This window comes from Dicentrarchus labrax, unplaced genomic scaffold (assembly GCF_905237075.1).
Source record: "Dicentrarchus labrax unplaced genomic scaffold, dlabrax2021, whole genome shotgun sequence".
Taxonomy (NCBI): Eukaryota; Metazoa; Chordata; class Actinopteri; family Moronidae; genus Dicentrarchus; species Dicentrarchus labrax.
In genome coordinates this window covers 10,583,362-10,871,719 of record NW_026136720.1, presented here as the reverse complement: position 1 = coordinate 10,871,719, position 288,358 = coordinate 10,583,362, and the positions used below count along the sequence as shown (strand labels likewise).

The following is a 288,358-nucleotide window of genomic DNA, read 5'->3' as shown; positions in this document are numbered from 1 at the left end:
ATCCAGTATCGTTGTGCTTGTGTTACTCAGAGTTTGCACTCATGTTTGCATATGTGTGTGTTCTTATCCCAGGAAGAGGAACTGGAGCGTTTGGAACGGGAGTTTGCCATTCAGTCCCAGATTACAGAGGCAGCCAGGCGTCTTGCCAGCGATCCTCACGTGAGCAGTAAGAAGCTGAAGAAACAGAGGAAGACTTCTTATCTGAACGCACTGAAGAAGCTCCAGGAAATTGAGAACTCTATCAATGAGTACCGGGTCCGCTCTGGCAAGAAGCCTACGCAGAGGGCGTCGCTTATCATAGAGGGTACTAATATCCTCTTCTTATCTCTTTATTTCTATTTGCTGTGGTTGTCACCAGACACAGCAGTATTCCTCGCAAGTACTGTTTAGAGTCCACACATAGCAAAATTGACATGTTCCAATGTTTTTTTATACATAAAAGATTTGTAAGATTTGTTATAATTGCATGATCCTGAATCTATTGTCTCTGTTTCTCCATCCTGTAGAGGCCAATATTGGTTCTGAAGACAGTTCATTGTCCGACGCACTGGTCTTGGATGATGGTGAGTCTCTGTCCTTCACATTAGTCATGGCTCATCATGATTTTATTAAATGTCCTATCTTAATGCCTCTAACTTAATCTAATTATTACTCTATTTCAGATGATCCTCAAGTTACAGGTACCCCCACCTTCTCTCCTGTAGCATCGCCTCACAAGGGCCTCCCTCCTCGACCACCATCTCACAGTCGGCCCCCTCCACCGCAGTCCCTGGATGGCTTGCGACACCTGCACTACACACGCTCTGACTACGATAAATCACCCATCAAACCCAAGATGTGGAGTGAATCGTCACTGGATGAGCCCTACGAAAAAGTCAAGAAACGCTCCTCTCACTCCAGGTATGAGGCAGTATTCCTAACTAGCCCTTTAGAATAGAGCTACTGTATGTTGACGTGTATGTGTGAGGCTGGTCAGAATTATTTTGATTAAGTGTTAAAGGTTCAGTATGTAACATTTAGGTGGATCTAATGACTACCTACCGACGCTACCTTAGAATGAGCAGTTTTTATATACAGCAAGAGCAGGTCCTTTTCCATAGAGGCCGCCATGTTCAACCACTCTGTTTCTACAGTAGAACAGACAAACCAAACAATGGCTGTAGATAGGGCCTGTCAAGTTTTGGGTGGGTTTCAAGACCTTGATAGTTTCTCTGATGCACTAGATGCCACTAAATCCTACACACTGATCCTTTAAACAATTTTTGCAACAATTTGCATGTGCATTTAAGGTAGTGTTTAGTCATCTCAAATGTAACTAATCTAATCAAAATTGTGACCTTGGATTAATGCCTCAAGCCTCGTGGGCTGACCAAATGTTCAGTAGAGCGCATCATACATACACATAGGTTACCCATGTGAAAGGAGTATATATGTACTGAAACTGATTATACATTTTGCTTATTTTCCTTGCCTCTTTGTCAAGTCACAGGCGTTTCCCTAGCTCTGGCAGTGCAGAGGCAGGGGGTAGTAACTCTCTGCAGAGCAGCCCCATCAGGAGCCTCCCTCACTGGAATTCTCAGTCCAGCATGCCGTCGACCCCGGACCTGAGGACCAGGACCCCACATTACGTACATTCCACTAGGTCCGTCTTTACACCTTCAATTGTCAACTGGTTCTTCAAATGACAGATTATATGTTACTATAAAAATTCCATATTTAACTTTTTTTTTTTTCTTACAGGTCAGTGGACATCAGTCCCACACGTCTGCACAGTCTCGCTCAGCACTTTAGGAACCGCAGCTCAAGCCTTGAGTCCCAGGGCAAACTGTTGGCATCCGACCCCGATGCACACCCGCACACACTGGGCACACTGGGCAGCCCTGACTTCTTCCTGGGCCCAGGACGCAGCTCCAATGGCTCTGACCCACTGGACGACTGCTCATCCTGCACCAGCCAAAGCAGCTCAGAGCATTACTATCCCGCTGGTGGACCCCCTGGAAGCAACCCCAACTACTCTACTCTGGGAGAGGACTCGCCCTCCAAAGCCAGGCAGAGGCAGAGGCAAAGGCACAGGTAATGCTGGGAGAGACGCAGTATGTGCTATATGTGAAGAAGTGAACTGTCCTGTAATGAGACTGATGTATGTGTTGTCCTCTCTCTTTCCAGGTCTGCAGGTCACCTGGGTTCCTCTAACTCCGGCTCCATGCCAAACCTGGCAGCTAAGAACGGCTCAGGTGGAGGCTCTGGTGGAGGTGGGGTGGGAGGAGGACATCATGGAGTGTACCTCCACAGCCAGAGCCAGCCCTCCTCCCAGTACCGTATTAAGGAATACCCGCTATACGTAGAGGGCAGCCCCAACCCCGTGGTGGTGCGCAGCCTGGAGAGCGATCAGGAGGGCCACTACAGCGTGAAGGCCCAGTTCAAGACCTCCAGCTCCTACACGGCCGGGGGACTGTACAAGGAGGCCTGGGGTGGAGAGGAAGGAGGAGAGGGGAGCGGCCGACTCACGCCATCACGCTCTCAAATTGTACGGACTCCGTCATTGGGGAGAGAGGGTGGTGGAGGTGGAGGAGGGGGGAGGGCGGCAGTGTCTGAAGAGCTGCGGTGCTGGTACCAGAGGTCCTCAGGGAGCCTGAAAGAAAGGAGTCACTCACATTCGGGATCTACTTCCTCCGAGACAGGGTCACAGCAAGGTACCCTGGGACATGGTCGAGGGAGTAGAGTAGGAACACTCGCCAAGGGCTCACCAGGTGAGTCTTCTTTGTTTGTTCACATTAAACCCTGTCTCTACAGGCTTCTTACATTAATACATTCAAACTTAAACTTTTTGAGCGCAAATATAGAATAAAGTAATGCCCCATGTAAACTAACAACTGACAACCTTCAGTGTATATAACAAACACCCTCCCTACTGTGCCAATGAAGCATGTGGGGCATATTGATGTGTGTTTTCAGATGTTCTAACAAGAAGTGAGAACCAGTGGCATGGTCAGGCGGTATTTTACATGATCATTCATTCAAATAAAGTATACTTTTCATAATGGTTAACATGAAAGAAAATAACAAGTGCACAGCCAGCCAGCCGCTTTGGACCCTCCCTTCTTTTGTTTTCGGTCTGCCACCCCAAGATCTTCAGTTGCCCCATTTGCCCACCCCTATGAGACATTTCTAAGGGGGCCACTGCTGAGAACACTAGTTGAGTTGAATTTTTTGTGATGTGACTTTTGTGTCACATGACCCCTGAGGCAAATGTTCTTTGTGACACTGAGGCTACACACCCCTAACCCCATATGTGAAGCATAGTTGAAACTCCTTTACCCTTCACCTCACTAATAGCGTCTCTTATGTGTGTTTTCCCTGTCTCCACACGTCTCTGTATGTGTGTATCTGGTTGCTCATACTGCATGTGTTGTATCTCATTTAGCACGACTAACTGTCAGTTTTACCCATAGCTGCATCCCCTCACAGCCAGAGGAGTATGACGCCCTCCAGCGAACACGCAGCCACACCCACACCCCCCTGTAGCCCACAGCACATCCTCAACTGGCAGAGCGGGTAAGAGACACACCAACACACGTGGCAGCAGATCAGGGTGACAAGATGTTTGAAGCCAGATATGAATTTACATTAATATGGGACAAGTCTTGGCTACTCAGCTTCTTTCTCTCAATCTTTATCCAAAGCTCACTCTTAACACAGGCTTTGACTGTCTGTTGTATCGGTTTCAGCTGATATTGTTTTTCACTGTTGAACTAATCCTAAAGAATGATTTTTATGTGGTTTTGGGTTCTATTTTTTAACCTTTTTTCATACTCATAATCAAATGATGTCACTCTTCTTGACTTCATCCTGTTCTGCTGTTTGTGTTTCCCTCACTGCATCGTTGTTCCTTATTTATTCACTCTTTTTTTCTCTGTTCTGCCTGTCATCTCTCGCCCCCTCTTATCACCTTTTCTTCCTGGAAAAAAAACTCTCACTACCTAATATTTGTCATCTCTTTTTCTCATTTCTCTTTCTGTCTGTACTAACCCTCCTTTCCTTGTGTGTGTGTCCTCTCTCCTGGTTTAGAGGCACAGCAGACAGCTCTCCTACTGAGGACGTCTGTCAGTCTCCCCCTCAGCCCAGCTCTGATGCATAGAGGTACTGTCTGTGGTCTCGGCCTCCCAATGGTCTATACCTGCAGTGTACTGTTGGGAAAACACAGCAGCAGCATAACAGAGAGAAAAACAACCTTAAAGCAAATATATAACCTATAACAGCAGTGCCAAATTCACTCACAATCAGGCTTTTATTCATAGAAATCTGCCCATACACAATTATGAAATGATTATGCAACATACTGAGTGGTCACTTACATAATCAACTGTGGGGGACTGACAATGGGGAATGGGGACAATTTTCTTGTTCTTTGATGGTGGAGGAATCTGTGTCATGTACTCTTTCCCTGGCTGTATCTGTATGTGATCTCTGCATGTGCTCTGCTCTGTGGTCTGATACTGACACTGTGGCTAATTCCTTACAGGATTTACTAATAGAAAATACTTAACCATCTGCTGCATGTGTTGTAACAGAGAACATTGTTTAACAAACAACAATCTCAGGAGCAGACGAACACAGAGACAGACAAATATGATGAAGATGATAGTATTTGGAATATTTATTGGCATTTATTTATTTATTGGAATAAAACACTTTTCTCAGAAGTCAGTCTTATCCTGGCCATGTGTCTTCTTCTGCAGGTCTTTCAGTGACAGCTGTTTTCTCAGCAGCCCCCTGTGTTCAGAGTTGGCAGATGTGCAGTGGTACGGACACGATAAGGCCAAACCTGGAACCCTGGTCTGAGACCTTCCTATAGGGCCCAGAAAAGTCCCATTGCCCTCTCCTACTGCCTCTCCACTGTCCCTCACTACTACCCATCGACAACCAACAACCTCATCCTTAAGCCCCTACAAAAACCCTGCCCTGAACGGACTGGCGGACTGAACATGAGCCTCCCTCCTCCCTAAATCCTGGCCTCCATCCATCTCACCACTTCTTTATTACACCCCTCTACCACAGCTCAGCTGGACAGTTACTCGCTCGCTGGGCTCTGATAAGACTCGATTACACAGGACAGACTGAGAAATGCCACCTCAGCTGTCGAACTTTTTGCCGTACAGCACCACAGAGCCCGTTCTTTACTCACCCTCAGCACACAAGCGAAGGGGGCAAGGGGGGGGGGAAGGAGCGATGGGAAGAGAGAGCACAGAAAAATATCAAACATACAACTCAAATTCAACAGAACCAACATCGGCCATTTCAGGATATGTATCATTTCTCATCTTTGGTCCCCCGACCTTACTAACTCCAGTGCACTGCCACCCAATCAGAGGATACCTGCTGGATTTGAGCCACCAGTTTAAACCCCATTTCCAGGCCCAGATGAACTGTGTTGGATTTCATTATTCCCATTAATGTTGTTTGTCGTTTTGTTTATGTCTCCCTGCATATTTATAAAAAAAAAAAAGAGAAGATGACACAGACTTTTAAAAACAAGAATCTGGATTAAGAAACATTTAGGTGACAAATTCAACTCCTCTCAGTTTAACCCACAACCAAAGACAACAACTGGATTTACTGGTCATACCAGGGTCCCTGGGCTGGTGCCCCCCGCAGAAAAGTAACTGCAACTGTATGAGAGTGAATTCACAGTGACAATATCAGGATGGTTCATGGGACTCTATCTGGGATATTGATGAGGACTATAGCAATAACAAACATTGTACAAGTATATGAACTGGTTTGAATCTACAGAGTGAATCGAAGCAGGCGTTTGGCCATGTTCTTTGCCTTGTGATGCCTGGAGTAAAGGATTATTAGTGCATCATAGGGAGAATTTGGAGTTGTGGTTATTGGGTTTGGCATTAATCTATGCTTATTTCAGTGACTTCATCATTCATGTTTATTTAATGTCTTTGGTCTTTATAAGATTTCTCTGTCCACAACGGTTTGTTTGGCCACATGGTGCATTGTGATCAATACTAAGAATTCTGAATCCACCTCTTCACATTTTTCATTTTCACCCCTGATAGTGAAACATGATTGGCTGTTGGCGTTACATGTGTTTGATATTAAGGCTGTTCAGTGATAAATCTCTACAGTGAATTGTCTTTTTTTAATCACTACTGTCTCTTTTTCTCCTTTGGTCTTGGCTCTATACCGGTTCTCACCATGCTGACTGTCTTGTCAGTCTTTTGTAGCACTGTGTTTTCACATCTTTCGGTCCATCTCTTCAGCATGACAGGAGCGTCTGACTGAACCCAGACAGTCTGAACTCAATTCCGGCTAGAGCACACACACACACACACACACACACACACTAACACGACACCTCATATTATGGGCACGCATGAGTGCAAGTTTATCAGTGCCAAACATGTTGGTGCTTTTACATTTTTTTTTTACTGTAATTCAGCACTGAACCAGCCACACCTTCAATCTGCAAACCCCCTTTCAAATCCTAACAATAAACCCCCACGGTCTATAGCCCTTGTATATAACAGCAGCAAGGCAGAGTAACCAGAAGACACTTAAAAGACTTCTGTGTTCTCTATGATTTGGTATCAGGTGTTGTAGGAATTATTCAAACATACTTTATAAAAGCACAACAGTGTCTATGAGGGCTTTAGTGTGTTCTCATTTTCCACTCTCAATATTTGAATATAAGTTGTATCAAAGTGCATAAAAGGAAACCAGACAAAAACCACAGATGAGGTGTTACATGATAGTGCTCTTTTTATTTGCATACGGACAATTTCAGGTTGACTAATTAATACCCCTCTGTCGGGGCAAAAGAGAAGCCATAGCGACAACTGAAACAAACAATACCTTTCAAATGGAGATAGTTATTTTGTCACACATCCCAATCAGCAGGCAGATCTTCAGAACAGGGTTAGAAAAGCACACCTGGTTTTGTACGAAGGACGTAGAACTCTGCATGTTTTAGCTGTCTCCCTCATCTTCCCCTAACCAGAGTTAACAGATGTTCATTTTATTAAGATTATGACAGATTCTACATCTCAGTTATAGAGAGAAGTGGACATGTTTTTTTCAGTCTTACAGCACCATTATGTTTGGATAAAAGGTGTAACATGCTTTATGGCATGGGAGGAATGGAACGTATCTCACCCTGTCCCTCATAGTGTTGTGTTTCCTTTATGCACTGACATCAGTTGTGGTAATCTGAAGGTTTAGCCCTCTCCCTGCATGGTTGGTTCTCCAAGAGTTGTCCACCCATGCCCTGTCAAATTTGATTAGCCTTTACCCAGGATTGGAACCAGCACTCCCTGGTTACAGTCTCATATGAATGAATTACTCTGTGTATTCAAGTCAACCTATTAGAGTACAAGTTTGACCCTGCTTTGCTCACTCAAAGCCTTTGCCCACTGTTTGTGCTCTAAAGACACAACCCCATGCATGCTCTGCAGATCCACTGACAAAAAAAAAAAAAAGGACCCCAAAGACATTGAGCATCCGACCTCTATACGCTAACATTAGCAGGTCTTGCTCCAGAGTGGTTTCTCGCACCCAGAAAGTCCCATTTTAACCTTGTGGTAATCTCTGACCTCTGAGCCCGATGTGAAGAAGTGTGATGTCCCCTCCCTCTGTAGCTCCAAACATACCTTATTTTCTGTGCTCCATTAAAAAAAATGTATGAGGTTTTTTGTAATACTCCAAGAGAAACAAACTAACTCTTTTATCAGTCTTTATCTGTATGTACGGAGGGGCGCTGTAAGGTTTTGGTGGGGTTTTTAACATTCACATTCATTGTTTTAACAATTTTCCATTTTATATGAACCAGTATTGTTTGTTTTTTTTAGTTCTGACATTGTAACAACCCTTTCAGGTGCTACAAAATGACCAGTTACTGCTTTGTCACGTAGGATCTAGATATCTCTTCATTGTTATCAATAGATTCAATACCAGATGTGCAAAATGAAGCTTATTTTAACAGACAGTTTAATAGTAGAACACTTCCCCTACCAGACAATAGAGCATGTAACTTGATTTTATCAGTTCAGTTCAACTGTAACAATAAATTTAAGGTGTTGTAGAAAAAATGTGGAATTGATAAAAAAAAAAAAAAACTGAATTCCACAGTTAATTTATTCTTTTTTCTATTAAAAATTTGTATAGTAACTTTACATTTTTCAAAACTGTGTTGTTGGAAATTGATGATGAATTTTCAAGATGAGAAGCCGTGGTGGTTCTTCAGAGTAAGAAAAATAAATTATTGATGAATGTTCTCAAGATTACGCGTTTGTCTTTTTTTTTTTTTTTTTTTTTCTCTTCCTTAAGTTATTTGGTCATTCACTTGCTCCCAGGTGGCTCAGATCAAATCCCTCCAGGTAATTCCGCTGAAAGGTCAGAGTACCAGTCAGACTTATCAAAGGGAATCCCCACATGTAGTCACCACTTCCACTCCTCCGGACACACTCACTCTCCTGTCATCACATCCAGGCCTCAGTCACTTCCCGTTTAACACTCTGGCCTATGAGAGAAGGAGAGAAAGGATTTCCTGTGGATTCAAAAGGAAGATACACTCCAAAGATAAAAGATATTACTCATCACCCATGCAGAGCACAAGATGAAACAGCTGCACAGATGCATCTAGGCATAGAGTTTTTTTTTCCCCCCACATATTTTACCGCTTTTTCTGATTTGCGTGCCACTATGTCACATGGTTGGCTGCTAACTCAGATCACGCAACGATCTATCTTCATGTAAATGCAACATGGAAAGTACTGGCAAGAGATGCAGACATCTGAGCAAACAAATTGTTTGTGCAACTTAAACATGTGCCCTCACATCCTGTAACACTAGCTACACAGACTACAAACGCACACAAACAGTAGTTGTAATACTTAACCACATAGAAACATTGTTTCTACCAGAGGAATCAGTTGTCAGTTTCTGTGAGGACACCCAACCTCGTCATCCTGCTTTCTTTTATCCTCCTTCTGTGTCCATTTACTAATGAATCCCATGTTACTCTTTGTACTCGGTGCGTTCCCATAGCAGCTCTCTCAACCAGGCAACAGCTGGAAACTGTTAGCCAGACATGCCGTGAGAAACTAGCTCCTCTGTGATTTTTTTCACTCACACAAGTCTGTTTATGTGTGTGTGTGTGTGTGTGTGTGTGTGCGCTTGCTATAGGAGTGTATGACCTTGCTTTATATTCTTAATGAAATCCTCCATCATTTAAATACTCAAACACACCACATCCTTCACCGTGTCTTGACTCTGTGTACTCTTGGACATCTATCTTTGTGAGGACCAGTTTGAGTTTTGGACCATAAAAGTGAAGACATTTTTGCAACATTATGACATTTTATTATGTCTTTTCAGTGACAGCTTTAGGGCGTACACATGGTTTTAGGGTTAAGGTTAGTGTTATATTGAGGTTGAGGTTATAATTAACGTTAAGGTATTTGTTGTGAAATTTGGATATGTTGGAGATTTGAAGAGATCGATGCAAACATACTAAAACAGATCATTTATTTCATTTTATTTACACTCAGTGATCATAGATAGATTAAAACAGTGAATTCACAATCCACACATCATACTGTTCCACAACAAGAGGCCTCCTTCCTGACAATGTTTATATTCTGTAGAGAAGATGACCACACATCCAGCTCCAATGATTTTTTTTACCGACATTTCAACCACACTTACATATATATACATGCCACACATGATGTACAATACACTGTATATCCTCATCGCAATGCTTAACCAGAATTATCTCTATATGTTAACACGTGATAGCACCTTAGTGTGCGGTCACCTTCTCTTCAGTGTGTTTTATGTCTCATCCTGATTCTTATTTTTAAGTGCATTCTCTGTTCTTACACTGAACAGAATAAGTTGATTTGTCGATGAGCCTGTACAACATGTCAAATCAGTGGCAATGCTGCCCTCTAGTGTTCACCACAGAGCAGTGAGATTGCTCAACTCAAAAACACCATTACTTGTTTAACAAGCTGCTTTTCATTTTAAGGTTTTGACTTTGCTGTTGGAAAGTTTTTGGGGATCCCAAAGGAGAAGCGATACTGAGCCATCAGTCAGGTGACATATAATTTCACAATAACGAAAACAATTTCCACAATCAGGACTGCATAAGCTATTCATACCAACCATACAGACCCTGATCAACAACAGTAACTTGAGTTTACAAAACAGGAGTGTCTTAAAAAGTCTTTCAGTTTCACAGACTGAATTCCCCTTGTTCCAGTAGAGGCCCGTCCGGATCCTGCCCAAAAAACAGCAAAAAACATTCAGACACCATTAAATTTCACAATCTATGATCATCCAAACTGACTGGGCTTTTTACATTTGGTATCTCAGATTTGTTTTGCTGGCAAAGTTCACAAAAAACCATGTCATCATCTTTAATCAGCTAAATCAAACGATACAGTTAAACAGTATTCCTGACTATTCAAAAAAGTATTCTGAACTGGAAATGACCAAAGCGCCGAAGTTAATGATAAATCAGTCATTAATCATGACCTGTCCTATTAGATTTACCTGTGAGAGGCGGTGGTAGGCCTGAATATGGGGCTGACTGTAGCGACGTAGGCCTCTCCACGACAGGAAAAGAATGTAGACTGATGCCAGAAAACACTGCACAGTAAATGCTATGGAGCTCCCCTTTGCAACATATGAACCAACACGCTAGTGAGAAAAGTCAGTGGAGAGAGAGAGAGAGAGAGAGAGAGAGAGAGAGAAAGAGTGAGGAGAACACTTCCATCAGGAATCAGAGGGCGTTTATTTCTACACTTTCAGTATATAAAGCTAGAATTTGAAACAAGCTTTTCATAATAGTTAGAAAAGTGTTGCCCAGCTTGTATTGGTGGATCTCTCGAAAGGCAAAAAGAAACATCTTAACACAATCTTTTAATGATATAAATTAATGTAAATAGTATCTATAGAATTGCACAATCACCTGTTGGTCTGTCTTGAGTGCGACAGGCTGGGTAGACCTGAGGTTATTGGCCAGGAGAGCAGAGAAACCAAACAGTAGAGTAAAGACGTTCAGAACCATCAGTGAGATAATCTGTTAAGTGAAAAATTAGGTGAGGCAGCAGAAAACAAGCAAAAAGGTCAGATTAGAAATGATTACTCAAAGTATTTACCTTTAATTTACTGGCTTTCCTCTGCACCTCCACTGCCAGACACCCAGCAGCTGCATACTGTAACAACACAAACAGTTATGACCCAGTATTTGACCCTCTCCATCTTCCTTAGTAGATTTGCAGAGTGTATATCAGTCGAAGCAGATGTGGACTCACAAATAGGCTTGACCACACTGGTGTTGTCATGGAGACAGAGCAGTTGTAGCTCACACATGCATGAATGACTGTGGTTAGTATGCAAGGTAAGGCACTGAGGATCTGCACCACCTAAGGGGAAACATGTGAAATGAATCTGGCAAACAGTTTAAGAGCTTAAAAAACTACATTAACCAAATGTTTGGACAAGCACAAGAAAGTACTATCTCACCCCAGCGACTAACAGTCTGGTGTTCACTACAGTCCCAAACCAACGCTGAATCCTGACATTGACTAGCTCCCCCTGATTGGTAACCTGGGTCAGTGGGCGGGTTGTGGGTGTCTCTTTAAAAAACACCTGGTACAGCCCCTCCTGAAACATGTTCTGCGTCATCTGTTTTGGGTGAAAACAGTAACTTGTAGGAAAACAGAACGGATGTTGAAATAGCCCTACCCATACATTGTGTACACACACACACACACACACACACACACACATATTCGATTCAGATGTCACACCTGATTTGACTTTGACTTACCTTGCCCAAATGTTGTTAAAGCTTTAACTTATTTATCCACAGGCCCTCATATTAACAAATGTCATTTAACTGAAATAGGAAACCTTTAAAGCTTTCTCACTGCTGCTGTTATCCCTCGGTGTAGCACGCTAGATCCAGAGGGTCAAAGTTCACTTGAGTTGGATGATAATGAATGGTTAAAGTCCACTGTTGAGGGAGTGATTCAGGAAGATCATTGGTCATGACTGAAGATCTTATCAGCTTGCTTACTTACTTCTTTGCAGGTTTCGTTTTAGAGGCAGACTGAGATTATACCTATATACTCCATTAGCAAAATAACACTCATCCTGCACCCTAACCCTCAAATTCAGATAGTACAAGAACCACAATACTTACAAACTCGACCAAGTTTAGAAATAAAAAAAGCAACATTTAAACACACTGAAAAGGTTTTTAACAATCAAATAAAATGCAACTAAAAAACATAATCTCAGAAGATATATCAGAGACCACAAAATAAAAACACAAAGACATAATGAGGACAAACATAATAGGATAAAGATATCATATAAAAGCATGTAAAGAGAGAGAGAGAGAGAGAGAGATAGGAGACTATCAGAACCATTCATATACTATATATAATTCAGTGTCTAATCGGCTTATGTAGCAATAGAAAGAGATACTAGAATTTTAAATATGAGCGAGACCTATGATCAAGCTTTTGAAATATGCTGCTCATAAGAGGAGTTGTCTTGCCAGTTGTACTAAGAGTGTAACATTGAGTGTTTAATGGGACTGCAGCAGTCTTGGAACAATTTTTCACATTTTAATATCACTGCATCACTCAAAATGCGTTCATTCATTTCTTCATACATGCTGAGGTGGAATTTAATGTTAGTGCCACATGAGCATCATCACAGGCCTGCCAATTGAGCTGCATTCTATAAATGCAGTACCCAACTCCGTCCCTTCAACTATTGTCCACTTTTTTCATGTAAAAAAATAAGTAAGTCATAAATTACAATTCCAATAACATTAGTGACTGAAGCTGTTCAAAAGGAAAATTATGTTTACTTTTATTTATTTATATATCATATTTTGGCATATAAGAAGTGTAACAAAAATATTACATCATGTAGACAATCATATGTGGAAAGTTAAGAATGACACACGAAGAGAGCACAAGCATCTCCCATCTCAGACCACAAACCAGTCTAAGAAAAGCCACAGATGGCAGCAGAAAGAGGACACCCAGCACTGAGGACACTGGGCAGATGGACACACATTTGGAGGACCTATAAATAGAGGCATGTCAGACCCATTCTGTTTTTCCAGGCATTGTTTCTGTGTCATCATCGTCCTCTATACTTCCTGCGTACAGGTCAGCCAACTTGCTGAAACAGTGATCCTGAAAGTCCTGGTCCTCATCTGAGTCTGAGGAGTTGATGGAACTGAGAGAAAGCGCATCTGAGCCGACGCCCTCATAGTCAAACATCAGAAGACAGTCATAAGGAGGAGCTAGGGGGTCACTGTCTGCAGCGTGCAGGTTCTACAAGGGAAACCAAGGAAACATAATTGTAGACTCACAAAGCAGAGATACTATTGTGAAATTACTATACAGGTAGGTCTGATGTATAAAATTCAACATCACTCACGTCCTCAAGGAATTTCCCAATTTCTTCATTGGCTTGGAGTTGTCGGCGATAGCTTGGGCGGCTCTTGGCAGTAGGAAACACATCAGTGCAGAAGACTTCAGGACGGTTATCAAGCCCTCTGTGGAGCTGGCTCAGGTCATACTCCTAAAGAGTAGTGATGAGAATATAAAGTGAAGCCCTTACTACATCCATTCCTGTCACTTTTAGACAGATAGATAGAATATTAATATAATCCAATACAATGCAATCTGACAACGCATATGTCTTGTAATAACAACTGCATTAAAACCTCCTGCTCCTACCCTGTCCTCTTCGCCTCCTCCCTCCTCATTGTAGTAGAAGATGTTCTCCCTGTGTACGTCTTCAAGAAAAGGGACACCCTTCTCCGACGCCTTCCTCCTTCTCAGAAACAACATCAGCAGCAAGAGCAGTACTGAAGTCAACAGAAAAACCAAAACAAATAAAGACAGATCAGGCGAACCAAAGCAAATTTAGGTCAGTCGGGATAATAAGAAAGACCTGATACATACACAGAAAAACAAAAATTGCTCCCAGAACTGAGGTTGTGAGAGAAGGAATGAGCAGACGAGGTGCAGAACGTGGGATAAAACAGCTTGAGACAGTCCCTTGACACTGACACACTTCTACTTCTAATGTGCTGTCTTGGTAGAGCATTTCAACATCATAGATACGCATCAGCACATAATAGTCCCCAGGTGATAACTCCCATTTTGGAGCCAGGGCTGCCACGTTGCCTGCAGGGGGGGAAAAGATGCAGAATTAATACTTTTGGAGTCTTTGGTGTGAGTTTTGAGTAAATATTTGTTTATTTATGTGTGCAGTGATGAGTATGTATGCTGTTAATAAGCTGTCTTACTTGTGGAATTGGTGCTAATAGTCCAGTTGATCCTGTGCTCTCCTTGAAGCTCCACAGTAAATGGTCCAGCATGACCTGGTCCATCAAGGTCCACTATACCAAGCTGGGCAGGAAAGGGGTCTCTATTGCAGAGGCTGGCTTTCCTCTGCTTGATCACAGGGAGATGGTCATTCACATCAAGTAAACTCACAACCAGAGTACCTGTCCCAGTAGCTGGGAGAGTATCTATGAGGATAAAGAGAGAAGGACACTGCAGGGTTATTGGTTTCGTAGGGATAAAAATTGGCAAATTGGGATGAAGGCTGTGACGGTGTGTACATTTACCATTGTCATAAGCCAAAACTAGGATTGTATATTTGCTGTCTTTGACATAATGTGACTCTCTGTCCATGCTGCTTTTAACTTTGACTGATCCTGTGTCTTTATCAATACTCAGCCAATTGACAGTGTCATTGTGTAGTCCATATCTGAAAGCAAAAGAAAAAACCTGATTATAGTTCAAACAGAATAGTGTACATGCATATATACACTACATACTGTACATACTGCGGCCGCATGCAAATACCTAATGCTCTGTTTCCTGTCTGTGTCTGGGTCCTTAGCTCTGAGGTTGGCCACAGAACTCCCTACCGCTGCATCTTCTGAGATGCTTACATGGGTCCTTGCTGGAATGAAAGCAGGAGGTTCGTTCTTGTCCACAACTGCTACGGTGACTGTGGCTGTCGAGGTTGACACCGGTCCAGTAAACGGCACCTCATTTGTCGCCACCACCATCAGAGTAAAGACAGGAATGCTCTCAAAGTCCAGCCCCTTGGAAATGATGTAGAGAGCAAACATAATGTCCTCTGCTTATTGAATAAGACACCAAAGACTTGCAATAAAAATGGACAGATGTTTCCCAACCTTGGCTGTTTTGAGGATTCCTTCCATTTTATTAGAGCCGGTGGTGATGTTGAAGTCTCCCCGCTCGTCGCCTTTGATGATTGAGTATCTGGTGTTGGCACTCGGAGATCCTAACTCATCCTTGTCAGTGACCTTTAGTCTTACTACCTCCACCCCAACCTCATTCTCAGGGACTGATGTGGATATCTGGGGGGGAAAAGCAATAAACTTTGCTAAAGGCAGTTACAGATTGAACTTATTTCATCATGATTGTAAAGTATTTGGACATTTTTAACTCACAAATGTGAGGGTGAAGAGTGGAGCGTTATCGTTGCTGTCAATAACGCTAATGATAGCCGTGCAGGTGTCTGCGAGGCCCTCCCCCTCCATATCAGCGACCTGAATGGTCAGCATGTACTCTGGCTGAGTCTAACACAGGGAGGTGAGTTACAATGGAAAATATGAAAAAGAAAGTCTTGGAAAGAGAAGAGCCATGTTCTCACTGTATTATTGCATTACCTCTCTGTCCAGTCCATCTGCCCTCAAACTGATGATTCCACTCACTGGGTTTATGGTAAACATGTCCTCTTTGGGCATTTGAGGCATCTGAGCCATTATCCTATACCTTATTATAGCATTGTTCGTCCGTGGGTCATCTTTATCCACTGCTGTTACCTTCATGATGGAGTCACCTGTTGAAGAAATCCGTATCGCAGAGAATATAAGGACTGGAAACACACATTTCAGGGAGTAAAATAAAGTTTTCTGAATCCCTCTCTCACCAATCTCAGCGCTTTCACTCACTCCACCATAGAAAGGGTCCTCAATGAATTTTGGAGCATTGTCATTCTGGTCAATGACGTTGATAATGAGCTCCATGGGCTCCTCAGCCTGAATGCCCTCATTCAGTGCATGGGCCAACAGCTGTAACACACACCACACACTGTATTTTCTAACAGTAATTGTGTATAAGGATGAAGACACAGCTATGAGTATAAAACATGAGATGAGGCTTCCTTTTCGCAGCTCACAGTGTATTTCGCTGTTTTCTCCCTGTCCAGTGGCTCGGTCACATACAGCACCCCAGATCGCCGATCAACAGTAAAAAGACCCTCAGGGGGCCGATCAGCACCTGGTCCAGTGATCTTGTAGGTTATCGCCACCTTTTCGTCGTTGTTTGACTTGATCTAAAGCACGATAACACAGATATTTTAGTAAAGGAAACTTTAGCCACAGCAAACACATTTAGTGAAAGTGTATTCAAAACTATTTAATTTGCTTAATACTAGTGCTGTTACCTTCACCATGAATTGGGGATATGGACCGTTGTCATTCTCTGGAAAGTTAATTGGTGGAATAACCCACTCTCTCTTCATCCGTTTCAAACCGCCAGACACGTGTGGAAACTCAAAGGTGGGGAGCTGCTCGGGGCGTGTGTCAGAGTTGTTCTGTTTGAATCAGAACTCACCAGGTCAAGTCAGATATATAACTGCAATCTAACTGTTACAATAAGTTTAAGATTACAAAATGACCACTCAATTTACCTGTACATTTTTGCTTCTTGGGATTTCATTATTTGAGTAGTTTATCCTGTTGTTCAAGCAGCGTGGCTGAATTTCTGCTGCAGCCAGAAAGACTAAACACTGAGGAACAAACATTCATTGTCCGATTAAACAGTCACACACTGCAACTTTTAACAATGCTTATATCCATGTAATGGAAGTGCAATACTGGGGTGCGATAGGGTGTACATGTTTCATCCTCAAATATGAAATAATAAAGAACTTATTTATATTAAACTTTATAAAAACAATAATTCAAAATAAACACTAGTGAAAGACAAATGCAAATGAATAAAAGTTATACTCATAAAATTATATACAGGTGGGCTAAGCAATGAAGACAGTTTGCAGTTTTCTGACTGAATTGGGGCAGTCACCATAAAAACTGGTGACTGAAGAAAAAAAACTTAGCTCATTACTCCAACTTTTAACACTCACCTGGACTTGGCACAGCAAGAAGAACACCCTTAAAGTCCTGCTGTTCCCCATCATCTCCTTCAGTATAAAAACCCTACAGATCTTTCTTCCACCGTCACTGGACTCACAACTGGATCTGCTGCTTTGTTCCAATGGCAGCCTGCCAAGTTTGTGGCATTTACAATCCCTTGTTATAGAGTTTTTTACCTCCAGAGTCCTCGTTCTGTTGATTAATGTATCATCTTCCAGTACTATCAGTATTCGTTCTTTTAACTGCCTCTGGCAACAGTGACCATGTGTTTACTGTGCTTAACTTTTCTCCCAACAAGGCTAACTGAGCAGTTGCTTGATTTTTATCAGCGAAAAGTCGGTGAAAAGTTAGAGGTGACCTCGGGCACAGTCAGACATGCAGGTGTCTGTTTACACTGAAGCTTCCAGTCTTACATGTTGTCCAGGGTAGTGGTGCACCTTTCTCTAAGTGTTAGCAGTGTTTACATAACACTTCAGGATCAGATTGGCTCCCATGACACTCAGCAACTAAAATGTTCTTCCCACACAGCTTTAGATACTCTCTTGGTGGCCTCTGTGCTTCATTTCATTTCATTCACTTTTTAATTCAAATGTCTATGTGATAAAAAAAAAGAGAAAACAAGAAAAATGTTCTCAATTGTTTAATATGAAGCATCTGCACAATTCTTCCAGTGAGTGGAGTGTCAACTTTAATACATCTAACAATCACAGTGAAGACTTACACAAAGTTATACTTGTGTAAAAGTATACTTTACAGCTTATACATACAGACAAGCAAAAAAAAAATTATTATAAATGGAGACATGGAACAAGATGAAATGCAACTCAAGTTATGTCTATAAAATGTCCATCATGAGTACACTGAATTTGACCTGATACATGCTACAATTGTGAATATGTAACCTGTGTTAAGTCTACAGTCAGTGTTCTTTTAAACATACCTGACACTGAAATATTGAAAACTGTCCTTCAACACAGTTATAAATCGATTTATGTAACAGGTTGTGGGTTTCTCCCAAGGTATCCAGAAAATGTTGGCTGTGATCTGACAGGGCTGAATGTTTTTTTTTCATCTCTGTCCAGCTCTGTAAAAACCTTCTGTTAGCTGTGGCGAGGTCTGGCCAGGTTGGAGTTCAGATACACCACAGTTGCTGTGATATCGTCTCTGTACATTCGAGCCAGGTCCTCTGGCAAAGCAAGCATAGAGGCCAGTCTCTCCTGGCAAAGTTCACCATACTCCCCAGTGCCGAGAGCATGTCTGATCAGGTGTGTGGCAGCGTTGGTGTCTAAAGCAGGGGAGGCACGGACCTGGCGTTTCAGCAAGAGTTCATGCATCTGACCCAATTTCAGCTGCCTCTCAGATGGAGAAACTGGAGCCTGGGGGGGGAAAAAAAACAGGTAGAAACAATTTTTACAGGATAAAAACACAAGAAAATTCAAAATTTGTCACTTTCACTTCACACACAAACCTGTAGGTGAATCCCACTCAGGTGCTCTCCAATGAGCCGTACAGCCTCCTCGCTCCCTAGTTCATCCCACAGTCCGTCAGTGCCGAGAATCAGGAAGCGGTCCTGAGGTCTCAGCTTGTGGTAGGTTATCTCAGGTGCCACATCCAGATAAGGCGGAGTTAGGTAGTTAGGTGGAGTGTACTGGTACAGGTTGAGAGAGTCCAGGTCCACTCTGGATTCCAGGCTGGCTAAAACGCTCTGCTGTAACTCACGGCTCCACTTGAATCTTATGTCGCCAAATGCACGCAGGGGCATCAGAACCTAACAGCACAACAGAAGCTTAGGACCAGTGACTTATTTTCTAAACTCAGCAGTCAACTCACTGCAAAGTGCCTGTTAGTGTTATGCTATTAACAACTCTCACCCCAAGCAGTCTGTCATCTGTGACCACTGTGTCTCTCTCTGAGGATGGGTGCTGTGCCTTGATCCGCTCTACCTCAACCTGGTTCTGTGAGTTGTGGTCCTGGGAAAGGGGCAAAGCACTCCATGAACCGTCCTCCTCCTGCACGCCCAATACCACTCGGCAGTCTCCGGCATTCCCCACGTGGATCCCTTCTGTGCCAACGTGAGCCACACAGGCAGTGCAACCGGCAAACGCAACCTGGACAGATAAAGATACCTGCATTTGTATCAACACTTTCTTTTTTTTTTACCTTGAATACACTGAAGCATCAAAGAAAGGCATATTTTATTACCTGGATGGCTGTGCTTCTCATCAGGTCATTGGAAAGAGGGACTTGAGCCTCCAAGGAGATGTCAGCGTCGAGCCGTTTGAAAGCACGATCCAGAGCGTCTGGAGGACTAAAAGAAAAGATGGTGGAAGGATGTAAAAGGGAAACCGATCACATGCACGTATATACAGTTGTATATGTTGTATCTATGTACATATATAGACATATATGCTTTCATAACACACTCTTCCATACCTCATGCCTTCATCATGTTCGTCGCTGTCCAGTAACTCTTGCCAGAAGACTCTGAGGTGCTCAATGTAGAGTGAGGCAGATTCACGATAGTTGAAGTCTGCATGGTGTTTGTGCCACTGCAAGATGGGAGGAACAGGTCTGCCATGCTCCATGCATCTCTCAAGCTCCTCCAGGCTCTGCCTTGGCATCATTGCAACTGCAATGTAGTACAGCAGCCGCTCACTGACAGCCTGCGCACACGCCCAGCCCCCGTGGCCGTCAAACACTCCAAAGAGCATGCCCTTTGACTGGAGAACAGATGGAGAAAAATTCTATTAGATTTTACAAGAAGAGGGAGAAAAGTAGGGAGACGGGTGTACAGAAAGAGGGGAGAAGAGGCATACCTGTAAGCAGGTGGCTGCACTGCGACGGTCCTCATTAGGTGTGTTGGAAGCCAGCTGGTTGCTCTCAAACTTTCTCACAGCACTCAGACCCCTGCCATCAAACTCTGGCACACTCACAATCTGAGACACACAGATGTTGATACAGGGTTACTCATAACTGCAAAGGTATTCTATATGCAATAATGATATGTCAGATGAGCAACATGTTTCCAGAACAGAGACATTACCTGCTCATTAGATCGCAGAATACTGTTGATTTGGACCTGGCTGAGCTGGAAGTCTAGATCCTGTCGGGTGGAAAGGTGCCGCTCACTTTGAGACCTGTTTCCTGACTCCTCACCACTGGAGCTCAACTTGTCTGATCTGGAGGTACCCCATGATGAGATGTGACGATGGTGGGATAGTCGAGGGTGAGGAGAGGGAATTGCTACAAGGTTGCCAAACTGTATGAACAAGAAAAATTTTAGAAGATTAGAACATCCTACCCCATAAATAAATTTAAAACAAATGCAAGCAATCAGGATACAAACCTGCAATGGGGCAGTAGAGTGAAATGTAAATGTGTAGCTTGAAACTCTTTGAAGGATGCTGGCCCACACACGTCCCGACATCTCTAATGCAACGCTAATGGTAGGAGGTTGCAGCACTTAATCACCCTGTGATATATCAAGGGGGGAAAGGGAATTAATAACGTTACGGTGATATCAACACACACTATGACAACGAAGGAGCTCATATAAACAGACGGCAAGCTAGATGTCGTTAGCCACCTTCAAATTAACGCCTTAATCAACATGCTATAAGCCAATAACAAGCAGCATACCGTTACCTCTCCGTATGACATTTCAGTGGCGTTAATAGGTGCAAGCTGGCTACATAACATTGACTTGACAACTTATAAAACGTAGTTAGCTTGCTAGCTGGCTAGCTCCGCTCACGTTTAACATACAGGATTAGCGACACTAATCTAAGCACGAGCTGAAAGCGTCTCCACAGCGATCGATGTGGTACATATTAAATACGAAACAAATAAACACTTAATTAAATACGTACAAACTTAGCAAAGTTACGAATGAATCGATGTCGAGTTGTCATCAACTCCACACATGACGGCGTTGTGCCATGACGTCTGACGTTGCCAGGAGACGCAGCGTTGTAGTTCTTGCGAAGAAGGAAAAGTGTGAGGAAGATTGTGAACGATTTTAATAGACGATCTTTGTGTTAGACACTTATAACGTTACTGTCAATGGTCCAACACAAAGATCGTCTATTTACTGCCAACGGTTAGACAGTTCACCATGAGCTCGACCTTCAGTGGCCCAATATTTTTTTTAGATTGTACGTTATGAGGCCATATTTTGTTTTCAAATTAGTTTTATTATTTCTCAATATAAGATTTTGATATACGAAGTTTGTTTATTGAAGAATATTATTCAATAGCAGTTCGGGAATAAGCCTCCCTTCCGTCCTACGACTAAAACTATAGAGTTTAAGCTAACAGTTACATGACACATCATTTTTTTCCCCTACTGTTTTGTCACCTTAATGTACCCTAACGTTTGTTCAGTGAGAGATGGGATTATCTAAATTAGGCACTCTTGAGGCAAAAGTGTGGTAATTAGAAGAAAAATTATACTTTAAAAGAGCGGCTGACTGCCGAAGTTTGTTTGCTAACTAACGTTAACGTTCACTTTTAGCTGGGTTTGCTACGCTAGCAAGCTAACGTTAGTTCTGAAAATAAGATTTCTATAATATTAGATTAATATAATATAATATTATATATATTATATGTTAGCACAAAATAACGCCAAGTGGGTCAGAGGTGGGGAGGAATTAATGGTATTCTTGTCATTTTAAATTAATTTCAGAGTCATTTAAAGAGTGAAATGGATAAAAGACTGGTTTGCAGCAACGACCGTAATAGTAAGTGACATTGTTTTATTTTGTTTATGTAACATTGAATGTAGAAATGTTGTGTTATGTCTGGTTAAATGGCTAAATTTAGTCCTTCTGCTTTCAGCCATAAAGACAGATCTCAGTTTTCTGCTCGAGTGTCTGAAGTTTCAGATGAAATGTCCTGATTTGCAAAAACAAGCTCTTCTCACCATCCTCTCAATCTGTGAAAAAAGAGGTAATAGTAACCCCTCAATGCTCTATGTCTTTACCCCATAACCATCTCCTACAGCTCTATCAGTCTAACCATTTAAGTCACCTTGACATAAAACCTTTCCACTGTCTGATTCACTTTAACTTTGTGTTATTTCAGAGGACACTGTGGACATGCTGAGAGAAATGGGAGGTGTGGCATTTGTGTATAACCTCTCCAAATCCAGTATCGTTCATTCAGGCGTTAAGGAGACTGCACTCTTTACACTTGGCACGCTGGCAGAAGCCAATGGTAGGCATGTGTGGTGTGTGATTGTTGCTGAATCCCAGTTCAGGGGTGCATCTTGGTAAAGGATGCAGTCCAGAAAGTTGTGTCCTTTGCAGCAGTTGGAGCCTCTAATGTGGACGTCTTCCAAAAACTGTGGATCCAATTTAGGTGGTCCTTGTCAACTTGTAAAGTTTCTAACTTCCCGCCAGTAACAGCTGAAAAAGTGGAAAACATATGTGATAAACCTGGGCGGTAGAAAAAAATTATAGTTAACTGGCAAACACTACTACGTTAATGTTAATCTCTACCATTTTTCTGTAGATTGAGGCAAACTGAAAGCTGCAAAGGACACAAATGTGGGCATTTGAGCCTGTGGTCCTGAATTGAGATGCAGCATAATGTGTATTTTATATTACCACTACCAGTGTGCAACAAGCCTGTGTACATATGTGAATAATATCACTCTACTGGTGTAATGTGGTATTTTTGCCCTGCAGGTCATTCTAACGTTAATGTTAAGTTTTACATATTCATAAAACATTACTTATCTCTCCCTCTGGTAGTGTATTGCAAGAACTCTCTCAGCAGAAAGGAGACATTTGCAGAGGTTGCTGGTTGGTTGATGAAAGAAGACATCCCACTGACACATAAGAGAGTGTCTGTCTATTTGCTGTCCGTGTTGGTTGCCAACAACAGTAAGATCAAGGCTCTTCAACTGACATAATGAGTTAATGTTACAGGATCAGTTTTTCCATTTTTGAGCTATTCTGCCACTTGACTACAAGCTCAAAGCCATTTCATATATGCAAAACCTTTGTAGCCCTGGTGTCTGTGTGCCATTGCAGAATCAGGACAGACTTTAGCCCAAACCACTGGCTGCCTGGATATTCTCCTGCACCTCTTCAGGTACTTTACAATTCTAAACACTCTGTAATCTCATGTAGACAGTCAGTCACCCTAAGGTTAAATAAGTATGCCAGGAATTTGATTTAAAAACCCCACTCACGTGAGCACATACATATACAGTAAGTGTAATAGTATTTATTTTTGCAGGACCGCTTTCCCCCTCTCAACAGAGCCTACTTTGAGAGCAGCTAATGCTACTCAAACCTACCAACTTTGGGCATCTGTGTCTAGTGCTCTCTGTGGATGTGTCAACAACCCACAGAATGGTAATGTCACCTGTGTATTTGATCTTGTACTAAGCAGTTAATATCAAAAACCTTCATGCTCTTGCCATCTAGGCGACTAGTAAGAGCAAAAAATGTTTCCGCTTAATTGTGTGTTTCTTGTGTCTTCCAGAGGAGGGTCAGCGTGTTTGTGTGGCAGCCTTTCCCGTAATAAAAATCTGGCTTCAGCAGATTGCTTTGCCACACACTGAGATTTTTCAGCCCATATGTTCCTTCATAGCAATGACAGTTGCCAACAACTGTAAGTGAAAGAGACAGAATGGATGTGCTGTAAAAACATCAACATAACATCTTATTAAATGTTGATCATACATTTGTTTTTGCAGCCTGTGTCCAGGAGAGTTTTTCTGCCTCAGGTTGTCTGGACACCCTCAGTCTTGCACTGGTTCGTCTGGCTTCTGCAGCAGATACAAGCTTGTTGTCTTGCCAGCTTTCTGTCACTATATCCAAGACCTTGTCAGCTTGCATCACAGATAACTGTGCGTATCACTCTCACACACATACACACACCTCTAACAGTTCACTTGAACAACAATCAACACACAAGTGTTTCCTTCTCCATTCACGTTGTATTCTTCGTAGCTTTTCTGGCTTCAGGTCTGGCTCAGTATGGCGTGGTTTTCCACCTCTTCTTCCTGCTGGCTAGCCCACACCTGGAACCTGAGGACAGGCTCTCTGTTTTACTCACCCTGGGCCACTGTACTGAGGCCTCTGGTAAGACTGCACAGTAGCATGCTGTTTGGGTCTAATATTTTCTGGTAGTGTTGGACTGAATCCAAAGTGGTCCCCACTGCTTCAGCAGTCTTCCTTTCTTTGATAGTACAACAGTGTGTTACTTCCTGTCTGTAGAGGAGCATCAGTCCCAGTTGGTGCAGTGTGGAGGCCTGCCTTTTATCATAACCCTTCTCACTGAGGATATAAATGAGGAGGTTAGGAAGGCTGCTACATTCATATTGCAGTCCTGCAAACCGGCCCGTAAGTTAAAGCAGTCTTGTTTATATCGTATGTAACTATTATTACAGTAATTGTAGTTTTAACATCTAAGATGGACTCTTTTAAGAATCATAAGCATAATGATAATAATACACCAATGCCAAAAACAGTTCATTTTCTACCTACATTTACTAATGGATAAGTATAAATTTAACTTTTGACACATTAAATAATTTAAATGAGCTTTCTCACTCTTGCATACAGTATTAAATAAAAATGACAGATACTGTGAAGACCCGAAAGTTCACTCCTTCTATAACCCATAATGTTGTTAATGTGTTGGTTTTAGCAGTTTTAGCATTCCCATCACTTAACTCCTGCGTACTTAAATTAGTTGATTAGATTCGTTCCCTTTCTCCGAGAATGAAAGTGAGCTCAAATGAACAAAGAGAATGAAGTGATTGAATAATACGTGAGCTGGATGTAGAATATGGAGCTCTCATAACGATTTGTTTGTCTTTGTCTGTGAAGTCATGTCCTTGGGAGTGCCTGGTCTGATATCGAGACAGGGGGAAGATGAAAACGTGGAGCCCCTTAAAAACATGGAAGGCTTCAAGAGCTCAGCAAGAGAGTTGCTGCGGAGGATTGACCTGCTAGAGAAGAGACAGGCAGATGTACATTCACACACATATAATCAGCAGTGTAATCAGCATGGTGCATAGTGACTCACGATATATGCTTATACTCATCTTTAGGAGGCTATGGCTGAGCAGGAGGACACAGACCCATCAGCTTCAACTGAAGGGCTAGGCCAACTAGCTCTACCTCCCACCTTACCTCTGCCTCTGCAGCAGAAGGAGAGCATTAAAACCATCCCCACAACATATAAACAAACCAGCACTCTTCAGCAAGTAGAAGCAGGGGGTGATGACAACGTTCAACTTAAAACTGTCAGAAACATGATTGTGAATGAGAATGACGGCGAACTGAAGAACAAGAGCTTCAGTGTAAGTATCTGGGAAGAGAAGGCTAAAACGAGTGGAGGGGATGTGTGGTGCTCAGTGTGCAAGCGTACTGGAGCCCTGATGTCTTCCCATCTGCAGGCACTAGAGAGAGGCAGAGAGCCTCATACAGCAGACAAGTGAGTAAAGTTCCTCAGTGTTGATTACTTAATTAAAAAAACAAAGGAAATCACGGCTTTCATAATTGCCTTTTCTTCTGTTTTTTTGTTTAGTCAGTTGTTTAAGCACCCAGCACCAGTGAGGCGATGTGTACCAAAAGAAATCAAATATACTGATGAAGAAGGTAAGAGTCACACTAAATTATTATTTACCTTTATTTTTTTCAGTGTATTTTCTAACATGTTTTTTCAAGTAATGTTGTTTTTATTTTAAGAGCTGCAGGATCGTGAGATGAGTAAGGTGGGGAAAATCCCTGTGGAGGAACACTCACACTCTAATATCCGGTGTGCAGGTAGGAGAACATGATGCTGCCCCTCAGTGAAATGCTTCTTCTACTGTTTTTTAACCAACAGAAATGTGACCTTTTTTAAACGTTTTCTGACCTTAACATGATGATTAAACCAGATTTTCTTAGCTGTAGAGTTCTTGTAAATGTAGGCTGTGGTGGGTTGTTTGGGTCCAGAGAATCTGGGTTAATTCTTTTACCCTTCAAACTTTTTTTCCAAAGTCAGCTGAGTAATACATTTTTAGAGTAATAACAAAGTAGGTCCAGACATATAAAGTTTTGTGCCAGTGCAATGTGTTATTTTAAGCACATTTTGTTTTTCTCTTTGTCCTCTACAAGTCCAGGTGTACTTAGGAAGCCTGGGACTATAAAATAAGGGCACTCAAATAATCTTTATTGTATTTATATGTATTTATTTATACTTTAAGGAATCTTTCAGTTAGATTAATCATCCGTTAATTCCTTGCATCCCTGTTCTTTCTCTCCTTTAGCTTGTGTGTTACCTTTTGAGGAGGTGACCAGTCGCACTTTTGCGTCTCTCCAAAGCTCCTGCCACCACAGCTGTGACATGCACAAGGTTCTGCAGGAGGCCACAGAGCGGTTCAGGACTCGCCACTGCAACCTCCTGTTGAGGAGAGTGGAGCAGACAGAACCTGACCCAGAGAAAGATTCAGCAGCAGCGCCACAGAGAAGCTGGAAAAACTGGAGTGGTAAGAGGCTTCAACATTTGAGAAGCACAATAAATCTATTGAAAAGTAGTTCCAGTCCCTCAATGTGATTGGTCAAAGAGTACATTCCAGCCACACCAATAGTTCCTGTAAAGCACGGTTCATTTTCCACAACTGTGGAGTGTTTCCTAAAGTTGGTCAAAGTGTTGTAGGGCTTTGAAAAATCTGCTTTTGGTTTACTGCAGATGTTTTTTCTGTCATTATAACAGAATTTTAGGTCAATAAATTTATCATTCAAAACAATCATCAAATCGCCAAATAAGAACAGCTAACCAACCAAGTCAAATCAATACAAAAGAAAAGGGACTACAATGAGACAAACTCACCACTGTGTTGAATGAGGTGTTACCTGACTTGTCACTACAAGTCTCTACAGCTTCTATGTGTCCCATTTACGTATGAGTTGTTTTTCACAGTTGTTTTTTTTTCATGTTTGGACATTCACTTTGCAATGCTGAGGTTTGAAAGGTGTTATATGTCAGACAGCCAGTTCACAAAGTGGTACAAATTAAGCATTTTGTATCAAATCGACAGACATTTTCTCTCACAGTTAAAAATCAATAAATCGCCCCTATAGTATTTACTGGTACACGCTCACAATTACAAGCAAATATGAGTGGGTGCATAATCTACTGACTTTTGTTTCGGCAGTTTTCTTTACATTTTATGAGCTCTCAAGTTTTAACATTTTGTTCCCTTGCTCACTATATCGTGGTAAGCCTAGCTTTGGCAGACCTGCAACTGCAACATGTGCTAAATATTAGTGCATTTGGCAGGAAAATACATAATGCAGATATTAAAACATAGGTGTGGGCTACATTTCATACTTTGCCCCTGATATATGTCATACAGTAGGTGCACTGAATTATGGTTATTTTGTTTAACTCATTCTTTCATTGCTTGACAGCATTGCTGTGAAAGGTTATATTAATAACTATGTGTATTAACTCAGTCAAGACAAATGAGAGATCCTGTCTGGAGTTGATTAAAGATGAGAGAACCTTTCAGATAGTAAACATGCCTCATGGCGAGTTTCTGTTTTTATGATCCAATCTATTTCCTTGCCTATTACTTCATAACTGTTACCTTAATATCCACAGTACAACTACTCATAACTACTGCTATAAAATGTCTGATTTACACTCTCCTGAAAAAGATGTCAGCCTGACTCCAATACATAAAGGAGCAGAGAAAGGAAAGAGCTCCCTGCTAGAAGACCACTGGAAGAAGCGCTTTGGTAAGAATTATTCAGCAAGTGTATTTTTATATAGCTCTTCAACACACCGATGTCTTAAAAATCTCTAGGGAATGAGGCTATCTGAATTAATAATACATTATAAAACAAAATTAAAAGCTATAGGCTGTTGCCTGATATTATTAGATGTACAGTAGGCAACTGAGCTGACATACATGCACAATATTCTAGTGTGTAATTTGGGTTTCTTCTTCAACCTCTTATCATAGACATCACTTTGACTCCACTGCACAAAGGAGCTAAAAAGGACATCACTTTTAACAAGACAGGTATATATATATATGACATTATCTCAGCAACATAACATTTATTGTCGTCCTTTGTATTTGCTGAATTCAACTGCATTGATCTCGTCAGGCCGCCTTCCAGGTCCAAGCTTGACTCCCCTGAAAAGGTCTCATCTTCCTCAAGGTAAATATGTGATATCAGATATGGGTATTTACAGTAGATTACTTTTAAGTGTGTGTGAATGTTATGATTGAGAGCCTGTGGTGGGAGCTGTCCTCTGCAGTGTGCTCTTGGCAGCAGACGATCCAAAGAGCAGAAGGAATGTTGAACTGCAGCCAGTGTTCTCACAGTACAGGCCAGAGCTGTTTCAGAGCAACACAGCTGTATTAAGCTGTTTCACACTCTGTATAACACCGTGTGTGTGTGTGTGTGTGTGTGTGTGTGTGTGTGTGTGTGTGTGTGTGTGTGTGTGTGTGTGTGTGTGTGTGTGTGTGTGTGTGTGTGAGCAACAGAGAGAAAGACAGATTGAAAGGGTGTGTTCTGATGCTTTTGTGTTATGCCAGTGACATGGTAGTGAGAGGAGAGGCCTTAGAGTCTGTCCCACATTGTGATTTGGCTTGTTCTATAATCTGTACTGGCACTACATTCACTATACTGTATATTATAAGTATATATTTATATATTTTGGGGTTATATTTGCAATCCATCCCCCTCTTTTCCTCCTGCTTTCCAATTTTTCTCAGTCAGACTTGAGTGTGAGATAAGTTGCTGTAGTGTTGCAACATGGAAGCAGAAGCACTGTTGTGGATTACAGTCTTTCTGTGCTGTCAGGATGAGATTTACTGTATGTTTTTACCTCTTAGCCAAATGAATTTTCCAGTGCTCACTTTGTGTCGGTCCACACTTTGAATAGTTTTTTTTTCTTTCACTACACAGTCCACATTTTCATTCTATCTCTGTCTTAATTTTCTCCCCCTTTTTTTCTATCTAGCCTACTCCTTTCTTCATCAGCCATGCTTCTCATCCTTGATGTTTGCACGGCAGCTTTTTTGCTCTAATGAGGATTGTAAATTGTATTTCTGTATCTAAGATACACACACACACACACACACACACACACACACACACACACACACACACACACACACACACACACACACACACTCACTCACACACGGAAACAGTTTCATGTTTCAAATACAGAGAGAAGAGAAGGGAATAATAGTATATGTTGTGCTCTTAATAATGAGCCGAAGACTAGCACAGATCAGTGTTCCACTGTAAGAGTTGGACATTTTCTGTTTCTATTTATATTTATATGGCCTGCCAGGTTTTCCAACAGCTTTTTTAATGCCATTATTTTATATTTTAGAACATTGAAGTAGCAAACAATATCTGAGGAATAAAAGAAGGAAATGTACAAAGAAAAGTAGGGATGGGTTTTGAGTATCAGTTCCCATTTAGAAGTTTCAGTCTGACCAATTCCTGAGAGTTATTTAGCTCTGACACGACTTCCTCATATCATGCCTGCATTGTTAATCCACCACACAAAGGCGAAACTATTTGAATTTATGCCCATATTTTATCAAACCAGAAAACAATTGTAGACAATACATCCCCTTCGTTTACAGGGATGGTTAACTTTGGATACATACTGTAGGTTATTGCTGCACTGTCTCCTAAAGCTAGTACAAGTGTAATACCGAAGGTAAAACTGTACTATTAAAACAGCGTTCAAGGACTATTGTGGTTGTTTTTTATTTATTTATTCGTTAATTACAGGTTTTAGCCGATTAACTACAAAATGAATGTAGTTTACTGTAAGTAATTACGACTGATTTCGTCTGCTTTTGTTGGCAGGCAAATGTTTCCCTTAATTTCAGTGCAATATGAAAATCAGCTAAAATAATCAACCCCTGTTAAGATGCACAGTGAACAATAGGCTGCATTTATTTACTCATCCAGAATTGTGCATTATAACAGGATGTTAGTCTGCAGCAGAGTCTTAAACCAAATATCTGAGCATCCTTGAACACACCAGCAGAATAACTTTCAAAACAGTCCTTGCAACTGTAGTGCAGTGATAATGTAACTTGACACAAATGAGATAACACAACATCAAAGAAGTTGATTTTCACAGCATACTCAAATAAGTTGCAACCAGTCTGGATTATGGGAAAAGATGGGAAACTGTGAGATGCTTTGGAGAATGGCTGGCAGTAATTCACGCAATGTGTTGTTAATTGGGTGAAACATCAGTACGGTCTATGAAAATGAGTCATTATTAACGGGCATACGTAGCACATGATTTTTAATAGGAATAACTAACTGAAAGAAATATGTTTTGCAAGCACATTTTTTTCTATTTAATCTATTTTAGATGTAATAAGCAGATCATTTAGTAGTCAGGCTGCGTGTCAGTGGAGAAGGCATTAACAGTTCAAAAGCAGTCAGATGAACTAAGAGGCCCAGGTATTGTACTAAATGCTGTCAAATGCACATCCATACAAATGTGATGTGTCCCATAATCCACACTCTCCTGTCCATCTGACAGACTGTTACTCTTTACTCACACGTTTGTCTCTTCTGCCGTTCTTATTATTATTCTTAGAGAAGATAGAGCAAAGACTTCAGCTGTGAGGAGATGCGCTACCTACCGGAGTGAAGAAATACAGTTTCTCCTGGAACTTTATCTTCTCCTTATAACTCTCCCAGCCTGGATGCACTAATGTTGGCCTGGCCAAGAAATACGCACAGCTAATGGCAACAAGAGAAAATCTCCTTTAAGAAGTTTGATATTTTTCATCCTAACAGCCAAACTGCATTCAGATTAACAGCAGTTTGACTACTGTTTCTTTTCCTTCAAACCTTCCCTCTCTTCAGTTCAAAACACAAAGAGGCATTTACTTCGTACATTTATAATATATTCTACTGTGTGTGTGTTTACTTCAGATATTCATAATATATTGTACTGTATTTATATGGATTTGTAGCACTTTGGTGGATATTGTTCATTGTTTCTTGTTATTAAAACAGATGTTTGAGATTCTTACATTTTTTGTCAGCGTCTTCTCTGTCAAAGACATTTTCAGATTTGATTATTGCAAACAGGATTTCATAAATCTTTTTAAATTAGAATGTAGCTGTCACTATTTACTGTATGTTTGTAGTGCAAAGTGTCACTTGAGACTAATCAGGTTAAGGGTGAATTGTGCCAGTAAATTAGATGTATAACCTTTGAGGTACATTTTAAAGTTGTTTTGGTCTAGCACCACGTATTTATGAATCACCACCACCGTGTTGTCACATGTACGTCTGCCAAATTTGATTGCGACAGCACACTGTGTCTATCACTTGTGGCGGTATAAAGGCCTATCCCTAAACACTACGGCAGGAATTTCTACCAATTCTGTAGAATTCATAACTGTTTTTTAGGCCAAGTCAGATTTGCTGTGTACTTGTTTGGATAATATTGTAATGTTCAAAGAATAATAATTGTTTTGTTTTTCCACATAATCAACATGTAAAAAGTAATTTTTCAGCATTTATGGTCCAGAACAACAGAAATTACTAAGTTTGGAACATTTGGGTTTTTATTTCTGATTCACTGCACTTATGCTTATACAACAAATATTATATGTGTGTTACTTCCTTGACACGCGGTGCCATGGAAACAAATAGAAAGTTATGTTTTCTTCGTTTTTGTGCTGTGGCCATCAAAGTCCAAAGCGAGACAGGAAATCAACAAAGAGAGGGGGGGGACTCAAGGCCAGCACTTTTGTTTATTGAGCTGAAAGCCTCTGGTATGACAGGAATCACAAATAGTCCAAATCATGCTGTTTATCTATTCTCAGTGTGCATCAAGAAGCAGCTCAGTCTGCTAACTGTATCCTTTACTAAAGGCTAGCCTAACTGAGATCACTGTCTGAAGTGTGCCTCTCCCACTCCAAAGGGATTCATCAGTGTGGTGCCAAAACCATGGGATATTTGCCATGCCCTGAGGCTGTTAAAGTTAGGTGTGACTGGACAAGACAAAATGTTTGGGAGTGGGACTTATGGATTATGAATTACGGAACTGGAGGAGAAGATGGAAGTGGCGCACCACAATGATTTTCTGATCAAGATGAACTATTGTGTTTTTAAAAGTTAAATGGAGCAGCAGATACATTTAGATGATGTTGCAGAATAGTTCTCTCTTCATTAGGTAGTAATCCTGTCAAACTGGCAAAGTTAATTCTCTAAGTTGAATTTTCAGGCAGGCAGGAGTGGCCTCTCATACCAATGCACTGACTGCTTTGAGAAGATGTTGGGATAGCAATGCAGTGAGGGCAGGGGGAGTGTGGAGGGAGAGGCATGTGAGGAGCAGATTTCTCATGGACTGAAATGCAGTCACACTGAAGACTTTTGACCCAAGCCCCCCGAAAACCTCCGTCCTCTGGAAAGAATGTGGCTTCATCTCTCCCCCCTTCTTCTCCTCCCTCCGCTCTCGTCCTCTCTCCCACGAGACTGTGAGAAGGCACTGTCTCTTACATGGTCTGTGCTGTGTTGCCTGGAATTTGATTTCCATGTGTACACTGTGTCCCATCATGTACCAATGTGTTGTTATGGGGCGAGCCTATAGCTAATGGAGTTTCATAGCCTCGCGGCTAATGAATGCTCGATGCTGATGGAGTATCACGCCAACTCACCTTTATCTTCATCTGCTAGCTTTTCCTCATTTCCATTCTGAAAATCCCCAACATATGCTGTATCTATCCAATATTTCTGCTAGTTAAAAAAAAACACATGACCATAACACATGTGGAATAATATTTTTATTTTCACAAGCAAGCCACTACTTGGGTTAAAACAAATCACATTATTGTATTGAAAACACAATAAAATGATGATCACACCTGTTAGAGGAATACTGCAAGGTCCAAACATGTTAGGACATAAATGTTTTCAGACTCTTGTATCCTGCCATATAGCGGTATGCACATACTATCTCCATCTTTGGTTGCATTGCTGTTGTCCCTTGCCTGTCATTTCCCATCCACCTAAAAAGATTTGTACTTTTCTCTTTGTACTTGATCAACATGAAAAAAAAATAATAAAAAAATCACACGTCCCTTGTATAGGGTTGTTATATAGCAATGCCACCTTCAAGTCCCTACAAGAAATATGTTTAAATTCTTGTTTGAATCTTGTTGAATTTGCATAGAGAAAGATCTCTGTTGTCCAACAATACACACAAGTACACTCATATCCCCTGTGGTGTTTCAGCCCCTTTACCCCTCACCCACACACCTGCAGGTAGTATAAATGTATCAAAAACATATATGTATGACTTTTTTTTGTGTGAGACAAAACATCTGTTTTTTCCAGAGTTCATTTGGCACATGGGTTCATTTAGAAAGAAAAATAACTGTTTGCCTTTATTACACCTCTGAAGGTATAAAAAATACATTGCATCTGCGATTCTTTCAGATTTCATGTAAAGGGTTAAGAAGGTTTCACAGAAATATATCCATTCACTTATTTCATAAATCCTCCTCCTTGGATTCACATCAGGTCAGTGGAAATGCTCATGTCTGTGATGGGAGTGCCATCGGGGATCTTGACATCATTGGGAATGAGGTCAGCGACAAGGTCATTTCCTTTCAGCTCTAAGTTCTGTAGAAGTTCGCTGACACTTTCCTCGTTGACGTTGCTCACTAGCTGCTCCAAACTCCCTGCAGCCTCCACCTCCATCTGCTTTTCCAGAGATTCTGATGTTTCCTCAGACTTCTCCGGCTCAAGTGTGGAAATCACAGAAACCTCAGCACTGTCTTGGCACTCCTCAGTCACCAGGATGTCTGAGGGCTCGTCTGCACTGTCTGGGGCAGGGATTGGAGCTGGGGAGGGAGGAGTGTTAATAGGTTGGGAAGTTGCATCAGGGACAATCAAAGGGAGTGAGGAAATCACTGGCTCAGGGAGAGACTCTTGGGTAAGCATGTCTGTCTGCTGCTCCAGAGCTTCAGCTGGGGCTGGTATTGACTCTGAGATGGGCTCAGGGACTGCCTCAACTTCTACCTCTGGAATTGAGGTGGGCTCGGGTTCGGGAACAGGTTCTGGAGCTGGCTCTGGTGTAACCTGAGCTTCAGCAATGGGTTCTGGTTCTGCAACGGGTTCTGGTTCTGCAACGGGTTCTGGTTCTACAACAGGTTCTGGCTCTGCAACAGGTTCTGGAACAGGTTCTGCAACAGGTTCTGGTTCTGGTTCTGCAACTGGTTCTGGTTCAGGAGGTGATGGTTCACTGACTGAAACCAGAGGCTCAGGTTGGACTGGAGCTGGGGTTTCCTTGGTCACAGGCTCTGGTTCAGCATCATTTAGTGGGGCTGGGGCAGCAGGAGCCTCTATCTCTTTACACTCTGATACACATTCTTCAGGGGGTAAACAGGCCACTGGCGTCACTGACTCCCCCACCACCACATCTAGGTTCTCTGTCTCCACGGTCTGCGTTATCCCAGCGTCTTCTGCTTGTTGTGTAGCCGCTGGCCCCTCTGCAGTCTTCTGTTCGGTGGTAGCAGCTTCAGCACTGTCGGCTGGGGCGTCTCGCCTTCTGTTGAACCTGTTTCCCATGATGAACCTGTACAGAAGATTAAACAACAACAAAAGGATTTTGAATGATTAAATGTCAAATTCTATGCTTTATGTGGTTTCAAAAGGTATTCAGCAGTTTTTTTCCAGCTCAATATTGCACACAGTAAGATTCCTGTTGCAGGCACTGTATGTTGAGTTGGAATTGATTTTCTTCGAAATTAATAAATATGCAATTGTTCAAGGTTGCAAAAACAAATAAAAGTAAAGAGAGTAACTTTTTTAAAGTTGCCAGGACCCACTTAGCTGGTTGAGCAAAGATTTTCCAGTTTGTGTATTATGGTACATCGTGTTCTCTTGTCTCCTCCCCGGGCTGCATGTACAGCATGTGCTATTTAGTGTCAGGATTTGAGCGTGTCTATATGGTGAATGTTTTTTTGGAGAGCCCACGGACAATGTAAAGCGTTTGATTGATTCTTTCTATCTCGCCTGTTTTGCACTTCATTGCCACCTCTAAGCTCTTAACTCCCAGTACAAATACATTCTGAGCAACTTTAGACGCGCACTGAAAACGTTTGCAACTTCACCTCACTCAGCAGCTCTGCAAAGGAAAATTATGATTTCCCCTTGCTTGCATTTTCTTATTTTTATTTGTAAAAAAATAAATAAAACAAAAAACAAGACAACCACACCTTTTTCCAGCTGTGCCCTCTGTGAGAACCGTGGATTCGCATATGCTGTTTAAAACCAATCAACCATCTAACATAATGACATGACAGATATCCCCATTATAATTATCATCAACAATAGAGAGATATTAATTGCTGCTCAAAGCAAAACGAACAAAGAAACTGTTGCAGACGACCCCGCCTCCCTCTCGTGCTGTACAAACCTAAAACCATCCAAAATGTACAAAAGTAAAAAGAAAAAAAAAAATCAACAGCTCCGGTTATAACGTGCAGTTAAAAATAGACAACCGAAACCAACCTTTTGAACCCTTTTTTTTCGGTGCAGTGAAAGTAGATGAAGTCGCAGATGATCTCGCACTCTTAACTTGGAGGAGTCCGCACTTCAAACTGTCTTTCGGAGCGCGCACCAGCCGAGTAGAGTCCCATATGTGCGCCGTGCGCGTCCTCGTCCCTGCGCGCTCCTTGCACTAACCCCAAAGAGCTACACTTCCTGAGGCACAATGATTTGGTCGCTTTGAATCTCGCAAACGTAAGTAGACAACGCCAAAAATGTAACTAATATAATGAAATAATAACACATAATATGCAGCCAATATCAGTATTATCAACTCTGCTACACGTATTCCAAAATAATCACTATTACCGAGCTTTTTTTTTTAAATGATATTTTATTGAATGCCAGTAATTTAAAGTTTTGACCGCAGTCTAATTATAATTAATGCCGTTGAATTGAAGTGTAATGTGATAATGATGGGCACGTACTGCGTTAAACATGCGTGTCTGAAGATCACTCAGACAAGTTCACGCAGATCTGTTTAATTTACATGCATTTTTGTCCATTAAATGGGCTTTTTCTGTACACACACAGAATTATTGTGGAGCGTTTGTATTGATTTCTGTCAACATGAATATTAAATCTACAGGTCAGAGGTCATAAGGCTTGAGAAGGCTTCACTTATGGCTGCTCTCTCTGTGAGGAGATCCTTGGGGTCAAGGCATTCTTTGTGGATTTCTGTGTTTCTCCTGCTCATCTTCATTCAGATGTTAACCTCCCAGGTGCTCTTTGCTGGTGTATTCATCCTCTCCAACGAAACCCTCATCAGCCCCTCTCACTTCTGTCTAATATTTCAACACGGTGAACTGACTTGTAGGGGGTACAGTAGCTTTGTTATTGAAGCGAATGAGGTAAAAATTAACATCCTCATAACAACGGTTACCCTGGGATTATACGTTCCACTGGTGCTTGTGGCCTTTGCCCTGCTGGCCATGCTGTTAGCAGCTTATGCCGAAGATAGAGCAGCACTCTGGTTGAGCATGGCCTGCCAGGCGGCATCAAGCCTGCTCATCCTGACTGGCCTTATTGCCTTTTTGATACTCAATTGGACGTATGTGAGCTGGAAGCACATGACCTTCTGGTTCTATGACTGCGTGGGTGTGCAAGTTCAGCTGGTTTTCACGACGGCACTGACCTGTGTGTCAGGGAGGAGGCTGACGTCTGACTGGAAATAGATGGGTCCAAATAAAAAAGTCACCCTCGCCTCATTAACAGGAACTTGACTTGTAATGCTTGATAAAGGAATAATCACCTTTTGACAATTAAAATATATATATATATTTTTTTACATGTTCTTTGTTATGTTTTCACTAAACACAGGCCAAACCTTTTTTGGGACATATGTTGATGAAAACTAAGTGTTATTACATGTTATTTTTTACAGATGTTACAGATGTTTTCCCTTCTTTTGATAATCAACTGGAACAAGCTGTACTTGCTTTTGAATGCTGTAATTCTAGATAGTGTGTAAATGAACTCAAATAAAGACTGTTTTCCTACTTTCTTTGATATGTACAGCTGGCGGACGTGATAGTGAAAATGAAACAAACAAAAAAAAAAAGGTAGTTGACTAACTGAGTTACTGCTGACAGTTCATGTTTTGAAACTGCTTGTTCAAGAAAGAAAAAAACCCAACTATGTATAAATAACTATATAGCTATTTCCTCATTTTTTTAAGAGGGAGAAACTAAAAAACTACAATATCTAATGAACATAAATTCACACTCAAATGTAAGAGTATGCTCCATGATCTTCTAGTTCATTACCAACGTAAGGCTTTAAATCTGTGGCGTCATGAAGAGAAAACCTTGAGTTGCTGTAAGGAAATTATCTTTTTGTTTGTTTCCACACAGGTACACAGCTGTAGTACAGCGCTCAGTAGTAGAAACTCAAGTGTTTTCCCGTTCTTTCTAACCTCTAACCATTCTCAGGTGACAGCTTCTACCAGTTTCACATTCACATTATCAAAGGATCAGCTCTCAACATCAAAAGTGTTCTGACTTTCTGCAAAATATTTATGCGGAAGAAGGTATACACTGGCATTTACACCTCATTTCGATGCAAAAACTTTGGTCAACTATTGTTCAGTATCAGTTTTTCCACTCATCTACTGTCAGTGAAGCTGTGCCACATTTTACATAGCAGAAAAATCCATTAAAGCATCACTTCTCTAAAAGTTACTTTTATTACATGGTGCTTGTGACTATGTACAGCTCCTCCATAGCTGGTATTCCACTCTTAAGAGAATAGTTTCCATTAAGTGCAAACTTGTTACACAGCTCTTAGTGCACACATTATTACAGTTTTCATCATCAGGTGAAGAAAATTTCTCGCACAAGCCGCAAGGCATCATCCTCTTCCACTGCATCTTTTGGCATCTGTGAGTGCTCCTCTCTATCCTCAGAATCCAGTCCAACATTCACGACACCGCCACGATCCCGAACTGGCCCTGACCTCTGACCCTCGGATCCCTGATGCTGTGGGCTCTTGGCGTACGGGACCGTTTCCACCTCTGTAATGTCCATGTCTGTTTCTGAAACATAGGTCGACTCCAGGGCATCACCACAGTCTGAGGACTCCTCCTCTAAAGCATCTGTCACCAGCTTAGCTATTGTCTTTGAGGAAGAAGGGTTCTCCTTCATCTTAACAGTGGAATCTGCTGCCTTGTCTTCAACCTGTGTGGGGGATCGCTCACATTTTACAAAACAGTTCAGCGAACATCCTGCATTTTACACCCACTACAAAAAATGGTGAGATATGCCTTAAAAGTGGTTTAGTTTCTTTGTTTTACTTTTTTACATGCAAGTGAGCAAGGGGCATCAAACTGGGGCTACGTGCAAGCTTACAATAAGTGGACAAAATATGTTTTGGATAGTAAAAATCCTCTGCTAGAATCAAAAAATGATTTTAGTTTCACATATATATTGCTTTAAATTTACATTTTTACTATAATGTCAACATTCTGAACAATATTGTCATGTTTACTCTTCTTATATTTTATTCATTAACAATAATTAAGTATTTTAGAGCATTTTTTGTTAGTGTGGAAACAATTTAATACGTTACGACAGAGAGAGAAAGTGCGCCACCTGTCGGTCAGTCGGGAGAACCGCGTCCTTGCAGGCAGCGTTGGTGAGATATGACACAGCAGCTTCTACCAGCTCTCTCTCGTTCATACAGTAGAAAGCAGCCCTGAAAACAAACCAGTGCCTATGTGTTACTCAAACCGACTTAAGGACATTCATCTGAAGCATAAAACCGAGACTCTGTCCGTTTCTTTACGTTAACTACCTCGCAGTTTTCTGTTTTCTCCTGCTCTTCAGCGGCTCCTTCTCTTTCACTTTCTTCTCTTTCTTCGCCATCCACGACGGCAGCGACCGGGGCCTTTCCGACATGTTGGCTCTGTTCTGCAACACCTTACATCATGTGTACATCTGTTCGAGGGTTACTCAAGTGTTATCCACCATTAAGAGACGGGGGGGAAATAAACAGAAGGTCTTCTTGGAGGGGTTTGCATGCAAGTCACGTGACACCACGGGCTGCCTGACTCTCTAGCGCCACTTAGTGGATTCACAGTTTAATGCGCCACGAAGTGTGTTAAGAATAAAAGAATCAGTTTTCAATGACAGCAATCCTATTTTTATATTTAATGAGTGTATTGTGCCGTACTAATCTCAACCAGTCCATTGTGTGGCATTACAAATCTATTTTTTTTTCTTAATGAACCCTCAAAAACATATTTTGCATCGTTTTACCTACCATTATATGTGTAAATGTAACATATTTAACTTGTTTTTTTATGTATGTGAATCTGGAAACTAGTAACCAAAGCTCTCAAATAAATGTAGTGATGTAAAAAACTGTAATATTTCCCTCTCAAATGTAAAGGAGTATTGGAATTTGTATAAAATGTGAATATTCATGAACACGTGGCCCAAAACTGTCATATAATTAGTTATACTAAATATACTAGTCAGCACCTCTGGCATTTAGTTACAACCCAACTGTCTTTAGGTTGGGTTGATTTTGAGACTTGGTGGGCTCATAGAAATGTTATTTAAGATATTTAATTGTAATGAGTTTGGATGGATCTTTAACAGTGGCACATGCTCAAATTGTTGTTATTCACATTACTGCTAAAGCTCCTTGTGTCATTATTGCATGTACTCTAGTTAATATTGGAAGGACTCATTTTTAATTAAAGAAAAAAGTTTGTTTATTTCCATCTTCTACAAATGTACCAGCACACTTACATAAACACACACACACACACACACACACACACACACACACACACACACACACACCTGTACAGTTTATCAGTGCAATTAATCTGGGTTGCAGTAGTGTGCTGTGTAATTAAAACTCTGATCATCCAAATTCACATCTCTCTTCCTGGCATTTCTGTTGTCACTCATCTCCTCGTTTGCTTTTACTTACGGTTGTTTGCAGTATTCTGCTTTGATAATATTGTCATTATATTTCATGGCAATAACACAGTTTCCTTAAAATTTTACATTAATATCTGTTTCATTATCAACGCCAACTTCTTGTATTTTTTACTCCCATTTTTCAAGATGTGTTCAGATGATCATTGTTGTTTGATGGCTTTTTTTTTTTATTGTTGAAATGCATTCTGGGTATGTGTGAACATCCTGAAGCACCAATGGCTTCTAGCTCTGTGTCCCTTATTGTGGCCAACAGTAGATAATCCACGCTAGTCTAGTCGCATGACACATTTTACCCCCTCTTTTCTCCCCTCTCTGTCCTTTTATCGCCCTCTTTCAATCTCTGATGTTCAAAACAACCTTGTATCAGACTCTCACTTTCTGTCACTTTGTACCCAAAGCTGCCTTCTCTCACTCAGGCCTTTTAATTATGTCTCTAAAGCCCCTTCCCACAAGTGCTTAGGCCTTGATTGCAAAGACCAGCTTTGTATATTTGACTAAATTAAAAAGTGGGGAAAAAGCAAAGCGCATGTTAACAGCCAGATGCACGCACAATGTCACTTTCCCTAAAGCTCTCAAGTTCAGCACATTTTAGGAACAACAAGTAATCAGAGGGCCAGACTGGTATTAAATGAAAAGAAATCCTCGAAATCTCCACACAATATTATTACTATTATTTACAACAGATAAAACACAGACAAATATCTGTATTGCTGACCTACATTTTTTTATTCCTATAGCGTATCTTTACTTTTTTTTTATGTAACACAACTGGAAAACAAAATAATTTCATTTATTGGTTTAAGTAACTGGTTTCCAGTGAAACACACACACTCTGAGGGTCCCAGGCAATTCTCCTGTGAAGCTGCATCCTATCCATTTCTGTTTAATCACAACAGTTTGTTTTTTAATTTTTATAACTCGTTATATGACCATTCATTACCGTCATTGTTAAAATAATGAAATTATTTATATATTAAGAAATATATTTAAACATTAAAGAATCTTTGAAGAACCAAAAGTGGCACTGAAACCTCCAGGCTTGCTGCCACATCCACAGATCAGGCAGTGCTAAGAAGATTTCTGTTTGCTGATGGAGTAAAGCTTGTCGCTGCTTTGCTTGCTGCTGTATTTGTGGGTCAAACGTGGTCAAAGTGTCTGCTAAACTTACCCACATGAGAGCATCTGCACTGGGGTTTTGTTTGACACTGGTTTGATGTTGATGTTGAGATTTTAATTCATCTTAATATGCCATATTTAAAAAAAAATCTGAATTCCAAAACATACCGATCCATAAATACATTATGTATATTTCCAACATGCATATTGCGAATACAGCATGTACCGCTGAAAACAGAGATTTATTTGGATCATTTGATCAGGAAAGTTAAACGAGTCATTTTCACCTAATCTAATCTATATCTCCTCTCGTTTTCCAGTTTCCTCTTTTACATGTTCTTCTTACTCTGAGGGCCCTAATAGGAAGGACCGGACAACTCTTCCGGTTGTCTTCCTAGGCTTAACCCTGCTTTGAGTAAGGGTCATTACCAGTGGCCATCTGTCTCAGAAACGCTTGCTGTGATTGGCCATATGGCGTAAGAGAGAACAAGATTTAGGAACGAGTAGAATGTTTAAAATTAATTAAGATGGTCATAAAGGGAGATGATGTTATCTGGTGGGAGAGACATAATGTCGTCTCATTGTGTTACCCAGGATCATAGTGCGCGATTATGACTGCACGTCTATGTTCCCAGATGCAGACTTTGTTATAAGTAAAACCTTTCTTTCTTTCCTGTGTTGCAACACAAACAGCTTCAAATGCCTGAGATTAGGCACACACAATCTGCCACCTAAGGAAAAGAGGAAGCAAATTTTACCTTTAAGGAGGCTTTTAACTCCCACTTGGCTTTGATCGCTTCCAAACACATGGGACCCAATTATTCCCAGTATGAAATCATATTCAGAGACAAAATTCAGCACAATATTTCAGCACTCATTCAGTGTGTTTATATACATACACTGTTAGGGGTCTGTGATATGTCTATATTTTTATTTTTTTTACATTTTGGCAACATTTTTACAGATACCTAAATGAAAAAGCACATCACCTCCTGTGCAAATTTTTTTTTTCTTCAGTAAAGATATGTGTGTGGAAATCATCCACATTTCTAGCCAAAAAGTCCCATACAGTTTTAACAACAATATTTACTTCCTATTAAATAATATATTGATGTTTTGTACAAACACTGTGATATATAGTCCAGATAGTACGGTAGATGGAATTGTAGTTTTTGTGCTATTTTTATCAGTTTACATATGCTGCTTTCATCCATAGAACAGATTATTTTATGGGAGAGGGACAGAGAACAGGGCAGAGTTAAGCTCTTCCTCCAGAGGAGAGTGAGGATGAGCTAGTGAGCAGTGATGAGGAGAATGACGTTGATGTGAACCTGGATGTGAGCAGTGACAGCTCAGAATCAGGCACACAGATGTAGAACCAAAGGAAACAGGTTGAGGTATTGGACAGTTCATCTAAGTTGATGATTACTAAATGAAATCTAAGACACTGACTGAGAATCCTTAAATAAAAACTAGGAAATACATTTATTTTTGATCAAGGTAATGATGGTCCCTGTGTCTTATTACAGGTGTATTACGATGTTATTATTAGCATAGATTCCAAATAACAATTGAACTAATATTAATTTAACTATTTATACATTAGGATTTGTTTAGTTTTGTTTTCATTAAAAATATGTGGCAACAATTTACCAACTATCCACTTGAAAATTTCTAAAAGCTTATTTTTCTTATAAGTAATAAAAAACACTTTTAACATAAAAAACATTTATCATGTTTAAATAAGGGTTAAGGAAAACAAATTCCCAGATGACATATATTGAATACCAAAAACAATCTGTTCCCCTGAAAATATGCATTTGCACTAGGATGCATAAAGTTTGGGTGTGATCTCAAATGAACTAAAGACTAGAAGAAGGAAAGGGAGAAAATTAATTTGCATCTAGTTGCATGATGCTAAATGATTTCAAATGGCAGATTAGTGGGAGACAAAGGTTTTCTGTGGGTCTGTTTGTCTAATGAGGTTTCCTTTCTGGAGTTTAACAGCAGCTCTTCCTGCTGCATGATACCACATATGTCTAAATATATCCATGAATAGGATGTTTGTGCTTACTCTCTTGGGTCAGTCTGGTTTAAGCTGACTATTATGTAAGGAATCATCTATGGGGATGATTAAATCCATGTCAAAATGATACCTTAAAGAAAAAGAAAGAAAGAAAGTAAGTTATGCTGTTGGTGGACTGTAAGTAAAGGCTTTCATTGCTTCACTAGATAACCTAACGTTTGTCTCCTCGGCCAAGTGTAGGAATTAACATAGTGGACTGTGCATCAGGGTGATTAGTTGTGACATAATCTACAGTTGTACCATCAAATGCCCGTGGCCCGAGCCGAGGCAATAAAATCAGTCGCGCTTAAAAAAACACAAATCAATGTGATGATAAATGAGAAGTCAGTGGTGTGCGGTAATCCGTTCCACCTTATTAAAGTCAGAACTTGTACGTAGGCTACTGTGCTTCCTCATCAACAGTAATAGGCCAAATCCACAGGGATTTTCTGCCAATCACTGGCTCGTGGTAGTATCTTAATGACTTTTCCTTGGAAGCTGATAAAAGTGCTTTTCCTCCAAATTTGTCAATCTGTTGTGTTTTGCTGCACCGAGCTGATGAAAGCAACACTGGTGCGGATTCAAAACAAGTCCAGATCGCTTTGAAAACAGTTAAAGAAGCCCTAAAAGACCATATTGCCACATGAAACGTCCTGCTGTGTAATCCCTGACACTTAAAGATGACTCCTTCCTTGAAAGCTCTGACAAACAACATTATTTTTTTAGTTTCAGGACATGCACATGCAGTCGTGCAGATAGTCGCTTACATGTGTGCATTCTTTAACAATAAGAATAAAAGAAAGAATGGAGGGAATGAAAGTTGATTTCACCCAGCAGTGTCACCTGGCTCACTCAACCTTAGACTGTGCCAAATTAAAGATGTTCATTTCATCCTTAAGCACACGCTAATAAGAGCAATCACTTGCATGGTTAAAACTCCAATCAAAATGCTAATTAAAATCCCGGCCCTGCAAAAGAACAGTTGAGGATCCATTATCCTCCTTTAGTTCTACTTTTCTGTCTCTGCCTTCCTTTTGGTGGCAATGCGTCCAATTTGTTGAAAAAAAAAAAAGGTTGTGACATTGCAAAAAGATGTCTGATTATCTTCACATTACAGCTGATTTCTTTCCTTACAAGTAATACATGAGTCTAATCTGCAGTTGTTGGAGGAATGGTAGTGCTTTTTGAGGATTAAGTGTGATGTGGGAGATTGTGGGGATTGGCACTAAGACACTGTTCCACTGTGCAGTTATCATTGTTATAAGCTTTAAGAACTGGCAAAGTTACATGTATGCATGCGAACGTTCCATGCGCCAAAAAAGCAGAAGCGCCAATATTTGATTCCTTTTGAATAAAACGTGGTTGTTTTATTACTGCTCCTCTGAGAGATAAAAAAGTTTTCAAGTGGTTATTTTGATTGAAATGAGATGTTTTGTCAAAAAAAATTTCCTACAAAGCTTGGTTTCAGTAAGTTCAAAACTTGTTTTCATTCAGTGCCTATACATTTGAGCAAATCAGTTCCTTTGGGAACATTGCGTTCAAATCATAGAATACTGTTTTTCATTGGTTTGTTGAATGGTTCTTACAGAGAGAGTGCTTTGAAGGCTGTTTTTATAGAGCATCTAGTTTAAAAAAAAAAAACAGGGGTTGAGGTAATGTGCAAAGTGCAAACAAATTTAAGACTTCAAGGACAGCTCATATTACAAAAGCTTTCCCAATGTTATAGTAATACAGGGATTCAAAGAATACACAGTATTTCTGTCGGCTTTAGGCTACTATAACACATAGCCTTCCCTTCAGTAGCAGCAGTAGCACAGGTAGACAGTCTGGGTGAGATATTGTCTTTTGTTCCACTTTGATCCCTTATCTCTGTCAACCCCCCCTAACACCTCTGCTTTCTAGGTCCCTGATTGCCTCTGAAGAAGCAGGCAAGACACCAGATAGGTTGCCATGGCAACAGATGCAGATTTTAACCTCTTTGATGTGCAGTAAACAAAGGTGTATGTGTGTCTGTTTGTCACTTTGCATGCGTGTTGACTGGACGAGTGACAGACGGACGGGCCGAGAGTAACAAACAGCGATAGTAGATGATTGTGGCATCTGGTCATCTGTAACAGCTGGTATTTGTAGAGGCTTGTCGACGACCTGTCACTGGCACTTTCTCGCTTCAGGTCATATGTCACACAGCAGCAGTCCCTCTAAATCAAACACAGCACTGAAAATAAATGATTCATGTGTCTCTGAGACAACACTTTCTAATCATTAACAAGGCAGTAGTGTTGTTTTTAAGATGATGCAACTTCATGATTGCGCATATATTTTGTTGGTGAGTGTGTTCATCTCCTGCCGAATTAATTTACTGTGAGGTTGTTACTGCAGAATAAAAATTGGTCCCACCTTACTGAATAGTGAGGTCCTTGGAGACTAAGAAAATATGGCCCCTGGGCTTTCTGACAAGATGTGTTGCTTTGTGCTTTGATGGTTGTTTGTGTTGTTGTTCGTCTGTCTTATATTAGTTTTAAAAGTTTTATGTGAGACACAGGAATTCAAAGATGCAGGAAAGGAAAATAAGCTCATTATCATCAGAAATGATGATCTTATGAGAGGAAGGAAGGTACTAATCTCACCACATCTACTGCTTGTGTGAGTAGCAAGTCAACAGTGGAGGAAAGTAAGTACATTTACTTAATTACTGTAGGTAATTCTACTTTATATTGTACTTGTACTATATTGTACTTGTACTATATTGTTCCATTTTCTGCTACTTTATACTTTCACTGCATTTCAGAGGGAAAATGTGTACTTTTTATTCAAATACATTTATTTGATGACAGTAGTTACTTTGCAAGATTTTATATATGATCAGCTGAGATTAAACTGCACAATTGTATATTAAGTACTTAAAATTAACCCCCGCCACAACATTAAAATTCTTCTTAAATGTTAGATAGATAGTAATATTAATCCAATAATAAAGTAGGTCATAACGAAAACTATATATTTTATCCATATTTTACTCAATTTGTCTGTGCTTTGACTTACTACTACATAACGTTTGAAAGGAGTTTTGCTCACTCGGTCTGGTACGACCAGTAGTTTATGGTGGCAAATGTTAGCTAATGTTAGCAGACTTTAGATAGATATTGCTGTGTGGAATTAAAGCTCAGTTCAGTGCCAGTACCACAACAACAATACTAAAAAGGCTGGTATCAGTTTTTACCATGAATAATGACAATTCAATCAATGTAAAGTCAAGGGAAATCAAAATGCCCACTGTTTTGTAGGTCGTACTTAGGCCCATGCTTCTTATACGTCAATTTGTTTGAAAGAAACTACAAGAACTGTTTTGTAGCATGGATGCATAAGATCACCCAAGAGTGAAATGCAAGGATGGAAGGACACCTGAATATACCATACCTCATTTGCACCAAGGCATCTGACAAAATGAGCGTCTTTGCCTTCCAGGAGCACCCCTTACATTACCCATCTCTGTGAGAAAAGCTGCAGATTTAAAGCAATTAAAATCAGCTGAAGAGGCACAAATCTGCCTGTGGTGACAGGTTCTGTTGTTAAAAGGCAACACATCAAAGGGAAATTTCCATTCCATAACTCTTGGCTTCCATTTTCATCTTTCTGCAGCTCAAGCCAGCTTTTTTAAGGCTTTAGGCATCGTGTGTCCTCCGAGACAAATGAGAAAAGACAACAGGGAATGTGCCCTGCTCTCTGCTCAGCATAGAAATGTACAGGAATGCAATGAGTTGACTGATTCATGCCTGGTGAGCTTTTTGGCACAGGCGTCCCTGTGTGTGTGTGTGTGTGTGTGTGCGTGTGTGTGTGAATGTGACTTCTGGACACTTGCCCTGTATCAGCTAATTAAAATTTTAAAAAATGGGAATTCCTAATGTAATTCAGCAATATTCCAAACAGGCTATGAGAAGATTATCATATCACTTATTACTCCTGTATGAAGACGCACATGCGCACTCAGCTGTCCCCCCTTCTCGCGCCAACTGAGCCCAATCTTAAAACCGCGAGCAGCCGCAGACAGATGATCCGTTTATTGGAGGGGACGGATCAGTCTCACTGAGGCAGACTGCAGGAACAGCGTCCTTGCGCTGAAAGATCTCTGCTCATCTCACAGTTGTTGGTTTTTTTTTAATGATGAATCAGAAGTTCCTCTCCTCCTTTTTTTTTTTTTTTTGCCCCAGTAGCTCCTCTCTCATCCTGACCAATGGGATTAGGATGAAAAGGTGAAAGTTGGATTTTTGTTAATCAGTGATTCCAGCACGCGCTAATCCGGACCATTGACTGATTTAAACGGGTAGGAGGGGATGTGAGGGAGACACAGTCGGTCAAGTTTGAAATCAAGACCAAGAAATAACGGACTTCAGCTGGTGAGGATGCGTGTAGGTGAGTGGGATGATCCGTGTTTGCATAATTTAGGGCGCTAGTTCATTTTTTCTTTCTGTGTCTGAGGGAGAGTGAGGATTGGATGAGAGGAGGGAGTTTCTAATCTTTGATCATCTTTCTTTTTTTTTATATATATATGTGATGTGGTTTTCTTGGCAGAGTCCTGGCACATTTATGCATGTTGTTCACAAACTTCTGTTTTCAGGTGCAATTTGGACAAAATAATTAATGCCACCACAATGAGGCTGTATGGGAAATGCATGCAGACAGTTATATCTGTTTCCCAGAGACATGAAAAGACAGGAAAACTCCAAACTAATCTTTTTGTCTTGGACATTTGGTGTAAGGATTCATGGTGCTGAAGTGACAGCTCCCCACTCTGTATGCACCCACTGCTTTACTGCTTTAAAAGTACAAAGACAAAATATTTAAGAAATTAATAAAAATCTCAAATTTTCAAAAGGGGGGAATCTGTTTTGCATCAGCTTGTGGCGGCTCAGTGCCTGGACAGGAGGATTTGGGGCTGCTGCTGCTGCCTCAGTTTCTCCTCCTCTCTCTCTCTCTCTCTCTCACACACACACACACACACACACACACACACACACACACACACACATACACACACAATATGGTCTCTGTGGAAGTGCTTCAGTGGAGTAGATTCATTCAATGAAAGAAATAATTCTTAAATAAAGTCTGATGTCAGTCAGCTGGAGACGTTGCAGAGATTGACAGTGTATCTAAATGTCACTACACTTAATTTAACTTGCCATCAGTTGATTGAAAGCGAGCTGACATTCTTTGTTATGGTACCCTGCTGTAGATGCATATTTGAGGTTTTCGTAAGGTTGGTTTCTGGATTTAGTTTTTACCATTTTAAATACATTTCAACATAACAACTGATGCAACTCTCTGTACCAGATGCCAGAGCGTAGATATCAGTCATTCATGGAAAAATGTCTTAAATGTTAAACTGTACAACTGTCCACAGCATATATGATAGCTGCTGTTTTGTGTGTGGCAGTTTGTGAGTGGACATTCACAGCAACATGCCAACATGCCACTTTAGTGAAAACTCAAAACAAAAAATTTAGTGGCATGGTCTCCTTGGGCTAGATGTTCTATTTAGGTCATATTTTATGTAATAGACACAAATGTGGCACAAGGAGACTTTTTTAAAAAAAAATTGAACATGATACATCCTTACATAGCAACGTGGTAGTCATCAGTTCCTATTCTTGTTCATAAATTAACTTCAGAAAAAATGGATAAAGAGGATGCAAAAATAGGAGAAGAGTTAAGCAAGCAGATGGTGGAAGCAGTGTGTCCTTATTCTTTCCCTGCTTTTGAACTCTCCAACATCGGCCTGTTATATACATTCAGGGATTCAGCTGAGTGCTCGGATACAACAAGCACAGACACACAAATCCTGCTAAGCTCTCTCCCTCTCTCTTTCCTTTCATCCTTGATTGTACCCTTCCTCAAATACTGTCGGCTTTTTTTTTACAGTCTGGATATTTCTCCTATTCATTGAGGAGGGATTTGCTCTGGCACAAAAGACTAAAGGTAAGATTGATAGCACTCCTTTTCATCGGGGCACTAAATTAAATCAAGACATATTCTAATTTATTTAAAGATCAGTGAAGTTGATCGGACATTTAGTCATAAAATTGCCTCTCAGGTGTCTGTCGTTAAATGTCAGAATGTTTTTTTTTATCATATTCATACAGATGGAGGTGCAGGATCAAAAGGGGTCAAACCCTCTCAACGGCCGCAGCATCACTGTGGAAACTGGGTACGAAACACAGATGGTGGAAGCTTCAGCTCCCCAAACTACCCCCATACGTACCCTCCCAACAAGGAGTGCCTGTACGTACTGGAAGGTAACCAACAGCATGCACCTGAGCCTCACAGCTGTGAAACCAATTTTTGTAAATGTTGCACATTTTTGCATTAAATTAGGTCAGAATCTTCCACGAGCTCTGGTGGAAATTAAAGGGAATCCAAGAAACAAAATAATACTCACATACATATTTGTGATGATCAAGAATGCAGTCTGTTGTTGTTGTTGCCAATAACATCAACATTGCTCATCATAAATTGGTCACACACTGTGTTTGGATTACATTTAAGGCTTCTGAACAGTATTCTCAGTTTCAGTGTTTACTTTTACCCTCTATGGTCGTTAAAGTAAAAACAAGCTGGCAGGCAATAACTTTTTCTCAGTGCATTCCTCATTATCTACCACACCAAACAATGCATAACACTTTGTTGTCATGTTGCGCATCAGTTTTCCTTTAATTGCTTCTGGAGCCCCCAGAACAGCCAAACTCACAGTTATTCCATGTTAAAACATCAACAACGCTGAGGATATTTTGAAAGGAGCAAATATTTTTTCACTGCATTGTCCATTGTCTGGTAGCATTATCTCCCTGAATCAGCTCTGTGGCAGTAGATGTTACACAGCGCTCTGCTTCCCTCAGCCCTGCCCCGCCAGAGGATAGAGCTGCTGTTTGATGAGACCTTCTACATCGAGGCCTCATTTGAGTGTCGTTTCGACCACATCGAGGTGCGGGACGGCCCCTTCAGCTTCTCGCCGCTCATCAATCGCTTCTGTGGCTCGGCCAGTCCCAGACTCGTCCTCTCCAGCGGACGCTTCATGTGGATCCGCTTCTTCAGTGATGAAGAGCTGGAGGGGATTGGCTTCCAGGTCCAGTACAGCTTTACTGCAGGTGATTAAAACACAGTGGGATGGTTTATTGATCCCTGTATAACAATGTTCTTAACGCACCATCCTGGTACTCACTGAATGTTTATCCAGTCTGCTCAAATAATGTTTTGATCAAATATCTTTACTTTTACTGATAATACCTCTGATAGTGTGACATGTCACTATCTGTCTCTGTGATTTCCCCCAAAGATCCTGAATTTCATTTGCATGTGGGAGGACTCTTAAATCCCATCCCAGGTAGTGCAACCACACAGTTCAGCCTACTCAAATAACTTAAGTTGTAATTCTTTGTTAATTATGTTTAATCTTTTTCTTTCCTTTTGTCTGCCTGTTTATTACCCTTTCTTGCTGTCTGTGGGTCAGATTGTCAGTTCGAGCTGACTGGGCCTGACGGTCTGATCCGTTCCAGTCAGGTAGAGGAGGAGTATAAAGTAAAGCCAGACCAGGCAGTGGACTGCATCTGGACTATACGGGCACCAACAAACAACAGGGTATGTGACATGTTAAAGTTAAAAATTTTTGCCAGTTATCTAATGTAAAACAGCAGAATAGGTTCATTAGTAATAACCGGATGCTAATATAAGGGAAGAATGCTGAGGAAAAGTAAAAGTATGGTGGTAAAAGTTGAGAAATATTTAAATTATTTTTAGGAGAGGGATGTGATTCATTGGTGGCAAAATGACAAACAGCACAGTGGTTGAAATGATGACTCTCCAGCCTGCAGTGCATTTAAGCCTCTGCATCTGTTGTGGCATGTTTGCTCCATATCCTTTACATAATCATAAAGACAAAGCGTGTGGATTTAAAGTTAAAAAAACCCAGATAAATGCACTACATTTGTTATCAAACATTCGCTGACAGCACATCCACAGCTTGATGTAAGTGCACATGAAGTATAAAGCAAAACATATGCACTTATAATCCAACATAAGTACACATCCCCTAAAGCTGGCTTGAAATGGTTTATTTATATTTGATCTTTTAATGCAGTGATGTCTTCAGACAAGACATGTACACTGAACAAATGAACAAAATGCACAGTATATCTCTCATCATTGCTTATTGCAGATTTACCTGCGATTCTTGGAATACCAGATGGAAAACTCAAATGAATGTAAGAAGAACTTTGTGGCTGTTTATGATGGCAGTAATGCCATTGAGGACCTAAAGGTAATACACTTTATAATATGTGTAATATTCAGTATGCTACCCCAGCCAAAAAAAATTAAACCCCTCTGATCTTGTACTTTATTTATTGCACATTTTAGTGCATTATAGTCTCATTTCCAAGTGTTAAAGTGCTTTGCTCATGGTGGAAATTTCTGTAAATAATACCCTAATGAGCATGGTCTAGACCTGCTCTATTTGAAAAGTGTCCTGAGATAACTTCTGTTATGATTTGGCACTATTCAAATAAAATTTAATTGAATTGAATTTTTTGAATTTCTCTGTCCTACACACATCATTACATCATTACACACACATTATCTTGTCTTTCCATGCCATACATGCTTATAATATTTGAATCATAAATATGCAGCACCTGTTCTACAGACCTTGGCATCAATGAGACTGCACATCCAACACTGTATGAGAGAATGGTGCGTGGTTTCTTGCAGGCCAAGTTTTGTAGTACAGTAGCTAATGACATCATGCTGGACACTGGTGTGGGAGTAGTGAGGATGTGGGCTGACGAGACAAGCCGTCTCAGCCGTTTCCGGATGCTGTTCACTTCTTTTGCTGACCGTGAGTTTCTCCTTCAGATTATTCTTAACCTCTGTCATTTTACATTTTTAGCAATGTCCCTTTTGTTTAGTTTCTGCAGCTGTGACAGGGCAAGTATAGTACATGGATTGGATGTATGATTGCAAACAGATTTGTGGCAGCACCCTCCAGTGGTTTCTATGTAGCACTGCAGACTTTTGAAAGAGTCTTGGTAGCAGTTGTAGAAAATGCATTCAGTTAAATAATGTATGGAAATAGTACAAAAATGCTTGGTTTCCATGTATCCTTTTGGAAAGATCCATAAGTCAGTGAGCACTAATAAATATGATCCCTTTTACACAACTTAAAAAAAAAACATATTAATTTCCTTTTACTGTTATTGGCTTTAGTTGTTTTGTCAACGTGTTTGCATCACATATTGATACACCTGTGTTTGTGTTTCAGCACCCTGTGCAGGCACTGCATTCTTTTGCCACAGTAACATGTGCATCAACACTACTCTGGTGTGCAACGGCATACAAAACTGTGTCTTTCCCTGGGATGAAAGCAACTGCAAAGGTACTCCAGTTGTGCCAAAGCACTTTGTAATTCTTTCTTTGAAAATCAGCAGTGCTGTATTATAGCTAGGTTGTGTCGTGTTATGTATTATGATACATTTTGTGTCCGGCTCTGTTAATATATTAATTATTAACTGTACACACCCCCTCTACTTTTTTTCAAATATTCCTCAAGTCGTCTTTGTAATTTTTTACCCTGATACCACAGTGCATATTAGTAAAATGTTGGACAGTACAGAATATTCCTTCTAAATATCCTCTTGCCAGAAAAAGAATGATCTCATCATCTTTAATGTCTTTCGAGCCAAAAAACCTTCAAGGCCTCTTGGCTGTTTAGTGGATTCTGAGCACCTCAATTGATTTGAATGGCTGTTAATCACAGCTTTGGCTTTTAGTGAAGGCTTCAAATTGTTCCTGGCAACCAAAGATACAGACTGTCCTGAAGGGGGTGGCAACAAATACATGACTAATGCCCTCTCAGAACCTCTAAATACCCCTCATATTTTAACTCTCATTGTCACTCTCTTCATATCCATCATCCAGAAAAAAAGAGCAAAGGTGTTTTTCACCAGATCACAAAGACTCATGGCACAGTAATCTGTGTGTCTACGGGAGTGGTGCTACTGCTCCTTATCGTCTCCATCCTGGTGCAAGTCAAACAGCCACGAAAAAAGGTAATTAAGACCAGTCATAATGAAATTAGTTTGTATCATGCCACAAAATATTGGTATTAAAATAGTGAATTCATCAAGTCTGTTCAATCATACTTTGAAGGTATTAGTACGTAAGAACAACCTGTTCCATCGGGGCGACTTCCAGGAGGTGTTTGACCCCCCACATTATGAACTCTTTACTCTCAGAGATAAGGTAAGTTTAATTACTTTGATTACGTTTACTTAGCTGCACATGGTGATCTTTTAAAATCGCAAATGTAACATTATCCATATTAGGAGATTTCTGGGGACCTTGGGGAATTATCAGAGGAACTCCAGTCCCTGCAGGCGCTCAGAAGATCCTCATCAGGCTCACGCTGCATTCACGAACACCACTGTGGCTCCCAGGCTTCTGTCAACTCCATCAAAGCCAGTCTAGGTGCACATGGCATGGGCCGGGGATCTATGGAGCTTCCCCCTTTCAGAGGGGACTGCCAGAACACCTTACCTCCCCTCAGGGACTTTAATAGTAGTCTGCGGAAGAAGAGCTGGCCTAGTATGAAACCAGGCCGAATGCAGGGCCATCATGGTGTGGAAGATAGGGCTCTGGGGCGGCAGGATAGAGTGATGGAAGAGGATGAAGAGGAGGATGAGGATGGAAGGTATGATGTGTATGTACGCAGAGCAGGAAGCCGAAGAGGGAACTTTGAAATGGCCCAGCAAAGATCCTTGTCCATGGACTTCTGAAAAGAAAAGACAAGGTTGGCACGGTAAATACTGCAGCAACAACTTTTCAATCAGTGCCACAGTTTGGGGGCAGAACTCACAATTTAACACCACAGAGCAGATATGTCTCACTTAACTTCTTCATAATGAAAATAATTATAAAGAATTTATCCTTGACTTCTCGTTTTTCGCTTGCAACCTTCTCATTGAGGTTAGAAAAATGTAGGATCTGTTACAGAGCAGTGCTCCAGGAGCTTCAGCACTGCCAACTCGGCTCAGACACTGCGACAGCTGACAGGTAGCTGTTATTGTGTTTGTGATCAGTGTAAAAATGAAGAAAGATGATAATGCTGTCTATTGCTATTGTTATCAGTGTATTTTGTAAAATATATTTGACTGTAAAGCAAATAGATTTTGTTGAAATATGTTTTCAGTCAGTGTTTAGGTTCTGAAAGATTTTAAGAAGAAGTGATGACATTTTAAGCAAACATTGAAAAAAAAATTACCTCTCAGTTTTTCATCTGTCATTACCTGTAATAAAGAATAAATATTTACATCTCTGCATCAGTGGTTTAGGAAAAGTCTCATCAAGTCCACTTTTAACAGATATAAAATTAGCATTAGCAGTTAAACAGTGCTCCTTCCTATGAGGGAGGTGTGTGTTGATCAGTGACCTTCAAAAAGGTGAGTTACAGGTAGGAGAAATGGAATTTCCAATATAAAGTTAACTGGTGTTGTATAATCCCGTTGTATAATCACCAAAAGCACCTTTCTATTTGCCAATGGCACGCCTATCATTATCTAACGCTAGAAAACTTTCATTTTCCCTTTCTCCTGTAGGCACTGAATATAACTGATGGGTTAGTGGGTTTTAACTCTAATGCAGAGAATCCAACGAAGATAGGAAGGCTGTTGATTAGCAAGACCAATATAAAAAAATGATTTAATTAACACCTTTCACATCATAAAGTTTGACTGAAGGCTATAAAAGACTGCCTTTAACATGTTGTGTCTGAATGATAATGTCAGTGAGGATTGAAAATGTGCTTATGTGAAAATGATTCATATACTATAATCTGAAAACCCTGAAGTGTTTTTCTAAATTCCCTCAAATGTATGTGTTACTTTCACTTTCCTCATGCATGCACGGCGTTGTGGTCACTGTGCCAAACTACATAGATAACCTTGGAGCTACAGGACAAAACACATTTAGAAATCCAGAAAGTTATCTCTGAGCCACAGCCTCGCAGTTTAGCCAGCAAATCTGTGGGGTTCATTCATCATATTCAGGAAATTCACTGGGCAGATAATTAATGGAGCAACTATGCGTACACACAGGCAAACACATGAACATGCACCCTTGTGGCTTCAGTATGGCTGCTGTTTATGCCAGTGAGCTCTGCCATGTACTTGGTGTTTGACCTTTAATAGTCTGATATTTTAAAGAGTAATTACTACCATAACAAAAGATTTCCTCTGGTTGGCCTCTTTGTACACACATAAAAGTATGACCACACAGCTGACAAATAGTGTAAATGGGTCACTCATAATAACTATTAGGAACAAGGAACAAGATTTCTCTATTACCGGGAACTGCATATTTTCTGAGTATGGATGATTTTTCAGTAACACTCTGGTACACAGTCATTTTTATTACATGATATCTATGAATAGGCAGGATATCTGGAGCACATCCAACAATGGATTGCCCCAAGGAAACTGAAATCAGGTCAAGGTGTGGTCCGTATGGTTTTTTTGTCTTACAGTAATATGACTCAAAAAAAAAAAAAAGAAAAACAAAGCTCGGCAGAACGGATTAAAAATATCTTTACACAAGCAAAACAAATCAGACATATCTCAAATCTGTTTGTTTTATTTCTGTCTGATTTCAGGGTTCAACTGTTAGATTGTTACAAGCCCTTTGTTCTGTATAACCCTCATGTTTTATTGTATGCATCAATCCCACCCATAGGTGACTGTGTGGCCTTCAGAAAAGGAACTGAACATCAAGTTTACTTTACAGTACAACAGATAAATGAGTCAGGTGATCACCTACATGAGCAGCAACAGAGGTTTGCCTGCAGTCTGTCAACCATTAATAGAGTTTAACTCAGAGACAGACACACATGCTTTAACGTGGAGTTTAGGATACTATAACATGAGTGTACTGTTCTTTGTGCCTCTGCGAACAATAATATAGTAGATATGGCCCATGTGTGACCTCAGCTATGTAACCACACTTTATTTTTCACGAGATATGTTAACAGTTGTGGTCGTACACAGACATGACAAAGCAGAAATTGTGTTCCTTCTCTTGTCTGCAGCAACTCCTCACTGTTCCAGCACATATGTGCTCCTGAGACTGAACTCTTATGTCATCATAAGGTGACACGTGCTTCTGCAAAGTGTAGAACCCTGACAGGTTTTCCATCATTCTTGTCTCGCATCACAGCACAGAGTACTGAGAGACTGCTGAAAAATAAGTCAATAATAAATCCATTGGTTCAAAAGCAGCGGACAATTAAACGATATTAACACATAAATATGTGATAAAACATAATAAAGTAGAAATCACACACCACAATTCTCTATGACATCTTAAAATCTTAATAAAACAGTACATTAATTGCACATATATAAATACAATACTAATATTTATCCACAAGTTTTTTTGTCTCCATTTATATTAAACAATATGCTACTATACTGTAGGCTACTATGACTGTTGTGTTCATGAGAAAAACAGCAGCTGCAATGAAAAACACTGCATCAGTCGTTGCCTGTTGAAAGTGTCTTTGTGTGTCCTTTATCGTTTTGTTCTGTTTTTCATCCTCAGGCCACAAATGAGAACATTTTCATGTTTCAGTCTAAATTGTCATGAAGCCATGAAGTGTGCAAGCATGCAGTCAGTCTTTCTCAGGCCAATTGTGTTGTCACAGCACAACAATATCTCTCAGTGCCTTTAGAGTCAACATGTGCTGCTCAGTGATTCATCAAAGAAGGCCACGCGGTCGTGTGCCACCAGGGGTGTATTCTCCCCAAGAACGGCCTCCGTGAAGTTGGGCCGTCTCCAGGCGTAAACCATACTGTTCAGGAAGCCTTGCAAGGACACACCGGCAACCTGAAATTAAAAAAAAAACAATACTATAACCTGCAACTCAGACGTAAGAGGAAATTTTAACTTTCTAATTTAAAATCAGGTCTTGCGCTTCTGAAACTTACCTGTATCATATAAAGACCAAATAGGCTGCGTTGTTCAACTTTTGTCCAGATCATCAAGGTAGACAGCAGAATGAGGACAAGAGCTACAGCAGGAGGAAACATAAGACATCAATCTGATGTGGACTATGGAATATATTACATTAGCTTTAAATGTGCACATGTGGCTATATGTACCTGGTGCCCAGCAGAATAAGATGACCATCACCATATTTCTTGCCGTAGAAAACACTCTTTTGAATCTTCTTCTTGAACGTCCATCTCCCTCCACTGGAAAAAGCCCCTCCTGTTCATGTCTTTCATACCATTTACCAACCTTATAGTAAATGACCTGAAATAAGAAAGAAATATTATAGCCAGCTTACACACGTAAATATATTATTCAAGCCTTTAGATAGAAATAACTATATTTACATAATGTTTAAAGAAAATATGACACAGTTACATGTTTGGAAAGATATCCAAATTCCTCTTAACATAATGTGATTGCTTAGGACTTACAGAGCTAGAAAACATTGCTGGTATCACAACGAGGAAAAGGAAAACTCGGATGAAAGTGTCGTGTATTATCTCCTGGGAAGAAAAAAAAACATCTTAGCACAAACACTCAACATTAGTTGAAGCTGCCTTGCATTTTTCTTTTTATGATAAACTACAACAAAATGCTGGTATAATAAATACAACATGCAACAATAACAATCGAATTCAGTAAAATTAAATAATAATACAACTAATTGAAAAACTGGGAAATAAAATACTGCAAATTAAAAAAGAATGCATAGAAGAAAAGCCTTAAAAGCAAGTTTATGAAAGTGTTTCATGAAACAGTTTTATACTCACAGCATCAGAGCAGGAGTCCCTCCAGACATGCAAGAACAAAATGCAACTGAGAAAAAAAGAGATTATCAAAAAGGTCAAAAACACAGGGGAACAGACCTATTTCACTTCTGTAACAGTTTGGAAAACAGTGGCTTTGAAGGAAGTTAATCATGCATGTTGTGTGCTCACCTGGTGCAGTATTTGGTATCATTATGGACAAGCACGTTCTCTGATTTGCCAGTGGTTGGAATCAGCATTGTAGTTTTTATGAAAGGAGTGAGCACATATGCTAAGTATATTGCAATGGGGATCAACCTGTAATATTAGACAAACAGAGAAACAAAATTAAATTGTGTTCACCAGGAATAAGGTATTTAACCATACAGTATTTAAAAAGAAGCTACAAACTCACCAGACAATGAAATATACAGGTATAGTGACTATTGTCCTTCTACACTGACTCTGCAAACCAGACAGACAGGGAGGATGAAGTTACTGAATTAGTCCTGACCAGTTTTTACAATTTATTATCTACAGATGCAATGGACGCCTCACCTGTCCACTCCCATCCTCTGTGGGGCTTGCTCTCCACCCTTGGATTGCGCTCTTTGACTGCCATGCGTAAACCACCACCAGCAAAAATGAAATAAAATAAAATGTCTGAAACAAAACGAACAAAGACACAAAGATGCATCAGTGAGGGAGGAGTGTAACAATATATTTTAGCACAATATATAAAAGTGATGCAGAATGTGGCAATATGCATCATGAAGCTGGAAGAACAATCACTTGAAAGCCTAAATTAAATGTCTTTAAGACATCCTGTTCTTTGTATTTCCAGTCAAAGAAAAATTATTTGGAAAGAAAGATTTGTGATTTTTTTTTAGATTTGAATAAGTATTTATGTACAGTCATAGTTTGCTTTGATTTCAGCTTTATTATAAATATTGTGTGTACCATCCTGTAACTTTATCATCACAGCCCTAGTAGTCAGAATTATTATGCAATGTTGGGCTCAAACTCATTCTCTCCTCTGGCATGAGATGTGCACAGACCTGGACAGGAGGACTCTACAGCGAGTACTTGAACCCGTCCAGAAGATCATTGGTACTCAGCTACCCAGTATCAGGGATATTAGTGAGGTGAGGTGCCTGTGCTGAGCCCAGAGGACACTAAAAGACAGCACCCACCCCAGCCACAGCCTGTTCACCCTGCTGCCATCTGGGATGAGGTACAGAAGCTTCCGCTGCCGTACCACCAGACTTAAAGACAGCTTCATCCCTCAGGCTGTTAAATTCATCCTTCATCATGCAAATTAGTATTATTTTTATTTGTATGACTTATTAATCAATTTGTTTTACGAGTTGCACAAAGGGAACTATATCTAACTTTCATTATACAACCCTCTGTTATAAATGACAATATAATAACCTTGAATGCTACTGTAGACAATACACTGTTCACAGGAGGGAAGCAGTGAAGTCGTAGATCTTTTTCCATAAATATGAGCAACTACTTTAGCTGAACTTTAAAAATGCAGACCAGCATATTAATTATTCTCTAATATTATATTCCTTTAGCAGTTTGCTATGGGCAAATACCATCTTATACATCTTTTATATTTTGTGTCTTCATTAACAAACTGCTTATCGGAGCCCAATAGATTCTACATCCATATAAAAAGATACAAGAGTGTTAAAAGCGGATATTATTCATTTTAGCCTTGGGGTCACTTCATTTTCATATCCATCAATTCAGAAATGTACTGTAATGTAACTGTCACGGTTATTTTTGGCTTTGATTAAATATTGGACTTTTGAAAGGCTAAATATTCTCCGTATCTGTATTTTGAAAGATATCCACATTGTGAACTGAATGATACTGAATAACGCTGGACTACATTACATTCTTTTCTATGTTTGTTTTATGTTAAGTCAATATCTACTCTACCCTTAACTCTTATTGCTGTAAAATATAATGTTCATTCAGAAAACTTTAAGTTGAGACAAAAACAACTTAACACTAAAACTTTTTATTTATGACAGGGAAAGCTTGAGAGATGGTAGGAAAGAGGGCCACAGGTTGGAACCGAACCCGGACCACTGCAGTAAGGACTTCAGCCTTTGTATATGGGGCGCACGCTCTACCAGGTGAGTTACCTGGGCACTGTTTACAATTACAAATATTAGAGCATGAAACGTGCAGTTTTACCTCTCAGTCTGGGGAAACAATGTGGAGACATGTACATAACTTAAGATATGACACAGTGAAACTGCTTACCACTTTGCTTTATAGATGCAATATAAGGAAAAGAACATGGAGTTTGTTTTACTGCTCACATTTACAGTCTTAAGTGACTCTGGGAAAATCCTGCAATGCTGTGATTTAAGACTGAGACAGTGATCTCATCTTCAATGTTGAAAACTACAAAGACTTTAGTTGGTAAGTACCCAAATCAAAGTAGATGTATTTACCCAGTACCTCAGTGTACCTGTCTTGCTCAGATATGATCTCTTCCCCGCACCAGGAAACACTCTTCTTTCATTTGCAAGGCTAAAGGGTCTAAGAGAGTGAAAGTAACTTGTTTCTCACCAGTGACAGCGGCAGGCTGTATTGGCAGATGGTTATACTGTTTTCCATGCTAACTTTGTTCATGGCACTGGTGAACATCAGGATCAGAGCCGCCAGGAGGTCTGCCAGGGCGAGCTGCACCAGGAGGTGCACCTACAAAACAAATACACATAAAGGTTGTTTCTTCGCTGTAAACCTGCGATATGCATACAAACAATACACATTTCCTGCTGCCTTTTGTGTCACTAAAATATACTGTACCAAAACACTTGGATGTGGCAGTGACAAGGTGCAGAGCCACACAGACATTAACAAGCTAACATGCTATCAAAAACAGACACACACACACACACACACACACACACAGGAATGTACAAACACAAATACAACCTGACTCACCTGTTCTTTTAGATGCCTCCATCTCACTATAGAAACCACTAGGACAGAAAAACTCCCGATCACACTGCGGGTAATCAGAAATATGTGAAGCATTAAATAACCATAGATGCTGGTGAAATGATATCAGCACTCCATTCATTTTGGTGTATACAGTTTAAAATGAATAAGGAGTTGTAAACTGGCACTACATTAACACTAAAACTGCGCCAAGATACTTTTATTGCACAGACCAGAGTGTCTGAGGATGAGATGGACTTTTGTGTCTGAAAGACAACATGTGACACCTGCATAAAAAGCTGTAAAATGGCACGCACGTTAAATCGTAACCCTCCACATGGCTCCATAAAAACTAACTGAAGGCACATTAATTGTTTTCCCTCGCATTTTCTCCACCATTTTGTCCTCTTATTGTTTTTCTTTCTTTGTTACAAGCAGAAGACAGAAAGTGAGAGACTCATAAATAAAGACACAGCAAACAGAGTGAGTTCACTGAGGGAGATTTTAGGTTTACAGCAGCAACAAATATCCTGTGAGCAACAACTCAGTGCTCAACATTACATTTTTAGTGAGTAACAGAGGTGGCAATAATTATGAGAACAAAAACTTCATGTTCATGTTCATGTGCATGTCAAGAACACTGGATGAATCCATAAAGAAAACCTAAGCCCGCCTCTCGTCACACATTACCTTTGGCAAAACTCTCAACAATCTGGAAACTGAAATTTAAAGATTATTTCTCTGCTGATATAAAAAGACTGACTGTACAACCCAACTAAAAACACTTTTATACGCCACAATCTGGTTGTTATATAACCTCCTGGTGTAAATAAATAGCATTCAGTGCTGGTCAGGTAAATCAAGCATGAAAAGTATGAGGAAGCATATTACCTGAGAGTGAGCAACACTAAGTACTCAGTAGAGAGAATATCAATCTAAAAAACAGAATTCAAACATGTTATCAGAAATGTAATGTCTTTCCTAGCCGTTGTCATGCAAATAAGCTGTTCATTTTAATGTATTTATGCACAGAAAAGTAATCAAGTGTAATGCTTACCTGCTCTCCACTTAGTATACCACTGGGGTCCATGGTAAATATTCAACTATCAGTCTATTCAAAACTCACACTGGTTGGGCTCAACTCAACAACCTGTCTCCGTAACAGGCCTCAGCGAAAATGTGTTTTCTTAACAAAGTACACCTCTATAAAAGTCTGCACCTTGTCACGTGCTGCTGTTTTGACTCCACCTGCTTTGAATGTGTGCTTGCCAGGTTAGTGTCACTGCAGGGCTTTCAGATGGGAATACCCAGCTGAACTGGGAATATTCTGTTTTACTTCCAGTGTGTCAAGAAATGAAATACACTCAAGGGAGACCAGTGTAGCCGAATTCCCTCTGGACTATTTGGATTTTTACCCTCTGTTGGTTATTAGAGCCCAATTTCCAACCAAAATAACAGCTGTATCCCTTATTTTCCCTGCCATGCCAAATGTTGAGCATATGCTCTTATGATAATTTCTCTGTAATGTGTTTTTTATTCATTGTTTTTATTTATTCATAACTAACAGCTACACACACACACACACACACACACACACACACACACACACACACACACACACACACACACACACACAATTGACCTGTTACGTCAAGGTTCACAGCACACTTATATTATGATAGAAGTGTTACAGAGACACCTATTGGTAGGAATCGGACCTCCATTTTATGACGCGTGCTGAAAACAACTTAATAAATAAAAATAAAAAAAATAGAAAACGTGTGTTAAAGTCACTCTTGTGATTATATCCCCAAAAAAACCCCAAAAAATCTTTTAATCTGTACAAAAAAAAAAACACAACAAAGCGTGTTTTAAAGTCGCTGTCAACAGACGATGACGTGTGTTGATAAAGTTACTTCAAACTGATGACGTCGTTGATTCCACGTTGGCCCGGACGTGGCACTCGGCTCTCGGTCCTGTGTGGAAATCGCCCCGGATCAGTGCGAAACTACCACACGTCGCTTTCTGCTGTGGCTGATATCAGTTGCTTTCTCCCCCCCTCCCCTCAACCCGCAGATTCAAACACCCTCGGCTAAACATGGGGCTCACCATCTCGTCGATCTTCAGCCAGTTGTTCGGCAAAAAGCAGATGAGGATTTTGATGGGTGAGTGGAAAGCTGTAGCTTTAGCGCTTTAGCTCTTTGGCTAACGTAGCTAACGTTAGATGGACTCACAGCTAGTTCTTCTTGATGGGCTCTTACGGTTCTCCAACATTTTTTTTTTTTAAGTATAAACTTCAAAACAGAAGCGACGAATTAATACACAGCTTAGAGACATTTAATTAACTTTAGTTTAAAAAAAAACCAAACAACTTGTTTTCACTCCGAGCGCGTTAGCTTGTGGGTTTCGGGTGTGTTTTCTTTAAAGGAAATTTGGCATTTAAAGTACGCTAGCGGCAAGTTTATCCTGAAAATAGATTATAAATTAAAGTTAAAAATTGTTTTTTTTAATTATAATAGCTTTATTATTTGTTTGACTGCTTTTTCCGAGTGTTTCTTTTATCGAATATGTTACTGACAAGATAACAGTAACTTAGTTGGGAGAAAATGGCCGTTTATTCATCTTCTATTTAAAAACAAAAACAAAAAAAAGCTTCTTATCTTGTATTAGTTAGTTAACCAAACTTATTAACTTGATTTCTACTTCTGTTGGCTTGTTATTGGGTAACTAACTCCTTATGACGTGTGATGCGTTAATATTTCCTTCCGGTTTCCGGATAATTAAGAAACAATAAGTAGGGAGTGAAGGGTTCTCGATTATGTCAATGTATCGATAATAAGACCAGCTGTAATGTTTGTTTTCCCCCCTCAGTACTCTGCAGATGGTTAGCTCTGTGCAGTCACATGTGTTATTGCATGTCCTCTACTGTCTGCTGATTAGATCTATAGGAAAACGACTATTATGCAATTTACAGCAGGCTGTTATCCAAAGCTCTGTCCTCTGATATTCTTTCATATGTTGATTTTTTTTATTTTATTTTATTATTTTTTAATTCCTTTTAGTTGGACTGGATGCTGCTGGAAAAACAACTATCCTGTACAAATTGAAGCTCGGTGAAATCGTAACCACCATCCCAACCATTGGTAAGAACTTACTTTTAAAATCAGTTATGGACATTTTGACCATTTTAATGTGTGTACCTCAACATATTTTCCTCGTTGAACTCGTGTGTACAGGGTTATTTTAAAATCTGTCCCTTCTCTTTCTTCTGTACAGGTTTCAATGTGGAGACAGTGGAATATAAAAATATCAGTTTCACTGTATGGGATGTGGGTGGCCAGGACAAGATTAGACCCCTCTGGAGACATTACTTCCAAAACACACAGGTATGATTGTGACTGCCCCAGTGCTGTGGGACTACTTCAGGTTTCATATTGCAAAGCTAAACCCATGTTTAACACAATAGCTTTAGCTGTAGTAGTACGCAGCTCTGACATACTTCTACTCAGATCTCCAAGTGAAGCTGTTTCAGTACAATACTTTGATGAACCAGAACAATAGGTTAAGGAATTAACTACTTGGATGCTGTTGTTTGTTTTTTCGACTAGGGCCTCATCTTTGTAGTGGACAGTAATGACAGAGAAAGAGTGGCAGAGTCTTCCGAAGAGCTCTCAAAGATGGTAGGTATTTAAAGTGTAACTACACCAATTAATTCTGTTGGCTCCCTCCCTCAGCAAATAAAAAAAAAGAATGCATCAGAGACCTGCAAAGGTCAGTGACTTTAGGGGTGTGGCCTTGACACCGACCGGAGTGAGTGACAGACTGGCCACAGCAGTGAAGCTGGAACAGTGAGCTGGTAGTCAGAGCTTTCTCTGTGTCTGCGCTGGAAAAAGAGTCCGCTGGAGCTTTAACAGTCACTGGAAGCACTATCAGGGCTCTTTGTAAACGTTTCTGTGTGGTGGCTAAGCTAATAGCCAGGACAGATAAACCAAAAGCAGATTCTAGATATGGCTGTTTTCTGTGCGGCCACCATATTTTCTACTTGGAGAAGGGGGTGGGTGAAGAGGGAGTTTCAATCTGCAACTACACCACTAGATGCCACCAAATGCTAGTGGATTACAATCCTCCACTCTACCGGGGATCAGTATGGATTCAAACTAAAACCTGTATCTGTTTGTTCATCCCTTAGGTAAATAATGTTGTCAATATATCCAAAAAGAACAGGTTCTCTTTATGTGTGCATTGCGTGATTAACCCATGAGTTTAATCCTTATATTCTCTGTCAGGGTTTCTGATATAGCCTGTGGTTAACTTCTTGATGAGTCAGCAATGAGGGCAAAGAAATAACGTGTAAACTTATGAAATGCCACTTAACCAGGGTTCTATTTTTGTGACACTGCATTACATTTTGTATTTATTTTTTATTTTTTATACACTGGATGGTCAGTTCACTTTGTCATTGTTTTATTTTTCATGTTACAGGCCTTTTTAACCCTTAGGTGTTGTGGGTCAGTGAGCAATGAGCATCAGAGTAAAGTTTTGTTTGTAAAATGTGAGCAAACTGTTTTGTTTAACCATGACTCTTGCTGCACTGCTTCTTAAACTGTCAGAGGTTTTAAAATATGTAAAGGTGTCTGTTTATTTCATTCATATCAGGGACATGGACCAGATAATGTTTCTCTAAAACTGACTTGTAAAATGTAATTTAGACTTCTTAAGAAATTCCCCTTAAGGACTCACAACAAACCAGTCGTATAATCTCACTGTAAATTCATGTACTGGAACAGTTAGATCTGTTTTTAGTGTTTTGCCATGAAATCTCAGAACTGATGTTCTAATCTGTTTTCTGCCCTTCTAGTTGATGGAGGATGAGTTGAAAGACGCAGTTTTGCTGGTGTTTGCTAATAAACAGGACCTTCCCAATGCCTTATCAGTCAGTGAACTCACAGACAAACTCGGCCTACACGCCCTCCGCAACAAAACTGTAAGTAATCTGAGTCGAAACATGCTCCTTACACCTGCAGTAAAAGTCAAACCTGTAACTGTGCGCAGAGCTGCGTTCATATCTAACTCTTGCCATATAATCTCTGACCCCACAGTGGCACATTCAGTCAACCTGCGCCACCCAGGGCACTGGGCTCTACGAAGGACTTGACTGGCTATCCAAAGAGTTGTCCAAGAACTAATGAAGGAACAGCTGGACAGATGCGAGAGAGACTGAACACCACAGGACAGGAGAAGGCACAGACATTCGATCCATCAACATTTGGTCTTCCACCACCAATGTTCACAAAAAAGGACAAGGCTGGTGGACTATATAATCATCTTTGGGAAATTTTTAATATCTCATATTTTTTCTTTTATTATCAATACTCTTAGTATATTATCTCTTGACATAGTCTCTATTTTCCTCCTTTTGTTTCCAAACTCTTACATGGCAACAGGTTGTATTTACACATTCAGTTGCGTGATGAGCAAATGGCCAGTTGGGGAATTTTCATGGAAACAAGCAATAGAGTGACAGGAGTTGTTTTTCCACTTCACACATTGGCTCCTGTCTAGTCAGTGTTTGCTGTAATGAACCACTTCTATATTTGTTGGACTTACTTATAACCATTGTTGAGCATAGGTTGGAGAATATGAAGGACAACTTGTTGGGAGCCATAAGTTGTCCATCTCCACAGCCCTTTGTGGATATGTGACTCCCTTGCAGACCCTTTGCTCTTCATTGCTTTGTCCTCAATCTCATACCAACTCATTTCTGTAAAGGCCTGTCGCCCATAGAATGAGACGGATGAGGATTGCGGTGATTTCACAGATAGTTTTTGTTGGTAGTGTGAAACTACGTTGCCTCCCAGTAAATGGATCTAAAAAGGAACATTGTGCCTTACGGTCCCTCTTTACACAAATCTGAGTAATCCTTTCTGTATCTCATAATTACGCCATGCTCCCTCCTAAAATGCTTTATTGACTCTTGCCTTATGAAAGACAAAATAATGCAATAAGACACTTCCTCTTGTGCTGCAATGTATGTGTGTGGTACAGCAGAACCACACCAGTGTGAGTGTTCATTGCTTCTTTGCAACTTGACTTCACTATAAACCAGGATCTGTCTTGTTTAACATTTGAGAAATTGTCCTCACTCCTCTATCTTCTTTTTTCTAACCACCATGAAAACATTATTTAATAAAAATTCCAGTTCTTCTATCCACTCAAACAGAAAATCATTTTTTTTACCGTAAAAGGAGGAAGTAAGCATTTTTCCAGTGTTGACACATGGCCAGTGTCAGTGCAACACAGTTAAGTAGCATGTTTTTGCTGTGGTTTTCTGTCCTTTTTTTTTTTTGCAGCGGCTTAATGCTGAGTTTGTTGTACTGTCTGGAAGCAAATACTGTATTATATTCTTAATTATTCTACCCCTCTTGGAACTCAAACATACCTGCCCATCAATTTATTTGTGTATACATTCCAAGCTATGCTTGCAGTCGCTGAAGCTGCCACTCTTAAAACTATTCGCTAAAAATATTTTGCAAAAAAAGCTCTGAATAAAGCCAATGTTAAAAGAAATCTATGTGTTTTGGACTCATTGTTGAGGACAAGCAGTTGTCATCTTACATGAACCCATTCAAAATACATTATTAAGACATTTTGACTGCTGTATTCACAGAAGGTCACATCAGATCATGCTTTCTTTTTCAAATTTTGTTTCATAATAACACACTAGAAAAACTGGCATCATCTATCAGGAAATGTGTCCGATAAGAGGAAGTATAAGAGGTATTTTACTGCAAACTCTGTTCAAGCCTGTGATTGAAGACAGATCTTGTCGCTGGCCTGTCTTTGGATAAATATTACTTTCAAACCACTACGCTTCGTGAAACATCTTATATCTTTGCATTGTCATATATATATATATATATATATTATATTTGTATAAGCTAGCGAGTGGTCTAAGATAGTCTGCACAACAAAATATACAGCCTCGGCATGTTTAAAATAGCTCCACGCAGACAAGCTTATTTTAAAATAAGAACTGCCATGTGGCTGTCTTACAAATCTTTCAAAGTGGAGAGTTGTTGTACATCTAAAACGCCCATAAATGGTACATTTGAGGGAGGCATTGAGCCTACATGACCTGCACTGCAGTTCCATGATGCCTAGGAGAGAAATGCAGAGATAACATGCTGATCAATATGGTTCTGTGTTTGACATGTTAAGGTTGGCAAATGGTTGTTTACTGAATGAGTCTGTAGCAGTGTGCATGAAGTGAAGGTGACAGTGGACAGTAACACTGTTTAAAACACGATGTTTAATTATATTTATTAAATGTTTTGCCATGTAGGCATCTGTTGAAATTTAGAGGAACACTTAAACATTTCTAATATTTTTCTAATCTTTCCTTTTGCAATAATATAATTTTGTTGTTCCAAACATTTCAGTAAGACTACATAAAACATACTTGTATGGTAATTCTGTTTCTGCTACAAATAATAAAAATGTCTTTTCACACTTAGGATGGACAATATTATTCAGGGCATATCTGAGCATGCTCACCATGGATCCCCACCATGCACCTGTACTAAAATGTGTAACAGGATACTTAAGTAAATAAAGCAATTGTTGTGTTTAATTTCTGTCCACATTATAGGCAATGATAAGGTTTAGAGAGTTAAATCCTTCATATGGTAATATTTTTAAGGGGAGAAGAGTGCTGGTTTCATCCCCATCATCATCATCACGCTGTTACCATTGCTGCACTACAGGGGGCGATATGTCCAGAACCACTCCAGCAGACACTGGGTGATCTGCACCAGCACAAAACAATAATCCTGTCATATGTGTCAATTTTCTATCATACTTGAAGCCATTTGAATAAAACTACTTTCATAGATTTTATGAAGTCCAGTTTTCACATAATAGTTGTACAGTAATAGTTTTTCAACAACTACTTGTTTTAAAGTTATTATTCCACTCATCCATATGTTAAATCCTGTTTAGATAGTTGGTAAGTGGTGAAGGAAGAGAAGGTGCTGGTGTGTTTGGATATGAGACCAGGACACATGAACAACATATTGTTCTTTTAGAGTAAACGCAAACCCTATGGGTGCTTATTAATAGTAGTGAGATCAACAATTAATATTTTCTCTACATCAGAATTTCAGTAAAATCGTATATGAAGGTTTGGCTGGTGCCAGGTAATATTACCTTCATGCATTGTTTATAGGTGAAGGAATAAGCATTATATAATTGGCTTGCTGTAATGTGTGAATGTCTGTTCTAATGTATTTATGACAGCTAATCAGGCTTAGTGAAGCTGGGTCAGCACACAATTGTGTATGTGTGTGTGTGTGTGTGTGTGTGTGTGAGTGTGTATCTGTAAGCAGCAGGGTGGGCCAGCAAGGAGGAGCACATGTGTGTTCTGCTGCTTTTTCTTCAATTCCCTGCGCTCTTAAACTCTGGAAATACATTAAATGGGATTTACAGTGTCACGGTCCAATATAATAAGCAAGGTAAGTTTTAAATTGGATTGATTGCATTGATATCATATTGGAATATTATATAGAATATCCTATTTATATATTTTTTGTAAAGTGAATTTAGGATAAATACATCTCAAGCAGAAGCTAACTCAACTTTAGTATTAGTAGAGATTCATGCACAATATGCAAGATTGCAATGAAACGTAATAGCACAAACTACAAAGTGTCAATTTAACGAGCTGTATCTTTGTTAAAAGCTCACATACACTGGCAAGAAGGTGACATGGGGTTGCCAGCTGGGGGTATAGTCCTTCATGTCTAGTGTGTGATAGCTCAGGCTGATCTTGGGGGTTTCCCCTGGTGCAGGATGATGCCGACCCCGACCTCACACCTACCAGTACCACGGCCCTCCTACACCCAGGCCAGGGAGAACCTGGTGAAGGCAATCCCACCCAAACTCCTCTGTCTGCTGGCCTGTGGAGGAATAGACTGTCGCTATGAGGGACCAGAGTGCTGGAAATTAAATCAGCAGGTCATTCGCGGCATTTTCTCCTCCTGGTGAGACTATGTGACTGCAGTTTCATAGATGCTGCCGTGTTTCATGCTGTTTCAAAGCGATAGTTTACTGATTATGAACTTCTTCCTATTGCAGGGTGACTGATGACATTATTGCCATGGCACGCCCATCAAATCGTCTAATTGAGAAGTACAACATCATAGAACAATTTCGAAGGTTATAACTGTTCATTATCACTCTTGTAATGTTTGTGTTCTTTCTCCCGTGTGACTGTGTAGTATGTGGATATGAATTATACACGAGCAGTTGTAGTAGTAGGAATTATGAGCCTTCTTACAAGGTGTGACAGCATTAGGGCCTCCTATTGCACAACCCCCTGTGCACATATAGGTAATTAATGGAAAACAAATCTAGATGAGGAGTGGTTTTAAAAAAAGAACTCTGTTGCTCTTTTATTGGGTAAAATGAGGACAAGATGTCTGAAATAATTGCTTTTTAATGACACTAATCAATTCTTCCAATTGTGGATATATTGTTCTTTATTATAAGTAGAATATGTCTTGCACTTGTGTCATTAGTGTCAATTTATAACTTTTTCCCAGGTTGAACGTCAGATCAATCATCAACATGCAGCTTCCAGGAGAGCATGCTCACTGTGGACCGCCCTTAGACCCTGAAAGTGGTTTCACATACTCTCCACAGATCTTCATGGAAAATGACAGTGAGATATTTATTATTTATAGTTTACACAACATGGGAGATATTTTTGGACATTACCTGATGAGACAATTTCACTCTTAAGACTCTTTAAATCTATACCTCTCACAAAGTGGGAGATGGGAATTCACAGAAGCAGTTAAGGTTTGAACAAATATTATGAGAGATGGTTTGTGCCACCAGGGCAGAAACTTGTAGCAGTCCCACATTCATTTGTATTTGCTGCTATTTAATATTCCTTTTTCAAATTAATTTTGGCTCAATGTCAACATTGCTCCGGGTTGAGTAGAGGATCATTCAGATCACCTGCTGCACAGGGTGTGGGGACTGACTACTCAACAATGATTCTTGAAGGCAAAAGAGAGGTCCCTATTTGGCGCGGAACTCTTTGCTGTCTCTCTTGTCATTAGAAGTGAAAGGTAACTGTAAATGAACACAAAGTGAACATAGAGTTTCCTTGCCTCACAATTACCTGCCGCCTGCAGACTTACTTATTTATGTTTATTGGTTTCATTAAATCCCCTTACCCATTTGAGGCATTTTTTTCATTGTTAAAGTAAAGTCTGTGTGGTTGGAAACTGATTCTCAAGTTCCTTTTCCTTGAGTCGTGGCTTGGGGAATCACTATCGCCACACACTACTATGAGTTACATTATATACTGTGTACTACATTATAAAGTAGCCTACAGATATAGTTAATCCATATGAATGTCCATACTGTTCCTAATGTGGGTGTATATTTGTATATTTGCAGTTTACTTTTACAACTTTGGGATGCCAGACTTTGGTGTGTCCTCTCTCGTTGGTATAATTGATGGAGTGAAGGTTTTGGCCTTTGCAGTGAGGGAAGGAAGAGTTGCTGTGCACTGCCATGCAGGCCTGGGCAGAACAGGTAGGACTAAACATACACACTGCATCTGCTGTTCATGTACACACTTGATCGCACTTGTTCATGTTAGCTTGTGCACATGTAGTGTTCTCATATTTATTAGATGTGTTTGTCTCTGCTCAACAGGTGTCCTGATAGCCTGTTACTTGGTCTACACCCTGCGCATCAGCCCGAGTGAGGCTGTCCACTATGTGCGGATTAAACGGCCTCGCTCTATCCAAACCCGGACACAGATCAGCCAGGTGTTTGACTTTGCTCGCCTGCTTTGTACACAGCTGGTCCAATACCCAGACCTCAGCCTGCGGCATGGAGCCCCTTTCACCTTGCAGCACTACCTAAACCGACAGGCACTACTGCTGCATGGCCAGGAGGCACGCACCCTCCGACACACACCCAAGGTCAAGACTTTATCATTATATTTCATTAATCCTGTGTCATAAAATGTAGAACCCTTGACCACCTCCACCTGTCTGACCTTGTCTTGACCATATCATTAGGTGGTGTACCTCCTATGTGTGCATCTCTCCTGCTTAGCCCTGGATCTCCCTGCTCCTCCAGAGGTCCAGGCTGAGCTGGAGAAGAGGTCAGCACTGAAGACCTTGGGTAGGACTGTAAGGGAGACCCTGGTGGCCAAACAGTACCTTCCCCTATTGAGGGAGGGTCGTAAAGGCTCGTGGGAGGGCTCTGGGTCAGTATCCTCTTGGGACGAGCCACTGGGATTCTTGGAGAGGAAGAGAGAGGTGCTGCTGGACAAACGCAGCTACAGCGACTCTGACCTCAGCAAGATCGCAGTAAAGGTTCAGTTTCACATTAGTCTTCCAAAATTACATAACGTTTTTGAAAGTCTTCTGTAAAATCAAACTGGTCCTAGAGGCTTTTCTCACTTTGTTGCTTTCTGTCTTGAAGGATTTGGAGTTCAGTCCATACGGCACCCCAGCACTTGGCAATGAGAGACACTGGTGTATGCAGGATCTAATACGACCTGATCTGAGACCAGTTAGTCCGATCCATGCACCATCACCAGGCCACCATATCACAGAAAAGGAATCTCACATACTCAACTTCCCAATATCTAGCATGAGAACGATCAATAACTGTGCTAAGAGGTCTAAGTGCACAGCTAAAAAGGCACTTCCCAAATACAGCTCCAACAATGAGGTAACTGATTTTCACTGTGAAGAAAGCTGATGATAATGAAAGCTTTGATGTGAATGCTTTAAAATATTATGATCTGTTGTATGAAGTTGTGCAGAAATCCACAGAATCCAGGTCCAACCACAGTTGCCCGTGCTGTTGCGAAGGCAATGGCAGACCAAAGTCCTCCAGGAGAAACCATTTTGCAAAGATCGACTCTGCTGCAGGTGAAAAACACTGGTGCAAACCTGGTTTTACATCAGAACATATTGATTTTGAACCCTAAAGGTACTCAGTTGATACTGTCACTCACCTTTTCAACAGGAGGAACTGAACAGTAGCGACTGTGGCTGGGCTCTGCTGGTCACAGAGTCAGATCCTCATGTTCTCAGTTGTCTGTTGTGGACCTGGCTGGACAAGTTAAGGGTCAGTGAAATTAAACAAGAGTGTCAGTATTACCAACATGTCACATGGCTGTAAAGTAAAAAAAAGACCCCATAAGCTAATACATTTCAGTTTACACTTTTTATACTATGGCAAACTTCTTTTTCTCAGTCCTTTCTCTGTTTCCTTCAACCATCCAGGAGCCTGTTTTGAGTGCAGAGGATGTGAACAAGTTGATTAGTGGAGTAAACAGGAAGCCTCTCAGTGTGCTCAAGAAGGTAAGAAAAAAAAACTACTTACTTACTTGTAGTGGTGTATTACAGTATCAATACTTTGACTTAAGTAAAAAATCTAACTACTTCTTCCACCACTAATAAGTCATTTTTTATGCTTAGTATCTTTCTTAAGAAACATTTGTACTCTAAACCTCTTATGTTATTTTCTATATTACACCATCACAGCCACAGAGACACACCATCTATTGTCTACTGAGCTGTGTGAGCACGGTGACCAGCCTGTGTCCACACAGAGAAGAGGCAGTGCTGCAACGACTGATGCGGACACTTACAAGGGTAAAACAAATGTGGAATTACAGTATAAAATCCTTACATGATATACAGATGTATAGTTTAATTTAATTTAATTTTTTAACCAACAGCGCCCCCAAGAGGAAATGGGAAGCCTTGCAGCTTTGATGAAGGTCCTGAAGGCGAGTTTGAGAGAAACCTTCCACAACTACAGATACCTCACAAGGTCCTGCAGCACCAATGCTACACTTTGAAGAGTCCATATCCAGTTTTTATTTTAAAAGTTGGAGGTATTTGATCTTGGGCATCTGCTTGTGAGCAGCTTTAAGAGGTGCAAAAGGTTCTTTTTCACAGAAGACATTTTGACATATCACAGCAGGAAAAGTAAATAATACAATAAGTGATAGCTGAATTCCATTTAGCTGCTTCAGTTTCCGGGTCCTGGTGTCGTGCATGTTGGCTCACTGTCACACTGCCATGACTTACTGGGACACTTGAATTAAACAGAGCCATTGTTGATGTTATTAGTAACACCTTTGTTCTTCTGTCTAAAATATCTGCTGTGAAAAAGGTTGATTAGGATGGGTCGTCTTTTTGGAGCCCTGGGTAAGATTTGGCCTCTGGAGTCCCCCTCCAGATCTTACCACCCAAATATAGCTTCCCCTTTCCAAAATATCACAAGTACACAATGGGTGTGGATTCAACTGTCAATATGTTTTAGTAAATCAAATAAATTGCCAACCTTGTAATAAGACCTATGATTTCCCCCCTCCTGTCTCAGCATATGGCTGAGTCTCTCTAGTTCGCGCTGTACACTCAAATGTTGCGTTCATGTTGTTTTTACCCCTTTCACACATTACCATCACTCACAGAGGGCAATAAAGCCCCTAAATAAGAAGTAAATAATGACACTAATACTATGTTTACTGTAGGTTAATTGTTGTTTCATATGTTCAATTGTATGTAAGCTACTGTATTTTAGTTTAAGTAGATTAGATCCAAACAGTGCGTCCAGTGTGATACTGTGGCCTGTTTCAACCTTTCATACCTAATAAATAATTTACATCATCTGCATTCTGTGGTTTTATGTATTCACATTTTTTAAATTCCTGCACTGTTCACACACACACACACACACACACACACACACACACACACACACACACACACATATATTAAGCATGTCAAAAGAGTCATCTCCATGGCAACGTTGTCATAGTGAAGCTGAAAAGCAATAAACAATCTGTGTTTGGATTCAGTGCACATGCTGAGTTCCGGGGGATACAACCTAATAAAGAGGGAAACTCACAGCAGGATCAGGATTTGAATGAGGTAAAATCATTTAAACTTTTTATTTTAAGACAGTTACTGAACTTAACTGAAAGCAGTAACTGATGGCATTTTTCTGCACTTGGAACAGGCTACTTTGGGTGCATCATACGGTTTCACTTTACCCACAAATGACCAATCTCCAGGCCTTTATTCTAGCATAGTGGCTTGCTCAAAATTTTGTATCATTCAACAATAGATTGCCAGTGATAGTGAGTACTAATGTTACCTTTCACTGCTGTGTAACCTGAGTTATGTTAAGAAGATTGATTTCTAAGTTACAGAAATTGCTACCACTAACGTTAGAAATAACCACTGAAACAGAAAGCTGTATATCACTAAATGTAATACACACTTTAGATGTTTTTATGCTTTTGTCTTAATGTTTTGTTGGTTTTTATACCCCGAACATTTCATTCAGCTATATATTTTCATGCCAACTTAAGTTACTTAATAAACTTAAAAACCAAAAGAAATTGGTCAGAATCCATCTCTCTCTCTCTCTCTTCAGGGCAATGTCAAGTGCTGAAGCTTGGGTTGGGAGCTGGAGGCCTCACAAGCCAAGAGGGCCCATAGCTGCCCTCTACGGTAGCCCAGGGCCCAAGTATGCACTACCTGGACTCACTGGTAAAGCTAAAATGGCTGTTAACTTGCTTTTTTTCTCCCACCAACACCATTATTATCATAATTGACCTTGTCTTTCCTTGTTTCTTCCATAAAGGTATTTCAAAACATGACCCTACTAAATACAAAGCACCAATGTTCAGCTTTGGGATACGTCACGATCAGGCCAATTCTAACTGCTCACCTGGACCGAGATACCTCATCCCCTCCAACATCACCAGAGGGGGCCGAGATGGCACTCCTGCGTTTTCACTCCACAGCCGTCCAAAGGAGCCAGCACTGTTCCAAGCCCCTGGACCAGGTCAGCAAAACCTCTTACACATAAAATAGATTTTGTCAAAGCACATGGAAATGAAATACTGCCCGTCTACCCGCTGAAAGCTGACGATATGCCATTTTTGTCACGATGCTGACTGTCACTTGAGTTTATCTGTCAGCAGTGTCTTTATGTAACTGTCTTTGATGTTTCAGGCAAATATTCCCCAGAGAAGTCAGGAAATCTGATCTTTCACGCTGCTCCTGCTTATTCTCTAGCTGGGAGGAGCAAAGAAATCAGCAACAGCCAAACACCAGGTAACATATTCCATTTGGTGTCAATTTAAACAGTGGATTACAATGTTATTTATGGCACAGATAATATAAACTTCACCTGTTGCTCATACTGGCAGGTCCAGCCTCCTATTCTCTGCCGCCGGTGCTGGGGCCCAAAACTGTGGCCACAGCTGCAGCTCCCACCTACTCGCTCTGTGGCCGCAGCAAAAATGGAAGCTTCCATGAAGACCTGAAGAAGGTACATACAATACACAGTCATAAAAACAATCTTAAAAAAGTGAAAATGAAAAATATGAAAAAACTGTGATTGACTCTTGCTCTTTATACTTTTACCTCCCCTCTAGACTCCTGGCCCTGCTGCCTACAAAGTTGTGGACCCATGTACTTACAGCCAAAAACCTCCCCAGTATAGTATGACAGGCCGCAACTTCACACCAGGTGAAACCACAAAGAAACCAGGACCCGGTGCTCATTATCCTGAACAGGTAAGAATCAATTTAAAGAATCAATCCATGAATCCAGGACATGTTTTTATCATTATACAGCACAAGGTTGTATAACAAAATTAACAAGTTTGTAGTTTTTTTCATGCTACACACATATAAATAAATAATTAGATTAAAACCAATATATACAGTTATTTATACACATCAACCAGGAAATAATTCTTCAGTGCATCTTTTGAATCTATGGGGAATGTAAAAAGCAGCAACAAGATATTCAAGGAGTCAAGGAAATGTATTTATCAATATCTAACGCAAGGTTGTATAAAGAAATTAAAATGTGCAGTTCCTTCTTACTACACACATAGAAAGAGAGAAATAAATTCATAAGAAGAAAGAAGAAAAAAATACATGAACACTTATTCATCCAGGAAATAATTCTGCAGTGCATCTTTTGAATTTGTGTCTGGGGGAATTTAAACAGCAGCAACAAGATACTGATGATAATATGGTTTCAACAGTCTCCATCCACTTTGACTGTGTTTGAGCTACAAGCTGTTGATGGAGCACGTGTCTGTAAAGATGTGGAATCTTTGATTTCCCATTGTCTGGCCAGCCTGAGCAGGGGTGTCTCCAGAGGGGGGGCCCCGGAGATCTGATTGGCCATCCATAGTTCCACCCCAATATCCTTACCTCTTCCACTCTGCATTGCCTTTCAGTGGCTGTAGCAGCTCCGTTTTAAAGCTAGAGTGAAGATATTGGTATCATATGAAACAAGCTAACCCAATGTATCAATTGCAACCAGCATGTGAGGAAGGGGGACTAAATAATACTAATAATAAGTTAGGTTAAATTTTGGCAATGGAAAAACCGGCATGGCCATTTTCAGAGGGTTCCCTTGATATATGAATATAAATAGGATGTTTGGGTACCCACAAGTCTCCCCTTTACAGACATACCCACTTTATGCTAATCCCATAGAGTTTGGGGCAAAAAAACATGCAGTTTTTGCATGTGGTATAAATGTGTTATTTTCACCTAGTGTATTTGAATATTTCTGCAGACTGGGGTCCATAAACAGTGTTAGAATTGCATAAATTGGGAATGACTGAAAAGCTGAAACACATCATGACCACCGTGCATAACTCCAAGCTGGACCAGCATGCCTCTCTTATCCTGGCTCTCTTCCTCTCATCCTGGGGCGATCACTGTACCGCTGGTGGGCTGATCCCATCCAACCAATCTGGCTGGGTGATTGTCTCAGCGCCTGCTGCTGTGTAATCCAAACCCCACCCTTCCTTTTCCGATTACTGTGGTGTATATAGTATAGTAAGTATTTCTGTCGTAATACGTGTTTCAGCAATAAAGCCGAAGACAGAGAAGTTTGAAAGGAGCTAAGTCTACCAGCCACAGAATCTGAATGCTCCTGGTCCAGTCGATTTGAACAATTTTGGCTTAGCCCTTAAAAATGATTAAAAACCCAACCAGACGTGGTGTTTTAAGCAATAAAACCTATACAAATAGTTATAATTAATTATTAAATTAAACTAAAAATACATTCAATTTTAATAATCAATAATTCATATTTTGAATAGTATAATTAGCAAAAGAGGTGTCTTATTTGTTTATCACAAAGGCCCCAAATATTTGACCTTTTGTTCATTCTCACTGACATATTTCTCCTCCTAGGTGACCTTCACAAGACCAAAAGCTCCGAGCTTCTCCTTTGGACTGCGTCACTCAGAATTCATCTCACCCCTCATTGTAGATGCGCCTGAATAATGTGATTGATCACACAGCAGTATCGAATAAAGTACAAAAAGCAAACTCCTCAAGATTACTGAGAATCATACTTTATTGCCACAGTAACAGGCCTTGTTGTATTGGTACTTGTCACTTTGTCTGCATGACTAATAGCAGAATTTGAAGTAAATTGTATAGAATTAAAAAGAAATGTCACCAGAAATTTTAGTAAGACTAGTTTTATTTTTGAAGGTTGTTGGTTTAGAAAACTGTTAATTATTTTGATTGGTTAGTTAAAAAATTTAAGTAGGTAACTAATTAATATCAATTGTAATTGTTATAGCAGCAAAAGCACAAGTGATGACATGTAAGATGGATCAAATGAAGCCAATATTAATGATATTGGTTAAGAGAGGCCTGTTGATCTGGCAAATAAAACACCATTGATGGAGCCATGGATTTGTATGTGTTTCTAAGGATGTGAGGCTGAATGAAGTATGACAGCACCCACCTGACACTCAAAACGATTTGCCAGTTATTGAGCGCGCACTCCAGTGCAAACTGCTCAAAGCAGGTCATAAAGGTCAATAATTCTTGGTTGAAGTAATATATGTACAACAAATCTGACTTTGTTACTAGCCTAGCAGACAGGCTGAAAATTTGTCCCCATTGTTGGCATTATTTATCAATGACCAAGATGATGGATGGCTATTAATTTTGATGACACAATAATAATAGTTAAATACAGCTTAAACAGACAACACAATTATAATGTCCACAACAAAAGAAGGTTTCAAAAAGCAATAGACCATATGTGTGAAAAATGGCAATTCAAGCTTAATAGTGATAAAACTAACATAAATACACCAGCTTTTGGTCTTGCACTTTTTATTCGTAAAAACACATTAAATAAATAAATAACCACACTCGTACACCATTTTTGACAGGCACGTGTAAGGACAGCAGGAACCATGACGACCAAGTGGTCCTTCGGGCGTCCCCGTTGCGTAGAAACGAAAACGGTTTGGGGGGGGGGAGCGCCATCATGCATCTACATCAACAAACATTTAATAATATGTGGATACCTCGGTGAGTTTAGGAAAAATCTGTTCACTTTCCCGTGTGATAGACAACAATAGCGACATTTGGATGTTTGATTAACCGATGCTATCGACGCTGATTCGGTTGGTGTGGCGCTAGCGGACGGTTAGCAGCCATTGCCTCCTTCGGTTGCTCCGGCTCCTCTCTGAAAGTAACGTTGACGCCACAGCGCTCACAAGAGACTTTAAAAACACAAATGTCGCCAGTGTTCGTCTCTGTACTTCACAGTGTCAGTTAGCAGCAGCTCTGTAAGTGAGGAGCTGAACGATGGCAAGCAATAGCTAACACTCATACTCGTTGTCAGCAGTAGCCGTCAGATGCTAACGTAGCTCCCATAGGAGCTTAGATCATTGTTCAGGTGCTTTTAAATTCAGCTCGGCACGCGTTGGCTTATACAATAATCCCAGTCAAAGCGGAAAAAAAGAGAGGAAGATGGCTGGCGACGCTGGCAGCATCCCTGAACTGGACCAAAAGAAGTACGATGCAGACGAGCAAGTGAAGATCATCTGTCTGGGAGACAGCGCGGTCGGTAAATCGAAGTGAGTGTTAGCTGTAATAAACTGTTTTGTGATTTATAGTATGTTTTAACTTTTCTCAGTGGACTATCTGTTGTCTTTGCGTTTACATCGACTGTTTTTCTCTCTTTCGTAGGCTGATGGAGAGGTTTCTCATGGACGAATAGTATCCTTTAACAGAGTTAGAAATTTAAAATAAAACATCTGTATCAGGGATTGTTGTATGTCGTGTTATGTAATCCTACTACAGCCACTATGGGCACACGAACATCCTGCAGATCGTTTGTCCTGAGAGGTTAAGATACTTAACTCTTTCTGCAGTCGTCCCCAGCAGTTGTCAACCTATGCTTTGACTCTCTACAAACACACAGCCACTGTAGGAAACAAAACAGTAGCGGTCGGTATGTATTGTGCACTTGTTTTTGTTCTGCTCTCAGCGACCGCAGAAAATAATTATTACTGTAAAGCATAAATCAGCAGGCATGCTTTTTTGATTTTGATTTTCACAGATTTCTGGGACACTGCAGGTCAGGAGAGATTTCAGAGCATGCATCCCTCTTATTACCACAAAGCACATGCATGCATCATGGTAAGACGCACTCTGGGTTTCTGCCTTTACGTAATCATTTAGCCTGCCCTTTCCTGAGAATATTAACTCAGAAAAGTAAGGAATAAATGATTTCAGATTGATTACTTATAATCTGCACTATTAGATAATAGCCTAAAACTAAATATTTGTTTTCACTTCTATCACTTTGTCCGGCTTTGTTCATTGTGCAGATGAAATGATGAAATATCACAATGCATTCTGGTTAAGATGCATCTCTCAAGTGTACATTTTGTAGTCATGTTTTGGAATTTGAAGATAAAGATTGTGATCCTCTCACAGAGAAGTCGACAAGGACTTATTAGATGACTGCTGCGTTGCACCAGTTGAACTGGGGAGGGGCCACACACTCAGCAGAGAAGGCCAAACTCTATTGTAAGCTTCTCTTCTTTCACTTAGGTTTTTGATGTTCAGAGGAAGATTACATATAAGAATTTGGCCAACTGGTATAAGGAGCTGAGGGAGTACAGACCGGAGGTGCCCTGTTGTGTGGTTGCCAACAAAATCGATGGTGAGTCCGGCTCTGACATTGCACATAACAGTGAATATTCAGTTCTTATGATTGTATTACATGTGAAAGTTACAGCAGGTTAAGTAGGTTATCCTTTTGATTAATTGTTTCATGTTGAACATGTAAAGATGTTTTTTTTTTTTTTTTCCTGTGTGCAGCTGATTTGAAGGTGACGCAGAGAAGCTTTAACTTTGGGAAGAAGCAAGGACTCCCATTTTACTTTGTATCAGCGGCTGATGGAACTAATGTAGTAAAGGTTTGATGTTTTATTTACTCTCCTGCAGTGTTAATGCCAGTGATCCTTAAGTTCATTCCTTCATGTTGTGCAGAGGCAGAGCGGGTCGTCCCCTAATCGGAAGGTTGTTGGTTCGATCCCCGGCTCCTGGTGCCACATGTCTAAGTATCCTTGAGCAAGATACTGAACCCCGAATTGCTCCCGATGCCGTGAATGTGTATGAATGCATTAGTTTCTGTTGGATGGGCTTTACCATCACTGAGTGAATGTGCGTGAAAGGGCGAATGTGCCATGTAGTGTAAAAGCGCTTTGAGTGGTCGGAAGACTAGAAAGGCACTATGCAAGTACAGGTTCATTTGCCATCCATTTACCATTCATGCATTTCAAACTCATTACTAGTTTTACAGTTAACCGTATGTAATTTTACAAGACAGCCGTTCTCAAAATGAGACGCTAAAGTATCAAATTAATTCAGCCTGTAATTTATTATAATCTCATAAACGGTTCAGACTACTTGAACCGACCCTGTGTGTTGATAGTTCTGACTGCAACTGTCACAACAGATGTTCAGAGAGATGATCAAGAGAGCAGTGGACTACAAGCAAAATCCCGGCGACTTCATGGATGAAGTGATGCAAGAATTAGAGGTACACCTCTCTGAATACCAAACCAAAGTTAGATCAGTGTTGTGTTCCTCTTTGAAGCAGGTGTAATTTTAAATAAGTCTAATTAAAGGAGGTTTGCTGCAAAGAATATAAGTGTGTTTTATCATGCAATACTACATTGCTCTAAGAAACTCCATCACTGGTTTACAATCTGCCATTGTTGTTTTGTTTTCCAAACCTGCTTAATATGAATTATATGTCCAACACCATCAACTTTTCTTGTTCATGCGGAAAATGTATGATTTAATCTTCTTTTCTTTTTTGCTAAATTGTTGAGTTTTGGACTGAAAACATGTTTGTATTGATTTGATATTGATATTTGTCGCACTTATCTCGTAGAACTTTGACCTGGAGAAGAAAGAAGATAATTCAGAAGCAGATGAGGACGGACTGAAAGCAGAGAGTCCCGACTTGGTCTGATAGATGTTTACAGATTCCCCAAACCCTCTTCTCGTCTCATGGATAATTTATCCTCCTCTGGGGTTGATGCTGTGAATAGATTATGTTATTAGTCAAAATGCCAGAGATCTGTGATTCTCTGTGACAGACACCATCAGCAGACGCATTGTTTGTCCTTACAAACCATTTGGTGGTCTGCTTTGTAACTCTACCACTGAAGGTTGGCAGACATTGTTTTAGTCAGGTTTTAAGTCACTGCCCTCCATCTGTCCAGTGGCATGTTGGCAGGGAAATAAACCTGGTGGGATAATTAGGAATTGTGTTGTTTACCAGGTTAATTTGTTTTAGCGTTATCATTCATACATTGTCGAATAATATCTACTATATTAATAGTAGAAAATACAATGATACTCAATGTTTGCTTATTTTGTGTCATGTAATAAGAATGTGAAGCATTGAAAACAAACTCACACAGAACAAGGAGAACGTGTGATTATGAACCATATTTGCTGCTGTTCTCAGTGTTTGTGTGTGGTGTTGTGTGCAGTGCCAATGGGGAGCTGCATCTGTTGGCTGCTTTTGTTGCATTAATTTTATGACGTAAAAGTCTGTTTTTCAGTGCCCTTTAAATGAAAATTTAATGGACCATGTAACCAAAAATTGTTATGTGTCTCTTTCTGACTTTCTCAAGAGGACTGAGTAGTCAACCTCAGCATATAAGATGCAGCCACCAGCCATGTACGAGTAGACATTAGCTGTATTGAACTCTTGTGAAATGCTCAGTCAGCTGTGTCCTTCATGATGGACTTGAGGTGGTTGTGTGTACATTCATTCATATTAACAGAACTGTTGAATGAAGAACTTTGAACCAGTTTTATTTTCTGGAGACCTATTTTTGTTCTTTTTATTCTTTCTTTATTACTGTTCTCTGATAAAAGTGATCATTAAGCAAAAACTTTAAGACTAAAAGTCACCAGAATGCACACACTACGCTGTAAGAATCAAGTTTATGTTTTTTGCAATTGGCTCAAACGCTTTGACTTAGAGTCAAAATTATTTAATTCTACTTTCCAGTCAATTAATCTGCATATTTGGTCCAAAGCTCGTCTGTTCTAAAAATGTCAAACTTTTTCTACGTTTTTTCGAAAACTGTTTTCTGTTTTCGAGAACTCGTCAAGGCCGTTGGGCCAATCGTCCTCAAACTGAGTCAGAATCATTTATGGACTTGACTGATCCAAAATTCTTATAATAATGATAATAATCAGTCTGTTTGTAAATGATACATTTTTAAACTTGTGTCTTTAAGTTACAATTTATATAAACATTGGTAACCAAATGTTTTTGGCTTCATTGATTTGGACAAATTTTGGTTTGCCTGTTACAGGGTCATGATTCATTTGATGCATGAAATTTGGTAATTGCTGATTATGATATGATAATGAGTGGGACTTATGACAACAAATCTAAATTTCTCGACATTTCACATTCCAAACATAAAGAAATCTGAATATACCACTCATATGTCACACAAAGCTGAAATGTTTTTAGCACATCTGAAAACTGATAAGCACATGTATCACGTCCAGACATACAAAAAAAACAAAAATGTATCCTTAAACTAACAGGAAGTCGGCCATTGTGAATTTAGTGATTTTCCTTTGTGCCATTTTTCAACAAACTCCTCCAACAGAATTTATTGTGTTGACTTGAAATTGGGTCAGTGCAGTCTATAGATCTTTGCGATGAAAAGTCAAAAAAGCTTGAATTTTTGTTGAACCATGGCATTGAATTCCTATGTTTTACCGTAGGAAGTAGTTCCAACTTGACTGTCCCTGGTTCAAACCTTCCCCAAACTTCACATTTGAAGTCCCAGCCTGAACATATTTACATGCCAATATTCAGTCATAGTGCCACCTACTGGCAACAGGAAGTGACACGTTTTAAACGTTGACGTGCTCATCCCAGAAGGTTGACCAGATCCACCTGGTCTTCAGAGCTTCAAGATCTTGATGATGCTATATTGTGAAGAATGTGAGTTTTCGTTGTCTGTGGCGTTGCATTGATAGGTAAATGTCATCACCATGAAACAGGAAGTTGGTGCAATTTGGGTGTACATTATCCAATCTGCACCAAACTTCATGTTTGATAAGAGTCCCGATCTGAACACATCTACATGCCAATATTCATTTACAGTTATAGCACCACCTACTGGTAACGGGTAGTAAGCCTTATATGGCAATCATCATTTGATTTATGTGGACTCTGGTCTACACATGATTTGCTGGCACATAAAGCAACCGCAGCACATCCCGACTCACGCAGAATGTGAGGGCCCATTCAGTGCTGTTTTGTGTTGCATTAACTCACAATAAATCCCACAGGAACATAAATTTACCACTTAGACACTGAATTAGCAGGAACAAGACTTTGATGCAGTTCATGTTTTAATTATAAATTTATTACATAATATAACAAACATATATCTCTGTGGTGGAGATATCCTAGGCAACATCTCAGATCTTGCCTCAATCTTCCCTGTCACCCTTACTCTGTTTGCATTATGAATACTAGGTAGCTTCTGGTTAACTTTTTATTTCTACTTGGGCTTTCATGTATTAAAATGAAGGGGGGATTTGTAATGTCTCTAATACTATAAAACGTCCAGAAGTCGCTGGGAGATAAGTTGTAGATGATTTACCTGCTCACTGGATGTTGAGAAGGGGAAGTTCACCTGTGAGACAAGGCTGAGGCGTTGCAGTGATACATCCACCATTCTAAACTTCACAGTGCAAACAAGGAGAAAACCAACAATGAAAGAAAAAACCCTTTGATGATAAGATCACTGGTCCCAGTGGGTGACCAGAACCCAGTGGGCTTTTAAAAAGGTTACACTGCTCCCTCTACTCTATGTAGATTGTGCTTTATTGATTAGAAAATAAGACAAAGATAAACCTTCACTGAACTTATTTGACCTAATGATGTGTAAGTGTGTTACACGTTGCTCTGTAGCATCATTTTGCATCTGTTTGTGGTAAACTTACACAACCATCTGGACCAGATATTCACTACAGCATTGTTTCTTCTAACCAGGCCAGCCTGTGTGAGACTATACATGTTCACCTCTCAAGTGAGAACAGTAGGCCAAGCTGGATAATAACCTTCATCACAGTAAAATCAAGCAATTGTGATACTTTGTCTCAAACTTTAAATAGAAATGTTAATGCAAAGCTCACAGGTAGATATACACAGGCTATATAAATATATATATGTGTGTGCGTGTGCGTGTGTGGTGTACACATACACATACACACACATATGTATGTATCAATAGCCTGCATCTTTACAAAATAATAATGACTGCATTTCCATCTGTAGGAAATACAGAAGGGTCTAACAAACATCTGTAGTTCTCAAGATTTCCAGGAGATGGCACCATATTATTGAGTCTAACAGCTCAAGAATGCTGTAACTAAGATAGTCCTAAAGCAAAGACAAATATACAGTTAAAAGTTAAGTTATTTTTTGGCACATTTTTCCTTTGTGTTGTTGTTCCTCACTGGATCACCTCATATAGCATATCCAAAACTCAAAAACTGAAGGTCTGAAAAAGGAAAAAGGAGTGCTGCCAGACAGAGTGGAGCGTAAGAAGCGCAAATAGCATCTGGGAATGGGTTTACAAAACAGTGACACTGCATAAGCTGCACCTACACAGTTACAAGGTGAGATACAGCTGTCTTGCTTTATAAAACGTGACAATGGTCCTTGTGGTAATCTCTCTCGTCTGTCTCTCCCTCTTGGGCAGAACAGTCCACTTTCTGAAGACGCCACTTTGTACCAAACAAGAATGCAGAACAATGATCTGGAATAGAAGATGAATGTATGTGTGCATTTTTCTGTTTGTGTGTATATGTATTTTGTGTGTGCGCGTGTGTGTGAGACACAGCCACTGCCGGGAATCTCTGATGGTAATACAGTAAGGCTATAGTGGACTAACTCCAAAGATGTAAACCCTAACAATCAACCATACACTCGCTCACTGTCACGTGTATTCTCTTGGTCTCTCTCTCTCTCTCTCTCAAACAAATACACACAAACAATGCAAACAAACATTTGCACACATACACACACAGTCACACACACACGGTGAAAAGGAACGACCACACAGACAGATTCAGGGAATCCAGATGCACACATGCGCTTGGACGTTGGGTGGCTTTTATGTTAGCACCTTGTCACCTTGTTTTGTGCAAATCATCCCCTAGTTCATAGTTCAGAGTTCAAAAGTTCAAGAGTTCATAGAAAGAATAAAATCTGCTCACCTTTTTCACAGGTGGTTAACTATGCATATATGCCAAACATTCATATATAGATCTATATACTTTTTGTTTTTCCAAAAATTTATATGAAATCTATCATATATACATTGCTTGTGATTTTAAAAAAAAGCAAATATTCGTAGTTTGTTCATTTTTTACAAGTGTAAGTACGATTAGAATGGACAGGATATTTGTTGTTTTTTTCTGTCTTTTTTTCTGTCACTCTAAAATTCAAATGAGTGAACGATTTCAATGTTCCACACGCTACAAAATCTACCCACAGTGTCCGAGGGTAACAAATCAGCAACAAAAAACAAAACAAAAACAGAATAGAAAACAATAAACACAAAAAAGTCCAAATGAGTCTGAGAACATACTGTAACACTGGAGTCAGAAATAAAATAATCAGTGAGGTCACAGTGAGGCAGTGAGTGCTATTCCTACAACCCAGACACAATGTTATATTCACCACCCGCTTTTACAAACTGTTAGCAAAAAAGAAAATAGAGGAAAAAAAAGAAGAAGCACACCACTTCTCGCCAAGTGAAAGTGCCTTGGCGTACTGACGGGATTCTGCTGATGTACGGAGGTTTTTAGTGGTAATAGAGATTACCTGGACTTCTGTTAGAGAAAAGCTATGGATAAAATGCTTTTTGTTGCGTGAATAAAACTCACTGTTTCTCACTGCCAGCAGAAGCTACTCATGAGTACAATTGTAGATTTTGTATTGTTAAAGAAAAATTCAGTTGTTTTGTTTTACAACCTGGGTCTTATTCTAAGAGTTCTGGCTGCCTCCGTTTATGATAATACTTTACTCACTAAGTAAACAGTAAAGATACAGGGAAGCAGCGATGTTGCAAGACACGGCCAAGTTGTAAAATACTGAATTTTCTTTAAGACCTTACAGAGGCTTTCCCATCCCCACAACCTGATGAACTACGCACACATTACCCACAGTGGCATTTCAGAAGGGCAGATACTTTATGTCTAGCTCATTTAAGCCCTTGTATGACAAGTCTTTGTTGATTATACTCCAGGTAAATCAGGGGGTCACAGGGATGGAAATTTTACTAGCCCTCTAGCATTTTTCAGACTGTGGTGGTGTTAAATTATCCTCAATGGTAAGAATTTAAATAAATAGTATTGAAACAAGAGCCAACTACCTCTCCATGCTAGTGTGTGCCCCAAACTTCCATCCCTGAGTGATTAACAGGCAAAAGATGAGGTGAAAGAGCACCTTTTACCAATTAGCTGTCTCCTTAAGTGGTCTTTACTGTAGGTTGTGGATAAAGTCAGAACCACTTCAGTGAGATCTGTAGCTGAAGCAGTAGGGATGGGTGTCAACTGGGGTCTCAGCCTCACATTATGGGATGCCCTTTAGTATGAAGGAAGACCGTAAGAAAATAAAAACAAACAACAAACTCTCTGTCCAACACAATGCAACTTGTCATGCTACGGTTCAAGAAAGGGTGACCATAAGGAAAGTTGTATAGCTATGACAAAAATTTAATTTCCATATCTATATACTTTTTTTTATTTCAAATATATATATGTATATATGTATATAATTGGTAGAAATGAGTAAACTATTGGTGGAATAAATTTAAAGATTTCTCTCTGCCTTCTATACTAAAAACCAAAAACAGGCGCAGATTAATTTATTATATTTCCTCTTTGCAACATTGTCTTTTCTTCTGAAAGCTATATTTAGATACATATATATCATTATATAATACCTATATATATAATATTCCCTTTGGAAAACCAAAAAATTGATTATGAAAAAAGCCACGAGTGTTGGTTAAACATTCTCCAAATATAATAGATAGCACAGTCTGGGTACCAAGGCAGAGGGGGTTTCTCCTGTGGTTTACTTTGTGGAGCTCCACCTCTGGGATCTGAAGTCTTCGGTTTAAAAACAACAGCAGGTTTAGAGAAGACACACCTTTTCAGAGCTGTGTCAGTACTATGTCCATAGTCCTGTGTTCATCATTGTTGATCTCTGTATAAATATTTTGAAAGGCAACTGAGCTTTCTGTTTGAAAAGGAAAATTCTTCCTCCTCCTCCTCCTTTACTCAAACTGCAAAAGGCTTTCAGAGGCCTAATAGATGGAGGGATAGAGGTAGAGAGGAGAGGAGGGAATAGTGAGAAAGTGTGGGTGTTACTAAGGGAACAACTGAAGCTTTCACAAATCAAATGTTTTAATTGGAGCTCATGCGATTCTCCTCGGCAAAGAAAGACCAGAGCCCATTTTGAGGTCTGCTCCAATTGGCTGCAGGCAAGGAGGTGGGCAGACACTAAGGGCCAAGTAGAGGGGGACAAATGTATTGAATCCTCCTCTTCAGTGCAGTGCCAAGTGCAGGGTATTAATGCAGAACGGGAACGTAACGTGACGCAGGTAAACATTTATGATGCGGAACAGCTGGAGTAAAAGAGGAGCAGTTCTTATGTTTTCTCTTCCATCAACTCTAATATCTTGCCCATCTTTCTATCCAAGTGTTGCTGTGTCTAAGGGCAGGGGTCAGCTCTCTAGCAGCAGTTTTAGTGCTCGTTCAATGTTCATGCGGTGTCCAACTCGTGTCACTCCAAGCTCTGCAAAGTCATCCTTGGTTAGAGCTGGGAGGTGAGACCCTTCGATCTCATGTTCCTGAAACCCTGCTCTGTGCTCCCCCAAGTTGATGCTCTCCAGCCAGTCTCCAACGTCATACTTATTCCAGAGGTGGAGGGGCTTCTGGTGGAAGGGCCGGAGGGCTAAAAGTGGTGACCCCAGCCCAGGAGAATGCGAAGGTGACGGGGACGGGGAGCGAGAGCGGGAACGGGCGCTGGAGCTCCTCATCACAAAGCGGACCTCTTTAGGCTCCTGGGGTAGGCTGAGGCTAGAAGATTTGAGGATGGTTTGGGGCGGTGTAGTCGGTGAGGTCGGTAGGCCGAAGCTTGAGAATCGTCCGAGAGGGTCGCCCCGATCAGGTGAGCCTGAACCTGGGCTTGGGGTGCGTCGGCTGACGGGGTAACGACTGCCAGGGCGGATGGTGTATGTGGTGCCATAACTTCTCTGAGAAATGGTGTGGAGCTCGCCTAGGCTGCTGAAAAGTCTGGTGGAGACAGAGAGAGAGTTTCAGGAATGTTAACAGAAAGTTAAAGTGAACAGGGTGAAAATACAGAAGAAGAAAGGGAGACAAAGCTTTGGGTTATACAGTATTTATAAAGCTGCATTAAGTTCTTGTAAAGTTAGTTTGCCTAGAGGTTAATGAATGTTAGACAGACCAAGCTAGTCTCACGTCACATAATCATCAAAACAGGAAGCTGCACTCACTGGATGCGGGTTTCTGTGATTATTTACGGGTTTGTATACAACTTGTGTTACTCATCATGAGACATCATGTGGGAATTGTATCAATATGTCAACTACATCAACTATACAAGGCAATACATGGCAGTATTTATACTGATAGCACTATTTTTACTGATACTCATCTGACTCTCAGTCCACCGGTTCATTACTTAAAGTCTTTTTCCTCTAATGAATTTAATCAAAAGTTACTTCCTATTAAGGCTTGCTGTACACTTCCCTGAAGGGAGTACTGTGACCCACAAACAGCAAAAGGTTAATTATGACATTAGAATTACAGTGTCAAACAGATTCAGTGTTTTACATTGAAACTGCAGATAGCACTAACCTGAAAGCACTGAATTACAAATACAGTACAAACATGCACACACACACATACACACACACACACACACACACACACACACCCCCACACACACACATTTACCTACATTTAGACACAGTAGGCAGATCTACAGAGTGAGTGGATTTCATATTTGGTTTTCAGCTTTTCTTTGCACATTAATTGTAAATCTGAGTTTATTTCAATGACAAATAATTATAGCGTATAAAAAAATACAAAATAAAGTGCTGTTAAAGGCCATGTGGGGATACACAAAGTAGCACATTTTTAATCAAATGAGTACTTATTTACCTCTGAAGTGCAGCTAACACTTAATTTAACGCAGTAAGTCTATTATTAAGGGAATCTCAGTGGCCAACCAACCCAATCTTACCATCTGCAGAATGAAACATGAATTGTACTAACACAAACTGCCAATAATTCTTAAGATGTTGGAATCTGATACTGCAACAACAGTAACTCCAGTTTATTCCACAGGTACAATAAATGCTGGTCTATCTACCTTTTTACATCTGACCTTCTTTTTAAAAAACAAATAAAATGTTATTAGTATACTGCTGATCTAATGGAGGAAACAATGGTCAGAAAGGAGAGGAGGGATGGATTAAAGATTAAGGCTAACATAAGATTTTTGTGTAGCTTTGTGCAAGCAGGGAGAAGCAGAAAGAGGCCTAAATGTGGTAAGAATTGGTGCAATGATGTCTGTTATATTCATGCATGTAAACAAGTGTCTTTGGTGTGGCACATGTTTTCCCTCTACTGGATGTGTTTGGAAACTTCTGATATGGGTGAGATCAGGACTGTAGAGTGTAATGGAAACAAAAGGTAGCTAGGTAGCACACAGGCTGAAAAAATGATCAGACTATAAGGAGCCGACGGATATGAGATGAGCTCCATGCGCACTTACACAGTCGTCCTGCCCTCCTGGGCGCACAGTCAGTTCTAGACCAATCAGATCAGAGCAGCAGGGCGGAGCATGCAAGGTGAGCAGAGAGAGAGCAATGGGAGAGAATGTTAGCATCACTCCATGAGACGCAGCCTGCCAACCAGACTTAAAGTCTGCTTCAGCTGACTCTGCTGTCTTTGACATGCTTTATATATGTGTGCGGGTGTGTATATGTGGCTGTATGAGTATGGCTGTGAGTGCATGGACATGTATGTGTGTGTGTGTGTGTGTGTGTGTGTGTGTGTGTGTGTGTGTGTGTGTGTGTGTGTGTGTGTTTGTGTGTGTGTATGAGTGTGTGATGGTGTTGTTGATGTATGCAAGTATGACAAAGACAGCAGAGTAGGCTTCAGCACTCGAAGGTCTGACCAGTGGGCTACATGAGAGAGAAATGAGCACACTATTCACATATCAAACACTGCACAAACAAAGAAAAACAAACAAATAAATGAACAAATAAAAGGTGGGCACATGTCCCTTGACTTGTGGTTGCTTTGGAACTTCTGAAATAAGTGGTTTAAAATAACTATAATTCTAGGTATTGTGCTTGTATATTAAAGGGTTAGTTGATATTGTGGAGGTATGAGGTACTTATCTTTAGTCAGTGTCTTACCCACTGTAGACAGCTCTCAGTACGCCCCCAGTTTGGAGAAGCAGACACGACGACCAGCACAGAAGCTAAGCAGTGTACTGCTGTAGACGGGGGCTGCAGAAAAAAGTATTTTAGCCACATAAAAAAAGGCCACCTTAAAAAAATCTATATCAGTTTCAATGTACAATATATTTAAAATATTTTCACCGCTTAACTTTGCCATCAGATATCCCTTTCCGACAAAGTGAAGCTGTTATATCGCACTCTTCAAAGCCACCATACTCCTTTTAAATAGTAATTTTACCTCACAGAACACAGGAGTTGCTGCTCTGCTGCATACTCAGTCTGCAGAAACTAATGTTAGTTTGGATCCAAATTAACCCTTTAAAACACAGAAATCAAACAATAAAACAAACTAACCAATTGAGGCAGTGCTATAACAGCAACTCCCATGTTCTGTGAGGTAAAATGTCTGTTTTTGTGAATGGCTTTGAGCATAGAGGGATATAATTGCTTCAGTTTCTCATTGTAAAAGGCTGTCTGACAGCGAGGTAAAGCAGAGAAAATATTCTGAAAATAGCATAGACTAACTGATATTGATTTCTTTAGGTGGATCTTCTGTTAGGTGGCTAAAATACGTTTCGTTGCCTCAGCCACAACAGTACATTGCTTAGCTTTGGTGCTGGTACTTCTGTCTCCTTCTTCAAACTGGGGATGTGCCAATCTCTGTTTTCTGTAGGTAATGCAATGAATTTACTTCAATAACATCCAAACTGACCCTTTAATTTTCATTTGCATGTGTATAAAAGAGATGAGTATATGTATGTTTTCTAATCAAAAAATACAAATAGCTGAATTTTCTGTTCTTTTTTTTTTAGCATGGTTTAAGAAACCTACAGTGTCCAATAAGCAAGACAGTCAGGGACCATGGCCATCCTCAACACAATCACTGAAAAACAAAACAAAGTTATGCAAATTACATAAACAGAGAAGAACAGAAAACCAAAGAGCACAACTGAAATAAATGAGGACCACAGGTTTCTAAACCACCCAAAGCTATGATACACAGCATGTGAGACAAAGTGGATACAAGAGAGACAAAATATGGCAGCATATGTGTTTTTTGAAGGAGTTTAAATGGGGCACACAATGGCAAGTGGGTAAGTGATGGGGTAACATTACATTAAGGGTGCTGGGATGTCTGTGCTACATGTGAAATGCGCCAGTAGGTGAGGAGAAACAAATGCAGAGGCAAGGAAAGAGAGAGAGCAAGAGAGAGAGAGAGAGAGAGAGAGAGAGAGAGAGAGAAAATAATGGTGTGCATGATCATCTTTGTCACAGCCGAGAGCAATCACTGTCAGGATGGATATGGTGGGGATGACCTTGATTGCGTAGCCTCAGGAAAGGATGAGCCCAATCAGAAGTGAGTGTTACACGATATGTTGTATTTAATATCATGGTCACCTTGTCCACCCAGGGATCATGATGTTGTTGAGGATACAGAATAATGATTGATGGCTGAATTTGGCTCAATGTCACATAGTGACTTCATATTTCGCTTGTGGTCACCCAGGCAAGGTATTGTCTTAAGCAATCGGAATGAATGAGCTTTTCGAACTATTTTGGTAGCAGACTACTATTAGGAATAATACAACAATACTGGTAAAAGGATGGGACTGCAAAACATGCTTATGAGGCTTTCACAATGCAGAAAAGTTTATGCTTACACAATTCCAGCATCCAAGATGTCCAGAAGCAACAACAAGTAGCGGCAGACTTCTGTTGACACCAAACTACACTGTCACTCTCATGCAGAGGACAACAGTTATGGTTACAAAATGTTGCCAAGCGCCAACATTGGTCAGCATGGAAGGCCAATAACTAGTAGCCCTACACTGATGAGTTCTAGAAATACTTTCCATTGTTTTTCTGAGATAGCCATGTCACCAATTTAGTTGACAGCTGGATGGAGACTGCACTATGGTTTCAGTTGTGTGGAGTTGAGTCTATATAAATCATCTTCTCAGTCTTAGATTGTCTCTTCATATCTTTCAGCTCCTCTTAATCAGCAGTACAATGAAAATGAAAGATCATTTTTCCACCCTCCTTATTCACATAAACCGAAATGAGGATGAGAGAAGAAGAAAGGAGAGGAGCAAGGCTATAAAAATTAACTGCTTATGAAGAATGCCTTTAACCTTCTGGGCTCTGTGAAAGTGTTATTCTATATCTCTACTGATAAATTACTGTATATGAACAAGTCTCCAGAAGAGTAGTTTAAAATGTATATCAATTAGTGTCAATTTCATGGATTAAGACAACCAAAAAAAAGACAGCATTTGTTCTTCAGACATCAGATAGTAACTTACGACCTACCACGTCATAAAAACACAACCAGGCTAAGGCAGGTTCTTGTTCAGCTGAAGAAAAATTCTAAGCCAAATCCTGAATAGATAAAAAGGGAAGACAAGACGCCACCATTTATTTGACAGTTACTCCATGTGGCACCTCAGAACTATTAACAAGGTCAAGACCTTGTCTGGTAGTCTTGTCATTAACATGGCTATTAATGCCAAGATCATGAGGGGGATGGTTTCACATGACACACCATTATAGTTCAGTCATGTTCAAATACTTCTGAAAATACATCCTTAAATCTTTGAGGTTATCACTGATATTCACTGGAGGGTGGGAGGCAGTGATAAGAAACTACAGTTTCTGGTCTTATCAAATTTATATCAGTGATGGCTGCAAAGAGTTGTTGATATAAGGATGTATTATGTGTTATTTGAACAAGGACTTTGGGAAAAGCTCAAGGAAAAGCTGGAAGGATAACTACTGTCAGGGTCATAGGTTTGAACCGAACAGTGAGAGTGTATGTGAGATGAGGAGAGGCTTCAACAAGTGCACGCCTCCAAGCCCTGTTACCTTGTTTGCACCAACAGATAATCTACTAGACACACTCACACACACACACACACACACACACACACACACACACACACACACACACACACACACCTACACACACAGAGAAACAGCGTAACTAACTTATTGACTACTGCTGTCAACTGTATGTACTTAACAACACATATGACTTAACAGGAGACCAAGAACTACAGCTGTAACTATGGAAACAAAGAGTAGTTTAGATCCAAGACCCGAGCCATCAATTGTAGTACTACTGTATATCTCTTTTTTTTTTCCCTGAAAACACAGTACTATAGGCAAATATTTTCTATTTTCTTCTTTTTAATTTTAGTTTTATTCTGAAAGATTCTGTTAGTCAAGAAATCAGGTGATGCAAACAAGGTAACAAATCATATTTAAAAGGAAATACATGAAATAAAACGTATAAAAGGGTTGTTTTGTTTAAATGGGATTAGTTGATAGGGTTGTTAGGCAAAAATATATATTAAAAAAAGCTCAAGTTTACCCTAGGGGCTATAACCTTAAGGTTTACTCTCTTCGGTGTCCACACATCTGCAGAAATATAAAGGTCTTCATTGTAGATTCAAGTATGGTGGGGGAAAAAAAGAAACCCACAGATAATAGACAGAAAACAGCACTGTGCTTCAGATGCTTCAGATAACCCTGGTGTCGCTGTGTGAGAAGCAAGCCTGTCTTTGTCTCTTTTCTATACTGCTGTTGTAACATACTGTATGAGCAATAGAAAGTAACAGCACATATTAACAATGTTGTCACACTAACATTCTCAAGGAAGCTAACTCTGATCTCATTATCACTTACCATCACAGTGGACAGGCTTAAATATGAATTCATCAGCATATTTTAAAATGTGATAAAAACCACATCATGCACGCACATAAAACTTGAAGCTGTTGTCTTTGACTCAGTCTCTAGAGGCATCCCTTTTTTCAAAGAAATGCTATCAGATTTCAAACTCTAATATATCAAATATTTTTTCTTTTAAAGAATAAGTGCAAGCCTCTGTGTTTGTAATCTCTCTTCCAGTTGTCTTGCAAGAGCAAAGAGGCATGACACACTATAGACATAAAATAATCTTTTGAATAAAGAGTCATATAAAATGATTATAAACAAGAGACAATAATTAAACTCAGTATGCAATTTTAATCAATTTAAGAGCCTTCTCTCTGAGACTGGGCACTGGAATTGCTTGAGTGTGCTAACTCTGATGTCTCATATGATTAAAAGACATGAATGAGACTTGAAATCATTGCTTTTGTAATGTAACATTTTGTTCCATCAGTCAGTGTTAAATACAGTTTTGGAGTACATTTTACTAGCTTTACTCTTACCTGGCACCTGCCACAGGTGACTTCCTCCCAGGGTCAAGTGATGCTCCCAGTGGTTCCTCCCCCAATGACCTAGTGTCTTTATTTAGCTGCTGTAGTCGGGAACTGAGCTCCCCCATGACAGATGGTTTTGCTCCCTCATCTGCACCCAGCCCCAGTCCCAGCCCACCCAGATTGCCCAAACTCCCAATACCTAGCCCCACCCCCGGCCCACGAGGCTCCACTGGGTCCCCCCACAGCTTGGACCTCCGCTGGAAGAGGTAGCGTGGCTTGGTGGGGGCTAGTCCAGTCACTGAGGCTGAACCACCTGAGGGCAGCCCAACACCTCCAGCTGCAGCAGCAGCCAGGGCAGCAGCCTGTTGCTGTGATAGCAGCTCGCTGTCAGAACTCTGCTTCAACAGAGGGTCCCTGAAGGTGACAGGGCCTTTACTGCCTCCTATCTGGGACTTGAGTCTGGGCTTAGGAGGCACTGGCGGCTTGTCGAGCACAAAAGTCTGCCCGTCGGCATAGGAGGTGTGCGTGGTGTGTGTGTCGGCAGGCTCGCCGCTTTCTGAGGACAATGTGGACATGCTGGAAACTGTGGAGACGGTGCTGGTGGTCTCGAGATGGTGGTCTCGCTCTCTCTCGCTGGAGCTGCGCGTGTCAGCCTCCTCCACGCCTGAGTCAGCCGCAGAGCCAGACTCGCCCACTGGTGGGGGCTCAAGAGGATCAGAGGGCTTCCCTGAGACAGCTGCTGCACTGGGTGGAGGTGGGGGCTGGGGAGGCTGAGCCTGCGTGGGGGTCACAGTTGGGGTTGTTGGGGTTGAGAGAGTGTGGGGTGTTGGTGTTGTAGGGGTGCTGGGAGAGGAGGCAGGTTTAGTTGGGGACACTGGCGTCCCCTGTGTCTGTGCAAGAAGCCCATTAGCAAACTCATCTGGTGGTGGAACAACTCCAATCTTGCGTAGCTCCTCCCTTGTTTCCTCATCACTGGAGGACAACATTGCAGGGGGCAGGGTCACTGTGTATGGATCCACATCCTCCTCTGAGCTTCCCTGAGCCAGACTCTTCTCTTGGGCTGGACTGGCAGGACGCTGAGTTTGAGGCTGGGCCTGGGGCTGGGAGACTGTGGGACTAGGGGATTTAGCCCGTGGACTAGGAGATTTGCTGGGCTCCGTGGTTGTTGGGGCAGGTGCCTGTTCTAGTTCTGAACCCAGCCCAACAGCCTGGCCGTTACTTGTAGCATGGACCATGATTAGCCCTGCTGTCTTCTGCTGTGACGTATCCATAATACTGATCAACATACTTTTTTTATCTTCTAGTCTCTTTTCCTCCTTCCTCTCCTCTACTCTGGCCTCCATCTCCTGCCGGAATGATACAGGCGATGGTGATGTGGCCCACTGTTGTTTGGTGGGCTGATTAACTAAAATTGATGCCAGGGAGGATCCAACTACATGCCCCACTGCCTTGGCGCTTTTAGGCGAGAAAGGAGGAGATGTGGATGCCCCTTCCCCATGTGGAGACTCTTTGGTCTGAGGGTCAATGAAAATTACGCCCTGGCCTATCCGCTCTTGTTTAGTCCTAGGCTCTGGGCTGCTAGTTGGGGACTGGCTCTGGGAGGTCAGTGCCCTCTCCCTTGCGGCCAGCGCAAGAGCCAGTGGAGAGTTGGGGTCCAGGGGCTTTCCTGTGAGCGGATGGATAAAGGTGGTCCCACTAGGTGAGGGGCTCAGTGCCAAGGCAGGGGGAGGCAGCTGTCCCAGTTCTCGGGTGAGCATCCGTTCATCGATGGAGTGAGACTGAGTTAGAGAGGGGGCGTCAGAGCTCGTGGTAGACGCCCCCTCCATGGTCCCAACAGACAGGAAGACAGTGGATTTCCTCCGTTCTTCTAGGCGACGCTCACGATCTTTCACTGCTCCAGCAATTGCAGCAGCAAAGGGGCCCTTACCCTGAAGCATCATCTCTCCCTGGACACGCATACGCTCTCGCTCAGCCATCAGCTGCTGCTGGTAGTAGTCTGCACGGCTGGTGTGTGTGTGCCCATGGGTGTGTGGGTGTCGTCCTGAGGGTGAGCTCTCTCGGGAGTGGGCAGCAGCTAAGGCTAAACTAGCTTTTTCTTGTGCATCTTCCACCTGCAGTAAGACAGAAAAAAAATCAACCAAACATGTCAAAGTCTGTCGAAGAGGGTCTTTTGCGCTAAAGTAAAAAAAAAAAAGAAAAGAAATCAGAGTACCATCCCTAACATGCAACCTACCTGTAGCTGTTTGACCAGGGGACTTTTCTTCCTCTGGGGTTTGGTGGGTGTGTATAGTCCAATGCTAAATTGACCCACATTAGCATAAGGGTTATCAATAACCCGACCCTTCCTTTTGATTCGCTCAGGTGGAGTAGCAGCAGAAGGACGGGGAATTTCTGTAGGCTCTACAGGTAGATGAGAGGAGTCCTGGAGGATGATCATGGAGCGAGCTTTCTTCTGTCTCTCGATGTGTGTGGCCTGTCGCTGCGCTGCCTCGTAAGGCAGATCCAAGGAGGAGGGCTTGAAGCTGGAGCGTCCCCCAGGCTCATGGCCCTGACTCTGGGTCCTAGATGGGGGAGGAGGGGGGCAGAAGGCTGGGGGAGGACCAGTGTCTAGGTAGTAGGGAGGAGGAGGAGGTGCCATTTGTGGAGGTGGAGGGATTGGATGAGGCTGTGAGTGGTCTCTGAGGCTGTCTGTCATAGAGGAACTGCGGGGAAATCTGTGCTCTCCTGCTAGGGCAGACAGCCGGTCCTCTTCAGTGGCACCTGATGAGGGAGGGGACAGCATAGATCCTCTGGTGACGGGGAGTAAGCTCATTAAAAAGGACCATTTTATACTAGCCTAGCAGGTCCTCCGCTGCTTCTGAAAAGTACACTGTAATGCATCCATCTGTAAATCTGTTAACTCACACAGTTAATAATGAATCAGGTGTCTCAAACCCAGCCATACAATATTTTAATAAAACATGTAACTAACTATTTTTGACTTATTTAACAATTAATTCAACATTCGTTTGATGAGCGAACTGGAAAACAGGAAAAATGTTAAATAATACAGACAGTATTAATAATGTATGTGTATATCTACTTTTGAAATAGATTCTGTACTTGAACATCTGCTCTGCATATCTGTTTCTGTGAATATCCAATAAGCACATTTGCACATTCTGAACTTGTAATACAATGTAAGTACTGTATGTTTTTGTAACCATGTACCTGTTAACATTTGTCAAATCTGTCAGGAACTTCACATTAATTTGATGAGGATGCAGCTTCATCCTCACTATTTTCTATTTGCTGTAGGCTACTGCTGTCTAGATGCTATTTTTTGTGGGTGTAGTAATGCAATTTATAAAAAAAGAATGAAGCTTCCTTATTTTATATTCTCTACATGTCAATATATTACCTATAAGCATGCTGTACATAAGATACACTATCATTCACCTGATTTGAATATGTACAGGATGGGTGATTGTTTTACCAAAAGACTTGGTCCTGGACATCCCCTTTGGTAGTGGTATGTGACCTCTCTCAATGCCTGGGTGAAGACCTCCATGTAGAGTCATCCCTTGTCTCTCAAACAGTGACTGCAGCACATCAAACAGAAAGAAGTTTTAATGCCTTCAAAGCTCCAGTAAAAACTCCTAAAAATGATGATGCAGTGTAGTGTAGTGCATGCGTATTTGCGTACATGTGTGTAGTGTTGCGTAGTGCTGTGTAGCCCAGGTGAGTATGATATTTGTCAGACTGAGTGTGAATGTATACCATCATGGTAGCATATGTTGTCTGCCAGTGTGCTGTGTGTAGGTGCACTCACACTGATCTCTGCTGGTGTTATTCTCCTGCTGGTGGGCCGTTGTTTGACAGTGGCTGCTCTGTAATCTGCCTCCGGGGGCTGAGAACGCAGTATAGACTCCTGGGATGCCAACATCTCATCTAGCCTCTCTGTTGAGAAGGAAATGAGCCAGAACTAAATACTGAGACATAAGACCAGGGAAACGTTGTGTCATCATTTATGACAGAGCTAACACAATAGAGAATACAAGCTGTGGTTAAAAAGGCATCTCCAACATGTAGCTATCCTGTACAATGTGAGGTCATGCTCTATGGTAGTGTATAAAATCACTGCACTATCTCAATACAAGTTCACTGTGTTTCCTTGATGACCGCTAGGGAGTGAGCACTAAGAGTCGAAAGAGACAGAGAGAGACAAAAAAAGAGAAAAGGCAGAGAGAGTCCACAAATTCTTCTTCTCTCCTGATCTAAATCAACACTGCTTAAATTTACACAGCAGTGATAAATCATCTTAATGGCATTCAGAGAGGTGTCAATTTCTTGCCTCAGACTCACCTCCTCTTCTCCTCCGAGCAGAAGCTTGGTGGAAAAAAGATTGCGTCAGCAGAGGAGGGAAAATGACAAGAACAAGCCAACAGAAGTGACTATTCTAAAAGTTAGGAGACACACCAAGTTTTAATGACAAAGGGAAAGCAGAAATGTGACAGAAAGAGAAGAAGAGAGTATGGAGTTTGCATGTCAGCTCTCTGGCACTCACCCAGTTCTTCCAGCTCAGCGGTCATGGACTTGGAGCGCAGTGTCAGGGTGGTGCTGGGAGCTCTCTTTGGTGGCGGGGGAGCTGTGGAGAAAAGGCATGGTGTTGAGGATGAAGTTGAGGGGGAGGAAAATCCTTTGGCTTTGCGGCTCAGTGCTCTCCTGGCGTCCCCCAGACGGCCAGTCCATCCCGTCTTCACTGCTTTGATCTGGTCAAATTCAGTCGAACCAGACGCCTCATGCTTAGTCAGGACCTTGTTCAGGCTACGGTTCGAGCTCAACTTCTTCATGTTTTGTTCTTTGTTGGTCCAATGGCTAGTAAATTTGTCAGACTTTCTTTCAGTTTTTTAGTCTTTGTGCTGCAAGAATTCCTCTCTGTTGAGGAGCCCAGAGGCAGTAAATGTGCAGCTCAGTCCTCTTGGTAACATCCCTACCTCTCTGAATCTTCTCATTACACACAGAACAACCGATTTTTTCTACCACAATAGGCAGAATGAGTAAAGTGAGTGTGGCAAGGAGAGGGAGAAAGTCGTCCATCTTACTTTTAATATGCTGTCTGTCTGGAATTTAGCAGGTGTGCATCAGACAGAATTGCACAGACACACCGCCTTACACACACATGCATATCCTGCCACATGCGGGACCACATGCAAATACACAGACAAAACTCCACGAGGGAGGACATAATGACATGTGGGCTGACAGACGAAGAGATGACAGTAAATTCAACAGCTAATGAAAATTATGCGCTGCAGACTTTATACCCCAAAGCCCATGGGAGCCTCCCAATCCTACTATACACACAAGACAACTGGGCTGTTATCGTCCCACTCAGAGCAGGGAAACACATCTACCAAATGTATGTTCCAAATGCCAACTACAGAGTTACAAAAAAAGGGCTTTAAATCAGGTTACACTTAACATTGTAATTAACCACATTAAAAAAAAATTGTGATCATGTAAGTTAAGTCCGCAGTAACAACGTAATGCCATGCAGTCAGAGAGATCATAAAACCACAGCAGTCCCTACATGCTAAAACAAAGTTTCCGAACAGTACCCGCACAACGCAACTAGATCAGCTCACTCTATCTGAAATCGACCAGCTAACATTGCATTAACTCACTGCACCACTGTAGAGAGAAAGAGCTCTAAATCCCACAGATGTCCTAGTGCCTTACTAAAGCCTAACCATCCTGCTGTCGTCAGCGGCTGCAGATCTAGTGTACATACGCCATCCTGGGTACAGTCCATATCAAACATCTTCATTTCCTCACCAGTCTGCACATTCTGGTACAGTAGCGGGGAGCAGAGGAGATGGAGGAGGATGGAGAAAGAGAGAGGAACAGAGACAGAGTCAGAGGGAGAGAGAGATGCTTTTGCTGTAATGTAATGCTTAATTCAAACATGCAGTGTAGTCACCATGGCAACGGTGGCAGTAGTGAGGCCTCGCATGGTGCAGAGAATGTGTGTGTTTGCTTGGAAGTCTCTCTGTGTGTGAGTGTGTGTGTGTGTGTGTGTGTGTGTGTGTGTGTGTGAGCGTGTGTCTGTGCATTTGTGCAAAGGTGCGGCACAACATGCAGAGTAAGTCCCACCGGAGGAGCAGTGCGGCAGAAGAAGGAGTTCCTCACAGCTCGGGATGGGGAAAAAAAGATGTTTAGGAAAGGTTTGAAACAGAAGTGAGCAATCACGTTCTCCCTCATCTCGGAAACACAAAACACACTCCATCTTGTCTACAGCTGTGTGCACTGTGTATCTCAGTGTCTGTGATTCGCACTAAACGAATCTCACCAACTACTGCCATTTCTACCGCACTCCATCGACCACCTACCAAATATCTGACGTCTCAGCAGCTTAGACACACGCAGAGATAAGTGTAAAATGTATTATGCAAATGGAATTGTTCGACATTTTGGGAATTGCGCTTATTTGCTTTCTTGCTGAGAGTTAGATGAGAAGATAAATACCACAGTCGTATATCTGTCAGTTAGATATGTGGCTACAGCCAGCCGCCAGTTAGCTAAGTGTAGCATAAAGACTGGCAGTAACAGTTAGCCAGGCTATTTCAAAAGGGAACAAAATCCACCTAGCAGCACCTCTAAAACTCATCAACTAACACATTTTTATTTGTTTAATAAATACCAAAACCAAAGGTGTAAAAAATGATTATTCTCCCTTAAACAGAGGCTTATATGGCGGACTGTTTCTTGGTCGAAACCAGTAATCGAGAGTGGACCTGGAGTCTTTGCTGGTTGCCTGGCAACTGCTCAGATCCAAGAAAGAAAGAATTGTAAACCCTGTACGTAAAATTGCAAATTGTCATTTATAACCACCTGATATTGTATGGACTACTAAACAAACAAGATATAACTTAAGCTTTAGAGGTGTCAGATTTGAGTTTTGACAGAGCCAGGCTAACTTGTTTGCAATATTTATGCTTAACTAAGCTAACTAGCTGCTGAATGTAGCTTAATATTAAATGGACGAAAATGAGAGGTATTGATCTTCTCATTTAATTAGCTCAAAAGCAATGTAAGTGTATTTTGTCAAACTTTTGCTTTAATTAAATGAAATCAAAGTCAATCAGCTGAGGAAGACTATAACATCCACCACTGAACCCAGGATGAACACCCAAAGGCATAAAAAGGTAGCACACACAGATTTGCAGGAAAAAGTTGATGAATCTCAACTGCATCAATTTATTTCGGCCATGTCAGAAAAATGTGCTAACGTTTCGGCTTCATGGCTTTTAATCAGAGCATGGAGGAAAATGGTAGTCAAGCCTTTTATATACAGGAATTAGCAGGGTGGCTTAAAGGGTCACATGATAATTCACTTCCTATTTCTGATCAGTAAACAATGACTAAAAACAAGGGAACAGTTAATCTCATACAATTTCACAAATCTAACCCAGGTTACTAAACGCATTCTATGTTTCCATATTTGTAAACTTGTTTAAAAGGAAATATTTAAAACTGAAGTCATCATTCAGTCCAGCAGGTGTCACTGTGTTGCATGCTGAAATCCCCTCTGGCACTGGTACTTAAGACTTTGGTTTAGCACTACAAACAAAATACTGGGCAGGCGCATCCTCCCTAAGATCTAACTACTGAAGAACATGTGGTCCAAAGCTTCATAAAAAGGTACTGGGCTGTTCAGCTGAGATGTCTTTTTGCATTAGCCAAGGAGACAGGCAAAGGGAAAGATACAGATGGATTAGATATAGCCTAAAGATAAAAAGATAAAAAGATGAAAAGATGAAAAGATGAAAAGATGAAAAGACAACAGGGGTGAGGGGGATAGACAGACAGACAGACAGAAAGAAAGAGAGAGACGAGAAACAAAGAGGGACAGGGATTAAGAGAGACCATAAGGCCCTGAGTAGCCGGATTTAGTTGATACAGAACTGTCTCAATGAAACTGGGTCAAACCCATTTATCACTGTCTCTGTATCTCAATAATCACAAAGGAGGTGCACCAAACACATTACTCTACCACACACACGCATGCGCTTACACACACACACACACACACACACACACACACACACACACACACATACACGCACACACACACTATTGCAGTGTACACGGTCCTGAGGTCATATTACCAGGACTGTGTGGGAGCTGAGTAAGCTGAGTAACGGCGAGCTTTGGTTGACATGGAAACCACATGAATCTACAGCAGAAACATGGTAGAAATCACCTTGATAATGGAAAATGCGCAAAAGTCCTCTGTACATAAAGCCAACCATACATATCTCATTGGCAAATAACTGAGACATCCTATGAGAAATGACATGTGACATGCTAAAATCCTTGAGCACACAATAAACTTAAGCCACCTGTATGCAATTAATGGAACAGGTTTATTTACATTATTGTTCATATTAATGAATAGGTTTCATAGTAGCTGAGCCAGTCCATAAGGGCTTTGTGTTAAATTACATTATAAATATTAGAGTTGTTACATGTAAAATGTAATATGTCACATATTAGATTTTTCATATTTAAAAGATAGGGAACAGAAGAGTTTATCCAATTTATCTGGTCTTTACCTTTCTTGCGAACGACCTCCTCAGACTCAGGTTTGCGTGCGACAGACACCACCTTCATCAGCAGCCTGTTGCCCCCTTGCCGGATCAAGGACACCACTTGCTTATGTCCCACCTTCACCACATTCACCCCATTTACCTTAAGAGAAAACACACATAAAGACAGAATGAGACACGTCGACATAACTGTAACCTTGTTTGGTTTTGGTTTTTACAATGCTGCTGACATTAAAGCACCAAAGTAACTACAATCTGGTCCATCAGGATGGGATACTTCACATGATCAAACCTCAATCATTTTCTGCTAACTATCCTTTATTGAGCAGTATCTCGATTATTAAAAAAACATAAAAGCTTCAACTGCAAGTATTCAGATTTCTAATAACTCTTGCAGGCAAAGGAAGAACTATGCATATCCACAAATGTGCCATATGGCTGTGTAGACTCATGCAGTTGTTAGCCTTCTCTGTTCACCAGTGTGCTCAGTAATGAGATGGATACACATGAAGAAGAAACAAAGGAAGTGCTGTCCTTAATCACCTCAATGAGGAAGTCTCCTGTCCTCAGACCAGCCCTCCAGGCCACTCCCTCCACATCCACAGACTCCAGATATTGAAGGGCAGGGAATGCTGGGGTGGGGGTGAACTCTTCAATGGGCGTCTCAGCTGAGGGGAAACACACAGAGAAAACCCACCCAGAACAGTTGAGTGAAATCTATAGCTTCTTTTGATTAATTTTTTGCTTTTCTATTAGATGAGATCAACAATGAACACAACAAGATCACAAACAGAGAGTGTATTACATGCTGCAAAGAATATTTGGAAAATATTGGCTGGTGGTTTTATTCTGCTCTATTTTTATTTCCTTGGAGGCAATGTTACATTTTTCAAAACTTCCCTTTTAGCTTTACTAAAATTATACCATTAATACATTAACACAGTTTCATTTGATTTGTTGAGTATATTAGGTAGGAATACTAGTAGCGTTTAGTGAATGCACTGCAGTTGCCTGCTGCACCTAAACAATATTATTGATGCATATAGTCGCATACAATCACATGCTCACACTTGTGCAACTTCATGCATATCTCAGCAAAACAGAAACGCACACACACACACATACAGTACACAAGCACAATTTAAGAGAGTGTGCTACAACAAACTTAATTTAATCTTGGAACAAATCCAACTAAACCACTGACACATGAGACTTCTCAGAGGACCACTAAGTGTACTGCAGTGTGTGTGTGTGTGTGTGTGTGTGTGTGTGTGTGTGTGTGTGGGTGGGAGTGTTTAAGGGTACTGGTGAGTAAAAGACAGAGTGAGTAAAAAAGAGCAGGGTGGGCCAAGATCCATGGTAGTGAGTGATGGAGCAGTAAAGCACATTCAGACTCTCTCGGCAAGGTGCCTGAGAGGGGTTGCCATGGTAACCAGCCCGAGCAGGGAGAGCTGGCACGTGCATGAGTAAAATGAATTTGTGGCGATGGAGATGAGTAGAGTGGAGATTTCGGTTAAAAAATGCGGAAGGTATGAAAGCGATGGCGTGAAAACATTTAGAGAGGATAATGGACAGGAAGGATATGAAGGAGGTGGAGGAGAGCTGAGAGGAACAAAAACAAGGACAGACAGAGCAAAGATAAGAGAAAGAGAGGGAGGAGAGAGAGGAGTGTGTCTCTACTAAAGCTGAACGCCATGTGTGGGGAACAGATGGGACAGCTAGCCGACAGCTCAGCCAAGGATGACGCCACCAAAGGGGCTACACAAACAAACATGCGCGCGCACACACACACACACACACACAACACACACTCACACAGGAGCCTGAGTGCATCTGAGTATACAAGCTGAGTGTTGACCAAAGCTGGTTGTGTTGTTGACTCACACAGTAACAATACCGACTGAGCCGTACTCCGTGACTCAGATCAACAAACTGCTTCTCGCATCAAAACTCTTACACGTTGAAAACAAGTGTGTAGTGAATGTGAATGTGTGTGGCAAAGGTGTGTGTGTGTTTGTATCTCACCTTTGGCTCCCCGCAGGACAAAGCCAAACCCCTCATTTTCTTTCTTCTGTAAAACAGCATTTTTCTCCTCTATGATATAGTCACTGTGAAGGAGAGAGCAAAGGGAGAGTAGGTATGAATCCAACACCATCCTGTCACACACAAAGAGAGAGAGGGGCGAGAGGGAGGGCAGAAGAGTAAAGAGGGTCGGTCGAGGGGGGATTGGAAAGTGGGAGGAGATGGAGGTGCACACACATACACAAACACACACACAACAAAAAAAAACAACACACACACACACACCTGCACTGTACTTCCTTTCCTGTTAACCAATCAAGTTAAAAGCGAAGCAAGCAACCACAGCTAAGGATTCCCAGGGGTTATACCAGTATTTGGAGAGAGACAGAGAGAGAGAGAGACACACACACACACACACACACACACACACACACACACACACACACACACACACACACACACAGACAGATCGAGCGAGAGTGCGAGAGAGAGTCCTTGTGATTGAAGTATCTTTGGGATAAAACTTAAGAGTGAATCAATCTTCTGGCTGATCCTGCAGATGAGACTGCAACTGAGGAGGGTGTTGAGGGCTTCTGCTAAAGAAACTGACTGAGACGACTCGGATGTAATATTATCTCCTGACTAATGACACAGAGAAAAGGAGGCAAAAGTAAGTGAGCAGTTAATCACTCTCTGATTTTTGAGGTGTGGTGGAGGCTGTTAGATGGTTAACCTGTGCTGCTCTGCACACACTTCAATGTATTTTTTTTCAAGCCACACATCTATATCAAAAGCCTGTGAGCCAAAAGCAAAGCAGAGTTAGTAAGGCAGTATTAAGCAGCAAAGCGAATATGAGTATGGATGGCTGGATGTCTGTGCAAGCAAATATTCACACCACCTGTTCTTATCAAAATGACCTTCAGGTAAGAGGTAAGTATGAGTTAAAATGGTTTTAGTCTAAATTTATAATGGTGATAGATGGGTATAAAAGGAGGTGGGTAAACTAAAAGGCACATTTCTAATGCAGAGCAGTAAAAGTTATTTTAAATGTAAAATATTAAAACTATAAGACTATAACCTTCATTCCTATATCATAGCTTAAACTTGATGTACACAAAAGACAAAGAAATTGCGGCGTCTTTTCACACCACACTTTTACAGAGGGGACTGCTGCCAGTTTACAGCCTGAACACTGCGAAAAAAGCCATGAGTTTTGTAGTATTTGATGATTTTCTGCATTATTAGTTATCCTTCATCATGGCTGAGGCAGATGTAAAGGCAAGTGCTCAGGTTGCAACTCAGTAGGCGGCTGCAGTCTCCATTAGCTTAGTTACACTTCACTCTCTCAGACTTACCAAGGGAACACAGAGCCCCTGCTGCTGGAGCCAGGAGACCCGTAACAAACCTTTCTGCAGGAGGGAGGTCAAAGGTTTGGTTTCATAAAAAGCTATCTATCCACTTTTGCACCAATTATTATGCACAAAAACTGTGTTGGTTAAGCATCACTAAGATGCTGTCTCAGTCCAAACCCTTTTATCCACTACGCTTTCATCTCTGCTCTATGCCCCAAAATCCTGCATAAATGCAATATGTTCACTGTCCTTGTTCAGAAACTCTATCCGCCTACATTACTCAATAAAAAAAAATTCTGCTGTAAGACTCAATTTAAAATGGTAAATATTTCCTTGAAATAAACCTGTCCTTTGACATTTATGATTCTAATATCCCTCACACTATAATTCTAAGAAATTGTACAACGTAACTTAATAGGTTTCTGTCCTGCTTGGGCTTTTTGCTTGCATATGCAACTGGTGTTTTATTCAAACGTTTATATGTTGCATCGGCTCCTTAAAACCTCAGTCTCACAGCTGTAACCTGGTGGGATTTCATGCAGTGTTCATTACTGTTGCACCTGTAACGTATGTGACATCATTTAATATTTTTCCAGGTCTCGACTAAATTATATTTAATTAAAAAATACTCACTGCCATTCCAAAACAAAAATATATTCATATGACATATTACCTTGTGTGTGTAGACTATCACAGGGTAGTGGGACTGTGGTAATAGAGCTGTGGTAACAGCAGTGACATTTAATCCAACTAAAACCAAGAATGCAAGAACCTGACATTTTATGAAAAGCAAGAAAGTGGGTGGAAACAATAGTCATTCAGACTTGCACTGTGTCTCAAACTGACACAATGTGGAATTAAAGCGGGAATTTGCACTAAACAAAATCGCATATAGCTTGCTACTCTACTCTCAGCCAACAAATCTAACTTAGAAGACAGGGAGCATTCTCTACACAATTAATGTGCGCTTGAGACAGGGAAGGGAAAAAGAAAAGACATACTAAGAGTCAGAAAATAAAACATTTAAACAGCTTATACAGGAACATCCTGGCAGCAAATCAAGAAAACATGAAGCATAGAACCATGCATGTGCCTGCACGCATGCATGTAGAGTATATATCATGCATGTGTATGTACAGTGCACAGACACCCACACATACAGACAAAAAACAAACTGTTAAACAGAGTTATGCAACACAAATTCATTTTAAAGTTAGAACTGAGTGCACTGGCAGTCCTATGCCTTTAGATGGCAGCAGCTCCATAGCACTGCAACACCTTCTCTCATGGACTTTATTTCCCCTATTCAGGTAAGGAAGGAGTCTGTGATATGACTGTTATAGTTCATGCAGTACAGTATACAGTAATACACCTTGCAGTAGCATGCTAGCTAAGAGAAAGAGGCCGTACCTGTATGAGGTGAAGTTGTCGTAAGATCCCACAGTGTAGTGTCTGAACAGTCTCTTTGTGCGGTCTTCCCGAGTTTCTGTAAAACACATCAAATGCATCTAATCAGAGAATCCAGTACATTGAAGGTCTGCATTAATATGCCCCCATTATATTGCAAGCTGACACTAAAGGCTACAAACATCTTGAAAGGCAAAAATGAAAATACATAAATGTTTTCACATTAGGTTGACATACTGTATTTAAATTGAATCATCTGGTGTTTTTTTTGTATGTATTGTACACGTGATTATGGTATTAAGTAGAGTTGAATTTAGATTTAAAAGAGAAGATATATAAACTGTGAAAAAACAAACCACTCCTCGTTTTTGATCTACATAAAACAAGGCCTTACGCACACTGAATATTGAATAGTAATACCATCAAATTTTGGCAAAATTATTGTTATGATTTCATATCAGAGGCACTCTTGCAATTACACATACATCATCCAAGGCTTAAATTGCTAGTGCTGTGTCTTGGAAGCAAGGTCAGCCACATTTGCCAGTGTGTGCAGCATTCTGTCACAGAATTGAGTAAATGAGCTGAATCCAGAAGCTTCCTAGGAATGCACTGTTCAAAAATCATTTAGGAAGGACACGGTTTATTTTTTGGTTTAGATTTATTTCTGCGAGTCACGTTTTTCCAAATCCACAATAATCCAAAAATTTAAAGGCTGTTTCCACTCCAGCTCCTATGTTCGTATAAAAATTTAATTCAGTTAGCACAGAGAGGAATTAAGCTACCACAGAGAGGTAATCATCATTACCATTCGTCATTTATCATAGCCCACTGTACCAGAGTATAAATGTGACATGGCAATTTTTTGTTTATGAAATAGTTAAACAATTGCATAATTCTGTGTTTTTTTTAAAGCCAGAAAATGCACTAGAATGGGAACCATGTTAAGCTCAATTGATATAGTGTGTGTGTGTTTGTATCTACAGTATGCCTGTGGTGGTTTACTGTCAGCATGTAGGTGGATTTATCCTATGGGAATGCTGATAGAGATCGATGCACTCTCCCCATCCCAATAATACACACTGCACCTCCACTAAACAGCAATCTGCTGACTTCACACCACAAGACCCTTTCAGGCCACACAGAAACTCCTAATTGGGCAAAGCTGTGAGAGTGAGGGGCGTCCTGGTGGTGATGTGAGACACATGGCATGAAGCCACGAGCCTAGCTTGTAATCTTGGTCCCCTGCTTCTTTCCTGTCACTTTTTACTGTCTGTTATCTAATAAAGGCAATACATCAAATCGTTTGAGATATCCTGTATGTGTGTGTATGTGAAAGAAAGAGACATGTAAAGAGGAAAAAAGGAAAAGAGATCAAAGTAAGTGAGCATATTTGAAGTGGCTGGCATCCTCAGATCCACTTTAGCCTGTCCATCTGACTGTGTGTGTGTGAGTGACAGTCTGTCAGCTGTGAACAACTTGAAGCTCTGATAACTGCATCCATTGACACTTGGTGACACACTAGAAGGGCAAAAAAGAAAAAATAACAATAAAAAAAAGAATGTAGCAGTCCCCTCCAAATTCGCGATTTTTATGCTTAACTCTGAACCTCCGTCCTCTGCTCTTCCCCTCTCATCTCATCTTGTATTCTTCATCTGCCTTTCTTTTCTAATCTTGTTTGTCTGTGCGGTGGTCTTCATTCTCCAAGAGCACTGCTCTGTGAATCTCAATCTCTCTGGTTCTTACACATTCATTTGTTTCAGCATGGTTGCAAATGTGTAGCTTTTCTCTTCCCTCACTACACATGCCCCACTCACAGGAAGGAGGCTGTTTTAATGAAAGAACGAACAAAACCAAGCTCTACCTATTTGATAACAAGGCCCATCTTCTCCCAGAGCAAGAACCTCAGTCATTTGGTCAGTGAGTCACCTCCTGGTCACTGGTTGCGATCATGCGTGTTTGACTTGTGGCTTAGTTGAAAGGAAAATTCTCCTGCAGTTGGTGATTCAATTGTCTGCTCTGGAAACATTTTTTTTGTTAGATTATGTATTTTCATGTAATTTCAATGAATTATCTGCCACAAACAGACAGGCATGTCAACCACAAATGGCTATTTGGAAATGATTGTCAACATTAAGTTTTGGGCTCAGTCCATCAGGAGAAGGAAGCATGTGACTCTTTATGAGGTCCTAATTTTGCTGCAGCGTTCAATAATTCAAGGAGAAATTAAGCTTGAAAAAATACAAAGATTTCTCACTAGTTTTTCCAATAGCAGAAACTACATTCAAGGGACACATGTCTTATATTTTCTATTTTGAAACATCTCTTGCTGTCTTGCTTTTACTATGTAATCAATTACTGCTCTCTCCACCTACACAAATAGCCCGACTGAAGGCAACAAGTTCATGTCTGTTCTCTGAGGGTGGACGAAAGTAATTCTGGGAAATATATCAGAGGAAATTTCAAACTCTACTAAACTTTATATTGCTGGAATTAAAACCTTTAGGGGTTTATCTGAATTGTCTTTTAGGAAACCTATAGTACTCATCCCTGTGGAGACACATGCCCCCTTCATGTGGATGAGGGTGTAGTTGAGAACACGTACGCAGGGGGCATCTTCCACCCGGCACACACTTCTCTAGACTAGGTTGAAAGGTGTCTTGGCAAACCGCTGAGGTATAGGATGTTATGGTAACATTGTAAGCAGCAGATAAATGTTGTCACCGCCCACTCCTTCCAATCAGACCGTCTTTGTTTAGCTGTCTATGATACCAAAAGGAAGCCAAGTGAATTGTTTGTTCTGACATCTCATAACCTGGATGACTAAGACGACTGTATACAGACACGAAATATGGAAAAGCACAAACTAAAATAGAAGTTGAAAAGGCAGGTTGAGGGAAAGTAGTCACATGAAAATAAAGTGTAACATTTCCTTACAAAAACATAAAAGGACATTTAATTGCAGATTGATCAAGTGTGTGAGCATCGAAGAATGATATGCGTAATTAAGAATGAATGAGTGTTGTTGTGAGGTTATCGGTTTTCAGAGGAGGCAATGGGGGAAAAAAAGGTGAGGTGAGGCTGGTTGGAACTGTGTCTGCATTAGAAGGTTACTCTACACCCACTCTTGTGCGGAAAGATGTGGCATTTCTTTAGCACTGGTTGTTAAAGAGAAGTAGTTATGAAAAAAATGGTGATATATGGGGGAGAAAGTTGTAGAAGAGTCAGCACTTGTCTTCTCCTGCACATTTACAGTCTGTCTTTTACAGCACATGCTCATTGTGGATGTGCAAAGTGACAATATTTAGTGTGTCTGAGTGGTATATGCATTTGTGTATGTACACTACGTGTGTGTGTGTGTGTGTGTGTGTGTGTGTGTGTGTGTGCTGTGTCCATATAGTGTGATACCAGATCCAGTGTAAGAGTGTGAAATGCAGCTCATTCATCACAGCTGTCATCTGTTTTGTAGAGCCAAGGAGCATCTAAAGGTAGGGCCCTGATAGTACAGATAACCTAAACTCCACTTCCATCTATCACACACACACACACACACACACACACACACACACACACACACACACACACACACACACACACACAAAAGACAGGGAACGAGAGACATGACAAAGGGCATCCAATGAGCATACAGGCTGTTGCTTAAGTTAATGCACATTGGGAGGGTTTATTATTTTGTTTTGTTTTGATGGGAATATCGGAGAAGCGTCTCTCAATCTGCACCACAGAGTTACAACATCTGGGAGTCAGAGGGGCAGCTAAGTGCACTGAGATTCCAGAGAAAAACAAAAGATTATGAAAACGCTGGATGTTGCTCATGAAATGTTTGTTATACAGTCACGTTGAAATAAAACATGTCAAACAATTACTACCTAATCAAAAGTGGCAGTTGGTTGGCTTTTACACATGCTGTCGCTCTTTGGAGATATTGTTTATAGCCACATGAAACATTCAGTTCCTGTTCTCTTTCAAACCAATACCACACAATGTTGAAAGAGCTACAGTTTTTAGCAGAACAGAAACACAAATAAAGAAACAGTAAAAAAAGAAAAAGCTTTTGCAAAATATATCTAAAAGTAAAGAAATAGCAAAGTATAATGGAATAGTATTGAAAGTAAAAACAAGCAAAAAGAAAGTGAGGAAGGAGACGAAGTTCCCTCGGACAACAATATGAAGGATGACTGCCTCTGAGTGCACATTAAGAGTGGTTTAATACGAGTGATCTGGAGAGAATGGCATTTTAAATAGACCGTAGATGCTGCATCTGGTGTGGTCTGTATAGCACATGAAATGTAGAATTGAATGTAAAAGCTTTATTTTGAGTCGCTTGCTGATGGACAGATACTATGGGTAAGACAGACACAAGATAGAAGTCTCTATCACAGACTGTTATGACACAGCAGCTCTCATGTCTACACCCAGGCTCATTAAAGCTTTTATGTTCTCTGTTAAAAAACACCTGGCGCTTACTTGGTCTTACCAAGGAGAAATTATCTGTTGCATAGGAGGTGATAAATTTCACATTTCTGATGACAGTAAACACAGTTTTTGTATATCTATATGAAAAAGGCTGTTCACACCTGCAGGTCGGTTTACACTTACTTGACAAACAAACCCAAGAATTCCAAACATGAAGTCTTTTGGTGTGAGAGGTAACCTATGCATTGGACAGACGTATCCTGCATCATTAGAGTTACTATAGACTATGGAATGGGAAAAACATTCTTGTAACTGATGCTACTCTTCACTCCTCTTAAAGGCTGTACTTACAGTATCTTTTCTGGTAGTTACGAAGACACCACCAAAGAGGCTCATAAAGAAATACCTGTCAACCCATTATTTTAAATAGTGCTTGACTCAGTAAAAATAATGCACAGACAGAATCAGAAAAATGGAAACAACATGTTCTGTAGAGCAGTGGTTCTCAAACTTTTTTCCTTTTGAAATATTTCTTCAGTCATGTACCCCCTGGCCAGGGCAACATATCTTTGGGAATATATTTATAAATGCCTATATAATCTTTATATAATAACTAAATTCATGGCAAACCAATTTTTTGGGCTGCAGTCATTGGGCTACACTGAGAATCTGTTGCTCTCAGTGGCAGGGAGGCAAGTGCAGTGATCAAACTCTTTCCCAGAGGTCAGAAGTTTTACTGCAACTGACAGTTTATGGCTGTTAACGATTGCATTAAAAATCCAAATACTGAATATGAAATGTGGTTTATCGAACCTACACTTCATTTAACTTATTGTATAATTATTAGTTATTATGGATGACTTTTAAAATTAACATCTTTCTAACATTAACACATCCCCATTTGAGAAAGAGCAATATGCTTTTATAATAGCTTCTACATTTTTATATCATATAACACTGTGACTTCTCTGCTATGCGTTTGAGGCTGGGAAGCAACTATAAATAAAACAACATTCATTCTTCAGTGTTAGTAGCCAGCCTAATACAAAAAAAAAGCTGTGACAGAAATTGTGCCCCTGGCTAGGCAGCTTCTTTGTGATCAGGTGGCTTAGTTAAGCTTTAATTTAAGCACTTGACATAAAAAGAACTGTGCGTGAAACAAAAAAAAAGGTGTCACTGTAACTGTTACCATGGTTAGCAAAATACAAAATCCTCACGGACCTTTATAGTCACTATTTTATAATCAGTTGTCCAATCATCCCAAAAATCATCAATCATGTACAGTACAGCAACGTTATTTTCCTTGGAAGTAATGAGGTTTAAGTTTCTGATGGTAGTGCTGCAGCTTTAAGTTTTTCCCTTTCTATCATGCACTGTATTTACCAACATCACTGAATTCTCACTCACTTCCAGAGATAAATGCTCTACATCTGTCTGATCTACAGACTTAATGTGGTGTTGATTGAAAGGTTTTGTTATGAGCGATAACTCATCCATAAAAATGTGAGAATACTGTAAGCAGTTTGTCTGTTCTTGCCGGTGATAGCTGTGAACACAGAGTGTTAAAGTTAAGATAAAAGCATATTTAGCACATTAAGCTATATGTCATGCTGTCACATCTCTGCTCTTTCTGCCTGCCACTTCACTGAGAGGTAAATTTTCCTGTCTTAGCCCACAGTGCTTCTCCATTCTGGACAGATTGTAACACCTTCCCTGTCCTTGTCTGAAGGACGCAAGAGGCACGTCACATACACACAGCTGCACGGAAACGCAAACCAGTACAGACACACACACCATCTCTGAACCTTGCTGAATGAGAATTAACCTATGCTGCTTTACCACTGATAAGAGCTGCAGACAAACATACGCACACACTCACACAAACACTTATCAAGTGAGCCTCATTGACTTTTTAATTCTTTTCTTCCACATCCCAACTCACCCCTCCTTTCCCTTTTCTCCCTCTCTCTCTCTCTCTCTCTCTGGCTCCTCATTCATGTTGTGTATGTTAACCTTCTAAACCAGGTGGATAGAAGACTAAGCAGGGGGCATAGTAAACTCCGAGGGCTTCCTACACCTTGAATACTAAAACACTGTTTAAATTAATCAGAACAATGCGGGACTCTCTGATGTATCAACTTCCCAAGAGCCGCACAGCCTGTGAAGAGATGCCTGTGGCATAGGAAAAATAAAGACAGAATCATCCCCTTTTTCTTCTTCTTTTGTGCTGTCACACAATGTGCCTGACGTTCCACTGATCCAACAGGGAGTTGCTGTACCGTGCTATGTGGATAGGCTACCCCACTTCCACATAGCACAGAGGACAGAGCAATGGGCCTCATGCGTTAGTGTTTTCTTATTTTTCTCTTATATTTGTTCTCGCACAAAGCAATAAGAAGAAACTAATAAAATGACAGTAAATGAATGCATTTATTCCAGTAAATTAAACAACCAAAGTATCAACTGAAAATGTGAAGTGTGTCGGTCAGAAACATCAGTGGTGTTAAAGTGTGGGTATGGGGGTCACTGGTCTAGAAAAGCGCAAAGTGGCACCAGTGTAATTAATGCTGTATGTGCAAAGAGAGAACTCTCTGAAAAAAAGGTTTGTTCTAAAAAATGCCAACTAAAACTATTACAGCCACTGGACAAGGCCAGGAAAATAAGAAAACAGCGCAATTGAGCCACCACTGGAGAAGTTTCTCTGTCAGGGGTGCAAGTGCAGCCAGGTTGAGGTGTGACTTAACCTGACTGCAAGGTGTGATTCAAGGCGTGATTCTGTGCATCAGATTTTATTTACATTTTGACTGAATGGAATAGTTTTATATTGAACATTGGGAGATGATGCCTTGATGTGCACATGAGTATAGTCAATTTATCTGGGTCTGCTGATAAGTGTTATATGGAGACAGCTGAATGTACTGTGATGTTAACTGGAGGATCTAGATAACTTTGGGGACCACACGAGTAACAGTGGATTGGGATATGTCAGACCTCTCTCTGGAAGGTTCCCTGTGGTGTTAAAAATTTGAGGCTCCAGAACGACACACGGGTTCTGAAGAATCCGCATCAGTGTAAACATTTAAATCTATTAACTGAATAAATATTTTTTTACATTTTCTTCTGTGTTTTCATAAAGTAAATTGTTCTTTCATCATCATTATTAATACTTCACAGCACAAAACAGTTTGGTTTTTGTGTGTACTGGCTTACGTGTGGTCTAGGGCACTCTTAATTTCTAATCTAACCTCAGAACAAACAAGGAGTATGAAAGTGATAAACACCAGAAAAGTTATTAAATTATTCTCACACACAATTCAAGATCAAATATGATCATTTTAACCACGATAAAAATGCTTCTGAAACAAATCACCTACCCTGGCTTTAATCTTTTTCTGTTCTGTTCATATTGGGATTTCAAACACACATATTCTGTAGCTGTGGGAAAATATTCAACATTAAAAGGTGACAAAACTTAAATTGTATGAGCGCATACTTTTGATATGGGTGTGATGGTCTAGTAAATCTCTTCATCAAGCCATTTGTCTGCATACATGGACATGAAAAGGAGAATGTAGGGTATCTTAATTAACTGTGAAGTGGAGGGTGTCAGAACAGAAAGATGAAGAAAAAACAGAGTGGAAAGATTGGATAGGCCAGATTGAATAGAAGACTTAAATAGGGTAAACCAGAAGGGAAGGAGGGGAGTAGATGACAACAAACTGACAGGAAAATATTTCTAAGAGTTAATAAGTCTATTTTCTGCAAAATAGTCCTAATTTGTGTCTTCCAAAACAACCCACATGACAGTTCCAGTTCAGATTGATAGTTTTCTGATCTGCTCTCTCTAGGGTTCTGGTTTGGTTAAGTTATAATACTTAAGATTATATAATAAATCAAACCCCCATTTTTTATATCATAGAGTAATTTTCTTCTGCAAAAGCTATTTAATGTATGTACATTTAGTTATTACTTCACTATATAGTCATTGTCATTGTGTCATTAGTGAGGGAGTCCGTCATCCCAGCACTGGGTTAAAGTTGCCTTCACACGCATGAGGAACTGACAGGAAACAATGCATGCCTGTAATTCAGCATCCAATTTTAGTACCATTATACTGTACTCCTTCAAAAACTCCTTCCCCCCCACACCTTTCCAAGTGAAAGTTATTTTCAGTGTACTGTATCCTTAGGATCCATTCATTAAAAAGACATTGAAATCATTCATTCAAGTCTTACTCCGTTATGTACAGCATGTATATTTTTGCGACACATATTTGAGAGGGAGGAAGAGGAAGAGAGGCGGTCTTGAGTGACTCAGCATCTTTGTATCACTCAAGGCTCACATTTACTGAGTAGTACGGTCAGTGAATGAATCAATGCACCGTTCTCTCACAGATTTGATCAGACACACGTTCTTCACCCACACGTTTTCTTTCATATTGCAGGTTTCACCACTCATTGTAAACTACAAGCAGCAACACAAAGACGCTCCAGCGAGTGTATCCCTGTAGGTTTCCTATTTTCAAAACAGTAACATTGTATGTGTGTGTTTGTGTGTGTGTGCGCAGATGGCAAAGCTGCTATAATAATGTCCTTCCCTATTATGCGAAGCACGTGTGTTTTTTGCAACACTTAATTATCAAAGAAATTAATTGGTATTACTTTCTACTTCGAGACTTCAAGACATGAGAAGGAGGGCTTGAGCAACTGTGTATCACTCAGGACTCATAACACGTGCACTGTGTGTAGTACGTTCAGTAAGTGAGTGTGGATCTGAGTGAGTGTATCCCTGCAAGTTTGCTTTCAACTGAACTGACTGAGAATGGATCGTTCCAGGAAGTGATTAAGTCCAGTTCCTTCGCTTGAAAGATTTGTTCTTTCGAGTGTGGCCACTTTTCTTGTCACTTTTGCTTTTGACAAGGTTGGAAAACAAGTACAAACTAGTAATGAGAACGTTACATCCTAATGCTGCTGCTTCACATTTAAAGTGTTCATCTGGTGAAACCCAGGGCATATTGTATTGTGAAGCAGCCACAGGAGACAGCGTATTTGTCACTGCAGTTAGTGCTGTTTTGATCATTCATAAAAAACATCTATCTACAAAACAAGACGATAATTTTTGACATTTTCTTAAAGTTTAAAAAATTGCAGGGAGTAATGGAACAAGAAGGAGCAGCAACAGATGAAGAGCTACAGGCAACAGGCTGTGACCTGCGGTTGTATGGAAAGCTACTCGTGCAGTGTGAAGCATGAAATCAGACTACTTTATTAAAACAATGTGAGTTAGTTTGGTTGTGCTGTAAACGGACGCACAATTTGCTCTTCTTTTGTATTTCTGACGAAGTAGAGGCTCAAGGAGTGTTTGCTGGCCTCAGAATAATGGGACTTGTCGTATTAAACCGTATGTGGTGTTACCACGTGAACCATGGGTGCAATTAATCAATCAGGAATGAAATCTTAAGGATTACAACTTTAAGGGAAAAATCATGGGCATGGATGAAGGAAAGATGGCTGTCATCATTTCAACTATGACGTAACGTGAACTGCAGTTTCTGGTGTCACAGTTACACACTTTGTCTTGACCTTGTCCTTATGAGGTTTTTTTTTGTGTCACACTATTTCCACCTTTGCTACTGAAGAAAGAAAAAGTAATTATTGACACAGGTCAAGAGGTTACATGTCGTAAATATAAGTTGTTTGATGTGTTTGAACAAAAGACTATGCTGTCATTTTTCTGGCAAGGACAGTCAGCCTATTTAAGTCTTCTCTGGTGAGCCTTACATACGCCAAGACTTGCTGTCTAACACTGTCGAAGCCAAGAGAAAGAGAGAGGGAGTGAGGGAGAGCAGAGATTGTTTCTGGATATAAACTCAACAAGACGCTTTGATCAGAGTACAGACATTGCAAGACAGGCTTTTAATGAAATAGAATAGGAGGTGAGATCTTGAATGCCACCACTAAAAGAAGAAGTCATCAAAGCAATAAAGTGTACGAGCTGGACAACGTTTTGCCAGGGCTCTAAAAGTTAAAATGTTCTGCCCTTTTATTTCATTAAGACCAATAGAAGGTCACCTGAGTAATGGGATTTGTTTGATAATCAGGACATATCTCTATTAAAAAGGGACACACCAGTCAGAACACTCAATTACAAACGGTGATCAGAGACCAAACTGCAATGGGATGATGCCAGCCGCGACATGTCAACATGCTTATGTACACAGAAGCAGTAGTACACTTTATGACAGTACTCATGGGTCGGACCACACCCAGCTTCGAACCTGACCTTCATTTGATCTCAGCTACACACCTGTTCTTTGTGACTGCACTTTGCACGGTTTTGACGCTACAGTAGGAGTCTCCAGTAACACATTTGCCATGATGACACACACACATACACACAGAATCAGAAGATGAAAACAACCTAGCAACACGGTGTCAGTTTGTAAAAAATGTCATGAATAAAACAAAAAAGCTTTCCATTTGTGGACCAGGGTGGTGCTAGGATGAAGAGGAGGCGAAGGATAGCAAGAACAAAGGAAAAAGTATACAAATAATCTTCAAGACCTTCAATTTTCATCTAAGTGGACATTGAGAAGACCTTTAATGAGTTATTTGTTGAAAAAGTATTTATTTCACAAGCAGTCACATTCTCTCTCTCTCTCTCTCGCTCTCTCTGTTTTTTTCACTGAATCAAGCTCCCAATCATAGTCACTTAAATCTGTAGTCGTGTACACCCTCCTCTCCTAAAAATGGAAACGTTTGTATATTTGCAGACACTACACTACTTTTCTGTCTTTACTACATATCCCCTTTTGCTGAGTCATATTGTTAGCATCTCACATTTACAGAGGGGGTTATTTTTTTTTAAGATAGAAGAAGAAGAAGAAGAAGAAGAAGAAGAAGAAGAAGAAGACTTTTACATTACATGACTATGACTGAGCATCTGTTTGCCTTCTGTAGTTGTTGCTGTGCTGACGTCAGAACAGTGTAAGTTGTGAGTTGTGGGCAGGGCGTGACTTACCCCAGTACAGGTCATGAAATGTGGAGTTTGGATGTTCTGCCTTCACGACCGTTACCACCCCATCAATCCTGCTACACAGCACAGGCAAATCTGACACCATGACTGGACAACAGTCCATTTTCTCAAATATATCTTCCTCTCTAAGACTTTGACAAGGAGGTTACCCCTCCAGCCTGCCACTGGTCCATCTCCCAGCTTGAATTACTGAGAAGAGCTGGGTATGGGGTCCCTTTCATCCTCACCTAGAGACAACAAAAAGCGTTCCTGAAACTTCCATGTTGTCCAGACAAATATTCAAAAGTCTTCAAACCATTTTCCCATTGAAGGACTCCCAGTTTTCTTCTTCGTTTTGAGAGTGAAATAAGACTTGTGTCACTGTCTCTGGCCTTAATGTCCCATTCTGTTTCAGCCTCCAGCAAAGAACTCCAGCATATATTTTACATCTCTGCTTCTCTGCTGCCTCCTCTATCTCAGAATTGGTTGGTTTGTTGTAGTGCCTTCCGAGAGCTCGTTGTTACCGTGTAAGTGTCGGAGGCAGAGACCAACGGCTATAAATACCTTCGTTCTGTCAAAGTGGAAGCCTTGAATAATTCAGTCAAATTCAGACAACAAGAAGCAACTACTCCACAAGCTCTTCAAACACTATGACAGCTCATCACAACATGCCTTTGAGTCAAGGTCAAGACAAACAGAGATGCACTCAGACAAACACAGACAAAAACACACATATTTTAGGAAAGAGAAGGGAAGCAGGAGAGTAGGAGTGTTCAGTACAGGAACAAATGTATCTTCAAGACTGAATCCAGAATCTGAACTAAATGTACTATGTAATCAGCAATGTCACTGATCAAATCAGTGGCTTTATGGATTGCAACTTCCCTCACTAGTGACTGAAAGCATCATTGTTAACTCAGCAGTAAGATACATCTTATTTTAAAGTTTACTAAACTACAATTAACACCCTGCAGTCTTATGCCTTCACCAACTAATCCTGTTGCACTTTACATCCTGTCCAGAGTCATATAATATATGTGGTGATTACTTTGATGGACTTGAATAAGACTGCATAAAGTGTGAAGGGTAAATGGAAGTTATCGCGATATTGATGATACATATATATTATTCCAGTCAATATATATACATGTAGATGATTACTATGTAAATAGCTATACAAAATGTAGTGTTTGGTTTTCTCCTAACATTTTTACTCACTTACAGAATCAAAGTTAGCTAGGTAAGCTGTGTCACAATAACCTTTGACCTTGGAGACAAAAGTGTCACCAATTCAGTGTCTGACCAACTGTAAAATATGGACACAGTCTTTCGTTCCTGAGTTATTGTGTTGAATAACTGCCAAAAAAGGTTTTTCCAGAAAATGTTGTGATATTTACTGCATCAGTTCTTGAGTTATGACCAAAAGTGTTTTTGTCATGGTCATTTTGAGATCACATTAACCTTTAAGTCAATTCATTGTGAAATATGATCGTCAATTCTTAAGGTGTTCCTGAGCCTCTAGCCACGTCATTCGTTGGCACAGAGGCATAAAAACGTTGACACCGTCCCTCCTCTCTCTGCATAACCTCTCCACAGTCCACTAAATAAAGGCCAAAAAAGATAAAGGCAAAAGCAACAGCAAGAATCACATTGCAGATTGGTAGCCATTGGGCTATTCAACTTTAAGCAATGCTTAAAGTGGCATAAAAAAACACCCACACACTCCACCCATAAAAGTATATGATCAATACAACACTGAATTGAGAATTTTGTTCCACTCAGGTTCATGAGATATACATGGGTTTAAGTTACTTCTACCAGTGCATGCTGTGTCCAAAGCTTCTTTCTCTCCAATGCTTATACAGGCACAATATTGAGCTGAATGTAAGAAAACAGTTTCAACAAGCAACAGGTATAATTAACTTAGAATCCATTATGTATGTTATGTATAATCCGTTATGAATGGTGATGTGATCACTTACTGTAGATGTGTATTGATGTGCCTTAGAAAATGACACTTAGCTTAAAAACAAAATAACTAAGTAGTAACTATGAATCTTTTAACTGAACTGAGTAAAAATATCCAAATCAAAATTTGTAATTCCCTCCTTCCAACTGTACAGGAGAGTGGGCAACTGATGCTGAGAAAGAGATGGAGAGAGGGAGAGTGAAACATGAAGGAGGGAAACAGGGGCACCTTGGTGTTAAGGTAGGTGTGTGATTAGTCATTCCCAGTCAGAGCGATGCTTTACAGCTCTGCAAGGTAAGTTGCTCTGTGTGTGCGTGAGTGTGTTTGTGTGTGTATGTGGCCACATTTCTTAGATATGTGACACATCATAACAGTGAAACACAGTGGTTGTCAAGTCATGGCAGTGAAAGAGCTTATGTAAACAAAATGATTCAACCAACTGTGTCTACGGATCACTTGTAGGAACGACAACTACCAGGTGAATATGGTGTGTAAGAGCAGCCATTACACTGTGAAATAGTCTTGACTTTTAGAGAGAAATGCAGAGCCTACCCATGTGTGTATGTGCTTGTTTATTTGTGTGTGTGTGTGTGTGTGTGTGTGTGTGTGTGTGTGTGTGTGTGTGCAGGTGACCTGCTGTCATCCAATGCAGCCCCTGTCAAATGTGATATGTCTCCGCTCCACTGTGAGACCTGCTTCAGCTTTGATTCATTGTTCAAATAGCATTGCCATCTATTATGATTTGATATGGATCTCTCCTCCAGAGGGGGAGAGATGGCTCAACACACTCGACTGACTTCTGATGAAAAGTACAGATAGTGGCCATCACTCTGCTGCAAACAAACAAACACAACACCCACATACACACACACCTGCACACACACTTTGTGTTACCGTAGGTCACTTCATGTGGACTTTTTTACAGGGGTAAATGACAGGACTCCTCTTGAACTTTCAGTCTATAACACTGACTCAGCTAAACGTTAATACCAAAGACATGTCATCTAACCTGTGGTTTATTCTCTCTCTCTCTCTCTCTCTCTCTCTCTCTCTCTCTCTCTCTCTCTCTCTCTCCCTCTCTCTCATAAGATGGATTAGTTGGCTATGCTAATCTATCTGCTGACTCCAAACAGTATGTAGACAAGTGTGTGTGCATAAGCATAGGCATGCACCTGTGAAAAAGTGTTTCTATTTGCATGCACATGCACATACACTACTCCATGGTGTCAGTATTTGCACACTCACTCTGCATTTTACAAGTCGCCGCTAGAGAGTTACCGACTGAACTCACCAACGACATGAGCTTGTACAGACAATTTTATCGCACCATGAGAGAACTTAAATGAGAGTAATTTGTCATTAAAAGGTAAATGCTTTTCTGTTACTTATTTTTATGGGCTTGCTCAGTTTAACCTTTGAGAACACTAAAACTACAGACTGAATAAACCTGAACAATAAGACATTAAATGTTAAACTGCTGCTATAATAAATCACAGCAAAAGATGGACAAGGTTGGACTGGTATTTTTTGGATTTCATCTTAGATTAGACTGTACTGAATTTGAGTAGGCTTCCTTTCATGGTCCAGTGGGTAGTTGAACTGAATGTAATATTCATAGGTATGTTTTGATTAATGCACAATCACCTGTAAATAAAAAAGAAAATGTTTTTGTTACCTTAGAATGAGGCATTTTTATCTACAGAGGGAGCAGGTCCTCTTCTACAGAATCTGCCTTGTTGAACCGCCATGTTTCTACAGTAACAAACCAAACACTGGCTCTAGATAGGACCTTTTCACATTTTGGCGTATTCAGTTGATTGCAATATGCAACTTAACTGAGTCTTTAAATAACATAGGCTATAATTCTAATAATTATATTAAACCTGCAAGATGGATGTTTCCCTCTAAAGTATGCAATTTAAAGCATTAAATTTTGTCTCACTTAACAGGTGTCATTGACCAATTTTCGGTATGAATGAAGTATAAAATAAAGGGAGAAACAATAATTTGAAGCTGGTGTTACGAACATGTCTTCGGTGTGACTGGCCTCGTTAACACAGAAAAACAATCATATTCAGTATGTTAGTGAGACACTTCGTGTGAACGCTGAACACTGCAGCTGTTCATGAATTGCTGATGACATGACAAACTGAAAAAAAAAACAGACGTTAGAAAGGACAGTTACAAAGATGAGACAGGAGCGAAAGAAAGGGGAATGGAACAGAGATAAATGATTGAAGAAGCCAGGGTCCTATCAAGCAGTTAAATGCTGTGTTAGCAGACTGACATATAACTTAAATTTACCCTGTAATGATCAAAACAAATCGCTCACACATGAGGACATGGTATGTATGTATGTATTCATACACTGCATTTGATCTCATACATCTGCATGTGGCATTTAATATTTTTAACATTTAAAAAATAATCTAATTCTACCTGAAAATAAAATAATCACACAATTAAAATACAGCCCTCAGTATCCGTCGTTTAAAGGTGACACTGTTAGGCTCAAATCCATCAGTGTAGTGGCGATACCTTTTCACCTTGCACCTTAGACATTAGTGGGGAAGAACCAAGCTATAAAAAGGACACACAGACTTCCTGTATGATCCCTCACCAATTCATTGCACCATCTCTCTATCCCTTCTTACCTCTCTCTCCCACCCTACCCTCCAACTTGCTCTGCCCATGTCAGTCTCAGCTGCTGCAGCAAAGCTGATGTTTAAGCATTCTAGGGGAGTGCAGACACACTCCAAAACTTCTTAATGGGCAGGCTAAAAATAGCTCAGGCTGGATCTGACTGAGCTGATTCATGCGGCTGTGAGTCATTCAACTGTGCCGCGGTGTGAGGAGAGCAAGGGAATAGAGTGAATGAGCACAAAGAGAAAAGAAAGAAAAGTTTGCACGCTTGTAAAGCTATCAAACCATTAAGAAAATCAAGCATTACTTATCTCATAACAGAGAAGAATGCGTATTATTATGCTGTGAGTATATGTAGGTAGAGATCCTTAAGGACATCCGAGCCTGCAGGGCAAAATATGAAATATTAAGGCTGATACAATGAAAATTGGATAAAAAATTGTAAAAATGTATAGCGGTTTCATTTACCATTTGGTCTGTTTATTTGTCTGTAGCAAGCCAATATCCTATGGCAGGGATAGCAAGATGGAAAGGATGGGGGGGTGGGGTCTTTCAGCTGGAGGGCTGTAAGATTCCAACAGATTGTAGCCAACAGATTAACAGTACTATTGCTGGAAATTACTGGCCCCCGGCAATTTGGTAGCATCATTAGAAAGGGAAGAGCAGTTCATACTCACATCATTATCCCCTCCATTACCACGGGTAAACATCTACTATTAACCTCCACATACAGGCTAGCAGCATGGGTGCTACGTGTGTGTTAAAGGAGTCGGGAAGATTTTAAAATGATGCTGGACTCTCAGTAGTCTGGAGAGTTGTTTTTTTTTTACCTTAAACATTACAATGATTTATAATAACATGCGGATACCACACACCTCCCCAACAAAAACTCATACTAGCCATTTGCCCAGAGCCAGCAGCATTTCAACACTGCATCACTCATTGTACTCTTAATGAATTCAATCAATAGTCTTTGCTTTTCACCCTCATTTTCTCCATCAGTCGCTCATGCAATCATCTTTCCTATTTTTTTTTGTTAACTTTTACACTTCCCCTTTGTCTTTCCTCATTCACTCTGTCCCCGTGAGCACCGGTTGGAGCTGAACTGTTGGCTGCAGTCAGCCCTGGCCATGCTGAGAGAGAGAGAGAGGAGCAGTGGGGTGACAGATAACAGCCAAGAGAGTCAGTGATGGTTTAAACTGTGCCTCTTTCACATGGTCACCTGCTTTCTCTCTCTCTCTCTCTCTCTCTCTCTCTCTCTCTTGCTTGCTAGCTGCCTTTACCCATTCCCTCTCCCAAACTGAAACTGCTTTTTTCATCATCCCATTTTTTTGTCTATCCCAGTCTCCATCATTGCTCTTTAAAACCTGGCAGAGAGGAGAGCAAAGACATGGAGGCAGAGATAGATAAAGAGGGATAGCACTTTCAGAGTCATGACTCATGGGTGATGTACAGTGGCAGAGAGAGCGAGAAAGAGAGCGAGAGCGAGAGAGAGAGAGAGAGAGAGAAGAGAGAGAGAGAGAGAGCGCAGTAGGGTTACTTAATTGTAGACAGTGCTGTTATTCCTGCTTCACTAGGCTGAGACATATTGCCCTAACTGTCAGTGACGCCTCAATGGTTGCCTTCAGATAAACAACTCTGTGTGTTTTAGTGTGTCTCAGTGTGTGTGATACTGTGTCATCCTGTGTTATTCTGCTGTTCTATCCCTGTTGATGAATCCAGGGATGAGGGTGAGATTAGCTTTGAAATGCCTCAGTAGATTCAGAAATTAGCATGTTATTAAATAATATATTAAATATATTGTACTGTATAATATAGTTTAATTTTGATCATTAGACATAATTCTAATTAAATCTACTTTATCTATATGTCTATCCAAGCGTGAGAACTTGAACATTTTAAAATATTTTATTTGTCAACATTTTAAGCAGGTATATATGTTTATTTTGCCGTTCTAGGATACTGTAGAAATATGGCGGACCACGTGGAAGGCAACCGACGGCGTCTGTAGATAAAAATAGCTTAATCTAAGTTAACGAAAACACAATGATTCCTATATTCAGGTGATTATACACTAACATACCTATACATTTTTTATTCCATTTCTGCCAATAGATAAATAAATGTTTAAAAAGATAAATGTTACACACTGGACCTTTAAATGAAATTTTTTTTATTTGATTGGATTGTTAAGACTGTGAAGACAAAAATAGGTCTTTGATAATAAAAAATATGAAGAAGTTTTCTTTTCATTGACAAGATGAGACAGGACAAAAATGTTAGTGGTGGGCAATCAGACTGTCAAAAAATGCATCATATTTTCCCCCAATAAGTAAGAGACCCAACCTGCAAACCACCTTTATTTATTATGGAAGCACAATTGTCAGGACTGGCACTTTTTATGGGGATGATCCTGCTGCTAAAGACTTGAACTGTCTTTCTTTTTCTCTCTCTCTCTTTCTCTTTCTCACACAAGAAAATGTGCAAGTCTAGCCTCGCATCCTGTCTTTTCCAGCCTAGTGTCTGGCTGCAATGTGCAGAAAAGAATAGAGTCCACAGTTCCTGGATTTAACCTATTTTGTCACGCTGCAAGCAGAGACCAGCTGAGCTAACCACTGGTTGCGCTTGTTGCTGACATTCACAGCAACACTCTGTGTGTGTTTGATAGAGAGAGAGAGAGTGACAGCAACAGGGGAAGAGAAGGTGGAAGGTGGACTATTGTACGCAATATTTCTGTAAGTTATTAATAACTTATCAGAGCGCTTTGACCCAAATGCACCCGACCCACGGGTTGTGGGTTGCCCGCACATCAGTAAGTGTTAAGAAAGTTAAATGTTGCTTTACCAAACATGTGATACTGTCACCTTTAGTCCAGTTTCCAGTACCTAGAATACCATTGACAAAAAAAAAACGGACTAACTTTTTGTAAACTAAAACTGAAACTAAACATTTTGAGTTGTCATCTAAGACAACATGTGTGTTAGTAAATCAGAAGTTCGAAGAAAAAAAATTATAAATTAGACCTCAACCACATTCTAAACAAAGGTTTTCCAATTCATCCAACACACAACTCCCTCTCTCTTATAACTGAAAAACAACCGCCAGATTTTGACTTATATTTGCCATATAACAAGAGATAGCGATTAACTCAGGTACCCACTTTGTCTTTAAAAGGTGCTCAGTGTTTCTGATGATGAACTATCAGCCCGTTCATTAACAGAAACAATAAACACATGCTGATGAATAAAAATTAACAGCAAGCATCCCAGTTTAATATCAGAGACGGAAACAACCATACACAGTGTCAGAGAGGAAGGACAAGGGAGGCAGAAGGCACTTTTGATGCAATAGAAATAGGTATCTGAGGGTTCTGAGTTTTTCAGGATTTATGAGTGAGTGGGGCTCAATATCAGGCTCATCTCCCTCCCTCCCTCACTCTGCTCGTTCTTTTTCTCTCTACCTCTCTGAAAGACACGCTCTGCCATCTCCACTTTGCTGTCCTTTAGAGTATGCTCCACCATCCGTCTCCCTCGCTATCTGGCCCTTTCTTTCCCACCTTCCCCTATCTTTTTCTCACAATGCATTTAAATGGGGTATTTAGAGATTCTGGCCTTTTTCATCTCTTTACACCTACTCTGAGGTAACCTCAATCCCCCAACAACCCTTTGAAAAGGGAGAATGCCCCAATTGCTCCAGAAATAGGTCCCAGGAGATGCATGATAAACACGTAAGGAATAGAGAGATATTTATGGCAAACTTGTCCTTTTCCAATAAAAGTACTTGCTGACGTTTTCACACAATGTCCAGATGTTTTCTGTAATGCTGCAGATGTTGTTGCCCCTGAGACCACAGAACATGAAATGTGCCATCTGCTAATCAAATTAAAGTCTAAACAGGGATGTCGACCCATTTTGACTCCCAGTTGAAGGGTTCCATTCAAATCTGTCACAGTAGGCAGGATGGATGGCAGATTCATCATGGTCAGCATATTATGCTATATATATAGTATTTAAAGTGTGTAAAAGTTCTGACCTTTAAACAGCTGACCATTCACAGTTAATTCATTGTTAATACCCTTTCATTAGTGACTGGGCCTGTTTAGTTCTTTTTTTATCCTTGATTGTGTATTTTCTGTGCATACTGCTCCTCTGGTAAAGAGGTTACACCAAAAAGTAATTTACAAAATCTCACAAAATACATTGAACATCACAGATTACTGATACCATGACTAAAAGTGTGGGTGGATTTAAGATTGCCGTTTTGTTTCAAACATCAATTTTGAAAAACATAATACATAAACATGCAATACTCTTTTCCAGTGCAATTTACTGAACTGAGCCTGTCACTTGTAATTATGTGTGTGCTTTCCACACACTGTTTTATGCCACAAGTGTTTAATCACACTCAATTTGAGCATTTTAATTAATGTTAAAACACTGTAATAAGAAATTAGAAAAACATTTAAATTAAAAGTCAAACACTTTTAAACTAGTAGAGTGCACTGAGTAGAGTGCAGATCTCCGCCAGGCAACAGATGGTGTTTTCTTATATACAATAGAAGTTTTTAAGGAAAGTTTTTGTATAGAATTGTTGTGTTTACTATAACTTAGACTCTTCTATGCATGTTTCTACAGTAGCCCAGAATGGACAAACCAAACACTGGGTCTAGATAGTAATCTATTAATAAATAATTTAATTCATTTAAACATCATTATTCATTTAGAACATGTTGTTAACAAAATAATCGATATAGAAATCTACATTCTTGGAGAAAAGCTGAAACTTGGAAGTACCTTAAACCTGCATTTGTTTTACTGGCCCGCGGGAGGTGAATCTACTAAAAGAAGTATGATTGTATTTAACCTAATGACAAAATGACCCGACTTGATTTATTACCTCAGTAAACAGTTTCCTAATGAGTTTATGGTCTCAATTGCTGATTTCAAGTCTTCTTCAATACAGCAAGATGTTCATTTAGTCAATTAAGGTCCCATTTAGAGTAGAATAGACAATAAGCAGGGTATGCTTTAGGGGGTGGCTACCTTGTGAGTGACAACTCATTCTTAGTGAGTCCATCTAGCGCAACGCACAGGTTCACAAAAGTCAGATTAAATTGTAAAACTAGGCAGGGCTGATTAAATCAAATGCATTGCTTATTCTTGCCTAAAATGTTTTCAGAAACATACACATTTTAGTTTACTGTTTCGCTATGATATTATACAAGTTTGTGTCCAGGAAGGTGAAGATAATTAGGAAAATATATGTATGGAATATTTGAATTATGAAATGGTAGTTTGCTGCATTTCTGAAAAATGTCCCTTAATCTTACAATTGATGCTGGCTCTATCTACATGTTTTTAACATACGCTTAACTAGTTGACCTTTTCAATGTACCTGCGTTTTATTAAACATTAGCTCCTAAAAGTTTGTCTATTAGTGGAAAACTCAAGACAATACAGAGTCAGCATGGGTGGCAAATATCAGCTAATGAACAAGGAAAGGCCAATTATTTCTAAGAGAAATTACCAAAAACCTTAAGAGCCTTAAGAGATGGATTACCTTGCTTAGCCTGTTTACACCATAGTTTTTTGTTTTAGTGTACTCTTTCCTTATTTATGTTGTCTAGTTTTAGGGTATTTACAATTAATTAATTTAATTATTACAACAATTAATTAATTACATCACTTGAGGCATAAACATCAATGTTTTGACTACCAGATTGTTTATAATACATTAGCAGATGTTCTGACACCATAGCAAGAGCTGCAGGACTTGCTTTTGTTTTCAGCACCATGGACAGAGCAATGGTTAAATGTGCAATGTGTGTGTGTGTGTGTGTGTGTGTGTGTGTGTGTGTGTGTGTGTGTGTGCGTGCGTGCGTGCGTGTGTGTGTGTGTGCGTGTGTGTGTGTGTGTGCGCGAGTGAGCGAGCGAGCGAGTGAGTGAGTGTGTGTGTGTGTGTGTGTGTATGTGTGTGTGTCTCTTACCTAGTCGTGGGTCATACTGCCTCATCTGAACTTCTTCCACATAGTCTGCTGGGAACCAGCCTGTCCTCCCTTTGACCGTGCCTTCCCAGAAACCTCCTTCCCCTATACTCAGCACTGACAGAGAGAGAGGGAGAGAGAGAGAGAGAGAGAGAGAGAGAGAGAGAGAGAGAGAGAGAGAGAGAGAGGAGGGAAATTAGCGGTCAGGGTCTGAATCAGTTAAATACTGTCATAAAACAAGCCCAGTTGTCATCATTGTGAGGTTGTGGAGCCTGAAGAGCCTTGGAAAAGAGACAAAAAAGGATGGCCATATAGCTGAGTGGGGTATTTAGGTTTTTATGGTCTGGGTTCATAAGAGGGAGAGGGAAGGAGGGACAAGAGAGAGGGAGAGAGGGAACGATTTCACAAATGCATACACATAAAGCACACTGGTACTAGACAGGAGGAACTGTAATGTAAAATGATTGGTCTGTAACGAACTTGGACGGCACAAGTTTTATTCTCTTTCATGCCATTAAAGATTTTTGGATTTTAGAGAGAGAGACAGAAAGAGATTTAAAAGTAAAGGGACACAGTGTAGGTAAAATATAGGTGGAGATCAAGAAAGAAAGGGAAAGGAAGAGGAAGGAGAGATGGTGAAAGAGAGCAAGAGGGCGGGAAGGACAAAGAGAGATTCCTTCTAAGTTCCGCTGTGGTAATTAGAGATGAATGTATAGTTGATATTGATCTTCCCTGCAGGACTGAGCTAGCACGCTCATTTCTACAACACTCATTCATTATCCTAGCAAGCTAACACACACACACACACACACACACACACAAACACACACACACACACACGCACACACACTCCTCAGAGATCACCAGCTGGAACTGAAGCTTTGCCTGAGCGAGCCCTTCTTCTAAACTGGTTGCTAGGATACGGCAGTATGATGTTGCAGCCAGCAGACAGCCTGCTAAATGATGTAGTCTACTTCCTCCAAACTATATTCTACTCTGGCATGCGGACATGTCAGGGTGATGTTACCTGGGGCACTATGAGAAGCAGCTTACTGGACTTCATCTCAAGTGACATGATAGTAAAAGTTCAAATATCAGCCATTCACAGGATTCCTTGCTGTATCTAGTGACAAATACGATGTTTTCCCAGGGACTTGCTGCTGCACTGTGCAAACATTCTATTTCCCCTATCCATATCCTATTCAGAGACACAGATGTACAAGGACTGTGCAGATCATCTCAGTGAGGCAGTTCTGAACATTTTTAACTTGAGCCTTAGTCTATAGAAAGTTCAGGTCCTGTGGAAAACTTCCTGTGTGGTTCTAATACCAAAAACCTCTCACCTAATGAAGACCATGGAGAGGATCATACTCAACCATCTTTGACCACTGGGCTCCTTTGCAATTTGCTTACCTACAGGGCATTGGGATGGTTGATGCAGTAATCTACCTACTGCACAGATCCCTCTCACACCTGGAGAACATTGGGAGCACTGCGAGGGTCATGTTCCTAGTCTTTTCCAGTGCTATTCCAATGCCAACACAATACAGCCATCACAACTCAGGGGAAAGCTAGTAGGAGCCGGAGTAGATTGCTACTAGGCTGCATGGACCATCAACTCCCTCTCCTATAAACCATGGTACGTGAAGTTTCATGACTGTGTGTCGGTGGTTTGTCGCACAGGGGCTCCACAGGGTACGATGATTGCTCCTTTTCTTTTCATCCTATACACTTCCGACTTCAGACACAACATAAGCAACTGTCACCTCTAGAAGTTCTCCAATGACACAGCCATTGCTGGACGTGTACCTGAAGGGAACAAAAAGGAATACCAGGAAATGACTTTGTCAACTGGTGTGAGTGAAACCACCTTCACATAAAGAGAAAGAGAGATATGGTGATTGACTTCTGCAGGAGGATGCCCCAGATTACACCAGTGAACATCCAGTGATTGTATACTGAGCATACAAATTCCTGGGTGTTCACCTCAACAATAAACTGGACTGCTCGAACACAGATGTCCTGTAGAGGAAGGGCCAAAGCTGTTTCAAATTCCCCGGTGTGGGATCTATAAAGTCTTTCTTATCTTATCTTATCTTATCTTATCTTACAGGCCAGAGAAAGAAGAGTGTGTCTCAGTACACTGTGTGATCAGCCATGTTCAAATCAACCCTGTTTCTACTACTCGTTTTCATGAATAGGAATTCATAAAAAGGTTCCTCTCAGTTGTACACCAAGTAAATAAGCTATCCCTACATGTTGTACCCCAAACAGCTACTGAACCAAAACATTTACTGCCATTGGCTAAAAATAAAAAGTAAAGTAGGTAAGTACATGCTCATTATTTTCTAAATCTTGATATTCACTGGAGATGCAAAACCAACTAACCCCTCCAAAGCTCACCTCTGCCGGGCTAAACATACACTAGCTTAGAAAAGTGGGGTATAAGGTGGGAGAATGGCTGTTTATTGACTTCCCGCTGTAAAAAACATGACACTCAGCACACAGAGGATACATGGACTGATCCCCCTCTCTGATCTCAGCTTAACACAACTTTACCCTGCCTGTCTCCTGAGAGCAGGATCCCTCCATCTCTTTTTTCCATGTTTAAACCCTTTATTCTCTCTCTGTCTTCCTCTCTCTGCCATACTCCCCTTTGCTGTGTTTCTGAATGATTTCCCGGTCATCGTCTTCATCCCCCTCTTTGTCACTGTCAGTGTGTCCGTCTATACTGTAATGGTGTCCCTGCAGTAGACAAGTGCCGGCTGTGCCCCATTGACAGGAATGAAAGAAAAGGTGAGGCCTCTGATTGATCTTCTTGGGTGCCCTCGCTCACTTCCCTCACTCCCTTATCCCCCCACTACTAATCCATTTCTGATCCTTGACACCAACACCTGGCAATATGGACAGAATCGACCACTTTGTAAGAATTCAAGTAAAATACTATTCTACTAGTACACTTTCATACTGTAGGCTGTTCTTCGACATATACACATTTAATATACATACAAACATCCTCTTCAATTAACTTTAATCACCTCCCAGGCACCCTAAATGCTATAATCAGCCAATTAATTGCCTGTCACTGAAGTCAGGAAAAGGTCAGTGTTCACACGCATGCACACACAGTATCAGAGGTCTTTTAATATATAATATTCTTAATAATCCTCACAATACCCTCAGCATTTGAAAGCTGAGAGTCTGCATAAAGACAGGGAAAAAATAAACTATGTAAAGAAAATCTTTCTGCTGCTATGACACTTGTAATAAATATTTAATCAAAACAGCCAAGGTTATTATTTTTTAAATTACAGGGTTAAGTGATACCATGTATTTACAGTAAATCTGTTTCCAAATACCACAGTCCTCACAGTTAATGGCTTTATTTTGTATCTGGCACAAACAGATACAATAGCCACATGGATGCGTAGTATATGTCCACACATAAAAAAAAGCATACATGTACAGTATGTACATGTCCTCACGTGGACTTTGAGAGATCCCTGTTGTGTGCGTAACCTCTACCTTAAACTGCCACTCCGTTTTGGTGCTTGCCAACACTGTGTTGGCATGACAACTGTCCCTGTGAAGCAGATGTGGGCTCACAGGAGCCAAGTGGCAGGAAGGAACTCAAGCATATCTCTGCAGGAGGATTTACAATATGTGTGCTGTATTGATGTTTTCATCCAACTAGACCGCTTTGGGACCACTGCCATCAGGGATGTACTGGGACCAAAATTCAGCAGACGACTAAGAGATGGGGAGGCACTTTATGAGAGCAGAACATTTTTTCATAGTAATTTTAACATCAATACCATGTTTGCGGTATAAAGACAATCTCATTATGCTGAAGACTTGTCTTACTGACCTCAGTTTATATAAGTATGTCACCACTGCACTGAATCAAAACAAGACCATACCAGGCAACCCTACGTGAGATAGAAAACTAAGTATACTGCCAACTACTGCTAACTTCTGTGCAACAGTGTGTACAGTCACAGTTAATAGAGTGCTAAAATAGTTGCAAATGTTAAGATTGCAGAGAGTAGGTCCAATAAACCACAGAGACGTCTGACAAACTTTTCTGATGGTGTTAAAGTCCCCACTGTCAGGTACTACAATGTTCTGTGGTTCAAGACAAAAATTTGGGTAGCACTCCTCAGTCTCTTAATACCAAATCACACAAGCTGTCATGGCAGTTGAGACCATTGTGGACACTGGAAGTCATTTAATGGCCTTACACAATTTTGATGAGTGTGTTCTACAACCAAAGAAATAAGCAAGAAGTAGAATTTTGATGCACAAGGGCAGGCAAGGGCAGTAAAAATTAGGTTTGCAAGTACCCGATTCTCATACTGAATGGTCATGTTCTCTTTATCTTCATTTTAGAGTTTGGGGAAATAGGAGAGCAGCTCAGGAGCTGGATACCTGGGTCAAAATAAAGACTGCAATTGTTTCTTTGATGGACATACTACTGTAATACTAATTATAATGAACGAAAACCTTCATGCATACGCTAGAGACTTTTGTCTTTTCTCTATAGAGGTCTGTTGGGGCTCAAGTAAACAGCAGTTCACTACATAAGGCAATCAACACCTCAGTTGGACATCAGCTTTTCCCTCCACTGCATAATAACAGGTCAGACCTATCTTGACTGTGTCACTGCAAGCAGTGAGCTGCTATGTTGATTCATAATCACCTCCACAGGTAAAATAGTGGGTGCAAAGACACAGCATATGTTGACATGCATTCATGTACACACAGTAACACATGAACACACACACACCATCATGTACGTGGTTAGACACTGTACTGTGTTCTGTACAACTCTTCACAGCAGTAGCATGTTGCGCTTCCTCTAGAGCAGCATAAATTTGTCTGGGAATGATTCTGCAAGATGTTGGATGTGTTGAGCAGGAATAATTTGCATTGTGGAGATGACTGCATATGGCAGTTGCTGCAATTTCAATAGCTGCATAGTCATGTTGAAACCTGCCCTGTCATCCCAAAGCTGCTCAATATGGTTGAGGTCCAGAAAACTGTGCAAGCCACTGAAGCTATAAAAAAGTCACAGTCATGTTCCTCAGAATCTTTGATGATGATATGTGCCTTGTTACATGGAGTCACTGTCATGGTGCATCATCATGCTGATGGTGGTGTGGACAAACGGCAGCCATGAGGGACTGACATGGTCATAAATGGTGTTAAGATATGCTGTGTTGTTCAGCCATTCTTCAGTGGGTATCAGGAACTCTAATGTGCTATGGTGCAAAAACAAATCCTTCCCTACACCATCACACTGTCACAACCAGCCTGTGATATCTACACCTAACAGGATGGCTCCATGGATTCACACTGCTTGTGCGAAATTCTGATTCTTTTACCAGCATAATGGTAAATTTTACTCCTCTCAATTAACCAGTTATGATGTTCCAGTTCTTTCTTACATACATCACAATTTTAAAGGCAGAATTAGTATAATTTTCCAAATATAACATACATTCCCAATTTATAGATTGATACAAAATTAACCTCTCTCAATCATCACTTATGAGCCACTAGAAGTGTGTAGCTACAGAGACCCTGCCAGCTGCCTGTATTTTCTTATTTTGCAGTGTTCAGGGCGAATTTGAATGTTGTGTTTACAAGCCACAAATGACAATCCTGCTCATCTGCCTTTAAATAATTTGTCTGAATCCAATATTTTATTTCATCTTTTCACAGACTGAACAAAGCACAGACTAGCAAATACATGCTTAGGTGTACTGTCCAGTAAAACCTTGTATGTTCTGTGACGCCGTCCGACATACTGTACTTAAAGGCCTCATAGAAATTCACCGAGAGTTCCAACAGTAGATAGTAAAACTTCTCAATGGCCCATTAATGGAGAATTCTGAGTTTATATAGAAATAACACACAAACGAAGCATGGAATGTGACCAGAAAGGAGAGTAGAATAATAGAGAGCCCCAGAGAATGAAACAAAGGGAAAGAATGTGACAGAGAGGGGCTTGCATTCAGCAATGACACAGAGAGATGAGAGCCAGCTAAAGACAGACACAAGCTGACAAAAGGAAAGAACTATGTTTCAACAGACGCATAGTTATTCATGACTGTCCAAGAAGTCTGCTGTCTGGTGGAAAGTCTGGTACAGTATTGTTCTCTCTCTTTCTCTCTGTGTGTGTGTGTGTGTGTGTGTGTGTGTGTGTGTGTGTGTGTGTGTGTGTGTGTGTGTGTGTGTGTGGCGTGTTACTTCTGAGTTTTGCCCTTGGTTTAGTCAGTCACGGCTCCTGGTTTAAAAATAGCATCAGTGAGGATGCAGAGCTATTTATACTCTTCACACACCCTGCCTGCAAGCTTCAATGCATCCCTGCTCAAGTGTGTGTGTCTGTCTGTTTTTCTGTATGTGTGTGTATGTGACGACCGATTGAGCTCATTTTAATTCTTGCTTTGCTTCGCTCTATTGCTTTGAGCTGAGTCATTTATTTTCTTTCTCCTTCTCTCGTCATCTTTGTTTCCCTGTATACCAAGCAACCAAACACAGACAGACACATGAATGCACTCAGTGAGAGCAACTGTCATGAATGAAAGAAGAGTGACAGCTGCTGGGGAAAGGAGAATTTTCAAAACACACACTAAAACATATTTTTTACAGGTAACAGCGGGTGTTTCAAACTCCTGTTTTTGCCTAAAGAAACAGACAATAAAGGCTGCAGCTGTGCTGAGAGAGGCTGATGGCTTTTTGCCACTGATGCACTCACACTGATTTAGACAAGGATGCCATGGAAGACTTGCCAAAGCCAAAATACAGCTTGGCTTCCATAAAATGCTACTGTTTCTGCACATATGCTGTAAGAAATACAGGAAAACTGTGCATCTCACTATTCACATACCAAAGGGAAATATTGTGATGTAGCAATAGAATAGAAAAGGAGAATGATATATTGGGGTGATATATTTGTACAACATTTTAATTCCTAACTAGAAAGTAGATGCTTCGTGGTATCAATGTGGTGTTAACACAACCTGGATCTTTAATTTGTCCCTCTAGCTGCTGCATATTATTGGTTTATAATGGTTTACATTTAACTATTTAACAAAAAGCTTTTCGTTTTTCCAGTTTCCACATTTTAACTGTGGTCTTCAGGCATACATGAATTATTGCGGTTATATATCCAAAATAATCTAATTTATAGTGAAAGACTAGATTAGCCAAATGCCACGGTTACACATAGACATATTAGCATAGGGACAGACTGAAGAGATGACAGCAATAAGTAAATGTACCTGGTAGATACACCTGGTAGCTTGGACTGCCGTTGATAGCATCCGGTTACACCAACATATATGAAACCAGAAGCTCTCTGACCAAACACAGGCAATGTAATGTTTGCACAATTCTATTGCTGCTCCCTGCTGTTCACTTCATGCCTAGTGCTCTACTTCTCATTTTACTCTGTGTCTCTTCAGAGTAATGAGTAACACTCTTTTTGACCACTAATGTTGACTGGTATTAGGATGTGAGACGTCAGACATACAACATTCTCAACCCTAAAGTATGTTTAACCTACAGTTTCCCACTATTCTCTATTAAAAAACACTGTCATGATGGTTAACTGAAATCAATTTACAGCACTACTGTATGTGTTCACATGTGATGTACAGTAAGTGTAATATAATTTGAAAGAGAGTGCTAAGTAAGGTTTTTCTGAATAAAGAGTAAGTATATACCTCAGTCTACGTGTGTGTGTGTGTGTGTGTGTGTGTGTGTGTGTGTGTGTGTGTGTGTGTGTGTGACACAAAGTGTGCAAAGGTAAGTGTGGCGAGCATTCCAATAACCAGAGTGGAGCCGTTATTAGATTTGGATCCCTGCACTCTTTATTAAACCTCAGTTCAATTCAGTGTAATAGAGAGAGAGCAGAGTTGCATCTTTATGAAACAAGGGGGACACAACCAGAGACACATGCCTACACACACACACACGCCTACACACGCCCACACACACACACACACACACACACACACACACACACACACACAGAAACAAGAAACAAGGAAGACAAAGGGGAATGATGATGAACAGTTGTGCAACAGGGATGGTCATTATGACCTGTAACAAATGAGTAGGGGGATACATGCTAATCCTTTGGAGGGAGAACAGAGAGACACATGGAGCCATAGTAATAGCTGGCAAAACAGGTTATAAAAACCAAAAAAGAAGAGATGAATACGTAAGGTTAGAGTTCGTATGAAAGTAAATTAAGTATAGGGATGGAAGTGGACATGGAATAGGAGAAGAGGAGGTGGCTGGCAATTAAGAAGGTGAAGTGGAAAAGGGAAAGTGGACCCCAGAGTACACCCAAGACTAAATGAAGTAGAGAGCCAATAAATAAGAAAGGAGAGGGATAGTCACACTGCTCTGAGTCAAATGTGTGCTGTGGTTTGCAGCCTGTTCATCCTCACAGGATTTCTTTTGCTTAGAAGAGGGCGAGGGAGTGGGGCAGTCTCTGGCTCATCAGTATTCAACTGAGACAGAAAGTCGGAGGGGTGGGGGAAAGAAAGAGATTGTGAAAGAAATAGAGAAAAAATAACAAAATACGGAAACAATGAAATAATGCCCTTTTTTTTGAATGACAGCAAAGTTAGAGGGAGGAGTGGAGCAGAGGAAGGAGGCCAAATAAAAAAAGGAAAAGCGAGGAGGGCGGAAGTGTTGTAAATTATAGTGGGAGGAGGAGGAGGAAGAGAGGAGGGAGGAAAACTCCAAGGCTGACTCGGAGGGATCCCTCTTCTCTTCTCATCTCCTCCCTCCCAGGCTTCAAGGGAGCTACATGACATTCCTCTTCTTTTATTCTCACTTGCTTTTTATTCCATTTCTCATTCTTTCTCTCCTTCTGTGTCAACCCTCAGGTTAAGACAAAAATAGAACAAGCTACCTAATAGTTACCCTCTGTCTTAGCTATTTTCTGTCTTGTATAACATAAAAGCCTGACTCTGAAACAGGTGCAGACTATAATACAATAGGGAATTATCATTATTATATCATTATCATCAATATGTATGCATACATATAGACATGCACCGATATGACAAAATCATGGAATCACGTGGTACACTTATCAGCAAGAAACAATGAAATAGTCCTTCATCAGAGTATGCTAGTGAGTGATTAGCTGTGGACCAACCATTGACTGTCTGTTGATTGTTAATAGATCAGTGATAGATTGTTTGTTGTTGAGTCGTTAATCACACACCTGATCATTTGATTGACCCGTCAGGGTGTCACATAAATTATGGTGTTTATGCCGTGATAAATGAACACGCTGTAATGAGCTGACCAGTGCCCACGTTCCAGCCTCTGTTACATATAATTACATGACAAAACGCCTGTTGTTGACTGATATTGCATGTGGCTGCATGGGAGGGCTGAGAACATTAATAAAAAGGAATAATCTCGAAGGAAACTGAGACCATTCTTGTTTGATTGTTTTTAATTTCAGGGAGATTCAGCATGCATTTGGGGAGAGACCTCGACAAGAAGAGGTCAAAACACTAGGTTTTTCGAAATTTGTCAAAAGCTGCTCTACCTGACATTACCGCATAAAGACATGACCTTTACATGCACATTTTCACACCCATAACTGGAAAGTAGGTTGTCACTGTGCAGAACAGACCGTCAACCACCTGGAGTCACTCAGTCAGTTCAGCCCTGCCCTCTTGGTGCCCAACGCAAACAGTATGCGTCACATTGTACATAATAATAGAGCAATTGTAAATCTAACACATATCAGCATTTCTGTTGAATATGTATCTGTGTCAAGTCAATAGCTCCTATTTATGCAGCAGTTTTCATGTTCATGTTTATTCATATACAATGTTCATTAACTCTGCAACTGCTGCTTCTGCTGTTTCTAGTTAGCATTTTGTGTGAGGCTCCATCTCAATAAATCACATGTATTTTAGGCAAGCATGGGTTTTAATTGAAATGACGGGGGTTAGTGTTGGATGCTCCTGTGAACTAGGGTGCACCGTATGGACATGTTTGGAACACAAAAAATGAAAACAACAAAGAGGATGAGAGTGTAATAGGAGGACAGGTGGTGTGTTCAGCAGGGAGCAGGTAGGTGTGTGGGCGGGACTTTGCACCCTGCTGCTACTCTGATTGGACAGCTAGAAAGTTAGCTGTGACATCTACGTCCTTGCCTTAGGCCTGTGACCCTGTCCAATATCAATAATACACACAGCTTGGAACATTATGAATGACCAACGAGTGAAATCTGTTAATAAACGGACTGGCCTCAGGTCTATATTGTGATAACGTTATAATTTCTCCTGGGGAACATGGGACACACACTCTAAACCCTTACACTATCAAACATCTTTGTGGTCTCTCAGGCTTTCCTTGTGGAGTTTGGCGAGAGGCATGAGAACATATCAACAGAAAGAAATATGTTTGTGCTTTTTAAGTCTAATACATTATTTTTTTTACTTTTCACATCTATGGTTCATATCCAAGAAGAGTGAAAAATGTGCCTTATGGGATGCAGTATGTTGATGCTAAGAACTTGTAATCAGTAAGTATGCTTTTGGGAAACAGCTCACAAACGTCAGAATGTGTGTAAAAAGGGTTTGATCATTATTTTAGCCTCAAGGAAAGTTATTTTAGGAACGCAGTGCACATTCACTTGTCCTGTCCAGTATTTGAAAAAATACCTTGGTAATCACAGGGACTGAGTGACGCTATATTCTGGTCATTCTTTTATTATCTCAAGTGATAACATCACCCTTGCCTTTGTAATCCATATATCTTAAAAATTACTTTCTGAGATCTGAAAAAGTAATTATCTGATAGGATACTGTACTTATAAAAGGATGTGATCATCATCGAAACCACATCAGCAGTACTACTTCTTGCATGACATACTAAAAACTTATATTAAGTAAATCCTACTAAGTTAATCAGTCAAACCTGATATCAATCTCCATTATTTTTGTGGCTTAATAGTGCCATCATTAAAATCACATTAAAGAGGCCACTCTGTGCTACAACCTCTTAACCAGTAGAAATCTGGTTTACACAAAAAGTACACTTGAGTTGTCATACTGTACTGTACTGTGCATTAAATACACTATTGTGAGCTAAAAGGTTGTATAAGTGATGTAAAAGAGGTATCACACTGTGTTAATGGGGTGCTAGTAAATGAATTGAGGACACACAGAAACTATTGCAGAACTGCAAAAAAAAAAAGCCACACTGTACAGTGAAGCACATCTGCTACTCATAGATAAAAAATACATGTATAGTGTGTATGTACAGATATGAGTGCATCGGTATATGAGAGATAGAAAGACGAAAAGACAGACAGAGAGAACGAGGGCAGCGAAAGACGAGGAGAGAGACATTTCTTCCATATGTGCCTCGGATATTAGGACAGCTGGTTGCTGAATACTTGAAAGATGCTGTTTATCTAAGTTGTGGGAGGCAATTACTTACACTGTGCTGCACAAAGACAAACACACACAAAGGCAAACACACAGGCAGACATACACTTGCACACTTACACACGTGCACACCACACGCACACACACTTCCTGATGACAAACAGCAATGGAGAGATTCTCATACTTGCACATGTACAGAAATATCCACCCATACACACGTGTGATGTGCACTTCATGCAACTACCAGACATAGAGGAAGCCTAATTAATTCAACCTAAGCTCACTGCTAACTAGCTAACAATGATATTTAGCCTAAATTTAAGATTAGCACACAGGTTCTCATTCAACCTGATTTGCAAGCAGAACATTATAAGAGAAAATGGAAGAATATTCCTAAAAAGAGTATGCAGGTAAAAGATTTATTTTTCTCAGAATCAACCGGATTTTTTGAAACTCACTAAAGGCATCATTTTTACTTCGGTCTTAAAATGACATATCAGAGCTGTAATGCACTAAGCACCTGTTGCTTGGTAACGGGCAAATGCATATGCATTTTAGTCTTAACAATACCAAGCTTGTGTGGTCCAAATATAATGCATTGTACACAGTTTCATTTGTATAATCTACTGGCTTTTGGCCTTGTTGAAAACACACATGCACATCAATGCATGTGTCTAGCTGTTGTTGGAGATAATAAAGTATACGAGGAGAAGCATACTTTCAAACAATGGATTCGACAAAAAGCTTTTGCAGTTCTGTGACAGGGGATCAGTGTGCCAGCATTACTAAATGGCTGAGCTACCGTGTGCGTTCTCAAAGATCATAACAGCAGTAATAACTGAGGCTTTCTGAGGCTGTGTGAAGCTAGACTTGGAATAATCTATTAAAACCCAGAATATGTGTGTGGTGTGTGTGTGTGTGTGTGTAACTAGTCCAGGTATCCTCCACTGCCCATTGCAGTGTTAATATTCTGCACACACTGGGTGCGGCCAAACCCCATTAATCATGTTTGTGAATGTCTAATCTCAACGTTACTTGCGCTGGTTTCATTTTCATGGCTGTCTGCAAGATTTATAATGGCGTTTGGAGAAGGTGTATGTGGCGTGTGTGTGTGTGTGTGTGTGTGTGTGTGTGTGTGTGTGTGTGAGAGATGTAATACATTGTTACGGAAGCATGCTCTTAAATGTGTCACCTTGTTGAGGAGAAGAATGTCCTGAGTACTCAGTCCATGCTCCCGGAGGGAGGCTGGCAGCATGTTGATACTCACATCTGTTCCTTTGAATATGTTTTTGTGCTCCTGTGTAGTACCTTTACCCCTGCCATGTGTTTGTATGTGCAAGTGTGCTGTGTGTACTGGCCCAGAAGTGTGCAAAAAGCTTGACCAGGTTACGGTGGCATGTGTCCCTGTTCGTTACCATGGTGATAGTAAGTGGCCTTTCAAGAGATGTCCATCCGGATGATGAGATCAGATTACATCAATGAAGGGGAAGAGCAGAAACAAACACAGGGGTGAGCAGTGGAATGAGTATAGAGAGGGAATGCAAGAGGGTAGGGGGATGGGCCCAGGCAACCTGTTAATGGAGTATACCAAAGGGATCATCAAACACACAAACAGACACAGACACACACGCTGATTATAATCTGATAATCTGATCGTCTTGGAAGCATCCATTTCTTTGAACCTCCATCACCGACATCAGTGCACGCACTCGCGCGCGCACACACACACATACACACACACACACACCGACACCCACCCTCTAACACCCCATGATACCAAGTGCATGCTAGTTTTGTGGTCCAGCGGCAGTCAGTGAGTGAGGAAGGACAAACAGATCTCATTACTTGAGACTAACAGCCTGCTTGGAGAGCTGGATGTGGATGACCCCGCTAAATGGCGGACAGCGGGGCTGTTTGTCTAGACGAAGGCTGTCTAGAGACATTGATCTCAGACAGCAGACCAATGGACTGACAATCACTGAGTTTAGGGCTGGGACTTTTTCCCAAGTAATTCTTCAAAATGGAGGAGAGACTGGTTAGATAAAACACATGGCTCATGGGGACTATTTGATTGAGTCACTGAAACTAAGCACACATTTAAAGGAACAGTTCACCTTACTGTGTAGTGCTCTTTATCCAACTAGATTGGGTGTCGCAGAATTTTTGAGATATCCACTATAGAGATGTCTGCCTTCTCTCGAAAAAGATGGAACACAATGGCCCCGGGGTTGTGTTTTTCAAAGGGGGAAAAAAAAACAGATGACAGACGTTGTTGTGACTTATGATTATTTGCTTTCTACGACACACCAGCCAACTTTATCACCATATAGACGGAAATGAGCATCTACTCACGGATGAGAGGCTCATGCTCCTGCCAGTGCAGGATGTAAACATTAATGGAGTCCTGTAGGAATATAACAATACACTCAACTCATGATATAATACAATTCACGGTACTGGGTTTACTTTCTTTCGCATGATATTTTTTTCCAAAATGAGATTATGACTGAAAAAGATCCCTTGATTTCTCAGAGAAAATATATATTTTTAGGATATTTTCAAATTAAAGAATCCCTTATTATTTCTGGGGTAGGATATATTATAATATTTTTCTATTCTTTGTAAGTGAAACTGAAGATATAACTCAACTATGGAAAATGGCCTGATATCTCTTGCCATGTCTTTTCTGTTATGTTCTTACCTTTTTCATTTTCTTACTCAGCTGCCACACCTCCGATTTTAAACAGGATGGTGCATCCTTAAGTCTTCACCTGCGGCCACCATGTCTTTGCGCCTTGATACAGCTACTGATGCAAGTAAAATAGGACGTCGGACAAGTAAAGTCAAAAGTAGATAGCGCCCTCTATTGTTTAAACAATCAGAATTTAATTTTCATCTCACTGATTGGAGTCTCATGATATACTGTGGCATTGCTAGCTCCTCGGCTGTGCTGTAAAATTACCTTACTCACCCAGCACCACTGTGATAGCTAACGTTCAGCTATGGTTGGCAGGTGTAGTTTGGTTGAAAAAATAAAATTGATCCTGCACTGCTCACAACAAGGTCTGTGGATAATTGTGGGTAGTGAGTTTTTCAAGCATTTTTTTCCCAAGCCGGACGGAGTTCCATCATATTTGAGAGACATCTTTATGGTTGATATCTGCAAAACTCAGTAACTCACACCAAAACAATACAGATGGATAAATAGCACTACAGGTAAAAGGAAAAATATATATTTTAGATTTTGGGGTGAACTGTCCCTTTTAGGCTCATCTACTGCTTGGGGGTTATATGTGCATATATTGGTGCTAGTCTATGTGAAAATGAAGGATGAAAATGTGGAATTACGTGCCATTCTGAGACTCTTCCTTCCACAAACACATTATCAATCTCACAGATTCTTTTTTCTCAATAGGCTCAAAATCAAAATTGTGACCTTGAAAATAAGCCTGAAGATTCATTGAGGTCACTATATACAGTAGAACAGAAGATTCACATCATTTGATGGTAATGGGAATGGTTAATAATTGTGTCTACTAATGATTTGCAGCTTTCCACCACTGTCATCCTTCTTTAAAAATAAAAAATAAAAATATTAATTTTACCTTGATGTTCATCGTCATCATTAATCCCACTGGAATAATCATCATTGTCTTCATCATGTGGCATGTCAGCTATAATGCACATGAATTAGCACATAACTGATCAAAGAGTAGTGAAAATGTGTTTGTTATAATGTATATATTTCAATACTATATATGGCAAATAAATTACTAAAACCACAATGCTCAAACATAAACATATATATTTGCCATCTACAGTTAAGATTTGACTACTAGCCTACCACAACATACACTACTGTAGCAATGTTACTGGTATATGGAAGTAGAGACAAAATCATAAAACAAGCACTACTCAGTCAGCAAGTCAACCTTGGAGAACGCAGAGGGTTGGATGTGTACGTTTTTTAATCTCCAGATCTCCAGAGACAAAGAGCAGTTTTTGGTGTTTGTATTATGTTATGTGTTGGTAAATTATCTAGTTTATCAGCCATTATGTAATTCTGAGTATTCCGTTTTTATGAATCATTTAAAACATATTATAACCATAACAGCAAAAACATGTATGAATGAGGTTCAATGTCACCTCTGAGCAGAATGCTGCCCTCAAAAATCTTGATATGGTGTGGTATACTTTCATAGTGCTAGCTACAACATGAATTAAATACTGCCCATTTCTGGTGCACATTAACTTTTATGGGGAACTTTAACAGGGCATAACAGTAGTTTTGAATTTTAGTTAGTTAATGTGCAATGCCATAAAATTGTCATGCTGTGTAAGAAAGCAGTAAATAATCGAGGAAGACCCCTCAAGTTGACCAAAAATGGGGTTTAGAATTTGAAAGCACGCTTCAGTTGCAGAATGAAGCTGGCTAAACTGCTTGCTCTCATTAAATGATGAAACTTTCCCCATTTAAATTAGGATTCACATCTTGCATCGAATAAACAACTACTAATCACAACATCAAGGCTTTCATCTGAAAAACACATGTCCTAGTTAAGTGACATGACAATCTAGAACCAGTTAGTTCAGCTGTGGGTTTTACATTAAACAAAATGCTATGGAAAGTATAGCTAAACTGCTCTACTATATTTACCATCAGAGTCCAGATCCTCATCCTTCTCTACAAAAAAGTAGAAAAGAAATTATCAAATCGTTCAATTGTTAATATACACTTCTTAAGAGTCTTATATTTAAAAAAAAAAAAAACCTTCACTATAAACACACTTGACCGGGAATGTGCTACAGTCTACTGCTGAGAACTACAGTGTGTTTCCCATTAGGCCAAAATCAATGATCTCCATTAAACTGCACAGTGGGACACATCTTTCTCTGTACGACATATAATATTCCTTGCCTCAACAGGCCACCAATCTGTCTTACTAACAGGTGAGCTAATAGACAGTTATGCTAATGCTTACATATGTAAGCATTAATGCTAACACACGTTACACATACATAAACACGAACACACAATCTGCCAGCTATACAAATCATTTAGTGAGATTTACCCAGCATAATCTCATCATAAAGATGCTCCTCTGATACGGCCAGTGTGAGGACATTAACAGGAAGACAAAGATGACTGTATGAGTGACTGTGTGTATGAGTGTGTGTGTTTGGTGGATGGGGGGGGTGAAGAGGCTAATTATGTAATTTGAACTGAATCATCAAAATGTTTGTAGTCTGAAGCACTATCAGAGTTAACTTCAAGGTACAAACAATGCTGTGGATATTTACTTTACATACATGCACATTTACACACACATACATGGAAACTTGTCTTGACTTGGGGCTAATCAACATCCCTGAAGATGTAGTTTTTTATGTTTCTCACCTTAATCACAAGGATCAGACAGAAAAAAGTAAAGAAATAAATCCTCCTATCATTGCCCCTCTCTTTCACTTGCCTTACCTCCTCTTGTCCTCCATTGCAAATGAGCCCTATCACTATTAGCAACTCATCCATTTATGAATGCAGATTAGATGAAATGCATTATGTATCAAACCAAGGGTCATCCATCCCTAAAGGAAGTGGCAGAAGCTTAGCCTATCTGTGCACCAGGAGGGGTGGTCATTCCCTGCTGGGATTGCATGCTAAGACTACTGCACTAAACAAACCTGTTACATAGAACCTGAACAGCCTATGATCTAAGCTATTCAACAGCCAGTTGACATCAATGATGTATTTCTCAGTTTACATCCCAGGACTACAGAGGCATAGTGAATGCAACACAGTAATGGTTATGATGGTCAGTGATGCATAACAGAGCCAGATGGTTTACTTGGCTGGACCATGGTGCTGGCAGCCATAAGACTGTAAGCTTGTTTCCTGCATGGCCAACATGAAAGAACAGCAAAACACTGTGTGTTCACATTAGTGGCAAGGTTATGGATTCAGCTGCACCGACAGAAAAAACAGTGACAGCAGATTCATTCAGTAGATGGAGGCTGTTGAGTCATCACATTCCCGATAACATTTGTGTCAACATCAGTATGCATCACAGTTACAGACAATGCTGTATCAATCAGTTTTGTTCAGCAAAAGCATGAGTGTGAATTGTTCAATCTAAATTGTTTATCATCTGTTTTAGTAATTCCAGTGTAAATGACAGCAGTGTTTCCATAAAACAGACACCATACTTTAAAGAAGAGGCATTAAAGCATTCAGGAGGAGGTCTGCTGGAAAAGGTTTTTAAGGTCAGAGAAGGGGGAAGACAGAAAACATCTAGGCAGGGGTGGGAACACTGCAGTAAGTAAGCAGGCAGATAGAAGGGGTCTTTTCAGTGGGTATATATGACTTGTGTTTGTTACTAACTGATTTTTAAAATGAGGGAGAGAGATACAAGTGTTTGTGTGTGTGTGTGTGTGTGTGTGTGTGTGTGTGTGTGTGTGTGTGTGTGTGTGTGTGTGTGTGTGTGTGTGTGTGTGTTTTTCTTAAAATCCAAATTGGAATTCCAAACTGACCCTTAATCTGTACTTCCTGTGCCTCTGTAGATCTGAAAGGAACATGAGAGGTCTCAGCATGAGTGCGGTGACTCTCTCTCCAGCCTTTCTGAGGACATGAGGGAACTGGTTCCATTAAGCTAATGTGGGTTTGATCCATGGTGATGTATGTGAAGTGGCAGGATGTAGGGTGTGGGGTCAATGTGGAGCTGGGTGTCTGTGGACAGGTGATAAGAGGAGGGAGAAAAGCAGTTGTACGTTCAGGGGGAAGCACTCTCAGAGAGGAGGAAGGACACCAAAAGCACACGGGACCTGTTTGAATTTGCATGCCTTCTCCTTGAAGTAATCACAGATTTATACTGAGATTGTACACATATCTCAAGTGGATTCAAACAGGACCAGGAACTAATTGCTACACTGTAGGTGTAGGGTTGACACACTGAAGTGTATGGGAGGCATACCGGGTGAGAAGAATATTATGGAGTTTACCTTCTACGTCATTACAGTCATAGTCTTGAGTGAAGCATGGATGGAAACAAAAGCACACACACAAACACATAAAAGCGAAGCCACGGCACCTCTGTGTAAAGCAGAAAACAGCACATTTACAAAGTGAATGTAATGATAATTCACAATGTCAAGCTCAAAGGACACTGAAATGACTTCCAGGTTGAGAGATTACATAACTTTGCAGCCAAAAAACACAGTGAAGTAATGGTGAGCTTTGTATCTGAGCATATGAATGGCTGCTTCTTCTTCTTTTAACACACCCAGCTCTGACAGTCATGAAGGCCACATGTTGCCACGAACTTTACATGAGACCTTAAACATCACTAGTAGAGACAGAGAGCTGGCATGCAATGAAACACAGAATACAGCAGTAGAGACAAGAAGTAGTAGTCACAGTTGTAGGTTAAGTGAGGGAATAAAACATGTAGTAACAAGTAATAGTAGATAACCTACCTTTGACTCTCTCTCCACGGTTGAGTTGGATCTCTCCCTCCCCCTGTGGCGTGTAGGGCTTCACCACGATGAAGGTACGTCCTGGGACAGCACTGTAGAGTTTGCGTTTGGGCCCACGGGGGCCCGTCAGCGCTGGAGGGGTGTGATGAGGAGGGCTTGGGTCTCTTTGCACTGAGCCGGGGCTGTAAACAAACACATACGTTACTGTGGTGATTCCAGGGAGCTGGTAGCTGAAGCCCGTGGTCACCGACATGGTTGTCAGTGGGACGGTAACTTGGTGACACCCCCTGGTTGTTACAGTGGCCAGGGAGGGATTCATAAACAAGTCCCAGTGCCTGCCGCTCAACAGTCAATAGTCAGTGTTCCATGGGAGAGTCATGAGAGGAGAGTACACTCCTCCCAACCACTCTCTCCCCCTCCTCCTCTTCTTATTCCCTCTCTTCCTTCCTTAATAGCACAGACAATATCCTTCTTGCTCCCTTTCACCCTCTCCCTCTATCTCTCCCCCCTCCCCCGCATCCTAACCGAGGTAGAAGCCGAAATGTTAAATGGTAAGATGGACTGCACTGTTTCCTCCTCTGTGTGGGTCTGTCAGATCTGTCAGGAAGACCCCCTTAGTCAGACACATCCTGAGTTAGGGCTCCAGTAGAAGCCCCCCTCCAGAGAGGGACAGAGATCCCTCGTGTGTCCACAGTCTCAACTGCTCCAGGCTGGGCTACAGATACTGCCTCGTCCTTGGGTCCTGGCTCTCCTGCTGTGGAGGAGAGAGGCTGGGTCTGTTCCCCGACTCCCGCTTCTTCTCCCGGGAGTCCTGCCGTGTCTGCCTCTCCTCTCCCCTCCACCCCTCACACACACACGCTCGCTCACACACACTCACACACACTCTGGCAATGCTGCTGCTACTGCTGCTGCTGCTGCTGCTGCTGCTGCTGCGCTCCGTAGCTCCCCTCCCCTTTGACGGCTCGCTCACACTCGCACACCACAAGCCCTCTGTGTGCATTCTAGCCGTGCGCACAGGCACATACACAGACAGCCCCCTCCACTCCTGCTAACATTGCACCTCCACTAGCATGGCATACGCCTCCACCAGCATGTTGCTAACACATCGCTGACACTCATATACACACACACTAGTCCCAGAGCACGATTGATCTCCTCCTGCCTGTCTGCCTGCGAGCGTGCATGCGCCACGGCTCCCTGAGGCAGGCTGTGAGAGTATGTGCATGTGTGTGTGTGTGTGTGTGTGTGTGTGTGTGTGCGTGTGTGAGCGTGTGTGCTTGTGTGCAGTGGGGCGGGGGGCAAAAAGCTCCAGCCCATTTGGTTTAATTGTCGCTCCTCCCTCTTTCCCTTTGCCTTAAATCCCCTCCTTCTTTCTCTCATTCTCTTGCTTCCATTTCACCCTGTTATCCCTCTCCTTCAACATTTCTTCGCATTGCATCTTCACTCTCTCTCTTCCCATCCCTCTCTGGCGGTGAATTCTAATACAGCAGCGGCAGAGCTCCGCCTAGTCTTCATTCATCACTACTTTGCCACCGCTTTGTGAGTAATTTTGACATACATCAGAAACACATGTAATACACATTATTAATGACATTAATGACAATATTTAATAAAATTAGATGCTCATATTTATGTGATCTGACATATATTGATATGTCACAAACAAATACACTGTTCATTCACTGTAACAAGTGACCCGATTATGCCCTGAACTGGGACTTTGATGCTATTCTCTGCAACATTTCCTTGAAAGACTAGAAATCTCTAAACCCCTTCATCCCTGTCTATCCACCTTTCAACCTCTTTCAGTCTCTTGCTGTTCCTCCCACAGCACGTTCAGTCACTTCATAGCTTTCATTTTTTCATACACCTGATTCCAGTCTCCTGATCCCTTTCCTCTTCATTTTCCCATCCTTCTGTCTACCCCTTTCCTCATTTCAAGCCTTGTTTGTCTCTTTCTTTCGCCAGCTCTCTATTGCTTTTCTCGCTCTCCCATCTCACACAGCCTCTCTTTCTGTGTCCCCTTCCCCATCGAAACAACGGCTTGCTGACGGCTTTACAATTACCGCAGGGACTGAGGGGCCTGGATGGCTGCCGCATTTTAATGTCTTAGCTCCGGCAGCGGAGAGGAGGGAAGGGCTGGGGAAGCAGGGATATGAGGCTATGTCAAAGTGACACAGACAGCCAAAACATTAAATCCCTTAAAGGATATCTATTTCAGTGACTCAAATCTGCCTCCTCCACTCACACACCTCTGCATCGCCATAAACCCACTGTGAGGTTACATACACAGCTTGACCCCAGATGCTCCCTGCCGTTGAGCTGATGATGGTTCAGTTGACACGTGTTATCTATGTGTCAGACAGAAGAGAGGGGCGGAGATGGTTTCTGCTCTCTTCTCAGCTTTAATTACCTGTTTGCGTTTAACGGAATAAGGCTAAAATTGGTAAACACAACGACAACATTAGAATGACCATAGGTCAGATATCAGAAATTCAAAAACATCCAGAACCCTAAAATTTGACATGGTTAAATGTCTTCTATCAAAAGTAAGATTTTACCATTTCTCACCCACACTTGTTTTTCAGCTCTAAATAGTCATTGCAATCATTAGTATTGTAATCCACCCATGAGTTGCCATTGGTAATATCTTAGATACATTTCATATCCTCTCTGGCTATAATACAATATTACAGCTCACTGGAAGAGTCTACCAGAAGTCTATGTACAATCACTTTGAAATTAGACCAAATGAGAGCCAAAAGCAACTTCTTTGTTGTTATAGTGACCAGGAAGCTTTCTAGAAAGGATTTCTAATTTATTTTTCATCTGCAGTCAAGAGCGAGATGACAAATACGCAGTGTTCTTGCCTTCATAAGTTGTATGCGTCGATATTTTTGGTTTCATGCCTATTTTGTTACATTGTTCATCTTTTACTGTTGGATACAGAATATAAAATTGTATTCTACCTAGATCTGTATATTAAGTTTCCCATAAGTAACAAAAGATTTACATATCTAATGCCTGGTGTTTACATTTTAAACATGCCACTCACTTGATGAATTTTGTATGATGACATAATTAACAGTTTTCATATGCAAACCTGTGCTGCATTTGACCAAACAGCTTTTGTTCTCTTGCTTATTTTGTTTCGCTGTATCTTCCTCTCTTTCACTGTGCCTCATTATAAGTGGCTTCTACAAGATACAGATGTAGGATCCATTACATGCACACACACACGTACACACATACACACATACACACACATACACAAAGTTCTAATGCAGTCTATTACAAAAGCTCCATCGTTTCCTAGGACACCAGCCCTGCCTCTGTAACGATGGCAACTGTCAATAAAAGCAAAGAAAATCTATCCAACAAATGCACTGATAAGTCAATAATATGAACTTGAATATCTGTAACAGTAAATTTGGCAGAAATCATTTGCCTTTTGTCCCAACTGACTATTTTTCTCTTTATATTCACACATTCAAGTAATCTCACTGAAGGAAAAACAGTGCACTACAGCTACTGAACGAAATAACAGTTAACACAGATCTCAGTGACACTGGCTCCCAATATAGTTTCAGTCTTCATGCAAATAAAGGGATAATATGCAAATGTAAATTTTATCCTAAATAGTGTACAGTATGTGGTTCTATATTGGCTATTAACTGTATATTTTTAACATTAAGTATTCATACTTTAATTTGTGAGCTGCACAAAGAAACCAAGAACAAATAATGTGGATGAGGTTTTGAAGTTTTTAACATTTTGTGTTGGTGCCTTTCACCTCCTCATCTGTGTTTTCGAGACTGGACCAAATTTGAGATTATAACAGATAAGTGACCATTATCAGAAGTATTAAAGCCAATAATTTGGGTATTCCAGCTATCAGCTGCTCGATTAGGATCAGTAAGCCCACTAAAGACAGGTTAACACCGGAATGGCTCAAGTCTAGCACCCTCAGTTTAGAAGTCAAAATCTGCTTACATAACTCTGAAGATGCAACTGGAAATGTCATTAAATGTCATTTACACAGATGCTATTAAACTAAGCAGCTTCAGTGTAGCATTTTCTCACATGACTGCCTTGCCTTCTCAGGTAAATGGCTTTTTCCTCAAATAGCCCAGCTCTCTAAGGTGAGATGAGCACATTATAAACACAGTCATAATCAGCATCACACTTTGCATCCTAATGATCATCAGTCTGTCCTTGCTTTGCTGCACTTGAATGAATATATGCTCCCTCATTCTTTCTTGCCCGACGTGGGAGTGTTTATGATTATCAAGGTGGAAGTAGAAAGTGGACTCTGCTCATTGGGCAGAAAATATTAAGGCCTGTTGATACATGGACAGCGTGTGCTTCACAGAGACTTCACCATTTAGCTAAATTTGAAGAAAGGGTCAATTGGTGTGATCAACATATAACCCTTAACTCCACCTCAGTTTGAGGAAGAGGGGAGGAAGACCGGATGTTTTCTCAAACTTTTTACACTGTGTACCACCTCCAAAAATATTATGCTCTCCAAGTACCACCATTATGACCAATGTTTAAATACCGTAGTGCAAGCCAACCCTATGCTAATTTACATTTCAGCAATCTCATGGTATTTTCATTCAAAATTCTGAAGTATTGTGACAGTACTATATTTTTTAAATTAATTCATTTCATTTAAAAAATATATTTCAGAGACTCTTCCATGTACTGCTAAAGGAAGCTTGCAAACTACCAGTGATACATGTACCATAGTTTGAGAACCGTGTAGCTTTGCCCATACTGACAACATTCATATGGTTTGGCATACTTTTGACCTACACTAAACAATTTCTCTACACTTTCCTAAGTGCACATACATACATACATACATACGTTCTCCTAATTTACTGCATTATAAAAGTATATTACAAATCACAAAACCTACTTAAGTGTATGGTGTAAAGCTTAGTAGGAATTCCTTCTAAGCTTTTTAACAAGCAAAACACCACTTGGATAACATGTACACTGCTTATCTACACCGATCAGCCATAACATTGAGTACTGACATGTGAAGTGAATAATACTTGTATCTTGTAACTATAATCTTGTTATCATGGTACCTGTCAGTGAGTGGGATATGTTAGGCAGCAAGTGAACATTTTGTCCTCAAAGTTGATGTGTTAGAAGCAGGAAAAATGGATTGAGCGACTCTGACAACGGCCAAATTTTGATGGCTAGACGACTGGGTCAGAGCATCTCCAAAACATTATCACCACCAGGGTGCCCAGGTGGTGATAACGTTATGGCTGATTGGTATATATGTTTAGCACCATGGCCAACGTCTGAATCCGAGATTAACAGGTGTATTGATACGGCGCCTGCAGTGATATAGGTGTCATATTAGATGGTAATGGTGAAGATTAAAGGCAGGGCTCTGAGATGATCTACGTTCCAGTGGTCACCTATGGTCAAGAGCTATAGTAACTGACAGAAAGAAGGAGATCATGGATATAAGAGGGTAAATTAGTTTCCTTTGCAGGGTCTTTGGGCTCAAGGGCTTAGATATGCAAGGAGTTCAGAGTAAAACGTCATGGGCACATCAAACTGAAGGAGACCCCAGGGCAGACACAGAACACGGTGAAGGGATTACATATCCAATCTGGCCTTGGAACCCCTCAAAATCCCCCAGGAGGAGCTTGAGAATGCGGCTGGTGAGAAGGAAATCAAGGCTACCATGGTTATCCCCCCGCTAGCACGATATGACTGGAATGAGTGGCAGAAGATGCTTAAGAGTGTTAAGGTACCTGAGGTGCTGGCATGTTTTGGTTTTGTGCCTTTAATTACTGGCAGCCACCATATTAAGAAGAGACCATTTATAACCCACATCATCATAATTTGATGCATTCTCACCCTGATTAATTAACACTAAGAATCAATTCATTTAATCAGTTATTTATGTTATTGCTGTAAAACTTATACCTGCTCAATGTTGCACGACATGACTGTACTGGAGAAAGAATAAAAAGACACTTGGATTAGTTATTAGCCTATCAGCATCAACTGAGATTATCATGTGCACAGACCAATACCACTGTGTACTCCTTGATATAGATTCTCCACAGGTGCAACAGAAGAAGATCCAACTCTTTATTTCCTCCTCCTCCTCTTCCTCGCTATTCCTGTCCTCTTTTCTTTTCTGTGTACCTCAGCCCTTTGGCTGTGTTAAGACGGCATGGATAATCTACACACCAACAGCCACTGGTGTGACTAATGCAAGAAAGAGGGAGGGATATGGGGTGAGAAAGAGGTGAGGAGAACAGCAACAAACAAATAAAGAATTAAAAAGGTGAAGGGAACGGGACACCTCAATGTTGGGCCATAATGTTGCCCTTATACAACACATGACGGGATCATGATGATGACATTTTCTTGCTCAGAGAAGACTAGTTCAGCTACCACAACAATCTTACTTAACACGTTTTAGGTAATGTTTTGTCACTGAATCTTCATTTGAAAGGAAGATTTGGTCCCGTGTCCAAATCTCCTCCCACACTTCAAAGAGAAAGCGTAGCAAAGCTTATCTTGACATTCAAACATTTTGTCCAACCAATGGCCTCAGTGTGGTTCAACAGAACCTGTGCACACGGACAAATCTCCATCTCTTACCAAAATCAGAGGGTATGCAATAATTGTTTTTACCCAATAAATCCTGGTGAAGTACAAATGTTACAATAACAGCAAAGGAAGTTGGATTATATGTGAACTATGTGTTCTCTGCTGAAACAAAAGCAACATACTGGAAATAGAAAAGATAAAAGTTGTTATCTTCTGTTCAGTAATTTTTGTCTTTCTGACAGCTTGAGAGCTTTTCTTCCAGACCAAGACTGATAACTTGGTCCTGAGGTGCACAACTCAATATCACAATTTCTTACACTGACACTGTCAAAGACAGTGTCCTCTCGATGATGAATTACCCCTTTGTATTGACAGCACGTCAAGGTAAGTAGCCAATTAACCTCTTATGACACAGGCAGATATGCTTTTCTCTAAATAAACTTCTGCCATGTTATCATATTATCACCCAGTGTCATGTCTTATTATATTGTCAACTACATGAGCTGGAATGATTGCTGCACTTACACTTCCACGCTTTCTTTGTGTGATTTGTCTGTTTATCTTCCATGATCTAGTCTCCATGATCTAGTCTCATAAGCCAGTCTGACCTGATCGTTCTGTTATATCTATTGTTTCCATGTAAACTTTCTGCTGAAGCCTGGCCTAGCTATTGAACCCTGGCAGCACTGCACACGTGCACTGAGGAGGAAGTGATGGCGAGTTCCACAGGAACTTGCTGGAGTCTGCCGTTGGGCGGGCTGTTGACCAGCCAAGCTAATTTCACACTCCCCTGGTATCCATAATGCCTCTAGAGTTACCATGGGCATAAACAGAAGGTCAGAGAGAGAAACAGAGAGAGGGAGGAGAAATATTAGAGAGAAAATATTCAAGGACAGCATCAGTCTCACTTGGGTGCAAGTTCTGGCCATGGAGACCAGCTGCTCGTTTTGGGTTTTTATACATTCACCTCACTTTAATACTTGGTGTAAGGGTAATGCACACTGAAGAACAAGGTCTCAACTCCCTGTGTACAGAAGGCCATTTAGGCCAGGACACAGCGGACATACTAAACCTGCTAGCCTCCTTTTTTCTTTCTCACTTCTCCTTCCCTTTCTTCACACTCTGGCTAACCAACCTTGTACGAAATGAGCACAGTGTCAGAGAAAAACACACGTTTTTCTGTCAGTTAACGTTAATGCCAGTCATGCCAGATAAAACAGAAGAAGATACACTTAATTTGTTACCATTATGGGGCAGAGCATTTGACAGAAATAGAGGAGGGTAGTTTAAACATTCCAGTGTGAATGTATTAATGATTTAAACTCACTTAATATAATTCAATTTAATCCTTAATCCAGAGCTTCAGTTTTTATGCTGTGTAATGTGTGCATGTTACATGATTTAATAAAGGATGTTGACTGCTCTCTGGCTGCAAACCATAGATTAATAGGACAGCGTGTACGTGTTTGTGTGTGTATAAATGACAGAATGAGAGGTAGAGAGAGAGTCTTTGATGGATGGAGTACAGTGACAGGAGAGTATTAGAGGGAGAGGGGAGTACGGCTGGAGCGGTGCCTGTAATGCAATTCCCCTGTCAGACATCAGACTGTTTCACACACATACACACAGCGTGTGTGGCATCCAGGAATCACTTTAGGTCTGTGCTGTATGTACTATAGGTGATCTTGCTCTGACATATGATCATAATAAAAAGGTGTCAGTAAACCACTTAAATCTACCGCTCCAAGATGTGATCAGAGCACTAGTTTACTGTGCAGTTTGTCTAATGGTTCAGTGTACAAGGTAGGAGATTTGTTCCAGCACCCCAGCAGCACAATCCTACATCCGTGGATTTATGTATCAATCGAGTGACAAGCTGTTTTGAACTGAGAGGCCCGTCCAATGACATTACTCATAGGTCTAATTTCAGAATGTATCCTCAGTCTCTCAATCTCTATCACACAAACTGATACACATTCACAGCTTGGCAGCCTTCAATTGGTCCCCACGGTGATCATTATTAGCCGCTTTCCATCTGTCTATCCCTGAACTGTGCAAGCACCCATGCCCATAGCACTGTGCAAGTGGTTGTACATACACGTTCACAAATAGGAACACAGAGACAAACACACAGATTGTAAGTATGTTATTTGCCCTCTGTCCTCCCAGCAGGACAAATGGTGCATTTCATCCTAGCCTGTTACATATATAGGGCTGTTGTCTGTGCCACACACCATTCCACTGATCATTGCCTTCATATCCGGACAGGGGCACAGGCCACACAACAACTACACCAAATGCAATTTTAACAGACCTCATACTGACCAGTATTTCAATCAGTCACTATAAATCTGATATAAATGTATTACCATACTGATTAAATTCCCAGTTATGTTTTAAATAGATGACCCAACAGGGCAGGTTGCAAGTACAGTTAAACAGGAAAAAGACTGTCATATGTGCCTGGGATTGATGTATGAATAAATTAAGATTTTGCACTGATTGATGTTATGTCATGTTTATCACCAGTAGCAGACGGTAGCAGATGGAATAAGATGCAGAATGCCGTCTGGTGACTAACAAGTGATTCAGACCCATCACATGGGGCTTTTTGCTTTCTGAATTTTGGTTTAAATAATTAAAGTGCATAATCACAAGGAAATCACAGATTATCGATTTAAAGTGAATAGCTGCCAAGATTGTAAGTGTGAGACGTGAATAAGCAACAGGAAGAAAGAGATTTGTCTGTTTAAAAAGCTCTCTAAAAATGTGTTTAGTTGAGTAATCACTCATACCAAGGTCAAAGCAAATCTTACAGACCTGAGTCTTCCACGATGACCATGCCCATGAGGGTAGCCATGGCTGTGGGACCTTCTGGGAACTGGCTTGTCTTCTTCATGCATGTGATGTAGCGAAGGAGAGCGGGAATGGGAGGATCTGGAGCTCCCTGTGCTCTGGAGACTGCTGTCGGGAATCTCTCCATGACGGCTCTGACACAGAGTAGATAAAGAAATTAGTATCAAGTGCACTTGTAAAACATTGCAATCGTCTTTGTGTAACATATGGACCATTTGCTGGTTTGTCTACTCCCAATTTCATGCTAAAATGTGAGAACACACATCTAAAAAAATTCACCTGCACAGCCTCACTAGCTCTATCTTACCTCTCCAAGGCTGCTGTGCTGCTGCCCAAGAGCTGGCAGACTACGCAGTGAGGGAACAGGCGAGTGACCCTGACGGCCACGGATTTCTCTGGGGGCCTGACTGTGGATGTGATCGTGGTCCCCATTCAGGTTGTTGTCACTCGCAGAGCGGAGCAAGGAACGTGGTGAGGGCAGGGGGCCAGGCAACGTGCGTCGACGGTTGGTGTAGGAGGGGGTCTCCCTGAAAGGCACTGAGAGACAAGAGAGACACATTCATGCCTGGAGCATCTCTTAACAGACTCACCATGTCATATGAAGCTACTGTAGCAAGCAGAATTAACAGAATACTGGGTGGCACTGATATTCAAGTAGGTTTTCTTATCAAGCTTATCAATCATCATATTTTATTACTGATGACTGAAGAACAAAGGACCAAATGCAAAATAAGGAAAACTGTAAAAGATCTTTGATAATTGCTTTACTAGATTTTTTTTGTAACTGTGAATTATATATTCTCATAATAAAAAATTTAAGCTTGCTAAAATAATTAACAGTGTGTGTTTAAGTTCACACATACATTACCAGCACTTGGCTGTGTAAAGTGTATCTATAGTTGGCACAATTATCATTAATAATGAACGAGCCATTAAATCCAAATATTACACGTAATTCCTATTTTAACCTGTTTATTGTTAAAAGAGATTAAACACATAAATAACACTATGTCACAATGCAGAAAGTGGGGTATTACACCCTGTCCACACTAGATGGCAGAGTTTTCCTGTTTGTTAATGTCACAGGTAAACTCCACTCAACATGGGATCCAATATACCCACGAAACCCTCTCCACATTCTATACATTTCCTTCTCCTTTCCTTGATTTCCCCACACCTCTGTGTATAATCTGTAATCCTTTAGATTCTCCACTGTCCATGCTTAGCCATTCTTCAGGCTGACTTACTGACTTACATTCATGTTTAAATATATATAACACTGAGCGAGCCTGGTAATAAACGACCACTTCTGTCAACTTACCAACATCTGATACTTTGTGGACCTTTATGATTTCAGCCAGATCAAAGTTTCCTGCTATAATAGCCACCTAAAGGAGGGGAAAAGAGAGGACGGCAGGGAAAGGAGAAAGGGATAAAAACATAAGTGATGGAATATGAAACAGGTAATTTTGAACCTATGGAATAAAAAAAAACAACTCACAATAATAAATAAACATAAATACATCCATTTTTTTCCTCTCACTCACTCTTTTGTCCTTTGCTGTGGCAGATGTGTAAAATCTATCAGCCTGCCTTGTGTACAAACAAATTAACTTTGATCCGCACCAGAAATCTGTGCCAGTGTCAATTTCACACGGACTTCAACAATTAGAAAGGCCGGAATTCAGACACAGAGCGTGTGGGGGTGGGGGCAGTTACACTGCATACGTTTTAAGTAGCAATCAACATATTCAATGAGGCAGCATTAGGCTGTGTAAGACAAGTCATTCAATCCATTCAGCTCTGACATGCCAAAGATGCCAGGTGTGATAATTCACACAGTAACATGCAGTGGATACCACACGTACCTGAAAGGCGGTCTGGCTGTTGTAGTTCTTTATCTCTTTATTGGCCCCCCGGAACAGGAGAACTCGTGCACAGCTATCCTGAATGACAAGAGAGAAGTATGTATTTGGCTAGGTCTATTAAATGTCACTGTATTTGATCTTACCATATGCAACAAAACACAGACACCCCCCCCCCCCCACACACACACACACACGTATGGAGCTCCTGTGGGTGCCATTTCCAAGTTTCTAATTGGTCTCTCTATTAAAAAGGTGGGTGGTATACAAAATATAAGTTATGTGCCATGAAATAGATTTTGGCTATGAGTATAGACAGGATTTTAAATGTCACATCAGAAAAAGTGCACCTAAAGAATCAAATCAACTTCCTTTGTGTCAGCTACTGCAGCTATTAATAGCAATATCACTGACAGAAATTCACAAATATTTACCTATTTTGCTAAAAAAAAATGGATGTGTAAATGCTCAAAAGAAAGAGAAGGTGAAAAAATGGACAACAAGCTGCTACAGAGGCAGGATTAAATGATTACAAACTAGTTTGAAAAAAACCTTAGTATTTGGTGGACATGACTTGGTTTTAAACGGTTAAATACAATTATTGGGGATGTGCAAAAGTCACCTCCAAAAGAAACAAGTATCTGCAAGTATGAGAACTTAAGCCCTTAAGAAACCCTTGTGCTGTGCATGTGGTTGACTCCACAACCTAACATAAGACTATGTAGGTTTGACCACTGAAGAGCAGAGTGTCACCAATACCAACCCAAGTTTTAAGAAGATCCAGGAGAACAGCAGTGTTGTACTAGAAGTGATTGCTGGTTATGTTTAAAGTTGGACACAATATATCTCTTACTCCACTGTAAAGTCCATTATCAGTGTATGTGCACTGGCAGCTTAAAGTTTTTACATCACGTATAAATTGCAAATTGGACCTGGATTGACTTCCAAACTATTTGTGATGTCAAACATCATGCTCCTAGGACCTGGCCTTTAAAAGCCCACTTTTGGTTTTGTCATGTTGAATTGAATGAAGGGTGCACAAACTACACAACTGATCTCAGGCCAGGTGTACTGATTACAAGCTTATTACACTTGGAGAAAATCCAAGACTGGAGAATCGCATGAGAAGTCACTGTGGGGCAGACTGCAGATAAGCCAGTAATGGAAGGACATCATACCTACTACAGCTGGGAATCTACATAAAGACATAAATCCCATTCCAACTGTACAGTGGCCGAGATTAAGTGAAACGTTGTGATTACTATTGCTATGCAATATTGTTACAAATTATGTTACTCAGTGTCCTTATGTTTTCACCGTTACCATGGTACATGGCTTTTGAAATTCGCTGATACCTCTCGGCCACTGTACAACTGGCATTGGTGAAAACAATGTATTTACAGCATGTAATACCAATATGCAAACATTTCACCCAAAGCAAAGCAACCTTGAAGTTATATAGCAGCTGTTGCACAGCACTGTAAAAAATGAGAGAACTGAACAGTACATCTTTTGGATCATTATCTTTCTCCAATATACATATTTTTTTAACTTCATACTGCAACGTTTTCACATTCCCTGGTCGATATTTTGCACATTCCTGAACATATAAAATATCTTAACTGAAAATTTGTTAGACACACATTAGAAAAAGCACAAAACAAACATCATTACTTCACAACCATACATTGTGTCTCTTGTGTGTCAGACTATTGCCATATTTTTTGTGTGTAAATGAGCACAGGCCCCTCTGGCAAAAAACAGCCCAATTGTAGATTGACAGACATGGTTATGTGTCCATGTGCTGGCTGGGTGAGGATCAATATGTAATTTAACACATAGCAGAATTAACAGGACTAGCGTACCATCTGCAGAATGACTCTGGTGACTCTGTCACACATCCAAGGACATGCACGCACAGATTAATTAAACATATGGTTCAGTTAATATTAATAATATTGTGATTTTACTCATCAAATGTGTTATATCTGACAAACCACTTGATACAACGATCAGCCACCTCGGCACCCTGGTCATTCGCTCCCTGTGTGCATCAATGAACCTTGGCCCCCCCATGACCCTGTCTCCGGTTCACAGCTTTTTGTTCCTTGAACCACTTTTGATGATAGGTACTGACCACTGCAGAGAGGAACACCCCACAAGAGCTGCAGTTTTGGAGATGCTCTGACCCAGTCGTCTAGCCATCACAATTTGGCCCTCTCAAAGTCGCTCAAATCCTCACGCTGCCCATTTTTCCTGCTTCTAACACATCAACTTGAGAACAAAATGTTCACTTGCTGCCTAATATCTCCCACCAACTGACTGGTGCCATGATAATGAGGTAATCAGTGTTATTCACGTCACCAGTCAGTGTTCGGATCAGTGTATACTACTCTATGAGGTTAAGACTGATGCATTAGAGCACCCTCTTCTGGTAAAACACATAGATTGTAGCTACGTGGGTACTATCCCCGACTCTGCCCTGAAGTGAGCAGGGTGTATAAACAGCATGGTGTCAACTGGGACACAGAAAACCTACATGAACATGAAGTCCATGTAAACATAGATGCTGAAGAGATGGGGTTATTTGTAGACAGAACAGGTGTTATGAATAACGCATTATTACTCTTGCTGCTAATAACCCATAGAGCCACTAAACCTATATTAGATAAACACCTACACTGTTAGCTTAGGTAATTGCTAACCACCCATACATTATGCAATTGCATGCACAATGCACACACACACGGACTCACACGCACATACATGCGCACATACATACATATGGGGGGTGAATGTGGAAGACACACACACAAGCACAGTCGTGTGATTATTTACCGAAAGTCCCACATGTGTATATTTATGTGTGTGTATGGGTTGTCAAATTAATCAACCAACTCATATTGAATGCCTCACTAGCACCTACGTCTATGAACTGTCCAAACATCTGAATGCACACCAACAATATACACAGACTCGTAATAGAGACACAGGCATTGTACAGCGTAGCTGTTGCGTTGCCGGTTGTCGTTCCATATACATGTGATGTTCACATGAACAGGACAAGCGCCTACACACCTAACCTTGCACATATATCGAGAAAGCTCATTAACCATATTTGGAGGTGGGGGTGGAAGTGGAATAGTAGTGAAAACACTACACTACTAAATAGAAGATGTGGCGCTGTCCATAGTACTGAAAGCAAAAAACAAAAAAGCCCACCCAACCCAAAATTATATTATGTTATAATATTATTATTATATTATTATTATTATTATTATTATTATTATTATTATTACATTATTATTATATTATTATTATTATTATTACTACATTATATTAACATTAAGTTAAATAATATAGGCTCAGTCACTTAGTATAAAAGCCAACAGGTTCTCTGCAAATGTACAGATAAAAATTTAATATGCTAATTTGTTAAATGTATTTCTTTGAATTCTTTCCTTCAATTTCTTCAGAATTAAAATTAGCATATATTTAAAAGGTGTACATGGATAAACAATAAAACCCCAAAAATATTGCAGGCATTTTATTAGGAAATGTAAGCTTAATGTTGATGTGAGGAGAGCACAACCTGCAGGTCTGACTCTGACAGGCAGTTTATTGTCTTGTTGTCAAGTATACCAGGGAGGAGAGAGCCACATCACACAAACATAATACTGGGAGCACACAATACCCCAGTGAATGCGCTATTGGACAGTAATGGATATCTGTCTTCCAAAAGCAGCCAAAAGCTTTCCTTTAAGCCATTAGCAGAGTAGTGTAGAGACTGATTTTAAGTTGGTTGGGTATATTTGCAGACAAAACATAAGCTGTAATAATAATATAAATGTTTTCATCCAAATGAGTCCATCTGGCTCACATGAATCTCACAATTTACATGCAGGTTACAAGATGTTAACCTTGCTTTATTGTGCCGTCTGGTGTCGATGTTTAAGACGTGTTCCCTTCTTAAAAAAGACCAGTGTGTAGTTTTTAGTGACATCAAGCGGGGAAGTTTCAGATTGCAACTAACTGAACACTGCTCACATCTGTTTTTGATGACCTAGGAATGATAACAGGATGTGAAGTGTGTAGGAGAAACTATGGTGGATGCAAAACTTGCAAAAACCGTCAGTTTAGTCCATATTTACAGCCAGTGTTTCATGTGTCCGTTCTGGGCGACTGTAGAAACATGGCAGTTCAACATGGTGGCCTTCATGGAAGACGACCCGCAGCATCTGTAGATAAAAACATCTTGTTCTATGGCAACCGGCCTTTTGAATAACTTTCTGTGATTTTTGTATTGTATTTATGCATTTATGGTTTCATTGTTGTGTTGCCTATTGTTTGTTGTCTGATGGTGATGCTGGTTGTACATATACTGCTGACTGTACAACAAATTGCCTTTTTGGGATAATAAAGCTACCCTCGGACCTTCTAAGGTAATGAAAACAACAATTCCTATATTTAGGTGATTATACACAAATAAAAACATGATTATATTCCATTGCCAATAGATCATCCCAAATGTTACACACTTGTCCTTTATATAAACAAATCAATGAAGGTTTGAGAACTGAATTTTTGAATGTGTGCCTTTTAGAGGCATTCCACAGTCTTTTGCACAGTTGCATAGCAAACACAGACACATGGAGGCCAATTACAGTTTGGGCCATCTGTCTTGCTTTTCTCTCCCAGGCTTCCTATAGGAATTCATTAAAAAAAAGTATTCCAGTAGTCCTCACTATGGTTTGCTACATGTGATTACATGAACTTCATAGGAATACACATTTAGCTAAGTCAAGTACTTGACAGTAATGACGCGGGTCAGTCATGTGTAAAGAATGTGACAGATGGTACCTCTCACAGCCATGTTTATACATTTGAGGATTCCTTCTCTCATTAGAATTGAGGGAGCAGATTTGGCATCCATAAACTGAATGTAGAGCTTGTTTTTACATTGAATTGTGACTAACATCTAAAGCACTAAAGATGCATGATTTAAGGCACAAACGTTTTAAATGAGAGCTGAATTCTTCCTCATTATTGTGCACAACAACAGCATAATGTAAGTAGTGTAGCATGAAATACAGTGATGCTTCGGATATACAGCTTACTATACTTTTGTCCCAAGATGTCATTGATCTGACTGGTTTGGGCAGTTCTGCGTGTGTCTTGCGCCACCTTGCTTTAATTTTGCTCATCAGTGTTGTCACCACTTGCGATTTCCTACTGTGTCCTTTCTCACTCATTCCTCCAACCACCTCCCATGAATCTGTCTGCCAGGTAAAATACCCCTGCCAAGCATCCATTCACTGCTGCTAATCACATCTGCCAAGCTAAAAGCCTGGTCAGTAAATGTTAATAGCCCAACCAGACCCCTGGTTTGGGATTGTCAGCCCACCGATCAAGCTTATTATGTTGCCGATTATGTTATGTGGTCATTTATCCACCCTCTCCCACCGTCGTCCATCTGTCCCTCTTTCTGAAACTCTCTCTTTTCTCTCTTCCCATATGGATATATTGATCTTTTCCACTGGACTGCTAGTTTCACAGTCAATTCTACCAACCTATTTCTTTTTGTAATGGTACATAATCACCTGAGCCAGGCCTGTTTCAAGTCTGCTGGAACCCAGCTAAGAGACATTGTTTCTGGGATCAATCAACTCAACATGGTGTTCAGCCTCCACTGGCAGGATAACAGCCATCCTTAGCAGTGAGAGCACACAAGGGCTGGGACAGGGTTCATTACCAGACTGTAGACTTAGAAGTTGTACAACTAACTGTAAATTAACCTATTCATCCATTTCACACACACACACACACACACACACACACACACACACACACACACACACACACACACACACACACACACACACACACACACACACAACCTCTTCCTCCTCTGAGAAATGGAACATGTAATGACTTCAGTCACATGGATGTGTTAGGAGCAGCTTGTATTAAGTTTTGATGCTGTGATTCCCAAACCCATTCTGACACACACTCTCTCTCTCTTCCTCCATGCTGTTCCAGTCCAGTTGAAGCAGGTCAGTCCTCATGACTGGAATAAGTGAAGCAGTACACAGTTACAATTACAACACACAAACACACACATACACGCATGCACACATTTTTCATTTGTTTGTATGCAAAAGAGAAAGAGAGAGAGAGGGGTAATGTGCTCATCTAATGTTCATGAACCGAGCACTACTCTCTATTTCCCAATGAAGCAGCAGAAAAGCCTCTTCCAGCATGCCCAGTTACATGTTTCTCTTCAGCAACCTCTAACCAAACAGGACAATGTGGCGCATGGGCATATTGTACCTAACAACACTCATCATTTTCCCAGGAGTATGCTGGTTTTCACTGCCCTCATCTACCAATGTCCTCCTGCTCCTCTTCTGATATGGAACACATTCATTCATATCTAAGCGATACACTGCATTTATTTTTTTCCTGTTACAACCTCGTAAGAAAACGTAAAATCATATTAGTTTTTAAGCTGCTACTAACTATTTAAGTTTCTCAATATACCACATAGTGCGTGATACAAATACTACCACCACTAGATATGCACAAACAATTTCCCTCAGAGGAATCAAGCTGATGCTGATTGTTGTGGAAATCATAGAAAATAACAAAGGATAAAGTAGGAAATGTTCTATATTTTTCTTATGACCAACAAATCATATGACAAGACTAGATGGAAACCTAGTATGTGGCTAGACAGTGTTTCCTAGTTTGTAATACTGAAAATAATGAAACATTGCAATACTTTCATCAGAGGCCATTCTGCAGGCTGGATGGGAAGCTGGTAACTCAAAGTACATTCCCTAATGTTCACGCCTATTTTATTTGAGAGAACAACAGCTGATCGGAAAACTCCCAACACTCGACCAACCAATGATATAAAAATGAACATGAATCAATCCCATAAAAAAGTACTGCCTGTCTAGTGAAAGCCTGATATAGCATATTCCTCTGTACCATAGACATATATTGTTGTCTTAAAACTATTAAAAACAGTCAGTGTTGCACTGGGTGACATTAATTATCATTACTACCAACACAGACACTATAGTTTCTTTTGTGTCAGAGCAAAATAACTGATAAAAAATGCCAGCTTTATCTTTTAAAATATGCTGTGCAAAAATGATTGTAAATGGAGACCAAGGTAAGAACCTGATTGTCTACTCAGAGAGTTTGAGGTTGTCACTATAGTATAAAAAATCAAAGGTGGTCTTTGGTCCTTAAAGATTTCCCTGTAAAACTGCACACAGTCCCAGTCTGGCACGGATTTCAGTCTGATCGAAAAATCGACAAACAACAACAAAACTATAGCATAAACAGTTTGCTGCTATCATCCAAGTTGCAGCTGACAAAGTGCATTAATGTGCAGTGAGGACAACCCACTTGGGAGAAATATCCCTGATCTTTGGCCATTTTGGTGCCACACTCCCACCTGAACCACTTCTCTTCAATCTCCTCTTTCAGTCCATTATCACAACAGGCAACAAATACAGTGGAAATAATAACCAAGTAGAGGATACCTCTGCTTCAGACTGTCACTCAAGTACACACAAGTGTGCATGTGCGTGCAAACACACACAAACGTACAGTGGCGAAGCACGGCATGAATGGTGATTCAAATCAAAAGGCCCTATGCAGTAACAAGTCTCTGCATTGCATAAGTGTCCTTGAGCAAGACACTGATGCCCCACCATGTTCAATGCTGCAGCACATCGTCTCTTCAACAAGCAAAAAGACAAAAACGTACACGCTTGCATATTTACATAATGCCCAATTTAGATACAGACATGTCAACCCCAACAACCCACAGAACACTGATACTCAACAATTTCAGTGCTTTTGGGTCATTATTCATACAAAACTGTATGGTTAAGTTTAAGCAACTACAACTTCCCAAGCACACAATAATATGTATTTTAAATAACTGGTACCTGGTTGTAGAGAGCACACACATGCAGGGCAGTGTTTCCAGATGCATTCTGGGCACTCATGTCAGCTCCGTAGAACAGCAGGTGTTCCAGGTGTTGCACGTGGCCATAGCGGCATGCCTGAAAGGACAAATTCACAACTTTACTCTTTTTACAAAATTAACCCTTGTTTACTTACGAAGAAAGCACAATGTCTATGAGTCGACTGTACATGAGTAGAACAGCATATTTTACAGTGATATTTGTTGTACTGAAGAGGAACAAGAAATGATGTATGTAAAAGCGTGACAAATGTCTCACACTGGATTTTGAGATGTAATGGGTGTGTCAAATAAGTAAAAAACACATTGTTGATGCTGCATACACAATCAAGAGTTAGGCTGCACCTCCCTCTGTCTCTGCCTGAATATGCTCATGTGGGAAAATGCATTCAAGGATAAGGTTATGTGAACAAGAAGCAAACAGTATTATGTTGTGTTATTCCATGTTAATTTTTACATGAAAACAGCACAGTATTTCATGTTCATCCTTATGTATTCACATGGGCCATCAGCCGCAGGCCAAATTCTTTGGGAAAGAGGCATATAATAATGTGATTTTCTTTGTTCAAGTCAGTTGTATCCTGGGACAACTCGGTTCGCTTGTATCCTGTGTGATGCAAATAAATATTGCACGTGGAGTGGAACTGTCAATTCTGTGTCACTATTCTGGGTTCCTTCGGCAGTAGTTTGTGGTCTCTCACTATAGTCAGATAGCTAAAAGTTTAAGTGAGATAGACATCAATCAAGATCCATTGAGGCAAGAAAAATTATACCACAACAATCACACACAAAAGGTACCCCTCTAAAACAAAAACATGGAAACCTCAAAAATGTTAAGAACTATTCAATTTTTTCATGGTGTTTTTCCTTGGACTAATTCTCCTCACTCAAGTTAAGCAAGAGAAAACATTGTTTGTATCACCTGTGGCTGTCAGCTTCTTCAGCTTCTTTGTTTCACATAACCGTGAGCAAAAAAACGTTTCATCTAATCAAAATGTCCTCTCTCCCTCCCTACTCCATGGTTTTGTCCTGTGTCATTGACAAGAAGCACACCAACTCTCCCCAGCAATTGTTTTCTCTCTCCTGTGTTCTGTCTCGCTAAGAGTGTGTGACAGCAGTGAGGCAGCGCACAAATGATGCTGGGATTGTTGTTGGTTATCAGACCTTCAGCAGTGTATCCTATTGTACACGATATATACCACTAGAATACCAATGCTGAAAAGGACACAGAAAAAAGCAGACAAGATGAGAAGGTTAAAGAAATGTAATAGGGAGAAAATGTGTAAGGCTATTGGATTGTATAAAAAACACAACTCCTCATAGTTTCCTTTCCGTCAGTGTATGTCTTCATTGCTCTCTACAGTCATATTTGAACACGCTTTCTTTAGGGAACAGAATGGAGGACAGATATGCTGGTGATGGAAACAGCACCACTGTTCTAAGAAGCCCACAGACAACACACCAGAGAGCTATCAGTTGCCTCGTGCAAAAATATTTTTGTAGTTTTTCCAAAAATAACTTTTAATTCTCTGTTCCTACTCACATTCACAGAACTCTCTTAACTGCACAAAGTTGTCGTAAAATCTTCTGTTCATGAGGATGTGCACGTTCATGAGATTCGATCATTGGCATAACAAACTCCCTTAAAATTCCCATATAAGGCCATCTGCTCTGCTCTGTGTGTGTGTGGGCAGGTTTCATTCACAAAAATGTCATACAACGGTAAAAAGAAGAGTTTCACTGCGGAGCTTCAAGTCCTGCTGTCAGAAATATGCAAACAAATCCAAATTTAATTTAGTTGTCAGTAGTTGTGTTAGACCACTTTGTTGTTTAGAATATTTTCAATGACGTGTCATAAGAGCAGCGGTATACTGTGACAAACAAAGAAGGATTGGTTAAGGCTACACAAATTGCAAACAAAATGCCTCTCTAAAGCAAAGTAGTCCATGACTCATATTGAAGATGGTCAAGGGGACATTAGTCACGGAGATAGTAGATGACAGAATAGTTTAGCCTACAGTAGGTGATGCAGACATTGTTGGGTGCAACAGAAGATGATACTGGACCTGCAGGGACCTGCATAAAAACCCAGAGGCAGCTGAATGCAGAGTAAGAGAATTTTCATAGTAACTACTGAAACATCTCAGTAAATTAGCAATGCAGAAAATCTATGCATTTGACTGCTCCTTGAATGAGGCCAATTGTCTTCCAGTACAGTACCTTTGAACCAATGTGCCTCGGTGTGAGTTTCCATCATACTGGCATGTTCAATGAAACACTCTACAACACAAGGGTTACAGTAGTTCACCAATAACTATACTCTAATAAAAACTAATTCATTTTTCAGTTCAGAAAAGAGACAAAAACTACTTGTCAACTTTTAATCTTGCTCATTATTACTTCAACATAACCTAACAGCAAGACGTTGAGATGATCTACTCATAGTGTACTCATAGGCTCATAGTGTAGCGTGACTATCTTTTCTTCTGCTACTCACTTATTTAGTATTTAATATTTATTTTATTTACAGAAACAGATAAAATAGTAAAAAGAATGTGTGATGTAATCAATTATTATAAAAATATTGATGGCACATTTTCCAGAGAAGACTTGAGAGGGTGTGAAGTGTTTAGCATTAGCTTGATTCCCATACTCTCATTACAAATGTTACCATTCAACATTTCCTCTGCACTACTCCATAAAAGAAACAGAAATGTTCGGTTCCATTAACAGCACAAGAACCTTCAGACCTCTTCTTTCTGTCACTACTGAGATATAAGCTAAAAAGCACTGAAACAAACAAAAAAGAGCATGCAGGCACTAGCCTCCATTATGTTTACAGAGTTTGCAGTGTTTGCTCTTCGTAAGTAAAGAACCTATTTCCACAATTAACACAGACATACACCACTACTTTAACTGCCAGGCACTGGATTAGATACACCTGCAGTAACAGTAGAATGAGTAACTTTGTGGGTATTAATGAATGAATGTCAGTCGTGGTTTTCCAAATACAAAATTAATTTAAGAATACATTTGTAGAAATAACTAAATAGTTTATTTCTTCGGTTTGGAAATGTAGAGAAAAGTGCAGATGGAAAAGTCTTCCAAAATGGTGAATATCCAGTCCTTTAGAGTGGAAAAAAACTTCTTTCCCTAGCTGGAGCTTCTCACCAGCACATGACCCCCCTAAGGGGTTTGGCCACCACAAAAGAGATTCTCAAACTGAGGAAAACACAAAAATCAATGCAATGAAACTGAAAACCAGACCTCTTACCCTGCACCTGCATTTATATTCTGCACACAACCCATCACTGTTCTGTGTGTTTGTGTGTTTGCGTTTGCGTATCTGAGTGTGTGTGTGTGTGTGTGTGTGTGTGTGTGTGTGTGTGTGTGTGAGAGAGAGAGAGAGTGAGTGTGTAGTACCTGGTGTATCTCCTGCCAGCCATTTTCATCCACACAGCCAACCTGTGCATGATCATGTAGCAGCAGCTCACAGCAGTAGGGGTCTCCTCCAACCATTGAGCTGTGGTAGAGAGGAGTCAACCCTCTGCTGTCTTTATAGTCAGGTGATGCACCCAAGTCCAACAGTGTCTAGTGGGAAAAGAAGAAGGTCAGGGTGGGAATAACGCTTAAACTACTTCATACAGCCCCCAGTATCTGTTGCATCTAGTACAGTCCTGCTCACCATTATTTGCACCCATGAAGTTTAAGTACATAATGTGGAATATCTTCTGAAAAAAAATTAATCAAGTGAAACATTTCTGTTCTATAGAGAACTCGTGTTTGATACAAAAGAGCAAATGATGAACAATTTAAAACAATAAACAATGGGAGGAAAAAATAGAAAAACTTAAAGCTTGCTGTGTCACTGGTATTGGCACCCTTTGCTGTAAATCAGTATGGAAACACATTGTGACTCACCTGTGGTAAATCACAAATGAGAATCACCTGTGATAAATTGTCTGACATGAATTAGCCAGTGAATGATGACTTCCGTGTTTTCAAGAGATCTGTTATCCCCTGTTCCTTTGTCACAATGGTGAAGACAAAGGAGCTGTCTGAGGACATCAGAAGTGCGATAATTAGCAAACACAAGACCTCCAAAGGATATAAGGCCATCTCCAAAGACCTTGGTATCGCTGTTTCAACAGTGCGTAATGTTATTAAGAAGTTTGCCAAGCATGGAACTGTCAAGAACCTCCCTGGACGTGGGGGGAGGAGAAAAATTGATGAGAGAAGTCTTCGAAGGTTGGTGCGAATGGTGGACAAAACACCACGTCAAACATCCAAAGACCTGAAGGCCAACCTGGAACAGTCTGGGGTCATGGTTTCAACAAGTACCATAAGCCGCACACTAAACCAAACAGGGCTTCATGGGCGAAGGCCAAGGAAGACACCATTGCTGAGGAAAAGACATAAAAAGGAACGACTAATCTTTGCCGAAGAGTACCTGGACAAACCACAATCCTCCTGGGAAAATGTTCATGTGAACAGATGAAACAAAAATAGAGCTTTTTGGCAATGCACACCGACAGTTTGTTTACAGACGGCGCAATGAACAGCCACACATCAGCTGCCAGGAGAGGGCAGGGTGGTGATGATGACACCGTTGCAAATGCGATGATGATGGGCTGGGTGGGCGGATGCCCTGCTCACGCTGTCTCACTGCACACTCTAACTACTATAAACATAAGACAGAGACAATGGCGACGAGCCAGGGAAATTCAAAGGTAGCAATATCAAACTGGAAGTACCGACACTACTTCTCGCTTACTGAAGTTAAAGGCAAGAATGTTTATGTAACATGCACTGTGCCCAGGAAAAAAGACTTTATCGACGTCTGCCTCAAGCAACTCAAATCTTATGAAGCACCTCACAGCGACACATGCTAACACGCCACTTGTTGCTGCTGCTAACCCAACCTCAAGCCCAGATGCAGCTAGCCTGAGCTCCAGCGAAGGAGACGGAGCCACTCCGTTAAAACAAGCAACGCTTGATTTTTCCGGTCAGTAACAGGTGGCGACTAGGGCCGAGCTGAACACATTGATTGCAAGGTTTGTTGTTGAAAACATGCTACCCCTGTCCATTATTTCTATGCATATGGCCGGCTGCAATCTATTGAGTTCAAATAAATACCAAATGTTCTAAAATACTGTATATAGTGTTTTTATTCTTCATTCAGTTATTATAAACATATTTTACTTTATAGAAGATGTTATAAAATGTAATAGCATTATAGAACATAAAAATAACGTCAGTTACTTTGCTGAGTAACTAATTAGAAGATGTCGAAGGTGTGGGATCATTTTAAATTAAAAATTAAGGACAACATCGTGGTGTGTGTACATTTGGACAACATTTTTATTTTATTTTTGTTTAATTTTATGTCTAGGAAATGTCAAGTCAATTTGAATGAAGTAATTTTAATTATTTATATTGGAAATTTGAAACGGTTTACTACTTGTATATATGTATAATAATAAATAAATGTAAATTTTTCTTAAATAGGAAACAAATTGTTTTTATTATTAAGTGATCTGTCTTGTTTTCTATTGTATATTTAAAATTGGGCTTTAATTAAGCAAAAGTGTGTTTTATCCGATTACTCGATTAATCGATGGAATATTCGATAGAATACTCGATTACCAAAATATTCGATAGCTGCAGCCCTACTACCCAGTGTAAGAAAACTTGGTTTGAGTCGAAGATCATGGGTCCTCCAGCAAGACAAAGACCCAAAGCACACATCCAAAAGCACACAGGAATGGTTAAAAAGGAAAAAATGGACTGTTTTAAAATGGCCAGCAATGAGTCCTGATCTCAATCCGATTGAAAATCTTTGGTATGAGCTGAAATCTGCCATGGGGAAAAGAAACATGCAAACGTTCAAGAGCTTGAACAATTTGCAAAGAGAGTGGGAGAAAATACCAGCTGAGGAGTGCAAGAAGCTTATAGATTGCTACAAGAAACATTTGGAGGCAAAGTCATCACTGCCAACGGGTGTGCAACCAAATATTAAAGAGGGGTGCCATTATTGCTGCACATGCTGTTTTTTCTGTTTCTTCTTTGAAATTACAATGTGTAAGCTGAAAAAACAATTTTCTTTGTTAAATTACTTTGGACCGCCAATTAAAAGATCCTGATGATATAAATTTGGTACATTTTTATTTATTCCTGAAGATATTGTAGAAGTTATGCAAAAAAATGAAGGGGTGACAATAATGGTGAGCAGGACTGTACATAGGGCTATATTACATACACACACATGCCTGAAGAAAAAATTCAGGAACCTCAGCAAAGTAATTATTCAGTCAGTGGTACTGATCAATTATTATGAGCATTCCTGTTCTGTGGGACAAAATATTTCCTTCCATAGACTTTAAGTTTTTAAAGTGCTTTGAATGTGGACAATGACTATGCCTTAGCGGAAATAACCAATTCCAATGGTTCAACAAGAAATCAATTATATGACTCACGTAAACCCTCTCATTTAGGTTACAAGCCTCCTCAAACCAGACACATGCAAGGCCATTTAGTGAATATGCCAGCCCATTCAAAGAGGGCATGTTAAGCCTCATATATTTAGTAATTGCTCAAGCACCCTCTGTACTCAATTGCTCAAGCACCCTCTGCCACAGATTGCCTGCCTGCAAACTCTTCTTTCCCAGAGGGAAAGTTTGTAAGCAGGCAATTGGTGTAGCAAAAGAAATAAAAGAGATGAGTCAGCTTTCTGGTATGATTGTATGTATGTGTGTGTGTGTGTGTGTGTGTGTGTGTGTGTGTGTGTGTGTGTGTGTGTTTGTGTGTTATATTCACTATAAGCGCTGTGTGGTTCTTGCTGCGCACGGCCTTGTGTAGGGCAGTAATGCCATCTTTTGTTCTGAAGTCCAGATGTGCCCCTCCACTCTTCAGCACCTTGATGAGCTCTGCACATCCCTCCAGCTGTGCTGCCAGTGTTAGAGGACATTCTGTAAAACCCAAGGGTGAAACAATATCAAAAAAACATTATCATTAGAATTTCCAGTGACATTATTGTGCATTCTTCTTAGAAAATGAACATTTTAAACTGTATATCAATAAATAAATACATATTTGATGACAAAATGTCCCACAACAGTCAGATGTTTTACAGATTTTGCATTTGGATAACTGCTTTGGCTGTCGTGATTGTCACCCTCTGGTCTGCATAAGTGGCTGCTTCCTGTTGGTGTTAAACCAACCTATTCTCATGTATCCCTCGCTTCACAGCTCCTCAGTCAGGTTACAGGTCACCCAACAGGGAAATCTCCTTTATGGCTGGACAAACATTTGCATAAATGTGAGGAGCTTAGCAAAGAGAGTAATCCAGCTTTGCCTAGAAATGCAGAAGGCTTATTTCAGAAAATCCATACATGGTCATTTTGTGGAGACAGAGAGAGAGAAAGCACAAGTGAAGACAAATCAAGGTTGAAAAAAAGACAATTAGTTAAGTAGAGCAGGGAAGGAATGGGATAACACAAACTTCCTTACCTCCTGTGTCTGGATCGTGGAAGTTGGGGTCCAGGCCTTTTTCCAGAAACCTTGAGACCTTTTCAATGTTCCTCTGCTGCACATACTCCATGAACTTCTTCAAGTTTGCCTAATGGAGGGAGACAAGGGAATGGGGAGAGGGGAAGAAGAGGAAGAGACAGCTGTGATTGGGCGATGTAAGACTCATATGGATAGGGACGTTTAATAATGCAGTACAGATGAAAGCTAAAGTCGCTGCTCTCTCCTCGTATGTTTGAAGGTTTATTTCTGCTCTGTCATGCCAAGCAAATGGACCATGTGCAGTAGATATATAAGCTATAATGGGACGGACCAAAAAAGACAGGGAAAGGGCTGTAAAGTAACACTCAAAGACGTTTAGTGTCAAGAAAATGAGATCCCGAGGCTAACGTCCCATTTTGTGATAAAAAATAATGGTTATAATATTGTACAGTGTCTGAGAGCTTTAAATCCTTGGGTCTTACGTTGATGTTTAATACTATTTTAATAAAACAAGCAGAGACACATGCACAAACCCACATGGAAGTCCTACCCAGCAAAATCCTAATACACACACTCACACACACACACACACACACACACACACACACACACACACACACACACACACACACACACACACACAGAAATACTCTTAATTTCCTCTGTGACTTATGATTAAAAATATTCATCACCTCTGTGGATGCGTGTAAGCCTTTAGAGTATAGAGTGAAAAATGAAGCTATGAGCAAAGTACCAGCACTAACATTTCATAATAGATTAGTATAGCCTGAAGAATCTATCTTAGACTATCTGAAACATAACATTATAGCCCAGGATGACTATTTACTGTATTTACGAAAGACAGCAAGTAAAACATGAATTATTAAAACAAATTCACTACACCATAGTTTAATTATAATTTAATACTTAACATTTAAAAAAAACTATGAAAACCTGGATGAATATATAACATACCTAATATGTATCTTGAGGATTTCATTACACAATGTGTGCAGTCTTCCAAATGAGCTTCACACAGAACTTTCATTATTACTGCACTCTCTAAAGATTTCATCCTCATGTGCAAAAGCCTCCAGACACACACACACACACACACACACACACACATTTAACACAACTAAATTATTTAGCACACAAAATGTAACAACTTAAACACATACATACAAACATGTACATTCACATGCAAGAATGCGAACAGAATGCAGCAGCCGTTTTGACACTCACCATGTGCGGCATCATAGACTGTATATCCCTCGTTCTGGTAAGTCACCCTCTACAACACCATCCGAATTTCACATCGCACACCCCCTTTCCCTTTACACCAAGTCATCTGCAGCACGCTTGCCTGTACAAGCCTGCCTCTTGTTCACACACACCGCACCGACATGCTGCAAGGAGCTGCCGACCGCTACTCTCGCCATCTCCAAGTCAAACTGAGTCAGATAAATTCACTACAGCTTTTTCTTTTTTTGTAGATGTTCTGCGAGGCAGTTGTTATGGTGATAGGAAACAAAGACAGTGCTGGCAGCCAATGTACACATGAGTGGGAAGAGCATTGAGTTTGTGAGTGTGTGTTTGTGTGTATAATGCCTTGAAGAGGCTCAGGGATGATTTGCCACTGATCAGCTCGATGTGATGTGTGTTTTATTGCCAACTAAACAAAAGGGTGATAAAAAGGCTTTGTTTTATCTGATTTGGTAAGGGTCTTAGAAAACATAATATTTTCTTCCTGTAGCTACCTTTCTCCCTATGCAACACACGCACACATAAATACACACACGTGCAAAGTCACAAACATCATTATGTCCAAGTCGCCACAACATATTGACTGTTCATCAGATTAAAAAGTCAAAGCTCTGTGCAGAGCTGGTGGAGTGACTAAACACAATCATCAGATTGTTATTTTCAAAAGACCAATCATTTGCCATCAAAACAATATTTTAATAACACTATTAAAAATAACAAGCTGTCGTAGAGAGGAATCAACCTCTACTATTATAAATTTTAATACAATCCTAAATAACAGACCTCTATTTAACTTGAATTCCATGCCCACCAACATAAGTTTCCATTTCCAAAATTGCTCAGATTTTTTTCTGTTTCTTCCTATATTGATCAAAAACTCCCTGTCACCTACCAACCACGGACAAAATATTGTGAAAAAGCCTTCAGCTGGTACAGACATAAGTGCAGGTAATTTTATTTCAACCTGTGCACTCACTATCTATTACTTTAAGTAGACGGACATAGATATTTTGCATTTTCATTTTGATTCATCATCCAAGCTTGTGTATGCACAGCAACCACTGTCCTCTTCATGGAGGAAGGGCATCCCTAGCCAAGAAGTATAAATGACAGGTGTGGTACACTGGAGGTTCACTGGTGGGCTTAAATCCTCTCATCAATCATAAATGCTTGTGTGTGTGAAATTAAGAAGTGAAGTGGAAAAATGTAAAAGAAGTGGAAAAAGGAAATAGTACCCCAGTCTGTCTGCATTTAATCTATTCATCTGCCAGGTTTAATATACATATGAATGTGACTACTGTCCCTCATGTCTTATCATACTGTTGTTATTCATGATACGGAAAATGTACTTTTTTTATTGTATAATAACAGGTTATGTGGTGTGAAGCAGACAACAAAATTAGGGGGCACATAATGCACACAGCAGTAGGTAAAACATTGCTCTCATAAAAAGTGTAAAACAAAAAAACTATGTAAAATAAAAACATATAATATTGTAAATCATACCATCACACTCCATAAAACATTGGTGGGTGGTAGAAAAGACCAATAAAATCATCCTTGATAATAGTATATATTAATTAATGAAAAAAGATTTAGTGAGCAAAAACAATAAATCACTCAACCTCTTTAGAAACACAAACGCAGCTGTTTTGTCAGACTGTACAAGATGTATGCGGCAAAATGTTGTTTTATGCATGCATAGGCTTCTCTGGCAGTCAGCTCTGTCTGCAACAGCATGACAACCTGCCTGAAACCAATAAACTGTCGTAGGAAGTTATAAGCCACTAACACAGAAACACATATCAATCACACTAATAGGAGTTGGTTGGGGAGCTGGGGAGTGGATGCGTACATGCACTGGTGAAGCCATATTGCAGGGTTATTATTATTATTTCCACATAAAAACACAATTATTGCGTAAGAAAAGTCACTGAACGTTCAATACATGCCCCTAATTTTGTGAAGTACTAATCAATTTTTTATTACCAGACTTAAACTTGGCAGTGTGATATTGTTACTCGGGTGTTACCTGCAATTAACTTAAGGGGACATAAACCTGATCTGCCATGTACTCTCCATAACAAAGTCCCCAGCAGCTTTAGTTTTCAACCTCTTACCCTCCAGACTAGGTGCAAACACATGTACACATTTTTACAGCTCTACAGTTTGATTACAATTGTTCATGTTCTGTTGTAGTAGACCTCTATAAATAACATCACTGGTAAAATATTATCACATACACAAGCACAAATAAATGCATCTTACATCACTATAAAAATCACAGCAACCACTGTGCTCTCCAGGGAGGAAGGGCAACCCTAGCAAAGAGAAGATACAAGAAGTAAAAATGATAGGTTTGGTACACTGAAGTGCCTCGACACACACATATCTACACACTTATGTATAGATATAAACAGCTAGAGATCTGTGCTTATGTATACTCGAAACACACAGGGGAGAACAAGGAGAAAGTCTAGATAAGTCTGTATAAAAGGAAGAACAAAAGAAATCTACTGTCTTCGAAAAGATACAAACATAATTCATCACAGACAGATAAAGCCCGTCAGTCACATATGCCAGTTTTTTTGTGAAGTACATCCATTTTTTATTACCAGCCTTCAACATGGCAGTTTGCTGTTGTTGCTCGAAAGAACAGCACACAGGGAATGTGCTCTTAGTCACTCCATACTAATTTTGTTCGATGAAGGAGCAGACAGTTCCCATCTCTTTCCAGGAGCCATTCAGTAATGATTACCAATAAAGCAGGAAGCTCTCAGACAGCTAATACTTCTCTGTCACTTTCAAATACCAGTCACAGCATGTGGCTCATCTTTAAATTCTCAATTTTACAGTGTCTCACCTCATATCTCACACTTTATTCTAAAGGATAAGTGTTTTAACTGAAATACTAGTGAAGGAACAGAAAATGTCATGTTTTCACAGCCAAATCTGCACAAGCTCATTACCAAGCTAGTTAGACGTTTTGCACAACTGTTTTAAACAGCCAACTGATACTCAATTTTCTGCAACCGGTCAACAATGTCACATGATTAGTGATTTCGTCCTATAATTTCAATACAGAGTGTATTCTTCTATCTCATAGCAATCCTACAGTTTGAAAGCTTTACCATTAAGTGTTACTAAACAGATTGCAATGAGTACACAGATTTATAGATACAGATATTTACTCATTAGCAATACTTGTCTAGACCCCAAACTTTGACTAAAAGTTTGACTGGTGGTCTATGCAGCTTCCGTACCTACACTACTGTCATGAGGATTTGATAACCCTGCTGTGCTGTATCAAGTAAAAAGAGAGGTAAGACAAACAGAAAGGAGGAGAGAAATAGAGATACCGTAATGTTTCATCTCAGTGCAGCAGAGCAAGAAAAAGCAGCAATGATCAATTCCTAGAATCTATGGCAATTTACCAACTAGTTAAACCAAGAAAATAGCACGTAGGTTCAGTGTCCTGGTCTGAAATCAACTACACCATTTGATCTGTGCTGTCTTTGATACAAATGTGATTTTTGTCCCTGTATGTTCTTTTCACAGACGATACTACAACTAGAACTTCCAGAAAATAATCTGACCAGGAATATGCTAAACATGGATTATTGGGGTGCCAGGTAGCTCACTGGTAGACAGAGTTCCTTTGCTGCCTGTCATCTTCAACTGTCGCAATCAACTAATGGGACAAATAGCCCAGAAGAAAACCCCTTAGAATATCAATATAAATAGACTTCACATTGATTCTGTGAGACACCCCCTACCCAAAAACAGCCACAGTATATAACAGTAGCTGACTATTCTGCCAGCAGCCAGGGTTTATGGAGGCTCCGGATAATGTGGAGCAGCTTTGTTATTCTTAAACCCACTGCATTTAAGTGCTTAGAACTGCAGGGAAATTGGCATCAGAATTACACCTGAAGGACTTCAGACCCCTGACTAATTCAGGATTCTGCCCTCTCCTACCAAGATCGAATATTGGCACACTTGGATATGTGCCTTGAATACTACATGGCACTTTGCAAAGTATCACCAATCAGAGGTAAAAAGGAGGAGGAGCTACTAGCAGGACAAAGCGGATAAAGGTTCCTTCTTTTACTTCAGTACTCTGAGGAGGCTCTTGTCTCCTCCACCACTAAGGGGGGGGGGGGTTATCTACCACTACCTGATGAAAGCCTGGGTAGGAGGCCAGAAATTACAGGCAACACGACTCCCCCTGCCTCCCTTGCTGACTTCCCTGCCTCTTTTACTCACTATTCTCCCGGGCTTTTTTTCCTCCTTTTAGTATTTTTGCCATAGCTTCATGAAAGAAGTCGTACACACTTAGTGTCCTGTTCAATAGCTCATGTGCATCCATGCGTGACCCATACATATGTGTACATGAATGTACGTATGTGTGTCAGACACTTTCACTGCCCTATATTTACACTTATTAGCACATGGCTCTATAGCCCCTGGTCCCTCACAGCTGGCCTACAGTACACTGTGCCATGGATGAGTAGTAATTACAATGTTCACCAACATGATGCTTATTCGGGAAGATCATATTCTGGCCTAATGTGAGCTGGCCCATAAAATACACACATGCTCTAAAGCGTCACAACTGCTTAGGCAATAAACACAGTGAGCCAGTGCAGTGGGACACGGGGATGCTCTGGGGACCGTCAGACATCATGATGATATGAGCACTGCCTAAGCAGTTGGGAAATAGCAGAGGGCCGTCAACCCGTCAACACAGAGTCATTTTGTCAGTGCCAACCGCATTACAGATTCTGTATCATGAAGAAAAGCATGTTTACAGTGAAAGATATTCCCACATTCCCAAACAAATGCTTTTTGCCTATGCCTACATGTCACACATACCCATGTGTTTAAAGTCTATAAGAAGGAGTTCAGACCTGTTGCATTGTGTAGTGAAGTGGCGACAACAACTGACTCACATTGGGCTACTTTGTGCTTCCAACTCATCAGGTACACCCTGTCAGCATCAAGCTGTCATATTTGTGTTGTGAAACCCTGTCAGATGCCATGACTCGTCTTTTCAGCCTGTCACACAGAGATGTGGAAAATGGTCGTGACACTGACTGATAGTCTGCTAAATTAAACCCAACTGTGTCACTGATGAGCAAAACAGCTGAAACTTTTGTGGTCAATTTGATTAAATCAATTACTTGGAAGCACTTTGTTAATAGTAGCAGGACATTCTGTACATACACAAAATAATATTCCAAATTACAATCATCATGGTGGAGATGAAGGCAGCGTCCATTAATACAATCTTACAAAAAAACATTAGCTGACTATGTACTGTTGCATGACATAGAGGGGGAGTCAACAATCAGTCACACGTTCAAAGAGACAACTACCAATTCTTGTGTGTAGTCAAAAACATGCTGTTCCTGATTCTAATTCGGCTTTGTTGACAATCACTTATATAAAGACTAGAGCGAGTGGGTCGGCCTTGACCCCCGTCTCCCATATGCTTTGTACAGAAGCCGTCCTGCTGCAGGGGCACTGCATTTTAATTAGACACACAAATCGAGAGAGACACAACTCCCTATTAGGTGCATGCAGAATCCGGCTATATTTTTATACCCACACTCACGCGATAGCTTTTAGCAGCAGTGAGCTGGGATAGGCTCCAACCCCCAGCAACACTGCAGAGGATAAGTGGTCATGGATAATGGATTTGTCATCATAATGTTACTTTATATTTCCTTAGTGCTTTATCAAAAGTACATTTTTGAAAAAAATGAAGTGACACAAGAGTTTTAAAGAAATATACAGTATCTCTATCACAATACATAATAACACACATCATATCACATTTCAATCTGGAAAATTAGGAATATTCTATGACAGACATACAAATGTAGGCTCTGCTTTGGTAAGTAGCGCTAGGGTGAGTCATAATTAGTAAGATTAGTAAGCAGGGCAAACAAAGCAAGCACAGTTTTTAAAACATGAGGATGGTGAATTAGAGTGGCACTGCAAAGGTGATGCAGCATTGCGCAGCTGAAAAAAATTGGTCGGTCTTTTTCCATAATCTTGTATAAATATAGACTTGCCGTAGTTGAAGGCACAGTCTCAAATCACAAGCCAAAAATAAAGGGGAGCATGCAGTCTATTCACTCAGCTTCCTAGCTGCGAGAGCTAGCGAGGGGCATCATGTAAGCATACTAAGTCACACTTCGAGTCTTTGGCAAGACCTCACAGTGAGAGTATACTGTATAGTGTAGCCGTCACTGGCCTATAGCTTCTTCCAAGTTTCACTATCAAAACAGAGGCTCCTCTTTTGAAACCTATTCTCATCAGAACGAAAAACAGGCAAATGGCTAAGCCAGTTTTATTTTTCAGTTTATTCTATAATTCATGGATTTATTGCTGAGTATGAAGGTCTAGAAGCATGTTCCCATTAAAAATGCAACACAATGACGTGGTGTGGCAAAAACACAAGAAAATGGGGTCACGTGAGGGATAGCAATGGAGGAGTATAGTGCAAAGACATGATAGATGAAAAGTACAGTAGATCAGCTTTAGTCTTATCCTGTGCAAAATTGGTTTCTCTTCAAATGCACATACAAATCATCCAGTTGCTGTGTAACACAGTAATCTACTATTGTAGATTAGTTACATTAGGAGGTAAATATTATTACATATACAGTCAAAGGTGAATTTATTTGATTAGAAATCCTGGAGACTAATTACGGTCTCCGATGCAGTTGATATTCAATCTGTTCAGGTTTGGGTCTGCTTTGCTGAAACACCAGACCAGCACCAAATGTGGCTTTTTCAGTAAGGGTTACCACACAGTGGCGAAAAACTTTTTTTGAATGATTTGATATTGTAGTACATATGGTTTTGGTCTTTGCCTGTTTCCAGACTTTATTCTTGTTCATCTTTGTACACTCTCTCTGACTGTGAGCTAGTCTTATAGCTAAATAATTGCTCCATGTCAAACAGGCTCCTGAACTTCCTGGGTTCCTGTGTGTGTGTGTGTGTGTGTGTGTGTGTGTGTGTGTGTGTGTGTGTGTGTGTGTGTGTGTGTGTGTGTGTGTGTGTGTGTGTGTGTGTGTGTGTGTGTGTGTGTGTGTGTGTGTGTGTGTGTGTGTGTATCTGTCAGTCAGTGTTCCCAAGTCTTCAGAGAGTCTTAATATTTTTCATTCCATGAAAAATTAGAACAATCATCCATTGAATACATGAGCAGGCACAATTTCAATTGATAAACATTGTGTACAATGAACATTTAACAAAAGCAGAAAAATCAATGTAAAATATCTCTATACACTTTGGCAGCCATTCTCTTCTCTTAATCCTTCCAATTTGTACAGATGCTAGTGTCTTAAAACAATGCAAATTATGCCATGAATACTACCTTTGTGAAGCTTACAACATTCATTTATTTGATGTTTTCACTCTGTGGTAACATTTCTGGGGCCACAGTTTGTGGTAGTGTTGCATTTGACTGTAGTATTTAAAGCTAAATCAACACTTCTCTGACACTATTAATCGGAATAGCATCTATATTCAGTGTTATATCTGTGCATTCAAGTGTATCACAGGCACTTTGCTGTGTTCCTGTTAAAAGGGGCTAGTGTTGTGAACTCTGGGTTTTCAGTCTCCATGAATATCATGATAGAAGTGCAGTAATTAGCTCTGCTACCATGCACTGCTTTCATCACTCAAACAGATGCTAATTTACTGCCAGACTGGTATAACATACCAGATAACTATACATTAAATACCACTCAATAGTAAATATAACTGAATGCTTCTGGTCTGTAGGGATTGTGTAGGGAGTAATATCTGCTAAATAAATGACAGCAATTTCAAGTCAAACTTTAATATTATTACATGTACTGTATATAAAAGGAGGGAGAGTATGTTTAGGACACCATGAATGCAATCGCTTCCATTGCATGATTCCGTACATCATGAATCTAGTAACCCATGGAACACAACTGTCTCTCAATACATATTAAAATAATAATAATAAAAAAGTGGTCAAAAGCAGTGACAAAGAGAGTGCAGTGTGCCATGAAATAAATTCATAAATCAGCTTATTCAAGTCACACAAAAGCAACCGAGTCATTTCAACTATTAGTTTATTCTCACTTTCTCAGCAGAGTTTATGGTCTCTCCATCCACAATTTCATCCAAATTTGTTTTTTCTTTTTTTTTCATCTGGGATTTGGGAGGCTGACACCATCAAAAACCTTTGTTTTGAGTATAAAATGCTGTAGAGTTAAATGATGGCTTTGAAACACATGTAGCGCACTACACACGTTCCAGAACGCAGCTATGTATTTGCATATTAGGTTTGAGCGACAAATATAAGCAGCTTACTAGGATAGCAACAAACTGAAGTACTTTTACCAAAATAATGACTGTGACAAACCGAGCAGTGGTGTAGCAGTGGTTTGAAAAGTTTCCACGGATGTTTTCAGACCCTTTTTTGCAGTGAATCTAAATCACTATCTACTAATATAAATCCAAGTGGGCGACTGCTGCAGTAATCCACTTTTCACTTTCACTTTTAAGCCCTCAGTGGTACTCCAAAAAAAGGTTTTCGGTGGAGTATTTCTGTGAAAAGAACTAATACTGGTTTTCACATTGACTGTTAAAATGTTTAGATGTCTACCACACACACACACACACACACACACACACACACACACTGAGGCAGAGTTTTACGTTTTTTTTGTGGATTTAGTAAAGCTGTCCAATAAAAGAACACATTAATTAACCGTCTTGGTTCAGAGTTGCTGTTTAAACTACCCCAAAAGACACACAGATGTTTTGTACCACTGCATGCCTGTTAGAACAGATTAGTGTTCCTTTGTGTGTTTTTGCTGTGTGTATCTATAAGTATGTCTGGTTCTATCTACTGTATGTCTGTTTGGACCTCAGCCTACAGTATGTTTGTCTGAGAGAGGGAGAGCTTAGTAATCTCCAATATCCATACCTAACAGGCTTAAAGTGTAATGCTCTCAGCTACAAAAAGACCAATATACTGTATGACAGAGTATGGACTTGATCCCAGGGAATAGGATTTTCTGTGAGAGGAATCTTCAACCTTTACTGTATAGCAGCAAAATAAATCTCAGTAATTTGATACACTCCTGAGCTTAGGGGGAGAGTGACGCCACAAAACGCACTGGAGGCTTGAGGATTGTTGGACTCATTCACACACACACACACACACACACACACACACACACACACACACACACAAAAACACACACACACACACACACACACACACGAAAAACACTTACTGATTCATAATTTAGCACAGTTAACACACACACATTCATGATGCATGAGTGCAGTAAAAAAAAACACACACACACACACACACACACACACACACACACACACACACACACACTCAAAGACCGTGATGAGGGTGCTGTTACTATAGCAACAGCATCTAACACATCCTTGACCGTTAATGTTTCTGCGTAACATGCAATTCAATTTTATACATCTCTGGTGGAGATTTTTTTTAAAGTCTAATCTCACAGCTTGTTTATATCATTGAGACACAGTCATTATCATAATAATACCCGTTCAAAATAACTTTCCCTCCTCAGGGTTTTTAGAGAGTATTTTAGACCATCCTTGAGAGAGAGATTTGTTTCTCCTGATCTTTTTATTGAGCGTTTTTTGACGGGTAAGAGAAGGCAAATAAAAGACAACAAGGAAAAGAAACAAAGAAAGAGAAACAAAAATGCTTCTCTGCATTCTAGCCTAAAGCCAGCCTTCACCTGGACCCATGCCATCTGCTGACAAAGCATGCACATACCAGTATGGTTACCCTATTATGTGGGCTATCTCTGTTTTTAAACCATATTAAATGAGACACGAGACAGACAAATTGATTTGTTACAGTCCCTCTAACATGGAACATGTGAAAGCAGTATTCACTTAATGCTCATCTAATGTGATTGTGTGTGAAGTAATTCCCCATTGATGTTAAATCTGTGTCATTCAAACATCAAACAGTGAAAAATCAGCAGTGGCACTCCAATGCAGTATGGACTGAACTTAACAAACATAACTTACTGTGTCGCTACCGGTTAAACAATATCAACTTAAAGTACTGTAAATTAAAAGAAACACATTTTGAATAGGAAGCTGGCAAACAAATTGGTGCACTACAACCTAAATGTTGGTCTGCAAACCTCCTTTCTCTACAGATCTAAACAGTGTCAGAAGGCTACTTGCATTAACTGTTGATCTCATTTTAGCAGAAGTGTGTTGTGTCTAACCTCTGTGGCCCGGCTCCTGGTAGCTCTCTCAGAGCGTAGCAGCATGGTGTCTCCTGAGTAATCCTTTTCAGAAGCACTGGAGTAAAGTGTTTTAGCTCTGTATAATATCTGGTATTGCTCTTGATGAACTACAGTTTGGGCAGGCGAGAGAGCCTGAGCTAGCTCTGACAGGGTTGGCTAAAGGCCGGAACAAAGCATGCAAAGCCACAACCTCTTTCCCAGTCATCAACACACTCAAAAACATGCAGAGCTTATTGTTTTGTGGACCCCCGAATACTTTCTGCTGTACGCTCAACCAATTCCACCCACCTTCCTGGTCACATTGACAGCTGGCTTTGTCCAGCATTGTCTCTTCCATCTGTACAATGAGCTCTGTCTTATTTGCAAGCCCATTAATGCAAAAAAAGGAGGCATGCATAAACAGCTACACACAAATGTGAATGTGTAGACCTGTGTTAATGATCACACAGAGACACAGGCAAGATCTCTATGAAAGGCAGACCATTCATGGGCGTTGTCGCAGTCATACCCCATTCAACATATACAAGCTCTATTTTTGTTGGTGCAGGGCACGGAATGCATTGGCGAACTGGCATTTTCCTGGGGTGCACCAGGGTTATCTCTATTACTGCACTGGTTTGATATCTTGGTGACTCGCCATGCGCCCCAGTGGGAGGAAAGGCGTAGAGGGTGTGGCGATGCCAATCAAGCAGCGCAATGTAATTTTGGCACCAAGAATGAGTACATCTTGCATGGTTTGCTACCCACCTGCTCAGAGCACATTGATAGTGCAGTGTTCCATATTATTTTGGTTGCATTATTTGGTCATATCACACCTAAAATAAACACCCCTTTTCATATTTTGTTCGTGTTTCCCCTTTATTCTGCGTTTTTCCACTAGCGGACATGTAGTCTTATTTCGAGCCACAATAAAGATGCTCTGTTTTCCCTGACAGCTAGTAGGTAGCCAATACTGATGGCCTTTCCTTTACTTTCGTGACTCTTTACAGCCATCTGAAGGTAGCAGTTATTTGTTGTGTCTAACTGCAGTGATGGAGTACACTGTCAAGTCCCAACAGCAGATTTACTGGTTAAAATGTAATAAAAACCAGACTGTTGCAAAACAATGACAGGAATCACTGTGCTTATGTGTACATCAAACTAGTAAAACTTCTCTCTTGGTTAATAACGTCCTCAGAACCATTCCTGCCACTCATAGAAAACACCGGATAACCAGGGAAATTGCTATGTGTGTCATATCTTTGTTTTAAACAAACTAAATGGAGCTCCTCATTTTTAATTCCAGTACAGGTAGATGTGTGGCTATAATGACCAATATGATGTGATAGATAATGATATAGATGCTTTTCTAATTATGAGAAAAGATCTCGTAATTACGAGATAAGATAAAGAAAAAGGAAACGTCTGTAAATCCTCTCTCAGTGGCAGTGATGGCACTATCGCAGTTAATCTGCTATTACTACCTTGTCGGTTTGAGACACTGGGAAATACTGATGTTTCTTAAAAATGAGTATGGTATTAATATTAGTATGTCAACACTGCGCAGGCATCTCAAGTCATTAGGATTGTTGAGGCGGAAAGCGAGATCAGGATCTCGTAATTACGAGATATGGTGTCAAATTTTTTTTTATCCAGTGGATGCAATGCGCTTCCGTAAAATGTTACTAAATTTAACTGGATAAAAAAAAATAACATGAAAAAACTATACCGCATTTTTTGTTCTATTTTCATTTTATTTATGCTACTGTGATGGTATTTATTTCCAGATGGTTATTGTATGGATTGTGATGACAAATAAAATTGCACACCATTGCACACAGATGACCAAAGTATCTTCAACATGTCTAGAAAAGTGAATTCAACTTAAAAAGAGTCATCATCTGCTCTGGGCAAAGTATTTGAGCTGTAGATGTAGCAGATGTATTCATATTTGAAACCTACAAGTCCCAGACAACAATTCTCTGAGGATAACTCTCCACAAGATTCCCTTACTGTCATTGTGTCCCTGACAAGGATAGCCCTGTATTTAAAGGTGATGAAAGGCATGATTTAAGCATTTTAGCAGCCTCTTATCACGTCCACTTATAATGTATGAAAATATATTCTTACTGATCCCACCCCGTATCCAAGTGCAGCACAGGTGCGGCAGGTGGCAGGTGGACTCAAAGTACCAAAAGTGCACTTGGCACCCCCCCACTCCCCCATACTGGGCAGGGCACACTTGACTAAGGTTTGCTGCACATCATGTACGGCAAGATGAAATTGAATGCGTAATGAAAACAGAGCCTAATATGTTGAGTGAGCTCAAAATGTGGCCTGTTATCATGGAAGTTAGAACAAGTGGCAGGGGTCTTCAACTGGCGTCCTGCAGCTTCCCATCTGGCCTACAGAAAAATTTCAAATTTCAATATTTAAATAATTATACTATTAAAAACTGGGTGTCTGTGGCCTGGAAAAACACTGCTCATGCAAACATTTTTGGATTATATACGGTTTTTTTTCACAGCAACCATTTCGATATGGGGTGATGGATCTCAAAAGATAGATTTTGGGTTGAGTAATGACTAAAAGTCAGGACGCAGAAGGTTATTTAGTCCATAAATTCTATGACATGAAATATGACAACAGAGCTCTATTGTTGTGTGTGCATGACTATGTGTTTTTGTGCATTTGTGTTTGTAAGCAGAGCGGTCAGGGAGGATGAGGGGAATGCATGCTGTCATCAGAATCAAAGGGACTAGAGAAAGAAAGAGCTGAATCAGTTCCAGTCATGTGCTTCTAGACAGACACACAAACTGACACCAGGACACAGGCAGGCAGACAGTAGGGGACACAGCCAGAGGATAAATCACAACTAAACAGTCCAAAGGTGAACTGGAGCTCATCCTAGTAAAACTTAAGTTATATTATAAAGTACAGCTGCATATATAGCAAAAATCCTCCTCCTCTACATTTAAACCTTGACTCCAAACAGGCCAGGCTAAGAGGGCAGCCAGCAGGCTCCAGGCTGAGACAGGGGGTATGTGGGTAGTGTACTTATTCAGCCATATGATTATTAGAAACTCTATTGTACGTTATGCCTCTGGCGTCCTATTCTACAGTCATCTATTCATACTGCCTGACCTAGAATGATGGGGTCTCCTGCTAGTGGGATGTTGTACTGTATGGAGCAAGAGCTATACAATGTGTTATTTTTTTTATTGTGAAATGAACTTGCACAATGAGGTGTAACATCATCAAGACCAAACGGCAAGTCCTGCTCCAGTTCAGTTAAACGGGTGGATGGATGGATGGATGGAGGGATGGAGGGAGGGAAAATGATACATCCACTTTTTGGTGAAAAACAACAGTGATGATCAGCTGTGTCCAAAATTTCACTTTAGATTTCAGATGCAAACAGAAACAAATATTTTTGCAGAGTATGTGGAGCTCTAGGGTGGCTAAATTGTCTTCCTGTAAACAGGAAAATAACATACATTTTCATTCTAACAGTGTAGGGAAGTGCATAATTGTCATCTCCCACAGAAATGTCTGTACAGTATGTTCCATAATACACAGAGTGGGGAATGTGGAGGTGTATCCTCCATAACACTGGTTCTCAAACTATGGTGGTACATGGAAGAATCTATGAAATATTTTTTTTTAAATGAAATAAATTCATTTGAAACATAATACTATCACAATACATTACAATACAATTTTGAAATAACTTTTGCATTTCCTGTATTATTCAGTTTCAGTTTGCTACGTAGTCACGGACCACACCTTCTAATATATTTCAAAGGTTGGCTAACTTAACTTTATCTAATGTCAGCAGCTGATTTCTGGATGGCAATGCAGTACTGGATTCATGACACAATCTGAAGAGCTATCGACAACAAATTTCCCACTATCTTCTACTGCACTGACATAATACTGAACTTTAATCAAAAAAGCAGAGTCCAAAATTTTTTACATTAGTGGTACCTACAAGCAGACACTCACATAGAGCTTACTGGGGTGTATTATGAAGAGCCTGGGGCTACAGTTTCTACATGGCCTGGTTTCCGAGGATACTGAATACAACTAAATCAATTCCTTCTTTATAATCTGTCTAATCACTTCCTCTCTCTCTCTATCTCTCCCTCTCCCTCTCTCACAGACACAGACAAAACAAAATAACACAAATCGAACGTTAGAGTATGGTGTAGTTTTAATACCCATTACTTATAGTACACTGTCTTTGTATGCATATGAAAAAGTTACAACCCCCCCATAGATTCCATAGATTCCATACATACTGTATGAGTATCTGACCTACTGGATCATAGAAGACATGTTTGTGTTGGATATTTTGTAGAGTAGGTCGGACTGCCCATTTGTGCAGTAGCTCAGGTCAAGCTGCCCGCAGGGTGTCCTGTTGACAGCTGCCACCTGCTAAGCCCTCACTGACTGAGACTGACAGCTCTGAGACTCTCAGCAGAGGTTCACAAAAAATATTGTGTGTGGCAGTTACTTAGCATAACAAGTTTACCCACTGTGCCCCAGTCTTTTCAGCTCTTTACAGCTTTGTCTATCTCTGACACAAACAGACACACAGTGCTGTCTCCATCAGAAAGCATCAATATGACAGCAATATGACACAAGCAGAGCATTATCATAAAAGACAGTGACCAGAAGGCAAGTTCTATCCTGGAGAGCTCCCCTGGCAGATCCTAACAGACACATTGTCATGTGCATGCAGAAACACCTTTTCAGACACACGTGCACTAGCATGTGCGAGCACACGCACGCACACACACACACACACACACACACACACACACACACACACACACACACACACACACACTTGCATACAGGGATGTTTGCCCATAGACAGACAGACACACACACACACACACACACACACACACACACACACACACACACAAATATGTTTGCCTTACATACTCAGAGATCCAAAGGCAAACCACAACCACTCACACTAGCCATAGCTAGACACAAAAATCCACACATGCTCTGACATATCAGGCATACACACATATGCACAAACACATGCACACACAATGATGCAAGCCTATGGTTAGTAACTGAACCAGTGCAGAGAGAAACATTAGCATTCTGTCAGGGTTTCAGACAAGACTGCACCAGCTCTTCACACAGCCAACATGCAGCAGAGCATAACAACAGAACGAAAGCCAGAGAGAGAAAGATAGAGAGAGCATAGACAGGTAGACAGGGATGGGTTGGGGAGTGTTTGCGAATAATTGGAGATAGAAAGTATGAAAAACAGAGAGACAGAGGAAGAAAAAGACATGTATACACCAAAGATAATGATAAAATTAAATAAAAGAGATGATGAAAGCAATTGGGGTACCTTACTATTCAGTCTGGCCCTCCTGGCTTCTTTAGTTTTTCTTTCCTTGCTTCTGGCTGCTTGTCTTCTGCCCAGAGCAGATCCCATCTCACACACACACAAGGACACACTTCCAGTCACACACACACACTCACTCCCGTAGGTCAGCTACAATCCCAATGCCAAAACATCATCCACATGGCCATATCCAGTCCCCCTCCTCCACGTCTCCTCTTGTTCTCCCTCTCCTTCTCCTTCACTACCTCTGGTCTTGTCAAAGTAGCACATGCACAGTCACATGGTCACTAACACAAACACTCACCCCAGCACGGACGCACACACGACTCCTGTACATGCACAGAGAGACGGAGAGATGGTAAGGGGTGATTTTGCAGGATGCTGGAGAGAACAGAGAGAGGGTGGGGAAAGAGAGAGCTAGAGAATAGGGAGGGAAAATACAGGGAGGAGAGAAAGCGTAAGATAGAGGGAGCAAAAACCGAAAGACAAAATGAGAGAGGAGAGCGGGTGGGGTGTAGAAGCGAGGGGAAAATATGTATATCCAAAGTGAGAAGAAATAAAGAAAAGAACGGGCATAAGGAAGGGAAAACTAACAGATATGGAAATACTGTAGGGTGGGAATGTGCTAAACGAAGTGTAACATAACAGCGGGAGCTTTGTGACCATTGACTAATGCTTATGTTTTTGTATCTTAGTGTCCCATACAAAAAAAAAGGTTAAACTTAAATCCACAAATTGTTTGTGCAAATAACCTCACTTACACTACACCACACACATACAGCACAGTATGTGTGCATGCACAGGAGGCACACCTTCACACATTAACACATTGACAGACATATACAATATTTTCAATTACAAAACAACACACACAACCTCAGCTGAGCCATCTCTACAACTGGGAAAATATATTGTTGAAATGCATGTCACAGCTATGTCTCCACCCTAAAGACTTTGTGTTGGTTCTGCAATGCAACTCTCTCACCGTTTCTACCCAGTTATAGCATGGAAAGCTGAGAGAAAGTCCTCAGTCTCTGTTGAGAGTTTACAGACAAGCTTGTGAGTCTATCCATAACGGAACCTTTGTATGTGAGGGATTCCCCTGTGTATGTGTGTGCTTGTGTGCTTGTGTGTGTATTATGCAAAAGTATCCCACATAAAATTTCATGGTGGCTGCAGTTACAATAACATTGTACTGATAGGAGGGTTTAGGCACCGTACAAATGCTCTGTGGGATCTAGCGTCTCAGAACAATATCACACCCACAATGAGCTACTACTGTGTGTAGTGTCATTGTAAATTGAAAATAATGCAGGAATTCTCATTCAGAAATACCATACGCTAGGCAATAGAAAACCTCAGTGTAGGAGGAATAGCATTTTTCTGCAATATGTTTATGGGGCATAAATCTACACAACTAAAGGTTGGCATGATGTGAACACTGGTTTAGCTTGTGAATCATACTGGAGAATCATTTTATCTAGATAGTAACCGCATTTCATATTTTGATATTGTGTGTGATTTCTCAACTGGTTTATGATTTTAGCACATATGAAATGCCCTTGCTCTGGCAGTGTGCTCTGTGGTGTTCGTGACCACATTACCAAATAGAGCGTTACTAAATGCTCTCCACTACTGTATATGCCTCTTTACTTTCTTCCAACCCACCCCCTCCTTAGCCATCTCTACGGCCAGGATGCCCAGGGCTTTCATTCATAATTATATATACAGCATACCTATTTTTCTATCATCTTATAAAGGGCTGACACCTTTGGTCAGTTAGTTGATTGGTTGGTCAATACGTTTTTTTGGAAGTTATTTTTCTAAGCCATTAATTTCAGGGGCGGTGTTATGTTGTATATATTGTTAGAAATTACATCATGTATGGCAATAATATTCAAATACATCTTACTCAACAAATGTGGTTCTTTTCTGTAATCATATGGTTTAATAGTGAAAAATTTATTCATCTCCAAGCTAACTGACTCAATGTCAAATAAAAACAAGCAAAAATCACTACATTGGCCCCCAGCCTCAGAGGACAGAAGAGCTGAGTGTATAGTTTATTTTTGATGGCAACTTGTGTGTAAATTTTACTAATACAGACTGCTTTCTTAATGAGGGCGAACTGTTCAAGCTCAATGATGGATCGATAATGTATCCGGCTGTCCGTGACCCAACTTTAAACTTGGAAGCTGTACATGCCATGTTGTATGTTGATTTAGTGTTAAATTTGTTGTTCAGCCTGCTGAATAATGACTACAGCCTGGACCTGCTCTATAAGTGTCCTGAGGTAACTTTGTTATAAATTGGCACTATACAAAAAACACTGAATTTAATTTAATTAAACTTTGCTTTAGCATGTTGCACAGCATGTGGCTACTGCTACATTAGGGGAAACTGTGAACATTAAGCCTCATTTGTAGCCAATTAAATAACAAGAGTCATAGATTGGAAGCCTGTAACTGTTTTCTATAGCTACATCGCTTCATACTGCGTTAGCTTTGTTGTTGTATGGAAGCCCGTTTTGCCACAATCCTCTGCAATGTTACTAGACAGGAAGAGGGAGGTGATCTTGTGAGGAACTATTCATTCATTTGGTGGAATATGGGTCTCCTGCAATCCATCCGTTACAAAGTCATGGGTGGCAAAGAAGTGTACAAGCCCACAGAACCTTATTTTAAATCATAGATCCTGCTAGTGACTGGATATGCAATTTGCTTAAATGATTAAATTATGAAATTGAATGATTAATGATTATTAAAGAAAAAGGGACTCGACCATTTTCATTCAATTTCCACTTTGCACGGATAACCAGGACAGTGTCGGGTGAGGAGGTCTGGTTGGGTCTGGTGAAGAGGGAAAAAAAAAAGAATAGCAAAATCCTATCAATTTTGACCTCGTTTTAAACTTTAGCCTGCAGCTAATGAGCACCATACCAGCAAAGTAGGCTAATGCTTGACCTCTCCCTAACAGGGCAGCTGGCTACAGGAAGAATAGTGAAAACGGTAATTGCCAAGGCATCACCCATAACAGGATATTCCTCTTTCCCATATTTGTCATTCAGAAAAAAGAGTACGAGGGGAAAACATCAATGTTACATTACTTTGTGACATCAGATGCTTAAAGCTTATCTTTGCTAATGTAAGCCCAAGCGAATATTTTTTTATTACTACTGCACAGACAGAGAGACCTGTAAAAAGCCTTTAACATTAATGCCTGAATAATTAGCATACTACTACCATTACTACAAATAATTAATATACCACTTACGTCAGAGTTTTGTGTGTAAAGTGTGCAAAGTATTTTAAGGGGAAACATTTCATACATCTGCATATATTAAGCATATCCGTTCTTCCATAGTACAGCAAACATACTGAAGTCAGGGCCAACTACTATCTAACTTGGACATGACCATGGAATTGGATAGTATGACATGCATTCCTTCTACATTCATTTCATTGACGAAAAAGTATAAGTAGCCAAGTTGTATAGTAATTGCAATCATTCATAATGTAAATCTGTACAAAATATTTTTACAAACACACAGAAACACCTGCTTCTGTGTTCAGATGCATGCAGATTAGAAACAAAGGAAAACAACAATTTCCTGTGGCTGCTTCTGGAGCTTGTTTTGCCAAATTACTATCCATTCTGTCCAGTAACACAGCTGTCCTGGATTACTCTTTGCTTAAGAAAAAAAAAATACGTAGCTCAAACACCATGGTAGCTTTCATAGACCATTCACACATTCAGGTGTCTGTTCAGTGACAAAGCGTAAGTGGCTCGGAGAATCACACTCTTTTTTTTCATTTTTCAACAGTTCCAAGGCAGGGCAGGCCAATCACGAAAAATTCCCTCTTTGTAGATGATTTATTGTGTGAAATTACCACCTAAATTGCAGCTGAGCAGAAACTGATCTTGGCTGAGTATGTCAACTGAGTACCACTCATATATTTTGTCATAGCAATGTAGCACAGTAGCAGACGGCAGCAGCTCACACCAGACTGGTTAGACAAGAAACAATATTTGATAGCATGACTCATCCTTCTCATCACTGCTTTACTGCATCTCCCTCTCATTCACTATTTCTTAGAAGGCCACATTTTAGCCTCTACTTCCCAAATGTTAAACTAAATGTTGAAAAGTCCCTCACTAGGATCTGGACCCAGACAAAAAAAAAGGCCCTAATATATGCCACATATCTGCAAAAACCATGCCTGTGGCCACAACTCTGTTCATTTATTGTATATAGAATAGTATTTTTCAATGACCTGGACCAGACTGATAGTTCTGAAGTGCTGTCTGCTCTTTACATTGAAAGCTGAGAAACAGACAAAGAAACATACAAAGGTAAAAAAGTACAACTCGCAGTCACGACTGCTGAATCTGAAACAGTAGTCCACAACCCAAGGTTGATGTCACAATGATTGATGTGGGGACTTCAGAATCGGGGAAAATGTCATGGTTTATCTGTCTAACTTGCTAATAGCTTGACAATAATGTAAACTGAAGCTTTCAGTATAACCTACTCTTGTGCAAACACTATCCGTTGTTCTGCTGGTGTATGCGTTGTGTGTCTGCAGCCCATTGCACACAGTGTTTCCCTCAAATCTGTCATTGAATTGATTGTAAAAATATGCCAAAAGAACAAACACTATAGTGTACTATAGTGTAGTACAACATAGTGCAATGTGTGTGTGCGTGTGTCAACATTTTTGAAAAGTTTTCAGCACATTTTAACAATACCGTGATAACACTGATTGGACTTGATCGTATATTTACTATGGTTTAGTTCCTCAAACTATGTTAACAAGTATAAACAAATATAATCAAAGCTTCTCATGTGGAATACAGATTGGTAACAAATTAAAGGGGTCATTTATTGGTTTAATGAGAATGAGCGTGATTTGATGTCAATTGAAAATCTATGGGAGAATGGAGGGGGTTCCAGAAACTAGGAGGTTTGTATTGTTTTTTCCTTTAAATTGTCACCCATCTGTGTATGAAGCTCACTACAAAGTCATTAAACAGTTCTCCCCAGCATTAGTATACAAACTACAAGAATAGCACATCTAACAGCATTAGTCACACGTAAGGGGTGATAGCAACTTACTTTGTTGTCTTACTTTTTTGTATTTTATTCATCAGATTATTATGTAAGGCAGCGTGTTTCAATAGTATTTGATGACAAATAAGCACACACTGAAAAACTACAATGTTATTTTCTAAGTTAAGTTGAGCTTCACAATAATAAAGGTGAAACAAACAGACTGATGCATGCATGCATACATGATCAAACCTGCAATCCTACAATTTCTATCCAGCAACTCTCCACTATTGCTCTCTCTCTCTCTCTCTCTCTCTCTCTCTCTCTCTCTCTCTCTCTCTCTCTCAGATAAAAACACACTGTTATGCGTCTGTTTGAGTGTAAATCTCCTGCCCTCTGATGGGGTTCGATGTAAATGCATTCAATTCTCTCTGCTGTCTGCCTCACAGATCACACACAAACAAACACACACACACACACACACACTATAGTTTCATCTGCTCTACCTTATCTGTTCTACTTACTAACATCTACTGTGATTTAACATCTACCTGCCATTATTCATCTGTCCACTAGTCGTCCCCACTGAGTTCCCGTTTGATACGATGATTAGTCACCTGCTTGCACACTTCTTCCTCATTACTTCACTAGTCATAGTATGCAGTGCCCACCTGTATTGACACACCGCCAGATTGTCTAGATTGCTAAATAGTCCTACTGTGCCAGTCTTTGCCCTATTCTGTCTCTCTGGATCTGTGTTTGTGACCACCTGCCTGCCCTTGACCACCGTCTGCCAGTGTTACCTCTTTGGGTCTGTTTTTTTTTTTTTTGCTGTTAATTTAAGCAACTTTTTTGTTTTAATCACACTTTAGTCATTGTTATCCTTAGTAGTTTTACTTTAGTTTTCGTTGATGACAACTCAAAACCTTTTTTTCGTCCACTTTCTAGTCAAAAATGTTTTTTGTTGTTAATACATTTCAGAAACATTGCGTGCAATAGTTCACCTTCCTCCCTTTCTCCCCCTCTCTCTCTTAAACACACATAAAACGGTGCTGTGCATTCCAGCAACAAACACATCCAGTGGTCAGCTCAGCTGGTCACTGCTTGCGGCGTGATGAAATAGGTTAAATCAAGTAACTGGGAACTTAGAACAGTTCAGCCACAACTAGGCTAAAAAAGACAGCAGGCTACAATTTTGCTAAAATTCACTGATGTGAAGGATGCATCTCTGTGTGTGTGGTGCTTGTATGTGAGAGAGAGACAAAAAGAGAGCCTGTGCGTTACACATGGACGGACTCACTGAGAATGACTTCAATCACAAGATAGACACACCCTAAAGCATACCCTGCTTTATTGTCTATTTTACTCTCAATGAGAACATAACTTACTAAATAAACATCATACTGTATGAAAGAAGACACAAAACTAGCAATTGAGACTGTAAACTCATTAGGAAACCATTTACTGAGAAAATAAATCAAGTGAGAAGTAGGGTAATTTCTCCATTACAGTCAACACAAATGCACTTTTTATTCACACCCAGTGGAACCTGTTCTCCTGAACCCGTAATATTTTGCAGCCCTGTTGGCCATTAAAAAGAATGCTCTAACTGCTGAGTATTTTGACAAAAGAAATTACACATGATTGGAAATAAGTAGAAACATGATGCCTTTAATCTATCTGTTAATTTTAACATGCTATAGCAGCACACAAAGAAAAATATGTAGTTTAAGCCTTGTTTAGGAGCACACATCATCCTTATTCAAGGCTCTTGACCTAAAGGGAGTACAATTACGCATGCATCAACCAATAAACACATATAGCCACCATGAAAGGTTGCACAAAGCATAACATCTTCGAATGCCAGGGTGACCGAGTGCACCGTTGACTCTTACCTTGGTGTGGAGCTTAGACAGCTGCTTTTCATCCAGATGAGTCTGGGTGTAGACACGTCTTTTATAGCGGAACTGAAACACAATAAAAACACACATAAGAGGCTAAGCTGTATATTTTCCTATTATATCCTTGGTGTCTTGTCTGCTTAACAAAAACGCCACACACAATACAAACAAACAAAACAGTTTTAGTTACAATTGGGAAGTTCTCTTTACAGACACACAGCTCAGCATAATGGTTAATCTCACAACCAAAATGCACAAAAAGAAAGGCACTTCTTTATTCCATGGATTGTGCTACTTGTCGATGATAGATGAATGAAAAGCTGTAATATGCTTCAATAGGATTTATTTATTTTGCCTCTTTCAATTCAAAGCACATGATGAAACTAAAGAAAATCCAGTAATGCAATACAAAACTAGTCCAGTACACCTGGGAGAGAATCTTTTTGCATCCCTGATCTATCCCTTCTTCTGCAGTTAGGTCCAGATATAGAGTCTTCACTGTATCCAAGAAGTACATTTGATCATGCGGCTGGTGATCATAAACTTTCCACCTCCATGAGGAAAAGAATTCCTCAGTGTGGTCGAGGAATGGAGAGTGAGGAGGAAGGAAAAGTGATACTATCCTGGGATGGGCTGTAAACTATTCTGTGACTTGGGGATGGACGCTGCCTCACTTGCGTCCTTTGCTCACCTGCCACATCTTTCATAGATGTCATCAAGGAAAGAAACTAGGCACGCAGTGTTGTATGTCTCAATTAAGACAGAAAGTTTATGCATTTTTTTGCAGTTCAGGGAGCAAGCTGCATTTACACACAAAGTGAAGTGAATTGTCTGCTCACTTTATTGTGTACAGGTAATTTGCTAAAACAAAAAACATCGACTCAAATATTGTAAATCAAACCAAACTGGATTATATTTGTACTGTTGCATGTCTAACTAACACTGTTAACAATACTTCGACAAAATTAAACATTTCAGTGTTGTTATATAATTGCATCATATTAGGTTTATAAATTAGATGATTTTGACCATGCTTTGAGTGAAATATGGACTTTGGTTGCAATTAGTGTGTGCTTGTGCTTTAGCCCACTGAGATATGTTACTTCTGGTACTAAATATTTTATAAAGACAACAAAGGTACTCATAATTGTATTTAGATGTGCAGTAGTCATACTGTACAACATTTAAAATGCCTTAATCTCAATATTTCACTGAAAAAGACGCCAGTGATGACAGCAAACAATGTTTCAATAGGACTGTTAAAAAAATATTTTTGGACTTTAACAATGATTGTTATACATCTAATTTTGTTTTCACTATTGCAAAATCATTTGGCATGATTTTTGTTTTCTGTACTCTGCAGGTCTGGTCTCCATTTCCAAACTTGTCAGATCATTCATTAGGGCTGTTGCAAGCTGCTTGTTTAATGGACAGGTTCCACTGAATACTGACAGCCGGTAATAGCTTTAAAAACTTCCACTGCCCAGGACTCGCAATGTACTTCAGTTCTGTATGTGTGTCCGTGTGTGGGTGTGGGTGTGTCTGTACGCACCTGCTTGCAAGCATTTACGTGCGTGTGTGTGTGTGTTTGTGTGTGTGTGTGTGTGCATGTGTGTGTGCATGCCTGTTTCCCCACCGATGTGTGGTGTTAACCAACAGAGTAAACCCACGAAAGAGCAGTGGGGTTTTGAGCTGCTAATCCAAACCTGTCAATCATCTCTCCACACCGTAGGCTTCAGGGAATAACTGCTGGTCAATCAATGACACACACAGTGCTCCAACAGAGTGGTAGCAGACACTCGCACACATGCGTACAAATACACAAAGCCCTGACTGGAGCCCACACCTATTCAGTTAGACTCAGTACAGTTCAGACTGAACAAGAAATGTACAAACAAAAAGTAAACAATTAAAAATGTATATTAACAAAAATCACATGACAACATAAACTAACTTCTTCCCTACACGTTCTTACAAAAAAAACATCCTTCCTTTTGTGTCATGTATACTGTTTTACGGTTGTTTCCATGGCATATGCGAGGGTTGAGTACCAAACTCTGTACTTTTAAAGGTACCAACTGAATTACGTCAGTACTACAGAGTACTGCTTCACATTAAATCAATCTGTGCCTGGGAGCTGAGTGCGCTTCTGGGTGAGAGAATAAGTTTCAGTATAAAGAGAAAGAAAGAAAGAGAGAGACCCAGACTAATGTTACACTAACGTAACGTAACCCTGCAGCTTGTATATGTCAGTGAGTCAGGGTACCCAGATTTCGTAATGTAAAATGCAAAGCTGGCCCAGACAGCATCTGGTCAAACACAAACTACATCTAAAGGGCGAAGATTGTAACGTTACAGTTTCTCAGAGCCTGAAAGCAAAGTCACTCGCAGCAGCCGCAGCCAATGTTCAAAAACCATTCATGTATGACGAAACTTTAAATCAGGCATCGACATCTTCAGGTAATTAGTAACAGTAGTATTTAGCTAGTTGGATAAGTTGTTGTTGGAGATAATTGGGCTTTTTTCACTATCTTCGTTGACGTTAGCTTAGCATTTTTACTAGTGTTAGTCATGCATTTGTCACGCCACCAAGTCCATTTTCTCACACAGTGAAAAACTAATTTATAACAGCATGAAAAGAGGAAAGTTACTATGGTTACAGGGACGTTCTGTGTCTCTGTCACTCTGAAACTTTCTTGTGATTCCCAATAATAGGTTATTATTACGTTAGCACGTCTATGCAAAATCATGAATGTAAGTGGGAAGATCCCAAGATGCCCTGGTTAGTTTCGGTATCCTGATTTAGGCTACGATGTCTGGAGGTTGTTGAAACCAATAGTATGTGAATTGCATACTATTTATGGGGAAATATTACAGTATGCAAGCACTGCAGCAGTGAGAGATGTTTGGACTTACTGGTACTGGTTCAAATGTGAAATGTAAGCAAACTTAAAACACTCTTGATTCAAACTAGTATTTCCACTGTTCCAACAATCACCAACTCTAGTGTCTAACCATCTAATAGAGGTAGAAGTGAAAATACTCTGGCTCTACGTGCTGTTCCTGCCTCTCTGATGCCCCCGACCTTCCTCATTCCTCTACCCGCTTCATGCCTCTACTCTCTTGTCGCTGGCTGTCCCTGCTGTGTCCCCATCTTCCCCGGAGTTAGAGTCTTGTTTGCAGCCTCTGGGAATCACTGCAGTGAAATGTGAAAATACACTGGCTCTACAGCTGTTTTTCCTCTCACTTGTTCTTTGGTTCAGTGTGTGTACTGCACCGCTGAACGTCTGTCACTGAGTGGCTCTCATTCTCAAATAAAATGACAAAACACGCCCCAAAAATAGACCCAAAAAAGAGCTACACAGCCAGAGACCACCAAAATTACCATATAAACAATCTAATCCTGGATTTGATAAATGGATTGGAGCACTTTTCTGGTCTACTGATCACTCACAACACTCACATTCACACACATATTCATACACTGACGGCAGAGGTTGCCATGCAAGGTGCCAACCTGCTAATCAAGAGCGATACAGCACTTCATATCCAAAGCGCTCATGATGATATTAGGCTCACACATTGACGGCACAGCCATTGAGATAAACTTGGGGTTTAGTATCGGCTGGACTGGGTCTGGAATCAAACTAAACGCTCTACCACCTGAGGCACAGCCGCTCCCGCCTGTCCAGTATAGTAAACTGATGGGATGCTTTCTAGCAGAAAGAGACTTTGTACATTTCTTCCCAGCAGTTTCTGATGAGATGTAAAATTTGGGATTTTGAGAAAATCAAGAGAAAAAAAATCACAAAATTTGACAGCATAAGTCTAATGGGGGAAAGATGCGGAAGATTTGAGAGATTAAAATGATGAAAGAATTTTGACTCTGGGCCAAGCCATTTTTGAGATAATTGTCAAAATGTAAACTCATTATTACAGTGCCACCTTGGGGTCAGTGAGTGTCATTTTAGGTTTATTGAGGAAGTACTGGCAAATACAAGGGTGGTCCTAGGTGTGACGCAGAGAGAAGTTACTGTACATTACAACAATGGCGACTCCCATACAGTTACCGTAGATGCTGCTAGCTTCAGTTATATCTGAACAAGTGAATCTTCTTTGAAAGACGAGCAAAGGACAGATAGACCTGATCTCAGTCTCCGACTGGCTTCAGCAAGAGTTTGACTACGTTATATGGTCTGTTTATATGATTGTTTGAAGTTCGCCCGAGATAGACGGTGATAGACATCCAATCACCTGTGGAGAATTTTTGAGTGCCTGCCCTGCACAGTTTCCAACATCGCCTTCCCAGATGGTTCAGTGTAACAAACCATCTGGAAGAGTCAGGTTATTAAACTGAGGCTCAAGGGGGGAAATTAAATCTTTATTATGTTCTCTGTCTCTTGACACATCATAAAACTAGTGAAAACAAAAATGGCCCGTCAGAAAACCACCTTACATCTCTGCATTACTGTCTAAAGCAACAAATCTTATTACGCCTGTGTTTTTCTCAGATCAAAAACCATGATGGACAAGCACAATAATTATCTTCAAGAGATGACAGCCGCTGCAGACAACACACTGTCATTGAGTGTGGTATTATTGCTGCCGGTTTGACTGACACATCATGACAGAAAAAGCACACACTGCGTGCACAATGAAGCACATACCCACAACCACATGCTGTGTACAACAGGCACCATGTGTTAAGTAAGGCTGTCTTCAAAATCGCATACTAACGTGATAAATACTGCACAGGATGGCGACTGTAACGCGATCATGTATGGTGTTGTGGCATGTATCACCTCTCTTTCCACTGCTTGCTCTTTCCTGCTAACACTCATACATGTCTCATACAAGCCTCATACATACACATGATTCCTACCTACCTCCAGGTAAGGTACAGGAGCAATGGATGGGAAGGGGTATTCCCTTAGCTGTCTCTCTTCATCCAGAAACTTGCCAGCTTTGCCGTTGTAAGCCGGCTGGAATAGGCCATAGTTGAGTACATCCTTCAGGCTCTGGTTGAGAGTACACAGGATCCGCTGCTTGGACAGCCAGATAGGAGCATCCACATTGAATTTCATACATTTCTGCAAAGACAAGAGCAAAATAGGGGTGAAATGTTAAATACAGATCATTTTTATAAATATCACATATTGAACTTCAGTTAAGGAAAACTAAGAGATTGAAGAATTATATTTTACTGATTCACATAACATTTTGGTGCTGAAAATGTGCTAGAATATTAAATAGGACCTCTTTCATCAGAGAGGTATTTATTGAACTTCTAATGTCATGCCCGGGGAGAGGCAAGGCCTTTTATTATAATAAGCAATTCACATATGCTAGGTATTGTAGCATTCCACCATTATCCATTACTTTTCACAAAAGGTCATCCTAAAAGCCAGTGCTAGTTATTATACTAAAGTAAACACAACCATAATATAAGCAATAAGCAAAAGCTCTTACATAAACACTCTTCTGACACCTATATTTCAGCAACATAAATTTGAGTCTGCATGTGAATGTGCATTATTCATGTTGTGAAATTTAAGCTGGGCAATATGTAACTGCTACACCAATAGCTGCAATAGCTCTGTCTCCAGTCACAAATGAAACAGGTATTGCCATTGGGAAAATGTGGAAAACAGAATCCACTCTTCTAACTTCTGTAATCTAATAAACAACTAATATATAGAAATTGTACTAGAGATATAACCTTAGGGGTACTCTCTTTTCCATAAAATGTTGATATTAAGAAATTAGATAACAGTTGGTTAACTGTTAACTGCACCAAACATCTTGCAAAATTTAACATTTGAAATAAATTACTGTGATTTGAGCATAAAAGACTATGGTAATTGTGGCTAGGCAAAGCACTTCACTATAGTTACCACATTGTGGAGCCTGAGCTACAGACAGCAGAGAGAGAGAGCGGAAAGAGAGTGAGTGAAAGGGAGTGTGCAAAACCCACAAGTAATAAATCAATTAATGCTGCCTGCAATATCGATTCGGAAACCTCAACTCTATCCTGTTCAGCACCACTATGTTTCTGACACTCAGACACAACTCTTGCGAAATCTCACCTTCTACCAAAACAGTGCAACAGTGGATTCAAAGGTCTGGACAGAGGCAAGTTCTGATACTTCTTTCTTAAGATTTTTTGAAATGGTAAGTTTGGAAATCAGTCAAGGTTTTCTGTGGGATCAAGACAAGATCCCTTCAGCAGCAGTCAAAATATCTGGTACACATCAAGAAGAAGGTGAGCCTTTATTGCAGATTAGAGTGGCACATAGCCCCTATTACCTCTCTTAACATTCGAGTGAACTACTCTTGTCCAACATGCTATCCATTAGCTCATACACTGGTAAAGCAATTCATGGGAAAGGAAACTGCACAAATACAAGTGCCATTAACCATGTTATGATCAATCTTATTGATAAAAAATATGGCAGATGAGTTTCCTCCGTCAGACAGGTAGTAGATACTGATGTTGGGAGTTTATAGATCCAGCAAGCCATGTTATCATCTAAACGTTTACTGATTGGTTGTAATCGGTTCTCGAGTGGTTGTTTCCAGACTTAAATCTCTTAATGAAACCTGAGCTTGTGAGATGTGGTCTGGCTGTGTGAGGCTATTAAGTCCAGCCATTACAAAAATGTATCTCTCTCCAGCCTCAAAAAGCTTGTGCTATTTACAGTAAAAACATAAACACTCTGATTCTTTATCATTCTGTTGGGAGGCCTCTATCTGAGTTGGTCTGGTTGCAGTGGAAATTCTACAAAACTGGTAATATACTGCAGACAACTGCTGCACTCTTACAGAAAATCGCTAGTTTAGTTTTTAGAGTGGAAAAAGCTTGTGGTAAGAAGCAGCTCAATATTATAACCCTTCCAACCACATATCTTTCTTATGATTAAGATCGATATACAACTAAGCTGTGTACAAACCTGTGCTCTGAACAGGAAGAGCCCCACATTTGGACATCAGTAGATAGATAGTATCATTAGGCTTCTGTAGTACCAGTTTTCTAGTTTTGCCCATGCTGTTTTAATATAACAATAATATATAAGGCTTGCCTTTTGACACTACTATTTTCAGTGCATAACTGTTAAGTTTATTTGAGTAATGTTTACACTAATGGTGGCAATTATTTCCCTTCTGAGTAGTGGGATCAATCCACCAAAGCAGCAATCTTCAGTATAATGCACACTAATACATGAGTTTATGCATGAAGATGCCTTGGGCAGTGATGTCCCCAAACTCTGACCCTCCACTGGCTACTTTTCTAATGTACTGTCACTATCTTCCTGAAAACCTATGGAACACAAGAGACAGGAGGATGTTTTTTCCCCCCAATGTAACAAAACTAACATCAAATATCTTTACTTTGAGAGAGGTTGTCTTTTTCATTAATCTGGGGGTTGGAGAGACCAAAGGCTTAGGCCCAAGAGACCTTCTTGTCAAAATGGGGTGATCTTACCATCTACAAACAGCCACAGCAGTGCACACACACAAACACACACACACACACACACACACACACACACACACACACACACACACACACACACACACACACACAAACAAATACACGTATCTGTAACTTTTAACTTTACTTATGTATGTGGACTGCTGATTGTGTTAAGGCATGACACATACTACTACTGAATATCTGATTCAGATGTGTTTTTTAACATCAAGGCTTCCTTTCTTAGGGGGAATTCATTTCTCGTTGCTTTACATGCAAGCGAATTGCTAGGGGTCCTTGAATTGTTCACCTCAAAAACAGAAGCCACTGCAATACCCATAAAACAAGCCCACTCGTGGCAGAATGTCCTTGTATGTTATTAGCCTCATGTAGGACTTGAGAGGAATTTGACAGTCAATCAAAAACAGTCTGAGCTAGCAAAGTCACTTTCAAGAGTAACTAAGTAATTACAGAAAGTGAAAACTGACACATACTGTACACAAAAAATAATCCACTATGGAAAATGACCTGTGATACATAAAATAACTACACAAAAATAACCCTTTGAGGTGAACATCATCTCCCATTTAATACTGGCTTTGAACAAAACTTATTTCCTCCAGGATGTCAGAGTCTGGGCACTGTTATAACACTGAGCAGAAGGTAAGTGGCAGCAGCTAATTTTTTAGCTCGACATTACATGCACCTGAAACCTGAAGTCCAAACTGGATGATATGTGATACAATGATGCATTTAAAATCACTGTAAACTCACAGGGATCTCTGGCCAGTGTCGGATGAACTAGCTGAACACATAGCAGACACACTGGAACAATCAATCTTAATTACAGCAGTAAGGTTGTTCCATGTATGTTTGTATGACTTCACACATGACCTGAAAGCCATGAATTACCGCTATACCAGTTTGTTTTAACATGTTATTGTAGTGACAAAAACACTTTCAATAAATAACAATTACAGCATAAAGTCTGAAACAAACACAGAATGGCCACAGAAATGCCTAGACACCACAAAGTGCAATCCCAGTCCTCAGCATATTGGGCTCTTGCACCCATTTCTACTCATTAATTCAATCTGAGCATGCAGATAGTGTCAATAAAGTCTATAAGGCTTCAGGGCATAGGGTATAGTAGGCCAAACACTGAATTAGCCCATGCGGTTCACATGAACTCTGGAAATGACACACTATTTTGGCCTCGTCTTATAATTATTGATCAAATTTACATTGATCAAAAAGGTTCTAATATCCAGAACAACAAACAGCAAACCGGAGTCATAAATCTTTTTAAGGTTAATATTTAATGAATTTGAAAAACAAACAACATTAACCTGGACAAACACTCCCCTGTTCAAGCCAAGAGTGACAAATAATGATGAGGAGAATAGTGGAAGGAATATATCAAACACACATGGGTGCAGCGAAGAAGATTGTTAGTGGAGATTTTTTAGCTAGTGAATCATAAGCAACAGTTTAAAATATATATTAGTATTATGTAACATCACAAATGAGTTTGGAGGTTATTTTCCTGACAGCACATTGACGGCATAAATTCCCAAATTAACAGAAAATATGTGGTGGATGAAGTGAACAGTATTCCACCAAGGGTAGAACACTTTTTATTTTTATTTGGGAGGTAAGAGTGGTAATTAAGAGAGGTTCTCGAAATGGAAACTCTGTAGCCCACTTTACAGAAGCAATACATGAGATATTGTAGCTGCTGACTACTTTATGCTGTCTAATTGATTATCTTTGCTTATCTCTCAATGTCAAATGAGGCAATACCTTTATAATTTGCACATTATGTTCGACTGGCATACCTTATGTGTTCATAATCCAATGAAAACAAAGTAAAGACTACAGTTTTTAAGGTTAATAGCGATTGTTTTTGTAGAGGGTATGAATAAAGAGAAGATTTGTGCTCGGCTGACGTGCCACACACACATTTTGAATGAATGGAGAGGTCCTTAACTATTCCTTGGTGCCATTAAAAACAGGAGTCTTCCCTCAAAGTGTCCCAGAGGTCTAAATAAAGGCTATGAATTAATCTCTCCTTATTCCCAATCTTGCCTTTAAACTGCAATCCAAAGCCAGTCGGACTGGGTGTAACATTCAAAGCACGAAAAAGAAAAGAGCGTGAATGCAGTACAAAAAGGCCAAACTAATTGAGTGAAGGAATCAGAGAGAGAAAGAGCAGGATAGTGAAAAATGCCTTTAATACCAAGAAAGATAATGTGCATTTATTGAGCATATGCAACTGTGTGTGTGTGTGTGTGTGTGTGTGTGTGTGTGTGTGTGTGTGTGTGTGTGTGTGTGTGTGTGTGTGTGTGTGTGTGTGTGTGTGTGTGTGTGTTTCTGCCGGCCAGTCTATCAAAGGACTCTGTGTTGATGCCACAATCACGCAACCTTTGCAGAACATTCGGCGAAGCAAATATGAGATGGAAATGTACTGTCATTAAAATTTCCTTCCAAAAAATAAGTTCCCACATCTGTGGGGCTGTTATTCTTATAGTGATGTTGGCTTATTAAGTCATGGTGGTAGAGCAACTGATGTATCTGAGACTCTTCTGTGGCATCTGTATTATTATATTGTATCTAAAAATGCGTACATTTAAATGAAATGCAACAAGGAAACCAAGGGGAAGACCACAAAGCTCTGATCCCCAACTGCCAGTTGTTTTTGAATAAAGAGGAACAGGTAGGCCTGAGAATGGTCCTCCAATTTTGAATGTCTAATACATTATAAATTGGGAACAGTGTGAAATGTCTGGGAGGTGTTAATCCCCACAGTGTTTGCCACACATTCATTAGGAAATTAACAAGAAGATTGTGTGGAAAAGTTTATTATAGCCCGTTACTAGATGCACATGATTCAACAAAAACAACACACAGCATTGGGAACAGAAGAAAAACAGAAGACTATTTCAAGGTCATGAAAAGAGTAATGCGTTGTAGCACTGCATACTCCAGTTTTTTCACCACCACAAAATAGACCCTTAAGAATTTATATGTAATTTCCTAAGAGTTGGTAAGTTAAATGAAGCTGCTTTAAGACAGTGAACACTTAATACCCCATTGTCTCCAATGTAAGCCTGACAGCAGATGAAATTGACAGCAGGAGAAGTGTCAATAAATGAGCGAGGAGCTGCTGCTCTCATGGCACACATCATTATTTGTCACTCCCTCCCGAGGTTACATTGTTTGAACTTTTTTTGGCTTACTGCTTTGGGTTGTCATGTGACCACACAAAAATACACCAGAGTAAACACAGCAGGAGCTAACATATGGAGCCATTATTACTATTGTTACTATTATTATTAAGTAAATGTGTAAAAAGACAGCCAATTCAGAGTCTTGCCTGAGTTGTAACCGATGACTTGTCTGTATTTCCAGCTCTTGGAGCAAATACTTAGACTTCTCAGCCAATGTTTTTCTGCATTTGTGTACTCATTTACAGATTTCTCCACACATTTTCAGATCTATATCCACATTTAAGGATTCATCTAAACATTTACAAGTCTCAATACAGTTGCAAATCTGAATACGTTTTTTTTACACATTTAGAAATCTGATTATACACACACAAATTATGACCACACATTTGCAGATTCCTGTACACATTCACAAATCTCAGTACATGTTTACAGATTATTTTAAACATTTACAAATCTGATTACGCACACACAGATTAAGATACAGATTAAGATACAGCTACACATCTCTCCACTCCATTTTAAATAGTTTTGCTACAATAATGGCACCATACTAACAGACCCTGTGAGCATGCACAATACCAGAGCCCTGGAACTGGTTCACCTAAATGGACTGCAGCTATCATTAATGTTATTAATTCCACCTTCACGTTTCCTGCTTTGACATATCCAAACATTCACTGTGAAAAGAGTATATTTTACCGGAATTACCTAAATTAATTAAAAATATATACTGAAGCAACATCACCTTCAATGTTTGATTATCTGATTTGGGTTAATAGATCATTGCTTAGTGACAGATGTAGTGGTGGCAGCTTGTAAACACATTAAGTGCATGGGTTTAAATACACCTGCATGTGTGTCAAACTAGGTAAATCCTCCCTGAAATGGCCAGTGAGCGATCATCCTTTCAAGCATGCCATGCTCAACCATGTGTAACTACATTCTCCTACTATAAAGCCCGGATCTTGACCCCACATTTACAGAGCGTAACAATCGCACCACAAGCTCAGAGGGGAAAAAAACGGACACAACAGGAGTATCAGGTAAATGTTGATATGTAAGAGCTGGTTTTCAGTCTGAATGTTGTCCAGTGTTAGTAAGTTTGTAAGTTTGACTTTGAACTGCATTAAACTGTATGAAAAGTCTGATAATGGACCTCATTACACATTAATAGTTTCCTAAAGATAAATGTCCTTTTCATATTTTAGAAATGTTGCTGTTTTTAATCTAGAAACATCATGACCTAACTTAATGACCAGAATAAGCTTGAATTCTACAGTCCACGAAAGCATCAGAGCGATACAGCCTTGGTACTGTAACACTCCTGTAATATTGACATCTTGGGGCAGCATTGAAACATAAGATCTGATGAGAGCTGGACAAGCTAGATAAGAGCATATTAGAGAAGAGAAATAAGATACAGCAGCTGGTCCTGAAACTTTTTCCCCCAAAGGAAATGCTGAATCACGATACTGCTGAAGTGCATGTGGTTGTGTTCCTCTTTGTTTACATTTGTAGCCAGCGTGGCCTTGTGTGTTATCAATGTCCCTTCATGTCAAACCCGTTCACACACTGGTCTAGATCAGACAGACTCCCTCATCAAAGTCCAAGCCTTGATCTTTTATCTGCTTAAATTAGAGACATAAGTAAAGGATGATTGGACAGGAGAGAAGAGGCTTGAGGGAGGAGACGAGAGACAAACTGTAGGTCACACTTGTGGAGCATGGTGGGACAAGGAACAGAGGAACCGTGAAGGAAGACAGAGAAGGCTGTGTTTCCAATTAATCACTACATTAGATGGCCTAAAGCTACACATGGATCACTGGGCATTTGGAGGGTAAAGCTAACTAGGTTTAAAGGTGTTAGCCTCCCTTTATGTCGCTAAGAATCACAAATATATAAATTCTTACAAAGTTGACAGAAGAACAAAACACCTTATAATATGTGATGTGAATGAGAACCTGCTGTATAAGTGAGGTGCAACTCTGTGCCTACCTCCCCCAGGAAATGTGAGTAATAATAATTTACACAAGTTAAAGGTAAACGGATCATAGAAACGACACACTGTAATAATATACACCACTCTAAGTGACTTTTAAACAAATTAGGGCTGAGTGGTTATGTTTTAATGGGAAATAAAAAATGCAAGCCAGTGTGAACACAAGTTCAAGTAAGTGCAAACAGGTCAACTAAGTGGAAACAAACACACATTACATCATTCCACATCTGAATTCAAAACGCACCCCAAAAGTGCCTTACTAATTAAAACGTATTGTTTGTGTGTATTTGTTTGTGATTATGCAAGCAAGGATGATGCATGGAGCAGGACATGACTATAGTATCTCTAAAGGCACAGATGGCATCCAGTCACAATAGAAAGAGACAGGGCATTGTTGTTGCCTTTTAGCGAGAAGTGATGCATCGACAGAGAAGAGAAAGGAGAGTGAAGCGTAGTGGTGAAGTGAAGTGAAAGAAGAAGAGAGGAGTGCTGAGATGATGGAGTGTAATGACTCTCACACAGCCGTGTCTCCATCTCCCAAGACCTCTGGCTGTCGCTGCCCAGATGACATATGCACTAATTAACAGTGCTGAGCCTCCTACTGGATGTGGGAAGAGCTAAGAGTCCTAACCAATGCCCTAAAGGGATAATACAGATCACTAGTATAGCTAACATATGTTTGTTCCTTGTAAACTGGAACATACAGTGGATGAGTTTAAAAAGAGAATTCTGCCACCAGAACACTTCTGTATGGTACATATGCCTGCTCATTGTTCTTGCAATCAACTATGGACAAGCTTGGTTTATTTGACCGACAGACTAAATGAACTGCCTCTGTCTTCTCCTTGTATCCTCCCCTGGCTCTCTGCTCTTTGAGTTTCCTTCTGTTTGGCCACAGTCCAAGGCAATAACAGGTGCATATGTTTCTTTGTCTCAATCTGAGGATCCTGTAGGAGTAAACTCAGCAACAGGGACGTAAACTAATACTGTTTCATCTTTCAGCCCTCCATATCTTATAGCACAGTTAAAGCAGCAATTTATAATAGATGAGCTGCAAGAGGTAGCACATGTTACTGTCTGATGTGTGAATGACTTGCTCTCTGTCTCTTTGCACCGCTCCCTTAATACTGAGTCTGTTTATCTCTGCTTCTCTGTCTCTTTCTGTCTACAACATGTTTATCTCAATATGCTACTAACAAAGATGTTAAATAAACAAAAAGCCTCCATATATATCCACAACCTTACCGTGTTTCTAACAACACTACCTGTTCTACAGCTTCAAAGAAGTCTTACAGTCCAAAGAAGTATCCTGTAATGTGATTGGATGATTAAATGATCAATCTACCGCTTCTGGATCTTAAGAAAGCTGAAACATCAGCTTCCAATAACGTAAACATTCAGGCAGCAATCAATTAGACAACATTTCAGGAACCTTAAGGCAGGGAGAGCTCATCTTACACTCTTGTCAGAAGAGAACCGGAGTGTAGAGGAAGACAAACACCATGTGATATTAAACATGACATCAGTGGCAACAGGCTACACATTACATTCACTGTAACACAGGGAACCAGGCATTACATTTTACGTCAGACATATTTGTGTCACAGCAGTGCACACACAAGAATTGAGAAGCGATCATCTGCGACGGCATTAATCAATGCACAGGATATCCTTCTGCTTTATTTGGGATTTATTTTTTGGTATATGGTAGCTTGTGCTGTGATTAAATCTTTTAAAGCTAGGGTAGCTAATGTTGGGAAAACTAGCAAGCGACAGCTGGACTTTGAAAGTATCCAACCAAAAAATATCCCATTCCTTCCCTTCAGGCCACAGCCACTTCCCAAGACACACTGTCATGTGCAATGAGCACACAGACAGAGTGTGCACAGGTAGGCAGGTAGGTAGACAGGTTGATAGGCTTATTATAAGCCTGTGACAGGTACAAGGTTGTTGTTGCTTTTTTATTGTTGATGGGATGTAAAGAGAATTTCAACCAAAGTAAAAAAAAAAATCTGAAACACTCCATGGTTTTAATGAACAAAATGAAATGCATATTTTTTATGACTGATATGACTCACTTGTCCAATAAACTTGACCATGACATCATTGGGCAGAGAACAACTTAACCTTGAGGTTATGCTGATGACATTTTTTAACAACAAGTGTGTGATTTGTTTCCCAAACTGATTTCCTTACATGATGTGACAAATTAGAATAAAGAATGGAAATCAGTCACAGTTTGGGGCAGTTTAATTAAAAAGTTACACCGCCCCAAACTCAAGTTTGTCAGGTGTTCACTGGTGTGTAGAGTGCAGACACAGTCATTTACAGTAAGTGTAGAGTGCCAATAACTTATACAAGTCCTCTCCTCCCTGTTTAGCCTTGTTAGTTATATGCTAAAGAGCTGAGAATTGAATCACTGCCAAATCCTTCAATCTAATTTTTTCAAAGTGCTGAAAAGGCAAGACCTACTTTTTCTTAAACACAGTTTTGGAAGTTTCCAGGTAGCCCATGTGTCACATATTTCTTGATTTTTAGGTTTAGTTGAGTAGAACTGGTTCTGTGACAAGTGCAGTTTAAAAGTTATAATGCATAGCCTTACACTCAGCAACAGTCACTTTGAAATGAATCCAAATGTAGTATAAAAATATATATATAATTCAGCATATTGAAACTATCCTATGAATTTCAAATAAAATGTCATAGTAAGCATCCTTCATGCATCACTGAAAATTTCTAACCACAAACAACATCTATCATTTTTCTTTTTCTCATCCTCCCATCATTGCGAGTCAACCATGAAACATTGCTGTTACAAATGAACAGGTCATGAGGACACATCTGGCTACCGGACAAACTAATATAAACACAGCATGTTTCCATTTGTGTCTATCACAGTCAGCATCCACACACATTTGAATGAGACAGCCTGACCCGTTTTGGTAATCACATAGTACAGCTGAGCTCTCTCTTAACAGTTAACACACAATCTGTTTGATATAGGGCATTATCAATTAAATACGATGAACAAGCCTCTCTCTTTAATCTTAAGCCTTACTGGCTATAGGAAACTAACTGTGGGTCTATACACAGTAGACTTTGCAGTCAATCCCCCAATTCCATAGCATAAAATGAAAAACACCACCCAAGGGTTTTCATCGAACTATTAACATCCGAAACCCCTGAGACAAGAGGGGGAGGGGGCAACATTGATTCAATTAACTCGGATTAATGGGCTACCATCAAGATTCAGACACCTTGAAAGACACTGTGTGAACACACACTATACACTATTCACACAGAAAATGCTGAGGTTGGACTTTTCCTAATTATGGACAATGGTGCGTGAGTCATGCTGTCCATTTGAGACGAATAGTTGAGTTTAATTTGTGTTGAATTGGCATGTTGTCAAGAAAAGTAGATCGGAAAGCAAAGGTGTGTGGGTAATCTGCTGAGTGCTATAGCAGCATTACAACATGAATGTCAATTACAGAAAGGGGTTTTAATGCCTATTTCCAATTATCACGGGATATGACCAAACATAGAAATTATTATCTACAAAGACAGCAAAAACTGCTGTATTTCCACAGATACTGTATGAATGGCAAGGATGACCATACGGACCTTGTTACCATTTCATAGTTTGCTGACACCAGAGGTTATAAATTATTGAAGATTTTGGTGACAAATATTTTGGCTGGCATCGTAGCAGTCAAGGCGAGGACATCTATAGTTACAAACTAGAATTTATAGTATTTTCTTCAAGCTTACTTTAAATCTCTCCAATAAAACAATGTCCTGTTATCATGGTTGTTGGTACAACTGGGACTTGTAAATATAATTTGTTCATGTTGCGCGATCTAACTTTAATTCTGATTTTCAAAATGAATTGATTGCACCTACACAGTTTAATTCCCACTGTAATCTCCAACATGGTAAATATCACAGGTGCCATTTGAGAAAGCAAGGAGAGATAGGGGGGAGGTGTACTACTGTAAAAGAGGGCCAGTTTGTATAGGAGACCAGAAAGAGAAACATGGGGAGGGAGTGTATTAGTAAGGGTGTGAGCCAGGCAGAAGGGGGAGAGATTATAGATGTGTAGTTCTAACAGCTTCAAATTGAGCAGCTTTAAATGCTGAGACTCAGAGGAGAGGAACCTTATCTTTCATCTGCAGAGAACCCTGGACCTGAATCTGTAAAGAGCTAGCACGCTGTAAACACCAGTCAGTGGCCACTGGCATACACTTCACATTCAGCATTTGGCCTTGTCTGTACTGCAAACTCTCCCTCAGCACTGGGTGACCGCAAAAGTTTCTTGAAATCTCCTTTCTGAAGTCCTGGTCGACATGGGAATATGGTGGTATCGTGACTACAGTCATAACTGTCTGTTAACTTGTTACACACAAAACCGCAACTTTAGATGAAACTAAAAGGGGTCCGTTCTTGCAGCAGCACTGGTGAGAAAGTGCCTTAACCATTAAATGGAAATTGTTTACGAAAGTCTTGTGGCACTAATGGAAAATTAGTTAAGAATGGGAGAATGTCATGACATATACAAATACATACGTAATCTACAGTGCACAACACGCATACCAACACACAAACAGCACTTTCTTCAGCAGCCTTTCTCTGCCACTGTCTCTATGCCAAACTCTCTGTCTGCTTCAGTCTCTCTTACACACACACACACCAGTTTAAATGTACACTGTATTTCTCTGCATCCCCCCGTGTAGGACCACAGCAGCACGACACAGAGGACTATCCTGCATCTTAACAACTACATCAGACAGGTGCTGCAACACTGTCTGCAGTCAGTAAACAGACTGTAAACTTAAAAGGTTTTAAGGAAGGAAATGTGGTTGCTGTTTTTTTTTTTCAGAGGACACGCTTATCCTGCCTCTCAGTCTCTCTTTTTTTCACTTAAGCTTCTGTTTCCTTAAATTTGCATATCATCAGCCAGTTACTCTCAGGGTGTTCCAAAGAGCAGTGCACCCTAGCTGGTTGCCAAGGAAACCTGCTCAAATGTTCAAACTGGCCAATAGGGCCTGTTGGTTAAAGCTTTTTTGAGCATATACATTCAACCACTACTGAGTATGATGACACAACTTTCATTATATCTGCCTAAATGACAAGAGACCAGACAGTTTGTTAAAATTTAAATAGGCTACCAAATAACCAATCAGATTTTCTTTCTTTATGGTTTTTTATAGGTAAAGTTGTGGATAGTTAACTCTGGTAGAGCATCTTTCATCGCAGTGCGGAACTGTTGTCTCCCCCTCTGGCAGTGAGAGTAATTACATACAATACACAATAATTTGAAGGCCATTACAGTATATTATACTGTCAGTGGTGAATACAAACCCCACAGTTAAATTAACAATAAATGAATCCTTATCTCAACAAAAAACAATAGAGCAAACAAAAATACCTAGTTTGAGAGATACAACTGTTGGCCAAAGAAAATAAAACCAAGTGCTGCCTGCTGCTACAGGCTTAGTGATTCTCAAGATTCTCAAGTCTGGAGTTACCTCCAGTAGTCTGACCAGTGTGCTCTGGGAGCCGAGAGGTTTGACAGTGGATCCGCAGAGTAGAAGCTCTAATAGTAGCTGGATATATGAAAACATGAACTCTATATACTGCAAAACACTTGAGATTAACCTTTGTGGTGTGTTTGTTCTTTCTGTTCTGTCGGCGTTTTTGTCTCTTTTTCTTAAAAAAAATACTTGTTTTTTTTTTTTTTTTATTATTTTTTTTTTATCTTCTTTTTCCCCCCCCCCCTTTCCCCCTCCCCCCCCCGCCCCTTTCCCCCCCCCCTTCCCCCCCCCCTTCCTTCCCCTGCCCCCCCCGGCCCCCCCCCCCCCCCCCCCCCCCTTTTCCCCCCCCCCCCCCCCCCCCCCCCCCCCCCCCCCCCCCCCCCCCCCCCGGGGGGGGGGGTTGGGGGTGGGGGGGGGGGGGGGGGGGTCCTTTCCCCTTCTCTTTCCCGGGGGTCCCCCCCCCCCCCCCCCCCCCCCCCCCCCCTTCCTCCCCCCCCTCTCTTCTTTTTCCCTCCTTTTTTTTTTTTTTTTTTTTTTTTTTTTTTTTCTTTTCTCTCTTTTTTCTCCCCCCCCCCCCTTTTTTTTTTTTTTTTTTTTTTCCTCCCTCCCCTTTCTCTCTCTCCCTCCCCCCCCCCCCCCCCCCCCCCCCCCCCCCCCCCCCTTTTTGAACCCCCTTTTCCCTCCTTGGCCGCCTACCCCCCAAACAGCTGATGAGCTTAATCAGCATTGTATAAACTTGTTTGTCGACGGCTTGAATGTAACAGCTGTTCATTTAGATGTAGTCTCACACTCAAGCTTTAATAGCGACCAAGCTTTTTTCATTTCCATCTCTATTGCTTTTTGCTAGTAATAATTTCCTGTTTGTGTAATTATGAATTATGAATGATTTAATATTACTCATTTATGTGGAATCTAAACTCCTCTTGTTTTATTCTAGTTTTTTAAATGATTTTTCTCATCATTCGTATCTGTTTGCTTTGACTCTCGAAATGTATGTTTTTGATTGATTAAAATAGAGATTTTTTAAAGTATTATTTTTTTGGCCTTTTATGCCTTTATTTGACAGAGAGAGACAGGAAAGGGGGGCAGAGAGAGAGGGGATGACATGCAGCAAAGGGCCGCAGGTCAGATTCGAACCCGAGCCGCTGCGTATATGGGTCGCCAGCTATACCAACTGGGCTAACCGGGAGCCCAAAATAGAGATTTTATATCTGTTTCTTTTTTTTAAACTAAAGTTTGCCATTGACTGACATCAGGTCCTGTCACAAAGCAGAACACCTGTCCACTACTGTCATAGCTAAAAGTCATCTGGTAAAGCTCTGAATGACAAGATCAGTAAGGGTTGTAGGTTCTTTTGTGGTAAGGCTGGATTGTTTCCTCAGGTGTAACTGCTGGGGGCATGTCTGAACCCATGCTATAATACTGACAAGTCACCTGCCAATATCCCCTGTGTTCTTTTCATTGAATGTAAGCTTCTTCTTTTTTTACCTGTCACTGTCAACCTGCCTTTCCCATATGTCAGGCACATTACTGTGCTGTCCTGCTTTGGTAACATGGTTATCTGTCCATCAGATTCTGTCTGGGTTCTCATTGCTCTTAATAGTCCTTTTCTTCTTAAACATAATCCCACTCACTTTTATGATTTGGACAGGTGATAAAACTATTAGGCTCATGTGAGAAGGACTGCAATTACACACTGTCAGGCCTTCTATGAGGGGCTAGCTATGATTAGCATTTACAATTCACAATAATTTTCTCAAACACTTCTTTCTCTCTACTCTTTTCCCTGTTTCATCACCCACTGCCAGTCGCATGCAATCCCTCTTTTTAACACATAGTTATAAATAAAAGGTATCATGAAACATTACCAAGATTGATTTCACTTTTTGTTAGGCTAGTACGTGTAGTGTGGACCGTAACGTACACTCACATGCACATGGTGATTGTAGTTATTAATTTACTTATTAATCAGAGTTCCAAAGTTATGGTTTAGTATATCTTATGATACTGAATCAATTATTTTGGGATCATTTTCCTTCTCACAGCTGAACTCTTTTGCATGACAAAACATAAATATTATATTATACATCCTGTACATACACTAATTTGATATAGCTTATAAGGTACACCTCACTAAAACGAATACAATGCATCAGCCCTGTAATAAATCCTACCTTCATGTTTTGTCAATCCCATCACCACAAACTACTTCAAAATGAAGTATCATAAAGTTAAAAAAACTGAACCACCATAAAGACAGGCGGTTGTATTAGACTGCATTAGTTTTAGCAACATGTACCCGATAAACTGAGAGTAAAGACGGGGTTATGCTGTTAAGTGCAGTTTAGTGAACATTTGAATTTATCTCACTGTGTCACAGTTCATCCATGCAACACAAAGTCATGACACATACTATACAGACATATCACACACAGGTCTGACTGCTCAGTCGTTACCCACACCAGCCACAGGAACCACAATTCTGCATGCAGATGTGTGAAAACACACACAAAATTCTCTACAGCAATAAGCTGACTCCAAACCACACAATACAAGACACAACCAGTGTCAACCAGAATGAGAGGTGAGATTGTGAGTGATAAGCCGCTCTTCTGCTGACCCTTTACTTCAAGAGTACTCCAGTTGTAAATTGGAGTCATAAGGAAAATGCTACAGAAGATACTAATACTAATAAATATTGAGGCATATGACATATGTATAGTGCACACCACCATGTATTAATGGGTCCACATAGTGACACAAACATACAGATTGATTAAATATATTTAACATTTGTCGGAAGTAAAGCCCTCTACATTCCATCTGCCTCACTCAGACACTGCATGTGTTTATGTATGCATAAACCGACACAGACTCACAGAAGCACACACAACAAATATTGATTAAAGTCCTCCTCTCCATTACTGTTGACAGGCAAGACTGAATATGCCACCAAGATCTACAGTTTACGTCAGTCACCAGGGAGATATGAACACTCATAAAGACACAGACACACAAACATATAGACATGCATATCCACACACATACACACATAGTTTTGCAGATAAATGAAAGGTATGTTTACTCCTGTTAAGAGCCAACTTTTCAGCAATTTATGAAGTTCATAAAACAGCTACATCCAATCATTATGACATCCTGGAATGTACTAATAATTAAATATATTTAGAAACAGCAATGTGATATTTTCATAAAACAGTAAACACATTTACAGTAAATTTTTCCCTGAAAGTCCCGGTGTGGATTATCAAGCTTTTTCATAACGCGTGACTAATTACAACCTCTGATTGCACAATGTGCATCCATGTGACCAAATCAAGTTAAGATGGAGGAATAGGCAACTCCACTGGGGATGAAAACATTATGTACATCATCTTTGGAAAATTATAGCACTGTGCTAAACCAACATGCCAACCTGCCCTTGGAGAAGAAAACCTTTCTCTGGAGTCAGAACATTAACATGTTTAATATTATAAATGTGGACCACCATCATTCAAAACCAAATGATGACTAACAGATGTAATTAGGTTCTTTGCTAAGCTTGCTGTAGGGTTGTAGCTTCAACCAAAAGCAATTAAGCTGTGATCATTTTATGTTTGATTCTGTTAAGAAGGTTCACAATAAGACAGCATTCTACCTTTGTAGCTTACCTTTGAGCTACTGTGAAGAGTGACTAATTTCACTACGCTTATAACAGTAGAGACTGATCGCCCCTGCTGTTAAGGGGAATGTAGCAGAGAAGTATTGTACTGCAGCTTATGGGAAGGGTTTCAATTGCCAGGTCTCCTTTTTCCATTGGCAGTAAAGTAAAGAATATAGTATTGCTATATTGACTGCAAGAATTGTGATCAAAGACTCTTTAAGAGAGCTTACCACTGTATATACAATTTCAATTTAAACTACATAGTTAGATAGCTCATAAAGTCTCGTAAATTATTACTCAATTAGATGATTCCATCTCTTTGTGGAGGACACACCAGCTGTCCAATTCCTAAAAAAGAAATCACATATTAAAATCTAGTATCCTCTCCTTCCATGTTATAGAGATAATATGACAATGGTGAGAGGTGTTTCCCCTGCACAAACACAAAGAAAATCCAGCCCAGAACTGTGACAAAAGCTCAGTCTGACTGGGCTAATATTAATGTCTCCATCTATTCCCGGGCTTCTCTCAGACGAGACTCGAAAAAGATGGTGGAAAACAAAGAGAGAAAAACACCAAAGAAAAAGGGAACAGGGAGGGTGAAAGATAAAAAAAATAGAAGCTGTATAATAGAGTTAACCCAAAATTAGAGTGGATCAATAAACCAATCAAAGAGTTGATAACTTGCTATCGTCTAGTGAACATTAATTGTTTCATGATTTAATTTATCGGTATACAATAACATCATTTATTTTCTTGTCACATCACAATCACCTTTTTCCCAAATGTAATGTTAGAATCTGCACTAAAAAGAGAGGACAAGCTTGCACCAGCATGTGTGATATAGGAATTGAGAGGGGAAAGTGTGGGACAGCTTCACAACTGGGAATCAAACTGGTCTGTATTGCATCATACTGTTGCATACATTTTTGTCATCTGTAAGAATATTGGTGGTTTAGCGTAGTTGATCTGAAAACACACTCCTGCTTTGCCCACCTTGCTCTGAGACATGTCAGAAAATTACACTACTCTGGTTTCCACCCTTTTCCCCCTCTCTGTTTTATCTCCTTTCGGATAGGACCTGATGGACAGATGGATGGGGAGTGAGGGAGGGTGTTAGACTGGTTCAAATCTCATTCCAGCACTCTCTCTTCATGGTTGTTATGGGCAAATGGAGGTAGGAATATGCTAGCCACGTCTCATGCCCCTGCTGCTACTGTGAATGAAGCTAAAAATAGCAACATAGGGAGAAGGGAGGTTTTCCAAATATCCACCAATCACTGATACAACATTGCATATGTCAATCTGTGAGTGAGTATATTTGGTGGAAGTGTCAAACCACTGTTGCATGTAAGACTCAAGTCAGATGCAGAGAGAAGGACACAAAGTGTGGATGAAAGACAGTGGAAAGAGAGAAAAAAGAGAGAGAGGAAGCAAAGAGAAAGAAACAAAAAGAAAGGAATGTAAAAAAATAATCAAAGAGAGACATAATGAGACATGAAACAATCAGTCCTTACATACATATTGTACATACAACATATATAGGAACATTCATAGGAAGACAGATAAAAATATGCAAGATCCATGGAAAGACGAAAAATAAATTCCAAGAAAACAGGAGAAAACCAAAATCTTCTGCAATGCTACTATGACAGAAAGCCCAGTAACGGGGTATACAGTTAGACCATACTTACAAACTCAACATTAATGACTACCTAGGGTTGGGTACCATACTTTTAAGGGTACTGGTCAAATTATGTTGGTACTACAGAGGGCATTGGCAAGCCGAAAGTGGTCTACAGTGTGGTTACAAAAAACCACAACGCAAACAACACTCGCTGCAGTGGAGTGCTGCAGGAATGAGTCCTAAAACCCAGAATTGAGTTTGCATTTTAGCACTTCAGGTTTCCTAGCTTTGAAGAATTTAATAATGAAATTAAATAACATTTTTGTTATTGCAGGGAGTGTCAAGTACACAAAAAGGTACCACTGGGTACTGGTACCAAATTCCAGGTAACGGTTCAAATGTGAACACTACTCAATTCTAGTTAGCACATCTGGAAAATTATGAATACTGAGAAGACAATCAGCACTACCACTAAATCCCATATAAACAATTTGTTTGTCAGCCACAAGATCAGGAAGGCAAGACATAACCGGTGTCTTCCTTGGAAAACTAGAGGTGTAACGATCAGGAACAGGTCCGAGCTACTGAGGAAATACAGTGGGATGTCCATTACTTAGGCTCTGGAGACTACTAAACAAAGATTCATAATGCTGGCTCCCAGACTAACGAAACACACCAGAAAAAACACCAGAGAAGCACAGGTCAATACAATAAATGCTCTGATCCCCCCAAAAATGATCTACAGTGCAATACCAGCTGCAATGCAGAAATATAACAAGAGCAGCCCCACCAAGAGCTGAATCTGAAGACTACTGGAAGAACATATGGGAGAAACAATCATCATATACCACTGATGTTCAGAGGGTAACAGATCTGAAGGCAGACCTGCATTCTCCCAGAGCAGGAACCAGCACAGTTGCAGTCATTCAACAACAGGCACAGAATTGGAGAGAATTGGATCGTATGAGGGCCTGAGATTCATACCTTCTTAAAGTAACACACAGAACAGGATGATGGTATCTAGGGCACCAAGGAGAATGATATTTAAAAAGTAATATCTGCCTAAACTTTAAATTCTATGCAATAAAAGATAATAGAGTAGTTAAATTTCTTCCTTGGATCATCAAGTACAGTTTGGACTGCTGACAATCCAATTAAAGATCCATGTTATCCAAATATCATTGTTTCAGGTCTCTCATCAGATTACAAAGTGCACACATGATGGAGAGTGGGCAATATGGTGATATATACCATGAAATCATAGAGATTTGTCAACTGACAGAGATCTTGCCATACAGTTTCTCAATTTAATTTCTGGAAAATTTATTGGAACGTAATATAGAATATATCCTTTATACGATCATTTATTGTTTCTCATTCTAGAGTGACAATAATGGAGCGAAGCCTGCGAGCAAGTTCAGGCAGGTCAACTCGAGCTGCGCTGATATACACACATGACATGCCTTACTCCATAATTACTAACCAAGCGCACACTTCAAATCTGGCGGTCTATTTAAACTGCACAATTTCCCAGCTCTCCCTCTGCTCTGTCAATGCCGCTGTTGTCCTGCATCTATATTGCTGCTGCTTCTCTGTAAGCTATTGCTGCCTGCTGCGCTGTAAGCCACCCCCACCACCCCAGCATCCACCGGTAGGCTCTGACTAGGGGGTTAAGGAATTTGCGCATCACTCCCCAATATCTCTATGTAAACATATCTCATGGGGGGGTGATGAGGTCGGAGCCTTGACGCCAAAATCTAAATATGCTATACTGCTTTAATAAACATTTCAAACGTGAGTTGGCTGACTGAACTATGCACAATGAATTAAAGGGGAATTTCACTGCAAGACTTTTGCTGGTAACATATTGTTTGCATATTCCACCCACACTGTAATGACAGTTTGAAAAGTTTCTCTTTAAGTTGGTGTAGTTACTAGATATGTAGCTAGAATCAATCAATCAATCAATCTGTTGGCCAAAAAGGGTCAGCTCTACCAGCAGCACAGACAAACCAGTTCCTCAAAGCATGCTCCCACTCTGACTGGCTATGGCAAAACAACGCTTTCGCTTGATCTGGAATTACAACAGTGACATCAGAATGTCAATCAGACCAGCAGTGTGGGCAGATGGTAGCTAAGTAAGAAAGGACGATTCGGACTAAAGGCATTAAAATACCAGAATGCTACATAGCAGATACTGGAAACAAGACGCTTACCTAACCTGGGATCCCACAAGCGAACCCAGTACCTTTACAGGTAAGTAAGATAAGCACTCAACTATCAGCTCAGTAGAACAAGGTCCAACGCCATCACATAAGCCCTATCTGTCATCAGTTTTCCCTTGGTAAGTTGGTCAAGAGGACCTGGAAGCTGATGAGATCAGGACTGAGAAATCAGAGATGGACATTTTTAACCAACTAGTTATTTATAAAAAAAAGTGCGTTCCTTGAACACATCAAAAACAGTAGCATTAAACTAAAATGTATGCATAGTTTTAGCCAATTTAAATCTCTCTTAAAAGGCAAACTTTAAGCTATGGCAGGTTAAAACTGTTATTATCATTACTGTTTCTGTGGTATTTTTTTTTTTAATTATTGTTTTTTTTTTTTTTTTTTTTTTTTTTTTTTTTTTTTTTTGGTTTTTTTTTTTTCCCCCCAAAACTTTTTTGTTTTTTTTTTTTTTAAATTTAAAAATTAAAAAAAAAAAAAAAAAAATAAAAAAATATTTATTTTTTATTTTTTTTTAAATTTCACCATCCAGAGAAAAAGGGGCTCTGTAAGGGTCAAGCCTTCTGTCCCGAATGAAACATAAAACATCCATGAGTATGGCATCTGAGAATAAACTGCTCAGAGAATATGTCAAAACGGCAGCAGATAGGGAGGCGGTTTGCAGGAGGTAGCCTATCTTGGGAAGCTAATCACAGGGATATGGGCAAAGGAGGCAAAAAGCAAAAATCCTACCAATGCAAGGTAGGATGCAGGGTTTGAAAACAAGACCATATTTGCAGATAGTTCACAGATGCTGTAAAAGTTCAGAACATAGTATCTCTAATTAAAGCCGGTATGGCTTGACTCAGCGCTTTTTGTGCCTTTACTTTGTTTTCCGCTGTAAATAGTACTTTGGATAGTACCCCCTCAATGTAGGCAGAGTTAAGCATTAGAGTGACACTTTTTCAGCAGTTTGGAAACAACCAAAAAACAACAAACAGGAACTTTACTTTGGTCTTGAGAAGTTGCAGCCTTTATTCACTGACAAACTGTAACCTACACTGTACATTTACTGCCAGATTGACAACTTCACTGCTCTCTTTTCCCCTGCACCACTTGCATTCAGCATTCTCTCTTCACTTCTCCACACGCTCACAGAGGATATGAAGGGAGGGTGTTCTTGATAAGTCTGCATTTCGTCAATTGGCATGGTATTGCAGGACGGCATTTTTCAGGGAATAAAAAATTGTGGTCGCTATTGATGGTAGTCTTGGCTATTAAGAAAATGCGGGGTTCCTGCAGGATGGCCCATGTCGTGTGACCAATCAGTTGTCTGCAGTGTATCAGCTGAGTTCGACCAAGAGCAAGCAGAGTTTACTTGAGTCGAGCCTTACCGTGCAGTGAAAAAGCTGCATAAGACACAACAAAAAGGGGGGCCTAAAATAATAGAGCTGCGATCTTGGACTTTGGCAACCAGACAACCAGACAAATGGTTCTCCAAACAGTAAACAGAATCGGCAGAACCCTCAACCTTATAGGTCAATGGTATAGTACCCAGACTTGATTAGGACACATACTGGCGTGGGGATTTTTTTCTACTCACCCCCTACAAATGAATAAAGAGAGGAAAGGTCCTAAGAGAGGCAATAAGAGAAGCAAATGATAAAAAAAAGAATGAATGCAGGTAAATAGTGGTGGGGCAGACTGTTAATGTCAATGTTTCTTTCTCCTCTGTCGAGAGATAAATGACACCCAATAGCAGTATTGGGAAACCATCTCTTTTTGCTCTTAGAAAGAGAATGTTGGGGGAGTTGGATATGATGAATGATAAATGATCCCAAAAAAGCACAATATTTGCAAATAATTTGCCCAAACATCTGACTGAACAAATGGTGTTATTGACTGCTAATGCAACTTTACTGTCTCCTACTGCCAAGACACAGTACTTATTTTAAGTTGCACTGAGGATTGAGAAACAGTTTTATATGGACTTGGCTTAGTCTAAATCACAAGCTAATTCACCATCTCATTTCCCCACAATCATATTTTGGGTACGCCTCCTCACAGGAAGTCTTCTTAACAAAGTGCAATTGAAAGAATTTCAGACCAAAAGTCAAAACTTTGATTTCCTTTAAATTGATAAATTAAAAATATGTTTGTCAGTTCTCATTCAAGAATAGAAAAACTGTTAAAAAAAACATATAAGCTAGCAACAAATAACAATACATATAATAATAACATAACAGGCCATGCACTGAAATAGAAAGTGTGAACATTAAGCCATTTTAGACTTGAGGTCTCACTCATTCCGTGTGAGACCTCCCTTCCTCCCTTTTCTCCAGCTGAAAAGTGAAAGTGTTGCCTGTTTCTATCTTTGCATGGTGCTTCATACTCCTGATCCAGGCTTGAAACACAGCAGGATGTGTGTAATCCTACTTCGGGTGGACTATTCTAGTGTAATCTCCTGCTCACTCAGAGTACACACAAGTCACTTTTGACTGCTCTATAAAAGATTCAACTGTCAGATTCTGGCCATCTGTCATCTGCATCCATGTTTGTCTGTCAGACTTTGAAACTCTCACACTCTGTTTGTCATTATGTCAGGCTGTATGTGCTCTTGCCTGTTTGTCCTTATATTGGACAGAATGCAACTCCTTGAAAGTAAAGCTAATGATCTGTTTAGCATCCTTACATTACATAAGCACATTAAGGGAAGTCCCTTGGCAATGGGATTAGGACTTATGGGCATGTGAGTGTGCATGCATGTAAGAGCATGTACAGGTGTGCTTGTTTGTGCATGCATACAGTACATCTTTGTGTGTGTCTGTATGTTTGTGCGTGCTTGAACGTGTGTGTGTGTGTGTGTGTGTGTGTGCGCAAGTGTTTGAGCTCGAATGAAAACCATTTTTGTTCACAGACAGCGATTGTGCAGCACCTTAGGGGAATACTCTGCTTTCTTTTCAACTGCTCTCCTTTTATTTCCTGTCTTTATTCCTAGCATGCACAAAGATACAATGGGTCATTTCAGCCAAGTAGCAAACAACAATGAGGTAATCAACAATAACAAACACAAAGGCAGCCTCTTGCCTTCGCCATCAATGTCTGGAGGAAGAATCAAAAGGACACTCAAACTAAGCCACCTACAGAAAAGGCAACTGAGCACCTTATTGCAAGAATGCATTAACTGGCTGAAAAAGTTGAATCTTCATTTTGCTATACCATAAGGAGTCAGTGTCCAGTAGAAAAGTGAAAGTAGAAGAGGTGTAGTGTTGACACTAAGGCACATTAGTATTAAAAAGCAGATCATGAAATCTGTACATAGAAAATGTCACATGGTATCTCTCCACCATCTTTAACCTTCCAATGTAGCCAGCGGATATCTGGATATTGGATACCAAGCCCAAGACTTACTCTTTCGTGCAATGGTTGTTGTTTACAGTCCGATTAGCAACTTGAGAATTGAGAGACAACGTCGACAACCAGATTAATCACTATTAACACATATAATATCTTATTATTTTAAACTAAATCGTCATCAGATGATAGCCAATCGGTTTTACTTGCTGTTTACCTACATATGCTAAAACGCGCTCAACTGAGATTGGTCAACACTACTCTCACTACAAATGGAAGCTAGACCAACCAAACACTACCAAAATCTTGTCCTTTGTCTACAGATTCTGTATTCATATGCAGATAACTATCAATACAGATTACCAATCGTATGATCTTATGTATGCTACTGACAGGGTGAGAGAGAGCAGGGATAGAGAGAGACTATACATTGGGTTTGAGTTATGTTGAATTAATAACACTTTATTTTATTCTACAACCAATGCAGGGTAAAATGTCTCTTCTTCTCTGCGTTTATGTGCAGTACCAGGCAATCACTTTCTGTTCAAGATCGTTTTAACCTGTGACTTGTAAAGGACATTTTCATGGAAATATTACTTTACAGTAAAGAATTAAGTACTTACTTTAAAACGGCTACTACCAGAACAATTCATTAAGAATGGCGGTTGTTGTATTGCCCAAATAATTACTCAAACACGACAGGATAACTGTTGCTGAAGCCATTTAAATTATAATAGCAGAGCTTGAAAAATTAATGAAATCAACTAATTTAGGATCTAGACGCCCTGTTCCATATCAGCTTCTGTAGTAAAGAAATACAGATAAAAACACATTTCCCGGCATAAAGACTTTGTAAAGAGAAGGACATTTCATAGCGTTTGTTGAAAATGGGAAAATAAGGAGAAGAGAGGATCTGTCATAGTCTAATGGTTCTACAATCTTTTCAGTGGCTGCAATACTACAAAGACTCAGGCTACATTGTCAGGGAAAGATTTTATTAAGAGGAATGTAGGATTGCCTTTCAAATCCTGTCTGGAAACAGAGGTTGAGGTAAAGTTCCACAGTTCAGGTATAACTATCTTGATTCTCTACTTTGTCTCTTCCTGTGGATTTACTGTGCCTCTCATAGCCTTCTTTATCCCTGATGCCTTTTCTCTCCCTCTCCCCTCCCTCCCCCTCTCCTGCTCTCACCCTAAGTGGCCAGTTGTCAAAGTCAGCTGAAGCCCCGTTAATGAAGAGGTAGATTTATTAGCGACACATCAGTGGAAGAGGTGGAGGGAAGCAGAACCCCCAGAAGCCAGCAAGTAAATACAGCCACTAAGTGTGCATACCAAAAGAAGAGAGGGTAAAGAGCGGGATGGGATGAAAACAGAATGGCAGAGAAAGAGAAAAAAGAGAAAACTGAAGATGTTTAAAATAAATAAAGCCAAATCCATAAAGCAGACAATAGAGAGGTAGAAAGCACCCAGTCAGAAAGGAAGGGGGAGAGGCAGCTTCCCTCTCTTTTATCCTCTCTCCAGCAGTGGCAACAGAACAAGCTCTTACCGTCTGTTGTAGGTCTGGGATTCCAATGCGGATGACCACGGTGTTGCCTGTCGGCTCCTCCATGGGTGCTCTTGCACTGTGGCTCCGCTCTGCACCGGGACGGAAAGCCGGAACACAGACAGGAAAGGGAACGCCGCTGTCCTCTTCCCGGGAGCTGCCGCTGTCAGTGCTGGCCCCCTGGCTGCCGTTTGCTGCGTGTGTGTAAGAGTGTGTGAGTGTGTGTGAGTGTGTGTGTGTGTGCTGCTGCTGCTGCTGGTCCTGCCGTGGAGGGCTGGGTGGCTCATGTTTGCCGGCTGCCGGACGCAGAGGCATGCTCCGTGTTTGGGGCTCGGTCTATGTCTCTCTCTCTCTCCAGACACACACGCGAGCGCACACACACACACACACACCGATGGCTCTTGTTCACACACTGCTTACAGCGTGCATCACTCGCCTGGGAGAGAAAAAGAGGGAGGGAAAAAGAGGCAGGGAAGGGAGGCAGAGAGGGAATGGGCAAAAAGGAGGGGGTAATAGGAGATTACAGAGAGATGAAGGGTAAAAACAGAGAGAGAAGATAAGTATAAGAGGAACTTTGAAATAAAACTGAGAAGTGATGTGGGGATAAAGCAAGATTTACAAGATTTACATTCATAGAATGGTGTAAAATTATTTAAAAGATAATCCTAATGCAATTTGTCAAAAAGGGAGGCACATTTAGTCTTTAAATAGAATAAAATAAAAATAATGGAGGAAGAGGATTAATTAATTAAAACATTTGCATAAAATATTTTGATCTTTAGTATTAACTTAGAGTGTCCGAATAACAGCAGCACTATTACCTTATTAAAGTGACTGCTGATACAAGAATTTGAATGTTCACATTCATAAAATACAAAGCAACTTCACATGTCCGGTACAGTTAATGAGCTCTGTTGATGTTACCACGAGATTGCTACTGTCACACACTGTTGCTCTTCACACTGTGGTGATGTCAGGACAGCAAAGGGAGGGATTGTTTGCTCAGATCAATGTTGGGTAGGATTTGGCCTTCAAGCTTCACTTTATCTATTGGGGGGGGGGGGCTGATCAAACGGCCCCTGGTAAACACAGTGACACATAGACACAGCCAGCATAAAAGGATTCTTTTTTTTTTTAAATGGAAGTTCTTCTCACTGGGAGTGCTGTTTTCATGGGATATTTCATGCAGGCCATGTGAAGCCCTGAGAATGGGAGTGCAGTTAATGTCAATTTAACCTTGATTTCGAAGTGTGCGGTACAACAAGTCACCCAAAGCGATTTCATAGTCTGTGACTTTCATGGCTTCTGTAGATGTGTTGTTTTTACATTGACCAGCCAACAACATCCTTAATGTATTGGCCTATTCAACTTGTGCTGTCATATTCAATTGAACACAGAACTGAAGATACCAGTGGTAATGCTTATCAGAAGAGACTAGTAAATGACTGCTACGTGGTGTGTAAGATAAATATGAAAGGGCTTGAGTATTGCCATTTTCAAAGCCCACCATTTAAACAAGTGAGCTTCTCATGCAAGAAAAATGTGTCATGAAACATTTGTGGCAGGTCTGTAAATTATTAATTGTGATCTTAAGTCAGTGCTATTCTCCATTGTGTACTCGGTGCCATCATTGTTCAAGCTGACCCGACAGCCCCAAGACATCATCTTCTTATTGGGTGGAATTTAAAGTAAGCACTTCAGGGAGAATACAACTGATGAAAGCTCTGGGGCTGCTGTTACACAAGATAATGTAGGCCTTCGAGCTGACACACACATGCAGATATATATGCACACTATTTACACACATTAATCAGACAACAATATTCCTTTGCTCCCTGTTCTCTGCACAAGTAAAGGCAAAGTTCTCATTGTTCTCACAATTCTCACACATATTTGTATAAATTTAATGTAAAGTTCCTGAAGTGTCAGATTAATGCAGAGAGATTAAAAGACATCATTACATAAACTCTACTAATCTTCAGACATCTATGGTATTGTAAAAGGTTCCAAGACATGGAGCTGCTGATATTAAGACCAGAAAATACAAAGGAAAGAATAGCTATTCTGGCTATATGCACACAGCTAACAAATGGGAATATCATATGGGACTGAAGAGACTTTCTGCCAGTGGTTCTTCCTTTTGTAAAGTTTTAGTATGTCTCACTGGATTTCCTGTGATTATAGTTTAAGCCAAAATATCACCTCATTATATCAGAAAAGCCTCGGATTCTCGCTGAGAGCTTCTCACAGAGGAGTTAAAAAGCAAACCCTGCTGCTATCCAATATGCTCATCGATCTTGTGAAAAGATTAAACTGACATGAGAGTCTCAGAGTTGATACCAATAATCATTTGGAGACACGTGTTTACTAATGATTTGTGTTTACCTGAACTGAAAGCAAATATATTTGGCACATACTAGTCACATATTTTCTTCTCATTGAAAATTACAGGCTACATGTTGTATTCATCCCACAGAAAAAGAACAGTTTGAACTTCCCAGCACTACAGAGGCTTGCATGTGAGTGCTCTGGACACTCTACAGTATGTAATCCCATTAGCACAGGAGAAAGAGCATGGCAGGTAGACCTAATACATTAGAGGATTTAGCAGATCACTCTACCTGTATGCGAGTTCGGCCTGCCAGGTTTTTAGGGCAAGGAAAATTGATAATTCTTACCCAGACCTTGTAGTGTAGCTCAATATTCACATTTTATAAAGCAATTCTGTGCCCTTACATCACAGGCCAAATGGGTCTCCATGTACTATAAAATGGACACAATGGATTATCTCCCAACAAATTACAACACTTTTGTTAATTACCACATGCTTGGATATTTAACTGTTGAGTTGTGTATTGGCAACCAGAATGCAACACTTGCATGTTCAGAAATGACTGATATTTATAATCATCTGAGTACATGAACTGCATAATAAGTAACAGATCACACAATTAGAAGGATTTGAGTTTTGGGAATGTGTAAAAGGGACCTAAGATACCTTGCCAATAAGTAATAATTGTTCCCCTCAATAGCTGGGGCAGGACCAGGGTGGTATTTCCTCCTACTTGCATCATACAAAGATAAACTGTGTGGGCAACAGCACTTGACGAGATCTACATACAAGAAACAATTGATCTGGTTAGACATATGGCAAAAGAAGAACAGGGAACTGCGGTTAAAATACAGTACACTTTTTTTCCAATGTGATTAAACCTCTTTACACTTTAATTTTCACCAGGGCAATTTAAAAGATAAGACTTAAGATATTTCAGATAAAGGCATAAGTCTGGTGTACGAATGAGTCAATTCTACAACTACAGCTGAAACAACTGGTCAACTAACTAAGAACTCCCCTTAGTGGGACAAAAAATATACATGCAACAATTTTGATTGTCCATTAATTGTTTTAGTCAGTTTATTGCTTCCCTCTGTTCGTTCAAATCCCAACGACCACAATATGGAGTGTGGACTGGTAGCTGGAGAGGTGCCAGTTTCACCTCCTGTGCACTGCCGAGGTGCCCTTGAGCAAGGCAACCTAACCCCAAGAAACTGCTGATTTGTGCCGTTAACGTGGCGAGCCCATCACGCCCCCATCTCTCTCCCTGTTGTATGTCCACAAGTCTATCCATCTAATCAACAAAACTTGAATAGTTTGAGGTTTTGGACCAATGGTCAGATAAAACAAGCAATTTCAATCACCTTGGGTTCTCCGATATTGTCATAACTATTTTCTACCATATAATTTGATTAAGCTATAAAATAAGAACTTATAGAGAATAAAAAGAACTGTACGTAGCCCTACAGCCTACTTTAGCACAGTGTACTGCATGAGTAGACACACCCACTTTCAAATATATGTTTATTTCCATGCTGCACTACTGAAAACAGCATAAAATGAATAAATGATCACTTCTGGCACTGGTTCAACTGCTTAATGAAATAGTTGGACCTTGAAAATACACTGGCCTACCTTGGGCTCATTATCATTTATCTTCTTTCCCTATAATAGTACAGATACAATTCACTTGCACCTCCAATAATGTGTATAGCATAGTGTGATACCTGTTTAGATACTTAGCTGGCAACAGAGCTAACTTAAAAACATTTGGGAGCTATGAGTGTACCTATAGGTTAACAGTGCAGTCCAGATTCTCTGTCTAACTCCAATTGCTTGGGAACATTAAGAGAGTGGACTAGAATTATAAGGAGGCTTGCTCCAATGCCTCTGCAAACAGCTACTGCCTCTTCTCTCTTCAGCTCAGATCTCTTTCACCCCATCCCCTCTCACCCCATCTCTTGCGCTCCAGCCCAGTGAAAACAAAGTGAATAATTCATGACTATACAGAGCAGTGTGTGCATAGATCTAGTGCAATGTATGCGTGTATGTGAAACATCTGCTCGGCTTTAAAAGTCCTTGCCATAGAGCTGTACACGAGGACATTCACAAACACAGCTGAAATCCACTACCAGCCATCAGCAAACCCTAGCTGTTCCCCTCTAAGACTTCCACACTGAAAAAAGGAGGCTGGGGCAGAGGGAGGGAGAAAGATAAAGGTAAACAGCTGCCTGAGGTAGCATGAAGCAGAGAGGGCCAGAGAGGATGTGGCTGAGACAGTCAGTGGGCCGGGAAAAAAGTAGAGAGAAAGGGAGTGTGGAAGAAAGAGCGAGGATGGTAAGGTAACGACAGAAAAGGGAGGTGGAAGAACTGGTGAGAGGGTGGGAGAGAAGGAGGGAGAGCATTACATACAGTCAGCTTTGACAAACCAGCTACATAGCCCATGGCCTGGAGTAAATGTGATAACTGTTCACAGACCCCATCAGAGTAAGCTTCACGCTCCTCTACACCTGGTAAAGCAAATGTCATGGCCACTCGCAAACTGAAGTCACCCGGGGACACATTTATTCACACACACACACACACACAAACACACACACACACTCACACACACACACACACACACACACACACACGCACACACACACACACACACACACACACACACACACACATACAAACACACACACACAATCACACACACATATACACTTTATACTTACACTTACTTACACTCTCTGTCCCTTAAAACATTTTCATTCATTTGAATGAAGAGAATCCATTGGTAAGGCTGAGAAGCATCAAACAAAAAGGGAGAATATGGTTGATCACCTGGCTGCTGTGGTCTGCTGTGGCATGTATTTCATGCTACCAGCCATAATAGGTAGATTTGTCTTTTTTAATAGACGCTGACCTCAGAAAAGAGCAGAAACCAATTTCTCACTCCATCGTCGATTTAAGTTTCAAGTGTGATAAATGTGATATAACTGGGTGAGAATTCATAGTACTTTAATTGCAATCTGTGTTGGTTTTTAGATTTTACTTTTGTTTCTGTGTGTCTCTCTCTTTCTCCCCTCTTTTACTTTCGGGTGGGACATGCAGGAGTGGTGGTACCATCTGCCTGCATCAGGACAGGGCTTTTGAAAGCAGCACGTGTTTTCAAAGTGCTTCCAGGGATTGGGCTGAGCCAGTAATGGACCATCAGCTGATAGCACTGTAGTGTTCGTACATAAAAAACTATGGTGTCCACCATAACATAATGTTGAAGATCTCTGTTCCTTAATCCATGTGGACCACTCTATCGTTTTACAAACTGGAAAAGCTGGTTGGCTTCAGGGACACAATAATAAACATATTTATCTAGCAGGACTTTCTCAGTGGTCATTGGTGATGCCTCCTCTTCTGTGGCCCCTATGACCTTTGGTCCCCACCCTTGGCCCTTTATTGTCCCCCATATACATGCTGCCACTGTGGCACATCATAAACAAGCACAACATGCAGTACTACTGTTATGCAGATGACACACAGATTTATGTCCAATTAAAAATCATCGTCTATGAGAAATAATGTGCTGAAACGTCCCAAAACCTTCTCCAACAAAAACAAATCAGAGATAATTCTGTTTAGTCCCTCAAGGTCCATCCCTGTTCTACAAAAAAATCTTCGATCCTTGTCATCAAATATTAAGCCTGCAGCCTGAAACCTGGCCGTAATATTGTAATTCATATTTGACAGTGACCAATTTCGAGAAGCAAATTGCAACTCAAGTAGCATCTCAAAGATCAGATAATTTCTCTCTCTGTCTGCTCTTGAAAAAGGCATTCATGCCTTTATTTCTTCATGATTAGACTGTTGCAGTTCTTTGGATTCAGGGTTAAGCCATTAAGACATCTCATGCCTCTAGCTGGTACAGAATGCTCAGCTTTTAACTAACACAAGAAAAAAAGAATCATATCAGCCCTATTTTATCCTCTCTTCAGTGGTTACCAGCAGTGTTGGGCTAGAATTGTATGTATTACTCATTACTTAATAGTCTTTTGAAAAGTAATATTATTACTTTACTTATTTCTTCCTTCCAAAAGTAATTAGTTACACTACTACTTCTTACTTTTCCCACAAAATTGCTAATTGTGTCCCTTCCCCCAAAACTTGAGACTGAGAATTAAAATCCAGTTTGGTTTGTTAAAATCAAAGTATTGGAAATAATTCTAGCTGCTGAGTGAACTGTAATATTATTATTGACATTTTTTTAGTAATTAGTTACACTACTAGTTACTGGGGAAAGTAATATAATTACTGTAATATTATTACTAGTAATGAGTTACTGCCCAACACTGGTTACCTGTCAGTTTTAGAATTGATTTTAAGATTTGAATTGCTGCACCCCTATGAGCCAGGGCGCATCCTCAGATCCTCTGGCAGGGTTCTGCTGACTGTTCCTGAGTCCAGGCTCAAGACCAAAGGCAACTGTGCTTTTGCTTTAACAGCCCCTCTGCTCTGGAACTGCCTAAGGGCCTAAGGCTTGCTGGCATCTTTTAAATAACTTCTTAAAAATCTTTTTGAAAAAGCCTTTTATTTATTCTAGCATGTTTAATTTTCCATCATGTTTTATTTATTATATTGGTATTGTTGGTTTTACTATATATTAGCGATGGGTATTTTATGCTTTTAATTTTGTATCTTTTAATTTTTTAAAACTATCTGCCCCAGTGCGGTAAGTTTTGCACTATGTTTTATCTGCTGTTTTGTTGGTACTTATTTTACTGATGTGGGTCTTTTATTCTTTTATTTCTACCTCACTCTGGTGTGATTTTATTTCTGACTTTATTTTGCCTTATTGCCTCCTGAAATGTTTTAATGCTGGTTCCAGCCATGTAAGGCACTTTGTAACTTTGTTTTGAAAAGTGCTGTATAATTAAAGTATTAAAAAAATATATCTCCTGTAATAATGGGTTTGGAAACCACCAAACATTTGATTAACAGCCTGGAATGACTTTGCTGATGCTGCTGGATAGAGGCCATCCTCTACTCCAAGCGGACTTTGGAAAAGCCCTTTATGGAGCATCTCTGAAATTAAAAAGGATTTCCTATAAATCACACTCCAAGTCTACTTTAAAGTGCAATATATGAAGAAGTGCTGTCAAAATTGCCCAAAAAAGCCATTTACATAGGTTTACGTATTTGATTATTTATTCTTGGGCATTATGTCCATAAACCAATACATAACAATGCTGACCAATCGTCACTACATTGGTCAGCATTGTTATGTATTGGTTTATGGACATAATATGAAAAAGATGTGACCCTCTCTGACTGTTGAGTGATTCTGGTACTGGTAGCATATTTTTGCTGCTCTAGCTCAACCCAGTTCAATTTGTTATATTCTTAATTACATGGGATAATTACTTGCTATACATTTAAACGTACTAGCTCTGCACTGGTCTGCTCAAGCACTCATTCCTCTCTCCTTTTAGGGACCTAATCCTACAGTTGTTTACATGCTATTCAGTTCTGTTAGATACAGTATTTAGCTAAGAAGTTACCCCTCTCCTGCTCTCCATTCGGTGTCAATTGTTTAGCTATTCTTCTGCCTCCTTTAATGATAATGATACATGTAATAAATGTTCAAACTAAATTGTTAGCTGAGGTATTTCCAGTCCCCAGTAGCCGATGCTTCTTTGATTTGGCACTATTGAATAACTTCCAAACAGGGCTTTTTAGTTGCACGGTGTGCAAATCACTCTTATTGGGGAGTTGTTTCAGGAACTTTCTGCCATCATTATCTCACAGTTGTAGTTATATTATTTTCTTGTTTCAGCTTGACCTACATTTCATTTTCAACCAGCGAAAGTGACGTTGTGTGACTTCTATCCATCACGCAGTGCATTCAGTGCAGCCCAGACCCACGAGACAACTCATGAGACGGACAGCCGCTGTAGTGCTGCTTTTTTCCCCCACAACTGATTAGTAATTTTCAGAATTGACTGTCCATAATTTTTTGCAATTGAATTATATAATCAAATTTAGAATATTTGTTGACAGCCCTAACATGAAGCATATGCAGCAGCAAATACTGCTGTGTGTGTGTTTACACATCAGACAGATAATTCATTAGAGTAGCCTTCTTTAAATCAGAAGAGTCAACAGACACACATACACATCTCCCTCTCTCATACACGCGCACAGCCAGCTCACATGGATTAGCCGCTCAGTGTAAATAAAACAATGCCTGACCCATCCAGAGCCCCGGGGCCACATGCAGAGGCCCCATATGGAAAATTAGCCATGCGCTAAAAGCTTTTGGAATCGATGCTCTACAGTAGCTGCACCACATCCCAAAGCTTCTGTCTCCATCCAGTTCACATGGGCTGACGCAGCAAGCAGATGTGCCAGTCTTTTTTTTTTTTATTTCACACACACACACACCTATACACACATACACACACACAGCTGACATACATGAAAACTATAGTGATATTCCTAGGTTCACAAAAAAGGTAATCATAAAGTTATGCTGTTCATGAGTTATAATATCAATATTTGTTTTGATTTGGTTGGCAGAGTAGAAATCCTGCTTGGCAAGCTCTTTCATGATGGCTTTTCAATCTGTCACACCTGCAGACAGGACTGGAAATATGACAAACTGACAGAGAAACATTTTAATGTTATGGAAAACCTAGTGCATTTCTTTTTTTCTCTCTTTTTTTTTTTGCCTATACTGCAAAGACTACATTTGAGGACACGGCTATTTCTACTCTCCGTCAGAAAAGATTTTGTACTGAGTCTGAACAATGCATCACTGGATTTGATGTTAGATTTTTAACACTGGTATGTGCTACCACTTTCAACAACACAGACACATTAAGTTAATATGCTAAATCAAACGATTTGCAAGAAACATCCTTACCCTGGACATTCTCAATGACTTCTGACAAAAAAACACTGGGTTTCTAAAACAAGTTTGGTGTAAGGTGTATGGCTAAGGTACATTTATTAATCATTTAGGGATGAAGATGAAAACTGACAAACAAAATGTGTGTACCAAAATCCATTTCCGCACAGAATTCTTGCTGATTTTACTCCTCCTATCTTACACATTTTTTTTCACTATCTGTCTGTTTATAAATTCTCTCTATAACCACGGGAAGCTGTGGATGGACAATTTCTGTTTCTCTGTGTTCCCAGGATTGCTGCTGGAGTGGCAGTTGGCACTTTGATGCAGCCTGCCTATTAATAATCAATGGGGCTCCCCAGAGAGAACTTCATAAAGCCTGCCAGCCAATTAAGACCTGTTTCATACCATGCACTGCATTATCTCTCCACAGACCACCACAGCTCTTAAAAGGCAGGCTGGGGATACTGGGGAGGTCAAGGATGTCACTGTGCCAGGCTCAACGTAATGCTATCAAATAAATGCTACACTGGGGACCAGGTGTTGGCCGTTGTTTTCATTTGAACATGTAAAAAGGGTGACTGAAATTTTGTATGGGTTCTGAATCACCAACCCGAGGATCCAGCTGACAGACTACTAGAAGAGCTATAGTATGTTTATGTATACACTCAGTGCTAACACATGCCCTGAGTTCTGCAACCCCTGGGTATACCTGGGCTGTTATGCAGCCCCATATGCAACACAGTACAATGCACTGTGTTCTTACACCTTTCTATCGGAACCAGCATTAACTTTTTTCTGCTTTTTCTTCCTTGGACCACTCTTGATAGGTATTGACCACTGCAGACCAGGAACCCCACAAGAGCTGCAGTTTTGGAGATGTGACCCAGTTATCTAGCCATCACAATTTGGCCCTTGTCAAAGTCACTCAAATCCCCATGCTGCCCATTTTTCCCGCTTCTAACACATCAAATTGAGGACAAAATGTTTACTGCCTGTTTAATATATCCCACCCAAACAATAAGATGGACAGATCAGGGAAGATAAAGGAGTAATTAATCATGTAACTGGCATACCTCCTAGTAAATTTCAAGACTCTCCTGCTGCTAATGACTTGTTACACAATGGTTGTGGTTGCTACTATAAACAAAGAAGAAACTGTTCATCACACAACAATCATTGACTGCTATTGCACAGCAATCAATGATGAATTCAAAACTATTGTAAACCTTCTTTGCTCATAGAAAGTGAGATAAATCTGAGTTGCAAATGCACATTAATGAATACTATAAAGGTACATACTGCAGATACATTTTCCATTTCCACAGAGAAAGTGCAATATGTACTGCTGGGTAAAAAGCAATACTACAGGTTTTTTTTTTATCTGAATGTTCATGTAGGTATTGCAGTTAGAGAAAGGAGTAACTCCAAACCAAACCAGTATATTTCATCAAAGCACTTTCTCCCAAAGCCTCCCTTCCGTGCTATTTCCACATACACCCGATCAGAGAAGGAAGCTGCTGATTCAAAAGCAGGGTTGTGGAGTAATCCCGATGAATCCCTGAAGTGATGCAGTGGTCACAGTCATATAAAATTCTATATTTGAATTTTAAAAAATACATTTCGTAATAGAGCAAATTATGGCCTAAAATTACACAAACCAATTAAATAAACCATTGCGCAATGAGTTAAGATACTGTGTCTGTGACATGTGAGACACTGTTGACTATTTTCCTGCTGAAGCAGCAGAAATCATTATGAAATAATAATGGAGCAAGGTTAATATGCATGTGTCTTTCGCAAATCATAATATTTCCCCCCAACTACAATGTGGCGCTATGGCCTGGCATCCGCCCTCCATACAGTCATAAATATTTCACGGTGTTTACTCCATTGCTGCCCTTAAACCCCACGGCATTCTCTCTTTGTGTGCTTGTATGCACTCTTATTCATGCAAAGTTGAGAACGGGGTTATAATGAGGAGAAATTAACAGAGTCATGGGAACAAGAAAAGTGTTTCTCTTAAATTATTAGCACACGTAGGGAAAGAAAGAATAAGAAACAGACTGAAGGCAAGCTACTATTCATTAACACAAGATCAACCCATTTGATCCCACTCAACTAGGGATATAAGCCATTACTAAGACATTTCTATTCCTGAGCTTTTATGACTATTGATCTGCATCTGTCATCTGTGAGAGAAACACTGTATCTGGGTCACAATCAAGTCCGGTGGCAGTTTGACACATTAGACTAGAGTGCTGATCTGGGACATCATGCAATGAAACATCACTCAGAAAATATGAAAGTGTGTGTGTGTGTGTGTGTGTGTGTGTGTGTGTGTGTGTGTGTGTGTGTGTGTGTGTGTGTTTGTGCGTGTGTGTGTGTGTGTTTGTATGTGTAGAAACACTACAGCTTAGAAAGACATTATGATTATTATTATTATTATTATTATTAATGACTATTTATGTCTATATAACATCTTAAAGGACCAGGGTGTAGGAATTATCTAGCTGTAAGACTGCTGGCTGTTACCACTGAAATCCCTTGACTCAACAAATATTAATGGTGGCCGGAAAATCTGTGAAAAACACTGAAGGCCCTATTTAGAGTCAGTGTTTTGTTCGTCCATGGTGGAATCCATAGAAGAGGACCCACTCCTTCTGTTGCTCAAAATGGCTCATTTTAAGGTTTCTGACGAAAACACATAAATTCTTATTTCCAGGTGATTATAAATTAAAAATATACCTATGAATATTATATTCCATTTCTGCCAGTAGATCTTCCTAAATATTACATACTGGACCTTTAAGATAAATCTTTAATTTATGATACAACTTCAACTGAAAAAGATGTGAAACAGGAATTTTAATGAGATGGTGAATGGAAAGATTTGTACAGCATGAGGTGAACTTCAAGTGAACTGTGGCTCCACACTGAAGCCTACATGAACTGAAATAGGTTACGTAATAATCCTCACTGCAATCCACATTATTTTACTGTTTACATTTTCAGAGTTTATTTTCTTTTTAATCCTTTTAAATCTTGATCAGAATGTAAATGACTAGAATCATCTGACACCACATCCTGTATGATTTTATCTTCTGACTCAATACCGACTGGCCCAGATTGTAGCAGCCTGGATACAAGTTGATGTTATCAGTTGTGAACCCAAGCGATCTACCCAACAATCAGGGGGTGTGTCCATAGCCTACGTTGACTCACAGATGACATGGTGCCCTTAAGCAAAATCAGTTAACCCACAACTCCTGCAGAAAAGTTGCCTAATGGGCAACAGATAACCCTTGATGTGCTCGGCATGGACATGCTATTTTACCTTAGGAAAAAATGTAGCTTAAAATGTATGGATGTGCCCATGACATACATGTAAACAAACAGCACTCTCATTAGCAAGAGTTCTTTGCTGCAGGAATCTCAAGTAATTTAAGTAAGCCTCTGCAGAGGCATTATTCAGTTCCTGCAGCAGCACCTTCTTCCACTGTCCTATGTCATATTCACTGATATTAAAGCAGATAAAGGTTGTTAGGAAACAGTGTTTCAGCTCCAACCCGTCCTCATCACTGTGAGTAATGGGAAGAGAAGGGAAAAGGGTAGATCATAACAGCTACACATTACTAAAGGACAGTTCCTAACCAGATACGGCTGCTTGCTGAAAAACTCTTAGCCTCATATCCAGAATTAATTAACCAGATTTCATTAATTCATTTGTGAATTATACAATCATAATTTGCTAGACTGCTAATCCAAAGGAGATATTGTAGAAAACAAGTATGAGAGGGCTGTTGGGGGGTGGCATTGTTGGAACGAATCAAACAATATTGACTTGACATGCTATGCATGTCAAAGCCACAGTGACATTTTTGCACAGCAGTGTCATACTTAGACAACTGCTGAACACAGCAGTGCACCAGTCTCATGTTGATTGATCCATGATCGACTTCAGCTGTGCTGCCTGATATACAAGCATCATTTAGATCTTGATCCAAGCGATGTGCTGTCATGCCTAAATGTTGCTTTTCTGTGTGCGGTCTCAATGAACTGATTTTAACTCTGGATTTAAGGGTTGTGAATGCCTTCCTACAAGATGCGCAAGTAGAGAGTGATTTATATGATTACCTTCACACTCATAATGCCTGGAACCCTGCAATGTTTCTAGTGCTTCCATCAGTTGACTGATGTAACAATTAATTTGCATACAAATAGATGCAAGTGACATCAAGAGGAGGTAAAAGGAGGAAATGAAATTACACTGTGCAATGCTGTGTTGATTGGTATATGAAAAAATGGAATAGTATCTAATGTGTGCCTCTTCACAGTTATGCAAACAAGATGTGATATTTATATGCTCAAGATTTTAAGGCGTCATTAAAGGAGATGGCAAAACAATGGCGCACAGATGGTACCAAGATATCATTTGAAAGTGACAGCCTTTCAGTGCATCCGGAGTTTGTTCATGGATAGGGCCTCAATCTCTCTTTAATTGTGTGGCTTTGTGTGTCAATGACTTGCCAGTATAAATACTATTTGATATGCCTGCTTGGTGCAATTATGCATTTCACCGGATACCATGAAACACAGACATCTAAATATTTCCGTGCATCCTGCTCTGTTGAAAACTAAAATTAAAAAGGTTCTGGTACCAGCCTTAAAAAGTTGAATTGGAACATCCCTACTTTATATGAATTCAGAGTATTTACAACCATGAAATGTTGTAAATGTTTTCTCCATTCCTTACCAACAGGATATTTGATGTTACCAGCCCCACTGCTATGTAGACGTGCATCAAACATAGTGCATAGGGCACCAAGAGCCAGAGGTGGCACCAGATCAGCCTATAATCATCCATCATAACAATCATAATGTTACATACAGGGCTTTCCCTACCATTATAACACTTAAGTGTACCCGTTTAACAGCATCTTAGCCGAATGGAAAAAAAACTATGCTCAGACTACCATGCTGCAATTTATGCTCATGCTAGCTTCTCTGTCCTCTCCTCTGTTTGACGGAGGGCAAGGCTCAGCTTCTACACACAGACACACATACACACATGCACACACAATTAGTGGAGCGGACAGAGGAGAGGCAGCAGAGAGGGTCGCGATGGAGACAGTGATGCAGGTGAAGTGAAGGATTAGATATTTCCACCTGCTTTGTCCGCAGTTTCTGTTGTTGCAAATAAAAGTGCTTGTTAACCACATAGTGAGTTACAAACAAGCTAAAACGAAAGCTGTCCGTATGTAGTCCAACTGTTTATCTCAGTTTGTAAATTCAGCCACAGGCTGAAACAGCAGTCCATCCTCTCTCTACAAGTGGTTTCTGCAGGTAATGAATCACATCAGAGTGGGACAGAGGATAGGAGGAAGGAGTGATACTGACTGATGTCTGCGTTATTCATTCTTTATAAACTCTGATGTCAGAAATATTAGGCTATTTATTTTACTGACATTTTAGATTTGTTTCCAGTGAGATAGCATGAGTGTACTGTATAGGGTGACTTTGCTGTTGTAAACTTTTGTGTAAACTGTAGCTTCTCTAGAAAAAATATTTTGTTATAACACTATTCGTGCAGATTTCAACAACATACTGGCCATCGGGCAAACCTGGCACCATAAAGCAATTACGCTTAGGACACAAAAATGGCCAGCAGTGGCCCTGGCTGTCATTGATTCTAATCCAAGGATTAACGTTAACCTGATATTTGCTGTCCAGATGCTGCCCAATTTTTTACTGCTCACAATGAATAGTACAAGAACCAAGTCAGTTTTTGCATTTTGTCAAATTTCAAGGCAATGTCTAGTCTATGTTCAGTTTTTTAATCCTTGAATTCCTTGTTGATTTTTTCAGTCCTTATCCTTTTCAGCTTCATCGAGCATTAAGAAAATCTGTCCCGAACCTGCATTTCCAGTATATTAGCAAAACTCTTTTCTGAGAGGCATCATCGATTCCAGAAGCTATTTCCCTCTTCTGCCACTGCACACCAACATTACCTGGTGCAGAGAGTTTATTAAAGAGAGCAACTGGAAGTTAACTCACACTGGCTTTTCTCATCTGTTAGCTCTCCAGTGCTGCTCTATTCCTTTCATATTATTTCTTTATTGGGTGCTCAAATGTCCACAATGATTTTCTGTCATTTTCTTCTTTTCTCATGAACTAATGGTGCACACTTACACTAACTATTTTAAGTTATTATAAACTTAAATCATACTTTTCGCCACCAAGATAAATTCTTCCACTCTAACCAAACTAAGACATATTATGGTGGAAAAGATCAATGCAAAAAGAATTGATGATCAATCCATTGGTGAACTGACAGAAAAACAAATTTGATAATAAATTAAAAGTCATTTATCAAGTTACATCATAGTGTTAATGACACCACACTGACTAGGGCTGTCACGGTGAAAGAATTTCCCCTGTGGTGACTAAGGGGTGACTAAGGGGTGGCTCAGCAGCGCAATTTGAAATATTTTTGCTATTTTTATTGTTTTTGTTAATTACTTTGTAAGGGGTACAGTGGGACAACATTTGTATAACTGACCTGCACTCTCTCTCCTCCTGCCTCCCAGGGTCTGTGACTTTGTTAAATGGCAACTTTTGGCCGAAATAAAGTTGCTAGTTAGTTATCATATTCAGCTGGAAGTCGCTAGTTAAAGGTCACTCGTTAAACCGAAACACTGGCGAACTGCGGGACACAAATGCCACAGCTGTGGCGAATTGGGATAATTAGCTGACCAGTTGGAATTTTTTTTCCAGACCTGAGTGACACAGAGGCTACGTGACTTTCTCCTGAGTGTTATTCTAATCCTGGGCCCTGAATTGAGGGATATTGAGTAGCCCAGTGTTTCAGACAGCGCTTTCATTGTGTTTAATCTTAATTGTGTTTAATCTTAATCTTAATCCCTGTGAGACACTTTTGCGTCTTAAAATAGTTAATGAACATGACGTGTTGATTTGACGTCACATGCGGTTGTGACGGTGGCTTGCCATCCCCTGCGGTTGGCTTCTCAATAGCGCAATATTATATTATTGCGGTTAGTGCGACAGTAATGACTTGTGCTGGGGATTTTGAGTAGGTCTGGGTGTTTAATAATTGAAAACCCAAACCTACAAACTCTGGGTGTTTGAAATTAATATTTTCAGATGAGGTAATGAAAAAACATCCTTGTGCGAACATGGGAGCTATTCTGTGTTTAATAGCAGTTTTTCCTGTTTGTGTTTTCAACATGCACAGCTATAATTACAGTAAAGAAATCTGTTAAATTCTGTTTACCTAATAACTCCCATTCCCCCTCTCCGGATATTATCACAGTATGTGACAACACTTCAGCCCCTCTCCCCCTCTACGTCTCTCCAGCACAGTTATATATAGAGTATGTAGTCCTTACTTCATGCTGATGAACGCCAATACACATTAGCAAATGATATGTATGAAACTCAACAATATTTAAGCTTCATGGTCAGTTCTAATGTAAATAGACATTCTTTTATAGTAAATAGCAAAAAAAAGTACAATTTGGCATGTCTCAGTGGCCAACACCTGAGGTATCACTGAGGTGAGATTTGGTGCCATCACTCTCTCCATAAAAAATGTCTGAAGGCCACAAAAAGCATTTCTGCTCTCCTGTCTTGGGGGTATAAACACTGCCACATAGATATGCTAATTATTGAGGTGAGTATGCCACTGTACATGTCACATCAGACACACAGATAAACACACACACACACACACACACACACACACACCAGCATCTGCTTGCACGACTTACTCTAAAACTTAACTTTCCCCAGTCCTGTAATTATTCAGTAAAAGTGAAATAATTCTGTGGTACGCTTTTCCCTCACCCATCCCCACCCCCGTATCTCTCTTTTCTTTTTTTCATCCCCTCCCTGCATCCAAATTCAGCTGTTGTCGATGTGTCGTGACTCTCTGCCAAGTGCAGTAATTACAGTACGGTGGTAGGAGCTGAGCAATAGAGAGAGAAGCAGCATATCAAACATGACTGCACAGGGTAACGGGTGTAAAAACTCATTCTCAGAACTAGCTGTCGCATGCCACAGAGCACAAGACCGACAACTATTACTGTGTTTATTTCTCCTTTTGTGTTTACTTAGGAGTTTATAAATACCACACAACAATTGAAACCAGTTTTACAACAGACTGTATATTGTGTAAAATGAGTCACGCGTTTAATTTTTGACGAGGCCACTTACACATATTTCCCAGGACACATCTATTGGATGTAGTCCATTGATAAAAAGATGAGCACCGTGAGAAATCTAGTGATTCCTCCTACATGCCCACTTTATGTCTAAAAATGGTAAGATCTCACACATAGGCTCACACAAACTCAAATAAACACACACACACACACACACACACACACACACACACACACACACACACTTGTTGATGTATTGCCTATTACACTGCAATGACAGTACTGGCAGTAGGCCCAGAGCAGTGGATAGTTTATGATGTTGGGAATAATAGGCGCGGTTAAAAATAACTTTATTATCAAATGCACCTCAGAGACAATTGTGACGTAGGCAGAGGGGGCTGACGCTCTGACAGCAGACGAAGGAGAGCACACGCTACTCAGACAGCGTGGGCTGCTGTGGGAAGGGTTACAACATAATGCACATTCAGAGTTGCCAGACATTTAACTGTAACTGTCACTAAAATAACAGAGGAAACTGAGCCAACAATGAATATGTCATCTGGAATACTGAGAGGTGGACATTATGGACTGAGTTGCAGCAACAGTGGGGTTGCAGTTTTTCAGCCTCAAGACGTAACATGCTGTGAGAAAAACTACATAAACCAGTATGAACACATTAGTCTCTTATGATTTTGTATAACGGCTCTATTTAAAAATACAAATATAAATGAGGTTAATGTGGGCAATGGCCAAGTGATTCATAACATTTTTATTTTCCCAATGGTACTACAGACTACAGGTCTGCCACTATTGCATGCCAGCCTTAAATTCTGGCGAGTCTCTCGTGAATATTAGGAAGAATGGTCATTTATTGGCTATCCCAATGGTCACTCACTAATGGATTGTCTTTCACTGGCTGCCCCTTGGCAACATAGCACCAGATTAACCAAAGAGAGTTATTACTAAGCAGGACTCCTTGCCAGTGGCTGACAAAGAAGCAGGAATAGAGGTTTGCAGAAATTCAGTCTATTCAGTGATAACTATAGAAAAAATGTGTTCGGAATATACTGAGGATATGAATGGACACCTGAGTCTTGGATTATGCCACATGAGTATGCTGATATGTTTTTATTTTTCTCATGGCTGTGATTTTATCATGCACATCAAGAATAAATCTGTGAACCTGTAAACAGGTAAGGAGTCTGATTGTACTGTTCCCAAATGTTAAGGCTAAAGAATTCAAGGTAAGGGAGGTAAAACAATCTAAAAATATGGAGATTGGGTAAAGACTACTCTATGTTATTCATATTCCCATTCTTTATTTATATCTGACACTTCACATATAACTGACAGGATGCAATATGCTCTGAAACTAAAAAACAGCACATACACAAACACACAAATCTGCAGGAGGAAGACTAATCAATAGCCTCTGGGTGGGAGATGAAGTGTTCATTTCTCTAAAGCTACAATAATGACCTAATACCTCCACGTCTATATCCACAGGGATCTGCCTGCTTTTGTGTGTGTGTTTTTCTATACACATCTGTATGTGTGCGTGTGCATTTGTCTGCATGTGAAATTGCGGTGCTTCAGCCTAATAGCCAGCAGAGAAAAATGATTCCCCTCTTTCTCAGGGGCAGTGAATTAAGAGCTTTTGCGTCCAATGCCTTTTTCTGCTTCACAAAGCACACCTACCACTCGAACAGGAAAAAACTATAGAAAGGTAGCAGGGAAAAAAATTTGTGGATAAAAAAAAAGAAAAAAAAAAGCAAAACACAACATGAATGAGGGCTGCATAAAAACACTGACCTCACTATGTAGTTTGCCTGGCCAGTGAACCAAATGTTAACCACATAAACGTCTGAGCATCTTCCGTATCTGCTTATACTAATGACCTGCACTCTCCCTCCTTCTGCCTACTGGGTCTGTGTCCCTGTTAACTGGCAACTTTTAGTCTAGTCAAGTTGTCAGTCGGTTAACACATTTGGCTGAAAGTTGCCAGTTAACAGGGTCATTTGTTAAACCAAAACTCTGGCGAGCCATGAGACACTGACACCACAGTTGTGGTTAACTGGTATAATTAGTAGACCAGTCGCTGTTTTGATGTTTCCAGTCAGGAGTTTTTTCAAAGCGAGTGAGGCCGAGGATATATGACTTTCTCTTGTGTGGTAACATTGTAATCCTGGGCTGTAAATTGAGGGATGTGGAGTAGTTTTAAGCAGAGCTTCCCATCTTAAAACAAATACTGAACATGATGTGGTGATGGTGATATGCAGTTGTGGTGGTGGCTTGCCAATGGTATTTCATTTTGCATTTTTTTTTTAGTGGGGTTTAAAAAAAAATCACTTTTCAGTCACATTGCCCCAAAAATCGAGTTTTTCCTCATAATCAGATTTGAGTGGGAGTAAAAATTATTTTATTATATATATATATATATATATATATATATATATATATATATTATAATGCCTAATTAAAAAGTGGATACAGTGAAAATGATCTTGCTTGACTAAAACAAATACATGAGAAATTAGTATTACATATGTACACATCGCGTTCACATCACATTACACATCATTTCAAATGTGCACACAAACCTCTTTTCACTATGTTCACATTATTTGTATTCCAGTTTTGAGCAGTGGTTTGTCTACTCTATTAACTGGCATGTTGTTGCTCAGAATGCCACTCATTAAACCTGAATGGGATGATGACACAGTTTCTGCATTTCCATTTTGATCCAAAGCATTGTCCTTTTTTGGAGTGTGGTCAGCATCATTACCTAATGCTCCTCCTTCCCACACACATATGCTCTAATATCTGAAGATAACATTCCTCCATTTTTCCACTTTCTCCACTGCCTCCCGTCCACTTACACACACCATTTAATCCACTTTCTATCACCTTCTATCATGCTTTGGAAAATGAATATGCAAGTTAGAGGGGTTGTTATCAAAACCTAGCCACACAAGAGGTCAAAATGCTGGGGTTCGGCAAATCAAGTAGTTTCAGCTAGTTCTTATCTAAACATTTTCCCACTGATATGACAAAGTGTTGATTCATACCAGATTGGGCCCTAAAGCTAAAAAAAACAATACCCATTAAACCAAACAAATAGTACAGTCACAAAAATGTTTGCCAAATTCACAGGTAGAGTAATTCAGTGTTTAAAAAAAGCTAAAATTGGTGTACTGTAGCTGTTAGTGAAAATTGTGCACCTTCAGCTTGCTTTTGAAGATGCCTTTCTGGCAGACACAGACAGCTGCAATAGCTTTCTCTTTGGCACTGGCACTATCTCACACACACACATTCACATTCCCAGTCTACTCTCAATACACATGTACATGTAAACCACACTAAACCCACACACAGCTCTCATAGGTGTATGGGAGAAAAGTAATTAGTAGGAATAATTCAGTGGAGCATCTCTCATCTCTCCCTTGGTGGTGTCAATACCCTTAGCCAATGGTAATTACCTGTCGCTCTCTTAAACTTGAGGGGGACACTCACTTTGTGTGTGTGTGTAAACGTTTTTGTGCAAGTGTGTGCGTCAGCCCTATAAGAAAACAACTTATTGTAGCTACAGTATATTGCAACGTCCCCTTTACAGTTTACATAATGTAGCTTTGAGACATCTCTTCACTCCAAGTTTTCATTCCCAAAAGTGCTCAGCTGTATGCAGCAGGAGCAGGAAATACTGATAACTAAAAGATGGTCAAGATCTGTTTCTTGCCAAAACCTATTTCATATCAACATACTACTTCGTAGTTGCATTCTCTTGGCTTTGTGGGCATCCTTCTGGATATGAATATTTAACCAGAAGCCTGATTATGATACATAAAAGCTAGAAAAGAAGGAATAAAACATCTTCCACAATGCCAACTCGGCTGGCATTAACATACAAGGAACAGTCCCAGATTGAGGTGGCAGATTTTGTATAAAAATGTTCTTTAGTGGAATCACTTCTAAGCCTACAAAGGCTTAGGGGAACTAGAGAGAAAGAGGAGAGCACGAACGAGAGGAGGATCAGTGAAAAATAAAGCAGCAGAAAAATCAATCAATGAGCAATTCCCCAAAACAGCTATGTTTATAATGCGATTAAGGTGTGGGTTTTAAAAAAGAATACGTAACTTGATGACTTATGATAATAAGCTTCCACTGAGCAAAGAACATTAATGGATTCAGATTCAGTAATAGGACTGCTGGCCAGATAGTACAAACAGAGACCAGATACGGACAGATATTACTTCATTACTTTGTTGCATCAGTAATTCCATTACGTAATATACAAGTCATTTCAAATTGTCCAGGTATAATTGTGTCAGATCAGTTTGATGGTGTGCAGGGCTGCGATGAAAACTAATGTATCTACTAAATTGTATACTGGTGTAATCCTCACAGCCCCTTTGGGACAACACAGACCCCCACTGACACTCATATACACAGACTAAGTGTTGAGGCATTTGTTAATCTTGTAAACATCCCTTCACTGATCTCTCATTAATTCAGCCCAGAGGATGGCAGGGAGGGAGAGAGATAAAGTACGAGAGAGAGGGAGAGAGAAAGAGAGAGAGAGAAAGGGAGAGAGAGAGAAGAAGCATGCATTTGAAATTTTGAAATAAGTAAATTAACCACCAGTGTGAAGGTAGCTCTATCCTTTCTTTTACCAATATGCTAATGCAATGGTGCTAATCTCTTCCCTCAAAGGCTGCTATTGGAACACTTTACGAGCCATGGGCTTCATATCTGAGTTTTATAATTATAATTTATATTAATATAATAATAATACAAGTAAGTCAAGTGAGCAAGTGGAGATACACGGATATATATATATTTTTACTAGATAGGACAGCTGAAAATAGACAGGAAAGGGGGTTGAGAGAGAGTGATGACATGCAGCAAAGGGCCACAGGTAGGATTCGAGCCCATAGCCGTTGGAGCAAGGACTCAGCCTTTGTACATGGGGGGCCAGCTCTACCAGGTGAGCTACAAAGGCGCCCACTATACTGCATTTTTATTTACTTTGTGGAAGTGGATCAGATTATTGATCGCAGAATGTTACCAGCAGAAACACTGTAGGCCAGTCTGGCAGAGAGGCCACTCAAATCACAGCAGACACTGAGACAGATGGTGATTTTACACCAGCATGGGAAAAGAAATGGCTCTTTAACATCAAACCTCAGCGCATTACTTTGAAACCAGCTGGGGAAGCAGCCAGACTCTTAAGTAGAGGTGATGGAGAAATGGCGTACCAGGCAAGATGGAGAGCAGCCTTTCCATACTACTTTCTAACATGTCTGCATAATTATGATTCAATTTGCATGTTTTGGAAGACAGTGACAAAGTGACAAATGGTAAAAGGCAGTTAGACAAAAGGAGAGAGAGAGAGAGAGAGAGAGAGAGAGAGAGAGAGAGAGGGAAGTGAGAAAACAAACATTTAGGCCCCAATTCTAACTGGGTATTAATCCATCTATCTAATTCTTAACTTGAAACTAAGCCTGTAAATCCAACAAAGGAAATAACTGGTTAACAGTCCATTAAAATACTTAACAACTATTAGCACTCCTCTCACTTTATCGCTTTCCACTCTCTGTGCCTATAGGCCTTCCTCATTGCCTTCCATCTTATCTGCCCTTGCACTTGCTATCTCCTCACCATCATCTCCTCGCTCTCTGCATCCAGCAACTCAAGTCACTTTGCATAATTATTAAATGTAAATGTCAGCTAATGGTTGGAAGCCGAATAACACGACCAAAACGCCAAACTCAAGGCTTCAAAGCGGTACTCCACAAACCAGTGGGTCATGATTGGTTCACACTTGGGTTCACAATATGATTTTATCACAATTTTCTTTACAAAATGAGATTGAAGACACAAATCTTATATCTATATTTCCTCTTATATTTTCTTTATCAAATTAAAGAATCCTTCTTTTTAGGCTGTGAGCGGTTCCCTGCTTCCAGTGTTTAAACTCTTCCTGTCCTTCGAGCTCCCAGTCTGGGTACAGTCAGCTAATAGGGCCTCTAACTAGCTAGTGGCCGCAGCTATTACAGTAAGCATATATGACAGTGCACCGGTAAGAGACTCCCTGCATTACAAGATAAAAGGTCCATGTTGTAACAATCCCCTGATACTTTCATCCCGGAGTTTGATGTTGTTTTTGTTTTTTTGTGACTATCTGACTAATGAAAAGCGCTTCATCTAAAACTCTTCACATCTACTACGACTAACCATTAAGTTTACTAATAGGGGGCAGGTCTAATAAATACATGAATGATTATTATACAGAAATAGCCATTTTCATTATCAAAATGCATTGACTTTTCATTTCTTTATGTATTTCGACATTTCATTTTTATTTCTGCTTATGCCATTTTTTGTCTTTCATAACTGTTTGTTTAAAAAAATTTGAAATACCATAATCTCTCATGGTAGTGCAGATTAATGCACTCTAAGTGTGCCTTTATTCAGCAAAATGCATGTCTATTCTCAAGGTCTAAGTGATATTCAGCTGTTTTAAATGATGAATGATGAAATGATGAACATGAGGCAAGATGGGTCATGCCTCATTTTCATCATTTCATCTGCCGTGGGAGGAGGTAAGTGGTGTTGCCTCAGGTAAAGCACCTCATCAACAAGCATATATTCCCCTTTTACATCTGATCTCCATAAAGCCAACACGGAATACTTTGGCCTGTGGCTGTCAACTACCAAAAAAGAGCAGAAGATATGACTTAGCTACAGTAGGTAACCTGACTAGAAAGGATGCTGCACCCTTGAGTCGAACTCAGTATGTCAAGTTATAAACTTCCCTTTGAAATACAAATTAATTTAGCTATGACACTCAAATTTTTCATGCTGATTTAAATGAACACATCTTGTCAGGCAGGATGCTCAGAATTGCCCCTGCAGTCAGCAGCAGCATGTCACCATTTCTGAATTACTGCAGTCACAACTATCTTTTAAATGTCTGTTGATGTGAACTTCCATCTTCACCTGTCCTATATAATAAAGGCATTAAAAGCTCCACAAATATATTTTTTAAAATTAAATCACACACACTGGACCTTTAACACAAACAATACAGTAATATTTACTTTAGCCTTTAGGTTTTCAATTCAAATGTATCTTTATTTTTCTTTCACTGACAACTTTGTGACTTTCTCATTAAATATGGCAACCAGACCCTTTTCACAATTTCAAATCACAATTTCAAAATGAAGACTCTACAAACAATTTAAATCCAGTTTTTGAGCAGAGATTTATAACATGTCTGCTCTCACTCTCTAGCTCACTTTCCTTTACCTTAATGCCCCCCTTAATAAAGCAGAGAAGCAGCTGCCTGTTTTACAAGTGGCAGAGCCTGTTCATTCAACAAACCAGCACTGAGTCTGAAACATGAATGAGCTGCATGTGAGTCAGTGTGACCAATATCCAATCGCTGATCAGTACTGTCTCCTACCCTTCTCCCCTCCCTGTGCACTTGTTTTATAAAGATTTCTCCATCATTGGCTCAATATGTCTTTCATAACACATATGTTCCACTCTATTCTACTTTCTCAGCTTATTATTCCTTTGTTTCAATATACAAATTATACAAATTATTCAGGAGATGTCATGAATACCCAGATATGCATGCCCTTAACATCTATACAAATATACTTTCTCCCCATCACACTAAAAAAGACAAAGCACAAAATACAATGCACTGATGCAAGCATCTAATCACAAGATCACGAAAATCCTTCTTTTAAGACACATACCATGAACCATGCTCAGTCCTTCTCCCTGAATGGATAGGCAGGGAACTCAGGTCTGCTCAGAGTTAATGAACAGAAGAACCAAACCTGTCCATGTGCACTGTCTGCTGTGGGAATGCAGGATCTGGCGGCAGACACACAACAGTGAGAAGTAACAGAGGTAATAGGATCACGACTGTCCATCTGGCCTCATCCCAACACACGCCACAGGCTATAAATAACACCCCAACAGCTAATACTGTTGATTTACTAATTCTGTCCCTACTCAGACACAATTTAGTGTGCTCATGCAACCAAAGGAAAACAAATGGTTATGACTTGTTGTAAAGTGATTTTGAACCCATTTACACACACACACACACACACACACACACACACACACACACACACACAAGACACACAGAGAGTAATGTAATAAGTGTTTTGTGAACAGTAAAACAGAAAATAGGAAACGCTATCTCATCAAGTTGCAGTAAGGAAGCACTGGAGGCAGAATTAGAAAGAAGATGAAGACTAAGGATAGAAAAAGGGGACAAAACAGATAAATAATAATAATAATAATAATAATCTCATAAATAGACATATAAATAAGTAAATAGAAATCAAATTAAAAGTCTTGAGTTTGCTTTAAAAAGTGTCAACACACTGTGCTGCCCTCAGGTTCCTCTGGAAGGCTGTTCCAGAGACGAGGACCATAATGATAAAAAGATGCCTCACCATAGGTCTTTGTTCTGGCTTTGGGGATGATTAAAAGGCCACTACCTTAAGACCTCAGGGTTCTAGAGGGCTCATAGTGTAAAAGCAAATCTGATAAATAAGTAGGACTAAGACCATTAAGAGCTTTATAAACCAATAAAAGGATCTTAAAATTGATTCTGAAGCACACAGGTAGCCAGTGCAGAAACTTTAGGATTGGTGTAATGTGTAAGATGCTAAAATGCATTTTTAGTCATGTTTCTAAATTAGTTAAAACTAGGATCTGATTAAAACATTACTCTGAGGTTTTTTACTTGTTAACAGGGCTTTAATGCCAGTGCTTGCAGTTTCACATTGAGTTTGTCTCTCTGAGCTTCAGTACTATGGAGTCTCATAATGAATAAATGCACACAGAAATGAATAAATGCACGAAAAAGGACTCGCAATGACTCGATACAAAATTCCATTTTCAATGCACACACAAATATGCTTCAATCCATATATAAGTAAAAAAAAATTCACATATAAAAATAAGATTTGTAAACATATTTGTGATGCGCACACAAATATTTCTTGTTTTAAATATGTGCAATAAAAATTCACAAATGTACAAATCGTCAGGTATTTCCAATTTTCATCAAATACATATTTAGAAGTTGTTACATTAATATATGAATTGTCAAACGCACATTTGTCTCAGTGCTTTTAATTTGTAAACCTCCCTGCATTTGTGTGTGGAATTTTGAGACTCTTCTAGCATGATTCCGATACACAAATGCATTTTTTCTACAAGAGGGTCGTCTGCAGCCAATCAGATGTCTCACTCCTTTTTTACTTATATATGGATTGAAGCATATTTGTGTGTGCATTGAAAATGCATTTGTGTATCGAGTCATATATATATACAACTTCCCAAATACGTTTGTGAGTCCTTTTTCGTGCATGTATTCATTTCTGTGTGCATTTATCCATTATGAGACTGTTCTGGCTCCATACAGTACTGATGACCAAGACCTTGATTTTGTCCTGATTGAGCTGTAGAAAATTATCTGCCGTCCATTGCTCGATATATAAAATACAGTTTGAAAGTGCATCTATTGGCTCTGAGTTATCAGGAAACACGGCTATGTAAAGTTGTGTGTCATCAGCATAGCTATAGAAACTGATGCTGTGCCTCCTGATGACGTTTCCAAGTGGTAGAATGTAAAGGTTAGAAAGGGTAGGACCTAAAATTAAACCTTGGGGAACACCACAGTTCCCCAGTTTTAAAAAAGAATGTGGGAATGGTGTCTAAGGAGCACGTTTTGCAGGTTTTAATTGAGTGATAACTTTACCAAGCATGTCAGCATCAATCAGGACAAATTTCTCCATTGTTTCCTCATTTACAGACAGAAGTTCTAAGGTACTGAGATGATATTGATGCATGTTTGAGCTAATGTTTGATCTACACTGTTTTCATTCAATGAGTGGTTTTGTGGACTATGTTGCGCTACATACTACATGATGCCCAGTCGCAGGTATTTTTCAGGTGTGGCCTTTAAATATTCAATTCATCAGTCATTTAGATGTTAATCCATTCAACTGTGTCTATCCATGTTATTTCAGCTGGCTTTAATTGCTGTACAGTTTCAGAATGTGCTTACTTTCACATGATCCCCGTGGACAGAGATTACATTTATTTACTTGTTTTGCAACTTGTGAAATAGGTCAAATTTGCCCTGATTGTTGAATGTGAATGTGTACATTTATTTTAAGTCTGTATCTGCCAGTGGGTCATCATGAAAAGAGACTCGATGTTCTCTGCAATTATGTTGAAAAAATATGTGCATACGTTGAAGTGGTACAACGGAGCGTAGTTGATCTAAGATCCATATGGACCGCCCCCACCATGGTTTGGCACGTGAACTACGGACTAAATTAATTTGATACTTTTTGGATGTGAATAAAACAGTATGATCTTAATTAATTACACTACCAATAGTATCAAAAGTACCCAAATAATTTTTTTAGAACAGATTTACAATAAAATAGTGGACAGTACCCCCTCGCTCTCTTTTTCCCATGCATCTACTGATAATTGCACATGCTCTGCAGAGGGAGAGAGAGCTAGAGAGAGAGTGAGACGTTGTCTGGTATAGATCAGGTTAAAGATGAAGACACTGTTTATTTTACAAGTATGCACCAGGTCAATGGAATATTATAATAACAGTGAATACAGGCTGGTACCACATTGGTTTTGATCATTTAGATAGGCTACGTCATTAACAACAAGCCTTCTTCACATGTGGCTCTTTTGCTGTAACAGCATCAAGGGTGAAGAAATCTCACCTAAAAGCAATTCGAGGTACCTGTCATTCCTTATTGTGTCAACTTTCTGAATTTAAATGCATCCTTCTCCCTGAATTCTACTGAGACTGGTTGTCAGTTTGTGTTACATGAGAAAGCAAAAGTACCTATTTAGAATAGAAAACAATGTTCAGAACCTCTAAGTTACAACCTGAATGTGAGATCTGAGCAGCATAAGATATGAGGTGTCGTTAAATATTCATCAGATACAACGAAAAAATCATTTTTTTAAACTGTAGCACAAAATAAATTAACTTAGTTACTAGCAGAGCAATCTGACTACCATTACAGTTACTGAAGTTGCAAAAAAGGAGAACTTCTATCATAAACAGCAATAGCAAGCACTGACAAACATACAAAGAAAAAAGTAATACCTAAAAAAAGGTTGAACATGCCAAAGCCAAAAGTGAAGTGAATGTCATCAATCATCAATAACATTCACTCATCAAACAACCAACTACTATATGGAAGGCCAGTGGCTAAATAGGGTAAGAACTACCATACTGCACTGTAGGTCCAACGTTAATATAAAACTGCAAACAAAGTGAGCTGTGTCCATCTGTGGCTGAAGTCTGTGATATGCTGTTGAAAGCTCCAGAAAATGCTAGTATTTAGATTGCATAAAAAATATTTTTTTGTGGAGTTTATCCTTAGGTTGAGGATCCAAAGAGTGGGTGTGTTGTATGTTGTCTTTGAGGCAAATGTGTGATGTTGGGCTATATAAAAAAACAGACTTTTAAAAAAGAAAATTCTACTGTTTTCAAGGACACACATGGACAGCTGGACACCGAAAATACAATCAAAGAGCTCGCCTAAGCACACAACAACACAACGGAGTCCTTACTAGTAGGGCTGCAGTCAACCAAAGAAAATATTGGTTGGATGAAAATTGTACCTACCTCAACCTATTTCTAGGTAGATCAACCACAGTGCACTCTACCTGGCAGTTGCTGGTTGCCAATCAAAGTTATACAACATTGCCAGGAAAATAGATGTCTGCAGTTTGACCATTTATTTTCACATGTAGCTATATCTTTACCTTCATAGCATGACACATAGACACACACAGGCAAAGATCATGGAGTAATATTCTCTCTAATATTACTACATTAGTTGAACATCCCCCAGTCTGAGGCAGTAGCTATACTGTGCAACATGCTAAACCAAAGTTCGGCAAGCTAAACAGTTCACACGAAAACAACATAAAACATGGCAAAACTTACAGATTCCAAGTTTGAAGTTGGGTCACGGACAGCCAGTAACGTTATCGATCCATCATTGACCCCTCGTTAAGAAAGCAGTCCGTAGTAAAATGCACAAACATGTTGCCATCAAAAATAAACTTTATCCACTCAGTTCTTGTGTCCTCTGAGGCTGGGGGCCGATGTAGAGATTTTTGCTGGTTAAATTAGTTTGGAGCTGAGTAAATGAATAAAAGTAAGTTAAGTCTTGCAGTCTCCAGACTGGCCAGTTGAAGTTATGAAAACAGGGGTGTTTTGACTTACTGACTTACAGGTCTTAACGTCAATTAATTTATTTTGAGTCAAATATATTTCATTGCAGATGTCATTAAAGTGTCCATACAAATGAGATGAAAACCTCAAATGTCAAAACGCTCTCCTTTTACCAGCTGCACGCACAGGTCCTCTCGCTGTCATCCCCAACGCCACACACTGCTCTCACCTAAGACACACAGTGATCTGATTCAAATCAAATTAAGGCTTAAACAAGTGACAGCCCCCCAGATCCCTTAGTTCCCTCACCTGTTTGAGGTCTACAGGAAAGACAAGACAGAATAGAGAGGAAGAGACACAATGAGAAAGAGAGAGAGAATACTGCTGTGAGAGGCAGTTGATCTGCAATGCTGCCAGAGTCTTTGGTGTCTGCATGTCAAATGCCAGTGCACTCCATAGGAATACGATAACGAGGGCTGCGCACAGAGGGAATGCCAAATGAGATATCAAACACAGAGAGCTCAGAAACACAGAGCACAGCACTGAGCCATTTAATAAGACATAGATGGAAAGACTGCCTGCCTACATTGTACTTCAATGCTCTTATTCATCTAGGTTGTGACAATACAGAAGGTGGCACAGGACATAACATCTGAATAGCATGGCATATAATAATTTGGATGGTATTTTGAGCAATTTTCTTATGATGTCGTGTTCTTAGCTAAAGTGCATTTGGCATTCAGTGGTGGACACGGTCTAAAGACTCCATTAAAACTCTCTAAACCTGGGATTAAGACACAGTCGCTGGTTTTATTATAGTGAGTGATAGTGCCATCAAGTTTCCTCCCACACATACTTTATGTGTTGAAACTAGGCCATAGATAAATATCCTAAACTGGTGACTTGTGGCAAACTTCATGTCATGTATCATGTAAAAATGATCAGTAACGCCAATATTAGGCATCTACAAAATGTTATTCACTGACTTTGAAGAAAAGAAATGTACAAGGAGGCCAAACTGTCATTATGATGTTGAATGTACTCACTCATTGAGAAGAGTAGGCTGCTACTTTGACGGACTAGACAGAGTTGGAGGCTTCATATCTGCAGCTGATTTCCCTACTGGCATCTTAAACTGGATGTGAATAGAAGAAGCTGTTGCCATTAAACTTAGCAAAGCTCATAATCTGAAGTATCACACGTGTACTACTGAGGAAAAGGTATAAATGTTGAATGTATTCTGAATTCATACAGTGTATGGTTATGTGATGTTTGTGTACCTGACACTAGAGTGTGATGCAGACTTTCTCTCCTCTCTCACTTTGACATGTCACAGCAGAGGAACCACAGGTGTAACGAATAACATTAATGATGGCCTCGCTCTGTTAAGCTACCGGCTGCTTATGCCAGTGAGCCAGCATGAACCAATACAATGCAGCCACCATTAATGGCATCAATTACTTCCATCTGCCTTTGACATGTTACAACAGTCACAGTAAAGGTAAAGCTATAATAAAAGCTAGACTAACTGTAATGTTAATATTAGATGCCCTATTTATACTGTAACGTTTACACACTGCAGTTATCAATAACTGAACTGATGTTTGTTGTAAACAGTATGAGACAATTTAGCTGTGTTATTAATGTTTTTCTCTTTAAAATCTAACGTTACTCCCAGCTCCAGTTTGTCTCAGTTTAACTAATTAACGTTACGTTAACGTTCAGCTTCCAGTTAATCAACTATCAAACTAATGGTTAGCCCTTTCTCGTCAATTTACACGTGTAATAACGTTTATTAATGTCCTTTATGACGGCAAATAGTTACCTTCCCTAACTTTTTCAAACACTTTAAGTTAAAAAGGAAACGTTTGCCTCCTTGTAAAAATTACAAAGAGAGCAGTTTTACCTGAAAAAGTATGCAGAAGTCGGCAGTCGCAGTGAATCGTAGGGTAACAGCAGACTAAAGGGACTCCTTGAGATGAACGAGAGGAGCCTGCTACTACTATTGATCGACCCCTTCAAAATAAAAGCATTTAGGTCATTTTCCCTGAATACATCCATTAACGATAGATGGGGCACATTTATTTTGAAAACATACATCTCACAGGCTGCATTCTACACTATTATGGCCAAAAGTGTATGGATACCACATCATCATCATACCATTTTGTGTAGCCTACGTTTGTGCTGGATCTGTTTTCATTATAAGGGATAGGTCCTTAATTCTTATAGATAAATAAATAATATTATACAGTACAAAATGCAGTAATATTTTAGTGTGCTTCCAAGTTTATGGCAACAATTTGGCAAAGGCCCTTCCCACCCCGGTGCACAAACCAAATCCAAAAAATAAATAAGTTTGACCTGCACAGAGCACTTCAAAACCCTTGGAATGATTTCAAGGACCAACTCTGTGCCTGTCAGTGGCTGCCCTCACTGATGCTTGAGAAAATCCCTGCAGCCAGATTTCTAACTCTTGCAGAAGAGTGGATGCTGTTTTTAAGGTTTGAATTGTGATGTAATTTACGTTTGCTTGCAAAGTTAGATGATGAATAAGCACTGGGATGTAAAATAACTGTCTATGTACGAAACACCAAACAGCTCAACTCATTTATCTCGTCCTCTTTCAACCTTCTGTCAGATGAAAGAGACAGAGTTAGAAAAACACAAATGTACAAGAACCCTAAGAATATTTCTGAATGCATTCTACTGTATCGAGTTGATTGCTAGAGGGAAAAAAAGAGTCAAGTGTTTACAGCATTAGTGAAAAAGGAGGAAAGGGGTAGAAAATTCTTCAGGTCCTCCTTTCAAGCACTGTCAACCTGTCTTTATGAAAAATTAGCTGTGACACTTTTTGAAATTGCAAATCAGTGGCTACTGTGTAATGTGAGTGTCTGTTTGTGAATGTGAAAGTGTAGGTGTGCATGGGAGACTGTGTGTGTGTGTGTGTGTGTGTGTGTGTGTGTGTGTGTGTTTTAAAAGTGTGTTTTGTGTGTCTGAAAGCAACAAACTAAAACAAGAGAACACATGCTGGGCAGAGGATTGCATTTTTGCATTTTAAGTTGATGCCAAAGTCAGCAAGTCCCAGGTGTCACCTGTGTATTGTTTTGTGTATCCATGCCTTTTAAAAGACATTTCAAAAACAAGGAAGAGGACACTGTGGATATGATAACAGCACCGATCTATTATGTTCACATGCTTTCAATGTCAGAGACACAACAAAATCCTTCAAACTATTCATCTGAAATGTTGAATCACCTAAATTAGCCAGGAATTATGTATTTTATTTTTTACAATAACATGTTACTTCTGTGCTCCTACCATCATGAAGTACCAGGAACTCACATGCAGGGACTGTGCATTGATATCATCAACAGGACCACCCTGTGCAAAACAATTCACCCTGACCTACACACCCAGAAGGAAAAGGCCGATGCTATTCTGTTACTTCCTGCCTACTAGAGCAGAACAAAGCACGACTAACCTTGACTAAGATTATGTGGATGGAGGGTTACTGGAGGGTCACATATAAAGGATGGGCTTGATTCTGCCTTTGATTATAATTCACCTTGGGTCTGAAGGCAGCCTGTAATGAGGCAGGCCATGAGAGAATATGATGCCATTTAAATGCTATAATGACAAGACGCACAATGCCCTCTCAAATAGCTCATAGCTATTGAAATGATTTAAATGCACTGGGTGTCATATATTAGTGTATCATGCCTTTAGTGCGCAGTTGAACTCTGGCTCCATGAGGCAGCAGAGGGGAGAGGTGGGCTCTCTTGGTGGTTAGCTGCCAACCAGTGGGTCAGTACATGGAGACAGATGGCTGTGTGGGCCCACTGTAAGCCTTTCCAGCAGAGCCTCAACAATAGATCTGTGATGTGGCAAACTGGTCCTCTGCCGCCTGCTATGCCACATAGGACCACTAATACTAACACAGATACAAACATTCCTCTGTGCTGCCTTGGCAGGAGCAACCCTCTGGGCAGTACCACAGTCCACCTCCACCCCACCCCTCCACTGCCTTTTCTCTCTTCTCTCGCTGTCCCCTCTCTCTGACTCCATCTCTCAAGATCTCTGCTGGACTGTTGCCCAGCAAGCAGTGGAAAAGGCCTTTTACAGCAATAGTAAAAGACAGAAAAGTAGTGGAGGCAGTATGAGATTAGGTGGCTGTAGTGAAAAAAATCCTGAGAAGAAGAATTTAGATGGTGTAAATAAAAAACACAAGGGGGTTTTACTAAATCAAAATCAACTCAATAAATTAATTATACTATAGCTACATAACATGCTAATTAGGACAGGACATCTGTCAATACAGTAGCTTGCATTTTGTTCCAAGAGGCAGGTTTTTACTGAGTTAGATCAACCTGCAACAGGTTTTTCAGATAAGAAGAGTTTTCAGGTTTTGCTCTGCAAAGTAGTCTAGGTAACTCAGTTCACCCAATTCTTTTGACAGGCCCCTTCAGTTGTAGTGTTGTTGTGTTGTAGAGTTGACAGTACAGCACAGGATAACTAACCCTTGCTACCTTTAAAAGACAATCTGTAATTCTGACTTAAAGAGAAAAGAAAAGAGCATGGATTGTTTCTTACCAGTAAAATATAAGCATACTTACTGACAAACATTTCAGCTAACTTTCCCAGTTTTAAGAAACATGTCATTACATTGGAGTGAGGTTTTATTCTATATGTTTTAATGGAGGGGCTACTCTTTCATTACAATATAGATTATGCTCTATTTGTAAACTATCACACATATAATACAAGTTTTAGAGGACACGAGTATCATTTAGACTGAAGTACTCCAGCTGTAACGTACATTTATAGCAGGATTATTGAGGATTATTCTCTCTAAGGATCGTTTTGTGAATGGGATCTAGATGTAAATGAAGTGAGATCAGTGTTATTGATCTGCAAGCACATACGTACTGAGAGGGATGTGGTAAGTGATGAGTGTCTATACTAAGGATATTGATCAGCTGTTGCCAGGCTCAATAGAAACAAGCATATGCAAGATAACAAGGCACATTGATCACAGTAAACAGGGGAAACACACTATCACACGAAATCCTCTCTCTGTGAAGTTTATATTCCACACACAGCTGCTGAAGAGACAAATGGAGAGAAAGAATTAATGAATAGAGAAAGAGACAGAGAGCGTAAAGAGAGACCAGCATGCAGATGAGCAGGAGAAGAGTGGAGAGATGGAGAGAGATAGATGACTTGCACCTGGCAGGAGGAGATTGATTAATTGTTTGTGAAGAAGAAGAAAAATTGAACAGATAATGGAAAGGAAACACGGGAATAAAAAGACCAGGCCGATAGGGCTTTGGATGTGTGTGGATATGTGGTTATGGATGTTGATAAAAGGTTGATAAATGTGAAAAATGTGTTATATAAAATGTGAGAGAAGGCTGGTGGAAGGAGTGTAAGAGAATGAGAGAGAGAGAGCAGAAGAGAAAGTAAGGGTTTTGAGAGGGAAGCATAACGAACCAAATCACAGAGTTCATCTTCTGGCTTTAAACCAATCCTAGTGTCTTCCTCTGTTAATCCATCATCAACTGTTCCCACATCCCTGCTGCCAGGCTGGACTGTGTGTAGTCCTGAGTGAATAAACAACCTGATAAATCAAGGTCAGGACTAGACAAAGTGCCCACTCTCAAAACTGTTGCTGTGGGACCACAGGGGCCAGGTAAACCATTTACTGACCTGCAGTATGGGGTGTAAGTCAGTGTTTAAACAGCCACATTTTGTCCCATCTGTGGTGTCAGTTTAGTTCGCATTTATATGTCAGTTTGTTTGAATTAATTAATGTAAAAGAGATTCTATTTTATGTCCACCTTGTCTCAGACGCACTGCAGTGTTTATGATAGCCAGTTTTGATGGGTGTGAACAGCTGGTGGTGTAAATAAATTGGACTCTACTTTGTTTCACTATGCGTGTTTGTGTCTGCATATGTGTGTGTGTGTGTGTGTGTGTGTGTGTGTGTGTGTGTGTGTGTGTGTGTGTGTGTGTGTGAGCCGTGCAGTAAGATAGATAACTGGCGGTGCTGTGCAGCTCAGTCAGCCATGCAGAACACAGAAACAGTAATCAAACAGAAAGGCAAAAACAAACCACCATGACTACAACCTGGAACACCTGCTATCACACATTTGACTGGGCTTTAGTCTGTAGCCCACCATCAAGGATTTGCAATGCAAATAGCTGCAGCAACCTGGGAATATGGTTAGCCATTAGTGAAGGACACCCATTTAAGAGGTTGTGGGTTTAGCAAATATCACAGAGCTACGCAGCATGAAGGGACTTTTAACAATTCTGAGCTGTATTACTGACAAGATAGACAATATAAAGTTGTGTGGTCTTCGGTTAATTAAAAATCCACAGTGTATTGTATTGTAAATGTATATCCAGTTCTCCACTTCAGGAATTTCTCATTTAGTTTTTAGGAATGTAATCAATCTATTGTTCAAACATTTTGCTTCACTGAACACAAGTCAATTACATTTTGTGTCACAAAACAAATGGCAACTTTATTATGAGGATTAAAAGTTGACGGAACATCCAGAGAAACTTACAATGATTTCAACTAAAATCTCAGGTGTATCTCATCTTTTTTTGTTCCTCCAGATGAACAGTCTAAACATTCTTTATGCATAACTTACGCAGAAGCATTTCATTGGTTTAAAGGGCAAAATGTAAATTAAGAGAGTCCTTCCCTAGCAGATACAGTGCACGAACCCCTCTGAGTCCTACTTGAATTGAATCTTGATTTGGATTAGGACTGATGGAGATAATTATACATTAAGTTGGACTCTCTTTGAAGGTGCTTACAGCTCTCACTGGAGCATACTACTCGATAGTGTTAACTGTTGCACAGTTTGTCTTAACAAACCTACCACTGCTGGAAGAGCGGAACTGAACTTACTCTGACACAGCTGTCACCAAAGCCAATAAACAAGGCTAATATGCATCCTAAGACATACTCAAAACCACATTCAAATTCACTATGTACACATAAACAGACTGTCTCTCTCTCTCTCTCTCTCTCTCTCTCTCTCTCTCTCTCTCTCCCTACACCAGTAATAATAGCTGATTAGTGTTATCAGCATCACCAAACTTCAACGCATCACTATGGGGTAGATTAAATAGACAACCATACCCATGATGATGATAATGGAAATGGAGAGTATTCATCATCACCCATGAAACAGACCCTGATTACAGTCATTATTAGTTATGATGACTCTGACTGATTAGAAATTTAAATAATCAAGTTGATAGGTCTAACTAGGTGGAGTACACTGCTTATTAAATATATTTTCTTTGGGTGAAAATAGTTTCTATATTGTTACCATTTTTAAGGGTTTCCTGTAAATAAAAAACATAATTGTAATTTTTACATTTTCAGGCAGTTTAAACTCAGATCAACCTTTCCACTCACTATTTTATGAGGCACCATTACTTTTTATGTGTGTGGACAAAGTGTGTGTGTGTGTGTGTGTGTGTGTGTGTGTGTGTGTGTGTGTGTGTGTGTGTGTGTGCATACATCTGTGTAAGTGTGTTTTGTTCCTCCACTGACAGATTGTTAAACTAGCAGAGCCAAATGAGGTGCTTCCTCATTAGCCTCATTAAGCTGAACCCTTGTTTTGTTAATTGACATAAAAACAAACACTTGCTCATGAAAGAAAAGCTGCCAATTATCTACTGTCCCCTCCTCCTCTTTTCTGTATCTTGCTGTATGTTGCTGATTTTAGCTTTTTATGGGTTCTTCACTCATACCAAATAATCCTGTTACTTGTTAATGACATAGATTCCTTCATTGCACTTCTATTAGGGAGGTTGTATTTCATTTTCATGTATGATTACATCTACATAAAAGGCAACCATTTCCACTTCAGGAAGGAATCAAAGTATGTTGGGGGTTTTTGCACTCAACGGGGCAGTTGACTGTGGTAGGTAAAATAACACTTGATAAAGGTACTTGGAAGGAGACCCAGACAGTGAAACACTGAATGCAAAAGGCTTATGGTGTTATAGACAGTAATAAAATAGTAAAGGGAAGCAGTGAGCAAAAAATTCTAGTATTTTAAATTATAGGTCAGTATATCACTGTTTCTTTGGAAATTTACCCACATGGGAGAATTTACTCAACATAAGAGAGAGAAGCATGCCTGCTGGTAACCATGGAGACTCTACAGCATTTCTGAGAGCGACACAGAAGAAAGCTTTTGTCAGACAGTTTCACATCCAGTGAAAATGACCCACCGCTTTGTAACACACAAATGCACAATATATAAGGTGTCCTTTACATGTGTGTGTGACACACGTACAACTCTCATCAAAATATGAAATCAATAATTGTAGTGACCGCCAGGAAATAAGGTGATCACTTGATAAACAAGTTCTCAGCACTTCTACTTGCCTTCAACTGTACACACACATACACATATTTGCACACCAATGTGTATACACACACGGAGGCACATGCCGGATACCCTCCCAGGGACTTCTAACAGCAGTGTTTGAGTTGTTGGGTGGGTGACAAATGCATATGAAAAGAGCAAGGGAGAGAAATGAGATTTTTGTGGGAAATGTTTAATCCCTTTCACACATGGTGCCAGATGACACTGAGCAAACACACACAGACACACACATAGACCTCCTGCTCAGAAATGGTGTGAACAGGAAGTGAACAGAGGTAAACTGTCCAAATGGGACAAAACATGAAGTGATTGAACATGGAATGATTTATTACCCATTCACCCTCTCTTGGGTAAAAAGGTGACTCCATGTAACTGGTTAGAAAATGTGATGGCAACGAGTCTTGTTTTACCATCTAAAATCTGAGTGACATTTCCTAAGCCTCCCCAGAATATACAAACAAAGCAACCCTTCAGCAATGTCAACCAAGACATACACAGACAAAGACACAAATGCAAACACAGAGACACATGCAAACACAATGACAGACAGACAGACACACACACACACACACACACACACACACACACACACACACACACACACACACACACACACACACACACACACATCCTGGGTGATAAGGAGAGTGAGGGAGTGGCCAAGGAATGTCTTTGCTTGACATTTGTATTCACAGAGAGAGAGAGAGAGAGAGAGAGAGAGAGAGAGAGAGAGAGAGAGAGAGAGAGAGAACACTGCTAAACACTGTGTTTCAATTTTATGTTACTTTTTTATTTATTTAACAGCCACAGTTATTAGTTACCTCTCAGATTTAAAAAAAGTAACCCAAAACATATAGTCATATAAAACATAATTTACAGATTTAACTAATGATGCATTCACATGTTGCAAATGCAAGACCCCTTATTGATATATCCTGGTAGCAGTACCTCCTTGGCGCAAGTAACACACAGCCAAGTGACTAATCTATCATATAAAGCTGAAACATTATGTGGAGTAAAGACAAAGATGAAGAGAGACTGAGGAACAATATGAGGAAGACTCAACTACAGGAAGAGTTAAGGGGTAGCTGTAGCAGCTTTAGTAGGTTTGTCCTGCCAACTGAGATGGATATCAAGCTCTGAATAATCCTAGTAGGTCCTGTTACATACAGATAAGCCTATCCAATGATACCGTTCCTGTGTATCTGTAGGTGCGTCTGTTGTAGGTTAAAATGGTTCTATAGTGCTACGTGCCATTATAGCTGTTGTGTGCTTGCATTGCTATTTTAAAAAATGTGTGTGCCTGTTTGTGTGTGTTCATTTATCCCCTATGGTAGAACCCCTATCTGAATCTTCATGCTAGTGAATAAGCTTATTAAAGTCAGTGGTCCCAGCAGTCCAGCGCATCAAAGACTACCAATTACCAGCCACATTACAAAGACCGTACTGATGTAAATGGATGTGTAGTTCTGCTTCATATCCTTTCAGCCAGGGATTGTCAGACTGTGGAGCTGTGCACTGATGAGCCTAACAGGGCTTTGATTAACCTGACTGGGCTTCAACAATAAAAGAGAGGAAGTAATAGAAGAGATCCGAGTTTCCTCGATCATTAAGATAAACACTATATGAATTATGTCAATAAGTATTCAGTATTGATAGAGTCGATTGTGTACTTGTGCCAAAGACCTGTATTACTGCACAATCATTAAGTAAACACCCATGTTCAAAATAATCCTATCAAAGACCAAGACAGTGACACACAATACCTCAAGGTCTGTTCTCTTTCTCTCTCTCTCTCTCTCTCTCTCTCTCTCTCTCTCTCTCTCTCTCTCTATCTCTCTCGCCTCTTACTTGCAGCAGAGCTTTCACCAGGTCGCTATGGTAACTTAGGTTTCCTGCCAAGATCACTTCCAATGCACCAGATTTGACATTTCTCCTTTCTCCATTTCCTCCTTTTCCTCTCCTGTCCGTCAGTCTGTCTTCCCTTCCTGTTCTCACCTCTCTTTGACTCTCCTGGTTGTCAAGAAGCAGGTGCATCAGTAATCCACATTCAACTCCAGCTGACATCATTTGAGCTCAGATAACCTTAAGTACTCATCTGCCTCAACCCTCTATCTAGCTCGTGAATTCAATTCAGCTGTTTACTTGTGTGTTGAGTCTTTTTTTGTGACATGGAGGAAAGAATTCCTTCTCTGGCAATTTCTGCAGCATCTTGCACATGACAAAATACATATGTATTTATAAAGACATCAGCTCCATTTCCACCTCATGATAAAATAAATAAATAAACTTCACAAAAACAATCAAGTACACTTCTTTCTCTTAACTCATATGCTCACACAATACAAATGGAGTACGTGCTGTGTGCTTTTTGGAGTTTAATTACCTGTGGTAATAGGTGTAATTGTGTCAGGTGTTCAGGGATTAGAGTTCCAGTCAAAGTGTGATTATTGAGTTGTTTCTCTTCATTGGTTTTTCAGGGTGAAAAATTCTCGAGGGTCTCCACTCAACAGAAATCAAACTCCTGGTGCCAAGCCTCCCTTGAAACAGACCGACCTTAACAGTGACTGACTGTGTAGGGACAAAGTACAACGATCTCTACCTACTGCACTAATTCAGTTTATTGGAACTCACTAGCACAATGTTAGAAACTGAGTCTTTTTGATTATGTTTCGCCAGTCTTTCTGTCTCTAACATTAATGAGCAAGAACTGTATATCTTTACAGCTTCTGTTGGATGTGTACTAGAGAGAAATTGTTTTAGCACTACTAAATTGTGGTACCTGGAAGGGGGGCCCGAAAGACAGCGCCTGGTGGCCGGGCATAGCCCGAAAGAATGACGTGGCCACATCTTCATCCTGCGGGCCCACCACTCACAGGAGAAACCACTGGGGTCGGGTGCAATGCCAAATGGGTGGCAGTAAAGGCAGGGGGCCTAGACAGACCAGACCCGGGCAGCAAAAGCTGGCTTTGGGGACGTGGAATGTCACTTCGCTGGGGGGGAAGGAGCCGGAACTGGTGCGGGAGGTGGAGCTCTATCAATTAGATCTGGTGGGGCTTACTTCTACGCACAGTTGAGACTCTGGATCCTTACTCCTGGATAGGGGTTGGACTTTATTATTCTCTGGAGTTGCTCAAGGTGTGAGGCGCCGGGCTGTTGTTTGTGCCTATGCACCAAACAGCAGTGCAGAATATTCGGCCTTCTTGGAGACCGTGAATGAAATCCTGTATAGGGCTCCAGTAGGGGATTTGAACCCGAGGTGTGTTTTGTTACTAGACTTCTGTGCTAGTCATGGATTGTCCATGACGAACACCATGTTTGTACATAGGGATGCTCATAAGTGTACGTGGTACCAGAGCACCTTAGGCCAAATGTCTATGATCGATTTTGTGATCGTATCATCAGACTTGAGGCCACATGTATTGGAAACTCGGGTAAAGAGAGGGGCGGAGCTGTCAACTGATCACCATCTGGTGGTGAGTTGGGTTAGGTGGCAGGGGAAGTCACTGGACAGACCTGGTAAACCCAAATGTGTAGTACGGGTGAATGGGGAACGTCTAGAGGAGGCCCCCGTCCGAGAGACCTTCAACTCCCACCTCCGGCGGAGCTTCTCGAGCATTCCTGTGGAGACGGGGGACATCGAACCAGAGTGGTTGGTGTTCAAAGCTTCTATTGCTGAAGCTTCGGCTGTGAGCTGTGGTCTTAAGGTCTTGGGCCCCTCAAGGGGCGGTAACCCTCGAACACGGTGGTGGACACCGGTGGTCAGGGAAGCCGTTCGACTGAAGAAGAAGGCCTTCCGGGATATGTTATCCCGGGGGACTTCCGAGGCAGTTGCAGGGTACCGACAGGCCCGAAGGACTGCAGCCACAGCTGTGAGGGAAGCAAAACAGCGGGTGTGGGAGGAGTTTGGAGAAGTCATGGAGAAGGACTTTCAGATGGCACCCAGGCATTTCTGGAAAATCATCCGACACCGTGCTGCGAGAGTATGGGGTGAGGGGGTCACTTCTCAGGCCCATCCAATCCCTGTATTTCAAAAACAAGAGTTGTGTCCGGATTCTTGGTCGTAAGTCGGACTCGTTTCCAGTGGGTGTTGGCCTCCGCCAGGGCTGCGCTTTGTCACCAATCCTGTTTGTGACTTTCGTGGACAGGGTATCGAGGCATAGTTGTGGGGGGGAGGGGTTGCAGTTTGGTGGGCTGAGGATTGTATCGTTGCCTTTTGCGGATGATGTGGTCCTGATGGCATCATCGGCCTGTGACCTTCAGCACTCACTGGATCGGTTCAAAACTGAGTGTCAAGCAGCTGGGATGAGGATCAACACCTCTAAATCAGAGGCCATGGTTTTCAGCAGGAAACCAGTGGATTGTCTATCCGTTTGCAAAACATTTGAAAATGACACTAGAATTTACAAGTAAAGAAAAGCCATTTGAATAAGTCAACACTGCATTTTCTAACTTCCTGATTTGGCAAGGGAAAACTTGTTTTCACAAAGCAGATTCATAGCCTTGGTCAGAAGACCTTCAAGACCTGCACAAATGACTATTATTACAGTTTTCTTGAATGTAGAAATCTGTAGAATATGGTAATGAGTAAAAAATATAGGAAATTTGCATCAAAAACAAAATACAGATAAAACTATAATGATCAGTGATACAGACACAGCAGGGGACCTCAGGCCTCAAAAAAGAGGTAGTTGGTCTTTTGTGTTGTAATTTTGACTTTAAAAAATGTACATATTTCCATGGGATTAAAACTACCAAATATCTTAAAGCAACTCTCACATTACCAATTATAATTAGTCCTATAGGACTTTAGAATATATTTAACAGCAGTAAGTTTTCAGTGGCTGTGGAGCTTTGACCTTAGTGTCCAGCGCTGTCACTTAGCAACAAATGCTGTACAGGACATTCAGAGGACAGAAACAGACTGAGGGACGCACTTAATAAAAGACACAGCAAGCACTGACCTATACACGCAGCAAAAGTTTCCTACGAGCATCTGTTCTGAAAGCAAACCACATACCGAGGTCAATAAGAAGACACTCACTGAATGTACACAAAAGGATCCTATTCATATACATCCACTTTCAAAGCACTAACACTTACAGGATGTGCATTGCATGTGTTACCTAAAACCTAACAGACCCCCTGGTCTGAATTCTGATTCATAACCTTTACCCCATGGGAAACCATTTTGTTAATGAGGTCCGGAAAACCATACTTACATGCAATCACTTTTCTTGGTTTTCTATTGTAGTGGGGGCACTGTGACTCTACAAGGACAAACCATCTCTCTCCTTCCCTCCGTCTGTCCTTCTCCTCTCTCTTCTTTATCTCACTTTCTCTTCTTTTCTCTTTCTCACACACATACACACACAAAGAATCCCACCAAAGTGTTGTGTCAAGCACTAAATACTCCCCCTATCGGCCTGCTTCTCAGCTTTGACTCTGGCCTCATAAAGCTATTGGCTGATAGTTTGGTGGTGTTGAGCCACTGAGAGTTAGGAGAAGAGAAGACAGAGATCTGCTGCCTCTAAAGGGATTGTCTGGACCTCTGCCCAGCTATCAGATGAGAGGCTATGAGACCTCTGTCTGGCTATGTCTATCCAGTGGCCACTTCTGGCAAAGCGGAGAGCGACAATGAGGGCACAACTTGGGTCCAGATCTGATAAAGAGAAATACATCTGAGAGATCTGACAGAGACAGATTAATCAGAATGGTAGGACTGTGTTAGCCTTGCCCAAAGATTTTAGGATCTAAAGCTACACATTTTGCATTCATACATCAGCCTGTTGTCTCTACATGTGGGAACGTTTGCAGAATTCAATGGATCCAGGACTAATACAGAGACAGAAGTCTGGTAAAAATATCCAAGTTTAAATGGCGATTGTGAAACAGACTAAAAAAGGAAACCCATATTTGGGCAAGACCAACACCCATATCTATGTCAGATTTACGAGGTCTTATTACCCTATGAGACAGGACTAAGCATCACTGATTCATACATGGAAAGAAGCACACACAAAAAACAGACGCACACAGGCTGCATTTATTTCTGGAATGTTTTACAGACTCCCCCTTGAAAAATAAATCCAACTGGAAGGCCAGAAGAGCAGTAATGAGTTTTTCTGTTTTCTTTGTTTTTGGCCAACAGCTGAATCGTGATCAGAGTGAATGTGCTACCGAGGCACAGAGCGGAGAGAAGGAACTGCTCCACAGATGAGACGCATTTTTCTAACTGTATGCAGAGGACTTCAAAGACAAACCCTCAGAACTCAGCTTTAACACTGCTAATTAGGTGAGGCTATTTTATATGAAAACAAAACAATAATTTAATCAGAAATTGAATATGTTTCAGAAGGAGACTGCAATCATCAAATTCATAATATTAAAGTAATTTTCCTCCATTTGTAATGGCTAAGGATTGTTGATATTGCTGATAATGAAAGTGTAACAACCGTATTGTTTTATACGCTCCCCTGTGGTTCTCCGTAATTGAATTTACTTGGTTTGTGCATGACTTCTGTCTGTCTGTCTGCGTGTTCTTCTGTCTGTTTCTACAGGAACCTGGCTGTCTATCCTTTTCATCCAACACATCTGATGCTGCCGTTTACTAATGTGTGTTTCTGCGTTGCAGCCCCAGGAGCAGAAGCTGTAAGACTTACAGAGACCTTGCTCCACATCTCTGCAGCATGTAAATTGCTGCTCCTCAATCAATGTCTGACTGTGCCTTTTTCCATCTGAGCTAAAGCACATAGAGGCCAGTGAGTTCTTTTTGCATGTAAACAGCAGGTTATAGCTGCGACGGAGCCCTCCATCAGCTTCATGATAGCTCAGGCTGCCTTTCTCACTGATTATAATGGGGCTACTTAATTGAGTTAACCACTGCTGAGTGCTAGGGGCTGCTAATAAGAGCGCAATGGATGGATGAACAAGTTAACCATCTAAAAACAAGAATGGTTAGATATTTTAGTCTTAGTTCTGTGAGCATAGATTAAGTATTTTGTGTAAAGCAGAGCTGGAAAGCTCAATCCTATAGCCCAAGCCTGTGACACAAGTTGCAGTCACTGCAGACCATAGAGCTTTAGGTCAAACTGACACAAGAGTGGCTTCAACACAGTGCGATGCAATCACAAAAACCTCTCCCACCTACAGGTCTGTAAGTATAATATAATAATGAACCAATACAACACAACCTGTCAAATATAGATTCATCTTATTCATCCAGGTGGTACAACATCAAGTAAAAATGACTCAACAGAAGTTGCAGAGTTGCATATGTTTTTCTGCGAATCCAAGAGTCCTCTCTAGGTCTCCAGGTCTGGTCTCTAATTGAGGAAGCCTGGGTGAGTGGATAATTTCATTTGGACTTGACAAACACAGCCACTCTTCATCTACCTTCTGCGATGCAGAAGAGGAGGGAGCAGGCCAACAACAGCTCACAGCATGCCACTCACAGATTAGGTGTCCCAATGCTTAATATGGACCTTGAGACAGACTCCGACCCATACAGTGATGCAAAATAGGAAGAGAAAAAAATAAATTGAGTTGGAACTACACAAATCTGCTGCACAAATATTTAACTGAACAAACTGCTGAGGCACAGAGGTGTGTGAAATGCCATTGCATACTGCAGATGGGTGATAGAGCACGAGCCTGCCTATTTATATAACCTAAGGTGCAACCTTGTGTTTTGCTGGTGTCACAGCAGGGACAAGCATCTGACTGTACCCTCTTAAGTCTATAGAGCCCATTAGAGGGTAAAACCTGCATGAAATAAAGCCAAGGTTGTGCATTTCACTTCAGCCCAGGTGGAACCCTGTTGCTTGGCTGCTCCTCAACTCACCGTGGACACCAGGTTAGGGTATGACAGCAATTTATAAAGCCTGTTCCATAAAAGGTTGCCTGGCTCCACAGGGGTCAGTGGGTAGATTTTACATTACATTACAGCCAATTAGAGGGCCCCACTGCCTTTGTAAAGTCAAGTTAAGTCAATCTTATATCTAGCAAGATATCACAAATGTATCAGAGGGCTTAAAATCTGAATAACATACATACAACATACATCCTCTATTATATTCTTTACATCCTTTTGTGCTCAGAGAACTGTGTTTCAAGGCATAACCTTTCTTCACTCAAGTTTTGTTTAACCCTAAGGGGGGTAATATGTCAATTTGTTTTTATACAGCAACCCTATCCATGTTACGCATGCACATGTATACACAGATATCTGCTCCACCGCACAACAACATGATTCATGCAAGGGTTCTGTGACGGAGAACATTGGATTCAATTACAATATAGTGTTTGCCATGCCTACAGCCTAGAGTCACCCAATAGCAGACTTTTAATCGTAATGCGCATTCCCCTGTGATAAGCTGAGTGAAATGTAATGCTGGGGTGGTTGCAGGAAAATTACATTACAAAATAACCCATGACTTTATTAAACCTCTTGTTCTATTGATCAACATGCACAATAATTAAATGTAAGCATACTTCTCATCTAGCAGCAGTTATGTTATTCACCAGAATGAGTAGCTCTGCCAAATGCTATTACATAGAGACCTTGCTCATAGTGGCCAGAAAAGGTTGCCTTTACATAAAATGGAAGAAATATGGAGGCAGAGGGGGGAAAAGACACATGAAGCAAATAGTAGTATGATAATAAAACATGTAGAGCAATGACGCTTTCCTTGAGTGCACTTTTGAGGTCATGCTAATGTTAAATGCTGAATCAATCTTTGAAGATAGAGAGATAGAGGGCAGACACATAAAGGAGAAAGGGATGGAGAGACTAAATGAGAGAGACAGTGAAGCCGGCGGCAAAGTCAACACTGTCATTACAGTGACGATTAGATCAGCAGGAGGGGTGAACCAGGGAGCAGAGACACTAAACACCTCAGAACACAGCTGAGAGCCTCTGACATGCCCTTAAGGTACTCATGTGACTCTACAAAACTAATACATGGACCATAACTTATTACTAGTAGGAATAAGAGCATAGCCATACCCTAATGACACATTACCTATGATAAGTAACAGTGGCATCCAGATACTGGTGATGATTCTGTATTGTGTTATATATCGAAAGATAAGTAGAGACAATTTATCTCAATTTATTCTGTGCATTATGAAGTGTATTTAATTTTGGTGAATTTGATTGATCACTGAGAAACCGTATAATACGGTTAGTCTTGGACTTTCGAATACTCCCAGCAGCTCACTGCATACTTGTTGTATATGCAAGAGAATGTATCATAAGTGGGGGGAAAATGTTGTACTCAAATACTGTACTTAAATACAGTTTTGAGACACATGTACTTGACTTGAGTATTTCCATTTTCTGCCCCTTGTTCTTGATAGTTGTACTTGACATTACAACAAAATAGAAAAATATTTTACTCTTTTCCTTAAGAGTGACAGTTTGGTTACTTTGAATGAATTAGGATGGAAATTTAACATACAAAACCTATGATTCTTTTATAGTTTTAAGGCATGGTTATACATTAAACCACTCAGCAGTAGAGAGTTAGAGCTACAGTTGCAACATTAAAATGTTTCTCACATGTTAACCCTTCAGTAATAATAACAAAATAATAGAATTTATAAAATAACACTAACCTGCTACATAGTAAGTACTTTAATCTTTGATACTTTAAAGCACATTTTGCTCTCAGTGCTTTTATGCTTTTAAACGCAGAACCTTTCGCCTACTTATTATCTTATATTTTTATATTGGTGTGTTACTACTTTTACTTGAGTAAAGGATCTGAATACTTCTTTCACCACTCATCATGATATTGGTGACTCTCAATAGATAATGTATTGCAAGAGACCATATCATGATGTGCTGCTGTTTTAATAATTGGTCCTACACTTTAATCTGCATGATAAATTATTTAAATTACTAAATCAAAACAGTGAACTCTAAACCCTGTGAGCTTCTGTGTGGTGTCACATTCGAGAGAAGATCATATCATGCCTGTAGACTGAGGAAAATTTACGTAATCAGATACTATCTGTTGAGAGAAGAGGCTAAATGTCAACTCAAGTCTATGCAAATACAACACAGCAAAATATGAACTGAGGTATTCTATGTGCTGACTCAGTTCTTATGAAAGCAAATCAAATTCAGATACAATTTCGACAAAAACATGCTCCATCACATCTCTCTCTCTCTGACAAAACAATATGCTTCAATCAAAGTGCACTTACAGTTTGCTTTCACATGGCCACCTGTAAAACTCTGTTTCTGGTTGTTTCCAATAGCATTGCTGAAATATCCATAGAGAATTTCACTGTCAGTGTCTAATTTCTGTGCTCATGTACTGAAATTGTAGCTCAAAATAATGTAAAACCAAAAAAATTCAGCTTTTTGTGAACACACACAGACAGACGCACAGAATTTAACCTCTTACAGTGACTACCCGTAAGTTCACTGACCTCAGTCCTGGTGGGTTTTTTTCAGTTCCCCACCCAACATTTGTGAAATATTAACAGCAGAGTGGGACAGAATAAGAGGGGATCTGAAAGTGACAGATGAGTCTGACTCTCACCCCAAAGAACTCGTCTCATCCTTGATAGGGAGTTGGAGACAAACAGTCAATCATTCTTAGGGGTGGCTGCCCTTATAGGCATCTCTCAGCCAGTGAGGGATGAAGAAGAGGCAGAGCTTCAGAATTCACCTAAAGCGTCATGTCTATAGAGAGAAACACCATATAAGACAGAGGGAGAAATTCTTCTTTGTGAAGCCTCAATGCTTATTGTTGCCCTGAAAACATTTATGGAAAAACCTAGGAGGATATTAGATAAAGCTGTTGTTTTTTTATGATGCTGAATTCTTCTCCAGAGAGGAAGGGGTTTGTAATATTTCTCAGCTATTAAATTTTTTTTTCATATGTATTAGCTGTTTTTTTGGTTATGTAGTATTATAAGGTTGTGTAAACCACACCACGTCACAAGGCAGATAGAAATAAAACACAAGTCTGAGGGATGTTTATACACCTTTGAATAACAGCTTTGAATAACTGGAAGCAGCTTCATGTGTAATTTCTCTGTTACTCCTCCTACAGTAACTTCTGATGACTGGAGTTCCAGTAAGTGTGTGTATGTGTAAATGCATTATGTGTGTGTCTCTGCACATGTATATCAGTGTTATCTGTATCACACACTGGAGCATAATAATTTCCTTAATCATTGAAGAATTCTCTGAGGAAGAGACTCCAATATAGCCAATTACTCTGTCTTCCACCATATATGAAACGGGACACTGAATTAGATTGTTAAGAATTAAGTTGGAAAAACAATACACGCTGGAATGATACTGTGTTTCTGGGTGGGCTGCACTGATAACTGCACAAAAACACAACTCTATAACTTAAATCCCAGATTGTTGTGAAACTGGACAATATTTTATGGAGAAAATAATTGTGTAAACTCTGAGTTTCCTGATGGACAGTTAGGTTTACTTGTTGGGGCTACAATTAGCAGCAGTATGTGTCTGTGATTTATGTATAAATCACAGACAGTTGAAGCAGTGCAGCCGGAGGACATCAGAGGGAAAACCAGAAAATATTTTCTATATAAAATATCATCCAGATCAGACTTGAACTCTTAGGCACATCCACTGTAACAGTGGTGTAAAAGTGAATAGGACTCTAACTGATAGTGGTTGCAAAAACCTCCAATTCTTACATCATGTTGCTTTAAGGGGAAACACTCGCTGGGGATGCCCATGTGAAACGTCATCATGGACCCTGTTAATTGCACATATGCTTTTAATTGCCAGACAATTCTGTAAGCAGTTGCCCCCAAACATTCTGAATAACATCTTGTTACTTTACTGTGAGATTTAACAAGCGGTCTGCAGGCTTGCTAGTGACCAGAGAGATAGAGAGTCATTAGTGCTTCTCTCTCTATATCTCCTCAGTGCTTGAGGGGGAATGTCATTAGCATCTCTCCCTGTGTCTGACAGGGAGTCAAAAGAGCATCTGCCTCTGTTCTGTTGGTATCACATCCTCTATCACTCATCCCTCGAGGCCCTCAATAGCGTCGTGTCATTGGTTGACCTGACTGCCATTCGTTAGGCCAATCACAAACGTAGAGGTCCTCTGTTTTATTTCAGTGGTGGAGCATGTGGGTCAAACAGAGTCGTTTGTTGGTAGGGGGCTGCAACACTTAACATTTGCAGGGCACACAGATGTACAGATCTAAAGGCTTCTGATCACCTTCACGACTACATGCCAGCAGCCTGGGAGCCTTTTGCTGAGAACAGAGAGATGGATTCAGGCCTGAAATGACTCAGTCGCTTATTCCTGTGTGGGAGCAGGAACACAGACTGGCAGACATCTGGACCTGGATGTACAATTACAACCGCTCAGAGTTCAAATTTGGCCCTAAGTTTGACAATTTTGGAAAGTGATTCTGATTCAACTTCCAACTGTTCAAAAGCCTTGTTATACGTTTTCTTTGTTAAAAATGATCTGACCTCTCATGGTTGAGAGCTTAAAAAGCCTCCAAACCTCGAGCCAAGACGTGACTGCACCGTCCAGAAAGAAATGTTCTGGATTGGTCTGCCTGCCTCTTTCAAGCAAGGAAGGATGTTTTGCTTTACTTCATGACAGCAAACAAAAACCGTGGCAACTTGCTTGTATTTTGTCTTACAGTAAGAGAGCTAATTAGAAGCTAAATCTTCTCTGTGGCTGACCTTGACAGAATTTAACAAAGCAATGAATGGTGTTCGGATTCCCTTCTAGTGCATATAGTATGAATGCATTTTGAGGTTGTTATTTAAAGCTGTTCTAATCAATATTTTTATACTAATGAATGAAATCAGTATGTGTAATGACCCAACTCTCATCTCATTTGCCTTATATAAGTAATTTATCATCTTTCAGTTTATTGTTTTGGTTTTACTGCAACTTCACTGTTTTGGTTATGTCCCACTGCTCTCATCTGCGTTGTTTCCAGCCGTTTTCGCGCTACCTGCCCAGTACTAAAAGGCAGTCACACTTGTTGGACACAGAAGAGCATTTAGCAGCTTAAATCCCTATGCCCGATTACATAAAATATCTTAGGCTAAGGTTACCCTTAAGGTTTCATCAAAGGATGCCTCAGAAGAAAATGAGTTGCATGAAACCAGCATAAGGATTTCCTTTGGATATTGAAGGGGAAAAGCCTTTGATCTCTGTTTGCCCTTTGCTACTTAAGTATTCCCTTATGCTTTTCGAGAAGGTCCTCGGAAACCATTTTCCTCAGAAATTATATGGGACCCATAGCAGTGTCTTAAAGCGAAATCATTTGTGTAACATCAGACAATGGCTGAATTTATGGTGATTCAAGGCCCTCTGGACATTATGAGAGATTGTATAACAACTTGTACAACTAGTACTAGTAGAGAGTATAGATTTGAACTTTGTAGCTTGTTAGCTATACATTAACATAACAAGCTATATATTTATTGAAACTCACCAGTTTTTAACTCCTGTTTATTTCCTTTCTTGCTGTCACAGTAATATTTTCATATTTCTTCCTTACTTCATCTATGATTGGTTTGCTTACAGCTTACTTGCATTCATTTTGTCAGTTAGCTAGCTTCTTGCCATATCTTCTGCTTAGATGTGTTTGTTATGGCTTGGTTAAATTCACTTAGGATTATGTGTTTGTGCTTTCCATATCATATCAGGAGAACAAAATTCAACAATAGTGAAGAACAACAATGGTAACAGAACTGCACATATGCTATATTATGACAGTAACTACCGTAAAAGTCTTAACACACAAGGAGACAAGACTTTATGCAATGTTCCTAAATGAACCCATCAGCTCAGGGAAATATTCTTCATAAGGGACAAACTTAAGTCTGAGTAAGTAGGCAATTTATGCAACCAGGCACAGGAGTAAGTGGAGACCAAATCAGAGCTAAAAGGAGAATTATTAATATACTTAAATTCATAAGGTGGTCAGACACATGACGCCAAATAATTGCTAGTGTTAGTTAGAGGTGTCGAAATTAATCAAATAATCGATGCATCACGATGCAGATATGGACGATGCTGCATCGATGCAGTGGCCGACCATAATCGATTATAACGCAATGATGTTGCTCGTTAATTTTCCGGCCGCGGCATAAACATTCAAATAAAAAATAACATTCTCAGTAGCCTAACCCATTTCATCTAGACCAGTACTTCTCAAATAGTGGGGCGTGAGAGGCAGGGGGGACTGACGGGGGAGGAGAGATGGAGAAGTTTCTGACAGGAGTAAAAAGAAAAACGGAGGAGACGTCAGAGGCAAGAACAGCAAGTGACGGTAACCGGCATAAACTTAATAAGACCAGGAAATACGACGAAGCCTACATAGCCTTTGGGTTTATCGTGAATACTGTCGGAAATGAGGAAAGACCTGTGTGTGTTTTATGTTTAAAAACTGTGGCAGCGGCAGGGCCGGCCCAAGGCATAAGCAAACTAAGCAGCTGCTTAGGGCCCCGTGACCACTAGGAGGCCCCCAAGAGCAATTAACTTAAAAAAGAAAAAAGTAATTAATTATTTTTTTCCATGTGTAAGTGATGATGATTCATATATTATCAAATTTAAATTCTTGTACAAAAAAACCCAGCAACAATATGATTTTAACAGAGTGTAGATCTTACTGCCTCTCTGCTCGAACTGTCAGAGCTCCGTTAGTAACGCGTGCAGAGCTCCCAACCGCGCAGTGCCGTGCGCACTGAGCATCCAGGAGCTACGAGCTACGAGCAGGTGAAAGATGTCGCAAGAAAGGACTTAACAGTTAAGTTACCCTTCAGGGGCAGAAAGAGGAAAAGGAAGAAAGAGGAAGAAGAGAAAACACGACAAGATAAAGGTATGTCTTGGTAATGTAACATTTGGTGTCAAGGAGATTTTGAAAAGTTCCCTGAAATTAGGAAAGTCCCTAATTATTGTTGATATTTATTTTATTTTGTTCCAAATACGTTAGCCTATAATAGCAAATTTGCTAGCTAACATTAGTTCAAAACGTCTTACTACTTCTCTCTTATGGGTCGGTTAGATAGCTTACTATTCAAGCTAACGTTTTTGTGTTTGTGTAATACTTTGAATAAGTTGTTTCTCAGTGTATATATATTTTATTCTGGGACGCTTTTTGGCATCAAAACAACGTTTTTGATAACAGCGTTTGATAACAAATGTTTAATGACTAAAGTTAATTAGAAACGTGGTGACGTTTGCTAGCAATATGGTTTTGCATTAATGAATTCATTTAGTTAACTTATAGTTTGAGGTATGTTGATTGCAATTGTTTGCTGCAGAGCACAGTAATTTATGTGAGTAAATAAACATATTCCTTTTACATCAACTCTCTATTGTGCTCATACGTTATATGAAACTTGCCCAGGAGCACTGTTAAAATATTTAGGAGGAGGCACTGACTCAGCCCAGGGGCAATCCACCTCCTCAGGAGCAGCCAAGGCTGATGAATCAGGTGATCAAAAACTGTCACCATATATATTTAATTTCTAGTCAAATGATCTCATTAAGATATACTAATATAAGATATAATCATATGACAAGGGACATGTTTTTCATCTCAGGTCCATCTCTATCCTCTGCTCCATCCACTGTGCCCACTGTCCTCTCTGCAACCTCAGCTGTACCTGGTAAGTTAACAACAAAACAACCTTTATAATTGCTCAGTGTACTGCAGAATATTCTGAGATTAATAATTTTGTCCATTTTGTTGTTCATCTTTGGTCATCGAGATTGATGTGTCTTCTTCAGCATCCAGTTTGGAGCAGGGATCAGCAGCTCCGCCAGTTGACCCAGCTGAGTGTCCCTCTTTCCTGTCAGACTCAGAAAGGACTGAACAGGTATTAAGAGGGCCACTGCCTATAAAAGGACACATTCACATTCCCAAAAAGACATATGGCAGTAATAGAGGGCCCCAAAATCAAATTTTGCTTAGGGCCCCATGGAGGCTTGGGCCAGCCCTGGGCAGCGGACAGCATGAAACCACACAAATTAAGACGGCACCTGGAGACCTTACACCCCAGTTATGTCAATAAGCCACTGGACTTTTTTCATCGGATACTCAATGAGTATCGCCAACAGGCCGGTCATTTAGTGAGCGCGGCATCAGTAAATAAAAACGCATCGTTATCCTCGTACAAACAATGCCACATCGCAAGGTGCAAAAAACCATCACACAATAGCAGAGGAGCTAATACTCCGGCAGCAATGGACATGGTCACAATCATAGGTGAGAAAAGTGCTGAGACACTGAGTGTGTGTGTGTGTGTGTGTGTGTGTGTGTGTGTGTGTGCTGTCTGCTGTGTTCAGACTGTTAAATAAAAAAGATTGTTTATGTTTTACTACTTGTATTTTTGGATGAAAACAACCATATGAAGTAATATAGAAAACTGTATTATTGAACTATTACTACTATGTTTTAAAGAGTTCGGTCTAGACCTACTCTATTTGAAAAGTGTCCTGAGATAACTTCTGTTATGAATTGGCGCTATACAAATAAAATTGAATTAGAATTAACCATACAGTATCTTACAGCAAACCTATGCTTTAATAAAATTTTTGAAGCAGATGCACGAGGAACGAATCGATCGCGACAGAACGAATCGAATCGAGAGATCAGACATCACACCCAGTGTTAGTCAGTATCGAAAAAGCATTAAGCAACTCTTCAACAAGTTCCCCAAACAACTTTAGCAGCCCCCAATTGTCAATGTTGAAGCAGTCTATTGTCAGGGTTTATACAGCTTTTGCCTCATGATAGTTTTTTTTTATTTTTTTTTTAGATTTTTTAAGTTAATTGTGAAATATAATGTGCATTGACCTTATAAAACAAGAAAAAGTAGTTTTGTTCTAAAAGAAGTTGATTATTCATTGCAGTTTTCCCTATCATAAACCAATGGAGCAACAAAGGTGGCATCTTAAAAATGCCACAAAACACCTCATTAAAATATCACAGTAATCACTTAAAGTTTTCTGTAGCATACCTTTTATTATATTATTTACTTTTTTTACTTCCTTAGCTACCTGTTAGAGAACTTTTCTAGTCCTCCTCATGCTTAATTTGAGACCACTTTTAAGCAAGATTCTGACAGTAACAGATGCTACATGTCCACCTAGAATTCGGCTAACATATTTCTGCAGCACCCTCCCTCGTCATAACACAACAATGTACTTAATTTGTACAGAGTATGACAGAATAGGCCTACATACCAGATGTCCTCATTACTCCAGGAGATTGAAACTCACCAAATTAAAGCAACATTATGTAACTTTTCTACCTTAAAATAACAGCTTCGAAATCATTTTGATGCAACACTGACTTGTGATAGGGTCACTGGTGTCTCTGTCATTCCCACTCTGTGCCCCATATGCCTGTTCTTGCACTATGGAACTTTTGGCTCCGGGAATAAGTGTGTAATGCTTTACTGCACACGCCACCAACTATGAAATCAGATTTTATGGAGAAAATGTTTTCTGGTTTTCCCTCTGATGTCCTCCGGCTGCTCCGCCTCAGCTCTCTGTGATTTACATAGTTTCCTGATGGACAGTAAACTGCTGCAAAATGTAGCTGCTGTGAGCTAGTTAGCCTAGCCGTTCTGCTCGGGACTGGGTGCTCAGAGCACCGAGGGAGTGTTGGTGTTTATAAGTGGCACAGAAGCTTTGGACAGCCAGGAGGAGGAAGTTTGCAGGCCTGTGTCAGGGCCTGATGGGGATCAACTCCCGGCATCATGCCAGTGCCGGAACAGGCGAGCGAGAAATGTAACCAAGCTCAGCAGCTTCTATGGCTAATAGCAGGGCGAAGAGATGTTGAGAGAGTACGTTAAAGGAGGAAGCTAATAAGAGAGAGGCAGTCAGACAAGAGTAAATCTCGCTCATTGGCGACAGTTTGGTGAAATAAAAGGCTGCAGACAGACGGCGAGCTGGGCATCTCACTGTTGGACCAGTAAGTAATATTAGCTGGCTCGCACTTTCTTGATGTTTGGCTGTGTTAGTAAAGTTTCTGATGCTAGTTTTTGGTCATAAGTAATATAATCATAACAAATGCATATGTACAGCTGTCCATATTTACAGCAGTGATGTTGCAGCTGGGTGTGCCAAATCCCAACAAATACCAAATATTACATAAAGTTGCTT

The 288,358-nt window shown here is 40.2% G+C and overlaps 14 protein-coding genes and 3 long non-coding RNA genes across 45 annotated transcripts in view; 10 read left to right on the top strand and 7 right to left on the bottom strand.

Moving 5' to 3' along the window:
• The window catches only part of frmd4a (FERM domain containing 4A), a 102,208-nt gene extending 93,919 nt beyond the window's left edge, over window positions 1–8,289 (top strand). For 9 of the 13 annotated variants that reach the window (XM_051383424.1, XM_051383426.1, XM_051383423.1 and 6 more), the window contains 8 exons: window positions 73–304; window positions 507–563; window positions 663–900; window positions 1,484–1,642; window positions 1,741–2,073; window positions 2,167–2,750; window positions 3,453–3,555; window positions 4,740–8,289. In XM_051383424.1, the coding sequence (XP_051239384.1) occupies window positions 73–304; window positions 507–563; window positions 663–900; window positions 1,484–1,642; window positions 1,741–2,073; window positions 2,167–2,750; window positions 3,453–3,555; window positions 4,740–4,842 (1,809 nt within the window). In that variant the 3' untranslated portion in view covers window positions 4,843–8,289. Of the gene's footprint in view, window positions 1–72; window positions 305–506; window positions 564–662; window positions 901–1,483; window positions 1,643–1,740; window positions 2,074–2,166; window positions 2,751–3,452; window positions 3,556–4,068; window positions 4,141–4,739 lie in introns of all 13 variants that reach the window. The other 4 variants (XM_051383430.1, XM_051383420.1, XM_051383429.1 and 1 more) reach the window with 2 other exon arrangements.
• A 1,231-nt stretch (window positions 8,290–9,520) lies between these two features.
• si:dkey-30c15.13 (uncharacterized protein LOC558731 homolog) lies at window positions 9,521–12,219 on the bottom strand. Its single transcript, XM_051383437.1, has 7 exons — window positions 11,852–12,219; window positions 11,545–11,706; window positions 11,334–11,444; window positions 11,178–11,234; window positions 10,988–11,098; window positions 10,570–10,716; window positions 9,521–10,294 (listed from the first exon to the last, which is right to left on the bottom strand). Exons 2-7 carry the CDS (start codon window positions 11,704–11,706, stop codon window positions 10,250–10,252), a joined length of 633 nt encoding a protein of 210 aa, XP_051239397.1. The 5' UTR covers window positions 11,852–12,219; the 3' UTR covers window positions 9,521–10,249.
• Window positions 12,220–12,894: 675 nt separating this feature from the next.
• Window positions 12,895–17,601, bottom strand: LOC127353851 (B-cadherin). The gene is made up of 15 exons (XM_051383431.1): window positions 17,245–17,601; window positions 16,789–16,887; window positions 16,543–16,692; window positions 16,276–16,431; window positions 16,027–16,168; window positions 15,764–15,936; window positions 15,545–15,673; window positions 15,266–15,451; window positions 14,928–15,172; window positions 14,687–14,829; window positions 14,363–14,587; window positions 14,016–14,240; window positions 13,788–13,918; window positions 13,486–13,629; window positions 12,895–13,379 (listed from the first exon to the last, which is right to left on the bottom strand). Exons 1-15 carry the CDS (start codon window positions 17,296–17,298, stop codon window positions 13,143–13,145), a joined length of 2,439 nt encoding a protein of 812 aa, XP_051239391.1. The 5' UTR covers window positions 17,299–17,601; the 3' UTR covers window positions 12,895–13,142.
• A 280-nt stretch (window positions 17,602–17,881) lies between these two features.
• pdp2 (putative pyruvate dehydrogenase phosphatase isoenzyme 2) lies at window positions 17,882–21,222 on the bottom strand. 3 transcript variants are annotated; one of them, XM_051383433.1, is made up of 9 exons: window positions 21,124–21,222; window positions 20,601–20,726; window positions 20,298–20,513; window positions 20,071–20,190; window positions 19,688–19,974; window positions 19,457–19,562; window positions 19,126–19,362; window positions 18,723–19,022; window positions 17,882–18,630 (listed from the first exon to the last, which is right to left on the bottom strand). In XM_051383433.1, the coding sequence occupies exons 2-9, from the start codon at window positions 20,679–20,681 to the stop codon at window positions 18,355–18,357; spliced, it is 1,623 nt and encodes a 540-aa protein (XP_051239393.1). In that variant the 5' UTR covers window positions 20,682–20,726; window positions 21,124–21,222; the 3' UTR covers window positions 17,882–18,354. The 3 variants fall into 3 exon arrangements, with proteins under 3 accessions (XP_051239393.1, XP_051239394.1, XP_051239395.1); XM_051383434.1 differs by lacking the exon at window positions 21,124–21,222 and adding an exon at window positions 20,894–21,079; XM_051383435.1 differs by lacking the exon at window positions 21,124–21,222 and adding an exon at window positions 20,900–21,079.
• A 722-nt stretch (window positions 21,223–21,944) lies between these two features.
• On the top strand, window positions 21,945–31,297 carry terb1 (telomere repeat binding bouquet formation protein 1). The gene is made up of 19 exons (XM_051383432.1): window positions 21,945–21,993; window positions 22,076–22,201; window positions 22,337–22,468; window positions 23,008–23,139; window positions 23,290–23,350; window positions 23,498–23,616; window positions 23,747–23,875; window positions 23,961–24,113; window positions 24,217–24,348; window positions 24,484–24,609; window positions 25,099–25,241; window positions 25,323–25,708; window positions 25,802–25,872; window positions 25,963–26,040; window positions 26,526–26,744; window positions 27,919–27,999; window positions 28,227–28,286; window positions 28,375–28,428; window positions 30,857–31,297. Exons 1-19 carry the CDS (start codon window positions 21,957–21,959, stop codon window positions 30,883–30,885), a joined length of 2,268 nt encoding a protein of 755 aa, XP_051239392.1. The 5' UTR covers window positions 21,945–21,956; the 3' UTR covers window positions 30,886–31,297.
• Window positions 31,298–33,044: 1,747 nt separating this feature from the next.
• LOC127353855 (protein TsetseEP) lies at window positions 33,045–35,917 on the bottom strand. The gene is made up of 2 exons (XM_051383436.1): window positions 35,794–35,917; window positions 33,045–34,855 (listed from the first exon to the last, which is right to left on the bottom strand). Exon 2 carries the CDS (start codon window positions 34,846–34,848, stop codon window positions 33,790–33,792), a length of 1,059 nt encoding a protein of 352 aa, XP_051239396.1. The 5' UTR covers window positions 34,849–34,855; window positions 35,794–35,917; the 3' UTR covers window positions 33,045–33,789.
• LOC127353858 (uncharacterized) lies at window positions 35,876–37,333 on the top strand. The gene is made up of 2 exons (XR_007881377.1): window positions 35,876–36,024; window positions 36,419–37,333. It is a non-coding gene; the product is annotated as an uncharacterized LOC127353858 (long non-coding RNA).
• Window positions 37,334–37,995: 662 nt separating this feature from the next.
• On the bottom strand, window positions 37,996–39,370 carry si:ch211-127m7.2 (uncharacterized). Its single transcript, XM_051383439.1, has 3 exons — window positions 39,121–39,370; window positions 38,919–39,021; window positions 37,996–38,504 (listed from the first exon to the last, which is right to left on the bottom strand). The coding sequence occupies exons 1-3, from the start codon at window positions 39,222–39,224 to the stop codon at window positions 38,142–38,144; spliced, it is 570 nt and encodes a 189-aa protein (XP_051239399.1). The 5' UTR covers window positions 39,225–39,370; the 3' UTR covers window positions 37,996–38,141.
• Window positions 39,371–47,533: 8,163 nt separating this feature from the next.
• Window positions 47,534–54,817, top strand: neto2b (neuropilin (NRP) and tolloid (TLL)-like 2b). The gene is made up of 12 exons (XM_051382566.1): window positions 47,534–47,871; window positions 49,381–49,437; window positions 49,602–49,754; window positions 50,355–50,603; window positions 50,792–50,839; window positions 50,966–51,093; window positions 51,671–51,772; window positions 52,222–52,348; window positions 52,772–52,885; window positions 53,428–53,558; window positions 53,659–53,751; window positions 53,835–54,817. Exons 1-12 carry the CDS (start codon window positions 47,862–47,864, stop codon window positions 54,282–54,284), a joined length of 1,662 nt encoding a protein of 553 aa, XP_051238526.1. The 5' UTR covers window positions 47,534–47,861; the 3' UTR covers window positions 54,285–54,817.
• Window positions 54,818–55,895: 1,078 nt separating this feature from the next.
• Window positions 55,896–62,994, bottom strand: si:dkey-30c15.2 (uncharacterized protein LOC558938 homolog). The gene is made up of 12 exons (XM_051382567.1): window positions 62,326–62,994; window positions 62,160–62,203; window positions 61,272–61,335; window positions 60,894–61,025; window positions 58,857–58,961; window positions 58,714–58,763; window positions 58,491–58,616; window positions 58,323–58,368; window positions 57,984–58,055; window positions 57,660–57,813; window positions 57,486–57,568; window positions 55,896–57,384 (listed from the first exon to the last, which is right to left on the bottom strand). The coding sequence occupies exons 1-12, from the start codon at window positions 62,356–62,358 to the stop codon at window positions 57,232–57,234; spliced, it is 1,062 nt and encodes a 353-aa protein (XP_051238527.1). The 5' UTR covers window positions 62,359–62,994; the 3' UTR covers window positions 55,896–57,231.
• A 216-nt stretch (window positions 62,995–63,210) lies between these two features.
• On the top strand, window positions 63,211–67,835 carry LOC127352751 (ADP-ribosylation factor 4). Its single transcript, XM_051381388.1, has 6 exons — window positions 63,211–63,433; window positions 64,331–64,411; window positions 64,545–64,654; window positions 64,877–64,948; window positions 66,127–66,252; window positions 66,368–67,835. Exons 1-6 carry the CDS (start codon window positions 63,367–63,369, stop codon window positions 66,452–66,454), a joined length of 543 nt encoding a protein of 180 aa, XP_051237348.1. The 5' UTR covers window positions 63,211–63,366; the 3' UTR covers window positions 66,455–67,835.
• A 1,833-nt stretch (window positions 67,836–69,668) lies between these two features.
• On the top strand, window positions 69,669–74,985 carry zgc:77752 (uncharacterized protein LOC393862 homolog). The gene is made up of 13 exons (XM_051381384.1): window positions 69,669–69,778; window positions 70,115–70,306; window positions 70,401–70,481; window positions 70,868–70,986; window positions 71,736–71,873; window positions 71,997–72,268; window positions 72,368–72,667; window positions 72,777–73,028; window positions 73,115–73,231; window positions 73,329–73,430; window positions 73,589–73,666; window positions 73,850–73,960; window positions 74,047–74,985. Exons 2-13 carry the CDS (start codon window positions 70,116–70,118, stop codon window positions 74,167–74,169), a joined length of 1,884 nt encoding a protein of 627 aa, XP_051237344.1. The 5' UTR covers window positions 69,669–69,778; window position 70,115; the 3' UTR covers window positions 74,170–74,985.
• A 160-nt stretch (window positions 74,986–75,145) lies between these two features.
• odf3b (outer dense fiber of sperm tails 3B) lies at window positions 75,146–79,057 on the top strand. The gene is made up of 7 exons (XM_051381385.1): window positions 75,146–75,247; window positions 75,756–75,871; window positions 75,966–76,169; window positions 76,340–76,441; window positions 76,537–76,658; window positions 76,765–76,905; window positions 78,553–79,057. The coding sequence occupies exons 1-7, from the start codon at window positions 75,243–75,245 to the stop codon at window positions 78,643–78,645; spliced, it is 783 nt and encodes a 260-aa protein (XP_051237345.1). The 5' UTR covers window positions 75,146–75,242; the 3' UTR covers window positions 78,646–79,057.
• A 555-nt stretch (window positions 79,058–79,612) lies between these two features.
• rabl2 (RAB, member of RAS oncogene family-like 2) lies at window positions 79,613–83,511 on the top strand. The gene is made up of 8 exons (XM_051381386.1): window positions 79,613–80,246; window positions 80,359–80,388; window positions 80,544–80,623; window positions 80,732–80,811; window positions 81,229–81,340; window positions 81,499–81,596; window positions 82,139–82,222; window positions 82,580–83,511. The coding sequence occupies exons 1-8, from the start codon at window positions 80,140–80,142 to the stop codon at window positions 82,658–82,660; spliced, it is 672 nt and encodes a 223-aa protein (XP_051237346.1). The 5' UTR covers window positions 79,613–80,139; the 3' UTR covers window positions 82,661–83,511.
• A 1,564-nt stretch (window positions 83,512–85,075) lies between these two features.
• Window positions 85,076–280,599, bottom strand: shank3a (SH3 and multiple ankyrin repeat domains 3a). 15 transcript variants are annotated; one of them, XR_007881178.1, is made up of 32 exons: window positions 280,419–280,599; window positions 232,118–232,550; window positions 206,373–206,576; window positions 201,481–201,552; window positions 177,607–177,715; window positions 176,914–177,065; window positions 173,521–173,688; window positions 170,060–170,176; window positions 162,096–162,173; window positions 161,549–161,615; window positions 160,535–160,764; window positions 160,192–160,361; window positions 150,778–150,959; window positions 150,304–150,327; window positions 148,380–148,409; window positions 147,965–147,991; window positions 146,913–146,981; window positions 131,873–131,986; window positions 109,830–109,905; window positions 107,071–107,153; window positions 105,589–105,713; window positions 105,052–105,187; window positions 101,001–101,081; window positions 100,799–100,822; window positions 100,266–100,393; window positions 99,930–100,035; window positions 98,688–99,214; window positions 96,464–98,565; window positions 95,620–95,684; window positions 93,081–93,132; window positions 91,556–91,590; window positions 89,944–90,048 (listed from the first exon to the last, which is right to left on the bottom strand). XR_007881178.1 is itself a non-coding variant. In XM_051381380.1 (30 exons), exons 2-30 carry the CDS (start codon window positions 232,427–232,429, stop codon window positions 90,032–90,034), a joined length of 5,565 nt encoding a protein of 1,854 aa, XP_051237340.1. In that variant the 5' UTR covers window positions 232,430–232,550; window positions 280,419–280,599; the 3' UTR covers window positions 89,904–90,031. The 15 variants fall into 15 exon arrangements, 11 of the variants coding, with proteins under 11 accessions (XP_051237332.1, XP_051237333.1, XP_051237334.1 ...); XR_007881180.1 differs by having other exon boundaries at window positions 95,620–95,666; XR_007881177.1 differs by lacking the exon at window positions 93,081–93,132 and having other exon boundaries at window positions 89,934–90,048.
• Window positions 107,343–124,753, top strand: LOC127352752 (uncharacterized). The gene is made up of 2 exons (XR_007881181.1): window positions 107,343–107,737; window positions 123,398–124,753. It is a non-coding gene; the product is annotated as an uncharacterized LOC127352752 (long non-coding RNA).
• Window positions 280,600–285,557: 4,958 nt separating the features above from the next.
• On the top strand, window positions 285,558–286,088 carry LOC127352753 (uncharacterized). The gene is made up of 3 exons (XR_007881182.1): window positions 285,558–285,680; window positions 285,790–285,855; window positions 285,958–286,088. It is a non-coding gene; the product is annotated as an uncharacterized LOC127352753 (long non-coding RNA).
• The last annotated feature ends 2,270 nt before the right edge of the window (window positions 286,089–288,358 follow it).

What these genes read in the sequence shown, in the direction of transcription:
- neto2b (XM_051382566.1), top strand. An exon ending in ATGCCATTGAGGACCTAAAG is followed by an intron (nt 51,773 to 52,221) that starts GTAATACACTTT and finishes GGTTTCTTGCAG; the next exon opens with GCCAAGTTTTGTAGTACAGT. An exon ending in TCTTTACTCTCAGAGATAAG is followed by an intron (nt 53,752 to 53,834) that starts GTAAGTTTAATT and finishes TATCCATATTAG; the next exon opens with GAGATTTCTGGGGACCTTGG.
- si:dkey-30c15.2 (XM_051382567.1), bottom strand. Translation starts at nt 62,358, where the DNA reads ATGGACCCCAGTGGTATACTAAGTGGAGAGCAG. An exon ending in GTATACTAAGTGGAGAGCAG is followed by an intron (nt 62,204 to 62,325) that starts GTAAGCATTACA and finishes TCTGTTTTTTAG; the next exon opens with ATTGATATTCTCTCTACTGA. An exon ending in CCTGTATATTTCATTGTCTG is followed by an intron (nt 58,617 to 58,713) that starts GTGAGTTTGTAG and finishes CTAATATTACAG; the next exon opens with GTTGATCCCCATTGCAATAT.
- si:dkey-30c15.13 (XM_051383437.1), bottom strand. Translation starts at nt 11,706, where the DNA reads ATGACGCAGAACATGTTTCAGGAGGGGCTGTACCAGGTGTTTTTTAAA. An exon ending in CAGTGTGGTCAAGCCTATTT is followed by an intron (nt 11,235 to 11,333) that starts GTGAGTCCACAT and finishes GTGTTGTTACAG; the next exon opens with TATGCAGCTGCTGGGTGTCT. An exon ending in CACTCAAGACAGACCAACAG is followed by an intron (nt 10,717 to 10,987) that starts GTGATTGTGCAA and finishes TTTTCTCACTAG; the next exon opens with CGTGTTGGTTCATATGTTGC.
- LOC127353851 (XM_051383431.1), bottom strand. Translation starts at nt 17,298, where the DNA reads ATGATGGGGAACAGCAGGACTTTAAGGGTGTTCTTCTTGCTGTGCCAA. An exon ending in AGCAATTTTTGTTTTTCTGT is followed by an intron (nt 13,919 to 14,015) that starts GTATGTATCAGG and finishes TGTTGACTTCAG; the next exon opens with TACTGCTCTTGCTGCTGATG. An exon ending in GAGGAGGCGAAGAGGACAGG is followed by an intron (nt 13,630 to 13,787) that starts GTAGGAGCAGGA and finishes ACTACTCTTTAG; the next exon opens with GAGTATGACCTGAGCCAGCT.
- shank3a (XM_051381372.1), bottom strand. Translation starts at nt 232,429, where the DNA reads ATGCCTCTGCGTCCGGCAGCCGGCAAACATGAGCCACCCAGCCCTCCA. An exon ending in CTCCTGTACCTTACCTGGAG is followed by an intron (nt 201,553 to 206,372) that starts GTAGGTAGGAAT and finishes ATTGTGTTTCAG; the next exon opens with TTCCGCTATAAAAGACGTGT. An exon ending in GACAACTTCACCTCATACAG is followed by an intron (nt 107,154 to 109,829) that starts GTACGGCCTCTT and finishes TCTCCTTCACAG; the next exon opens with TGACTATATCATAGAGGAGA.
- pdp2 (XM_051383433.1), bottom strand. Translation starts at nt 20,681, where the DNA reads ATGTCGGGACGTGTGTGGGCCAGCATCCTTCAAAGAGTTTCAAGCTAC. An exon ending in ACTCTACTGCCCCATTGCAG is followed by an intron (nt 20,514 to 20,600) that starts GTTTGTATCCTG and finishes TTGTTCATACAG; the next exon opens with TTTGGCAACCTTGTAGCAAT. An exon ending in GAACATGATGAAGGCATGAG is followed by an intron (nt 19,563 to 19,687) that starts GTATGGAAGAGT and finishes CTTTTCTTTTAG; the next exon opens with TCCTCCAGACGCTCTGGATC.
- si:ch211-127m7.2 (XM_051383439.1), bottom strand. Translation starts at nt 39,224, where the DNA reads ATGTCGGAAAGGCCCCGGTCGCTGCCGTCGTGGATGGCGAAGAAAGAG. An exon ending in AGAAAACAGAAAACTGCGAG is followed by an intron (nt 39,022 to 39,120) that starts GTAGTTAACGTA and finishes GTTTGTTTTCAG; the next exon opens with GGCTGCTTTCTACTGTATGA. An exon ending in TTCTCCCGACTGACCGACAG is followed by an intron (nt 38,505 to 38,918) that starts GTGGCGCACTTT and finishes TCCCCCACACAG; the next exon opens with GTTGAAGACAAGGCAGCAGA.
- zgc:77752 (XM_051381384.1), top strand. Translation starts at nt 70,116, where the DNA reads ATGATGCCGACCCCGACCTCACACCTACCAGTACCACGGCCCTCCTAC. An exon ending in AATACAGCTCCAACAATGAG is followed by an intron (nt 73,029 to 73,114) that starts GTAACTGATTTT and finishes TGTTGTATGAAG; the next exon opens with TTGTGCAGAAATCCACAGAA. An exon ending in AAAGATCGACTCTGCTGCAG is followed by an intron (nt 73,232 to 73,328) that starts GTGAAAAACACT and finishes CCTTTTCAACAG; the next exon opens with GAGGAACTGAACAGTAGCGA.
- LOC127353855 (XM_051383436.1), bottom strand. Translation starts at nt 34,848, where the DNA reads ATGGGAAACAGGTTCAACAGAAGGCGAGACGCCCCAGCCGACAGTGCT.
- rabl2 (XM_051381386.1), top strand. Translation starts at nt 80,140, where the DNA reads ATGGCTGGCGACGCTGGCAGCATCCCTGAACTGGACCAAAAGAAGTAC. An exon ending in AGGTTTCTCATGGACGAATA is followed by an intron (nt 80,389 to 80,543) that starts GTATCCTTTAAC and finishes CTCTTTCTGCAG; the next exon opens with TCGTCCCCAGCAGTTGTCAA. An exon ending in AAACAAAACAGTAGCGGTCG is followed by an intron (nt 80,624 to 80,731) that starts GTATGTATTGTG and finishes TGATTTTCACAG; the next exon opens with ATTTCTGGGACACTGCAGGT.
- odf3b (XM_051381385.1), top strand. An exon ending in CAGCAACAGCCAAACACCAG is followed by an intron (nt 76,442 to 76,536) that starts GTAACATATTCC and finishes TCATACTGGCAG; the next exon opens with GTCCAGCCTCCTATTCTCTG. An exon ending in TCCATGAAGACCTGAAGAAG is followed by an intron (nt 76,659 to 76,764) that starts GTACATACAATA and finishes CCTCCCCTCTAG; the next exon opens with ACTCCTGGCCCTGCTGCCTA.
- terb1 (XM_051383432.1), top strand. Translation starts at nt 21,957, where the DNA reads ATGGATAAAAGACTGGTTTGCAGCAACGACCGTAATA. An exon ending in CTCAATCTGTGAAAAAAGAG is followed by an intron (nt 22,202 to 22,336) that starts GTAATAGTAACC and finishes GTGTTATTTCAG; the next exon opens with AGGACACTGTGGACATGCTG. An exon ending in AGCTTGCATCACAGATAACT is followed by an intron (nt 24,114 to 24,216) that starts GTGCGTATCACT and finishes TATTCTTCGTAG; the next exon opens with CTTTTCTGGCTTCAGGTCTG.
- LOC127352751 (XM_051381388.1), top strand. Translation starts at nt 63,367, where the DNA reads ATGGGGCTCACCATCTCGTCGATCTTCAGCCAGTTGTTCGGCAAAAAG. An exon ending in ATTACTTCCAAAACACACAG is followed by an intron (nt 64,655 to 64,876) that starts GTATGATTGTGA and finishes TTTTTCGACTAG; the next exon opens with GGCCTCATCTTTGTAGTGGA. An exon ending in CCGAAGAGCTCTCAAAGATG is followed by an intron (nt 64,949 to 66,126) that starts GTAGGTATTTAA and finishes CTGCCCTTCTAG; the next exon opens with TTGATGGAGGATGAGTTGAA.